This window comes from Staurois parvus, unplaced genomic scaffold (genome assembly GCF_062004578.1).
Source record: "Staurois parvus isolate SC_StPar_1 unplaced genomic scaffold, SC_StPar_1.0 ptg000175l, whole genome shotgun sequence".
Lineage (NCBI taxonomy): Eukaryota > Metazoa > Chordata > Amphibia > Anura > Ranidae > Staurois > Staurois parvus.
In genome coordinates, this window is record NW_028317971.1 from 7,459,539 (window position 1) to 7,747,896 (window position 288,358).

General features: G+C 42.6%; 4 protein-coding genes across 7 annotated transcripts; 1 reads left to right on the plus strand and 3 right to left on the minus strand.

Moving 5' to 3' along the window:
- Window positions 1-2,059: 2,059 nt before the first annotated feature.
- On the minus strand, window positions 2,060-41,687 carry GDI2 (GDP dissociation inhibitor 2). Its single transcript, XM_089676895.1, has 11 exons — window positions 41,518-41,687; window positions 27,845-27,952; window positions 27,125-27,224; window positions 24,971-25,105; window positions 24,286-24,484; window positions 17,725-17,856; window positions 14,411-14,510; window positions 6,000-6,171; window positions 4,234-4,378; window positions 3,594-3,648; window positions 2,060-3,002 (listed from the first exon to the last, which is right to left on the minus strand). Exons 1-11 carry the CDS (start codon window positions 41,560-41,562, stop codon window positions 2,856-2,858), a joined length of 1,338 nt encoding a protein of 445 aa, XP_089533021.1. The 5' UTR covers window positions 41,563-41,687; the 3' UTR covers window positions 2,060-2,855.
- Window positions 41,688-47,265: 5,578 nt separating this feature from the next.
- On the minus strand, window positions 47,266-84,090 carry ANKRD16 (ankyrin repeat domain 16). Of its 3 annotated transcripts, XM_089676898.1 has the most exons (7): window positions 83,460-84,076; window positions 75,803-76,023; window positions 73,067-73,109; window positions 63,498-63,606; window positions 58,732-58,893; window positions 53,970-54,048; window positions 47,266-49,730 (listed from the first exon to the last, which is right to left on the minus strand). In XM_089676898.1, the coding sequence occupies exons 1-7, from the start codon at window positions 83,792-83,794 to the stop codon at window positions 49,555-49,557; spliced, it is 1,125 nt and encodes a 374-aa protein (XP_089533024.1). In that variant the 5' UTR covers window positions 83,795-84,076; the 3' UTR covers window positions 47,266-49,554. The 3 variants fall into 3 exon arrangements, with proteins under 3 accessions (XP_089533024.1, XP_089533025.1, XP_089533026.1); XM_089676899.1 differs by lacking the exon at window positions 58,732-58,893 and having other exon boundaries at window positions 83,460-84,090; XM_089676900.1 differs by lacking the exons at window positions 63,498-63,606; window positions 73,067-73,109 and having other exon boundaries at window positions 58,732-58,880; window positions 83,460-84,085.
- A 55-nt stretch (window positions 84,091-84,145) lies between these two features.
- Window positions 84,146-171,654, plus strand: FBH1 (F-box DNA helicase 1). 2 transcript variants are annotated; one of them, XM_089676896.1, is made up of 21 exons: window positions 84,146-84,275; window positions 89,631-89,789; window positions 93,180-93,676; window positions 96,372-96,502; window positions 98,037-98,172; window positions 101,599-101,789; window positions 107,973-108,056; window positions 110,374-110,468; window positions 116,408-116,576; window positions 124,533-124,755; window positions 126,258-126,345; window positions 133,845-133,931; window positions 136,458-136,594; window positions 140,481-140,580; window positions 141,833-141,954; window positions 149,396-149,471; window positions 152,354-152,551; window positions 162,503-162,625; window positions 166,405-166,511; window positions 167,639-167,770; window positions 170,768-171,654. In XM_089676896.1, coding segments are annotated over exons 1-21 (3,027 nt in total). In that variant the 5' UTR covers window positions 84,146-84,274; the 3' UTR covers window positions 170,939-171,654. The 2 variants fall into 2 exon arrangements, with proteins under 2 accessions (XP_089533022.1, XP_089533023.1); XM_089676897.1 differs by lacking the exon at window positions 84,146-84,275 and adding an exon at window positions 84,551-84,945.
- A 16,066-nt stretch (window positions 171,655-187,720) lies between these two features.
- On the minus strand, window positions 187,721-263,141 carry LOC149462400 (uncharacterized). Its single transcript, XM_089676901.1, has 7 exons — window positions 262,895-263,141; window positions 230,155-230,340; window positions 225,895-225,951; window positions 204,207-204,416; window positions 195,969-196,001; window positions 194,812-194,881; window positions 187,721-191,405 (listed from the first exon to the last, which is right to left on the minus strand). The coding sequence occupies exons 1-7, from the start codon at window positions 262,986-262,988 to the stop codon at window positions 191,309-191,311; spliced, it is 747 nt and encodes a 248-aa protein (XP_089533027.1). The 5' UTR covers window positions 262,989-263,141; the 3' UTR covers window positions 187,721-191,308.
- Between the last annotated feature and the right edge of the window lie 25,217 nt (window positions 263,142-288,358).

The following is a 288,358-nucleotide window of genomic DNA, read 5'->3' on the forward strand; positions in this document are numbered from 1 at the left end:
ATCCTCTGTTCACATTTTTCAATACTTTTTTTCTCAAGCTTCTGCAGGCAACAGTCTCTTCAGGGTCCAGTGCAGCTGTTTTAGCTATTTTGTTGAAAGCGTGCATGAGAACATAAATGTAAATTCCATAACTTGGAATACAACTTCAATTCCGGAAATAAAATAGGCTGTAAAGACTCAAGGGGGAATATGTCAATGTTGTGGTGTAAATATTGGTGCATCTTCTGCTCCCCAAAACTAACATTATATACATTCTATGTGGTGTTGCAACCTGCCACACCAAATCATGTAGAAAGTTTTTTTGCAACAATCGCCAATGTGCAAGAGCATGCATCAAATTAACCACTGCAGAGCCACCTGTATTGTACTGCAGACAAGCAACTCCTACAGGCAGGGCCAGAGCTTCCACTAGGCAAACTAGGCAGCCGCTTAGGGTGCACTGCCACCAAGCGCACAGCACAGACCAGCACTCTGTGTGGGACGTAGCAATGTCATAAATGATTCTCCAGCTGAGGGGAGGAATAAAGGAAGGACAGAGGAAGATCCTGGGTGTCTGGGGCCAATGTAGCACTCCTTCCAGTGTTCCTCTCAGACTCAGTCCCTTACTGCAAGCCAGCTGGTGGCTGCTGATCACTGTGGAGTTCCAGCTCTTCTCTTCCCAGTCATCAGCAGAGGCAAGGAGTAGAGGAATGTAATGTCTGACTGTGATGTCGCATGTCTGTGTGACCCATCAGATGTGCAATGTGTCAGTGAGTGATGACATAATCATGATCCCACAGCCTGCTCTTCTAGTGCCTGTTGATGTGTGTGTGTGTGTTGGTGCCTAGAGTTGAGTCTGGACCGAAGACAGAGTAAGGAGAAAAAAAAATTGCAAGCAAAAAATAGGTTAGTCTTTCAGACTATCAGAACTGAAGGCAAGACATCAATTCTCACTGCTACTAGGCATTCTCAGCTGTTAAGCACTCTCTCCTGTCCTCTGCTGACTGGCGGGGGGGGGGGGGGAGGGGGGAAATCACGTGATCAGATTGTAGCAGTAGCCTAGTCAGGTTTAGTTTGGAATTATACTGTCAGTTCTGTAGCCAATGGGCTTCTTTCAGCATAGGTGAGCGGTACAATACGTCATTGTACTCATATGTTGGTTTCCTTTGAATATTGGTGTCACCCAACAGTAACACATTGATAAGTCAATAAAGCTGCTTTCTCAGCACATATGCATGAAGCACCTAGTGCTGCCTCTCCTAGTCCTGCTGTGCAAGGCATGACAAAGGCAGATACTGAAACTCAGGTATGTAAAACAAATCTTGTACTTGTGTTTCAATCCAGCAACTCAAAAGTACTGAAACCACAGGATAAAAAATGACAGCTTAAGAAAATGGCATTTTCAGAAGGAGAACTCCCCAAAATCAACCTCCATGTTCAATCACTGGTTGGTTTATCAAATAAAGATTAAGTTCAGAAAGATTTTAAATTATTACAAAAGGTATACTGGAAGGATTAGTGCTTTATTGCAGATTTGGAGTTTAAAGGAAAGATGTATGGAACTGGTTATGCGCGAGCGAGCGTGCGTGCGTGTACAGTTTAATAAAATTAGCGTTAAAAATGATTAAAGACCCATGCATTATATATGGCACCTCTGGCTTGTGCTTATGGCACTGAAAAAAGGTAAAGGGCCCAAGTATTACAGAATATAGACAGACCCATATTTAGCATGTTACAAAAATGTTTAGAGCAAAAATGCAATTTTTATGATCTAAAAATGTTAGACAGTTCACTAAAACATCACATTTTTGCTGTGACTTGGATGTAAACAAAGAAAAATGCTAAAACTGCATTCAAGGGGTGCAGAAGGCCTAGGTTACATGCTAGAGATAACAGTTACACCCACTGGCTGACTTTACACCTTACCAACAGTGGATTAATACTGTAGTGTATGCAACTGACAACACTTCAGCTACTTCTTACCATTTTCTCTCTGTAAGAGAGAGTTGTTCACCCTTCTAGAATGGTTCACTATTATGTAAATACAAATACTACAAAACAGAGTCACTAAACACAGTGCTGGTTTCCACAATTTGGCTTTACTTTGCAGTACAGAAATCATCTTAAACCCTATTAAGCAACAAGTCAGGGTAGGACTCTGTCAAATCAATACTGCATCTCTGTTTAATCCTGCCGGAAGCTGTGAGGGAATACAGAAACACAGGCAAGCTTGGCCTGCATAATACTAATGGCTTGGTTTGGTACTTCATTACAATAAAAAGGAAGGAATCTTTCCCAGCTGGTGTCAAGAAATGGGCAGGCCTTGTGATCCATGTCACACAAGCCTGACTATGAACTAATATAGTGAGGGCGAAACAGGGACAGATGACCTGCCCAAATACTCTCAAGTGCTTTGCAGCACAAAAAAATAGAGTGATCTGCCAAGTTTCTTATAATCCTGGTATCTTTATATATGTATATTTAAAAAAAAAAAAAAAAAAGAAAAATAAAGAAAGAAAATCTTCAGTATGTGTGTACCAGTGATGACACTAAATTAAAATACAGAGATAAAAAGTCAATACGGAAGGCAGATAACTTCATTGCAGGATGTACATTTTCTATTAAACTGGGGGAAAAAAAATAAAAATAAATGTGCCTTCTGTAGTATTTATGACTAGGCCAGACAGCGGCAGCAGCTTCATCAGAATATGAAACAGGAATGGGCATAGAGCAATTACCAGTGCAGTATTCTTGGATTTCCAGGACTTTTTACAAAAAGCAGGCCTTACAATATTGAGTTTCATACAGTGTTCCTAATTTCCAGAAATATGTTTGTAGCAGATTTAGAAATTCTCCCAGGCTTGGGCATTGCATGCCTAGTTTTCACCAAAGATGTCCTCTTTCTTGCGTTTCATTTCTTCAAAGTCAAATTCACTGCCCATCATTCTTTTATAGATGTCCTTGATATCATGGCAGGTGGTTTCAAAGTGGGTGGTGGCATCATACGAGCGTGAAATAAAGATCTGTGGAAAGGATCAGGGTTATTGGTTTCTAACATAGTGCAATAAAAAACTAACCCAACAGGGGAAATCTAAAAAAACAGACTTTGTGGTCTTTTTTTGTCAAGTGGACCTTCAGCCAAACTATATTTTTAAGTTGTGAAAAGAAAGCAGATGGACTAGAAATTTCTGCCAGCTTTCTACTTCTCTGTGTTCTTCCGGTTGAGGAGGATCCCTCACTTCCTGTTCCAATAATATAAGTAAGGGGTGTTTCCGTAGCAGAGTTACAGAGAAAGTGGTATCAACTTCCCCCAGAAGTTGTCTTCTGTTTTTTTGCACCTGATGGCACTGCACGTGTGCCAGAGACTGACCAGCAGCCTTCGGGAAGTGCAACATAGGCATCCCAGAAACGGGATGGGGGGGTTATCCATTCTCAGCTAGGCAAGAAAAATCAGAAGAAAGGTCCTGTATAGCGGTTTTTTTTTGGGGGGGGATTGTAGGGCTGGGGGTAAAAAAGCAAAGTCTGAAGATCTGCTTAAAACACTATGGGAGTAGTGTCTAATAAAAGGACGGAGACAGCAAAAACAATGTATTAAAAAAAAAAAAAATTCTTACCTGACTGTCTATTCCCAAATCAGTAGGGGCATACAAGTCGCTAATACTATCAAATCTAGAGGTGAGAGATGAAATAAAGAAAGATTAAAGCACAAGTACTATCTTTTTCAGGACCAAAACACCTAACATTCCCTGACATACAAGAATATCATTTGTGATTAGATAAAAATGATTCCATGTATTTTATAAGATCTGTATGAATGCAATGCTATGAATGATCATCAGCGACTAGGGGAAGGTACTACCTGGTCAGGATGTTAAGCATGACATGAATGAGATCATTACCTTTTTGAACATCTCAGGTGTAGCTAGCGTGCACTATACAAACATATGTAAACAACAGAAAATATATTACAAATTCAAAATTTATGGTAAAGACTAAACTGACTGCAAACAACTTAAGACATGAAAAAGGAAATAAAATGCATTGCTTTGTATGACAAAGTCCAATCTTATCAGTAATCCAACAGTGCAAAACAGTTGCTTAATATAGGCAGCTACAATGCTGCACATTCCTCACTGGATGCAAACATGCTTTAATAGATGTAGATTTTAGTCAGCCACATTGTATGCATATTTTATTGACAGAGTGATCGTACTAAAAAGGTTATATTCATTTCATGCACCAACTGGGCCTTACTTCTGCTCAATGGGCTCCAGGAGTTCAAGTGCAGGCCTGATTTCCTTCTCTGGATCATTGGTTTCTACAGTAGTGCTTATTATAGCAATATATTTTCCCTGTGCAGCCACGTTATGTGCACATGAAATCATACACACATAGATATCTAGAATAAAAAACAAAACAAAACAAATATCATTTGAAGGGATTGCTATATAAATACAAGTGAACTAAACAATGACAAAATACATTTCATCAAACTATTAGCAAACCCCAGGCCTCCACTTTAAAGCCAGTACAGGTCAGTTCACATGCTGTCAAGTAAATGTTAAAATTCTTCTCCCTACTTGTGTACACTTATTCTCACCATCAATAAATATATATATATTTTTTAAATTGCCAACAGCTACTATGAACCTATTTGCAGAAATTATGAGCCAAATAGTAGTCTTGCTGCTCAGTTTTTGAATGATTCGACTCGTGTTCATCTTCAGTATTTGTTTACTCTCATTCTGCCGTCTCTCAAGGATAAAGACTGAAGGCAGCCTGCCAGGTTTAAGTTAATACTTACAGTGATCAGCCCTTCCCTGCAATTATGCAGAAGTATAGAGGGTGACAAGTTAAAGGAGCAGGGTGGATCACTGTAAAGAACATGGGATGCCTAACTAAAAACACCTCAACACACAAAAACATGTGCCTTGTAGTGCACTACTTAATGTGGAAGAGCCCCGAGCCATTTTGTTTCAGCTAGCTACTAGGGCCAGTCTTTCCTGGACTTCATGGCTAAGCCTTGCCAAATCCAATTCTACTACCTATAAAAAGACTGTCTTGGGGCCAAGACACTCCAACTGCACTGGGAGATTTAGGCCCGTGTGTGACAGTAATAAACGACATAAATGAAGCAATAAAAAGTGTATTGATTCAAAACTAAAGTTTTGGAAAGGTTAGGGAGGTATCAAAACCCAATTGTGTTTTGCACAGAAGCCAACAGGAAGGGAGGGGAAATCCCTACAAAGTGAGGGCAATTCCTCAACCTGGATATACACATTTTCCCCCATTCAGCCACACAAATTAGGCGGATAGAGAAAAAAAGCAAAACTGGTTTTGCATTCTAAGTTGCAAAATGGGTGGCAGAAGGCTTTCAGACTGGCTAAACAAAAAAAACTTACCTTAGCATCACTGGAGAGATGCAAGTGTTTTAGCACTTCTATCGGTTTTACTTATCTATCCCTGCAGGACTATTAAACGGGGTTGTAAAGGCTCAAGGTTTTTTTACCTTCATGCATTCTATGCATGAAGGTGACAACTTTCTGTGTGCAGCAGCCCCCTAATACTTCCGTGAGCCCCTTCGCGATCCAACGATGTGCACGAGAGCCTTGGCTCTCCAGGGACTCTCCTTCACTGGCGGAGACTGCTGTCAATCACAGCCAGTAAGCCAATGAGGAAAGAGGGGGTGAGGCCAAGCCGCGGCTGTGTGAATGGACATGCACAGAAGTGGCTTAGGAGCAAGCCTGTATGGGTGGCCCCTTAGCAAGCTGCTTGCTCTGGGGACACTCAGCAGGGGGGAGGGGCCAGGAGCACCAGTGAGGGAACTGAGAAAATGAGAATCGGGGCTACTCTGTGTCAAACCACTTCACAGGGCAGGTAAGTATGACACGTTTGTTGTTTTTTTTTTGTTTTTTTTTTTAAACATTTCCTTTAATATCACTTTAAGTTTTTCCAAAAAAATAACTATATTTTTCTAAATGCACTAGTGAAAAAAGTAACTTCTAGAAAAAAAAACTCACCAGATTTCCTGTTGACCTGGTTTTGAGGAATGATGATCTGGCAGGAGTTGGCATCATTTGTGTTCTTAATTGGGTGGCTTAGAATACAGATAACACGTATAACCTTCCCTACTTTAGTGACACGGTCTGCAACATAACTAGGGTCACAAATCAGCTGTTTGCATCTGGCAACCTGGAAGACAGAATATTAAGTAAAATTCATACCTTAAAATATATTTTTTCTTTTATAGTGTGCAGCACTAAATTATAGTTATGTGTATTAGAAAAGTCTTCCCCCACTGTTACCAAAATGTTTTTCACACACAGAGCACTTTATAGCACACTGTAGTCTCAGAGATGCTTTATCTTTTGACCATTACTTCTATGCCAGCTTCAGAGCAGCAGACAGAGCAAGAAAATGCAAAGTGGGGGAACTTTTACATCACATCTATATTTTATGTAATACAGGTACTTATATAGCGCCATCAATTTATGCAGCACTTTGCATATATATTGTACATTCACATTAGTCCACAACCCTCAAGGAGCGTATAATCTAAGGCCCCAAAATCACATTCATACATACACATACTAGGGCCAATTTAGACAGGATCCAATTAACCTACCAGCATGTCTTTGGCGTGCGGCAGGAAACCGGAGTACCCGGAGGAAACCCACGCAAGCACAGTAATCCTACATCATTACCCTTATCCGTGACAAACTATAGCACATATTTTCTCAATCCTTTTAGCATACAGAAAGCCATGAAAATAGTTTTTAGTAGTGAATCACTAAGACCTGAAAATTTTAAGAAAAAAAAAAAAAAAATCAATAGTTCAGGTTGTAGATAAAATCATAAATAAAAGTGGTGTGCCGTAATGGTCAGAGGAAGCATAGCTCATCACATTAGGGTTCACCACATCAGTGTTCAGCATGACAAATGCTATCCTTCCAGATAGCTAAAAACGAGTCAATGGAGGTCACTTGTTACTTCCCTAAGAAACATTAGGATAACATCTACCAGTCCTATGAAGAGCTCTACCCAATAACATTGGTGCCAGAATTTGCAGACCCCTTCAAGCAATAGATGAATCTGCCACTGCCATTAAAGACCCCCACTGAATGTTCACGCTATCGCCTGATCTCTAATTAATGTGGATTTAAAAACGTATGCTAAATTGCTAGCAGAAAGACTGCAATTAGTTATCCCCTCTATAGTCAACTTAGACCAGGTTGGTTTCATCCCTATGCGTGAAGCACGGGACACTACTATTAAGATACAATCCCTTATTTCTCACTGCCAGGCACAGAAGGTTCATCTGTCTTCTTTTGTTGGATGCTGAAAAAGAAATTCGATTGCCTTGATTGGACATTCCTGAAGGGAACATTGGAGCAAATTGGTCTATCGTTGGATTTCATCCATAAAATAATGGCCCTTTATTCCTGCCCAACAGCTTGGATTCAGGTGAATGGACTACTTTCAGATCCTGTACACATATCCAATGGGACCAGCCAGGTGTGTCCTCTTTCTTCGCTTTTGTATATACTGGCAATGGAGCACTTGGCAACAGCTTTGAGCGCTAATGACTCATTACAAGGAGTAAAGATTGCTGGTAAGCAGTATAAGGCAAGTATATTTGCAGATGATCTTTTGCTCCATATTACTAACCCATTGATAGCTTTCCCTTCATTATTAAAAGGAATTGGAAATTTTTGACTCCCTCATTAATTTTAAAATTAATACATGAGAATCATATTGCCTAGACATTTTTCTTCCTGCAGAAACCCAAGGCATCCTTGCTAATACATTTGCTTTTCAATGGGCACAAGACTCCATTAAATATCTTGGTGTGCAGATAACCTAGCAATTTCACAAACTGTACAAGTTAAATTATCATCCGCTTTTGTCTTCTATGCAGCAACGTATTAGGAGCTGGTCTTCAATGCAACATTCCTGGATGGGACGAACGTCCCTCTTTAAGATGGATGTCCTTCCTAAACTTTGATATTTTTCAATCAACCCCAATCCGGGTCCCTCATTCATTTTTCCGATCGGCGAGCTCTTCACTACTCAAATATATATGGCATAGGTCCTTGGCTAGACTCCGATATGATATCTTGTGAAGAGGCGAGATGATGATGGTGCATGCCTGCACCACCTGGAATTATATTATGTAGCAGCTTTACTTCATAGAATCCTTGAATGGTTTCACAGCAGCCTCTGTAAACAGCGTGTTAACCTTGAATTGGACAAAGATCGTCTGCACATACCACAATTAATGCCTTTGTTCTGTTTTTTGCAAGTTTGAGAGAACTGCATTTTCACAGAACTGCCTTTCTTCGAGGCCAGGGCCCCTAAAACTGATACTGGGTAATCCAGGGTTTCCACCTGGACAGGCAGAAAAGGGCTTTCTATGTTGGCAACCTTCAGACCTATCCATTATTTTATCTATTATTTTATCTATTTTTTTTATCCTCTGCATTTACGAATCAGCCATTCTACATATGAGACCAGGAACGAAAACTAGAAATATCGGACCTGAAGACTTGGACAAAGCCTTTCTTCTTACATTCAAAATGACCCTAGCCTTCCAATTGCAGGAGAGAAATTACAAAATTATAACTAGATGGTATCACTGCCTGGCTTTATTAAACAAGATTATTCTAGTGTTTCTAGATCAATGTTGGAGATGTGGTGAGCTGGGTGACACCTAATTACATATGTGGTGGTCCTGCACAGCAATCAAACCATTTTGGTTAGCCATATTTCAGTTAAGCCATTTGGTTACAGGTAGGATCTGGCTGTAGACTCCAGAGGTAGCTCTTTTCTCAATAATTCCCGGGTCAATCAAAACAATTAAAAAAGCAGTACTTAGATTTCTGCTATTGTCAGGAAGGGCCCAGATTCCCAGGCATTGGAAATCCTCAACAATACTTACAATAAAGGGAATGGGTGGAGGAAGTAAACAACATTATGTGTGTGAAGTTAATAGCTACAACAAAATGACAATTATGCCATGTTTAGGGAAATATGGTCCCCCTGGGTCGAGTTTTCCATTTCTCCAAGACTACTGCCTTTTATGAGATAAGCTCAAGTTTCTTGTTGATTATCTTATTATGGAAAACGATGGCCTTGTTAGCAAACATTTTGCCATTGTACAAATATGTGCTTACTAGGAGCTGCAGGGCAGGTATATATGTACGTGTTATTACTTCTAACGCCTAGTGGATATAATGTAAATTTGGCAATGGACGTCAAGTGATTTTACTGCTGATATAGTGCCATACTCTTTAATCCTTTTATTAAAAAAAAAAAGAAAAAAAGGATTGATCTGCCACTGTTCTAGGAACCCCAAGCAACTTCTGTAGGAACCCAAGGGTTCCACAGAACCCTGGCAGAGAAAGGCTACTACAGCATATTAGTAAGATTTATTTGTTGAAAAGTAATTTCTGCAATAAACCCTATCATGCATAAGAGTTTTTACATTTATTCATGTTGCTGCATACATAAATAGTAGTGCTATGAATATGAGATTTGAGATTCAGAAACATTGTACATCTGATAGGGGGTAATGGCAGCTGACAAAGTCATCACTATAGCCAACAACTGTAATGTGGTTTTTGTTAGAATGCTTTAGAAAATGTTACATTTGCCAATTTTTAACTCAAATATGTTTACTGAATTTCTTGCAAAATGTCATCTCAGTAGGGAGTAGCTACCAGGATTTTCTGTCCAGGAACCTGACTGACTTGTAGATATCTGGAGTGAAACTGGGCAAAACAGAACTGCCTTCAGACTTGAGACTCATGTAAAAGTGGACTGTCAGACAACTCCTGGACTGGAGGGCTTAAATCAGAGACTGAAGGCTCAGTTTATGCCCAAACCACTGTTAGTGTGGCTTTAACTATCCAAACCTATCAGAAAGTCCACGCCCACCATTCCTTCCATAGGAGGTCATCTAAGTATACCAGAATCAGGATGCCATGAGGGTGCAGCAGGGCTAGCAAACCTTGAACACCCAAGCTGCAGATGAAAGGCCAAAAGGGCAGGGCCATGAACTGGTAGTTTAGAGGCCCCACAGAAAAAAAAAACACAACAAAAAAAAACCCTTTAGAAATATTGATGCGCTGAGAAAATTAAGACATAACGGTACGTGACCACGGAAGGCAGAAAATCTTCATGCATTTGAGCGTTCCTTCGAGTTTGGGAATGGTGGAAGGGATGGAGTAAAACCCTTGAGATGAGGACAGACAGCTCCTAGGCTTCTTCCTCTGAGGAAGAAGGATGCTTTTGCCACCAGTAGTACCCTTGATGATCGCATCAAGAGTCAGACCAAAAAAGCGCTGTCCTGCAAAGACTACGTGGATCAACCACTTTTTACAAAAAGGACTCTGCAGCCCAACATTTCACCTAAAATTTTCCTACACATGTGTACGGACCCATGCAAAAAAGGAGATGTGAAGCTTCACAACTGAAATTTTTAAAAAGTTACAGCTGTGCGCACCACACATTCAAAATAATCAAGGGATCATATCGCAGTAGTAGTGAAATTTCTTGAGGAATTTTGACCAGTCACACAATGACAAACTAAAGTCGCAGCTAGGACAGGGTGAAGGGTGGAGCCTGCCAGCAGGAACAGAGCTAAAGAAAGGGCTTTCAACCATTCACTGGTTGGGTCCTTAACTGCCTCCGGTATAGGGAAATGACAGATGGGTGGTGGGTCTCTTGATTTGGGAGGACGTCATATGACGCCCTCCCACTCTAGCTGCGCATGCATGGCCCCGGGGGGCGCTCTGTGTGGTATTCAGTGGTGCGCTGTGTCTGTAGGACACAGCAGATCGCAGTAAAGAGCCGATGACGTAGGCTCTACCAGGTGATCAGCGGTTTCCAATCACAGCTGATCACATGTAAACAAAAAATGCCAGATATCGGCAGTCCTCTCCTCACACTAACAGTGCACGAGGAAAGGCACTGATCAGTGCAGCCCAATCAGTGCCCATCACTGCCACATCAGTGCAGCTCATCAGCATACATCAGTGAAGGCGAAAAATAAACTTCTTTACAAAATCTTAGAACAGAAACTTTGTTTTCAAAATTGTCTTAGTTTGCTTAGCAAAAAATAAAAGAAAAAACAGTGGTGATTGAACAACCCCGAAAGCTCTGTCTCAAAAAAAAAGATAAAAAGTTGGTTTTGGTACAGTGCTGCATGACCGCGCAATTGTCAAAGTACAACAGTGTTGAAAACTGAAAATTGTACTGGGCCAGAAGGGGGTGAAAGTGCCCAGTAGGCAAGTGGTTAACGGATAAATGTACTCTCTCTCTGATCACATCTTTCTGAAAAAGATTTCTTTGGCATGTATGAATGACCATTTTACCTTTGTCAAATGTGCATTGCACCATTTGTAACTTCTCAGGCTATAAAGCTTTGCAAATCTGTCTATAAAAAGGCCCCTCACTGGATTCAGTAATCAGGCATGAACTAAACTAAGATTTGTGGAATCGTATGGAAACTGTAACCATGCTAGATGTGCTAAACATTAAGCTATTAAACTGCATGCAGATATCTCTGCACCAATTTAAGAAGGAATAGAGGCATGGTGGCGTGCAGAGGAAGTAAGCAGTTGCCCTTCGGGAAGTGCATTTTCAAAGCTGAAGGTTCTACTACCCTCTGAATGTCAGATGAGGCTCGACAAGAGGCTGCTGGTAAACTGGGCTACGGTTTGAAAACATTGCTAGTCCCCTGGGGGAGGAATTTGAACAATTGGCTGCAAAACATAAAAACACATGTAATTAGGACGGTTACATAAAAATACCCTACAAGTATATTTAAATCAACTGTGGGTAAAGCACACTAGTTTTTTTTTAAAGATAGACCTGTTTTCAACAGAAATAGTAAACACCCTTTCAGGGCAGGACACTGCCAGATGTATTATTATTAATATACAGGATTTATATAGCGCCAACAGTTTCCTCAGGGCTTTACAATATAACAGGTGACAAAACAGCAACAATACAGTTAAATACAAGAGGGTTAGGAGGGCCCTGCTCCTTGGAGCTTACAATCTAAAGAGGGAGAGGCTAGTGGTACAAAAGTTAGTAACTTTGGGGGATGGACTGGTAGGAGGAAGAGAAGATTCCATTATTAGCTGAAGGCGGGATAGGCTTCCCTGAAGAGAGGTTTTCAGAGATCGCCTAAAAGTGAGCAGAGTAGGCGATGGTCTGATAAATTGGGGTAGAGTTCCAGAGGATGGAGTAAGCTCTGGAGAAGTCCTGGAAAAAAGTATGGGAGGAGGAGACAAGGGAGCTAGAGAGCAGGAGGTCGTGCGAGAAGCGGAGAACATGGTTTGGGTGATATTTGGAGACAAGATTGGTGATGTAATTTGGAGTAGAGTTATAAATGGCTTTATATGTTATTGCTAATGTAGGCCAATGGGGAGGGAGTTACAATAGTCAAGGCGAGAGATAACCAGGGAGTGAATACGTTGCTTAGTAGTTTCCGAGGTTAAAAACAGCCGTATCTTAGAGATGTTGCGGAAGTCTACATGATTTGGACAGTGATTGGATTTGGGGCTGAAAAGACAGATGGGAGTCTAAGATTACACCAAGTACCCTGGCATGAGGGACTGATGGTTGTATTATTGGTCTTGCTGGAGAGGTTATGGGAGGGGGCACAGGCTGGAGGGAATACCAAGAACTCCGTTTTGGAAAGAGTTCTAGGTAACGCTGAAGGAGCGCTGTGATAGGTAGGAGGAAAACCAGGAGAGAGCAGAGTCTCTGAGGCCAAGAGAGTGGAGTTTTTTGAGGAGGAGGGGATGGTCAACAGTATCAAAAGCCGCAGAGAGGTCAAGTAGTAAGAGTATGGAGTAGTGGCCATTGGTTTTAGCTGTTAGTAGATCATTAGTGAGTTTTAGTACAGCAGTTTCAGTGGAGTGGAGTGAGCGAAAGCCAGACTGTAAAGGGTCAAGAAGGTTGTTGTCAGTGAGGTAGGAGCTCAGGCGATTGTAGACTAAGCGTTCTAGGAGTTTAGAGGTAAACGGGAGCAGGGAGATGGGTCTTCAGTTGTTCAGGTTGGAGGCGTCCAGCGAGTGTTTTTTTTTTTTTTAACTATGGGAGTGATGTGTGCATGCTTTAGAATGGTGGGGAAGGAACCATTAGAGAGGGAGAGATTGAAGAGGAGGGTGACCGTAGTAGTTGTGAGGGGACAGGATCCAGGGGGCACGTAGTGAGATGGGCTTCTGAGAAAACCTTTGTGATCTCTTTGGTTGTAGCAAGGTCAAAAGAGCAAAGTGTTGACGGAGGTTTAGTATAAGGTATGCTAAGTGGGATGGATGTCTGAAGATGTAATAATTTGGCGATTTTGGCCATAAAGTTTTGCAAGACTGCAGGTAAAAACACCCAAGCCAACAGTGCAAAGGATCTAGAAACAACAAAAAAAGGAGCAAAAAGGGATTCTGCTGATGTGACAGACACTAGGAGCAAAGGCCAAGATGACTCCAGGCAAACGAACCATTGAAAGTGACAATAAGCCTGGAGATCAGCTTTAAGGTTAATCCACTTACAATTTTGCCTTCTCCTGGTTCCTCCTTCCCCTTCAACATGTTAATGAAATGTTTTGAATAAAAACTTTTTTCATTACATACCTTATTTTAGGCCCAGTGATTTAATCACTGGGTCTTTGTGCTTCTCTATATAATGCAAGCAAAGCAGAACATGGTTAGTAGAAAAGGCTGTACATAGCTTCCTCAAAACTTCATAACACCCTGCATCAATACTCCTCTCAAAAACCCTCAGTTATGATGCAAGCAGTGGGAGGAGTTATGCAGATATGAAAACTGTCTTGATTGGTAGAGGTCTGTGGAGAAGTAGGCATTACTAGAGTTCCCTAAGTAATGCTCATATGTTGCTGAGCCTCCATGATTGAACAAACTCAAATTCAATGAATGAATATGGCAAGCAAGGGACAGTAAGACTTGGGAGGAAAAGTGCTAGATGATGCGGGATGCCCTGCAGCCAAGAGACTGCTCTGACTTGCGGCAGCTTCTAATTGCACACTGTGAAAGGTTTAGGTTATGTGGTGAAATAAGAATCTGCAATCATGCTACAGTAGAGAATCGTGTACAACTGTGCAAGACAAAGTAATGCTGGAGGTGAGCTTCAAGACAGACATCTGAAAAAAAGATGTCCATCCACCTAAGATTCTAGCAACTAAGGCATGCTGGTCGTGGGAGGAGGCACTCTCAGGCAGCCTACAGCTTTGTCTGCCAATGGCCAAGCTTCTAAAAAGGTGCTATACAACCCCAAAGGTTAAGGACTTGCTGTGTCTACTGACAAGTAAAGAAAAGCTGATTGTACAATGCTAACAAACGCCCTTTCAATAAAGTTGGTTAATAAAACGACCTGATGAATGGTATATTAAAAAAGGAAAGCCTACCTCTCCTTCCGATTTTACACCAACAATCCTTCCATTCTCCATAACCAACTCCTCGATTGGCTTGTTTAGCATATAAGTTCCTCCGTAAATGGCACTTAATCTGAAAAACAAGACAACCACAACATTTGTTGGTGGACAGCACTCCTGAATAGTCCTGCAGGTGTTTTCAGCTGGAACTTACCCAAACAATAAGCAATATAAAGAAAAAGCACAAAAACTGAAGCACTTCATCTTTTATTAAGGAATCATTAGTGATATACTTATTCTTTAGGTATTATTCAAAATAATGCTCTCAAAGTCTATTATCCTACATAGGATTTCTATGTAGAAACAATATTTTTGTATTGCCACAGATTAACCACTTGACTTGTGGAAGGTTTAAACCCCTTCATGACCGGAGCATGTTTTGCTATTCAGCACTGTGCTACTTACCTGGCAATTGCTCGGTTATGCAACACTGTACCTAAATTAAATTTATATCATTTTTTCACACAAACAGAGCTTTCATTTGAAGACAAAGGACGGTCACACCTAATATGGATTTGATTTGGATATTTCTTCTGTTCATTTACTTTCCATTTTGTTAATTGATAAAAATAAACTACTGACACTTCTATTTCTGAAAGCATTCCTAATTAACAGCACTTTTTCACAACTGCCTAAAACCTTTGCAGTATGTACACACATCATACAAACACACATAGGAAAACTTGTAATATAAAAAAAATAATAAGGCTCACCACAACCCATTATGGCTTTTCATTTAACCCTTCACTACATTTAAATCATATAAGTGGTGAAGCGCTCAACTTATAATTCCCTAGTGAAATACACAAATCATATCTCTCAATAATACAAATAATAAATATTAAATAAAACTAGTGCAATATCTTCATACACATAACAAATATATATCCCTGGTGATATAGTGAAAACTTATATCTCTTAAACTGTGCAGAAAGTGAAATACAATGATTAAAATAAATGGTGATGCCACACTGTGAAAATTAATGGCAAAGTGTTCAAAATAATGTCACTCCATGCTGCAAATAGTGCTCTTCGTGTAAATCTTGACGTGACTCCCCTCAATAGCAGAAATGCCCCCTCACCTTCCACATTCGACCCTTGCGGGTCACAGAGCTTTTTTATATATCTCTCTCTGTTAGATGTTCTCCACTGCCTCCATCGACCATAATCCACCTCCAGGCAGTAAGTACCTCTCCAATTACTCCACTTTGCCAGGTAAACCTCTCCTCCACTGCCACCTCCGACCAAGATCCTCCTCCAGGCAGTAAATAATATCCAATACCCCTCACACAATGGACTCAGGCTCAGAGCGATTCATATAAAACGATAAAACAGACCTCCATAGTGCAACAACGTTTTATTAAGGTAATCCAATGCAGTGGAACATTAAACTCACATGTCCTCACGATTTGACAAGCAGTTTCCCATATACTATGGGTATATACAGGAGTCCCAAGATGGCGTCCGAACCCGGAACCGGAAGTACGTCACCCCTACGTCGACGCGTTGCGCCACTGTCACGTGGCTTCATCAGGATACCGTATTGGATGGCCGCACTTCCTTTTAACTCCTCTACATGATCTACAAGATCTATGAATCGTTTTATATAAAACGTTGTTGCACTATGGAGGTCTGTTTTATCGTTTTATATGAATCGCTCTGAGCCTGAGTCCATTGTGTGAGGGGTATTGGATATTATTTACTGCCTGGAGGAGGATCTTGGTCGGAGGTGGCAGTGGAGGAGAGGTTTACCTGGCAAAGTGGAGTAATTGGAGAGGTACTTACTGCCTGGAGGTGGATTATGGTCGATGGAGGCAGTGGAGAACATCTAACAGAGAGAGATATATAAAAAAGCTCTGTGACCCGCAAGGGTCGAATGTGGAAGGTGAGGGGGCATTTCTGCTATTGAGGGGAGTCACGTCAAGATTTACACGAAGAGCACTATTTGCAGCATGGAGTGACATTATTTTGAACACTTTGCCATTAATTTTCACAGTGTGGCATCACCATTTATTTTAATCATTGTATTTCACTTTCTGCACAGTTTAAGAGATATAAGTTTTCACTATATCACCAGGGATATATATTTGTTATGTGTATGAAGATATTGCACTAGTTTTATTTAATATTTATTATTTGTATTATTGAGAGATATGATTTGTGTATTTCACTAGGGAATTATAAGTTGAGCGCTTCACCACTTATATGATTTGATTTCACATATCTTGCGGTATAAAGAACAGGTGATAGCAGCTTACTCACTAGGTTCTGTGGAGCGCAGGGGGATTTTTGTATTTTACCTTCACTACATTAACCATTTTTTTTTTTAAATTTGGCACTTGCAATAAAATACACTGTTTGCATATGAAAAACACTCCCAAAGCATTATATGTGTTCTAAAATCAGACACTAAAAATAAATGGTGGTAGTTTCAATATATGGCTTAAGATTGTTGTACCATTAAGCAGATCCATATTTTTAACAAAAAAAGAACACTCAATTTTAATACTCGCAAACAATACAAACCCCACTTTTTAGGAAGAAAAAAAAGAAGACGATTGTGTAGAGTAAATAGATACCAAAATGCATCAATACCCAAAATTGCATGCCCCTGAAAAGCAATGAAAAATGTACTAAAAATTGTCCACAGGTAACCCCTTTACAGATTGCCAATTTAGAGTTAACTGTAAATATTTGGTTCTATAATCATAGCCATCATTCTGGCCTGCATGGTGATACCCATTATACTAGGGACAATCATTGTTTTAGAACATTGGAGCACCAAATGCATGAGTTTGCCTTTTTATGTGGTTGTGAAAAATTTTTAGGTTTCAACTTTATTTGTACAAAAAGGGGTTCACCAGCCCCATGTGTGATAGCATAGTGCAGATGTCAGGTTATTAGGGATAGATCATATCATCTGTGTTAAAAGTCTGGACTGTGCTCGATCAAATTCTTCACTGGCCAAAGCCATAGGGGTCTGAGAGCTCTGAACCACTTCTGTGTTCATAATAACCATAGGAAATCAGAGAAAGAGCACAGAGGTGTGATTACCTGGCAATAAGCTTCTACTACTTAGCCTGCAAAAAAAAGAAAAAAGAACTAAAAACTCACACTCCCAGCTGCTATTTGGTTACATTCTGGCTCTGCCATTGCTGCAATAGTTATGGCCAAGGCAGCAAATGACTGCAATCAGATTTTTTTCCATCCAAAAGAACAGAAGTAGAACCCAATATATAATCTTAGATGTCTGCAATAGTAAACTAGAGAAGTAATCACTTCCTTACCTTGCAAAACCTTGTGGCAGCTCTCCAAGGCCATAGAGTGGATAAAGGTAAGGGCTTTTGCCATATCGTGCAAGGGATTCACTGTAAAGCTTAATCCTGTTTATAGTCTCAAGACAGGGCTGTGTGAGATACCTAGCCAAAAAAAAAAAAAAAGTTAATCAATGTGCATGAACAAATATGTGTTGTAAACATTTTAGTGTTGAAATAAGGCAACAACATATCTAGCCTAAATGTGCGAATATCAGGGACTAGTTTAGGAATCACTCTGTGCACCAAATGTCTGCATACAGTTATGACCTTGTAAAAGTAGCAGTGACATCACTGCTGTATATAGCCTGTACAGAAAGCAGAGCTGTGGGAGGGTCCAGCAGGCACTATCCACTACATGCCGTCTGCAAAAAACTACAGGAGGGGGCAGAGCCCAGACCAGTCACTCTGCACAAGGAGAGAGGGCAGCAGTGACTGGTCTTCACTACAGAAAACTCCTGGACATAAACAAGCTTTCACACTGAATTACTGCACAACTTTTGAAGAAATATGTAAAGCACATCAAGATTCAAGTTTGAATACACTTGCATTCAGCTTTAGTGTTTTGTATAGCCAAAAGGTTTTATTCAGGATTAGAAATCAGGTGTGTGTGTGTGTGTGTGTATAGGTGTGTGTGTGGGTGTGTAGGTGTGCGCGCGCGCGCATCTCCTGCTGTGCAGATTTCCCTCTGCATCCTGTCGTAGAGATGCAACAGAAATTGGAAAATTTTTTCTATAAAATGAGCATTTCTATCAGACAGTTGTCAATGTAACAGATGATACAAAAGAAAAATTTAAGATGGCCATACACTGATGGAAATCCAGCCAGTTCAGGCAAATTTCAATCAGTGTGTGGAAATCTCTGCTTGACAGAAGTCGATTGAAAAAAAAAAAAAAGGAGAAAAGAAAAGAAAAAGTTCTCAGTGTAATCTGACAGGGGGACTCCTCTAGGCACCTTGTTTAAGTGCACAAAGGAAACCATTGGCTAAAAAAACCACACACAGTGTATAGCCAGCTTTACTCTAACCTCTTGTTCTGGCTACAGATGCAGAATTTTTGATTTCTTATCACTTTCAAATTTTAATGACAATGGTCTGCAGGTTAATTAGAGCGGGTACATCTATCTAGCAGTGGTATCAAAAAACTGACAGGATTTCCAAACATCTCCAATCAAAAACAAAAGCTGGCAATAGATTCCTCCATCCACACAAGCAAGGCATCCCACTCAGACAATGCGTTTTGATTGTGTGATTCTCTGTTGTCAGTATGTACCACTCAGTGGCTGTAGCCACAGATTAACAAAAGCTTTCCAACAATCAACTTCTGCCAAACAGGGACATCCATACATGGAAGAAATTCATCCGGTCCCTGCTGAACCAGCCAAATTTCAATCCATCAATGGTCTACGTTAGAAAACTCTCTTGGGTATGCACATATGTTAAACCACTTACCGTCTGCCCAGAGCACTTTTACTGTGGGTAGCCAGCATGTACAGGCAAAGCAACGTAACTATAAGTTATTTTTCCTGTACTGACACTGTCTACAGCAGAATGCATATCCGGGTACTCAGGACCTGGTGGACAGTGTCGGTACAAGCACTCGGTGATTATGTGATCGCTATGCAATCACATGATCACAATGTCAACAAAGCTGTCATAAATTAATTTAATTGATAATAGCTTTGCTTCTGGTATGAGTGAGCTGTGCTTAGCCCACTGCTATCACATGGTACCTGGGCCAATCACAGCACCTTGTGATTAGCTGTAGCTAATCATAGATCACTAGTATTCAGAGCTGTCATGAACTTAACCATTCATGACAGTTCAAAGCCTTGCTGGTACAATGATTTTCATTGTACCAGCAATCAAAGTGAAAATAAATAAATATTCCTGATCACGCCCCCAGAGTAAACATTATGTAACAGTGAATTCCAAAAACAACCTCCTGCGCTTAAATGGAATCCTATCCTTCAAAAGCTACCAACACCAAACTTATACCCAAGTAAGTGAATGATCAATTAAAATAAATAGTGTAGCGCTAATACTACTAACAATTACGTGTTAAAATGCACAAACTCTATATACATCCCCTACATATATATATCCAAGGTGATGAATCAATACATAAATAGTAAAATAACTGTCATACGTGAATTCCCTCACGGGGAATATTTAGTGAAAAAAGTGACAAACAAACACACTCCTATTTGCACATTGTGAAACAATATGTATACTGGTGCACAAAATTAGTGAATAATCAAATCAAAAAAGTCCAAAATGATATAATAATAATAATAATAATAATAAGATAATTTGTGGTAATCCTCACACTTCACTCTTCATGCAAGAATATATAATGTGTCGTATACGTGGTACACACGTGCCAATCCTTTACCAGCCAAAATACCCCCTCACCTCCTTCATTAGCCCCCACAGTACACCCATAGCATGTGGTAAAAAGCTGGAAAACTCGTGGGCAAATGTGAGTGTAATACTTGTCGTTTTAAATTTGATGCAATAAAAACCGGTTGCACTATGGAGGGTCTCTGCTTGTGTCTTATCATGATTCTGTGATGAGCTGGCTGTTAGTCTGTTGGAGGCTGGAGACGTGAGGGGAAAGCCTGAGAGGGACCCATTCTGACAGGATCACTTGATCCTCAAAGCGTGTTGACCCTGTGGGGTCTAATGAAGGAGGTGAGGGGGTATTTTGGCTGGTAAAGGATTAGCACGTGTGTACCATGTATACGGCACATTAAATATTCTTGCATGAAGAGTGAAGTGTGAGGATCACCACAAATTATCGTATTATTATTATTATATCATTTTGGACTTTTTTGAATTGATTATTTGTTCACTAATTTTATGCACCAGTATACATATTGTTTCACAATGTGCAAATAGGAGTGTGTTTGTCACTTTTTTCACTAAATATTCCCCGTGAGGGAATTCACGTATGACACCGTTATTTTACTATTTATGTATGGATTCATCACCTTGGATATATATATGTAGGGGATGTATATAGAGTTTGTGCATTTTAACACGTAATGGTTAGTATTATTAGCACTACACTATTTTAATTTATTATGTAACAGTGAACTACTCTGATGAAAGTATTAAATATACATATAGATTTTTTTTTTTTTTTAATAAAAAAATAAATTCTTCTTTAACATGTCACCAGTTTCCCTGATCACTACCACACCAGTGATATCATGATTCTGTACTGTGCTGGTGACAGTATGCAAAAAAAAAACCAAAAAAAAATAAACTTGCCGTGCCTCTTAAATACCTCAGTCTACTCTCCAAAAAGGGGTAATTTGGGGGGATATTTGTACTATCCTTGCATTTCCAGGGCCTCAAGAAATGATATCTGCCGTCAGTACATCAGGATTGATCAGTTTTCAACAAACACCATATTATGTGGACATGCAGCAGAATACATTTTGGACTAAATTTATGAAATGAATTTTTTTTTTTAATTGGATATGTTTTAAAACACAGAATTTTTTTTTTTCCTTTTCAAAATTCAGTCTTTTTTCATTTATTAGATAAAAAAATAAAAACCCCAGTAGTAATCAAATACCACCTAAAACTGAATATATACATTTAATTTGTATACAGCATTGCATGACCGTGCAATTGCCAGTGGTTGCAAAGGCTTAAGGGTTTTTCCTACATGCATTCTATGCATGAAAGGAAAAAAAAAAAAAAACACCTATGTGCAGCAGTTCCCCCAGCCCCCCAATACTTACCTGAGTCCCATTGCGATCTAGAAATGTGCACGAGAACCTCAGCTGTCCCCAGGTTTCTGCCTCCTCATTGCCTGAGACAGCACCAGAAGCCACTGGCTCCCACTGCTGTCAATTACAGCCAGTGAGCCAATCAGAAGACAGAGGAGCAGGGGCGAGCCATGGCTCCGTGTGTGAATGTACACACGGAACAGAGGTTCAGGAGTGTGCCTGCTCGGGTGCCGCATTACCGAATGGCAAAAAAAATTCCTGGTCATGAAGGAGGTAAATCTTACGGAGCTGAAGAGGTTAAAGGAGAGAATCCAGGAAAAAAAGTAGTAGTCATCACTCAGTCAACACAATTAAAATAATTCAGGACAACTGAGCTCTTTATTGGTTATAGGTCACAACAAACTTATTGGAATTGTAAAGAGAAGAGAGTCTGGCATGTACCGAGACAAATTCTGATGTTACCTCCCGGTTTTGTCTTCTGAACCTGTGTATATGTGCTCTCTCTGGAGAACACGCCCCGTTGAGTCAGAGCCCTATATTAACAAGGAGCATGAGCTCTGCTGATTACAGCGTTATAGGTCTGATTCAGTAGTGGTTTTGGCATGGAGGCCATTTCCACATTGACTGTACTCTGCAGCTGCCTCTGGTAGGGGACAGGCTTTTCTGCTCAAGCTGTGACTTCTTTAGAAATAAAATGAACTGTAAGATATTGAACACCCTTTGTTTTTTGTTAGTTAATCCAAAAGGGAGAATTGGATCGAGCTTTATATTTCTAACATAGGTCTGAATTTGGTTGGTGGCTTCAAAAGAGGAGTTCTGAATGGTGGCGCAGGTTTCAAAAGAAGCAAACCTATATACTTGCCTAGGTGGATGCAGCATTGGTCCAATGCTGCATCCATCTCCCACAGCCTCCAAGACAGAGAAATGAACAATCAAAGACCTCTGATCGCTCAGTACTCTGTCTTCAGTCTGCTCTGCCCCTCCAGTGCTCACTGGAGCACCAGGCTGTTGAGGGGGCAGAAGCGGCTAGGTCAGGCTCTCTTGCGGCTTGCTGAGAGGCTGAGGCAGCTGCCAGTCCAGGTATCTGAGTGGATTCCACACTTTAGCCCGCTATCAGCTGAAAAATGGGTGACAGAAGTGCACTCCTGTGAATCATAGAAGTAGTAGGACCATACTTCTCCCTTTAGAATCTGCATTTTACCCTGGGAAAGTAAAGAAGAATGAGAACCACAGCAAATATGCACAAAGACTGTTAGTGGATATAAAATATGTTTACCACTTAACCGTTTCAATACCGGGCAATTTTACACCTTCCTGCCCAGGCCATATTTCAGGTTTCAGCGCTCTCACACTTTGAATGACAATTGCGCGGTCATACAACACTGTACCCAAACTAAAATTTTATTATTTTCTTCACACAACTAGAGCTTTCTTTTGGTGGTATTTAATCACCACTGGGGTTTTTATTTTTTGCTAAATAAACAAAAAAAAAGACCAAAAAGTTTGAAAAAAACAACCACATTTTTCTTTGTTTCTGTTATAAACGTTTACAAGTAAATAATTGTTCTTCATAAATTTAGGCCGAGATGTATTCTACTACATGTCTTTGGTGAAAATAACCCAAATTAGGATGTATTTTTTAGTTTTTAGGAAAGTTATAGAGTTCACAAACTATGGTATAGATCTGAAAATTGATCAATCCTGAAGTACTGACGGCCAATCTAATTTCTTGAGGTCCAAGAATGTCAGAATAGTACAGATATCCCCAAATGACCCCTTTTTGCAGAGTAGACAGTCCGACGCACTTCATAAGAGGCATGGCGAGTTTTTTGAGGTTGTAATTTTTTGTCATAATTTTTCGGAAAATGAAAAAAATTATTTTCACTATTTTTTTTTTTTTACATACTGTCACCAGTGCAGTACAGCGTCATCATATAACTGGCATGGCGGTGAACAGGGACACTGACTGGTGACAGTATGAAAAAAAAATATATATATATATATTTTTTTTTATTATATTTAATTTTTATTACATTTTTTTATTTTTTTTAAGATTTTTTTTCATATTTAACTATGACCAAAATAGTACAATGTTACCATAGTAACATTGTACTACTTTGGGGAAGTGATCAGTATTTTTTTTTTTTTTTTTTTTTTTTTACACAATTTGCTTATAGCAAAGAATTACTTTGCTATAAGCTAGCATTTACCTGAATGAAATCGATTCATTCAGCTTTTTTTTTTTTTTTGTGCTTAGCTGTGATTTGGTCACAGCTAATCACATGACATGTGCATGTGATTAGCTGTGACCATTCACAGCTAGGCACTAGTATACAATGGATGGCATCATGAATGAAGCCATCCATTGTATACAACTGTCATGTGACCTGCTGTGATTGGTCACAGCAGGTCACATGGTACCAGCAACGGGAGCCGGTACTCGGATCTGTCATCGGCCGTGTCCGAGGTGCGCGGCCGATGACAGATCGCACTGCTGCGCCGCTCTGCACTAGCGCAAACGGCGCATGTGCGGGAGCACGCCAAATGGCGTGCACCCGGAATGCAGATACACATCTGAAGCCGCCAAACTGTCATTGGCCGGGCGGTTAATGGTTAAAGACCTAGCTGGGATAGAACATTGATTAGTTCAAAAGGTGTAAAATAATTTTTTTTTTACGCAACACTCATTCCAGCCTACAAGCTTAAATCTTGGTTAAGCAAGGAAAATATGCCTACAAAATATTTAACTGAAATAAGGCCGTGCCAGAACAAGAAAAAAAAAAAAAACCTCACTCATCAGTCCTGTACAGAGCCAGAGCATGGCCTGTGAAGTCAACGACATCCTGGCCCAAGTCAAACTTCTTGTAAACCTCTTGCATGGTTGTTTTTTTAGGATCGACTCCTTCCATTGTTTTCGGATCATTTTCATCATAATTTGCAACAAAGCCAAGGAACTTCTTAAATCTCCTCTTCTCAAACAAGCCCATCAAACCTTAAATAGCATTATAAAACCGTTAAGACATACAGCAAACAAGTACACTGACATAACTATAACTAGGAACTACCAAAGAATAAAGTTAATCTTGAACACACAATTTAGTGACTGGTAGAATGCCTTAAGGCTGGTATACATAAATATAAATTAAAAAAAAAATAAAAAATCCGCTGGAACCAGCCAGACTTCTCTCTGTCTGTACCACTGTCTAACTGCTGCCATCTGTCAGAACAGTCGTGATGAAAAAACTAACATGCAGCCAATGGCCGCAGAACTGATCAGTGTATTTAGCGGGGGAGTGCACGCTGTCCGGATACAATAGTGCAGCAGGAAAGATCCCTGCATCCACATAGCTTGTGTGGATGAGGGAAATCTGTCAGATTTGTTTTGTTCAACAAGCTCGTTAAATTATATATATATAAAAAAAAAAAAATTCCTGTGTAGATTCCTGCTTTACTCTTAGCTGAAATAAAAGATACTCACTGGATGCCAGAGCCTCTGCTTCTGTTGAAGGAACCTTGTAGATCTTTCCCCCCTTGTAGACAAAACTGCCTTCAATTACTTTGAAATCCAGATAGCGTGTAACTTCCGTAAATAGCAGCATTTTTACCAACTGACCTAAAAAACAAACAAAAAACACTGAAACGCTATTAGGGCATTATTAGTATAAAAAGTTACATATCTAAGGCACAACTCTAGACAACAGGTGGTTCCAAGTTTTGGATAAAAAGTTTTTAAAAAGTTGAGTTGCTGTCAGTGTCCCCATCAGGTACATATCTGTAATAAGCAAGGTGTCAACAGATGAGAAAGTAAGAGAAAGCTCCACAAAAAGGAACTCGGAAAGCATTTAAAAATTAATGGAATAGGTAAGAGTCCAAGCCTTCCAAGGATTGAAGTTGGACTTTAAAACAACTGGAAGCTAAAATGAGCTCTAATAAAGTATCATATGGTATGAAAACTAAACCTAAACTAGTAAAATGGGTCCAAATCAAAATCGAGCCACACACCTTCAAACATCATAGGTTTTTCATATAATCATCTACAAACCTTGGTTTTCTAGTATGAAGACTCAAATATCAGTAAATAGGCATCTTAAAAACTGTGTAATTTGAAGTTAAGAGATCCTGTAACCAGAAAGAAGATGCAGTGTCCATGTCTAACTGCTGAAATAACACATGCAAGGCCAGGGCCAGATTTACCATTAAAACATATTAGGCATGTGCTTATAAGCAACAGAGGCAAAAAGTTTTCTTTCCCTGTATAGCTAGCAATGCATTTCCACCACTCCCCCTTCATTAACTAAATAGGTTATTGCAATCAGATCAGGACCAGTGAGACAAGAAAATGTTCTGTGTAATAGGAGGTGCTTCCAGCAGAGGAATGCTTCTGACTCCATAAGTTGTGTACTTCCAGGCTCTAGTGTCAGAAATCCAGCCTTGTTTTGGGACAGATACTGGACTGTAAGAAAACCCACTTTCACAAGGTTTTAACCGAACTGAGTTCAGCATTTAACAAAAACATCTGTGGGAGCAAAAAAATGTGCTCTGTGTCTCCCATAAGAAGAAATCTGGGTGAAAAACAGCATTATGGCACACTATAGCTGGCCACACACACACTAGCAAAATTTTTGAATGAACATTTGTACAAAAATTTACATCAGTACATTGCATGACTTGACAAGTCATTTTGAAAATACTTCAAAATCAAATGTTAAAAGCGAGCATTTTTTTTTTTTTTTTGGAGTGAAAAAAAAAAAATTTCCCAAACAAAACTTGCTTTCACTTTTCAGAAAAAAAATGTCCATCCTGCTCCTTTGTCGCTGTGATTGAAAACTAAAATCAGTGACACCACTAATGATTACAAAAATTTAAAGTTTGGGTTTCTGAAAAAAAAAGAAAAAAAAAAAAAAAAAAAAACACCCAAATTCACCTAGGTGGGTGCAGCATTAGTTAGATGCTGCATCGTATCCCCTTTTGCTTCTAAGGCTGAAAACGGAGCAAAGATCGCTGATCGCTCGGTTCCCAGTCTTCACCGATCAGAGAGCTGGCTCTGCCCAAGAAAACCCCCTGCCTGTGGAGGGGGTGGAGTGCATGGCTCAGGCTTTCAGCAGCTCACAGAGAGGCTGTTTCATCTGCAGTTGTAGGTATCCGGGTGGATTCGACTGTAAATTCAGGATTGATCCAGAGCCTGGACCAGCTGAACTTCAGCAGGGAGCAGCCCAATGTTTGCTAAAAATGGGTCACAGGAGTGCAGAATAACCCTCACTCCTTTGATTTACATGAGACGTACAGCCAAAAAGCTTTGGCCATACTTCACCTTTAACAATGAAATTTCAGCAGTTGCTCTTAACATCACTGAATAGCAAGAGGCATAAAGCTATCATGGGGATAAATGTTTCCTGTGACTACAGTGAGAGAATTCAGCATGTATAAATTTCAGTTGGCTGTAAATGGACTGCCAAGAGGGTTGGTGAAACAAAAATATGCTTCACAATCCAATTTCTTGGTGTCTGTATAGATATCTACCCAGAACCAATTCATCTGCATATGAACTGCTGCTGAACTAACTGGAGAATTACCACTGTTAAGCTAATCTATCAGTCATAAAAGGTTTCTAAGAAGATAAACTGCTTCTTACCCCCAGCCATAAGAAATTTAGGAACCAGATCCACATTCCAGTCTCGTCCCCGTCCCATTGACTCTGGAGGGCTTCCAGGGATGTTAAACCTTTTGTACAACTAACAGTTAAAATAAAATTAATATTGTGGACATGGGAAAAAAAAGAAAAAAAAAAAAAAAAAAAAGACTATTTTATATAACTTTAGTCATTAAAAGTGTATGTGGAAAAAAACACACACACACACACACACACACACACACACGATAAATGGCCTAAAAATAAAGTGTGCACTTTTTTTTTTATTTTTCCCAGGCGCTTGCAAAGTATTGCACCCTTGATCAGTGTATCATGGGTGCAATGCCATGCTCCTGCAGACTTTCCTCCAGCTCTCTGCCAACATGGGCTGTTACTAAGCTGGAGGAAGTGTCAATGGACTACAAATGCTGTGATTACTGTGCAGGTGTTTGAGAATTACAAATTTGTCCGCCATGGTGTCAGACAGGACATCAATCATTCACAGCGTTCATTTGCACCTCAAAATACAGGTGTAAAATGGTACAAAAAAAGTTGGCCATTAATGATTTTTTTTCAGTGCAATATTAACAAATAAACCAACACTCTACCAAAGTAATGTTAAAGTTGGCAAATATCCTAGGTCACACGAGTCCCTTTGACTATGTGGAGCACTGATAAATTTGCTAAACACATTTTTTGTGTTGAAAAAAAAAGTTGTCTTACATCTTCCAGTGGTGTGATGGAAGCACTCTCTCCCCCGTAATAAGAATTGCGATCCATATGTAACACCTTCTTGCCATTTACAGACATTATTCCTGACAGGATGCATTCCTACAGAGAACAAGACACAGGTAATGATTAAAAACAGAGTAAAGCATTAAAAAAAGGTTCGTAGCATAGCTCAAAATTCTGTACAAACAGTACAAAATAAAGCATGGAAATATTTTACCTCCGACGTTTTAGATGATAAGCGAATCAGTAAACAGCAGATTAGTTGGAGTGTTTATGATTTGTAAGCACCAATAGGTAGGTGTAAAAAGTCAGCAGGAGACACAATATCACCTTCTAATTAAAGGGCCAAACTAATGCCAAAAAGAGATGGCCTAGCAAGGTGGTTTAGGTTCATAGTCTGACCAAGATAGCTTAATTGCCATTTAATAAACATTTCGAAAACTAGTAATTATAAGATCAAAATGCAAAACTAAAGACCTGAATGATTATGAAGGTCAACTGATGTCAAATAAAAAAAAAAAAAAAAAAAAAAAATTACACACACACCTAAAAATAATTAAAAGGAACACTTTTTAATCAGAGTATAGCATCAAGTCGATTAAACTCCTGGGATATTGATCGGGTCAATTAAGTAGCAGAGGGGGTTGTTATTAATTTCATTAACACCAAAGCAGCTGAAACTGATTAACAGGTGCACTACATGGGCAACAATGAGACGACTCCCAAAACAGGAATGGTTTTGCAGGTGGAAGCCACTGACTTTTTTTCCCTACTCATCTTTTCTGTTTGACCCTAGCCAAATGCAAAACTAGTGAAAGTGTCATTCTGGTAGCATGAGGCGATACCTTACCTGGACCCTACAGAGGTTGCACAGGCAGTGCAACTTCTCCAGGATGGCCCATCAAACGTGCCATTGTCAGGTTTGCCATGTCTCAAGAGCATGGAGGAGGTTCCAGGAGACAGGCAGTTACTCTAGGAGAGCTGGACAGGGCCCTAGAAGGTCCTTAACCCATCAGCAGGACCGGTATCTGTTCCTTTATGCAAGGAGGAACAGGCTGAGCACTGCCAGAGCCCTACAAAATGACCTCCAGCAGGCCACTGGTGTGAATGTCTCTGACCAAACAATCAGAAACAGACTTCATGAGGGTGGCCTGAGAGCCTGACGTCCTCTAGTGGGCCCTGTGCTCACTGCCTGGCACCATAGAGCTTGATTGGCATTTACCATTGAACACCAGAATTGGCAGGTCCGCCACCGGCACCCTGTGCTTTTCACAGATGAGAGCAGGTTCACAGTGAGCACATGTGACAGACGTGAAAAGGTCTGGAGAAGCCATGGAGAATGTTATGTTGCCTGTAACATCGTTCAGCATGACCATTTTAGTGGAGGGTCAGAATGGTCTGGGGAGGCATATCCATAGAGGGACACACAGACCTCTACAGGCTAGACCAGTGGTCGGCAAGCCGCGGCTCGCGAGCCACATGCGGCTCTTTACACGCTTTAATGCGGCTCTTGTGTGCCGGGTGCCCGCTCCCCTCCCTCCTCTCGGGCGGCAGGGACTCTGCAGCGTGATCCAAAAAAAAAAAACAGCCAGGGCAGCGCGCTCAAATGCAATGATTGGCCAGTCTCGCTGCCACTCACATCCTGATAGCCAGTGATTGGCTGTCAGGATGTGTGTAGGCGGGGCAGCGTGACGAACGTGAGAGGAGCTAGGCTCCTCTCACAGTCCGCCCTGAAGACCGGAACGGCGCGGGAACACGGCGAGAGGAACGCGCGGAGCAAAGGTAAGTGAACTGACACAGGGGGGACTTGGCTTACTACTTGCTACTTACTTACTACTACTATATGAGGGATGAATTACTATATGGGGGATGAATTACTATATGGGGGATGAATTACTATAAAAACTTATTAAAACTAAAAACAGTGTACCATCCTATGTATTTTCAGTTTTAAAAATGTGGCTCTCAAAATAAATTTCAATCGTGGTTTTGGCGAGATTTGGCTCAGTTGAAAAAAAAAGGTTGCCCACCACTGGGCTAGACAATGGCACCCTAACTGCCATTAGGTATTGGGAGGAAATCCTTGGACCCATTGTCAGACCCTATGCCGGTACAGTGGGTCCAGGGTTCCTCCAGGTGCACAACAATGCCTGGACTCATGTGGCGAGAGTATGCAGGCAGTTCCTGGAGGATGAAGGAATTGATACAATTGAAATGACCCCCTTGCTCGTCTGACCTAAATCCAATAGAACATGTTTCGGTCCATCCATTGCTGCCAGGTTGAACATCAGACTGTCCAGGAGCTCAGTGATGCCCTGGTCCAGATCTGGGAGGAAATACCTCAGGACACCATCCATTGTCTCATTAGGAGCATGCCCCGACATTGTCAGGCATGCAGAGCATACAAGCACGAAGGGGACCATTTTGAGTTGCTGCAATGAAATTTCAGCAAAAAGGGACTAGCCTGCTGCATAATTTTCTTCACTTTGATTTACGGGGTGTCTTTGAATTCAGTCCTCTGTAGGTTGATACATTTTCATCTCCATCAAACGATGGGGCATCCTTACGTTCCTAACACATTACCCAGTCCATATCAGTATACTGTGGATATCCAGCATTATATTTTTTTAATTGGAGATCTGATGTGTTTTCAAAGTGTTCCTTTAATTTTTTCAGACACACACTAAAATTTTCTAACTGCAAAAAACTGTGCATTATTTTTGGTCAAAAGTTGAACTTATTCTTTGAGAATATTAAAATGGGGGGGGGGGGGGCTTGGGGGAAGAATGACCAAGAAAACCTATTTATACTCGCCTAGGTGGATGCAGAATCTGTTCCCTTCCACCACAAAGATGGAAAACTGAGTGATCAAAGATAGCCGATTACTCAGTTCTCAGTCTTCAGTGAGCAGAGTGCTGACTTACCATCACCTGCTCTGCCCCTCTGGTGCTTTAGTGAACAGAATAGAATACCTAACTTATTGGATAAAATTCAAAATGAAGTTCTGTCAAGTAAACAGACACCTACTATGCTAAACTTAACTGTACATGCCCGTGAAACAGCAAAAAACAAATGGTACAATGATATATTGTCCATAGGGGACAATTTAAAAGCCCTTGCAGCTCATCAATTTAGAGTTAGTCATGAATGATGTCCCTTGAATTATTGATCTCTGGTATGTGCTGCAATGCTCAATATATATGGTTCAATTGTCATTTGTCTATGTGTGCACACCCAACGCATGCATTCCTATGTGCATGCTTGTGTAGGTGGTGGGCTGTTATTTTTTGGGGTGTATTTAAAGTTTTTAAATTTAAAATTACTGCTATACCAAAAAGTCTGACAAGCCTCCCGATGTGATAGCTTAGTGCAGGTGACCAGTTCTATTCATTCATTTGAATGGCCTCCCGTGCCCTGGGACACACAGGGTAGAAGTCCCTGCACTTCTTCGGAAATCGCAGCCCGCACGGGAACCGAGGTTCCCAGGGTGGTTGTGATTTCTAGTGTGGGCAGCGTGCCATTAGAATGGCACCTGCTCGCGGGTCCCGCATTCCTCTGTGTGGGTGGTGCGGCTGCAGGTATTTGTGTTGTGGGTCCCGCAGCGACACCACCCACACAAATGTGAATCAAGCTTTAGGGTGACAACTCTAGTGCTGCATGCAAAGTAACGAAAGTCAGTGTTGTCACCCTTAGACAGGAAATGCTGGGAGCAAGTTTTAAACTTTTTGTACCGAGTGAAAAAGAAAAAAAGGTAGGTGTATGACAAAGTAGTGATGATAGCATTTTTTTTCCATTTGAATGAGTGTATGCTAAAGTAAGTAGGTATCTGTGATACATATGTGACATGAGTGTATAGGATGTATGGATGAGGAGTGATTGACACTCACTGTCATAATGCTAACGATTATAACCATTAGATAGGTAACTGGAGTTCAAAACAACAAGTTGGAAGTGTACATTAAACAGGATAAAACCAGAGATATGGCTGATATTCACTAGATGTGCATTCTATCAAAATATGCAACTACACATGACGGCACGAGCCGATCACGCGCTGACTAACTACTACACAGAATCATACATGTTATATAACCAGAAGATACTGCGCATGGCAGTAGATAAGGACATTCCAAATTATGTATATAAAAGAAGGGGGATTCTAGGGGAATTTGGGACTCACTGAAGATGCGGCAGACGTGCCTTGTGGCGATTTCCCGGATTTCCCCTTGCTGATTGCTGGAGTCCCCCAATCGTTGGGCAACGGGTGATGCTACAATATCCGGTGATGTATTGATGCGTTATTCTTGCTATGATTTAAATATGATTTGCAATTCTGACAATTCTTATGTTATTATACTAACAGAACTTATTCAATAAATAATGTTCTGCTTTACTACTTATTAAGCCTAATCCGTGTATTAGTAAGCAATTGTAGTAGTGTTAAAAACACTTTGTTTTGAGGCAAAACAGTATCACATTTTGGGTTTTATTTGCAGAGCAACCTCTAGCTGTATAACCAAAGCACAAGCAGCAAAAAGTGCAACTGAAACAGTGTATATCAACAATTAAGGCTACAATCACATGGCAACACAAGAGCATCTAGTTAGTTGCACTCAGGAGGTGGTTGAACATTGCCTCTGGACGCAGCCACTCTGTGCTATGGCCTCATACAGGCCAATTGGCTGTGGCCAGAACTGCACAGAAATGCTGACCTTTGATGCGCAGTGTTTCCATCCAGGGTTGGTTGGAAGCTTTATTAGCATGTAACCACTCAGATTAGTGGTTACATGCAAGCAATGGTGGCATGCTGGTAGCACAGAGTGTGTAGGCAGTGCTTAGTACTGCCGGCAAGAAATCTACTGCCTTGTAAATGTAGCCCAACACTACAATTAACATGGAAAAAGAGCACCTCATTACACAAGCAGATAATTATGGCAGGCATTAAAATACAAGTACGCCAACAATTTAGAGCAAGTCACAGATTATTTTAGAAAGGAAGATAAACCTGACTGAACATAAGGATTTCCCCTTATACACAAACAGGATGCCTAACAACCTTTGCATTAGCAGGAAGAGACTTTCAACTGTTTAATACACACTAAAATTGGAGATTCCAGGACTACACCAATCACATCGCAGCATAATACTACAAATGCAGCATTTATGTGAAAGGGAATCTAGTAAAAGGCGGTGCGGTCAGAAAAAATAAGGCATTCATAAAGCTGTATTCCTTTACAGAAAGTACAGCACAGCTAGGGATATGTCAACACATTAGCCTGTTTCACAGTTCCCACCCTGAAAGTAACACCTAATCCAAAGAAGTACAACTCTATTTACCAGTATAATGTACCTTTTAACTAAGCAGAGCTTCTATTTACTTAATATGCAGCAAAGGCACACTAACAGAGACAGGTCCTGGGAGAAAGCCTAAAAGCCACAACACAAAAATAATATGCTTAATATGTAAGCATAAAAGGGAAAAAAAAAAAAAAAAAAAAAACACGATTCTTTACAACTCTAAAATACGCAAATATTGATTTAGGATTTGCCTCTTTAAAAATATGTTGCAAGTACTGAAAAATATCTGTATGTCCTGCCAGAAATCCAGTGAGCCAACACTACCTCTGCTGCACTAAAACTCCATGCACCAAGCAGATATTTCTTCGCTGCCACATTAGGGGGAGGTGATCTAGAATACAGTAGGGCTTTCTTATGGTGATATTTCCTAGGGCTTATTAGGTTAAAACTAAGGGTTAATAGTAAATGTGTCAAACAGTCTCTTTTTCTCAAAGCAGTCAACTTCTACAGCCACTATATATACACAGTAAGTCCTTACTGTCATTTTGGGAGCACGTCCACATTTTGAGACAAAACATGGGGAAATGCATGAATTGCAGGGATATACCGAATATGATGGTGGTGGGCTGGGTACAAATCTCAGAAAATGATTACTTAGTAATGTATAAACAAATCACACTGAAGAACATGCTATCCATATCAAGGCTTAATCAACCTGGCTTGTGTTTTCCATGTTGCACCATTGTAGTACAGCAAATTTGTATTGCAAGCATCCTTAAAGGATAAGTTCACCTTTGGGAACATATTATTTTAGGGTGGAACACGTAACATGTTCCCAAAGCTGCAACCGTGCCCGCTATCCTCCCCTTGTTCCATCTGATAGTTTCCCCCGTACTATCTGGCAGATTTGAAAAAGTGTGGCCATGCAGGGTTTCGCCCACACGGCCACGTCATTCATTCACAGAGTTCTACAATCAGAGTTCTGTGAATGAGTGCTTACAAGTCCTGGAAGCCTTAGCGACTGTCTGCTTGTAGTTTTCGATGAACTACCACAGCACTGTGGAGCACCGTGGTAGTTAATTGAAGCTTCCTGTCAGAATATCTGCTTGCTCATACATCCCATACGGCAAGCAGATAGTCTGACAGGTCTGCAGGAGACCTGCACGTCATCAGCGATCTATTGACAATTTCCACTTCCAATCGCCTAGGCAGTTGGAGCAGAAGTGGGAGTGGGTACCTGCTCCCCAAAAAGTGCCAATTCCTCACGGGGAACCCAGGACCAGTCCTTAGAGTGGAACTTCCCCTTTTGGATGGACCTTCGCTTGAAAGACTGCGCATTTTGCCAGAAGACTCATCAATCATTCTAGAATAAAGCTCCACACTAAAACTAAAGTGCAGCTTTATTAGTTTATCTGGTTAACCCTTTGAGGACCAAGGGACGTATTTGTCCCATGTTTGTAATTGCGTGTATCATCTGATTAAGAACTTAAAACTTTTTTTTTTTTTTTTTGGGTTTGAGTCAAAATATTAGTTCTTATCAACAAACAAATGGATCTAGCTTTTTGCCAATTATTTCATGAAATGGCTTAGTTACAGCAACTGAAGTGTACGAACTTTAAAAACAAAAATATTGATTCTTTTGGCGTTCCAAAACCTTACGGTCCTCAAAGGGTTAATAAACTATAAAGACAGAACTCTTGAGATATGGTTATATTTTGATGTTCCAATACAGGATGTTGAAATAGTTTTTTGTGCCTAATACCAAGTTCAACAATAAACCGTGTAGAAGGATCCTATTCTAAACTGCGTACAATATTGCTAAGCAAGCTTCCCAACAGCTAAAGTGGGCACTGGAAATCATTTTTAAGATGACTTTGCCATTCTTTACTATTACATGAGCTCCAAAAGGGACAACATACATATAATGCCTCCTTTGTGCAGGAACACTGTTTCCTTTGTATTGCGCAAGCAGTAGCTTATGTCTTGAGCTCTCTTTAGGCAATCTAATTCATTAAAGGTCTTTCAAATTCCCATATGAAAATAACGGGACAACATTTCTGATAACACAACAAACATTAAAAAAAAAAAAATAAAATAAAAAGGCTGTATATTTAGATTAACTAGTTCAAACCAAAAAAGTGCTTACATAACAATGTAGGGAAAATTAAAAAAAAATTTTAAAAAATGGAAGTATTCCATGCAGAGTGTAAAGACCCTCAGGTATAAAATGCACAACGAACTGAACCATCTGCCCATAGTAAAGACCCTTTCACTTCAGTACTGCTTACAGCTCATCTCCATATTTTATTTAAAGCGGTAATAAACCCCAAACCCAAAATGTATTATATTGCAACTTACCAATCATTTGATTTGCTGGCTGCATCAGTTTTCTTTTCTTTTGCAGGCCAGATCACCAGGTGAAAAAAGCCACACACCTGTATTAAGGCTGGCACACGTGGGCCGAACATCAGCTGGTTCAACAGAAACTGGCCACCATTTGGCCCGAGTGTACAGCAGCCTGTCTGACAGAAGCAGGTCTAATGTCTGGATTCTGTTGAACAGACATGCTGGGGCGGGAAGGCAGTCCCCATGTCAAAGCACAACAGCTCAGCAGGGGAAATCGCTGCACCAACATTGCTTAGGTAGAGGAAGTGTTCCATTTATTAGATTTTATTACATATAACAACTCCAGCTAACACTTTACAATCAGACAGTTAAAATTTTACCTTTTTGGATACAGGTTTTACATAAATAAAAGCTGATCTTTATAATCACCCCTGCCAGTGGTAAATGGATGGTCTCATCCACGTAACCTGGTACATTCTGCTACAGCTTAAACTTCTGAAAATCAGCAGTTTTATTGGCTGAATCACCAGATGAAAATAGAAGAAAGCCTAAAAAGGGAAACTAATGCAGCCAACTCATCAAGAATTGGTAAGCTGCTAATGTTTGCTTTTGGATTTACTATCGCTTTAGGTTTAGTTTGGACCAAGATGGCCCACATCAACTTAACTTTACTAACCATTGCAGTGGCTGGGAATACTATATACACTGTATGTAGCTTCATCTACATACAATACACAGCACTCTGTTCCAGCAGTGGGATGAGAACTTCACATCTTAAACCTGAAACAAAATGAAGTTTGTAGAATGCCTTCTTTGAATGGCTCAGCCGTGCTCAGCTCAATTTTGTTCCAGGAGCAGGACAGAAGCTCTCACATCACTGCTGGAATAGTCACATACTGTATGTACAAATGATACAGTGTACATAGCTGCTGAAACCTAGTGCAGTAAATTATTTGTTTGGACCAGCTTGGCTCAAATGAATCATTTAGTTCAATTAAACCTGGTGATCAGCTTTAACACTACATCAAACGTGCGTCATATAACTAGGACTGTAGGTGAACCAGTGACATGTCTAAATTAGTACATTGCCTCCTTCCTCCCCACGCTCCCATTTCTGCTCTCAGTAAATAGCCTAGTTGCACTGTAGTCAGTTGCTAAATTAGAAGATGCTTAGTGCAAGACAAGCAGACATAATCTCTTTCATACTTTGTCCTGCTGACCACCATCATAGGTAGTGAACATGAGGAAAAAGCTATATTTTGAGTTGAAACCAGGACAAGTATAGAGAGGAAATCTTCCAATAGGGACCCTTGTGCCTGTGACAGATAAAGAGGGCATTTCTCTCACTTTGGTGAGAATTTGGCTAAAGGAAGGGGTTACAGTGCCTGATAATTCTGCCACCCTAAAGGCTGGGAACATGTCTGCATGGAGGAGAGAGGGAGGGGTCACTCAGTACTGTGTACACCCCCACAAATATTACTGCACAGTCATGTGGGCTGCCTAGAAAGGGACAAAAATGAAAAGTGACAGCTTTCTCTTCACTTCCACTGACGCATGCATATTAAAGGTGGCAATGGGCAATCCATAGGATCTAGGGCTGCAGTGGGTACACAGGCAAAGGGGCTGCACAGAAATCACATACCCTCCCTAACATGTTTCGTGCCCTAGCATGTTATATACAAAAGTGCACAAAATGCGTTAGAGAGGAGCCAGGGTGTGACATCACGCCGCTCGGGCCACGTGTTCAGGCCGGCGGCCATCTTTGATGCTCTTTTCTATACTGTGAGTGCTCCATGCTTTTCTGGATCTGCTTATTATGGCAATTTTTGAATACTACAATATCAAGAAAATTTCTGTTTGGGCTCGTTTGATTGCGAGCCCACCCCCCCTTAAGGTGGATTCTGCTGCTGCTTTATACCCACCATTGAGAGAGGTCCCCCTGGGGGCTATTTATGATACCTGGTACATGGAGTGTGATCCCCTTGGTGGATGGCTGAGTGATTCCTGATCCCTGGAGGCTGATGATCCTACAACAACTTGACTTTCTACTGGTTGGCCAGTTGAGCTGTGGATATTCATCCTTCTGTACCCAGAGGTAAATACTCAAATGCGCACGTTTGCGTTATCTGGTTAGTGAAATCTACACCTATTTACACATCACCAGAGTCACGATTTGCACCTATATATGGATTTGGGGACTTACATGCTTATTTGTAACACTCTAATATTGGAGTTCACCACCTGCACTATATAACGTCTGTAGACGGTCATCGCACTTGATTTTACCTCAGCGCTACACAGCGCTATTATATCAATTGTTCTTATTTGTGGTATTTAACATATAGCGCTGCATATTTATGATTGGTTTATATGAAGGTTAAGAGGGTTTTGCCTTTATGTCAGCTGCTTTTTCCCTGCACTACCTAGCGCTCGTACACTTGTTATTATTTTAAGTAATTTTTCTCCTTCACTGATGTGCTCTGATGAGGCTGCACTGATAGGCAGCCCTGATGGGCACTAACAGGCTGACTGATAGTAAGGCACTGATAGCAACTGATTAGTAGGAACTGAAAGGTGGCACTGATGGGGCTGCACTGACAAGCAGGTTGGATCTGTTCTGTTACCCAAATCAAACCTGTGTTTCCCTCTTCGTGGGAGGGGGGTGGATAAAAGGAACTGAAGTCATAGCCAGCAGTCACATACTGCCTGTCAACTCATCAGTGGAATCTGGTGCCCGCAACTGCAATCGTAGCATCCAGCTGTCAAACTGGGAAGGAGATGACAGACGTAGGCGGACAGTGAGAGAAAGCAATGAAATGCGCTCAGTCAAAATAGCAGGCACGCCCATCACAGCCCCACCCACCAGGGAAGGGTGCCGATTTCCACAAATGAGTGCTGTATCCCGCTTCAGCAGACCACAAAGCCATGGCCTCAATTACCAGAGAGACCGACCACTGAACCCACGGTCCACATGAGGGGCCCGATTCCAGAACACTGTTGCAGTGTAGCCCAGGCATCGGGATGCAATTTCCAATCCCCGTAGCACCTGAAATTTGTCAAGCCCTGCGTTTATAGTAAATCACTGAAAGTGAACCCCCCCCCCCCAAATTAAGGGTTCGTTGCCAAACAGAAAGAGGGGAAATTTTCCTAGAGGTATTTTGCTCGTTTTAGTAGGATTTCCTCTCACTTCACTTTTTGTTTTGGCTATATGACAGAAAGTGGGGGGAAATCCCCCTAAATGGGACACTACTGGAGCAAAACACAAAATTATAAATTTTCTTCCTTACTCTAAAAACAACAAAAAGATATTTTCCTTTAACACCTTCCCAGATTGATGGCCGGGCGTGACACTCCCCTACCTGAGAGGAAGTCATAGGAGGATCTGTCAGAAAGCACTGCTCTGTCATCGGCTGTGTCCACAGGACACAGCCGGTGATAGATCTCTACATTGGCCCATTGCCAGTGTTATGTGATCGTTCTGACCAATTACAGCAGGTCACATGACAAATGTATACAATGGATGGCTCTTTCATGCCATCCATTGTATACAATTGTGTTAACGGCGATTGGACACGGCGGTCACATGATACAGACAGGGCCAATCACGGCCCATTTGTACCTATGATGAGCTTTGGCCAAAAACAAATTTAGAAGCATTTGCGTTTAGAAGCGTTTAAAGATAAGAACGGGAGAACCTCCCAAATGCCCCGAATACACTGAAAAGTGGAAAATTATTAACTATTTCAGAGTGTTTCAGAGAAATACAGAGAGTAAAAGCAGAGACAGCAGTATGTGTTGAGATTAGCTTAGGTGTGAGTTGCTCATTAACATTTCTTTTGTTTCCAAGGGTTGGAAAGGTGTCTGCTGGAGTGAGTCATTAAGGCCCCCTGGCAGGGGGCCTGCAGGAGGAATTTGAGGTGTGAATGGTCATTAACATATCTTTTGTTTCCTAGGGTGGGAGAGGTCTGAGGTGTGAATTGGTCATTGCAAGGTGTGACAAGCTTGATGGGAACATCCTGTGTTCAGTGTTTTGTCCATTTGAGTACCTTGAAAATGCTTTGCATGCATTTTTCATGATGAAAAAAAGGCTCTGGGCAGCATCGGGAACTGGAAGAGTTAAAAATAATTTGCAAACGCTTATAAACGTGATTTGCTGTGTTTAGCATTTGAAACGCTGATAAAATCAACTGCTGAACACAAGTTTTCTGCGTTCAAAAAAAACTGTAGACTCAAATGCCTGTAAACGACTGTAAACAAAAATGTGTACATGGACGCATAGGAAAACATTAGGGTGAGTTCAGGGGCTGCTGGAAAAAAAACGCTGAACAGCTCCTAAACGTGAGTTTATCAGCTGCAGCGTTCATGAACCCTAAAATTTTGCAAACAGGTAATTTTTCTTCTTCACTGATGTGCGTCGATGAGGCGGCACTGATGAGGCTGCACAATCAGGGCACTTATAATCAGTACCCTGATTATTAATGTAGAGGTCTCCTTTCACACTTGCCAGTTATCAACAGTACTTTCCTCATGCGGTGTACTGCCGATAACTGGCAAGCGTGTTTACATTGTTATCAGTTGTGATTGGACACAGCTGATCAGGTGGTAAAAAGCCACTGTGATTGGCCCTTTACCGTGACATGTGATCTACTGTGTCCGAAGAACACAGCGATCACAGAGAGCGTCGGGTGTGTGCCACAGTTCTGGGAGGTTGTCGCACGATGCCTTCCCATAACTGGACGACCGCGCTGTAGCCATCGTTCAGGTATAGGGCAGTCAGCAGGTGGTTAACCAAGACAAGTACATACTACAGAGGGATAGGCTTTGTTTATATGTCACATCTGAGGTTTACAACCACTTTATGCTGAGAACATTGATAGTTAAGTACTGTACATCATATTTACATGTTTAAGGATCAGTTCACACTATAGAAACGCAGTCCAAATGCATTTCAGCATGCATGGTTTGATGTGTTTTGGGCACGTTCCGGTGCGTTTTTTATTCCTTCCACCCCCCCCCCCCCTTTTTCTTCAATTTAAATAGGGACATGCATTTTTGGTGCATTCCAGTGCGTTTTAGTGCATTAAAAAAGCAGCCCTTTTTTTTTTTTTATTTCTGGAACTGCAAGCACTGATGTGAACTGACATTGACAGCCATATAACCTACTTTCTGTGAGTTTTGGATGCAGAAAAAAGCAACTGATACATGTAGTGTGAACTTGCCTTTAAACTTTTATTTTTTTTTACATTTCTTCAGTTACTTCCTGGTTTCCAGACCTAGAAAAATGATGTCACACATCCCAGGAGTCTTCAGGATTTTTTTTCCCCAGGTAACCACACCTTCCTACATGCACGCCTGATCTAAGTGCAGATGGATTCCAGGAAGTAACTGCTAGATGGGTCATCTGCCCATCCTCGGAATATGTCCAAAGAGCTGAACGACTTAGAGATCGGTCCAGGAGGTGGCATGCACCTTGTTGGACTTAATGTATGTCATGGAATTCAGCTTTAAAATCACCACAAAGCATTGCAGCTGCACCGATGCATATTGCTCTACACAAAGCCATATCTGCTTGCAGGTAGGAGGTCACAATGACCCACCTGTTATTTTAGCACCCTCTGGCCACCGGTGTGAAAGCATTCTAAAGATTAAAGGTTGTCCCCTCTTGCCCACAGGTATAAAGGTGGGGTGCTATGCAGGTCCCAGGCCTGGCTCCCCTCTGATGAGGGTCTATAATCCCCCCTGCCACTGATAGAAGACGTGTAGCCAGTGCACGCCTGCGGCCTCCTACAGACGAGGACACACCTGGGCCGCCATTGTACGAGGAGCTCTGAGTGGACGGTGTGAGGAGGCCGGCCTCAGTCCAGGATACACGTGTCACCTCATGAAAAGCCAGTGCACCGTCACCGGACAGGCTCCTCCAGCAGGACGGGACCGAGAAGGGAGTGTCCCCCGTCCCTAGGCCCGACTCTGCTGAGAAATGAAGGACTACAAGGCGGACGGGTGTCCGGGCATGTTCTCACCGTCAGGCCGGTACCGAGCACGATGACGTCGTACTCCTCATTCATGTTGTCGGGCTGCGGGGAACTTAGGTGTCAGAAGCAGGAACAGCCGGGGACGCGCTCACTGACTGGACGTATGGCGGCTCCGGAAGCGTTAACAGAAGCAAAACGGCGTCGCGCACGGTTCACCACTCCCAACTTACACCCGCACGTCACTAAGCAGCCAATCAAGAACGTCTTAAGGGGCGTGCCGCTGTCAATCTATTCGCTCTGTGCACGACACCGAGCCACTTCCTTCTACGTCACTCGAGTCAAGTTCATTGGCTGCTGGCGTTGTTACAGGAGGTGGTGTATTGTCACCTGATTACTCAATAAACTTTATCAAAAAGTAGTGTACAGGGGGGGCAGGGGAGTACTAAGCTCCCAGCTCTGGAGTTTGGCTCTAGTTTATTGAAAGCTGCTCATATACAATGCAATCTGTACAATCTGCTTTAGTTTTATGAAAACTATGAGGACAAACCTAAGCAATCCATCCAATTAGCATGTTAACAAGCAGGCCCCTGCGCTATGCACGGGGGTTACCAAAATTATGGAAACACCAGGTGAAAGAACAACTTTTCCAAATATGGGGTCACGTCTGGCCTCCAAGACAGACAGAATTCTCCTGGCAAATATAAGCAAAATCTTGGCAAAAACCTTTCCAGTTCTCGCAGAGATGCCAGAGGTGGAAAACGAGCCGCCTGAACCTTGTTCTCCAAAATTGACCATAATGGTTTTATGAGATTGAGGTCTGGTGTCTGCAGCGCCCAGGAAAGGGGCGACACTACGTCTGCATGCTCGTCATACAACGCTTTGACAACACCAGCTGTGTGAATCAGAGCATTATCAGCTTGGTAAATGGCATTGTCTCGGAAAACATTTTATGCATCGTGAGGTATACATGGTCGGCTAAATTTTGTACTTAGTCGCTGGCAGTAACTTTACCTTTCAATGTGATGATGGAGATACCAAGATAGGGCTGCCCAAACCATAATTGATTGTGCCACCACCATGCTTTACAGTCCTGCTCATAAGTTTGGAACGGTGTTTGCCACGCATAAACATATCCTTTGGTTGGGAGCAGTGTGAAGTTTGATTCATCAGACCATATTACAGTCTTCCATTGATCGACAGTCCACGATTTATGGGTGTTGCACCACTCTCTCCTCTTCTGAGCATTAATATTGGTCACAAGTGGTTTGGCAATTGCAGCTCACCCATGAATATTTTGCTTATGGAGTTCCCTCCACATAGTTTTTGTGGACACAAGCTTTGGAAGACTGAGATTGAGCTCTGCAGTCACTTTTGCAGTTGTTTTTTTATCCCGGATCACAATCCTGCAATGTCTGCACCATGAGGTGTATATGGTCGGCCAAAATTTGTACACAGTCGCTGATAGTGACTCTACCTTTCAAGGTGATGATGGGGCCTGCAGAATACAAAGATATGGCTGCCCAAACCATGATTGTGCCTCCATCATGCTTTACAGTCCTGCTCGTAAGCTTGGAGCATTGCTTGCCATGCATAAAAACATCCGCTGGTTGGGAGTAGTGTGAAGCTTGATTCATTGGACCATATTACAGTCTTCCATTGATCGAAAGTCCACAATTTATGGGTATTGCACCATTCTCTTCTCTTGTGAGCATTAATATTGGTCACCAGTGGTTTGGCAATTGCAGCTCACCCATGAATGTTTTGCTTATGGAGTTCTCTCCACATAGTTTTTGTGGAAACAAGCTTTTGGAAGACTGAGATTGAGCTCTGCAGTCACTTTTGCAGCATGTTTTTTTATTTTGGGTCACAATCCTGCCCTATGTCCTTTTGTCTCTTTTGGGCAGTAGACCATGTCGACCGCATTTATGCCTATCAGACATTTTCCCAGAAACTGTATATGCTGTCATAACCTTTGATACTGTACCTGGAGACACCACAGATAAATTGGCAACTTCAGTCACAGAGGCACCAGCTAAGTGAGCCTCAACAATCTGTCCGCTTTGAAGCTCAGTAAGCTCTAACATGATTCAGTGTTACTAGCAGCGCACGTAGTTAATGACGAAAGTGAGACTTCCAACTTGTTAGCCAGGTGTCTCATCACACAGCAGAAGCAAAAGAATGCTACAGCACTTGCGCATTCGATGAAAAACACGTCTCTTTCATACCTGCACATCGTGTAGTGTTTCCATTTTTTTTGTCTAACCCTTGTAGTTAATGGTCAATCTGATGGTAGCCATACACACTTTAAATTTTCTATCTAATCAATAATCAAACTTGGAAAAAACGGAATAGCCATAATTTCCCCTCTGATCGATTTAGACTTCATAATGATTGGATTTGATCAAATGGAGTCAATCAAAAAGAATGGAAAATTATTGCTCTATTTACATCAATCGGAAGCACTGAGTCACTTTGTTTATGAACACGATCATATTGTGATTGATCAGAATATTAGATTTTGCTGCCTCCTGAATATCTGTTTTGGAATTTGACAGCCAAATGGGGTCACCACACCACAACCATAAGTCTAGCATTAGACACATAGTTGCAATGCAACCCTATTCATTTGAGTAAGTTGCATTTGGTGGATAGTACTGTTGCCAAAGGGGGGGGGGGGGGGGGTTTAGTGTGGCACAAGGCCTTGCCTGTGTACAACCCTGTGCGGCCGCTTTTGCAGCAGCAGCTCAACTGCCTATTTTTACTGCCTTCTGATCGCAACTGTAAAAAGTCCCAACAGCTTAGAAATACCTGTTGGCTAATTACATTAGAAGGCTGGACGGTTGCAAAGATCTGATTTAATAGAAAAAACACAATATCTGAGTTGTGATCATTGAAAATTAGTTTCTTCATAATGCTTATATAAAGAGAGATAAATGAGGGATTGTTTTAGGCTTAAAAAAGAAGTATGGACGAAAATATTTTGAAATCTTCAGTCTATAGCTTTTCAGACACAGTGATACAAGTGTCACTGACAGGCGTTCAGGAGGCGATATTGCTGCCTCCTGGATGCTTTTTTATTTTTTTTGACAGCCAAAGTTTTTCAATGGGAATACCAACTGCAACTGTGAGCTTGTATTTGGCTTGTGGTTTCAGCATGGCCTCATTCACGGGACAGGGGGTATCATTTGTGTGTGTGTACAACTTTCTCCTGCCACCTTTACAGGTTAAGGAACATGGTAAAACTGCTGCTGAACCACCTATTTATACTGTCCACCGACCAACACGGTAAACAAGCCCTTAAGGTGCTTTTACTGCTTACTCAAAATCCATAAATACTTTAGTCGCATGATCTGGACACAAATGTACTGCAAGCCTGGAGTACAGTAAAGATAAAGTGGGAGTAAAATAAGCTCAATAATTTGTGTCATCAATGGTGTCAGTGAAATAAAACAAGTTCCATCATTGGCTTCAATAGGATAAAAGAAGTGCCACTGATGGTGCCAGTGGAAGGGAAAAAAAGCCAAAATGCTTGGTGACCGTTTGACAAAATAAAGCCCAAATCTTTAGGGATCTCTCCTGCTGTTATTGTATTGTGATCGGGGCACCTTCCCCCTGCTAGAATACACAGAGCAGTGCTGCATGTGCTAATAGAATGCTGATTTTCTAGTAGGAACGTTTGACAGAAGACAGTCATTAGACAGGCTTCTGTTGAACAGACAACAGTACACATACACTAAACTTTGGCTGGAATGTGTATACTCAGTTTTTCAGTGTCAGTGCGAGAAACACATATTAACATTTACACACATCCGAAGTGTAGCAAAAGGCCTCTGGGAACTGTGGTGACATGCCAACAACTATAGCGCAAGTATATAAAGCTTTCAGCTATAGTTTTCTTGTGAAATACTGTGGGGGTTATTTAATAAATCACTGTAGGAAGAAACATGCTAAGAGCTGTATTCAGGACAAGCTGCCAGGATCCATCTTATACCTGTCTGATGTAAAGCTGAACTAAACCCATCAATGTAGAGCTGAATTAAACCCACCAATAATGGTTTCCAAGAATGCTACATCCAAGCTGTGGCAATAACTGTCACTGCTGGTGTCTTGGCTGATCACATGTGTAGCACCATGACAACTGCATATCTAACAGAGGCTAAGATGACACCGCCTTTGGCAGCAAAAGGATAGTATAAAGCAGAACTAAACCCATCGATTTAACAGTTTAAATAAAATAGCACTCTTGGCATACTAGGAACTTAACTAACGGTCAAATTTGCTTGTACTCTCAACTAAACTGTCAAACCATCAAATGGCTGGTGTCATAACAGATCATGTGCAGCATCATGGCAGTTGCAGATCAAACAGAGGCTAAATTGGCAGCTTCCTTGGCTGAAAAGGATAGGAGGGTTTAATTCCGCTTCAAAGTGTTACTAAACCCAGGACCCTGCATTCATTCTATCTGGTCTCCCACAGCACACAGAACATGGAAATGCAATTATTTTTAGTGAATATAAATTGCTAAATACCTTTTGTCATCAGCAGTTAGAGCAGGCTTGTGACTTCTATCAGTGTTCAGCAAAGTACTGGTTAAAGCTTGTAGGAGGAGTTTCTCTAGGAAGAGGTAGAACCCCTGACCTGGGCAGTGCTGATTGGCCCTGTGATTATCACATGCACTCTTCCAGGAAAAAAAAAACCTCTCTAGCAATACACATCAAACTGAGTATGTGCAGTGTCTCCACATGATATGTCTTATCAGGAGATAAGAGGGAGACACTGTAAGAAAGTAAGGATCAAAAGTCAGGATCAAACATCCTTTTTACACAATGCAGAGTATTAACCCCTTAGGTTCCAAAGTGAGTATAAGTGAGCATGCTTTACTGCATATACAGACTGATTTTACTGTTGTGGGTTTAGTAGCACTTTACGTTCCACTTTTAGCAAAGTGAATCGCATACGACAGACTATTATTTAGGACTCATTCACACCATAAATGCAGAAAAACCGATGGAAACTGATAAGCAGATTTCACTTGCAGAGACATCTATTTTCATAAGTAAATGCTACATTAATCATGCCCTTACTCAAGATAGTTATAGCCATAAATGCTAGGGGGTGTTTTTCAAAGTGATTTCTCAGCAAAATAAAAAGCTTGGAGACATAGATGGATGAGGGAGTTTGCTTTCAATTAAAGGATAAGTTCACCTTTTAGTAAAAAATAATAAATGCATATTTTTTTGCAGATCTGTCAGAATATCTGCTTGTTCATACGGGATGTACGAGCAAGCAGATATACTGACTGGAAGAATCAATGAACTACCACGGCATGCCACAGCATCATGGTAGTTCATTGAGGACTACAAACTGACAACCGCTAAGGCTGCCGGGACTTGTAGTCTCTCATTCACAGAATGCTGTGAATGAGTGACGTGGCTGGGCAGGTTCATTTAGCAGCTAGCAGGAAGGGGGGGCGGTGTGGAGAACATCCCCGGCTAGCTGTCAAGCGGGGAACAGGGGCCAGTCAGATCGTAATATGTTACACCTTGAATATAGGTCTAACATGTTACGAAAGGTGAACTTATCCTTTAAATATTAAAAATGAATTAAGCATCGTTTTTGGTTTGTGGTGCTCAGATAATTTGTAGTTCCGCTTTAATAAAGAAATGGTCATGAGAGATATAGGAAAGCTGCAATTGCATCCTTCTAAAAAGTCTTGTTCCATGGCTGTCATGCTTACCCCCTGGCTTCAAACTTTCTTTGTTATAGAACTGGAAAAATAATAATGCAGAGCAGGAATTGTGACTTTAATCTAACTTTACTGCATATGTGTTCTGGGTCAATGATTTATAAAGTACTAGAACAAAAAAAAAACTCGGCTTCTATCCGACACATTATGATTTGTTCTGTGAGAGGCACCTGACTTACTTTGCTTCTGTCGTATATCCCCCTACACTGACTAAATAGAACTTTTCCCAGAGGTACACATTTTTTCCCATTAAAGCTGGACTAAATACATCAATTTTATGGTATCCAGATACAGGTATATTCAAACTATGCCATAAATGATAACGGTCACAGTTGCTTGTACTCTTCACATGGGCAGCACCATGGCAGCTACAGATCAAACAGAGGCTAAGGTGGCAGTTTCACTGGCTGTAAAGGATAGGAGAGTTTAGTTCTGCCTTAAAGTGGTTGTAAATTTCAGACATGAAATAAGAATAAATCAAATCCCCGTATAGTGTGTACTTATCTCAATCCAGAGCACTAAGTATAATTTCTGTCTGCTGCCTTGTTCTTCTGCTATCAGCATGAGTCACATCTGTTTGGTTTCCTGACACCAAGAGAAACAAAGTGATGGGAGGGAGCTACAGCACACAGCCTGTAATTGACAGCCTCATCTCTGTTCCTGCGTGCTGTATGAAGGAGTAGTGCCCCTTTCCTCCAATCAGCTCTCAGAGATCTCCTCACGTGCTCTGCAGAGCGTAACTTTCACTTCCCGCCCCCTGCTTTCTGAAAGCTCAGACAAGCTGTATAAAGTCTGTACTTTAAATGGCTGTAGAGCAGACAGGGATGCAGATAAACAGGTACACCTTACGTAGGAAGAGTTGTTTCATCTCTGTGTATCACCTGAGCCTAGACACTTCACTGGGTATATGTAAGGGTTTACAACAGCAATGGGCAAACTACGGCCCGCGGGCCGCATACGGCCCGGCGGACATTTTAATCCGGCCCGCGGAGCTAGGCTCCCGCTAGGCTCCTCTCACAGTCCGCCCTGAAGACCGGTGTAGCATGAAAATCTGTCTCCTATGAGGATCTGTCCCCCTCGACGTATCTGCGCATGTGCTGGAGATCGCCGATCGGCTGCTAATGCCTGAAACTGGCACATGCGCAGATACGTCGAGGGGGACAGATCCTCATAGGAGACAGATTTTCATGCTACACCGGAGAGGCGCGGGAACACGGCGAGAGGAACGCGCGGAGCAAAGGTAAGTGAATTGACACAGGGGGACTTGGGGACTTAATATGGGGAATGAATTACTATGGGGGGGATGAATTACTATATGGGGGATGAATTAATATGGGGAATGAATTACTATGGGGGGGATGAATTACTATAGGGGGGATGAATTACTATAGGGGGGATGAATTACTATACGGGGGATGAATTACTATACGGGGGATGAATTACTATGGGGGGTGAATTACTATGAGGGATGAATTACTATATGGGGGATGAATTACTATATGGGGGATGAATTACTATATGGGGGATCAATTACTATGGGGGATGAATTACTATATGGGGGATTAATTACTATGCTTACTATGGGGGAATATTACTATACTTACTATGGATGACACATACACATCATTCATCTACTCTTGGTCCGGCCCCCGGGTCCAATATATGAACCCATTGCGGCCCTCAAGTCAAAAAGTTTGCCCACCCCTGGTTTACAACCACTTTAAATGATCCTGTCATCACAGGGTCAATCTTAGCCAAGAGGACACCTGCAAAAGAAGTGTTTATACTTACCTTTCTAGTAGCCAGGGGCGGACTGACCATTTAAGCACTCGGGCACTGCCCGAGGGCCTGGGGTCAGTAGGGGGCCCCATGAGATGCCCCTGGCACCTTTCACTGGCTGTTTCATAGGCTTTTTTGGGTGTGGGCCAGGACACAGGGGCCCCACGATCCCCTATTGCCCGGGGCCCCATGAGCTGTCAGTCCACCCCTGCTGGTAGTAGTCTTTGATTTGAAAGGCTACTCTGTTTGCTACTCAAGTAATTTACACAAACATAAAATATTTGCTCCCTCTGTGGCCACCGTGGTTCCTCCTGCCTCCTCATACATCATGTGGGAGGAAGCATGGCCCCCAGCAGGGGAAGCAAGTATACAACTCATCTGATAGTCCAATACTTGCAGCAGCTGGGGAGAGGAGATGTGGCAGCTTTTCGATACACCAGCAAAAAGTACTGTATGTAAAATCTTCTTTTAAGATAACAACTGCATGGTAATGATCCCCCACCTATTGTCAGTAACTAGAAGCACTCTAGCAAAGACAGCCAATCAGTATATCTTTATCGTTAATAAATTCCTTTTTGCAACGTGTCTTTAAAATATGCAAAGATATTCTTGACTGTGGGTTTCTTCGCATGTTGCTCTGCAAACATTCCATGGGAGTCTGCTGTGTCCTTTAGTCCAGATTTCAAAAGAAAGTGAACACATTCTGCATGCTGGCCACAAGCCGCCATGTGAAGAGCTGTGGAAAGAACAACTTGTATGAGAGATAATGTTACCTAGGTAATTAAAGGGAATGTATTGTCTTTTTTTTTTTTTTTTTTTTAAAGCTAAAAAAAACTGAAAACAGCTTGATGTGGATAATTGTATCTGTGTGGTAAGAACCTTATTCTTTGTGGAATTTGCAGGTGTAATATGAATATCGGAAAAGCCCTATTTGCTCTTTACATATGTAGGCTCTGCTATCTGCTTAGCAATGTCCTGGGGTGTTGCCTCCCAGATCTGGACCAGGGCATCACTAAGCATCTGGACAGTCTGAGGTGCAACCTGGCAGCGTCAGATGGACCGAAACATGATATCCCAGGAGGTGTTCTATTGGATTTAGGTCTGGCGAGTGTGTGGGGGCAATTCAATGGTATCAATTCCTCCATCCTCTAGGAACTGCTTGCATACTCTCGCCACATGAGGCCGGCCATTGTCGTGCACCAGGAGGAACCCAGGACCCACTGCACCAGTGTAGGGTCTGACAATGGGTCCCTCCATGGATATGCCTCCCCAGACCATTACTGACCCACCACCAAAATATACACGCACGCACGCACGCACGCACGCACGCAAAAGTATTTAGTCAGCCACCAATTGTACAAGTTCTCCCACTTAAAAAGATGAGAGAGGCCTGTAATTGGCATCATAGGTAGACCTCAACTATGAGAGACAAAATGAGAAAAAAAATCCAGACAATCACATTGGCTGATTTGGAAAGAATTTATTTGCAAATTATGGTGGAAAATAAGAACCGTATTTTTCGCTCCATAAGACGCACTTTTTTCCCCCCAAAAAAGGGAGGAAAATGTCAGTGCGTCTTATGGAGCAGCCGGTCCGGTATTTCCACCGCCGCCGTGTCAAAATAACGGGCCGGCCGCTCAGCTCTGCAGTGGGACATTACCTGTTCCTCTATCCAGCGCCGCGCTGTCTTCCTGGTTTCTGTAGTGTGCGTGACAGCCGGGTGCCAAGTGCGCATGCGCAAGAAGCGGTGCTCTTTGTGAATGGTAAGGCGGTACCTGGGACACATGACAGATCCGAGAAGCCGCCGGACCAATCACAAAGCGCAGCGCTTCTCGCTCATGTGCACTGGGCACCCGGCTGTCCGCCGAACGCCCACACTACAGAAGCCAGGTAGACAGCGCGCGGCTGGATAGAGGAACAGGTAAGATCAAAGAACAACTCCGCGGCAGTGGGAGCGGGTACCTGTCAAATTCAGGTACCCGCTCCCCCTCCCTCCCCAAAGGTCAGCAGTCATCTCCTGTACTCTCCACAGTCTCTGGTCATCTCCTGTACTGTGTCCGCAGTCTCTGGTCATCTCCTGTACTGTGTCCGCAGACTCTGGTCATCTCCTGTACTGTGTCCGCAGTCTCTGGTCAACTCCTGTACTGTCCGCAGTCTCTGGTCATCTCCTGTACTGTTTCCGCAGTCTCTGGTCATCTCCTGTACTGTGTCCGCAGTCTCTGGTCATCTCCTGTACTGTGTCCGCAGTCTCTGGTCATCTCCTGTACTGTGTCCGCAGTCTATGGTCATCTCCTGTACTGTGTCCGCAGTCTCTGGTCATCTCCTGTACTGTGTCCGCAGTCTCTGGTCATCTCCTGTACTGTGTTTGCAGTCTCTGGTCATCTCCTGTACTGTGTCCGCAGACTCTGGTCATCTCCTGTACTATGTCCGCAGTCTCTGGTCAACTCCTGTACTGTCCGCAGTCTCTGGTCATCTCCTGTACTGTTTCCGCAGTCTCTGGTCATCTCCTGTACTGTGTCCGCAGTCTCTGGTCATCTCCTGTACTGTGTCCGCAGTCTCTGGTCATCTCCTGTACTGTGTCCGCAGTCTCTGGTCATCTCCTGTACTGTGTCCGCAGTCTCTGGTCATCTCCTGTACTGTGTCCGCAGTCTCTGGTCATCTCCTGTACTGTGTCCGCAGTCTCTGGTCATCTCCTGTACTGTGTCCGCAGTCTCTGGTCATCTCCTGTACTGTGTTCGCAGTCTCTGGTCATCTCCTGTACTGTGTTCGCAGTCTCTGGTCATCTCCTGTACTGTGTTCGCAGTCTCTGGTCATCTCCTGTACTGTGTTCGCAGTCTCTGGTCATCTCCTGTACTGTGTCCGCAGTCTCTGGTCATCTCTTCTACTATGTCCGCAGTCTCTGGTCATCTCCTGTACTATGTCCGCAGTCTCTGGTCATCTCCTGTACTGTCCGAAGTCTCTGGTCATCTCCTGTACTGTCCGAAGTCTCTGGTCATCTCCTGTACTATGTCTGCAGTCTCTGGTCATCTCCTGTACTATGTCTGCAGTCTCTGGTCATCTCCTGTACTATGTCTGCAGTCTCTGGTCATCTCCTGTACTATGTCTGCAGTCTCTGGTCATCTCCTGTACTATGTCTGCAGTCTCTGGTCATCTCCTGTACTGTCCGCAGTCTCTGGTCATCCCTGTGCTGTCCGCAGTCTCTGGTCATCCCTGTGCTGTCCGCAGTCTCTGGTCATCTCCTGTACTGTGTCCGCAGTCTCTGGTCATGTCCTGTACTGTGTCTGCAGTCCATTAGTTCAGAAATTTTTTTTCCTGTTTTCTGCCTCTAAAACCTAGGTGCGTCTTATGGTCAGGTGCGTCTTATGGAGCGAAAAATACGGTATTTGGTCACCTACAAACAAGCAAGATTTCTGGCTCTCACAGACCTGTACCTTCTTCTTTAAGAGGCTCCTCTGTCCTGCACTCATTACCTGTATCAATGGCACCTGTTTGAACTTGTTATCAGTATAAAAGACACCTGTCCACAACCTCTCATAGTTGAGGTCTACCTATGATGCCAATTACAGGCCTCTCTCATATTTTTAAGTGGGAGAACTTGCACAATTGGTGGCTGACTAAATACTTTTTTGCCCCACTGTACACACACACACACACACACACACAATTTTTTTTTTTTTTTGTATGGAAAGGGTAGAATCTGTACAAATCACTGCCATAGGACAGCATGGTGTCTAAATACAGCCCTGAAGAGATTCAACAGCTTGGCCTAATATTTATTGATGAAGGTTTTTAAATAAATATAATTTCAGACAATTTATAAGTACGTATTGCCAGACTCATCAGAGATGGGCACCACAATCCCTCTAAAAATAAACAAATAAGAAAAAACCCACCATATTTTGGACTTTGAAGATGCCAAAATGTACAGGTGAAACTCAAAAAATTAGAATATCGTGCAAAAGTTCATTTATTCCAGTAATGCAACTGAAAAGGTGAAACTAATATATGAGATAGACTCATTACATGCTGGGACACTTTGAGCCTAGAATATTGCACCTTTTCACAATATTCTAATTTTCTGAGATTGTGGATTTGGGGTTTTCATGAGCTGTAAGCCATAATCATCACAATTGTGACAAATCACAGCTTGAACTATCTTGCTTTGCATGTAATGAGTCTATCTCGTATATTAGTTTCACCTTTTAAGTTGCATTACTGAAATAAATGAACTTTTGCACCACATTCTAATTTTTCGAGTTTCACCTGCATTTATATATACACCACTGTTGCAACCACATATACAGTAAATCAATGATAACAATTCCATAAATGTGTATAAATTCATATAGAACATTAAAAATACCACATGATCTAGCCAAACATGGCTTCCTTTGCGAGTTTAAATATATTCCACAATAAAAGAAATATTTGTTTCACAGTATTTCGTAGACCTTCCCACCCTACCGTCGACTGTTCATATTCTTTAATATATTCAAACCACATAGTTTGCAGGATTCTAGAGTATAATGGCTGGCAGGAGGGATTGTAGCAATTTATATGTGGGGCCTCACACTAATCCTACACCTATCATATCTTTTCACAGTTTTGAGGGGCCTCAGCCTCAGGAAAGTGTTGCGGTTCTAATGGCATCCAGTAAGCTCTTGCTGGCCCTTGAAAATCCGGGGAGGAGGGTGTAAATCTTGAACCAGGCCACACCCATATCCGCAGCAGGTCTCCAAGGTGAACAGCCTCTGGCATGTTAGAACAATGTAGGTAAAGGATGTTAGCAAGTCAGATCTTTAATTTATGGAATTTATGGAATTTTTAACAGTGGTGTATATGAAAATATATGTTCGTTTTTCAAAGTCCCATATATTGTTGTTTTTTTTCATCATTATTTGTTTATCATGTCAGACAATACTAGTACTGTAAGGTGGGGATATATTTAAAGTGGGCAGATTAATACAATTCTTACCTGACCTCCCTTTGGAATCTAGGTAGTTCAGGTCAGCACCAAGGGACAGCAGAGTAGAGAGACAGTTGACATGTCCTTCCTGAAAATACAGATACAAAGTTTGTAAAACTTCCATAACCAACATTTATCTGCTATTTATCTGGTTTGCAGATCAATACATTAGGAGAAATCCAAGATAGCAACATCAGTTATTCATCATTAAATACACTAAACCTTATTACTTTGGTACAGAAGCTTCTACAAATAGGTATGCCTTTTAGAGGCAGAAGAAATGACCATTTCTCAGTTTTAATGTGGCAAAGCTGTTATTCTACTGGACGTTCAAACTAGATGAAAAGAATTACGAAACACATAGACAGTACCTCTGATTCTCTCCCTCCTCCCAGCCGTGAATGGAGTTGCAAGCTTTTTGAGAGGAGCAAATACAATTTTATGTTGTTGCCCGCTCCCACTTCCATAATCCCCGCCTAGGCGAGAATAACGTTGCTCATTCTGCTCCCCTCCCTGCCTGCAGCCTCCTGAGACACATCACACTTCCCAGGAAGCTGCAAGACCAGTTACAATCAACTCCCAAGAATAGCATAAAACAGAACTGAATAGAATAGAAAATAAAGGAATAGAATAAAAAATAGATTAGAACAGAAGATTAAAGAAGAGAATAGAATAAAATAGGAAGAATATAGCGGTTTTCCACATTTTGAATAGAACAGCTGTTCTGTACTATGAATTCAGATCAATTCAATATTTTTTTTATTCAAATTTGATTTGAATACTTCAAATCCACTGGAAATTCTAATTTCAAATAGAATAGAAAATAAATAGCAGTCTTCTGAAATTCAAATTTTGAAAAGAATAGAATAGACTAGATTAGAATAGAACAGCCGTTTTCAACCAGGGTGCCTAGAGGTCTCTTCAGGAGTGCCTTGGCAAAAATGTCCAATAATTGCCAAAAACTTGTATGCAAGCCAGTGGGTGGAACAAGCCTGCCTTTTAGTTACACAAAGCCACAGGTTTTCAATGTGCACCATTACGACTTTCTAGCCGCTGGCGTCTTGACAACCAATGACATCATCAGTTGATAGGGAGGATGCCTGCACATCATCCTTGTGTGAACCTCCCCTGCCCCTCTCCATCAGTGCTGGGGTCACATAAGCTCAGTGATGGAGAAGAGAAACACTGAAATACTAGTCAGTACCAGTGTGCAAAAGTGTATTTCCTTTGGAAGAATAAATTACCTCTAACGTTGGGTGTCCTACATGTGTGGTTGTTGCTGCATTATAAAAAAAACTATTAGAATAGTTTTTTACATTTTAGAATGGGGTGCCTCAAGGCTGTACAAAATTTAAAAGGGTGCCTCGCGACTGTCCATGATTTTAGAGCGTGCATTGACTGAAAAAAGGTTGGGAAACACTGGAATAGAGTAGAAAAGAATAGAAAGAATATAGCCGTCTTCAAACATTTGAATAGAATAGAACCAGCCAAAAAATTTTAATCTAGTTGAAAACGAAACAAAACTAAACAAATTTTGTTATAAATGCAACAAAATGATATTCGTAATTTACGTAATGAATCGATTTGAAAGAAAACATTTTTTCATTCTGCACAACTATTTGTAACTGCTTACAAAAATAGAGTGTGCTGCTTTTTCTGCACCGCAAACGGGCAAAAATGCACATAAACACATGTAAACACACTGCAACACATTGCAGTGCACACAGAAGCCCAAGGAAAGGAAAAAGAAGGAAGTGACTTCACAGGACAAATAAAAGGTGCACAATAGATGTGTAGTTTCTAGTGTGAATGGGCCCTAAGTAAAAACAAAAAAGTTGATGTTTAATGCGTCCTATGTTCAGTGCTTACTTACCTGCCATATCCCATATGAAACATCTACTGGGATACTATATCACTTTCCTCTACATGGTTTGTTTGATATAAAAAAATTTTAAAATCTTTTCTTGTCACCAGAATCATGTATATTTACCGTGTGTGTATATATATATGTATGTATGTATGTATGTATGTATGTATGTATGTATGTATGTATGTATGTATATATATATATATATATATATATATATAATATAAAACTTTTTTTTTTTAATTGCTCAATAAGAGTTAAATAAGCAGGCTGGAGTAAGAGAGGTAATAAAGAAATCTGCTCTGCTGAATAAGTGTGTCACCTGCTAGGCTGTGCAAAGTTCAAAAATATGTACAAATCACATGTGACTATAGAAAATTTACATTTTTTTGGCAGATACATCTGGACATATACATTATGGGAGAGATTTACTAAAACTGGAACATGCAAAATCTGGTGCAGATCTGCACAGAAATCAGCTTTACCCCTGGTCCACACTAGCCTGCATACTGTGGGCCGGTTGCAAATCTCATCGATTCCCGCACCTGTAACCATAGGCAGCTGCATCTCGTTTCTCTTGTGAGAAGCATGGGGGTGCCATTCGTTCTGAATGGCACCCCTGCGCATCTCATCCCGTAGAGCAGTGGTTCTCAACCTTTCTAATGCCGCGACCCCTTAATACAGTTCCTCATGTTGTGGTGACCCCCAACCATAAAATTATTTTCGTTGCTACTTCATAACTGTAATTTTGCTGTGGGAGGACTAGCGCCCCATCACTGATGTCAGTGGGATGAATAGTGTCCCATCGTTGGTATCAGTGGGAGGAATAGTGCCCCATCATTGGTGTCAGTGGGAGGAATAGTGTCCCATCATTGGTGTCAGTGGGAGGAATAGTGTCCCATCATTGGTGTCAGTGGGAGGAATAGTGTCCCATCATTGGTGTCAGTGGGAGGAATAGTGCCCCATCATTGGTGTCAGTGGGAGGAATAGTGTCCCATCATTGGTGTCAGTGGGAGGAATAGTGTCCCATCATTGGTGTCAGTGGGAGGAATAGTGCCCCATCATTGGTGTCAGTGGAAGGAATAGTGCCCCATCGTTGGTATCAGTGGGAGGAATAGTGCCCCATCATTGGTATCAGTGGGAGGAATATTGCCCCATCATTGGCATCAGTGGGAGGAATAGTGTCCCATCATTGGCATCAGTGGGAGGAATAGTGTCCCATCATTGGTATCAGTGGGAGGAATAGTGTCCCATCATTGGTATCAGTGGGAGGAATAGTGCCCCATCATTGGTATCAGTGGGAGGAATAGTGCCCCATCATTGGTATCAGTGGGAGGAATAGTACCACATCATTGGTATCAGTGGGAGGAATAGTGCCCCATCATTGGTATCAGTGGAAGGAATAGTGCCCCATCATTGGTGTCAGTGGGAGGAATAGTGCCCCATCATTGGTATCAGTGGGAGGAATAGTGCTCCATCATTGGTGTCAGTGGGGGGAAGAGTGCTCCATCATTGGTGTCAGTGGGAGGAATAGTGCCCCATCATTGGTGTCAGTGGGAGGAATAGTGCCCCATCATTGGTGTCAGTGGGGGGAATAGTGCCCCATCATTGGCATCAGTGGGAGGAATAGTGTACAATCATTGGCATCAGTGGGAGGAATAGTGCCCAATCATTGGCGTCAGTGGGAGGAATAGTGCCCCATCATTGATGTCAGTGTGGTGGAGGGGGGAATAGTGCCCCATCATTGGGGTCAGGGGGGGAATAGTGACCCATCATTGGTGTCAGTGGGGGGGGGGGGGGGGGAATAGTGTCCCATCGTTGGTGTCGGTGGGGGGAGGAATAGTGCCCCATTCTTGGTGTCAGTGTGGGGAGGAATAGTGCCCCATCGTTGGTGTCAGTGGGGGGAGAAATAGTACCCCATCGTTGGTGTCAGTGGGGGGAGAAATAGTGCCCCATTGTTGGTATTAGTGACACAAATGATGGGGCACTATCCCTCCCACTGACACCAATGATACTTACCTTGCTGACCCCTGCTCCAGCCTGGGCTCGCTCTCTCCCTCTCCCATCTACAGCCTGCATACCTGGCTGCAGCAGCAAAATTTGCACTTACCTGTCAGCTGTCTTCCTTCTCTGGCCTCTCTCTTCACTCGCTCCTGCAGCTCCCTCGATCTTCTTTGATCTACGCGCGCTGCCGCTCGGCTCCTCCTCTCCAAGCTCCACCTCCTCGCCGGTGATTGGCCGCCTGTGTGCCTCTCCTGAGCTACAGTTCCGGTGGCCAATCAGCGGCGAGGAGGCGGAGCTGTTGAGTGATCCCGGAGGTGTGGCCAGGTTACAGGGGCAGCATATCATCCCGCCCACAGATCACCTGAGACAGGAGCGGTGTCTTGGTTCCTAAGACCATCGGAAATATGTGTTTTCCGATGGTCTTAGGCGACCCCTGTGAAATGGTCGTTCGACCCCCAAAGGGGTCGCGACCCCCAGGTTGAGAACCGCTGCCGTAGAGCAATCGTGGATGCAGGTATCGCATGGTCAACAAAAAAAAACCCTACGATTTCCGTGTGGATGCGCTTTGGAAAAAGTGCATTTTCCTGGTATGGAACGCAGGCACAGCAGCCCATTCAAATCAATGGGCACCCGTGTCCGCACTTGGGTGAACCGGGCCTCCAGGTTTTATTGTCAAGGCCTAACTGAACAAGCTGAACTTAGAACCTGATTGGCTACCATGCACAGCTGCACCAGATTGGGAGTGCTCCAGTTTTAGTACCCCCCCCCCATTTATTTTAAATATGTATTTACCCATTTGATGTGTGTTTTATTTTGAAATATAACTGGTAAGTAGACCTTCAATTTTTGTTTCCAAATTTTAGTTATGCCTTATTAAAGATAGAAGACTGTACACCTGACCTTAGCAGCATAGTGTAGTGGGCTCAGCTGGATTGACGTTGCTCTTTCATTTACATTCACACCAAGACTAGACACCAGGTAACGGAGGGATTGGTCTTGTCCCGTAACTGCAGCTAGATGCAAGGCTTGGGCTCCCATCTTATCCATAGCTGTGAAGCAGACCTGGCATTACGATATAAATCACAACACTGCAAATTACCTATATTTGCTCTACACAGCGTTGACATTGTACAATCACCAACATTTAGGAAAATGAAAGAAAGTTTTGGTAATGTCCAAAACTATTCTTGCTTTGATTTTCCCCAAAATTCATGTGAGAAATAAGCAGACTTAAATCCAACCTAGATCTAGTCAGTTTATTCATAGAAGATATATGAATGCAAGGAACCTAACTATAACCTTTTTTAAAATGTAAATTTTTGTATAAAAAGATAAATAATAAAAACAAAAACTATTTATACACCTTTGCATAAAGATAGATGCCTGCTCACCAGCAATATGTAAAAGGCCTTCAAGTGTGAGGTCCCCTTGTTATGTATATGCCCACCAGTGTTGCCAACTATCAATATCTTTACTCTCAGCCATTAAAAAAAAAACGGCACTTTTCTCCTGCCAGTAAATATCAGTGACAGAAGAAGGTTGCCACTTACAAGTATGGCTGTGCCGCATTGCTCGGGACTGCACATGCACAGTTCTGGTCTGTATCTGTCCAAAACCATCCTAATGCCTTCTACAGTGTGTTCCCCCCCTCGCCCTCACCATCTGAGTGCCTGCTGCAGTGCCCCCCACCCCCACCCTGACCATCTGAGTACCTGCTACAGTATGTCCTCCCCAGCAGGAGGCGGGACTGGCATAGGAGGTGCCTGAGTGTCATGTGATATCATGGCGCAAGGGAGTCAAACAGAACAACCGGAGCCTCGTGTGTGGATAAGAGCAAGGCAAGCCAGGAGTGGGACTGTCAGTGCTGTTTGGACTGGAATGGACTGAAGGAACCACCTGGCATGGAGAAAGACGGTCACTGTGACTCAAGAGGGGATGTGTCATGTCGGTGAGGCGTCACCATCATCTGTGCTGATGAGGAGCCTTTGAGAAGGCTGACTGGGGCGTAATGTGTCAGATGGGCAGTGACCTCAACAAGCTTAGACGCCATTTTGGAAAGTCGAGTATGCCAATAGCCTGTTACGTGCCTCTTTACACTATTTAACATGTGAGTAGAATTGTAGCTTTCTTATGGAAATAAACTAGCGGTCTGCACTATTGGATGTCTCTTTGCTTCCTTTTCATATATCTATTCCTGGGAGATCGGTAATGACCAGGTAAATGCTGAAGAGGATCATGGTCTCAAATATAAAAGGTGTATGGGACTCTTACATTGGACTACACGTTTTTTCTTTTTTACACTTTAACACCTTCCCTCCCGGCCTATAGCAGATTGACGGCCGGGCGGGACACTCCTCCTTGTGACTAGGCGTCATATGACGTCCAGTCAAAACGAGCCGCTCACGCAGCCGTGGGGCACGCAGCAGCACAATTGGTCACCGGCTGTGTCCACGGGACACAGCCGATGACATATCATTACACCGGCCCATTGCCAGTGTCATGTGACCGCTGTGACTAATCAAAGCAGATCACATGTCAATTGTATACAATGGATGGCTCCCTGTCATGCCATACATTGTATACAATTATGTTGTTAGATGTGACTGGTCAAAGCAGTCACATTATACAGACAGGGCAATCACAGCCCATCTGTATCATGTGATCAGCTTTTCCCAATCACAGCTAATCGCAACAAAAGACTGAATGGATCAGTTTCATTCAGTAACAATGATTGCAAATATCAATGAAATACATTGGTATTAGCAATCATAATGTGTTAAAAAGAAAAAAAAAATCCTGATCACTTTCCCAGAGTAGTTCAATATTACTATGGTAACATTGTATTTCTTTGGTCACAGTGTGTTGACAAAAAAATAGTAAAGAAAGAAAAAAAAAGTAATAAAAACAAATAGCAAAATGTGAAAAAAATACAAATTAAATTATTTTTTTTTTTTTTTACATACTGTCACCAGTCAGTGTCTTTGATCACCGCCACACCAGTTATATACCGTAATAACACTGTACTGGACTGGTGACGATATGTAAAAAAAAAATGTAAAACAAAATTGTGGATTTTTCTTTTTTAACTTCTACATTTTCCAAGAGGTGATTGTAGCCGTATTAGTGCATTTGCGACAGCAACAATTGAGTACTGTCTGTGATACTTTTTTTATTTGCACTAACATACAATTTTGAGGACAAGCTTTCGGGGAATGTCCCCTTCCTCAGGTCTAAGCAGTACTGAAACAACAGTTTAGCAGAATGTTGGAAGAGATGTAGGGGATGGGAAAAAAAAAAAAAAACAGAGATAAGATACAGCAAAAGCAAAGTCTGGGGGGGGGGGGGATGACAACACTAGCAGAGCAGAGGCAGTCATGCTTGAGCTGACAGTCATAAAACTGTTGGATAATGACTGAGGAACCCCATGTCCAAATTCATCTCCTGTGCGAAATAGAACCATCATTCCCAGTTCAAACGTTTTTCCTTCCTGAATGGACCCGAAACCTCCTTTAAGAACTAAAACATTGAGGTCTTCCATAATGTGGTCTGGTTGTGCGAAATGGTGTCCCACAGGTGTGCAAAGGTCATCTTCCCTATGTTCCCTGATGTATGTCTGTGCAAATTCATCCCTGCCCGCAACCTCTGTCCTGTTTCGCCAACACAAGATCCTCCGCTACATTTTCTGCACTGGACAAGGCACACAACACCACCAGAGGTACAGCCGCATGAGCCGGAGATATTGAAGATCCCTTTTGAGTGTTTGACACTTTTTGATGGATTGATTTGGTTGCACAGTTTGCAGCATTTCTTATTGCAGGGTTTGCTTCCATTATTTGTGACATCATAACCAGAAGGAAGTTTCCTACTGATTAGTTTATTTCTGAGGTTGGGGGGTTGTCTGAAAGCCAGTATTGGTGGTTGATGGAATATTTCTTTCAGAGTTCCATCCTCTGTTATGATGGGTTGTAAATCTTTGATTATTTTTCTTATTCCTTCTAGTGCTGGGTTGCATGCGGTTACCAGAGGCACACGGTTGCCTGTTTTCCTCTCCCCGTACTGAAGTAGATTTTCTCCTCGGGCTCCCAAGGCCGTGTCCATGCTGGTGCCGATAGCCCTGTCCCTGCAACCCTTCCCATGGAAGGCGTCTGCTAGTGTCCCGAGATGTCCATCTCTGCCTCCTGGACCAGAACACATTCGGTGGCATCCAATGGCTCGACATAAACAGTTTTATGACTGTCAGCTCAAGCATGACTGCTTCTGCTAGTGTTGTCTCCCCCCCCCCCCCCCGACTTTGCTTTTGCTGTATCTTATCTCTGTTTTGTTTTTGTTTTTTTCCCATCCCCTACATCTCTTCCAACGTTCTGCTAAATCTTTGTTTCAGTACTGCTTAGACCTGAAGAAGGGGACATTCCCCTAAAGCTTGTCCTCAAAATTGTATGTTAGTGCAAATAAAAACAGTATCACGGACAGTACTCAATTGTTACTACATTTTCCAAAAAATTGTAACAAAAAATTACAACCTCCAAAAAATCACCATGCCTTTTACTAAATACCTTGTCTGTCCATTTAACAAAAATGGGTGATTTGGGGGGGTATCTGTACTATCCTGGCCTTTTCGGACCTCAAGAAATGAGATGGGCAGTCGGTACATCAGGATTGATCGATTGTCAGATATATATACACCTTGGTTTGTAGACTCTATAACTTTCCTACAGACTAAATAATATACACTAATTTGGGGTATTTTCACCAAAGAAATGTAGCAGAATACATTTTGACCTAAATTTATGTAGAAATGTTATTTATTTGCAAAATTTGTTAACAGAAACAAAGAAAAATGCGTTTTTTCCCCAAGTTTCAGGGTTATTTTGTTTTATTTAGCAAAAAATAAAAAAAAAAAATCAGTGGTGATTAAATACCACCAAAAGAAAGCTCTATTTGTGTAAAAAAAATCAAAGTTTCATATGGGTACAGTGTTGCATGACCAAGCAATTATCATTCAGAGTGCCACAGCACTGAAAACTGAAATTGACCTGGGCAGGAAGGGGGTAAAATGGCCCGGTATAGAAGTGGTTAAGCGTTGAAGCATACAGGCTTATAACTACATTGCAAAGGGTACAACATGCTGCTGGCCCTTTCATTATGGAGTTACCACCTGGTATTCCTCTTTTTCTGACAATAAAGAGGATCACTAGATCCCAATAAGATTGCAATAGAAAATGAGAGAGCTGCTAGAAGAATTAGATTAGATTATGAGAGCTCTAATTTTTTGAATAGTCATTCAATTCCTACCCTACAAAATGTTACCAATCAGATAACAAAAAACATTTGGTTCATTCAGCCATTGTAAAAAAAACAAAAAAAACAACAAACATTTGCACCTTTTCCACTGTATTCGCTTTTTATAGGCTACCTCTGTTATACAGTATATATTGTTTAATATGTTTAGTAAGCATCTATTCTAGACAGATTGCTGAAATAACCCCTTTAAAATACAACTCAAACTAAAGAGACCCTGGCACATTGCATGAAAAAAAGAAAATGATGAAAAGGAAAACACTACTAAGTAAGCATTTAATATATGTGATTTTGCTGTGCTTTTACCTGCAATTTTAAATTGTCAACAGTCTATTTAAGGGTAATGTTATTTGCCTAATAAGTGGTACCTTTTTTTTTTCTAAGAGGAGTTGGGCAATATGCAGATGGCCATTCTGGATAGCATCCATGAATGGGGTCACACCACAGCTGTCCTTGCAATCAGGGTTATAACCGCATCTGTAACAGATCAAAAGAAAAGCTCATATAAGTTCAGGTTTAGATATAACATCTCAAGTGCCTGCTACCTACCCCCCTAATGTATTCAATAAACACTACCACCCTTTCCCACACCTATCCACGTGCCTACTTACCTCTCTCTGACAGTGGTTGCTACCTGCAGTGTTTACAACCTCCATTCATAAATCATCTTGGCCACTGCCCACACCTTCATTGCAACTTCTCATAGGCTTGAGGAACTCTTACTGCATTAGTAAGGGTACAGCCTATAACGGTCTATAGAAAGTTTATGCACATACATGGCCAGCACAGAGAAGATCTCTAAATGGAGTATTTAAACACCATGGGAGGTGGTTTGTGTCAGAGAAAGGTAAGTGAACACACGGGTGGGGGTAGGGTTGGTTTATAGTAAATAAGGTAGGTAAGAAGTGGAGGCTGGGGACTTTTTATCTAAACCAGAACTGATCCCTTACATTTAAGCAATAACAGGTTTAAAATAGGTTTACTTTACATTAAACTACACGTGAAAGTCCACTCAAAAACTGCATGTTACTTATAGGTGACTTATGGTATGTAAACCCTTGAATTCTTCTTCCTGATGTCTATGTCTCCTGTAGACCTGACAGGCAGCCCAGTGGGCAACTCAACAAGCCTGCAAGGCAGGTTGATGACACTGCTGTTTAATCCAAGGCAGTGGGTTATAATGGTCAACCTACAAAAAGAAGTGCTGTAATAACAGGATCTGTAGGTAAGAAACATTGCAATAGATCAACCTTTCTCAGCCAGGGTGCCTTGAGGTTTCTTCAGGGGTGCCTTGGCAAAAGGTTTAAAACTACCTAAAACTTGTATGCAAGCCAGCAGGTGATCAAGCCTGCCTTTTTATTACACAAAGCCATAGGTTTTCATTGTGCACCGTTACGACCTTCTAGCTACCGGCGTCCTGACAACAAATGACATCATCAGTTGATAAGGAGGAGGTCAGCTTCCTGCACAGCATCCTAGTTTGACCCTCCCTGCCATTCTACATCAGTGCTGGGGTCACATTAGCTCAGTGATGGAGAAAAACTGCGGGAGAAGAGAAACACTGGAATACTACTTAGTGTGCAAAAGTGCATTTGCTTTGGAAGAATAAATCACCTGTAATTTTGGGTGTCCTACATTTGTGGATGTTGCTCCATTATATAAAACTATTAGAATAGTTTTTCACATTTTAGAATGCGGTGCCCTTTTAAACTTATGGACAGTCTGGAGGCACCCCATTTTAGAATGGGGTGCCTCGGGACTGTCCATAATTTTAAAGGGTGCCTCGGGACTGTCCATAATTTTAAAGGGTGCCTCGGGACTGTCCATAATTTTAAAGGGTGCCTCGGGACTGTCCATAATTTTAAAGGGTACCTTGGCTGAAAAAAAGGTTTGAAAACACTGCAATAGATGAAGAAAACGTATTTGGTAAAAAAAAGCATATACAGTGAAGTATGGTGTCAAACATACTGAAAATTAGATTTTTGGGCTTACATACATTTTAAATGATATATTTATTATTATTATTATTATACAGGATTTATATAGCGCCAACAGTTTGCTCAGCGCTTTACAATATATCGGGAGACAATACAGCAACAATGCAGTTCAATACAAGAGGGTTAGGAGGGCCTGATCCTGGGAGCTTACAATCTAAGAGTATATTTAAATGAATGATTTTAATAATAATTAAGTAGAGAAAATGTAAAGCTAAACTCTGCAATGCTCACCTCTCTGCCAGCGATTTGATGTCTGCAAGCTTCAGCTCCAGTGCTGACATCTTCATTTGGTTTTCTTCCAGGTTTGGCATCATCAGCCATCTTGACTGGCCAGCCCGGAATGACATAACTCCCATGAATGTGCATGGTTGTCAATTTGCCCTGACACTAAGGCATGCCAATATTGTACACATGCGCAGCTCTATGGATAGCCAGGGGAGGCTGCAGTATATCCTCCAATCTGAAGGTGGCACTGTGCCATTTCTTCAGTCTGAAAGGAGCCTACTATAATTGTCTTCTGCTATGAGCTCCAAACAGCCATCTTGGGAAGGATAGCAACTCTATTAGATGACAAAGTCCTGTGATATTTGGGCAGCCATCTTGAAAAAGCATTCTATAACTACTAAGATCCTGCATCATTCCTTGTGCCCGCAGTGTGGGAGAAAGATAGAGAGTGAGAGCACAATTAGGGAGAGGTACCTGTTGAGGAAGGCAAGATTAGGTTTCCCTTTGCAGGGTGTCTCCTCTATCAGCTTCCAGGAGTCTCCCACTTGCAGCCAGATATCCATAGGGACATTGGAGGATCACAGTGTGAACAAGCCATAACCTCCTCCTATGGAAGTGTTTCTCCATCATTCTGTGGTATGTGAATGGCTGCTATTGCTTAATATTACTATTGGAAAGTGCCTTGTGGATAAACAGTGCCCTCTTGTGCCTGGAGAAGTGTATGACCTGCAACATATGTGGTGCCATTATTTCTGTAAACAGTTAATTTCTACAATGTAGACAAAATTTAAGTATTCAGGCCTGGTTAGGCCTACCTACAAGTGCAATAGAAGTAATGATAATCAGCGCAAATACTGAACCAAAGTCCGAAAAGTCTAGTAGTATTTAGAAATAGTCTGGGTGACTTGGATAAGGGGGGGTCCGTGTGGCACTAAGGGCAAGCTCCATGCAGTACTGTAGCAGACTCTGTGTAGTGAGGAGAGAAGGAGAAGCGCATCTAAGTACAGCAGACCACTTTAATATATAATAAAAAGTAGGAACACTCACATGGTAGTAGAGTGATAAAAGCATGTAGGGTATTGTGGTGTAGAAACACCATGTGGAACGGCTGTCACTGGTGCCTATATCATCCGCATCTCAATGGTAGGAAGCGTGGTTCAGGAGGGGAATCCCCTGCTTGAGAAAGAAGCGCGCTTTTGCCACTAGAAGCCAGCTCATGCTCCAAAATGCGTCGCATTGCATCTTGATCACTGACGACATCACGCCTATGCCGACATTGCGGTTCAGCGTGCGTTCCAGCTGCCATCTTTAGGAGTACATGCATACCAGCCGGCTCCACATCGGCCTACCTCCTGAACCACACTCCCTACCATTGAGACGTGGACGATACAGGCACCAGTGACAGCCGTTCCACATGGTGTTTCTACACCACAATACCCTACATGCTTTTATTACTCTACTACCATGTGAGTGTTCCTACTTTTTATTATATATTAAAGTGGTCTGTTGCACTTAGAGGTGCTTCTTCTTCTCTCCTTACTACCTACAAGTGCACATTCAAAGAAGTTTGCGAACAGGAATGTAAGAAACTTATTGTAGAAAAGACAGTATTTCTCTTTTATTTATTACAGGTACTTGTATAGCGCCGTCAATTTATGTAGCTCTTTACATATATACTGACAATCACATCAGTCCCTAACCCTCAAGGGGTGTACAGTCTAAGGACTCTAACTCACATCCATGCATACACAAACCAGGGCAAAATATAGACAGGAGCCAATTAACCTTCTGCAATAAAAAAAAAAAAAAATCATCCTGTTCATAATTTTTTATACTTTAGGGAACAATTTGCTTAAAAGGGTTAGTTCACATTCACATCACCTTTCCAAATTCCTATATATTTCAGCTTCACTACTATATTAAAATAACAGTCATCAGGTTTTAAAAAAGTTGCTCTTTCAAAACCTGCACATGTGCAGCGCTCTCTGTTGCAGCAGTATCTAAGAGAGATAGCGCAATCTGCACATGCACAGGGTTTAGGTGAGCCAGAGCGCTCATTCCTGCGCTGATGCGGCCAGGTGTTCAATGGCCAGCAGGGGTAGGTTGCTCACTCTAGAGGTTTTGTGGACCTGTGTAACTGTAAACTGGTAACCTGTAAACGCTTCTAAAGCGTCACCTATGGATATTTTCAGGTACTGTAGTTTGGCACCATTCCACTGGCATACGCAATTTTAAAGCGCGACAGGTTTTGTCAGGAATGGACTCACCACTGGTGGTGCTGTGGCTCACTTGCTCTGTGGGCTGCAGTACCAGCTCCTACCAGAGGGTGCTTTCAGCAGCCAGGGTCTCACTCCTGCAATCAAGCCATCACCTGAGGCTGACTGCAGGAGGTCTATTTAAGCAGGACCAGACCTGCAATCAGTGCCTTGGTGTTTGTTTCCCATGAGCCCCTGTACCTGGTATCCTGTGTTCCTGCATATCTGCCCATCTGATTTGTTGCTGACCCTGCTTTGATCCGGACCTCTGCTGACTTCTCCTGCCCTGATCCCTGGCCTGTCTGACTTCTCTTTGGATACCCTCATTGGATCTGATCTCCTGTTACTGACCCGGCGAGTGACCCGACTATTCTGTGCCTGCTGCCTTGTACCGCGCTGTCCCCACCGTTACCGACCTGGCCTGTCTGACTACTCTTCTGCTCAGCCATCCATCCGTCCTGCACGGACCCATCCGCCTCTTCACGTCAGGCTCTCCTCCAGAATATACCTCTAGCAGATCCCTCTACCACGGGTGGGTGTACTCAGGGGCCGCGACCTGGTCTCTGTCTGCTCCAAGTCCATCCCCACCATCAGGGGCGCTGGTGAACAAGCAAACTGAGACTTAGACTCCGCACTCTGGGGAATCCTATTCCGTGGGTTGCTAGAGGTACCGCCAGGCGGTGCATTACAGACCCATACGGCCTGCCTGACCATTCCACCTCTCCAGCCCTGACTACGCCTGTGTTCCCACACATTTCTGGTCATACCCGGATCCCTGACAGATTTGGTATCTATTTATTTAGCACAACATCATCTTTTGCACTAAAATTCATTAAAGTGTATTTTTTCCAAAAAAATCTGCATTTGAAAAAGCACTGCACAAATATCACATGAAATAAAATATGCAACACCCACTGTAAACTATTGTGACACTTCTAATATTTTAGTATCCTTTTTAGGCGGTTATGTAAATTGTTCAAGTGCCAGGCTGATTTAAAACAAAGTGTGACTTTTATTTAGACCACACTTGGCAACAACCTAAAATGGATACAAAAGATAAGATCGCAGTTTAGTGTCGTAAAAACAAAAATATAAGAAATAAAAGCAGTACCTATAGAAATGTAGTAAGCTTTAGAAAAATATTGAACTTCTTGCCTGCTGTATTGCAAAGTAGTAAAATTAGATATCTTTCTAGGCTAAGACAGAAAAGGTAACAGCTGTTGTCAGTTTTATGAATGTCTGTGTCAGACTGTCACGTGAATCTGTTCTTATATACTTTTCAAAGAATCAATGCAGACATCCCACTATATAGTTATTTCCTAATTCAGTCTGAGCCAAAAGCATAATAGCCACATTAGTAAGTGTTCTAAACATATGTATGGTTCTTAGCGGACGTTATCCAAAAAATACTTTGATTGACAGAAACATATATTACTGCTATATTAGACTGCTATATGATCTTTCCATACTAAAGGATCACATAACTACATTCTTCTTAAAACTGGTTCAACCTTCAGTTAAGGACAGAAAACACATAAATGTACAGAAATAATCAACTAGAAGAATCCTTTCACACGGGTGTTCTGTTTTCCAAGAAAAAAACGGATCAGTTCACATCAGTTTTTCATCAGTTCACATCCGGTTTTTTACATTCTTTATCAATGCAAAAATGGATTGTATGTCTGTTTACATCCGTTTAGGGTTTTTTTTACGGGTTTTCTTCCGTGCAAAAAAATTGATGTTAACAGATGCGGACATTAAAACGGATGTAAACAGTAGTGGTGCACGGAATGGAAAATTCTGGTGCCGAAACCGAAACCTCAGGATACACTTGGCAGGAAACCGAAACCGTCATGGGACGGTTTTTAAAAATTAACATATATTTAAAAAAAAAAAAAAATACTTTAATGATTTTTTAAAAAAAACAGTTTACATATGTGGGCGTGGCCTACATATGCGTTCACCACTATGTGCGACCACGGGTGGGAGGGGGGCACTTTAAACTTTTTTTTTTAATTTTTTTCTTTACACGGTCCCTTTAAAAAGAATTTTTAATCACTTTTTTTGCTATCACAAGGAATGCATGCATCCCCTGTGATAAAAATAATTAATCAATAAGACCCCATATTTCTCTTCTACAATGTAAAGCATTAGATCAAAAAAAGCATTGATCTAGTGCTTTAAAGAAAAACATTAAAATGGCCTTGTTTACAGGGCACCGGAACCGAAAGTGACATCGCTCCGGCTCTCAAAAGGGCATAGAGATGAGTGGAGGCCATCTTTCCTTCACTTATCTCTATGCCCAATGCCGGGATCGTTCGGTGGTCTCTCAGGTAAGGTTGAGAACTACTGAGCATAGGCGGGAGGCGGCGGCGGCAGCAGCAGCGTTATTTTCGGCATCTATAGCGGTGCTTATATGGGTGTTTTCGGCCACCGAAATTTCAGTGCACCACTAATAAATAGATGATCCGTTTACATCAGCTAGTCCAGCGGACAGATGAAAAAATGGACATACGGAACGCCTATGTGAAAGAGGCCTAATTGAAAATATACTATCACACTATTCCTAACAAATTAATTAACTAACTATATTAAATAACAGACTAACGGCATTTAGATTACAAATGATTCTCATGATAAAAGATATTTTCTTATCGCTTGTTTAACTCTTTACTGCATTCCAGTGTATATTTTAGTCTGGGAAGCAACTGACCTACTGACCTCTCTACAGAAGTTTCTGGCACACTTGAACCCCTGCTTACAGAGCCCATTTACACGGTTCATTTTAAACTGACTTACACGGAGTTTCAAAATACAGACTTTGGAGAATCAGAATTATTATAGAACACAGACGTCTGTTATAAGCTAAATTAATTAATAATTCTTCAACCACAATTTTATTCTCTAGGGCCTATGCTTAAAAAAATATATATAATATTTGGGAATTTTAATTAGTTTTCTATGAAAAAAAATGTTTTTTTACATGTAGGAGAGGAATGTTAGAATTGGCCCGGACTGAAAGTAATTAACCACCTCCCGTCCGGCCGTTGTATATAAACGGCTGGACGGTGGCAGTGCAGGGTCGGGTGGCCGTTTATAAACGGCCTCCCCGCACTCTGCTTGTGCGCACTCCCTGGGAGTGTGCAGCACCGCGATCCGTTGCCCACTGTGTCCTCCGGACACAGTGAAACACTGATCGTCGGAGGTCCCGATCATGTGATCACTGATTGGCCAATCAGTGATCACATGCAAAGTAGTAAGCAAGATGTCACTTGTGACATCATTGCTTACTACGTGTGAAATCTGTGAATGATCACAGAGGTCACATGGTACAAGGCTATTCACAACAGCCTTGTACCATGTGACAAGCTGTTACCAATCACAGCTCACTCAGTACTTGTCAATAGCTGCAAGAATGCAGACAGAGAGAAAGAGAAATTATTGCTTTTACATCCTATATGGGTGTAAAAGCAATCAGTGTAAAAAAAAAAAATCTTCATCACCCCCCACAAGTAGTACTAGTACTGCTAGGGTGACAGTATGTAAAAAAAATAAATAAATCAATAATAATATAAAAAAAAAAATAAAATAAAAATGTTAAATTTTTTTTAAAAAATTATAATAATTTTTGGTTATAAACTAATTTGGCTTATTTTGTTTTTTACCGAAAAGATAACGGAATAGATTTTGGCCAAGATTATGAAATATTATTTATTTGCAAAATTTTATAAGAAAAACACTTTTTTTCAAAATGTTTGGACTTTTTCATTTACATAGCAAAAAAAAAATAAAAAAAAAAAAAATCGCAGCAGTGAATAAATACCACCAAAATAAAGTTTTATCTGTCTCAAAAAAATGGTAAAAAATTCATATGGGTACAGTGTTGCATGACCGCGCAATTGTCATTCAAAGTGTGATAGCGCTGAAAATTGCCCTGGACAGGAAGGGGGTAAAAGTGTCTGGACAGGAAGTGATTAACTCTTTTTATGTTTTGAAGTCATTCACCAACTTTTTTAGCATAACCGTAGACTCTGACACCGTTTTTCGGTTTGCAGTCTCTGACAACTTGTTGTCACATTACATTCACTGAACATTATGTACAGCGTTTGGGTGATGTCAGGAGCCGCACTGCACCACCATTACTCTAGGCCTTGGGAGCTAGAAATAAAAAGTCCCCTGAAGTCCAATACAACTGAACATTTGGAATACAATATGTGTTAATACTTGGCTCTCTGCTTTGTGCTTAAAGAAGAACTCCTTTTTAGAAAGTGCTCACTCCTCATCCTCCTCCTCATACCCGTTTTTTTTCCTCTGTGCCTTGAATACATGGACACATTTTTTCCTAATGTCTTCTGGTATTCTCCCTTTCTCCCTACAGCAGTAGTGGGCAGTTTCCAAAACTGCAGAAAACAGCGTTGACCTTAGAGAATTGGTGCAGCTCTCTGCAGTATTGTATTGAGAGCCTGTCAGGAATGGACTCGCCAATGGTAATGGGACTCACCTGCCTTGTGGGCTGTAGTACCAAGGCTGGCCAGCGGGTGCTCTCAGCAGCCAGAATCTCACTCCTGCAATCAGGCCATCACCTGAGGCTGATTGCAGGAGGTGTATTTAAGCAGGACCAGGCCTGTGATCAGTGCCTTGGTGTATGTTTCCCATAAGCCCCTGTACCTGCATCCTGTCTGCTTCCTTCCTGATCCTGCCTCTGAACAAACTCTGTCTGTCCTGACCTCGGCTATTCCTGACCACTCTTCCGCTCGCTCCTGGTACCCTGTTTGCCCGTTAGTTACCAACCCAGCCCGCCTGACTACGTTGTGCTCCATATACATATATATATATATATATATATATATATATATATATATATATATCAGTTTAGGTTTGGGTTTGTTTCACCTTGTTGTATGTATTTGTGTTAGTTTTGGGTTTGGTTTGTTGCACTGCGTTTATGTTTGTGTTGTCCTTAATAAATTATCTTGTTTACAAGCTATACCTGAAGTCTGTGTTTCCCTGTGTCGGTCCACGCACCTCTGGTCATTCCCGGAGCCCTGACAGAGCCCAGGCTGATATAACCAATGACCTAGGCTCACAGAAAGTGGATGAAATGGTGATAGCCACCATTCAAACCCCAAAGAGGACCTGACATGGGTCAGCATTTCTGAGGAGGACTACTTTAATTTGCTACTTGGCCTTGGAAGAAAGAATGCAGTATCAGTTTCAGCTCAGGCAGTTGACAGAACAGGGAGTGTCAAACCTCAAAATACACTCTTACATCTGACTCTAAGCTCTAAGTCATCCTCATAAAAAGTAAAGCTCAATAAGGGGCAAAAATAAATCCTTCCTAATTTGAGGGTATTTATTCAGATTTGTACACAAGCCAACACAGCCATTGTTTAAATTGAAACATATTCTAAAACAATTTAAATTGATTTAATATTGTGTGATATTAATGTACAAAATTACCTCTCTAGAAGGATCTTCACCACATCAAAGCAGCCATGCATTGCTAAATTAAAAAAAAAAAAAGAGAACAGTATTCACATACAAAAGTATTATGTGTGTCTAAGTGCCTGTGTGTATGTATGGATGTATATTGCTTGAGAAAGGTGGGCTGTTGTACAATAAAAACTTTTTTCAGCTTTCCTTTTGTTAACCACTTGCCCTCCAGATGATTTACCCCACATCCTAACCAGGCCATTTTTTACGATGCGGTGCTTTATTTTAACTGACAATTGCGCAGTCATGCAACGCTGCACCCAAATTAAATTTACATCCTTCTTTTCTGCATAAAGAGCTTTCTTTTAGTGGTATTTGATCACCTCTGCATGTTTTATTTTTGTGCTATAAACAAAAAAAGACCGACAATTTTGAAAAATTAAAAAAAAAACCAACTATATTTTTGACTTTTTGCTATTAAACATGTACAGTAAAAAATTTAAATAATCAAATTTCGTCATAAAATTTAGGCCAAAATGTATTCTGCTACATGACTTTGCTAAAAAAAAAATCCCAATATGTGTAAATGAATTGGTTTACGTGAAAAAGTTGTAGCGTCTACAAATGGCAGTATATATACTGGAATTTATTTTTTTTACTAGTAATGGCGGCAATCAGCGACTTATAGTGGGACTACAGAGGGCATTCTGACACTGGGGGGGACTGACTTTGTGTCACTGACATCCCCAGTGACACCAATACAGTGATCAGTGCTAATAAAAAGCACTGACACTGTACTGGGCAGGAAGGGGTTTTGTAGGGCAATCAAAGGGTTAACTGTGTGCTGTTTCAGTATGTGTGCTGTGTGTGTGTTTCACTGTAAGCACACTGCTTTGTATGGCTCTTCTATGCAGAGCCATACAAAGCAGTGTGCAAGAGCTGACAGGGGAGAGATCTGTTTTGTTTACATACAGGTTTCTCCCGTCGGAAATCCTTGGAGATCGCCGGGTACTGGGACCCAGTGATTGACAGCTGAGGCCACAAATGGCGGCGCGGGTAGGGCGCACGCGCCCCCTACCTAGAGCTGCAAAATCACGTATATATACACATGATTTTGTGCACCCGTGCAGCCGTATTTCTGCTATAGGGCAGCGCGGAAGCAGTTAATTAATATTTCTAGGCATGGGTATTTTATACATAGTTATATTGATCTAGTTTGGACCAATGTACCTTTGTATACACCATATCTGGCCAATGCCCCCGGAGGCTGGAAATCCCTGAAGTAAACACCACAACTCCAGTGATCTCCACTTGTTTCCTAGTCTTGTGCAGGGCGGCTGCCCTGCTGCATTGTGAACACAGAAAGTCAGGCACTTAGTATGTGTGCATGCAGAGAATGCTTTGCCTTTTTGTTAATGAATGCAGAGCGTTCTCTGATTGGACGAGGTGGAAAGGCAGGGCAGTGACAACTTGAAGGACGATAAAAGGAAAGGTGAACAAAACAAAAGTAATTTGAGTACATGTTTAGCTCCCTGGGTCATGTAGTTCTCAAACCAAAACCATAAAACAAAACAGCGCACTGGCCTAGTGCTTTATCCTCAAGATATATTTTTATTGATGAAACGGTGGTAAGTATTATACTCACAAACCGGCAGATGTCACAATAAAACAGCAACTTCCAGTCCACCGTTGATCACATCACTTAATGTAGAACTATAGGCAAAACCTTTTTTTATTTTGGATAGAACAAGGGAGGGTTATAACCCCTGTCAGATTTTTTTCACCATCTGTGTCCCATTGCGGATATTTTCCCTTCATTTCCTGTCTGTCCCTTACAGAAAGTGAGAGAAAACCTCTGCAAATTAAGGGAATTCCCTGGGGACCCCCAGGTCACCAGAACCAGTATCCCCATTAGATAGAGTTCCCCTGTATTACTTTTCTGGGGACAACTCAAAATTTGGGATTTTCTTTTTACCTTTATCATTGAAAGTAACAGGACAAATAGAGGGTGAATCTCCTTAATGGGAACAGAGACAGCAATAAACACTGACAAGTGTTCTAATCCCTCTCCAATCTATCCATTAACAAAAAAAACAAAAAAAACGTTTTGCCTTTAGTTGCATTTTAATGCGTTTCAGGACTTGCATCTTTTTCAGGTTGGCTCTGAAGAAGAGACATGTCTTCGAAACGCGTTAGTCTGCTGGATTTCCATATGTCCCATTAAGTGATGTGACTCTTAGATTGTAAGCTCCTAGGAGCAGGGCCCTCCTATCCCTCTTGTATTGAACTGTATTGTTACTGTATTGTCTCCCTTTATATTGTAAAGCACTGAGCAAACTGTTGGCGCTATATAAATCCTGTATAATAATAATAATAATAATAATAATAATATACTGTGGACTAGAAGTTACTGTTTTATTGTGACAAGCTTTTATGCATCTGCCGGAATGTGAATACTTACCACCATTCTATCAATAAAAATATATCTGGAGGATAATGCACTAGGCCAGTGCGCCCTGTTTTATTTTATGGGTTTAGTGTATCCAGACTTCGCCAGTCTTGAGATGCCAGCAAGGCGAAGCATACCCATTCAAGTCAAGATGAGAAGATAGACTCGTGAGATCACCAGGGCCCACTTCTAAAGCACATTTTGCTATTCGGTTGGAGTTCTCGAACGAACATGGCTGGAAATAGAGCTACTGGCTTGTTTTGAAATATTCGAGTACTAGGAAAAGGCTGCAAGACATAAAGTGAGTTCAGTACCTGCTGTGTGTAATGGCGTTCTCTTTATCTTACTCTCAGTGTTCCAGATATCAGTAAAGACATCAAGAAGATATTCAATAATTGCTGGGTCTCCTTCCCTTGCTGCAATATGGAAACAGTTCCAGCCATCCTTATTTTTCAGCATGGGGTTGGCTTTGTGCTCAATCAGATCCTTGATGATATCTAGGTCTTTCCTGGTACAAGCCATCATCAGAGGTGTCCTAAATTGAAATGATATTGCACAGTCAAGATGCAGTTAATCAAATGAACATCAGAGCAGCCATGATTATATTTATCAGAATGATTTCAAGGATAAGGCCCTAGGGCAGCAGATAACTAAAAGACAGGAATCACCAAAATAAGTGAAAATTGTTTTCATATACATAGGCTATGGTCATACTTTGTGTGTCGGGAACGCATATATAATTGTGTGCATTCCCGACACGCACAGAAACACGCTGCCTTGTAGCAGACATTAATTCTTAACAACAGCTTGATGCCTGTGCCAACGCATGTATTCTCATGTGCTCCACAACGCATGGTTCCGAAACCACCATGCACTTCGGTGTGGTGTGATTTTGTAAAAGGGTCAGAGATTTCTTTTGTGCATTGCATGTAAGGCAGCCCATTGAAATGAATAGGCTGCCCTACATGTGATGCACAGGGAAACTGCAGAAAATGTGCGTGCCCCATCACACCGGCATCAAGGGAGCCTTACTATAATTTTCCTCTCCTGGTTCCTTCAGCACACCATGGGTCATCTCCGTCCCTCAATCTTTAGAGGACAACCCCTGTTTAGACCAATAAATTGATGAAGCCGCCACTAGCAAGTGTTTCACAACTAAACCATGCAATAGAAAGGTTTTATTGCAGATATGAGGCAGAACTAGAAATGGAAAATTACAGGAAGTATAGGAAAACAATGTTCCATTTTCCTGGCTCTGCGTCATGTCAACACACTACAGGACTTAAAGAGGAATTCTGGCCCCCCCTTCCAAAACTTAAAAGTCAGCAGCTACAAATACTGTAGCTGCACAAGAAAGAAAAAGATTGTCTAGTTCAGACAATCCCTGATACCCAGAGGAAGATTGTAAAGCTGTATATCAAAACGCGTTGGGGAGTTTTCATAGAGGCGAAAATATTATATATTAAATTCTTTTGTAAAACTGTTATATGTTTTTTGCCGAACAGGGTGTCTCTGCAATAATGGGATCTTTTATGTACCGGAGCTCATATTTTAAGTATTTTCTATGATTGGTGTACAAATAAAGATGTCATTTCTTTTAATACTATTTTGTGATTTTTTTTTCTTAAATACTTATGCTGCAGTAGAAAGTCCAAGGGGGATTTTTTCATGTGAAACATATTAGGACGTGCAGCGCTTTAGTTGTTATGCGATTCCTTTTTCTAAATACTGTAGCTGCTGACTTTTAATATTAGGACACTTACCTGTCCAGAGATCCAGCCTTGTCCTCACCCCATCTTGACTAAGGGAAACCAGCAGTGAAGCCTTGCGGCTTCACAGCCGGGTTCCTATTGCGCATGCGGGAATCGCGCTGCCCTTTGTGAATGGGCCGCAGTCCTCTGGGACCTGTGAAATGTCCCAGAGAGCTGTGGGGGAAAGTAGGGGGGCACCTTTTTTTTTGGGGGGGGGGGGGTAATCTCCGTCTCAGTTCGCCGTGGCAAGCTAAGCCGGACGTGAAAGCGGATATTTGTCAAATGCAGGTACCCACCCCCCCAAAAGGTGCCAAATGTGGCAGCAGAGTGGGGGAGGAGGCAGATAAGCTTTAATTTGTGGGTGGAACCCTGCTTTAAAGCAGAACTAAAACCACAAATACTCACCTAAATAATGATCTGAAGCCTGTGAGGTTTCTCACCGACATCCTCCCCCTGGCTTCTTCTGGTTGTCAGATCATCAGCATTTTTGATTGGCCAGCGCAGGATTGCCCAGCACACTGACCCAAGTGGGGGGGGGGGTGTTCTCTGAATGGCAGTGGTGCCAGGTGAGCCCCCTATGGTCAGCGTGCTGTGGGGCAGCTGCTCAGCAAATGACCTGGAATATTATGGCGATTACTGTAGTGGCACTAACTACTACACTGATTGCCAGCTTGCCCACTGATCCCACAGGTATGGAATATTGTGCCAAGCTGGACCAATGTAATAAAGACAGGGCTGACTCAATAGCATCATGGGCCCCTGGACAAAGTAATGCACTGGGGCCCCTACTTACCTGCCCCAATATACGCACCTACGCTCAAGAATTAAAAGTATAAATAGTTGATAGAATCAAACATATTTTTTAGTACTTTCAATCAAATTGATTTTAAACAATAAAAAAAGCATACAGTAAAACAAAGACTAAACAACACAAAGGGCACATCACTGGAGGAGGCAGAAGAAGTCAAAGACACAGTACAGGTTCTGGGATGCTGCCAGGGCCATCCCAGGGCAGTTTAGTAAAATGCATGACTGTCCCAGCAAATCCGGGACAGCAGGCAAGTATGATGTACGGTAAGATGCATGCCCATGCATTAAGACAGCCCTGAATAAAGATCATACCCAGAGCACAGCTTTATTATAGTGTCACTAAACCCGCATCATAAAACAACTATCAATAAATACTTTATTACCTGCTGTTCATACTCAATCACTATGAGATTCATTTTCTGTATTCTGCAAAAAAACCTGGTTGATCCTGAGTTCACAAACTATGGGATACATCTGAAAATTGATCAATCCTGAAGTACTGACAACCAATCTAATTTCTTGAGGCCCAAAAAAGTCAGAACAGTACAGATATCCCCCAAATGACCCCTTTTTGCAAAGTAGACAGTCCAACGTATTTCATAAGAGGCATGGTGAGTTTTTTGAAGTTGTAATTTTTTGTCATAATTTTTTGGAAAATGAAGATATTAAAAAAATTATTTTCACAATTTTTTTTATATACTGTCACCAGTACAGTACAGCGTCATCATATAACTGGTGTTGCGGTGATTAGGGAAACTGACAGTACGAAAGAAAAAAATTGATAATTTTTTTTATATTTTTATTACATTTTTCAAGATTTTTACACTATGACCAAAGTAGTATAATGTTACCATTGTAACATTGTACTACTTTGGGGAAGTGATCAGTATTTTTTTTTTATTACACAATTTGATTGCTTATAGCGAAGAATTTCTTTGCTATAAGCAAGCATTTAACTGAATGAAATTGATTCATTCAGGTTTTTTTGTTGTGATTAGCTGTGATTGGCCACGGCTAATCACTTGACACAGATGGGTTGTGATTGACCCAGCCTGTGCAAGTGATCACTGGGACCATTCACAGCTAAACACACTTGTATACAATGGATGGCATGAAAGGAAGCCATCCATTGTATACAACTGTCATGTGACCTGCTGTGATTGGTCAGTTTATGAGGATAAGAAGGAATTGTAGCCAAAGAGAAGATTAAAACGAACAATCACCAAAATTGATAAACAGGTTTCTAGAGAAGGGGTACAAGAAAGTTGAATTAGTCAAAATTAAAAACCAGGTTGGTAATATGGGAAGAACTATTATGTTCCAGATCCAAAAAGGACTAAGCAATGGACTTGGCATTTATTACAGGTTACAATTTGGAGTACAGAGAATTAGAAAAGATTAAGAAAAATTGGCCTATCTTATTAAGAGATCAATCACTCAAACAAATTCTACCACATAAACCAAGGTCCATCTATAAAAAGGCACTGGGTCTTAGACATATAAATTTTCAAGAATTTGGTGGAACCTCCTACTAGGCCCCCCCACCTTCTTGGATGCCACAGGTTCCTTCAAGTGTGGAAGATGTATGGCTTGTAGAACAGTAAAGGATAAGACCAAAAGGTATGTTAGGTTTACATCTCAGGTTGCAGGAATAACTCATCCTATCAAGAAGTTTATTACATGTGATTCTAGATATGTGACATATCTGTTAACCTGTCCATGTAAACTGCAATACTTAGGCAGAACAACTAGAAAATTATCCACACGCATATGGGAACACATTAAAAACATTAAGAATGGGTACAAACAACATAGTGTCTCCAATCATTTCCGACTTAAAACACAATAAAGACCCCAGCCCACTTCAGTTCTGGGGAATCGATAGAGTCTCTAGACACTGGAGGGGCACAAATATGGGGTTACAAGTATCACAGATGGAAACCCAATGGACCCATAGGCTGCAAACTCTGGATTCAAAGGGATTAAACCGGGATATTGATTTAAACTGTTTTCTCACAAATTATTGAGCATCAATCTTCCCACATTTGAGAAACAGGTTGGTCACCTACCCCAACCTACATGGTATAGTTGATAAAACCATAGGAGCTTTGGAGTTTGGAGGATCCCACATTTCAGGTGTAGTGCGGAATGAAGGCGATTCCCACAGCTTTTTTGAGGGATGCCGTCGTCCCTAGTGACTACTTGGGATTTTGGGCATAGTTAAATTTCCGCGTGGACAAAGGATACAGACATTACTTAATTTAAATCAGGTACCTTTAATTGAACCCCCTACCGGGGGATGGTAGGTATATTTAAATTAAGTTTTGAAAAAAGGGTATACACATTTTAATTCCTGTGATGCGTTTTATCTAGAGATGGATTATATTATGTTTTAGCGAATGGACCATTAGGGACTGTATGTTCTCTTCACTAACATAGTTCTTCCCCCTAAATAATAATTAATAAAAATTACTTAATATAAGATTTTCATTAATAGTTCAACTAGGAGATTTATGTAGCCTCTGGTGGGATAATTAGTCCTTGGAAGAGTGTTTATTGGTTTTGATGGCTTTTGTAAAGGTAGTGGGAATATACAGTAATACCTTTGTTTACGAATTTAAATTGTTCTGCAGGACTTTTCGTATAGCGAAAAATCTGTATACTGAAACGCCGTTTCCCATAGGAATACATTGAAAACCAATTAATCCATTCCTGAGATCAGAAAAAAGTAAACACTGCTAAAATACCACATGAGTTATTTTATCAAGTCTTGCAGTAATTTAGTAGTGACAACCATGTGGGTTCTTCACTGACAACTGAATGTAAACGAATTGCCGGCGAATAAAAAAATAATTTTAAAAAATGGCGTGGGGTCCCCCCTCCCATCCATACCAAGCACTTCGGGTCTGGTATGGATTTTGAGGGGAACTCCCACGCCAAAATAAAAAAAAAAAAAAAGATGGCGTGGGGGTACCCCCCAAAATCCCTACCAGACCCTTATCCAAGCATGCAGCCTGGCGGGTCAAGAAAGGGGGGGGCGAGCGAGCGCCCCCTTCCTGAACCCTTGAACCATACCAGGCCACATGCCCTCAACATGGGGGGGTGCTTTGGGGCAGGGGGGGGCTCCCCCCCAAAGCACCTTGTCCCCATGTTGATGGGGACAAGGGCCTCTTCCCCACAACCCTGACTGGTGGTTGTGGGGGTCTGTGGGCAGGGGGCTTATTGGAATCTGGAAGCTCCCTTTAACAAATCAATGATGTCACATGGGGTGGGGTCACTCGGGTGATGTCCCCGGGTGGCCGCACCCCTTACATATTTAAGAACTGTCAAATTACTGGAGCAGGCAGAAGGCTGGCAGCCATCATTGGAAGTGGAGCCTTTTTTTAAATTCTTTTTGCGGGTTGGCGGCGGCAGCGGTGGAGACGGCAGGCATCGTGATTGACATTGAATCTACTGCGGGGGACATTCTTTTAGTTTTTTCTTTTAATAAAGGACTTCTCAAAGACGGTGTCCTGTTTTTTTTTTTTACACTACACTTTTTGTAGTTTTGTGAATGAGTAGGGGTACCATGTACCCCATACTCATTCAAACATACTCATTCACATGGGCAGGGGCCGGGATCTGGGGGACCCCTTGTTAAAAGGGGCTTCCAGATTCCGATAAGCCCCCTGCCCACAGACCCCCACAACCACCGGCCAGGATTGTGGGGAAGAGGCCCTTATCCCCATCAACATGGTGACAAGGTGCTTTGGGGGGGGAGCACCCCTGCCCCAATGCACCCCATGTTGAGGGCATGTGGCCTGGTATGGTTCAGCCTGCTGGGCTGCATGCTCAGATAAGGGTCTAGTATGGGACCCCCATGCCATTTGTTTTTACATTTTGGCGTGGGAGTTCCCCTCAAAATCCATACCATACCCAAAGGGCTTGGTATGGATGGGAGGGGGGACCCCACACTGTTTTCTTATTTATTGTGGTATCGTTTTTTAAATGTAATTACCGCTTTTTTTTTTCTTCACTATAGCTCAGAAATTCAGCTGTCACTTTCCCCCCAGCTAAAAGAGAGAAAGTTTAATTTTAGTGCATTTCCCTGAGTTAAGACAAAAACTGTTTCCTTTTAATTTCCTAAAAGAAACAAAGTTTCTGTTAACTCCGGGGGGGGGGGGGGGAAGTGACAGTTAATTTTGTGAGCTATAGGGAAGAAAAAAAAAAAAAAGCTGGCAATTGCATTTAAAAATCAACACTGACATACACTTTGTATTGTGAAAAAAAAATGTGTAAAAAATTTCTAAACCGAGGCATTATTTTCAATGGATTTTTATTCGTAAACCGAAATTACGTTAACCGAGGCGTTTGTAAATCGAGGTATTACTGTAGTACCCACTTTTAGGTGTATTATAATTTTACGGTCTGATATAGAGGCATGTGGTGATACTAGCCTCGTAAGTATATGCACATTTCATTGTTTATATGTAGCGCCTGTCTATTTATATTACACATTTTATATAGGGGTGGTTATCCACTTTATTAGGGGACGCTTCATACTACACATTTATTATTTTTCCACTTGGCGCCTTAAATAATAATTTTTAATTCATTCACGTCATTTTACTATAGGCTGGGTGGGAAGTGGTTAACATGCTGCACTTAGAAGGTGCTGCTTCTGTTCCTTTAATCTTCCCACAGAGTTTCTTCTAGCTCTTCCTCAGCTGGCAGCCTCAAGTAAAGCAGTGTCTATGGACTTATACTCAATTTTCCTACATGAGCGTTCATACAAGGACACTTCTTACAATAATTAAGGACTCATTTATATTCCTTAGCCTTGTCAATTACCCATTACCAGGTCAATTCCATCCTTTCCCCAAAATGCGCCAAATATTTGGTATTACCACTGTCATTATAAACTGCTAAATACCTTTTCTCATCAGCAGTATATGATAGACTTGTGACTTCTATCAGTATCCAGCAGAGCACTTGTTAAAGCATGTAGGAGGAGTTTTCATCCCCCCCTATTGTCCTATGAGGCTGCATAACCCCTGACCTTCGTCTGGACGATGCTGATTGGCCCTGTGCTGATCACATGCACTCTCCCAAGAAAAAAAGCCTCTCTAGCAATACACACCAAACTGAGCTTGTGCAGTTTGCCCCCAAGACTCTGTTCTGTCAGAAGATGGACTGGGGACAGTAGAAGGGGGGGGGGTCAGAGAAGACAGGATCAAACATAACTTTGCACAATGCGGAGGATTAGCCCCTTAGGTTCCACAGTGAGTATAACAAGCATGCTTTACTGCATATACAGACTGATTTTACTGTTGTGGGTTTAGTAACACTTTTATACTCTATTCAATCCAAAATGAGACAACTTTGTGTTGGTTTTAGTGGCACTTTGTATGTTTCTTTCCTGATCCCTTACCAGTCCGCCTTCTTCAGACAGTCCACCTGGGCCCCCTTCTCCAGAAGGTATAGGAGGCAGTCTCTGTGGCCCATAGATGCAGCCTCATGGACAGCTCTCTTGTAGTCTCCATTCACTAGCTCTACATCCATACCCACAGCCTCCAGCAGGTAAGTCACTATAGGAAGGTGTCCATGCCTGGCAGCATAATGTAACAACGTATCCCCGGATCTCCCGAAGTGTTTCCGGGGAATCTCACTGAGTAGGGTCGCATCTGTCCACAGATCCTGGAGCTGACAAAGCCGGCCATCCTGGACGAGTCTGACGATGTGTCTGTAGCGATCCTCCTGGGACATGGCCGATCAGGACCAGACTCATTCAGCCCATGTCACGGGAACTGCATAGACATGTCATCGGATGGGTGCCACTCCCCGCACACCTGTCCTCTGCAGATCACTACAGATTTGCTCCCACATAGACACCACAACACATACAGCGACTTTCCACTAGATGACAACGCCACGTGACTCTCAGAGCTGTCACACTGCGGACTGCAGGCTTCCCTGTCCGAGCCAACCAGAGAAACGCAACTTCCCCATCCGATCCAATCATAAACTCAGCCACACAAACCACGCCCATTCACGGGCGGAGCCGAATTCCTTGGAACGCAATCTTTGCCGTATGAGCACGTACAGGATGGGCGTCCGTGTAAATGTGGGAGGGTTTGATTGGGCGGAGTCAGTGCTCGCTGATGGTGATTGGACGATGGCGTGCCGGATCTGCGAGGCATATGGCAGGACTGTAGTGAGCGGAACTGCGAATGGATCGCTGAACAAAGTAGGAGCGATCGGAGGGGCGGCAAATACTGTGCACCCCTCTGTATAGATGTACCCTATAAGACACGTGACTGGGGGGGTCGGCTTCTTTCACTGTCACTTTCGGGGTTTAAAGTGACGACTTCCTGTTCGAGCAGTGAGGGGCGGGGGGCACAGCATTGTTTATCATGGCATTTATAGTCTATATGCCTTGAAGGTGACCATACACTATGCAATTTGATTGGACAATCTGCCATCAACTATGATTGGATGCAAAGTGAAAGTAATGTTTAGGTTTGTCCTCCATGATTTTGGTAAATCTAAAGGGGATTGTATAGTCAGATTGTATAGTGTATAGGCAGCTTTCGATGGGCATGCTAGGAGCAATAAGGGGTGAGATATCTGTACCGTGCACCTCCTGAGGCCCGGACTCCGCTAATCCATGGATGATGTGTTGCCAGCTTGCCAATGCAAAGCTCCGACTGGTCACAGGCACTTCCATCTTCGCTTGGTCTTCTTTCCTTTCTGTTTTTGGTCTTCTTCCCAGGTTCGCTCTGTGTAGGCACTTGAAGGGTCAGGACGCGATGACGTCACTCCCGCACATGCGAGTCACTTTGTAACGGCACAGAGTGGTACCATAAATGTACTTTGAGCTGCACATGCATGGCTCTGTGTGCATCTACTGCTGGCAGGTAGGAAGAAGCATTAATGACAGAAAAGACTAGGATCTCTTCTGTTATCAAAACTTTACCTGTCAGCCTTTCAAAGTTCGAGTTTAATTCTGCTTTAACCACTTGCCCTCCAGAGGATTTAACCCCCTTCCTAATCAGACCATTTTTTGCGCTGTGTTATTTTAACTGACAATTGTGCGGTCCTGCAACACTGCACCCAAATGAAATTGATGTCCTCCCCCCAATAGAGCTTTCTTTCGGTGGTATTTGATCGCCTGTGCGGTTTTTATTTTGTGCGCTATAAAAAAAGACTGACCATTTTGAGAAAAAAAACTTTCATTTTTTTGCTATTAAACATGTCGAGTAAAAATATTAAAAAAATCTAATTTCGTCATAGATCAGGGATATTGAATTTATATCACCCGACATTCGAGACATGTAGTTCTGGGCGCCTCCTTTTTTTTTTTTTTTTTTTATCCTTCAGCCCTGTTGCAGGCAAGCAGCAGGGCTCACCTGTCAGGTGGAAGCATTCGCTGCCGCCGATTGCTTTCACACAGTGCCAGCCGCTCCCCCCCTGCTTGCACCGCCCACTGTCTCCCAGGCTCCACTTGCCCATCTGCGGGCCCGGGACCTGCTCACTGCCGTCGGTTAGAGGCAGTGGTGTATTTAGGTTTTGTGCTGCCCTAGGCAACACAAAAATTGGTGCCCCTCCCGCAGAAAGAGCCTGACATTGACCAACAACACCCTTGACTCCCACCAGAGAGAGTCTTCCACTACCACTGCCCCCATACACCAGCCACCATCCCCCATGGTGAGAGAGAGAGAGACACTCACCTTCACAGCTCTTGACATCCACGGGAACGAGAGTCAGGCTGTGCATACACCATCATGAAACCCACAACCTCTCTCGGAACCCACCAGGTTCCCATGCATGTGTCCCTTCCAAGGGGCAGTGCTGCCCCCCTTGAAAAAATGCCGCCCTAGGCAGATGCCTTGTTTGCCTTGTGGTAAATACACCCCTGGTTAGAGGGGAGGGAGGAGACGGACTCCTCTGCTCCCCTCCCCTTCGTGTCCTGACCCGAAAGTGACGTTCTGATGTTCCCAGTCAAAGATTTTTGGCCATCGAGGCTGGGAAAGAATGTAATGCAGTGCGATGTGCACTGCATTACATTCAAGGGAGGCATCCAGGGTGTTTTAGACCCTGCATGTCTCAATAAAGAGAACCTGTCATCAAAAATCATCACCTAGGGGACTTTGTCCCTTATGTGATAAAAACATTTTTTTTATTGTAAAACATCAAAGTTACACCCAAGCACATAACATCCTGCCCCCCCCCCCCCCCCCCCCCATATATACACACGTACAAACTTAACAGCACATACCGGGCCGCCTACAAATGAAAACATCAATTGCAATACACATGTTGCATATTGCCTCGCACGCCAGAATTAGAGCAATAATTCTAGCACCAGACCTCCTCCATAACATGACCTATAAGGGACTTTAAAAGTGTTGCATAGAAAATACGGAGTACTGAAGTTCATCACCATTTCACAAGCGCACACAAATTTATGGTTTGATGTGTTGGGTATCTATCTACTCGGTGCAACCTCGTCTTTTATATTTTACAAAAAATAGGGTAATTTATGGCTTTTTTTGTGCCCTAAAATAACTTGTATTTTGTGGTAATATAATTCGACATAAAAAATTGGAGCTACCACTATTTTATTCTCTAGGGTGTCTGCATTCAGAAAATATATAATGTTTGGGGGGTTTGTGTGATCTTCAGGCCTAAAATGATTTTTTAAATGTGTGCAAAAAGGGCTCTGGCAGCGAAAAGGGATAAAGGATAAGCCGGACACTCCCCTTTCTTGACAAGTTCCCAATCGGTGCTCATTACACTGAAAGGTCTCTCCCCTCCCTGCTAGTCCCCGAGTGCTGTGCTAGAGACAGGCAGGGAGGGGAGGAGATAAACAGCGCAATGTTAAAATTACACGTTTAACTCAACATAAAGCCCCTTTTGATTTTAAAAGCCCCAGATATTCCTAAAATCACCTCTGATTTAAATACGGTTTGTTTTGAAATTTATTTCTTTTGATCTGGACAAGTATATTGTCATGAGGGACAAGTAGATTGGAGCACCGATTTAGTCCCTGGACAAGTAGTTTTTTCAAAAATTTCCACACTCCTGTAAATTTAGGCCAAAATGTATTCTGCGACATGTCTTTGCTAAAAAAAATCACAATACGTGTAAATTAATTGGTTTACGTGAGAGTTAGAGTGTTTACAAATGCCAGTATATATATTAGAATTTTGTTTTCTTTTTTTACTAGTAATGGCGGCGATCAGCGACTTATAGCTGGACTGCAGCGGGTATTCTGACACTGGGGGGAACTGACTTGGTGTCACTGACATCCTCAGTGACACCAATACAGTGATCAGTTCTAATAAAAAGCACTGACACTGTACTAATGGCACTGGGCAGGAAGGGATTAACGTGGGGTGATCAAAGGGTTAACTGTGTGCTGTTTTATTGTGTGCTGTGTTAGTGCTTTCAACTGTAAGCACACTGCTTTGTATGGCTCTCCTATGCACAGCCATACAAAGTAGTGTGCAGGAGCTGACAGGGGAGAGAACTGTATTGTTTACATAAAGTTCTCTCCCTCTGTCGGTAATGCTTGGTGATTACCGGGTGCCAGCGAATAATCACCAGCCGGGACCTGGTGATTAACAGCTGAGGCCACGAATAGCGACACGGGTAGGGCGCACGCGCGCCCTTTACCCGGAAATGTGAAATCACGTATATATACGTGATTTTGCACACCCCTGCTGCCCTGTAGCAGTATATCTGCTATAGGTTGGCAGGAAAGCGGTTAAAGGAAAAAAGTTGCAAGAAAAAAATGTATGTTTAATATTTTATTTTACACAAGTGGTTGTAAATGCTCAAGGTTTTTTTTTTTTTTTAACCTTTATGTATTCCATGCATGACGGTAAAAAATCTTCTGTGTGCAGCTCCCCCCAGCCCCCCTAATACTTACCTGAGCCCCATCATGATCCAACAATGTACACGAGAGCTTCAGCTCTCTGGGGACCCTCCCTCTTCATTGGCTGAGACAGCAGTGGGAACCATTGGCTCCCACTGCTGTTAATCACAACCAGTGAGCCAATGAGGAGAGAGAAGGGGTGGGGCCAACCTGCTGCTCTGTGTGTGAATGGACATGCAGCAGTGGTTCAGGAGTGAACCTGCTTGGGTGCCCCCATAGCAAGCTGCTTGCTCTGGGGGCATTTGGCAAGAGGGAGAGGCCAGAAGCACCAGCGGGGACCTGAAAAGTGGAGGATCGGGCTATTCTGTGCAAAAACATTGCACAGAGCAGGTAAGTATAACATGTTTGTTATTTTTAAAAAAATTGCCTTTTAATATCAGTTTATTTTTGCAAGCAGTGGATCGTAGGTGCAGACTTTTCATCCACTTCCCTGTCCATACCGAAGGACAGACTTTAAAGTGTAACTAGAGGCAAAACCTTTTTTTTTTTCCAGTTTGGATAGAGTAAGGGAGGGTTATAACCCCCAAAAGTGTTTTGTTTTTTTGCCATCTGTGTCCCATTGGGGAGATTTCCCTTCACTTCCTGTCTCATAGCCAAAACAGAAAGTGAAGGGAAATCTCTGCAAATTAAGGCAGGCCATAGGCAGACCATTTATCGGCCAAATTTTCAGCCAATAAACGAAAAATCGGTCGGCGCTGTTGCCGATGCTGCCACCAATGTCCACGAAAAACAGCCGTTTTTCATGGATTTTCCAGCATGACCAATAAAAATAAATAAGGAGATCCGCGAAAAACGGCTGATGGGCTGGCCCCACTAACGATGTGAATATTGGCCGATTTTTCGTGTGGACGAAAATTTGGCTGATACACGACCGGTCTATGGCATGCCTTAGGCTACTTTTACACAGATCTGCAGCTAAAAAGCACATGCACTTTTGCCGTGTTCTTACCGCGTTTGCAGTACTTTTTTTTACAGGACAAGGGACTCAAAAACTTACCGTGGGTGCGTTTTCCATTGATTTCAATGGGAAGGTGTGTTTTTGGTGCTTTTTTTTTTTTTTTTTTACCGCACCAAACATGCACCAGACTCACAATGGATCAATGTGAAGAGTTCCATTGGAATACATGGTCACACATCTTTCTTCTGCTTTTTTTTTTAATGCAAAATTGGAAGAAAACCTGAATCCCTCAGATCACCAGAACTAAAGTCCCTTTTGGAAGATTTGCTCTATTACTTTTCTGGGGCAACCCAAATTTTGGGATTTTTTTCTTTTACTTTCAGTTTCAGTGATAGTGGTAAACAGGATAAATAGAGAGGGTGAACCTTCCTAACAGGGGCACAGGCTACAATAAAAACTGACAGGGGTTCTAATCCCTCTCCCATCTATCCAAAACTAAAAAAAAAGTTTTGACTTTAGTTATTCTTTCAGCTACAGAGCTGGAGGGAGTGTCAATGGACTATGACCGTGGTGGGCAGATCTGTGAATGAATGACACAGCTGTGTGGGTGGAGCCACTTGGTACCATGTGATATGTTAAACCCTAAATATGGGTGTAACCTGGTCTAGAAGGTGAACTTGGCCTTTAAAGTGAAATTGAAAGTATCAAGAATACATACATACAGTTTGACATGCAGTCTAAAATGTTTTTTTTTAATCATACAGTGAAAAGGCGTAAGCATCTGACAGAGTGGGATTGTCAGGAACTGGCCCAGAGCAGAGAGGGATCATGCTCTCTCACCCAACCATTTCTTCAATGGAGTATCAGCAAGGATGTAAACAAAGGCCTATATCCTCGTAGCAGGAGCAAGACATGGCCCAGAGGTAGGACTTTCTACCTATTAATGCGATTGTAAAGGCAAATTTTTAAATCGAAATAATAAATATGTTATACTTACCTGCTCTGTGCAATGGTATTGCACAGAGCAGCCCTGAACCTCTTCTTCTGGGGTCCCTCACCAGCGCTATCTATGCCTCCTCTTCTCTGAGTGCCCCTATAGCAAGCTGTGTGCTTTGGGGGCACTTATGCGGGCACGCTCCTGAGCTGGGCTGTGTGCAGCCGTAGACGCACACAGCGCAGTTTGGATCTCTCCCTGCTCCCTCCACACTGGATTTGACTGACAGAAGTGGCAGACGGAACTTAGTATAATCATTCACAATTTTCTGTGAATAAATGTTGTGGCTGCAATGGCGGAGCCTGCAGGGGAGAGGAGCCCCTGCCTGCTGTTACAGAGAATGGGGAATGAAGCCAGGAAATATGGGGGGGTCAACTTTGTTATTCATTATCTTGATAAAATGATTCAGTATTTTGGGTACATTGTGCACTTTCGCACATGTTCAAATCTTTAAGCGCTTGCTGACCACATCACTTACAGTGAATGAAATAAGTATTTGGTCCCCTGCTGATTTTGAATGTTTGCCCACTCACAAAAAAATGATCAGTCTAAAAATTGAATGGTAAGAAGAGAAGAAGAAGCGCCTCTAAGTGCAGAAGACCACTTTAATATATAATAAAAAGTAGGAACACTCACATGGTAGTAGAGTAATAAAAGCATGTAGGGTATTGTGGTGTAGAAACACCATGTAGAATGGCTGTCAGTGGTGCCTGTATCGTCTGCGTCTCAGTGGTAGGGAGCGTGGTTCAGGAGGGAGACCGATGTGGAGCCGGCCGGCATGCACATACTCCTAAAAGATGGCGGCTGGAATGCACGCTGAACCGCAGCGTAGGCGTGATGTCGTCAGTGACCAAGATGCAATTCGACGCCTTTCGAAGCATGCGCTGGCTTCTAATGGCGGATGCGCGCTTCTTTCTCAAGCAGGGGCCCACTCACAAAGAAATGATCAGTCTAAAAATCAAATAGTAGGTGTATTGAAACACTAAGAGACAGAATAGCAGCAAAAAAATTGAACAGAAATGCATGTCTAACAAATTATGCACTGATTTTCATGTTCATGAGGGAAATAAGTATCTGATCCCCTATCATTCAGCAGAATTTCTGGCTACCAGGTGTCTTTCATACAGGTAACAAGCTGAGATTAGAAGCAGTCTCTTAAAGGGAGTGTTGCTAATCTCATTTTGCTACCTGTATAAAAGACACCTGTTTACAATCAAACAATCAGATTCCAAACACTCCACTATGGCAAAGACCAAAGAGCTGTCCAAGGATGTCAGGGACAAGATTGTAGACCTACACAAGGCTGGATTTGGCTACCAAACTATCGCCAAGCAGCTTGGTGAGAAGGTGACAACAGTTGGTGCAATCATTTGCAAATGGAAAAAACACAAAACAACTGTCAGCCTCCCTAGGTCTGGTGCAAAATGCTAAATCTCACCTCGTGGAGTGTCAATGATCGTGAGAACAGTGAGGAATCATCCCAGAACTACATGCGAGGATCTTGTCAATGATCTCCAGGCAGCTGGGACCACAGTCGCCAAGAAAACAATTGGTAACACACTACGCCGACAAGGATTGAGATCCTGCAGTGCCCGCAAGGTCCCTCTGCTCAAGAAAACACATGTCTAGGCCCGTCTGAAGTTTGCCACTGAACATATGAATGATACAGAGGAGGACTGGTTGAAAGTGTTGTGGTCAGATGAGACCAAAATCGAGCTCTTTGGCATCAACTCAACTCGCTGTGTTTGAAGGAGGAGGAATGCTGCCTATGACCCCAAGAACACCATCCCAACTGTCAAACATGGTGGTGGAAACATTCTGCTTTAGGGGTGTTTTTCTGCTAAGGGGACAGGACAACTGCACCGCATCAAAGGGATGATGGGGCAATGTACCGTCAAATCGTGGCTGAGAACCTTCTTCCCTCAGCCAGGGCATTGAAAATGGGTCGTGGATGGGTGTTCCAGCATGACAACGACCCAAAACACACGGCCAAGGCAACAAAGGAGTGGCTCAAGAAGAAGCACATTAAGGTCCTGGAGTGGCCTAGCCAGTCTCCAGATCTTAATCCGATTGTGAGTCTATGGAGGGAGCTGAAAGTTCGAGTTGCCAAACGTCAGCCACCAAACCTTAATGACTGCCAAGAGGAGTGGGCCAAAATCCCACCTGAGATGTGTGCAAACCTGGTGGCCAACTACAGGAAACGTCTGACCTCTGTGATTGCCAACAAGGGATTTGCCACCAAGTACTAAGTCATGTTTTGTGAAGGGAATCAAATACTTATTTCCCTCATGAAAATGCAAATCAGTGCATCATTTGTTAGACATGCATTTCTTTTTAATTTTTTGTTGCTACTCTGTCTCTCAGTGTTACAATACACCTACCATTCGATTTTTAGACTGATCATTTCTTTGTGAGTGGGCAAACATTCAAAATCAGCAGAGGATCAAATACTTATTTCCTTCACTGTAGATGTACGTCGGCAAAGCGGGCTCTCTGCGCTGAGTCACATATCTAGTTCGTGATTCGGCTCATCTCTGTAAGGGGCGCACACACATGCGCCCGCTGCTCCGGCTGTGCTGTGATTAGACACAGCACAAGCCAATCAGCGGGTTCCAGCCAATGATTGACGGCTGGGACCAGGTGATCTGTGATGAGGCTGATAGGACAGGGTTCTGTGTATGTAAACAACACAGAGCTCTGTCCTGACAGCGGGGATGTGCCAATTTCTGTTTCCCTGCAAAGCAGGGAATAAAAAACGGCTCATTCCCCATAGTAAAAGCACCACACTGTACACACAAAAATCACTGTTTGGCATACACTTAACCCATTGATTGCCACCTAGATGTTAACCCCTTCCTAACCAGTGTCTTTTGTTCAGTGTATATTATTAGCTCTGATCACTGTATAAGTGTCACTGGTTCCCACAAAGTATCAGTGTCAGACTGACTGCCGTACTGTCACAGTTCCATTGCTGCCATTACTAGTATAAAAAAATAAATAAAAGTTCCAAAATTTATCCCATAGTTTGTAGATGCTATAACTTTTGCACAAACCAATCAATATACACTTATTGTGAATTATTTTCACCAAGTATGTAGCAAAATACATTTTGGCTTATATTTTATGAAGACGTTTGATTTTATAATTTTTTTTATTGGATAGGTTTTATTCCAGAAAGCAAAAATATTGTTTGTTTGTTTTTTTTTAAATTTCAGTCCTTTTTTTTTTGCAAGTGGTTAAAGTGAACAATCTCCATGTGAAATTGGACATTTAAATAATTTTTTTGAATATGTATTTGTGAAATCTTCTCTTGATACAGGCACTTCAAGAACTGCTTGCGTGAATAGTTCAGTGGCTTTTACAGGTCTTGCATATCCCAAATTGAATAGCAGCCACACAGCTGACATGGAAGGAGAAGATGATGCAATATTCTCTGGTCATATAGATGAGGATGTGGCAATGTTTGATGTGACCGATTCTCCTAAACCCACTTCAAATCGAAAACGGCCTTTTTCTTCTTTGGAATGTTGGAGTCAGGACTCCAATATAGATCCATCAGGAGAAGATGCTATGTCTTCCAGCGATTTCTTCGAAGAAGAGGATGATGATGAAATGGGTCACCTGTTGGATTCACTTTCTGATCCACATTATGGACTCCTCGGAGTAACTGGAGATAACAGTCAGTCATATGACCTAATAAGTCAGTTTCCTACTGAACTCTTGCAGCATATTTTTGGTTTCCTTCCTATTGAGGACCTTTACCAGAATGTGAGCTTCGTCTGTAAGGAATGGAAGGCAATAGTTGATGATGTATTGGTTTGTATCATTTTTTTACCTATGTTATGTGGTCTGTTTGTACCAAAAGGAAAATGTCAGATAACCTCATTTGGGCAGAGAAAGCATTAACATGGTACTTAAGGTAAAATAAAAAATGACATACACCCACTGGCCACTTTATTAGTTATACCTTGCTAGTGCCAAGAAAATATCCCCCACACCATTACACCACCACCAGCCTGAACTGTTGATACAAGGCAGGATGGATCCATGCTTTCATGTTGTGGTTTTTTTTTTTTTAAATTCTATTTATTAGAAATTTTTTAGAAAACATACAAATTAACAACAAAAAACAAGCTATGGCTACGGCCAACAAGCCAGGTAGTCCTCCAATAATACAATATACAAAAGAGAGGAGAAACATGCCCGTGTTGTACAGGGAACGTCAGTATACATATACATTTTGGAAAGATAAGACACCCCACCCCTCCTTCCCTACCCAAAAACACATACATCCTACATGTTACAAAGAAACTCTCTCCGCTAAGCAATGTACATGAACAATCCAATATAATTATGTGAACCAAAGTGCAGCACTCCTCAATCTGCCACTGAAAGTGGGGAAGCAACCAGGCTGCCCCCGACTTTATCAAATTTACAATGTACCCCTTTATTAGCATAAGTGGCCTTATATAATGGAAGGGTCTCATTTATAAGAGCTTTCCTAACTGCAACAGTTGGAGCCTCGGGTTTCTTTCAGAATAGTACAATGAGTTTACGCGCATAATTGAAAAGGCGAGATAAATACAAATGGCCTTAGTGGGGGCCAAGTCATCCACCAAACTCAGTAGACCATGTGGCACAGAGAGATTAAGGGGTATACTAGTGACCAACTGGACACACTGAATTACTCCAGATCAGTATCGTTGTATGGCAGGGCAGTCCCAGAAAACATACATAAAATCAGCCCCAGAGACTGAGCAACGCCAGCAGGAGGATGAGTTGTTACCAAATATTTTAGCTAGCCTAGCAGGAGCCAGATAAATACGGTGAACAAATTTATAATGGATAAGCTGATACCGAGGAGAAATGAGCCTGAAAATGGGAGCATCCCAAATATCCTCCCAATCTTCTGTATCAAGATCGGGAACCACCGCCTCCCAGCTGGTCATACATTGGGAGGAAACAGGGATTTATATATAGAAGACAAGGATTTGAGTAGATCTTCATCTCGCAGCATAGTGTCTATGTCTGAGGGGGCAAAGGCGACTGGGGCCCTCCCAAAATGTGATTGATATGCATGTCGGAGTTGTAGGAACCTAAAGAAATGCGTACTTGGCAGAGAGTGTATAGCTTTCAACTCATCAAAGGATCGCAGGACCTCATTGTGTACTATATCCCCAATGATCTTGATCCCATAGTGTGTCCACACTATCGGATCCTCATAAGTAAGAAAATGGGCTAAATGGGGATTTTTCCAGAGAGGAGAGTGAGGGAGCGATCCCCCAGGTTCCCTCCATGTGCTGTCATCCAGGCCCGCAACACAGATCTCATAGACATAACCAAGTGTGTTAAGGCTTCATAGGAACCCACTATGGCTGCCTCCAAGGCGACCGCTGCATCTTTAGTAGGTTTTGTGAGCCATCCATGTGCAAACACCATGGCTGCTTCAACACTGCAAGGATTAAGTCCAGGTTGGGTCCTCAGCACAGGGGGTGGCACACAGCAGGCAAAGCAGAGAGGGTTAAGTCCTTGGCACAGGATAGCAATTCAGGGACTCACCAGCCAGCAGTGGCCCCAGCAGAGGAAGTCTAGGCAGATAGGCACCAACTCCTCACGGGTCTTCAGAGGGCTGTGTGTCTTGGCCACAGCTTCAAGACCACATAAGCAATGTAGAACCACAAGTCCCAGCAGTGTACAAAGTAAAGCACAGTTCAATGCATCTCCTAGCGAGGCCTGCAGCCATGAGCTGCTTTGTCCATCCTGACTCAAACTCTGTCCATTCTCCCCCATAGGGACATTATAAGGTCCTTTCAATTTGACCAAGCCCTCAGTGCCAACATGTCTGGCGTTTCACAGCCACAGAACACTATGCTGTCTGCGCTCCCTGCTGGGATCAATCTCATCTCCCACCCCCTGTGGGGCACAGGAACTACAAATTTTAACTAAGCAGACAAGCTGACTGCTGGGGACACTTGTGGATTTCAACAAATACCACCAAAATAAAATATTTCTGATCTCCGTCACACCTATCATAGTACGGGGCCATTAGGAAGCTATTGGCCCATTACTATGGTGAGCATTCTTACTGGCTAGTAAGGATGTGTGGGAGAAGGCAGACACAAGAAAAGCTTTGGGAAAATGCTCCTTGAAAAGTACAAATTTATATTATAAGTTAATTGATTGTCAATAGTCAAATTAGCAGCACTCATCTTTAAAAGTACTTGCCTCCGTTTATATTACGATTTGTGTCAGAATTTTGCATTACACCATTTTATGGCTGCAAAGTGCAGTGCTTGCACCTTACCCCTTTCTATAACAACTTGTATATTTTCCAGTAGAACTTTGTCCTCATTCTTCTACAGTAGTTAGAGTGCAAATTCTGTAGAATTTGCAAAAATGAATAGTTTTCAGTCCTGAGTTTAATTTTAAGGCACACTGTTAACTGTTTTATCTAGTACAATGTGAAAATTGTCGTTCAGCTTTTTTTTTTTTTTCTTTTGCTGTTTTTTAGTTTATCCCATGGAAAAAGCTGTATTACCGATACGTTTCTAAAGACCTAAAAGCAATAACAGAAGTTAATGATATTCTTAAGAAGAATGGCATAGTTGCGAATAACCCAAATTACATCCTGAATCTAGTAAAGTAAGAAGTGCATACTTGTATTCTTATACAAAATAAATGGACTATGTTACAATCATTAGTTTTTTTCCTTAAAATGTATGTAATAATGAACTGCTCCTATTTGCTCCCTCTGGGTAAGTTAAATATCCAATTAAAGTGTTTTTTATCATACCTGTGCAAAAAATATTTGTTGATTTGACCTGAATATTTGTGAGCTAGTAACTTTCCTGTGCTCTGCCTGTGCCCAAGGATGGGTTATGGAGGTTAGGAGGGGGGCAAGGAGAGGTCTATGATTGTTGTAACCCATCAGAAATGAAGTAGGCAGGGCTGACACCATGTGCTTAGGAATTGAGAGCTATGTTGTGTCAAAGAAGGGGGGGGGTAGGAGCAAACTTTATTTCTTGCACATCAATAGTTTTTCAAAGTGATAAATACAGGAAAATGGGCATGTATTCCAGAGATGTACTAAATATGTTTTCCTTATTTTGCCTTGACTTATGCTTTAAGCTCTAAAAATTGTTGGGTTTTTAAGCCCAGTTCAAGCCAAATTTTAAAGCTGGATAGATGGATCAAAATTTGGCCAGTTCCTTCTGAACTGACAGAGATAAATCTAACTATCAACTTCTGTCGAACAGAAGTGTTGGTAAATGCAATATCATGTAATCTATTAGCTCAGCGGGGGTTGGATTTTCCTCTGTCCACCTCATTTGTGTGGATAGGGCAATCGATTCAATTTTTTATTTTTTTTTCTTCAATCGGCACTGATTGAACAAAAATGACCCAGTGTGGATGGGTTTGTCACTTTTTTTGTATCTACTGTTTAGTAGATTTGTTTACTGTTCTAACACCCCACACATAGAAAGGAAGTGAGGGCAAATCTCCCTAACGGAGACTCTGACAGCAACAAAAACCTGTTACAAATAGCTAAAAAGATCATTTGTGTTAGTGGGAACTTATGTGAGAAGCAGAAATTGCTCATTGCTCAAGGAACCGCTAGCAACCTTTGGAGGTACCCTAGGGAGAAAGGCTGCTGTAGCAGGCATTAGCACCTCCTTGTTTAGTGATTGTGCCGTGTTGCACCTGTGACATCATTTCTCCCCGGAGAGGATCACAGTTTATTCTATCACCCCAAAAAAATCTTTAGATTGCCTCTACAAACAAGGCAATCTTAGATAAACCTAGATAAACAACTATTTGTTCTTAGTTTATTTTAACATTAGCAATAAAGCTGTAGCATAAAGCGCTGAGCAAATTGTTGGCACTATATAAATCCGGTATAATAATAATAATTATGGTTAAGGTATTAGAATGCCAATTGAAATCAAGTGACTAGACTAGGCACAGAAAGATCCTCAAGCATCTATTGAAATTCACCTTGTTTCTGAAGCGTATAATGATGTTTTTCATTTTTTTAGCCTTTAAAATCTGTCAGTTTCCGAAATAATAAATCAAAGCTTTTGATGGAGAGCTTCACGTGTCCTCCTACTTTTAAAAATAACCTTCTGTAGCAGTGTTCAGTCCTCATTGATATTTCCTTATCTTGTCTAATCTTTAGGTGTTTTACGTCTGTGGTCCATTTCCGTCCGATTGACTTTGAGAAAATTTTAGACAGTTTAAAGTGTCATCATTTGTATCAAATGGCTGAAAGGTCTGCTGCTGATAGATTCCCAGATCTGAGGGATGACACTGGGGTATGTGAACGTCACACTTTTTTTTTACAGAACCAGATATCCTCATAAAAACTGTATGGTTAATTCCCATATCAGCAGCCTTGTTGAACCAACAGGAAAGACAATGTTCCTGATTCTTTATGTGTATTGAACAGACAACTAAGTTTATAGCAGGCTTTGGTAGGCTTTCAGCCAACTTCCACTATGCTACAAGAGTACTGAGAACATCCTGACATCAGCTAAAGGCTAGTTTGAAGACACTCCTATTAAATCATAACTAAACCCAAGAAAAAATATGTAACACATTGTGTTTTACAAGTCACAAGCCAAAAATGCAATGTCCTTGTCACTTCAGTGCTTTTTGTAAACTACAAATCCTATCACCCCACATGTAACATAGACGAGCAAAGACAGACATTCCAGCATGGGTAGCTACCATGGCTCCTTCCATAGACATTGGAGGAGTGTAACCATCCAGGGACAAGAAATGTGTCATGCACAAGATTACCAGAAGAATGTAAGGGGAAAAATGAAAACTAATGCAGGCACCTCATTTTGGGTTTAGATACTTTAACCCCTTCACACCTAAGGGTAAAACAAATGTAAATTCCTAAGCACAATTTTGCAACGTTGACAAAATCGTTAGTAAAACGTTAGTAAAATCGTCTATATCATCACAACTACTTTGTACATCCAGGTGGATTATACCGCGTTTTTTTCAGGACAAATTGGGCTTTCATTTGGTGGTAAATGGTAATGGATATCTCATGATTTTTTTTTTTTTATTATCAAAGGGAAATTGGCCCAAAATAGTAAAAAAAAAATATATTTTTTTATTTAGCTGTTTGTTTCTTGTTACTACCATAACCTACCACCAAAGAACAACCCAAAATAAATTCTCCAGCTCTTGACGATCGCAGCGATACCATATATGTGTATGTTATTTGTACCCGTAGTACAGCCTAGAAACAATAGTGCGCATTTTGTTTTTGTCTTTTTTTTTTTTTTTTTTTTTTTTTTTTTTTACTTACCTAAAACACACTAACACCAATTTTTTTTAATCCTGACCTTTGACCTTGACCCAAACACTAACCCTGGCACTGAACTAGATCAAACCTTGATCTAGGTATTTTTTCTTGTATTTTTTAATATTTATCTTTTTTCTTCTTTTTTTTTTTTTTTACAAACTTTTTTTCTCTCTATGCCAGGAGTTAGAGAGATACAATGTATCTCTCTTCTCCATTCATAGAGAGAGAAAAAAAACAAGGTGGCTGGGCTGTACAGTGACTGATCATTGTGACAGCCAATCAGAGGCTATCACAGCGATCATGTGACCTGGAATCTGGAGTCCCAGGTCCCGATCGTTGGAATCTGGAGTCCCAGGTCCCGATCGTTGGAATCTGGAGTCCCAGGTCCCGATCGTTGGAATCTGGAGTCCCAGGTCCCGATCGTTGGAATCTGGAGTCCCAGGTCCCGATCGTTGGAATCTGGAGTCCCAGGTCCCGATCGTTGGAATCTGGAGTCCCAGGTCCCGATCGTTGGAATCTGGAGTCCCAGGTCCCGATCGTTGGAATCTGGAGTCCCAGGTCCCGATCGTTGGAATCTGGAGTCCCAGGTCCCGATCGTTGGAATCTGGAGTCCCAGGTCCCGATCGTTGGAATCTGGAGTCCCAGGTCCCGATCGTTGGAATCTGGAGTCCCAGGTCCCGATCGTTGGAATCTGGAGTCCCAGGTCCCGATCGTTGGAATCTGGAGTCCCAGGTCCCGATCGTTGGAATCTGGAGTCCCAGGTCCCGATCGTTGGAATCTGGAGTCCCAGGTCCCGATCGTTGGAATCTGGAGTCCCAGGTCCCGATCGTTGGAATCTGGAGTCCCAGGTCCCGATCGTTGGAATCTGGAGTCCCAGGTCCCGATCGTTGGAATCTGGAGTCCCAGGTCCCGATCATTAGAACGGGACCTTGGGCTCTCAGTGACACCACGGTCTTTGTACTGGGAGCGCACTGTGCGGCACTCTCCCTGCACAAAGACAAGTACGCAAATATGCAGCCCCATAGGAAAAAAAGCCCAGTGTCTAGGGGTTGAGATTGGTGTCCTGAACTGGAGCTGAAAATGTTTGGGAAGTACAGAAAACCCTCCTTGAAGTTTGCTGAAAGCTTTAATTATTGCTCTTCAGACTAGCATTTAAAAGCAAGGCTAGGCTTTAAAGTAAAACTTTTTTTTGAGGGAAAAAAATAAACTCTCTATTAAAATTATATATACTCCACAACTTTATTGCAGAGCTATCAGCTTTACTATTTAAAAACTTTACCATGCCCTTTCTCCTTCCAGCTGCTGAGTGAAATGGTCTGCTTTCATTTGCCTATATGTGCACTCACTATGTTGTGGTTGGAAAAGAAGCAATCCTCAGGCCAACAGTGGGGTTGATTTACTAAAACTGGTGAGTGGAAAATCTGGTGCACTTCTACATAGAAACCAATCAGCTTCCTTCCAGGTGTTTTTTTTTTTTGTCAAATCTTAATTGAACAAGCTGAGGTTCAAAGCTGATTGGCTACCATGCACCAGATTTTGCACTCTTCAATTTTAGTAAAGAGGGTTCAGAGTCTGTAAGTGTTTTTGTAAAAAGCTAACAAACTCACACAATACTGTATTTCAGACTTCTACAGACCCCAGCATTAAAGCGATTCTAAAGGTTATTTCTTTCTTTTTTTTTTCTTTTGGAAAATAATAAACATGCTATACTTACTTACTGTGTGCAGTGGTTTTGCACAGAGCAGCCTGAATCGTCCTCTTCTCAGGTCCCCTGCTGGCTCTCCTGGCCCCTCCCTCTTGTCGGGTGCCGTCCAGCAAGCAGCTGGCTATGCGGGCACCCGCTGATCCGTGTGTCCATTCACTCGTGGAGCCGTGGCTTGACCCCTCCTCTCTTTCCTCATTGGCTGACTGGTTGTGATTGACAGCACCAGGAGCCAATAACTTCCGCTTGCTGTCTCAGCCAATGAGGAGGCAGAGACCCGGGACAGCCAAGGCTGTCTTGCACATCGCTGAATCGTGATGGGGCTCAGGGTAAATATTGAGGGGGCTGGGGGCACTGCTGCACACAGAAGGTTTTTTTTACCTGCATGAAGTTATAAAACCTTGCGCCTTTACAACCACTTTAAAATTGATGCTGAGATCCATAGCAGTTTGAGGTACATTATTATGTAAGTTATTTTTTTCTTTTTTAAATCCCTTTTTAGCCCTAATATCTTCCCATACATTTTTTGTGCAGAGGGTGCTTAAAATTACTTGTGGTTTTGAAAATATACATTAATTACAAAAAGGCTTGTGTAGGAAGTGTTGATGTATTATTTATAATTTCTTGTAGTGTAAAGTAATATCTACACTGGATTATTCATGTCTGACATTGTCATTCTCATCAAAACCTGATTACTAAGAGCCTTTTTTACTGCAGACAGTGAATGCGTGGGCAGTGGTGGCAGTGCTCGTACTTCTTTCCAGAGATGTTCCTGACATCCAAAAGCTCATAACATGTTTACAGCGGCCTAGCTCTCCACTTAAACTGACGGAAGTCATGGAGGCCCTGTACTGCTTGGCACTTCTTGTGTATGCAATGAGAGAGGAGAAGATTCTCATTACTAACAGGTATGAATGGAGATAGTAAAGCAGCTTTTTGTGTTAAAAGAAATGAATGTCAATAATGTGTACACAGCTTATGCCTCTTTCACACGGGTGTTCCGTATGTCAGTTTTTTTCAACTGTCTGTTTAAGGAAGAAAAATGAACACCCATGTATTAATATGAACTAGCGGATGTAAACAGATTATCATCCGTTTACATCCCTTAATGTCCGTATTTGTTAACATCTGTTTTTTTGAACGGAAGAAAATCCCTATTTTTCTTCCATAAAAAGAAAAAAAAAGGATGTAAACTTACGAAAAAAACGGATATAAACTGATGAAAAAACATGTAAATTGATGAAAAACGGATGTAAACTGATCCGTTTTTCTTGGAAAAAAACGTGACTAAACTGATGAAAAAAATGAAATGCCCATGTGAAAGGGGCCTTAGAGTATCTTTTATAAAATATTTGGTAAAAACACTGAGGAAAGATTAGTTTTCATTTTTAACACTTTTAACAATCCACAAAACAATCTGTATTGCATGGAGAATGAGAACATGTAACAGGTATAACTTAGGTGTTACCCTAATTTGTCTGTAAATGTGGAAATACACTTTAAAGTCCGTATTTTGTTAGCTAAATCCATGATCACCTGACGTAACGGATGCCAAGTCTTCTATGTTTTTCATTGCAGAGTGGGCATGTCCTCTTGTTCCCACATTGGTGCTGGAAATTTAGCTGGCCACAGATGGATCAAATTTCAGGCTGGGTTCAGCAGGGACTGGGTAAATTTCTATCTTCTATCCATGTGTGGACATCCCTGTTCCACAAGAATCAATTGGTAGATCGACTTCTATTGAACAGGAATGCTGGAAAGCTTTTTTCGATCAGCGCATTCTGATAGTGAAGAGTCCCACTGTTAGAATACAATGTTCTCAGCATCTGCCCAGAAATGGGCTTTTTTTTTCCTCCCTGTTAAAAATAGGCCACACTCTCTCTTCTATTTAGTGCATGGCTACATTCACACCAGTGATTAGGGCCAGTGTGAATTATAGCGGCAGTTCTCCCTGTGGCTCTCAGTGGGTAGATACGCTGCTCTCTGCACAGCTAACAATTTACCTGCGATGATGGCTGCTGGACGCAGACAAAGTGTGTCCACCAGCAGACACCCGCAGGTAATCACTCTCTGTGTAGAGAGCAGCAAATAGGTGCAGCCAATGGCGACCTGTCATTATAGTGAATGTGCCACCAGCTGCACCTACCTGCTGAGAGCCGCAGGGAGAAATGCTGCTACAATTCGCATTTGGCTTTAATTGCCGGTGTGAATGTAGCCTATGGGAGGCACAGTGACTATAGATATATCAATGCCTTATAGCAAATAATGAAAGTGACTGCAGTGTAAAAAAGCATAAAAGGTCTTAGAGATTCATGTGACTGAGATGAACTTTGTAACTGAGATCGGAACTTTATTTAATCCTTTAAAAGGATTAGACTATGAACATTTTGGGTTTTTTTTATGTCTGATTAAAAGTCTATTCATATGAGATTTTCTAAGATAATCGGATTAATCCAATCTCTGCTAATTTTTAATACTGAAAAATAAAAAATTAACTATGGGAAGTTACAGCAATGTCCTTTATTGAGATGGTAGAAACAGCAGGGGAGGGTGGAGTGAAAAAACACTAATGAAAATGAAATTTGCCAGGATTCCCTTGAGCTTACAGTGCCAATAGAAAGATCACCACTGCCAAATGTTCACTAGGGATAAACTTAAGTAGCTCTGTATTCTAGTCGAAACCCATGTGAAAGCCTTTAAGGTTGTTGTCACTGTACTGAGCCAATCGTAGGTAGCCAAGGCATACCTCGCCACACAGTTGCACATATACAAGGGGTGTGTATACACATGGCTGTGGGGCAGAAAATGCTGCAGTCACCTATGGTTGGTCCAGTACAGTGAAATTTCCGGAGGGCTCTCTCATGTGTGTTCAGTTGAGTTCAAACATTTTTGAGCATATCCCTGTTATTTGTCTATGCTATACAGAGTAGTAACAGTCTTAGGTGTACGTTTAATAAACTGTGTTAAGCGGATTATAAATTGTGTTAAGCCTTATCACAGCGAAGCCGGGTGGTAATTCCCTAGAGATGTCTTTAATAAACCGTGGAACTAAGGTAGGAACCAAATATCTCTCCTCTCCTACTCCTCTTACTGTCAGGGTCCCCCAAGGTTCTGTCCTTGGACCTCTCCTATTCTGGGGGTCCCCCAAGGTTCTGTCCTTGGACCTCTCCTATTCTGGGGGTCCCCCAAGGTTCTGTCCTTGGACCTCTCCTATTCTGGGGGTCCCCCAAGGTTCTGTCTTTGGACCTCCCCTATTCTGGGGGTCCCCCAAGGTTCTGTCCTTGGACCTCTCCTATTCTCGGTCTACACTTTTTCCTTGGGTCAACTGATAGCTTCCCATGGTTTTCAATACCATTTCAATGCTGATGACACACAAATCTATCTCTCTACTCCTCAGCTCACCCCATCAGTTTTCTCACTTATCTCCGATTTACTAACAGACATCAGACTGGATGTCACACTACTTCCTAAAACTCAATCTATCCAAAACTGAGCTCATAATATTTCCTCCCCCACTCGCCTCTTCCCCTGATTTCTAGGTCAGGATCAATATCACCACTATCAACCCATCCCTGCATGCCAGAGTGCTAGGGGTAACCCTGGATTCTGAACTATCCTTTCAGGCCCACATCCAATCCCTGTCCAAATCATGCCGCCTCAACTTCCGCAACATCTCCAGAACACGCCCCTTTTTAACTAATGATACCACAAAGCTCCTAATGCACTCCCTGATTATCTCTCGCCTCAACTACTGCAACTCATTCGTCATTGGCTTACCTTTACATAGGCTATCTCCCCTCCAGTCCAACAAATAAAATTCAAAATACTAACAACAACAATTTACAAAGCCATCTACAACTCTGCCTCCAGCTACATCAGCAAACTGGTCTCAAAATATCAACCAAACCTCTCTCTTCGATCCTCCCAAGACCTTCTGTTTTCTAGTTCCCATGTCACATCCTCCCATGCTCGCCTCCAGGACTTCTCCCAAGCTTCTTCCACTCTATGGAACTCCCTACCCCAATCTGTCCAGCTGTCTCCTAATCTATCCACCTTTATACGATCCCTGAAAACCTTTTTCTTTAAAGAAGCCTATCCTGCTTCTACCTAGTAAACCGCCATTTATTTCCTCCATAAGCTCACCCCCCCACAGCTATTACCTTTTGTATCACTCAACCCTTCCTCCTAGATTGTAAGCTATAACGAGCAGGGCCCTCTGTTTCCTCTTGTACCAAATTGTATTGTAACTGTAATGTCTACCTTCCTTCATTTTGTAAACCGCTGCGCAAACTGTTGGCACTATACAAATCTTGTATTATTATTATAATAATAAAAAATATCTCATCTCTTCACTTTACTATGTTGTGTCTGTGATCACTACAGTGATAGTATAGCAATGTACTTGTTTAATAGACCGTTAGGCTCACTTAGAGTGTTAACACCGGTGTAAAACCAGGTGTTAAAGCCTTTTTTCAGTGTAGAAGAGAAACTTTCACTGTAGCACCTAGTGACAAAGCTAACATAACTCATTGTGGTCAATACGTGCTTCAGGACAGCACTATCAGAGGATACATCTATTCTGAGAAAAAGGAGAGCAGTAGACCTCAATGACAGAGAGGTGCATATTTGCTACTGCATGAGACCTCTTTCTTAAGCCAGCCATAGATGGATCAGATTTGGCTGGTTCAGCAAGGACTAGCTGAATTGCGATGGATGTATGGGCAGGCTAGTTGTACAGAAGTCCAGTGGTAGATCGAGTTCTGTACAACCATCCTGCTGGGTTTCTCCTGATCGATTAGGCTCCATTCACACATCGTTTTTAAATCTCTGCTGTCAGAACACAATAGCTCAGTGGGAAGGATTCCCCCATCCACACACTCGATCTGTGAGGATGAGGGAATCAAGTCTTTTTTTTTTGTTCAACTCGCTGGTTGAACCAAAAAAAAAAATTAAGGTATGGGCAGCCTTAGCATGTCTGACGCTTGTCAGCTGATAGGTAGGTCAGATAGGTACTCTTTCTAAGCCTCGGTTCACACTATGAACTGCATGTGAATCGCACAGGAACCGCACCACATTCCTGTGCAATTCACATGCAATTCAGTGTGGTGCGATTTCAGCCCATTCATTTTGAATGGGCTGAAATCGCATCACATCACATCACACCAAAGTTATACATGCACAAATTTTGGAACCACACTGCAACCGGATAGCATGGTCGTTTTGTACCAAGCAATCCAGTGTGTTGCAGACAAATGCACTGCAGTTGTGATCTGTGATTGGGGTGTCATTAAGGTTGCATTGTCAGCTGCTGCAGATTGCAAGGGCAGTGTGCTTGGAATGTGGTGTGGGAAACATGCATGGTTTGTGGCGTTTCCCTCACCGCATTAGTGTGGACCTAGACTAACTATACTCATTCACTCACTTTCACTCACTTTCATTTGCTCCTGATTGAGAACAGTCATCTTCCTGTTGCTCTGTTCTTTGTAACACAGGATGGGCTGTAGGGCTTCATTCACACCTTTTGTGTGGGCACGGCAGCTGATAAATTTGAATGGGCTGCTGTGTCTGCATTTGATGCAGGAAAAAAGTTCCTGCAACTTTTTTAAAATGCAGTGGCAGGAAAGTTACTGCACATTCCCGCACCTTCAAATGCCCTGCGTTTGTAGATGCATGGGGGTGCCATTAAGAATGAATGGCAGTCCCGTGTCTGTTAAGAGCTGCACATTTCACATTTTGGCTGTGGGTGGTTGCAGGTGCAAGAACAGGTGCCATGTGTGTGTGCTTTAAATGTTTTTTTTTTTGGGGGGGGGGGGGGGTTAAGTTTTACATTAACCCCATAACTCAGTTCTGAGGATTCACTTATGATCCTTTAGGATGGAGGAAGTTAGGAAGAATAGTAGATTATGGCAAACTGGTCTCAGTGTTTTTACCAACCAATGACTCATCAGCTGTCAGTGGGTTTCCCCTCTGACAGCTGAATGTAAACAGAAGAATTGCTGGCAATTTAAAATTCAGGAAAAAAAGTGTGGGGGTTCCTCCCTCTTTCCATACCAGGCCCTTTGGGTCTGTTATGGATATCAAGGGGAACCCCAAGCCAATTTTTTTTTTTTCTTTTAGATTGTGTGGAGTCCCCTCCAAAATCTATACCACATCCTTACCCAAGCATGCAGCCCAGCAGATCTGGAAGGGGGGGGAGAACAAGCGCCTCATCCCTCTTGAACTATACCAGGCCACATGCCTGCAACATGGGGGGGGGTGCTGTGGTGCAGAGGGGGCTCCCCTCCCAAAAGCACCTTGTCCCCATGTTGATGGTGCAGAGCTTGTTGGATTCTGGAAGTTCCCTTTAACAAGGGAGCCCCCAGATCCTGGCCCCCTTCCCCATGTGAATGAGTATGAGGTATGTATATGAGTTTTTGTTTACATTCAGCTGTCAGCACCCACCCACTGACAGCTGATGAGTCATCATCTGTTAAGGACGTATTGGCTGGCTTACCGGGTCACTCCTTCACAACCAGCTATTCTTCACATAGAATTCCAATCGATCAATCAACTTTCAATCGATTCAGATTCTAATCATTCCAAAATTGTAGTATTAGTAGGAAAATTATTAATCGAAACTAATCAAATTCCGAAATGAATCAATGAAATGAAATTAGTAACATAACGAATCTATCTGAAACTAAACACATTTTTACCCTCTGCACATGTCTAACAAGACAGAAGGGGCACCAATTCCCTCAGACACATCCTCTGAATTTTTTGGAAAGCCTTCCCAGAAGAGTGAAAACTGTTACAGCCACAAAGAGAGGGGGGTGGGGGAATTCAATAATTCTTATGGTTTTTGTAATGGAATGTCTAACAAGCTAGAAATTAGAGCTGGGTGACAAGCACTAATGACCAGAAGCCACTGGTTGGAGACCAGTACTATACACAGAAAAAGGGTAACTTTGCCTTAACTGAACAATCAAGTGAAATGTAACTTTTATTAAAACAGAAATTTGGATTTCTGATATTTTCAGGAACAGCATTCTCAAAGATAACCATAAATTTTATTTGCTTTTATGCTTGTTTCTATCTGTCTTTTTTTCTAGGATTCACTACAAAATCTTCTACTGCTTATATCTCTTAGAGAATGAAAGTTCAGAATTTAAAAAATGTTCCCATGTAACATCCAAGTGAGTACCTGTCTTATTTTTCTTCTCTGCATTCTAAATGTATATGCAGTGAGCGCTGCACAGGGTAAAATTGTGGATCTGCATTCTGCTCCCCAACGTATCTAGCTGAGATTAAACAATTCATCTTAGAACTGCATAAAGCTAAAGGCCAAGCTACAGCTAAATGCACATGAAATCCATATAAAGGAGCTATTTTACCTGCCAAATGATTTCAATTTCAGTCTATTGAGTAATGTGATTTGCACAGTCTTGCTTGGCAGTGCAGGAAACCTGATGGTTCTCTGCTGTGGTTAATTATCCAGCCTGTGACTGAACATTGAAAGGAGAAGCAGCAGACTAATGAACTCATCTCTCTGTTACTCAGCTCTCTCCTCCTATCAGCAAGTACCTTGTTAGTAGCACTGCAGTACTGGTGTACCTCGGTTTATGAACACCTTGGTTAACGTAATTTTCGGTTTACAAATGAAAATCCATTGAAAATAATGCCTCAGTTTATACATTTTTTACAAATTTTTTTTGCAATACGAAGTGTATGTCGGTTCTGATTTTTAAATGCAATTTCTGGCTTTTTTTTTCTTCACTATAGCTCACAGAATTAGCTGTCACTTTCCCAAGAGCTAAAGGATACTTTGTTTCTTTTATCTGGGGAGACAAACTGAAAGGAAACATTGTTTCTTTTAACTCTGGGAAATAAACTAAAAATAAACTTTCTTTCAGTTGGGGGGAAAGTGACAGCTGATTCTCTGAGCTATAGTGAAGAAAAAAAAAGCCGGTAATTACATTTAAAAACCGTCACTGACAGCAACTTTTTTTTTAAAACTTTTTTCTGACCTCCGGAACGGATTCATTGGTTTTCAATGCATTCCTATGGGAAACCACATTTCGGTTTACAAATTTTTCGCTATATGAAACGTCCTGGAGAACGCATTAAATTCGTAAATCGAGGTACACCTGTACAACTGATGGGAAACCACATTTCGGTTTACGAATTTTTCGCTATATGAAACGTCCCGGAGAACGCATTAAATTCGTAAACCGAGGTACACCTGCACAACTGATTTGACTCCTTGTGTTGCTTCTTCCTCCCCCAGTCCAAGTACTGCTGTACAGGGGACTGAAAGAAAGAAGCCAATGCGAAATCAAATTTGGGAATTTGCAGTGCGTGCATTAAAAAAAAAAAAATAAATAAAACGTAATGTTAATTAATACAAAGATGAATTCCTTTGTGTCTACTATTTTGTCTTGAGTTCAACTTGATCAATTTTGACATCACACACTCCTCCCTGTGAGCCTTAATAGCCAATATAGTAAGGAACATGTGGATAGTTTTATTGTGATCCTGTCACCTGGAATAAAGACTGAAAAAGGTGTACATAATGCTGCTTTAAGGCATTTAAACATTGCATGCTTTTTTATTCCATCTTCAATCCATTTTCACTCTTTCGTTGATCATTGGAGGAAGCTTAAGAAAAAGGATTGAAAATGTTTTAAATATGGAATAAAATAAAATGTTGCCTTTTTAAATTGTTTCAGTAACTGTGCAATACTTTTGTTTATATGGAAAATTGGGGAGAAACTGAGATGCATGAAGTTTTTCAGATTCCTCCTTGTTACACTGATGATAACAGACTGGGACTTTTATCACTTTTTATTTTTCATATTTGTAGGTATAAGTCTGTGTGCCCAGAAACATATTTTTATTTATTTTCAAAATTTTATTTATTTTCTATAATTTTATTTCAGTTGGGTATTTTTATTTTATGGCGTGTGTTAAACTGAAATAAAATTATAGAAAATATAGAAAATTTTGAAAATAAATAAAAATATGTTGTTGAGTTTATATCATTAGACAACAAGATCTTGTTGTTTTAGTTCCTATTTTCCACTTTAGGGTCCTACTGTTTCTTTTGTTGCTTTATCTATAATATAAAACAAATCAACAGTATAACAAAAAGACTTGGGCCCTTTGTATGTTCCCATAAACGTCTGGAAACAGTTGTGCACAGATCTCTCCATAGGATCAAGTTGAAATTTAAAAGAAATAAATCATTTTTGGGTGAACCAACTTTTTAACAGTCGAAGATGTTTTCCATATTTTTTTTTGTTACACTGCCCTTTTAAATTTTTCTGTTTGCTGTTTGCATGTGTAGTTAATTTAAGAATTAAGAGGGTGCCAGGGACGTATGTTTCTATCTAGATGTCGTTGCTATGTTAACCTGCTTATTTTTAGTGTTTCACAAATGTACAATTATTTAAAAAATAAAGCATTGCATGATTTTTTTTTTTCATACCCATGACTTTTTATTGCATATTTTAGAAACAAGCCCTCCTTTAAAATAACAAATGAGCAGCAGCAAATTATTAACCACGATATCCATCCTGGACAAGTTGTAAAAATCATGGCCTTTGCAGGTAAGAATTTCATAAAATTATCAGATACAATGTAGTCTAGCAAAGGCTAAGGTGTTAGTGTTATGTTTAGAAAGTCCTTATTGTTTTTATCAACATCAGCCCTTGCTTAAGGAAGAAGTATGGAAATTACAGAAATAAACCCCTACATAATCACCTCTATTTTGCATCATCAGTGTGATGCTACAGCTGTCTCGTGTCAGCTGTAAGACCAAAAAGTGAGCAGACAGTCTTCTGGGAGTGGAGTGCAGTGACTGTCAGTCAACTATCTGTGCTTTGCCCCCGCAGCACTCAATGAATAGCCTAACAGGAGAGGGGGCGATCACAGCTGGCCTCAGCTCTCAGCTGCATTCTGAGAGCTGGAGCCAGTTGTCAGTCAGCTGGGTGGATCCGGACAATGTGATTGGAATACTTCCAGAGCCTGGAGCAGCAGATTCCAGGATTCATGGACACAGGGAAGCAAAAGTAAGTGCGCTCCTGTGACCCAGATGAGAAGCATTGGCAAAAAAACTTTGACCAGACTTCTTTTAAGAAGTGCTAGCATAGTTCACTTTACTAGGATCGTGTAACAACCTACGTTTATAAATTTACCTTAAAGTGTAACTCCACTTTTGAGGGGAAAAAAAAATAATATAACATATACAATTGCTACACAAGTCTTATTGTAATTGAATGGTATTAAAAATTACCTTTCCTTTTCAATCTGCAGTGCTGTAATTTTCTGTAAAATGCAAAGCAATATGGCTACCTGGAGGCACTCTCCTCACAGATGGCGTACAGAACTCCACCAGAAATGTAATTTCCTGTTTGTGTGATTTGCTCACTGAAGTCAGATTTTGGGCATTCCCTGCAACAAAAACTTCATTTTTTGGTGAGGTACTCTCAAAGGGAGATCACATCTAAAGGGAAGCAGACCTTGCCACTTTCCTTATTGGAGCCCTGCAAGTGCAGTAGCTGATCATTTAAAATCCTTCACATTAGATTCACAGCAAATGGCAACCATCTCAACCTATAACTAGCCTTAGGAGTCAGATGCACATGGAACAGCAATGCACATCGCAAACAAACAAAGGATTTCCCAACAACACTTACCAGCCAGCCTGCAAAACAACCAATTTGGCCCTGTCTGTTTGCGTTAAAAACAGAGGGTTTTGTTTGCACACATTTGCAAATGCCTGCGTAAGCCACAGTCCTGCATCAAGGGTCCTCTGTATACTGTGGACCTAACTCTAAAATTTCCAAAGCCTCCATAGTGAGAGCACATGTATAAATGGATAGGTTAAGGGCAGAAGTGCCTGGAGGAGCCCATCCCTCCTTAACCTCCCTGGCAGTTTTCCCGAGTGTAGCTCGGGGTAAAATTTCTATACCACAAGCGGTAACCCCGAGCTACACTCGGGCTTAACATGCGGCGCTGCTCTGGGGGTCCCTGCAGCACTTACCTTGTCCTTCGTTCCCACGATGTGCCCCCTACAGCGTCCCCGGCCATCTCCTCCGGCCGATGCCGGCATCCGGCTTCTGTGTTCCGGTCCCCGTGACGTCGGGACGTGCCGGCGGGAAATTTAAAAAATGTCATTTTTTTTTTTTTCAATTTTAAATAGTAAAACATTGCTGTTTCATCCCATTTCACATACATATTGTCCCTAGTGCTTTGTCCTGTGCCCTGCCTGCATTTTGTTTGTTCTTTCTGCCTGGAAACTTAGAAAAGTCCATGGCGTCCAAAAAGCGCCCCTTTACGTCAAAAGCGGTTTTAGACCGGCTAGAGAACAGCGATAGTAAATCAGAACCACTTACAGAATTGAGTGATAATGATTTGTGGGGAAATGTTCCTAAAAATTACAGCCTACAATAAAAAACTATTTCCATGTGAAAAAATGCTACCGCTTTCAGCACAAAAAATCAGAAGGAATCATACCGCCAAGGAGGTTAAAGATACAGGGACCCACATGACGCCCAGCTATACCAAAATGACAGCAAAGGCATCCAGTGTGTCCCTGCATCCAAAATAGCCAACTACACAAAAAATGGGAACCATCCCAACCTATAACCAGCCTTAGCAGTAAGGTGCACATGGAACGGCAATGCACATCGCAAACAAAGGATTTCCCAGCAACACTTATCAGCCAGCCTGAAAAACAACCAATTTGGCCCAGTCTAACAGTTTGCGTTAAGTACACAGGGTTTTGTTTGCACACATTTGCAAATACATGCCTAAGCCACAGTCCCGTGTCAAGGATCCTCTGTATACTGTGCACCTCCCACTAGATTCACTTTGCACATGGACACACACAAACAAAAGCTATTTCTTTAGAATAACAAAAGGTAGGAATCTGCAACAAAGTTTCTTAAAGTCCTTGCAATGTACATTGATCACCCAGAGAAGGATGTTTTTTTGGGGGTTTTTTTTTTTAACAAAAGTGGAGTTACTCTTTACCTCATGGTGGGAGGAGAAGACCATGACTACTAAGAATTGTGAGGAACACAGATTGCTTTAGGGAAAATCATAGTGACTGGAAGTAACAGGAGCTGGTCACACTGTGACTGTTCACTTTGAATACCAAATCATGAGCAAATTAAATGAACAGTTATTTGCTTTTCATGTGTTTGGTTAGTTAACGTGAATCATCACTCCATTTTATTGAGGGTAGATTCTCAACTACTTTAGTAGATCGGTCTGATTGTGATTAAAGAGGTAAGAAATCCAAAAGCAAACATTTTATGATATCGCAGCTTATCAATTCTGAGATGGGATGGCTGCATTAGTTTGTTTTGTTTTTGTTTTAGGCTTCCTTTCCTTTTTTATTTACACCTGCTGATCTAGTCAATAATTGTGTTGATTTTCAACAGAACAAGCTCTCTTCCAGATGTATCAGTTTACAGGGATGAGAGAAACAATTTACCACTGACAGGGGTGCTTACAATTATCCGCACTTATTTATGTAACACCTTTTTCCCAAAAGGAACAAAACTGTTTACTGTAACAGCTTAAAGCGGAACTACACTCCATCTGAGCACCACAAAGCAAAAATACTATTTCATTCATTTTTAATATTCAAAGCAAGCGCCCCCATCCATCCATGTTTCCATGCTTTATTTTGCTGGGAAATCACTTTGAGAAACACCTCCCTAGCATTTCTGGCCGAGGCCATCTTGAGTAAGGGCAGATGATTCAAGTAGCATTTACTTTCTGGAATCCATCTGCCCTTCGTTCACGCATGCAAGCAGGAGGGCGTGCCTAGCTGAGAAAACTCCTCCTTCTCTCCAGAAGACTACTGGGATGTATGATATCATTTGCCCAGGCAAGAAACAAGGAAGTATTGAAGACATGTAAAAAAATTGTTTAAACAAATAAATATGATATACATTCCTATCTATTTACTAATGCTAGCAGCATAAGAATTAAAAATAGTCAATGATGTTTGAGAGAGTGAAGTTCAGCTTTAATAAGTGTTAGCTGGAGTTGGGCTTCATTTTGTTAGGTATTTGTAGGCACTCTAATACTGGAAGGGTGTTGCTGGCCAGATCACCAGGTGAAAACAAAGGGGAAAAAAAACTAAAAAAAGTAAAACTAATGCAGCAACTACATCTAATGATTGGCAAGCTGCAATATATTACATTTCTGCTTTTTAGTTTAATACCACTTTAAATTGGAACTGAAGACAAACCGCTGAATACTGAGTTGAGCACATCATTACTGGCCCTTATACCCATATATGACACTTTGTAGTCAGCTGGTGACTAACATATTTCCTGGATCAGCAAACTATAGGATTCATGTGATTGGTGAGCGGTCCAGTTGCTTGGCAATGACAACGCTGAGCCCTGCTGATCACGTCTCTCTGAGAGATGTGTCTGATCTGAGAATAAGCTGTTCATTGATTTTCAGGTGCAGGGCTGGGATCCACACAGACAAAGGAAGTCCATTCTCTATGTTCATTAACCTTTCCTAACTATTTTTTGAAATGCAGTATTTACCATTATGGGTTACTATGTTCCTTTTTGTTGACCAAATCATGGTTTTGTCAGGATTTGACTTTAGATGACGTCAGAGGGTGGAGGGGGGTTGGGAGGATGGCCTCTTCTTGTGTCTCATTGATGGATGTTACTTTAAATGTTTTTGCACCATTGTGAGCATGCATCACATGCCTGACGAAGGGGTCCTGTGTGGCCCCAAAACATTGCACTTTTTCAATGAGGTGTATTCTCTTTGAATAAAAGTGTTTGGACATTACTGAAGGATTCATGGATTACCAGTTTCCAGCTAGTTGTTGCTGCTGCACCAGTTTAGTCTCTCGGTCCACTGAAGGAATGTGTGTGATGGGAATATTGTTTGTCGTTTGTTACTCAGCAAAAAGGTTCAAGCTGAAGTCCAGAAATGAGACAAACTGTACCCTTGCAATGGCTCTCCCTTCACACTAAAAGGGTTAAATGCTTGTTTATTCTAGGGGTACCTTTTTCCTGATACTGGGGGGGTCCCTCCATCCATGCTTCCAGTTTCTCCACAGCATTCTCTCTAGAGCACTTTGGGCTATGTACAATGTAATTTTAATAGCCTTGCACTGTGTGTGATGATACTGGTAGACAACCCACAGCCTGTAGCAAGGGGACAACACTGGAGCCAGAAATGAGGGCATGCAACATATCCCTGCACCCCTAGACTAAAAGTGTATTTAACACTTGCAGTGTGGGGGCCCCCACTGCAAGAGTACATTTTGTCGTATTCCCAAAGTTCAGCTTTAACATGTATTGGATGAGTACAGCGTGTTTAATATAAAGTGGTTGGCGGGTGGATAGCAAAGGGTTAATTCACTGGAGTGGTTTTGTAGCCCTGGCTATGGTTGTGTGCTGCTAAGTGATGTGTACCTCCTCCTCTGGCCTGACCACTTCAATGAGTGCAGTTCATTCACAGTTATTGGCCTCCAATGGAGTTTAAAAGCAGCTGCACTACAAGGGTTTTTTCACACGGTTTGTGTCCGCCTTCCCGTTTTTTAGGTGAACCCGATCAGAACCTCCATTCTTCTCTATGGAGTGGTGGGTATAAATGGACATGTGCCCATTTACACCCGCCAACATCTGATCTGATCCGCCAAAAAGGGACAGATGGGGATCCAATTCCCCTTCCGTCCATCTGATCGGGTCGGATGAAAACGGATAGGCAATCCTTTTTCACCCATTGAGGAGAGCGAGCTGTATATGCGGAGTGGACACTGTCATAGGCTTGCTCAGCGAGGATCAGTGGAGAGATCCCCCCCCCCCTTCCGCTGAGCAAGCAAATCCGCTAAACCGGTCCGCTCCATGTGAAAGGACCCTAATAAGTATTAAAGTGATTCTAAACATAAAGTTTTTTTAATTTATTTAAAATAACAAGCTTGTTATAATTACCTGCTCTGTGCAATGGCTTTGCACAGAGGAGCACGAGTCCTTTTCTCAGGTTCCCCACAGGTCCTCCTGGCTCCTTCCACCCCTTACCCAAGTACCCCCATAGTGGCTTGCTGTAGGGGCACTCCAGCAAGGGGTTGCTCCCGAGCCTTGCTGTCTGCGTCTATTAACACATACAGTGGGACTTTGCCCTGCCCCCCCCACTCCCTCCTCACTGGCTGTGATTGACAGCAGCAGGTGCCAATGGCTCTTGCTACTATCTCGGGGCCAGTGAGGGGGCTGGGTGCAGAGAGAGCTTCTCATCTCAAGCATGTTGCTAGATTGAGAGTAGGCTCAGGTAAGTATTAGGAGAGAGCTGGAGGAGAACTACATGCAGAAGGTTTTTTTTTTTTAACCTCCTTGCATAGAATGCATTAAAGGTAAAAAAAAAAAAAAAAAAAAAGACCTTCTGCCTTTAGAACCACTGTAAGAAATGGTTTTCTTCAGTACAGAATAACTCTTCCCCTATTTTACATTATCTCTGTTATATATTATATTTCTGTTCATCTGATTGTATTTTACTGTAGGTACTGGAAAGACCTCGACTCTCATTAAGTATGCAGAGAAGAGACCAGGTCTACGTTTTCTATATGCGACTTTCAACAAATCGATTGCAAATCATGCTTCCAGCATGTTTCCTAAAAATGTCACCTGTAAAACTTTCCATTCACTGGCTTTCCAGGAGACAGGAGTATTGTAAGTTCAATTATACAAATATTACCTACTGCTGTATATAGTTTAGAGTAATCTGCTCACATACAGTATATCTTCATAGGTAGTCCATTATTTTCAAGTCTGCTTATTACTTTATCAACTAGGTAAAGATCAATTCTACCAAAAATGTATCTTCTTTCAAGTCAAATCTATGGAAATTGACAAAAGGCAACTTTTTTGTGGTTTGGCAGATGCAACAGCTGAACTCCAGGGAAAATAAAAACCCATCCTTGCAGTGGGGCTGCCCCTTAACCGCTTCCATACCGGGCACTTTTACCCCCTTCCTGCCCAGGCCAATTTTCAGGTTTCAGCGTTCTCACACTTTGAATGACAATTGCGCGGTCATGCAACACTGTACCCAAATTAAAATTTTATCATTTTCTTCACACAACTAGAGCTTTCTTTTGGTGGTATTTAATTTTGGGGTTTTTATTTTTCCTAAATTAATGAAAAAAGACTGAAAAATTTTGAAAAAAAACCCCACATTTCTTTGTTTCTGTTATAAATCTTTGCACTTAAAAAATTGTTCTTCATAAATTTAGGCCAATATGTATTCTGCTACATTTCTTTGGTGAAAATAACCCAAATTAGTATTTATTATTTAGTCTGTAGGAAAGTTATAGAGTTCACAAACTATGGGATATATCTGAAAATTGATCAATCCTGAAGTACTGACAGCCAATTTGCCCTCTAATTTCTTGACGGCCAAGAATGTCAGAACAGTACAGATATCCCCCAAATGACCTCTTTTTGCAAAGTAGACAGTCCGACGTATTTCATAACAGGCATGGCGAGTTTTTTGAAGTTGTTAATTTTTTGTACTTTTTTGGAAAATAAAGAAATAAAAAAATGATTTTCACAATTTTTTTTTTTTTACAGTGTCACCAGTGCAGTACAGCGTCATCATATAACTGGCATGGCGGTGATCAGGGACACTGACTGGTGACAGTACGAAAAAAAAAAAATTAGATTTTTTTTATTATTATTTTTCATTTTTTATTACATTTCTTTTTTTTTTTTCTAGATTTTTTTTTCATATTTCACTATGACCAAAGTAGTATAATGTTACCATAGTAACATTGTACTATTTTGGGGAAGTGATAAGTATTTTTTTTTTTTTTTTACACAATTTGCTTATAGCAAAGAAATACTTTGCTATAAGCAAGCATTTACCTGAATGAAATCAATTCATTCAGGGTTTTTTTTTTTTTTTTTGTGATTAGTTGTGATTTGGCCATGGCTAATAACATGACACAGCTGGGCTGTGATTGGCCCAGCTTGTGCATGTGATTGCTGTGACCATTCACAGCTAGACACACTTATATACAATGGATGGCATGAATGAAGCCATCCATTGTATACAACCGTCATGTGACCTGCTGTGATTGGTCACAGCAGGTCATATGGTACTGGCAAGGGGGCCGGTACTCAGATCTGTCATCGGCCGTGTCCAAGGTACACAACCGGTGATGGATTGCACCGCAGCGCGGGCTTGCGCAGTGCGTGTTCCAGAAAGGACGCTATATGGCATCCACCCGGAGGGACGAACTGTTCACCCGGCTGCCTTCTGGCTATAGGACGGGCGGCAACTGGTTAACTGCAAGGGTTAAATGATCATTTAGGTCTAGGGGACGAGAAAAGACATTTTACTTACCAAAACTTCTATTCCAGTGGTGGACTGTTCCTTGGAGTCCTCTTATCCCGTATAGGGCTATAGGATCTGCATTGGTCTTGATGATATCAGAGGACCTGCGACCACCAGGCCATAGAGGTTGCAGGGAGCAGTCTTTCAGCATGGAGGAACGGGTAAATTGTACTGGTTTTCTTATTCTCCTAAACCTTAACAGACATTTATCCTTTGCAGTGTGGGGCCATCCCCACTTCAAGGGATCATTTTTAGTTTCTCTGGAGTGCAGCTTTAAAATGGCTGTGATGCCTCGCCACCTCTATCTACTAAAAATCCCGCCTATTGCAGTACCCTCATTATCTCCTTAAAATAATAGAACAGGGTTCACTACATTTTTGTGTTCACATGCTCAACTTGCCTTTACTGGTCTATACTTACCCTACCAAGGGCCTGGGCATTCTATACCTCACTTGGATAAATGATTGATGTGGGCATACCTACCACAAACTGGACAGGACTTTTCCTACCCTGGAGACCCCCAGAATACTATACATCCTGACTTAAACATCCCACCATTGGACCCACCCTGTATATTGTGTCCTAATATTTTTCACAATCCCTTATTTCCCCCACCCCCTGTTCCATTACACTTATAGGACACCCTGCATTTTAACCAGGCCTAAAAGACAACATATTATTTTAGTGGAGAACAGCACACAAATTCAACACGCAAGAAAAGGATTTCTTCTGACCTGTTAACATCATGCAACATTCCAGTGCCCTTAGATTTTGTAGGATTCTTTAAAAATCACACTTAATCACTGCTCTCTCACCATCTATCTCCTTCAGTTATCACAATATCTATGTAAAAGAAAAGGCTCAATAAGAGGTCACCTATCAGAATCAAGGATCAAGGGATCCTCCTCCCAGGAACAAGCCGACCACACTATGTACTTTCCCACAGAGCTTTTGTAGCAAACACCTGGAAACTGACTACAAATTCCTCACCTGTCACATTAATGGAGAGGCAATGTTGTACATCTTCTGAACATGCTTAAATAAAAGTGGTATTAAATTAAAAAATGTAATACGTTGCAACTTGCCAATCAATAGATGTGGTGGCTGCTTTCATTTTAATTTTTTAGGCTTTTTTTTTCCGTTTGTTTTCACCTGGTTATCTGGGCAATAACACCCCTGCCTGCTGTCCAATATAGACACCTTTGGACAGCAGCATCATTAGTGTGGGTGGAGGGGAGTATTACATGCATTAGCAGATTTAAACACCCCAACAAAGTGAAGCCAACCTCGAGCTTATGTTTTATAAGCAGTTATAGCAAACCGTTTTTTTTTCTTTCCTGATTGGGATAAAGGGTTTACATAAATTAAAGCTTTTCGTTGTAAGCACCCCTGTCAGTGGTAAATGGGTTGTCTCAGCCTTCTAACTGCTACATCTGCAGTGCAGCGTGTTCTGTTTAGAAACAAAAGACTTGCTGGCTGGATCACCAGTTTGAAAAAAAAAAAATCAAACTAATGCAACCATCACATCTAAGAATTGATAAGTTGCAATATAATAAATATTCGGTTTTGGGTTTAATACTGATTTTATTACCCTAGGTCTGAGGTGTGCTGGATCATCTGCATGCATTTGGCATGTAATTTTGAGAGGAAAAAACCCTAGTCCTCCTACCAGGGGCGGACTGTCAACTCATGGGGCCCCGGGCAATAGGGGATCATGGGGCCCCTGTGTCCTTGCCCAAACTCAAAAAAGCCTATGAAAAAGGTACCAGGGGCATCTCATGGTGCCCCCTACTGACCCCGGGTCCTCGAGCAGTGCCCTAGTTTCCAAATGGTCAGTCCACCCCTGCTTCAACCCCCCTGTTCAAAAAAAACCTAGAAATAATCCCTTATATGTTTAGAAAATGCAGTAGGCCTACATTTCAGCCCTCTGAAAAACTTTCCAAATATTCTGCAATGGTTAATGAAAATCGATGAGTTTATGATAATGGAAGACCTAACATCCTCTCAGGCACAAATTTAAAAATATTTGTTTCTACTGGATCAATTTACCAAACTTCACCTTGATATGGTCTTCACCTCAGCTATAGAACCCACCAGGATGAATTCTCCTCTTTGGACCTACCCTAAAAGTGGCATTAATCATTTTTCTTGTTTGACCAGTGGGTTGAATAAAAACAAAAAAAAAATAATCGGACACTCGATGTGGATGGGGAAATCACCCTGAGCTATTGTATTCTGCCAGGGCAGAATACAATGATTAGTGTTGCCGGTTATAGTTGGCGGCATTCATCGTTTGCGAAAAACCCCACAGGCTGGTTGTACACAAGTAGATCACTTGTGTGCAACCATCTAGCCCATACCTGGATCAAAATTTGGTAGGTCTCTGCTGAACCAGCTGAATTGTGAGCCATGTATGGCCAGCTTAAGGCTGATCCAGGACAGAGCACCATTCTTCTAATTTCCAACCTATCTCTCCCCATCCTCACCATTTCTCACATCTTATACTTCTCTTGCAAACAAAATTAAGTAAAATGGACCACAAACAATGGGACACAAATTTAATTTTTCTCAGCTGATTGCTGAACAAGTTGAACATAGAATCTTTGCACATATTGCTTATGCTCTATTTTCTATCTTGTCATCTAGGGACATTCTCCAATGTGCTGTTTGGTATTGTCATTGACTGTGTATTATAAACAATGGGTGGTACAAGCGCCTTAGTAGTAGGATAATAAGCTGCTATGCACAAACAAGGTACCAATAAACCTAAAGAAATAGCAATGTATACAAAAAGTGCAGTGCCTATTAGTAGCAAAGTAGAAATAAAATGAAATAACCACTAAGTTCAAGGTACAAGAAAAAAAGTCCTGCAATTCATTATCGGGATAAATGCTCAGATGACTTTAAAAATCCTGGTTTCCGTGTGATAATGATAAAGCAATGCGCACTCACCGGACGCGCATAATAAATGCGCTTTTGTGTAAATATAATCCAGATGTCATCTGATGGTGGGTGGTCCTCCTTCAGTTGGGTATGAGGCTGATGGTCCTCTTGCACTAGGGGTCCCCCTATTAGCTCCTGGTGGGTGCTATGCCTCTGATTCGGCTGGGTAACTCAGGTCCGTCCTGGGAGTGTGTCTGTGGACTAGCGTGCTCCCCCAGGGGGTAACAAAGATACTCCCATAGTGTAGTAATTTAAAAGATATTTATTGTGATGCATCAGGTTAAAAGTACAAATCAAATGTTGCAGGCAGTTATCAGTTAAAGAACTAACCGTCTGGTATGTTAAGATGGCCGCCAGAGCTCCACGTTGCTCTGGTGGCGTGACGTCACGGCGTGGTGTGGCTCCTCCTTACGCGTATCGTGCTCCGGCACGTCTTCAGAGGGTGGTCGCCAAGACTGTCTGCAACATACTTAGGGTAAAAGCTAGACGCCAGACCAAAAGATTCTTAAAACCGAACTTTACCCATAACAACTTGATGATAAAAAATAATGTTCTTTAGCAAGGAACATATATTCCACATTAATAATTATGCTACTAAAATTAGTGTATTCTTGCTGGAGGCTTCCATTTTGCTGAAGCCTAATACCCCTGAGCAGCAGTAAATTTGTAGGCTGTCAGCAGATCGACCTCTACATTTTAGTCAGAGTGCTAAAAAAATAAAGAGCAGCTGAAAATGTGCAGAGCAGGTTGAGGCAGTGTATTACTATACAATATAGGCACTTATTTTTAATGCTTACATAACTAGACCTGCAAAAGGGGCCAGCATGAAGTGATCTAGCAGGACTTAATTTTCTGACTAAAGTTCCACTTTAATATTGGCACTTGGGTTTTAGACATGTTTGGAATGCCATAAAATTACCATCCTAGATTTGGTTGCATTTTGTTTAAGGCTATGAAGGGTCATAGTATGTGTCTGTTTTATTTACATATACTATATTGCCAAAGGTATTGGGACGCCTGCCTTTACACGCACAGTCTTAGTCTGCAGGGTTCAATATTGAGTTGGCCCACCCTTTGCAGCTATAACAGCTTCAACTCTTCTGAGACTCTTTGCATTGCAGTTGGTGATGTTAGGCTTGGATGCAGCTGCTTGGCCATGGAGACCCATTCCATGAAGCTTTCTACGCAGTGTTGTACTAATCTGAAGGCCACACGAAATTTGGAGGTCTTTAGCTATTGACTCAGCTATTGACTTTAGCTATTGAAGACAGTTGGCGACTTCTGCGCACATGCTCTGACCCCGCTCTGCCATTTTACGTGGCCTACCACTTCATGGCTGAGTTGCTTTTGTTCCCAGTTGCTTCTACTTTGTTATTATACCACTAACTGTTGACCATGAAATACACTGAAAAAAAATATTAAAGGAACACTTTTTAATCAGACTATAGCATCAAGTCCAGTTAAACTCCTGGGGTATTGATCTTGTCAGTTAAGTAGCAGAGGGGGTTGTTAATCAGTTTCAGCTGCTTTGATGTTAATGAAATTAACAACAGGTGCACTAGATGGGCAACAATAAAATGACCCCCAAACCCGGAATAGTTTTACAGGTGGAGGCCACTGACATTTTTTTCCCTTCTCATCTCTTCTGACTGTTTTTCACTAGTTTTGCATTTGGCTAGTGTCACTACTGGTAGCATGAGGCGATACCTGGACCATACAGAGCTTGCACAGGAAGTCCAACTCCGCCAGGATGGCCCATCAATACGTGCCATTGCCAGAAAGTTTTCTGTGTCTCCCGGAACAGTCTCAAGAGCATGGAGGAGATTCCAGGAGACAGGCAATTACTCTAGGAGAGCTGAACAGGGCCATAGAAGGTCCTTAACCCATCAGCAGGACCGGTATCTGCTCCTTTGTGCAAGGAGGAACAGGATGAGTACTGCCAGAGCCCTACAAAATTACCTCCAGCATGCCACTGGTGTGAATGTCTCTGACCAAACAATCAGAAACAAACTTCAAGAGGGTGACTTGAGGGTCCGACATCCTCTAGTGGGCCCTGTGCTCACTGCCCAACACCATAGAGCTCAATTGGCATTTGCCATTGAACACCAGAATTGGCAGGTCTGCCACTGGTGCCCTGTGCTTTTCACAAATGAGAGCAGGTTCACCCTGAGTACATGTGACAGATGTAAAAAGGTCTGGAGAAGCCGTGCAGAACGGTATGCTGCCTGTAACATCATTCAGCATGACCGTTTCGGTGGTGGGTCGATGATGGTCTGGGGAGGCATATCCATAGAGGGACACACAGACCTTTACAGGCAAACAATGGCACCCTGACTGCCATTAGGTATCGGGATGAAATCCTTGGACCCATTGTCAGATTCTACGCTGGTGCAGTGGGTCCTGGATTCCTTCTTGTGCATGACCTTGCTCGGCCTCATTTGGCAAGAGTATGCAGGCAGTTCCTGGAGGATGAAAGAATTGAATGGCCCCCATGCTCGCGTGACCTAAATCCAATAGAACACCTCTGGGATATCATGGTTCGGTCCATCCAGGGTTGCACCTCAGACTGTCCAGGAGCTCAGTGATGCCCTGGTCCAGATCTGGGAGGAAATACACCAAGACACCATCCGTCGTCTCATTAGAAGCATGCCCCGACGTTGTCAGGCATGCACACAAGCATGTGGGAGGCCATACAAGTAACATTTTGAGTTGCTACAATGAAATTTCAGCAAAATGGAATAGCCTGATGCATAATTTTTTCACTTATTTTCGAGGTGTCTTTGAATTCAGTCCTCTGTAGATTGATAATTTTCATTTCCATCAAACGATGGGGCATCCTTATTTTCCTAACACATTACTCTGTCCATATCAGTATACTGTAGATATCCAGCATGATATTTTTCCCCATTAAGATCTGATGTGTTTTCAAAGTTTTCCTTTACTTTTTTTGAGCAGTGTATTTAGTAGCAAGGAAATTTCACGGATGGACTTACTGCAGTGGTGGCAACCTATCACGGTACCACACTTGAATTCACTGAGCTCCTGAGAGCGGTCCATTCTTTCACAAATGTTTGTAGAAGCAGTCTGCATGCCTAGGTGCTTGATTTTATACACCTGTGGCCATGGAGGTGATGAACACCTGAATCCAATGATTTGGAGGGGTGTCCCAATACTTTTGGCAGTTTTAGTGTAGTGCTCAGTGGAGCTCATATTACTGCCATGTGAAATACAATGAATAAATAGAATATGAGCCTTAAATTGTGGAAGTCCCGACATCCACAGAGTGTAACAATTTACTAAAACTAAATGGGTGATTTCATTGTGCTTTAGCCTCTGTTTTTGTCTCACAGATACTCTGAAAGGAAAAAGATAAACCATTCCGGACTTACAGCATACACTGTCAATTTTGTTCTTCCTGATGGCCAGGCAGGCTTTGTCAGAGCAAAACTAGTTGTTAAGACTTTAGAGCATTTTTTCGCATCTGCAGATCCTGAAATTGAGGTTGACCACGTTCCTATATGGTGCAAAAATAATCGTGGAGAACGAGAGCTGGTGTCTGCAGACCTACAACAGGTGACTATTTTACCCTTCAAAGAACTGACTTAAAAGTTGATTTTCTAAGCTCTCCTTGTATTGTTGGTACAGTAAGAATATAACAAAAGTGATAGTTGCACATGAAATGGGGAAAAAAACAATTGAAACATATAAAAAATGATATATAAAGAAAACTCTTTGTAACTGAACTCCAGAAAAAAAGACCCTTTGGTGCAATTGTATATTGCTTTAAAAATAATATAATATGTTTTTACATTCAGCTGTCATAGCTATTTGAAACTCAGATTGGAGACCCTCTCCAATCTGCATTTCAAGTAGCTATGACAGTTGAATGTAAAATTATATTATGTTTTTACACCCTGGCAGGAGATTCTGCTTCTTGCACGTGTGCTGACAGAAGGAGAGAGCAGAGTGAGTAGAACTCATGACTGCCCAGTATGTTGCTGCCTCTCTAATGTTCAGTCAGCAAGCAGGAAAGTGATATCCTAGAACTCTAAAGGCTTGTTCAGATGTGCAGCAGTCATTGCCGCCCCTCTTAAAAAAGATACTCTGGTGGATTAATCTTTGCAGGACAGTTGAAAGGCAGCTGGTAGGTGATATGTCACCTCCTCACAACTCTTTTAGCCTTCAAAGGGCCAAATCACTGTGTCACATGTGTATTACAGGCAGTTACTGGGCGATGCAATGCAGCTCTTTGTAACTTCAATAGGTCGCTTTTGGCAATTGCACTTCCCACTGCAGCAAGAGGTTTAATTTTTGCCATGGCGTGTGTACAGCCCCGAGCAGCTGCATGTTCTGGTGTAGGTGGCCAGTTGGGGGGTAAAACCACCCCTCAACCGTATGCTTTTACTGTCCCCTGTCTGCTTGTGTCAGTGATCCATAACAAAGAAAGTGGTGTCACCTTCCTAGCAGTGCTGTCTAGCAGAGGAGTATTTAAGTGTATGTATAGTCAACACTTTGTTTTGGTAGAGTGGACAAGGGTTCAAATCCTTGTCACGTTTTTATTTCTGTGTCCCTTTAGGGAGATTCAAAATATCACCAAACAAAGAATGTTAGAAAATCCCAAATTTTACAGTTGTCCCCAACACCGGATATACAGTAAATCTTCCAATACATACACCTGTTCTGAGAATAATTCCCTCATTTTGTAGAGATTTTCTCTAAATTCCTGTTCTGTCTTCACGTCAGGAAATTAGGAGAAATCTGAACAGGCAGCAAACTGATAAACTGACTTGTTTTAACTTCTCTCTACTCTTACCCAAAACTGCAAAAAAATAAATTGGATATACATACACTTTATTCACAAAGGTACATTCTTATAAATCTATAGCAGGCTTCTGTATATTTTAACTATGTATTTGATGGTTTGCCTGAAGTTCAGCATTAATACATTAGAAAGGTGTTCACTGAACCTTTGTAGATGTTCATTTATTTTTTCCATCAGATTTGTATAATTCCCTGTTTGAATGTAAATGAATACATGCATGAATGTGCATAAATAGCTACTGTGTTTCCTATAGTTCACAGTGGGAGAAGCTAATAAAATTTGGAAAAGAATGAAAAGTCTTGAAGAATCCAGAGAGCTTGCTTACAAAATGACACATGATGGTGAGATCGCTATATCATCTAACATGAGACAATTTGAGAAAATAGAGACCATGAAATCCTTATTCTGACAAATGTATCTCCTTTGTGTGTAGAATATGTATCCAAGGTACAGCCTGTAGATCTTGTCCACAAAATATGTGTCTAGTTCTCCAAAATATATACCTGCTAGATATGTGTTAAGCCAAGTGCATTTTGCGTTTTGAATAGAGTGAGGAAGAATTAGAATTCCTGTTTAGTTTTTACCACTGTTATGGACACTATTGGAGAGACCTATCCTCACTTCCTCTCTTACTGACGTAAAATAACGAAAAATGTGCAACCAAGATACAGATAGAAAAGATATCTGACAGAGCTACTAAAGAAAAGCAAAAAACATTTTTCTTTTCTTGTCTATTGAGGAACACAGGAAGTCCTAAACCTTTGGTTTGTACTGATACCTACAGGAAGATTGAACCCTGGCCACAATAGCAGTATGCCTCAGGTTTTGCTAGTGTCCTAGGAAGATGGCCACCTTTTCTTCAGCACTGCTTTTCTTTAAAGACTAACCTTTTAATTTCCCTAGCATTTTTTTTTCTGCACTTTTTCTTCCATCAAGACTCTTCTCTATACCTCTGCTGGATGTTTTCCCTCTGATTTGTGCCTATACCACATGGTTATCTTTAGCTTGGATTTTGGACCAGATCACATCCAGACTATGCTGGACTGGATATTGCTGGGATAACCTGGAAGTAATCTTAGGATACTGGGCTCCATGTGGGGCACTTTGCCGACTCTTTTTCAGCTAATATACACTCACTGGCCACTATTAGGTACATCTTGCTAGTGCCAATAAAAATATCCCCCACACCAATAAACCACCACCAGCTTGAACCATTGAGACAAGGCAGGATGGATCAATGCTTTCATGTTGTTTATGCCAAATTCTGACCCCCACCATCTGAATGTCCCAGCAACCAGTCTGCCCATTCTCCTCTGACATCAACAAGGCATTTTTGTCCACACAACTGCCGCTCACTGACTATTTTCTCTTTTTCGGTTGTGTATGAAAATCCTAGTAGATCAGCAGTTTTTGAAATACTTTGACCAGCCTGTCTGGCACAGACAACCCTGCCACGTTCAAAGTAACTTAAATCCCCTTTCTGATGCTCGGTTTGAACTTCACAAGTTGTCTTCACCAGGTCTACGTACCTAAATGCACTGAGTTGCTGCCATGTGATTGGCTGATTAGCAATTTGTGTTACCAAGCAATTGAACAGATGTACCTAATAAAGTGGCTGGTGAATGTAGATGTGGAGTGCTTTCCAGGTCCAGAGTCCCTGGCATTGTCTCTGCGCTTTCCCCTGTTTACCCTGTCTCTGACGACTCAGAAGCTTCCGTCATTTTTATCAATCTTTGGGTGGCATTGTTACCTCTTTCCTGCTGGCTTTGCCACGGAAGGGGTTTTAATGCTGTGGGACTGAGCACTGATGACATCCGGTGAGTAGAGTGTCATATGCATTCTGTTTTTTTCTTTCCCAGCATACATTGTCAAGGAAGCATCTCACCCTGGGTCCACATAGAACTTTGATTTTTTTCCTTATCCCTGCCTAAAGTGATTTTGGCCACCTCCGGCCATCTGACCCTCTGGTCATTGCCCTACATCAGGTACCTGCTGTCTGGGTTTCTTTAGTACTTAAGGCCTTGCCTGTTACCAAGAGCTTGAGCTTTGACTAACCACACTGCAGCCAGAATATGTCTGATTCTAGATACAGGAGAAGAGGGGTGGACAATCCCACTGTACCAGGTACCCCAGCTGGCTTTCTACTGACAGGTTAGGGACTGCTTGCAATGCGCCCACTAATGGTGCTGACATCTGCAGCCTGGAGTCATGCTGTTTTCTGCTGTTAGAGGATATTCTGACCTCTGAAGCTTTCCTCGGGTGTAGCTGGTTCCTCTGCCCTTTCATACAAGATTGTATGACTCTCATCTCAGAGACCACAAGTGCTTTCCTGTGCCCTCTCCAGACGATTTTGTATGGACTGTAGGATGTTTAGTGTGCACAGAGCAGTTAACATGACCACAACTAACCTGCATTGCCCATTCCAAACTAATGGAAGTGAGGGGGGAAAAGAAAAGGTTCAGGATGTTATGAGGGCATGGATGTGTCCAGTCATGGCGTCCTCAGCATAGACTCTGTCTGACGGTGGGCTTTACAGAGGCATTATAAGAGGCCGTTGAAAGGCACGCATACGCTGTATATTCATCTGTGAAATGTGACTGCATTGGATGAAGGCTTTTAATTGTTGCTCTAATAAACTGTATCACACTAGGATGGTTGAGCACGCTCTCTTTCTTGTGTTGTTTCAGGCACCTTTCCACCCCCCCCACCCCCATGGAGTCTATAGAGAGCTGCAGCGCCCAACATTTTGGACATTGATTTAGAACAACCCTTTAACCACAGTGGGGATTTAGACCAACGCAGCAGCTAGTTTTGTTTGTATATACTTCTGCTTTATCAGGACCTGTGAAAAAGGCGAAAAAAACAATTAGTTGAATGCTCAAGAATTTCCATTACTCTGAATTACCCAGGAGAATGTACAATAGAGGATAAAAAGCAGGGAAGTATTAGTGTCAGTGACCAACTGGCGGTAGCCTCTAGCAGCCCACTGGCCGGAATCCCTCAGGGCGCGGAGTCTAAGCCTCAGTCTGCTGGTTCACCAGAGCCCCTGATGGTGGGGATGGACTTGAAACAGCCTGAGACCAGGTCACGACCCCCGAGGAACACCAGCTGTGGTAGAGGCGGAAGCCAATGGCGTAGAGCAGGTGAGAGCCAAACGTGAAGAGGTATGCGTGGTCAGACGGGCCGGGTCAGTAACAGCGGAGCAGACAGTGCAGAGCGGCAGGCAGAAGAATAACAGGTCACAAGCCGGGTTCAGTAACAGGAGGTCAGGCAATCAGGAAGAGGTAGAGAATAGTCAGGACTTAGCCAGGGGTCAGAGCAGGAGAAAGCAGCAGTATCAGGAACAGGCTTGGGTCGGCAGCAAGGTATCAACACAGGAGTAATCAGGAACACAGGAACGGGACAAGACCAGAAGGCGATTTGGAGATGCACAGGGCAGGTTTAAATAAGCCGCCCTCTGCTCTGATTGGTGCGGCCGCGATCGCTAGTGCGCATGCGCGGCCGCCGCCGCGATCGCCTAGGATTCAGTGCTCGTTGGATCGGACAAATCGGCGCTCTGCGCATGTGCGCATCGCCGAGGCGCCGGGATCCCTGACACTTAGGCAGGTCATAGATTATACAAGTTCTTTCCTTCCACCACAGGTGAAAGGCAAGAAAATTAATTCCCGCACCAACACAGTCAGTGTTGATGGAAGAGTCCCTCCCGCAGCACTAGTGTGTTCTTCTGGCTGGGAACCTTCTTTGCTGGCAGAACAATTATTAGTGTTGCCGGCAACAATAATTGTTCAGCAAAAAAAACAATAGGCTGGTTGTACATAGGTCAATCGAGCAACTTGTGTACAACCAGGGTGCTCACACATGTCCGGTCCTTGCTAAACTGGCCGAATTTCAATCCTCGTATAGCTGGCTTTAACCACCACCTAGACATATTGCAAAATAACAGATTTTATTTCTGTTCAGGAAGTAAATCTTGCAGTATGGCCTTTAAAGTCTTATTTGTGAATATTGAGAGAGTGAAGTACTTCCAAGAATCATGCCATGTTTTACTCCTAGTATGTAATCCTGTATTTACTGACATTAAAATGTTCAAACTGCACTGCTTGGCTACACCTGTAGAGATGCAAAGAGTACTGCAGATAACTAATGGTGACTCTCCATTTGCTTATCTCCTTTTCTCCTCGGGCTACGGAATCCTCCTGCATCAAAGAGGAGAACTACACCCCTGTACTATACCCCAGAGAAGGCGAGGGTGTAGGGAGATTTGTACTCCCCCCACTGCATCTCTAGGTGACTCAGACATAGCATTGTTCAAGCTTATGGTATCAAGGATCGGGTTTATCCCCTTTCCTGTTAAGACTCACTCCACTATGACTGTGTGTGCCTTTTGAGGTTTTTGGCACAGGCCGTTTTTTCCAGATTTGCAAGGCCTCTATTTGGTCTTCTGTTCTTAAAGTGTTACTAAACCCACAACAGTAGAATCAGTCTGTATATGCTGTAAAGCATGCTTGTTATACTCACTGTGGAACCTAAGGGGTTAATCCTCTGTATTGTGTAAAAAAAAAAAAAAAAAGATGTTTGAGCCTGTCTTTTCTGATCCTCCCCCTCTTATCTCCTGATAAGACATATCATGTGGAGTCACTCTGCACATGCTCAGTTTTGGTGTGTATTGCTAGAGAGATTTTTTCCATGTAATCAGCACAGGGCCAATCGGCACTGTCCAGACATAGGTCAGAGGTTCTGCATCCTATTAGGACCAAAAGAATACTCCTCCTACAAGCTTTAACCAGTACTCTGCTGAACACTGATAGAAGTCACAAGACTGCTCTTAGTCTAGTTCACACCCATGCAGGCTGCATTTGAGGCGCCTCTGCATTGCGTTTTGGAACTTTTTTGCTGCTTTTTTTTATGCGTTTTGGGTTGTTTTTCTTTTCTTTTTTCTTTTTTTTTACTTGTTGCTAGGCAGATTTAACAGTCCCCAGTCCATCTGCTGATAGAACACAGCCTTGGAGGCAAGGTGCACATGCTCAGTTTGGTGGGGGGTTTTTTCTTTTTTTATTGGGAGAGTGCATGTGATAAGCACAGGGCCAATCAGCATTGTCCAGACAGAGGGTCAGGGATTCTGCAGCCTCATAGGACAATTGGGGGAGAATGAAAACTCCTCCTACAAGATTTAACCAGTGCTCTGCTGGACACTGATAGAAGTCACAAGACTGCTCTAACTGCTTATGAGAAAAGGTATTTAGCTGTTTATATTTACTAAAATAATTGCATTTCGTGTTCTGTATACTGTGGGAGATCAGATATAGTGAATGCAGGGTCCTGGGTTTAGAAACGCTTTAAGTTTTCAAGGTTCTACCAAGTGGACTTTCAAGCTCATCTCATCTCAGCGTTTGGTGAAAGATCTTTCAGGGAGCTCCTTGATCTGCAGACAGTGCCTATTGTTGTTATATTGGACCTGTTGCCCACCCCTCAGCTGGATTGCCTTTGGATGTTCCAACCGTCTAAGACTTCCTGTGTCTCTCAGTTAGAACTAGAACTACACTGCTTCAAAGCACCACAAACCAAAAACGCTAATTAATGTTTAATATTCAAAGCAAACTCACCTATATCTTCATGCTTTATTTTGCTGAGAAATCGCTTTGAAAAACACCCCTGGCATTTCTGTTTTGACCAACTTGCATAAGGGCAGATAATTCATGTAGCACTTCCTGGAATCCACCTGCCCTTAGCTCAGGCATGCAGGTAGAAGGGTGTGCTTAGCTGAGAAAACCCCTCCTCCCCTCCTGAAGACACCTGGGATGTGTGACATAATTTGCCTAGGCCTGTAAATCGGGAAGTAACTGAAGAAATGTAAAAACAAAGTGTAAAACAAATTAATATACTATACTTTTCCTGTCTATTTACTAATGCTAGCAGTATTAGGATTAGAAATGGTCAACGCTGATTGAGAGTGTGAAGCTCCTCTTTAATGAGAGAGAAATGTTCACCATAATCCTTTTCTTGGAGTCCATTGAGGAACTCCAGTCCCACCTGTCTGTGTTTATGGTCATGCTTTGGTACCACTTTGCTACAAAATGGAGGCATACTAGTAGTTGGGGTTATACCCTGGGCTGGCCTAAGGTAAATTTATTTGGCAGTGTATAGTACTCCAGTAGGCAGCAGAATAAGCAATTTAAGACTTCCTGTGTCCCTCAGTGGGCCCCAACAAAAGGATATTATGGTGGGTATCAGTCCCATTGCTAATGCTTTTGTTGCTGTTAGACTTGTTCTTACTTGCTGTCTAGTAAAATCCTGTCATTAGGCAGGAAGTGAGGGTAAATATCTGCCATGGAAAACACCTGGAGGGGTATGGGGGCCAGACTCCTTCCCACCGACTATGGACCCAGGACTAATGAGACCCCCCTCCTATTGGGGTTACAAGAAACCTTTTCCCCAAGAGGGTTATAGCACTACCTTGGGTACCTGGCTGGCTGTGAATTATACCAGCTACCATTTCCATGCAATTAGGGCATGGAGGGACTTTTTCTGGGACCCCTTGGCATACTGTGCATAGTGGAAATATGTGCAGGGGGTGAATTCCAGCATATGTGGGGTTAAGAAACTTTACTTTCTGTTACAGATTTCCTGGCATCAACTATTATTTTGCTGTAATTAGGTTTAGGTGATAAGCTTTCACTGTGTTTACTCACCTCCAGAGTCCAGATTACTAGGTGCTGGGAAGGAATCCATTGTTTTCTTGTGTTTGATGGTTTATGTAAGGTTTTTGTGTATAAATGCTGTGCTGTTTGTTAGTAAAGTCAGTCCTTGTTTTACTCCAACATTGTTCTATCTGATGTTTTGGGGTATGTTTTGCTATATTCTGGTTCCAGTGTGGAGGAAGCTGTAGTTTGGCGGAGATACCCAGTCGGGGCATCAGGCAGTCCGTCACAATACCGATTCGTGGATAACAGTAAAAACTTTGCAGGATTTCTAATCCTTTACTGTTCTATTCAAAACATTTTGGCTGGATATACGCTTTAGTGTAAATGGCCAACGGGTAAAAATAGAGGCTGAGCTGTTTCTTTTTTTTTCCCATAGCTCCTGGATCTCTGGAATTTGTAAATACATATTTTAACAATGCCAGAGTAATTTGGTGCACATAATGATGAGCAATATGGGAAAATGTACACTAAGGAGCATAGCAAAAATCAAAGGGCGAGATTTACTAAAACTGGAGAATGGCTACCATGCACAGCTGCACCAGATTTTGCAATCAGCTTCTAAGGCCCCTTCACACGGGCATTCCGTATGTTCGTTTTTCATCTGTTGTTTACAGATGACAGACTGACACCCATGTATTTCTGTGGACTAGCAGATGTAAACGGATGATCATCTGTTTACATCCGTTAATGTTCACATCCGTTTTTTTTTTTAACTGAAAAACACCCTATTTTCGTTAAAAAAAACGGAAGAAAAACGAGTAAAAAAATAGATGTAAATGGATGAAAACTGATGTAAATGGAGGAAAACTGATGTAAACGGACAAAAAACATTTAAATGGATGTAAACAAACAAAAAAAAATGATGAAAAACGGATGTAAACTGATGAAAAATGGATGTGAACTGATCCGTATTTTCTTGGAAAAAATGTGACTTAACTGATAAAAAAGACGGAACGCCCGTGTGAAAGGGGCCTAACTTCATCTTGTTCAATTAAGCATTGACAAAAATCCTGGAAGCTGATTGGTTTCTATGCAGAGCTGCACCAGATTTTGCATTCTCTGGTTTTAGTAAATCAACGCCAATGTGTATAATTCAATGTGATCTAGTTATAATCTGACTTTTTTTTATTCACACGCAGGTTATCTGAAGCTGTGGCAGCTCCGTAGGCCCAATCTCTCTTCTTATGATGCTATATTTGTTGATGAAGCACAGGACTGCACACCATGTAAGTTAAGTTCCATGTTCCGAATGTTTTTCATCTGCCAAAGTACCACAAGCCTAAACTCCTCTACAAGATGAAGACCAATAAGTATCTCTCCTAATGTATATTTAAACCCAAACAAAAATGTAATCTATTGTATTTTAGCATATCTTAGTTGTTATGGCTGCATGGTTTTACTTTTTCAGGGTTTTTCCTTTATTTCCATCTGGTGATCTTGTGACTAACACTCTTCTGATCTAGGGTGACCATGCCCATTCACTAGGCTGCTCTCCTGATTTTTTCTACAAACATATCTTCCTCTCCATCTCCATTACATTGGAGTTGGGGGAATTAGTAGATTTCAGAATATACAATGTAGCCTGAAAGGAAGATGAAATTGTTTGTACTTTTAATGCACAGAAAGTGACAAGAACAATACATTTCTGGCAAGATCAACAGGTATTTTCTGTACTTACTGGAAATGTTTTTAACATGAAAATGAAAATTAATGCAGCCAACAGATCAAAGTACTGGTAAGTTGCAAATGATTAGTTTTTGAGTTCTTGAGTTTTGATATCCTATAATCGCTATGACATGTAGGGGATAGTAAATGCGCAAGCAATGCACACCTCAAAAACCTAAGGGGAATTCCAGGCAAAGCAGGTTTATAAAAATTCATGCTCAGGTTTTCAAAAGAGCGATAGTCCTATTTAGGAAGTTTATTGCTAATAATAATTCTTCACATGTAAACATTTTGGCTGTTTTCACTCACTGGTTTCCTGCGGCGTGCCTCCCCTCTGTAGAAATCTTGCGCCTGTGCAGCAATCACACTAGGCATTGCACTTTGTTACAAGCTGATAATGCTCAAAGACTCCTGGGATTTATGATGTAAGTATTCCAGGAGTCAACGAGAATACACAGATAATGTAAATCGCCTAGGTGGCCAAATGTGGAAGCCATGGGATTTTTCAAAAACAAAAGGTATTTATGCAAAAAAATAACACATGGCACTATCCAAACATAACACACAACTGCATGATAATTAAGCCATACTTTATTTAAAGCAAATATTCACCCTCTTTCTAAAGTGTAAGGTAATGTTTATTTTGTGAAGACATTCGTATTCCCTTTTAACAGAATAAGAGGTATATTAGCAAATTTAACAGAAAAAGAATGTTTTATAAATTTGTTTACCCAGTGATTTAGGGGTCAATTCACTAAGCGTTAAATAACAACTGAAAAAATGCGGTAAAATAACACTTGCAGTACGTTTTTTGCAAATGTGCGATTAACTAAGAATTGTGCGGAAATAACTCGTGCAGTAAAATATCGTTATTGGGGTAATTACCGCATATTTTCATACAGTAATTTATCACACGGTAGCTGGTTGTTTAAGGAAGCCAACCGCAGTGTCCTTAACAACAGATGACTCATCAGCTTTCAGCGAGTGTCCCACTGACAGCTGAGTGTAAACTAAACATGCCAGCAATTACAAATGATGAAAAAAAACAACGTGGGGTCCCCCCCATCCATACCAGGCACTTTGGGTCTGGAATGGATTTTAAGGAAAAACCCACACCAAAATTAAAAGAAAAAAAAATGGCCCTTAGGTCTGGTAGGGATTTTGTGGGAACCCCACACCAAAATGAAGAATGAATGGCATGAGGGGGGAACCCACGCCAATTTTCTTTATATTTTGGTGTGGGGTTCTCCTTAATATCCATACCAGACCCCTAGTGGTTGGGGGGGACCCCCTCGCTGCATCTGAAAACATACCACCAGCAACACCCTGGGTAATAAACATCACATCTTTTTTTACTTTCAGTTCTGTTTGTGAATTGGACTTAACAGCTTACCGCATGTTTTTTTTGCAGTATTTACGAACACATTTTTAATTTTGCATTAAATCCAGCAGAATTGTTTTTTGGGGTTTTTTTGTGAATTGGACATTTTGTTACTGCATGCTATAATTTATGCACGAGTCACATGACCATGTTATCGCATGTGGTAACCTTTAGTGAATTGACCCCTTAGTTTTTTAATGTTTTTATGAGCTGTAAGTTTTATAGATATTTGTATAGGGAATTTCAATATAGTGAGTTCATATTGAGAGAGTAGAAAATAATGAGAGTGAATCTCCCTAAAAGGGACACAGACTGTAATAAAACCTAACAGGGGTTTTAAACCCTTACCACTTTATACAATCAAGAAAATGTGTTCGCTTTAGCTATACTTTAACACAATATTGTTTATCAATATGATATTTACATTTTGTTTTTTCTTTTCTTTTACAGCTGTTTACATTATAAATCTTCATATGTGTTTTAGACACATATGTTTGAACCCCATCTATGTGCTAAATGCAAGACCTATCACTTTGTGCCTCTTTTTACCTGATGTGTGCATTATATTTTCTTTAATAGTAATAGAACAAAGCTTATACTAATTTAGATGGAACAAAATGGTATAAGGTCTAAAAATAATTGGAAGCTACTTAACATGTCTATAAAAATGAAGATTATTTCACTTTCACTATTCATTTACTTGCAGCTATTATAAAGGTTGTCCTTTCTCAAACATGTGGCAAAATATTTGTTGGGGATCCACACCAGCAAATCTACACCTTCCGTGGAGCAGTGAATGCACTTTGTAAAGTGCCACACACTCATATCTTCTATCTTACCCAGGTTAGTTTCTACCAATCATGATATTCCTTATCTGCTAATAAATGACTACATTAGTCACTGCTTGTAAAGCTTTAGAATCATCTTTACACGCTTGGTAACTGTAAAATGCCTGTATTTTATTGATCTCTATGGAAGTTGAACAACTTGAAAAGTTAAACAGGGTAACCAGTGTAAGGGTACATGTGCATGGACGTTTTCAGCCACATATGTCCTCTAGCATAAAATTACTTTTTGTTTTCTTAATCTTGGGAAAGTGGCAGGTGGCACATACAGCTAGCCATAGAATAAATAAAGAGAAAGTGCTCCTGCGCTTATGGATATTTTTCACTCAACAGCACAAACTAGACCTAATTGCAGCAGTCTTCTAATTGTGTAAAATTGTCACTAAAAAAGAAAAATTAAAAAACAGATGAGCTGCGCATGGTCATAAACATGTGCATATTTTAGACATATCATAAACCAGTCCCAATAAAAAGTTCTGATGCTTGTGTTCGGCTTGTATTCAAGATCCTGATTAGTGCTCCATTGTGCTTAACAAAAATGCCCCACATGGGCTGACACTCACCCTCATTCCATGACCATCTATCTCTAGAGTGGTCAGTAACGCTTTGCAGGACAATCCCTGTAAACAAATGGTCCCTGGATCCTTTAGCTTGTGATCTATCCTTAAGGCGGTCCTTGACATATAAGGAACAATTTCCAAAAACGCGTGCTGTCTCCACAGCTCCACAAGCAGCAAAGAAATGTTTCACCGTATATGAAGAAAAAGAAGGGGACATCCCCTAGTGTAAAATTGCTTGGTACCAGGGGCGGACTGACCATTTGGAAACTCGGGCACTGCCCGAGGGCCCAGGGTCAGTAGGGGGCCCCATGAGATGCCCCTGGTACCTTTTTCATAGGCTTTTTTGAGTTTGGGCAAGGACACAGGGGCCCCATGATCCCCTATTGCCCAGGGGCCCCATGAGTTGTCAGTCCGCCCCTGCTATGTACCTTGGGGATAATTATATGAATATACACTCACAAAGTACCTATAGCCCGGCACCTGGTGTACTCAGCCTTGTAAATCAAAGATGGAAGCCACTGGCCTGATTGCTCCTCGGAGCAGCGTGCGTTCCACAGGGCAGATGTGATGTCGGCGGAAGTTGCGTCATCAAACCTCGACGCGCTTCGATCAAAGATCGTCTTCAGGAAGTGCAAAATCCACCATTTTGGTAATGGTATTTATATCCTTGAGCCAGATAGTTAATTGGTGAAAATCAACCACAGCATTGCTGAGTACATTCAGTGTTACAACAAATTGGGCTGCAAACTTCCTTACTAATATACATTTGATCTTGCACATAAATAATAAACAAAACGAAGTGAATCTTCCCTGGTATGTTCTAGGTGACGACCCCTTCAAGGGGAAGCACCTCAAATAAGGAAGGTGTCCACATACAATATTAAAATGTACTAGGTAGCATATTTACTACTAACATTCGTTTTCCTAACTCATTGTAAACAATAAAAATACACTAAATGGACCTTTACTAGTGCCCTCCTAGGGGGCATCTACAAGGGAGGCACCTCCAATAATAAAAACAATTTCTAAAACTCACACTTTGTTTATACCTTTTATAAAAATCAATTTCTCATGAATCAAAAAGAAGATAAGGGGGAAATAAAAAATAAACAAAATAGTAAGAAAATTAGGAAAAGAAAAAAGGGGGGGGGAAACATTTTTTAGAATAACCTCAGTGATGACTGATAGTCATCACCTTTTTTACTCTCTCTAAAAATCTGTCAGGAAGCAGCTTAAATCTATCTCAATATTTAACCCTTCTGGCGTTAGTTTGAAGCTCATATATCCACTTTGATTCATTTTTTGAGATCTCTCTAACCATGTGAGATTCCTTCCAGTGTCTATCTATCTATGGCAAAAAAAGAGAGATGGGATGGGTCTTTATTATGCACCAATCTAAATGATTCGAGACACTATGTTTCTGATCTCCTTTTCTGATGTTAGTAATATGTTCACTTATTCTTTTAGTAAGTCTCTGAGTGGTTCTCCCTATATATTGGTACCCACAAGTACAAAGTAACATGTAGGTAACAAATTTTGTTTGGCAAGTAATGAATGGTTTAATGGTATATTGTTTAAGGGTCTGATGGGACATAAACGTAGTTATTTTCTTGGGCAGTTTTTTAGTATATCTAAGCGGGCCCCATTTCCCACATCTGATAAAACAACCCTCCTGAAAGGAGAGTTTTTTGTTTTTTTTTTCTTCGGGGGATCTGGAATATTATGGACCAATTTTCTTCTTAAGCCTTGAGCCTGTCTATAAATAAAATACTTTTTTTTTGGGAGTATGGTTTTTAATGTGGGGTCCCTAGACAAGATAGGCCAGTGCCTTTTTAAAGCACCTTTCTAACTCCTAATATTGTTGATTAAACCCTGTAATAAAGGCAGTGTCTGTCATTTTGATTTTATCTCTCTTATTCCCTTCCAGTAGATCTTTCCTATTTAAGTGGCCTATTTCTTCCCTCACTTTGCTTAATTCCTTATGTTTATAGCCCTTATACTTGAGCCTATCTATGAGGATATCTGTTTGGTTATCATAATCCTCTTTTAACAGAGTTCCTCCTAATCCTCATAAACTGCTCCTTGGGTATGGCTTTCTTCCATCTTGGGTGGTAGCAACTTTTTACTGGTATATAACTATTCCTGTCAGTATTTTTAAAGAATATTTTTGTTCCCAGTGTATCATGATGTTTGAATATAGAAAGATCCAAAAAGTCTAAGCTATCTTTTTGGATATTTGCAGTAAACCTAATCTCATATTTGTTCCGATTAATGAGTGACATGAATATTGCTAGTGCCTCTCTAGTTCCTTGCCATACCACCAGAATATCATCAATGTATCTCTGGTAACCATATAGCCCAGACCATGTCTTTCCATATATTTCTTCCTCTTCCCATTTATTAGGAAAATATTGGCCATACTTAGCCACCATATATACTCCTTTAATCTGATTGTAATAGTGGCCACCATACCAAAAAAAATTATTAGTCATTGTCAAATCAATTCCTTCCCGAATAAATGTCCTTTGTGCTTTCTCTAAGCTTGTGTACTTCTCAAGAGCCCATTTGACTGCATTACTTGCATGATGTTGCAAGGAGTTAGAAAGGTGTAGCGAGTTAGAAAGGCCGTGGCGAACTGAGCCAGAAGTGGGAGCGGGTACCTATCAAAAACAGGTATCCGCTCCCCCCCCCAAAAGGTGCCAAATATGGCAGTGAGGGGGGGAGGAGGCAAATAAATGGAGTTTCCGCTTTAAGGTTCATTTGTATACATTAATAGTGTGTCCTTGCTTACCTCTGTATGTTTTTACTGCTATCCTGAATTCTGTTACAAAGATTTTCCCTCACTTCAAGTCCTGCTGATTAATGTTTTACCAGATGGGATGTGAAGGTTAATTTCCAGCAGAAACAAAGCCAAAAAGAAAAATCTTAAATTTCTTTTTTTTTGGTACTTGAGTAGGGGAACTAAATGCTTTTCTTTATCTGATTAGGAGAACTAGAGATTTTGCCAGATTTTTTTCCCCCGTATATTATCTGGACAATTAACTGGATAACGTTTTTACAGAGCCCTGAATTACAGTAAACGCATGAATGGTGTTCTAGTCCTTTCCCACTCTCTGCAAAAGTAAAAAAAAACAAAACATACAGTACACTTTTTAAGTTTTTGATTTGCTAAAAGAAATATTGATGTTTAGAAGTCTTTTATATAAAAGCTCTTGTGTTTGGGGGCAATGAAACTAAACCTATTTAGCTTTCTGGCAAATTAAATCCCTTTGTTGGACAATATTTGGAGAATTACAGTAAAATATGTTTGTTCTTATATTCTAGAGTTTTCGATTTGGTGCTGAAATAGCTTATATTGGGGCTACCATACTTGATGTGTGTAAGAACATAAGGAATAAAACCTTAGTTGGTGGTAACCAGAAAGGTAAGACAAATGGTGACCATACACAGAGCAAGTTTAGATATGCTTCTAATGATGGTTGATTTACTGTCCAGGAGAAAAATACTATTGGAGGATCAGTCAGGCACCAATACATTAAGATTGTTCAACCATATACTTGAAATCAATCGAAAACGAGTTTGGAATAGCATATCAAAAAATGATTGACCCTATTCTGATCCTATGTGACGTACTGCTATGTGATGTACTGTATTCTGTAAAAAAAATATTCATAAAGTATTCATATAATGATGTACATGTACATTAGAACTTTATTTTTGGTACAAAATAAGCAGTACACATTTTCAACTGCCATTCTTAAATTCTTAAAATTATATGTCTATGCACAAATACATTTTCATTGTATTCAGATCATTATTATGTTGCATACAAGTAGAATAGAATATAAATATTGCTAAAATGTATTAAATGCTGTTGGGGTTTTCTAAGGCCTTTTTCACACCTCTGCGTTTTTGGTGCTTTTTGCTGAAACGCACTATAGTCCATTTAACATGGTTTCCTATGGGACACATTCACATCTATGCTTTTTTCAGCTGCTGTGTTTTTGGAAACGGTCAGGGACTTTTTTAAACGCCAAAGAGTGTGTTTGTTTTTGGTTCATTAGACTTCAATGGAGATGCTGTAGAAAAGCATCTAGTGCGTTTTTGACACATTTTGCATTATTTAATCTGCCCAACAACAAATTATCCAAAAAAACATAAACACATCAAAAATGCATGTGCAGAAATGTTCCACAAAAAGCACTGCAGAAACAGAGCAAAAGCAAACTGCATAGGTGTGAAGCAAGCCTAAATACTGATTTCAAATTTATCTTGATTAACAAAAAAATCATATATCACTCCCCCATTGCCCCCCCCCCATTAATAAAATGAACACTTGTTTAAATAACCTGAATTGCATGAAAATATTGATCCGATGCCTCATATACTTAACAATCATATTGATCAATCTACTTTATTCACTACTTTACTACTAATTTTCTGTTCATGCCAAACTTAATATTTTGATTAAATCCATTGGTTTTGCTCTAAATCGGTTGGTGACACAGTATATCTTTCCGAATAATTCATAGCATGTGCTTGTACACAAAAGCTGATCATAAGGGAGAAGGGTTTTTTGACAGAATCCAAGCTGCCAGCATTTTTATAAAATTCCAGTTTAACAAATAAGCTGCCTTGTGTTATATGTCTACTAGTCATAATGTTATGTTTAACAGGTACTGTCCGTGAGCCCTCCCAATCAAAAGTTGCCATTTTATCCAGAAGTAACACCTGTGTGTTTGATCAAGCTGTCCATGTTACTGATGGAGAATCCCCTTCAATGATCCATATCATTGGGGTATGTTTTTGTGTGTGTGTTGCTTTCAATTAAATTTACATTGTCTATAATTATGTATTCTCCTTGTATTATGATATCCGGGGTATGCCTTATTGTATTTGTATTACAATAAAAAAGGAAGATGCAGTTTTTGTTTCTGCAGTAGGCTTTTAATTATTTTTTTTATGTGATTTTGATATAACATTTATTTTCAAGTGGAACTTTAGTCAGAAAATTAAGTCCTGCTAAATCACTTCATGCTGGCCCCTTTTGCAGGTATAGCTATGTAAAACATTAAAAATAAGTGTCTATACTGTTTAAAATCCTGTAATACACTGTTTCCCACTGCTCTGCACATGCTCAGTAGCTCTCTATTTCTCGGCACTGTGCCAAAAATGTAGAGGCCAATATGCTGACAGCCTAAATATTTACTGCTGCTCAGGGGCTGTAGGCTTCAGCAAAATGGCAGCCTTCATTAGGCAGAAATGGGAGCAATTTTGGAGGCAATTTACATCACACACTCATTTTGGTAGCATAATTTTTAATGTGGTAAAGAACATTTTTTTTTTTTTTTTAATCAAATTGTTAAGTGAGTAAAGTTGCACTTTAAAATATAGAATGGACTGTTGTGCTGGTCTGTATAGCCACTAGAGGGCACATTTTATATTCATGTGCAAGCACTGCCCTTGCTAAACATCAAAGTGATAATAAACCAAAAATGTAATATATTGCAGCTTTCCAGTCATTAGATGTGGTGGCTGCATCATATTACTTTTCTTTGGCTTTTTTTCCCCTCTGTTTTCACCTGGTGATCTGGCCAGTAACACATCCCCAATATTAATGAACCACCACTCTGGCGGAATGAGCACAGGAGGCACAGCAGACAGCAGCAATGTCAGTCTGGGAGGAGTGTTAAAAGGAGTAGCACATTTAAATACAATAACATATTGAAGCTGAACTCCAGCACACACTTTATAAGCAGTTAAAGCAAATCGTTTTTGGGAAATATCTTGCGAAAAACTGTGCCTGGGAGCTCAGGTGTGTGCAGATTGTTGGTGGCACAGGCTACATAGAGCATATATTTCTGCATCCCTAGCAGCCCTCCAGACATGTGATAGAAAACAATTAGAAGCAACCAACCTAGACCAATGTACATTTAAAAAAAAACTCCTGGAGATAAGGTTTAAGATCATTAATTTGGCTGACAAGGTTGACTTTGTACATATTTGTCTTACTGATTTACTCTGAAGCATTATTAAACCCCTAAACAAAAATTTAATTCAACCACTTGAGCTCCAGGCCATTTTATTTTTTTTTTACATTTTTTTAATTTTTATTTCGCTCTTCAGCAAAGTACATAGTACAGACCACTGTGAAACAGTCTGCCTGTCATGGTGGAAGAAAGACCATCATAATGTACACAACAATGAGAGCAATGAACCCAGAACCATGTCATCTTGTACAACTCTCAGCTCATTGGGAACTGATTACAAGGAAAACATTAGTGCAAAACAAGGCCCCTAGAACATATAATTTGTGATTATTCAATACAGGTGCATATGTAGGGGTCCGACCCATGCAGCTTAAGCCAAAAGAACATTTTTAAAAAACTGAATTTATAGCAGATATGGAGATCAGGAAGAAATAAGTGAGAAAGGAAGGGGGGGAACAAAACAAAAAAAACAAAACAAGGGAAGGGTGGGAATAAGAGGGTACAGGGACTGGTGCCCACCAAAAAAAATGAAAGGCACAGAGTATCTAGTCCTTACTGGGCTAGAGCCTGTATGACCTGAGAGGACAAGTACAAGGCATAGTCTTGTGAACATTCAAAGTCATGCCAATAATATCTTGTGTTATGGAATTGTTCTTCTTTACCATTCAAAGCCGCTGTTAGACGTTCCATATCATTAAATTGTTACTAAACCCAGGACCCTGCATTCACTATATTTGGTCTCCCACAGTACACGGAACATGGAAGTGAAATTATTTTAGTAAATATAAGCTGCTAAATACCTTTTCTCATCAGCAATTAGAGCAGTCTTGTGACTTCAGCAGAGCGCTGGTTACAGCTTGTAGGAGTTTTCTTTCTGCTCTAGGAGGATGCAAAACCCCTAAACTTTGTCTGGACAGTGCTGATTGGCCCTGTGCTGATCACATGCACTTTCCCAAGAAAAAAAAAAAAAAAACCTCTCTAGAAATACACACTAAACTGAGTGCATGCAGAATGGCTACGGTTCAGTCTGTCTTATCAGGAGATAAGACAAGGATTTTGAACAAGAGGAGGAGCAGAGAAGTCAGGATAAAACGGCCTTTTAACACAATGCAGAGGATTAACCCCTTAGGTTCCACAGTGAATATGACAAGCATTATTTACTGCATATACAGACTGATTTTACTGTTGTGGGTTTAGTAACACTTTAATCTCGTTTGCCACAGCTGTCCATTGACCGATCAACAGAGGGCCAGTATGTTTCCATTTTTGTGGAATGCAAACTTTGGCCACATTAAGCAAGTGGATCTGGGGGGATTTCTTCTACCTACATTTTGAGAGTGGGGTGATGTTTAGAAGGAATAACTCAGCTTATAAATCAACCATTTAATATCTTCCCAAAAGGGCTGTATGCAAAGGCATGTAACAATGTACCAGGTTCTTGTTGGCAACGCCAACATAACGGAGAAAGAGCAGGAAAGATCCTATGAAGAAGAGCAGGGGTCCTATACCAGCGAATCAGCAGTTTATATTCTTCCTCCTGGTATCAGCTAGATAGAGAGGACCGATACACAGAATAAAGGACCCAGTCTGTCTGTGCGTAAGTCAAGGTTTCATCTTAATCTCGTTCCCAAAGGGGAAGTCTGTGTACAAAGCTGCTTGAACGGAGAAAGCCTACTGTGGTTCACTCTACTCAGTCTGATAGTAGATAATAAATTAGGTATTTGCATGGGCCTCCAAGAGTCCAAAGGGGAGGGGAGAGATCATGGCCTGGATTTCCGAGATGGACCGCGAACTCCCACTCGTCAGAAAATGTTGAACTCAGAATTGATTGTTTAAAAGAGTCTTTAAATCTTGTATCCTCCAAGCCTGGGATAAATTCCTGAGCACCTATTATCGGGCACATTAAAGTAAATATCCACAGGGTGGACCTCAGGCAGCTCACTTTGACCAGTACTGCCACTGTGGTCCCTATCGTAGGGTGCAGTTTCACCTCTAATGGAAGAGGCATGGTCTGCCACAGAAGTGTCTGCAAGGGGAGCAGTGACATATTATGCTCCAGGCCTACCCAGCCTTTTCCGGCCTATGTTTGATCCAGTGTAAAACACGGGACATAAGAACTGCAGAATAATATTTAAAAGGATTTGGTAAACCCTTTCTCCTCCTGGCTTTTTCTGACATTTTTGTTTACGTGTAAAAATCCAATATTTTTTGCTACAAAGCTAGTTAGAACTCCCAAACATACACTGCTCAAAAAATTTAAAGGAACACTTTTTAATCAGAGTATAGCATCGGGTCAATTAAACTCCTGGGATATTGATCTGGTCAGTTAAGTAGCAGAGGGGGTTGTTAATCAGTTTAGCTGCTTTTGTGTTCATGAAATTAACAACCGGTACACTAGATGAGCAACAATGAGATGACCCCCAAAACAGGAATGGTTTTACACAAGGAGGCCACTGACATTTTTTTCCCTACTCATCTTTTATGACTGTTTTTCACTAGTTTTACATTTGGCTAGGGTCAGTGTCACTGCCGATAGCATGAGGCAATACCTGGACCCTATTGAGCTTGCACAGGCAGTCCAACTCCTCCAGGATGGCACATCAATACGTGCCATTGCCAGAAGGTTTGCTGTGTCTCCCAGAACAGTCTCAAGAGCATGGAAAAGATTCCATGAGACAGGCAGTTACTCTAGGAGAGCTGGACAGGGCCGTAGAAGGTCCTTAATTCATCAGCAGGACTGGTATTTGCTTCTTTGTCCAAGGATGAACAGGATGAGCACTGCCAGAGCCCTACAAAATTATCTCCAGCAGGCCACTGGTGTGAATGTCTCTGACCAAGCAATCAGAAACAGGCTTCATGAGGGTGGCCTGCGTGCCTGATATCCTCTAGTGTCTGGAGAAGCTGTGGAGAATATTATACTGCCTGTAACATCATTCAGCATGACCGTTTTTTGGTGGAGGATCAGTGATGGTCTGGGGAGGCATATCCATGGAGAGACGCACAGACCTCTACAGGCAGACAATGGCACCCTGACTGCCGTTAGGTATCGGGATGAAATCCTTGGACCCATTGTCAGACCCTACGCTGGTGCAGTGTGTCCTGGATTCCTTCTTGTGCATGATCATGCTCGGCCTCATGTGGCAAGAGTATGCAGGCAGTTCCTGGAGGATGAAAGAATTGAATGGCCCCCACACTCGCCTAACCTAAATCCAATAGAACGCCTCTGGGATATCATATTTTGGTCCATCCGATTCCACCAGGTTTCACTTCAGACTGTCCAGGAGCTCAGTGATGCCTTGGTCCAGATCTGGGAGGAAATACCCCAGGACACCATCCGTTGTCTCATTAGGAGCATGCCCCGACGCAGGGGCGGACTGACAACTCATTGGACCCCCGGGCAATAGGGGATCATGGGGCCCCTGTGTCCCTGCCCAAACTCAAAAAAGCCTATGAAAAAGGTACCAGGGGCATCTCATGGGGCCTCCTACTGACCCCGGGCCCTCGGGCAGTGCCCGAGTTTCCAAATGGTCAGTCCGCCCCTGCCCTGACGTTGTCAGGCATGCATACAAGCAGGACAGGGCCATACAAACTACCGAGTACCATTTTGAGTTGCTGCGATGAAATTGCAGCAAAATGGACTAGCCTGCTGCATAATTTTTTCACTTTGATTTTCAGGGTGTCTTTGAATTCAGTCTTCTGGGGCATTCTTACGTTCCTAACACATTACCCAGTCCATATCAGTATAGATATTCAGCATGATATTTTTCCCCATTGAGATCTGATGTGTTTTCAAAGTGTTCCTTTAATTTTTTTGAGCAGTGTATATTTTTTTTTAAGCAGGGGCCCTAGAGAATAAAATGGTGGGTTTTGCAATTTTTTATGTCATACGGAATTTGCACAACTGTTTTTGGAATTGTTTGGGGGGAAAAATTTTATTTTAATTTTAAATTTTTTGGGAATTTTAATGCAACAAAAACCAATACATAACCCAATTTTTTGTAAAATATAAAAGATGATGTTACACTGAGTAAATAGATACCAAACATGTCACGCTTTAAAATTGAGCGCACCTGTGTAATGGCGACAAATAACATAAATTTTACTCTCCGTAGACAAAGATTTAAAAGCCTTTACAGCTTACCACTTTAGCGTTACAGAGGAGGTCTAGTGCTAGAACCCTGCCTATGATCTGACGTTTGCAGTGATACCTCACATATGTGGGACAATCGCTGTATGTGGGACCGATGTGTGCATTTGCCTTTGCGTGGGGGCACAGGGGCACTTTAAATGTTTTGTTTTTTAAAAAAATTATGAGTTAATTTATTTTTTTATCCATAGACTTCTATTATATCCTGTGGGTTTGGTGCACTTTCTGAAAGCGCACAAAAACTCCTGAATGCAAGAGGTTTTGAGCGCTTTCAGAAAGTGCACCACACCTGCAGGATATAATAGAAGTCTACGGACAAAAAAATTTAATTAACTTTTAAAAAAACAAACATTTAAAGTGCCCCTGTCGCCCTGTGCTCACACGCAAAGACAAATGAACACATCGGTCCCACATACAGCGAATTGCAGCTAACCCAGGAAAATCGCGGATGCACTGCGTTGCACCTGCGGTGCAGGTAACCCGCAGCACATCAGTGTGAAAGCAGCCTTATTAGGGGCTCAGAACAGTAAGGGTTCATGTACATTTGCAGGTTTCGGGGTGGTAAAACTCCATAGTTTATTACCTCAGCCGCACCCCCTTTAGCTGCAGTGGCCAGGGGTGTACACATGTCGCAGCCCCAGCAGGAGTTATATGCCTTGTCATGATTAGTGGGTATAGCACCTGCCAAGCATGACCCATTCAAGTGAATGAGGTCACTCTGCAAGTGCCTTGCAACCTTGTGCAATACAGCAAATAAGGGGTTAAAGCAGGCCGCACTGTGTTGCTTTCTCACCACTTGCTTTAACCACTTGCACCCCGCAGAAGAATGCAGTTGCACGGCACTTTGCAGAGTGGCCTTATTTATTTGAATGGGTTGCGATTGGCAAAAGGGGGTTTCATTCCTGCTACTGCTCCTCTGGAAAGATATCAAAGTGTGTTTGACAGGTGGTGAGGATGTAATATGCTGCCTCCTCACCACTTGATTTAAAACCATGATTGCTGTGAAATGCACATGACTGCGACGTGGTAGTATGGCAATTACAGGTTTAAATCAGGTAAGAGGAGGCGATAATGTGCCCGGTGATCTTTTTCTTCTCTCATGTTGTTCAGGTATATCTCCAATTCCTTACGGTTGCCTACCCCTGATCTACCGTAACTGATACTTTTATTGGGCAGCTTGGTCTGTTAAAGGAAATTTAAAAAAGAAATCATTGGCTGAATCAACTCGTGAAAATAAAGGCTAAAAAAAAAAAGAAAATAAATGCAGCCACTGCATCTATGAATTCGTAAGCTGGAATAGAATGCATTTTAATTTTTGGGTTTAATACTGCTTTAACAATTAACCAATAACCTAATGTAGAAAGGTTGTATTTGTTACATCTGTATTTCAAAGTGTAGCAAGAAAAATGCATTAAAACTGTGTTTGTGCACACAGCAATTTTTAAAGGCATTGTACACTCCAAATATTTTGTTATTTTAACTAGTTATTTGTGTAGTTACATTCCCTGTGCCGTGTTTGCCTTACCTTGTACAGGTGGACTCACCTGTTGTGGCTGCAGTGTCATGGCTGGTCAATTCCCTTATGTCCATGTATTAATTCGCCAAGCTTGTCCCTATTCACTACAGTCCATGCCTTACCATTTTCATCTGTGTTGTATCACAAATGTGGGAGTGCTAATATGATGAAAGACTTCATGGCAATCTCTCTGTTAATTGCTCTGCCTACTTGTAGGCAGGTTGTGGAATATATTGTTTATTCGCAGGAAGTTTTAGTTCTTAGACTACAGACAGAGGTCATGTATTAACCTGTGCAGTGCCATACCTCATGTTTGAACACAAAGAAAACTTTCTGACACTGGGATGTGAAGATTTGGTCTACTAAAGGCTGCACGTACAGGCCAACAAATGACACCATTACACTACATGATCAATGCACATGTTATGCAGGTGAACACAAGGTGCAGGTAGGAAGGTTTATAATAATAGTTGGTTTTAATGAAATATAGTAAGTCGGTCACATTCATGCATGTACCTAAAATAAAGTAAAATTACACTGCCACGGGAGAAAATACATTTTAAATTTTGCTTTTTTTTTATTTCAGGGGCCAGGAAACTTTGGACTGAGCAAACTCTATGACATTTGGATACTGCTTCAGCCAGAGTTGGAAAGAATCAGACGTAGGTTTTTTTTTTCTGTAGTACTTTGAATACATTTTTGTTATTAAAGTGGAACTTCGCTCTCTCAATCAACATTGAGTATTTTTAATCCTTATTCTGCTAGCATTAGTAAATGGATAGGAAAGTATATTATATTTGTTTTAAAACTTTTTTTTTTTTTTTTTAACATTTCTTCAGTTTCTTCCTGACTTTTAATGCCTAGGCAAATTATGTCATTTATCCCAGGAGTCTTCAGGAGGGAGGGCGGGTTCACAGCTCAGCCAATGCCTGAGTTAAGGGCAGATTGATTCCAAGAAGTAAATACTACATGAATCATCTGCCCTTACTCAAGTTGGCCACTGCCAGAAATGCCAGGGGTGTCTTTCAAAATGATTTCTCCGAAAAATAAAGCATGGAGACATGGATGTATAGGGGAGTTTGCTTTAAGTATTAACAATGACATAAATAGCATTTTTGGTTTGTAGTGCTTGGATGCAGTGCAGTTCCACTTTTAAAATAATAGTGTGCAAGGGTTAGAACCTCTATAAAGATATTATTACTGTCTATGTCCTTTTCAGTAAGGAGTTTTTCCCTAACCTCTGTCCAGGAATTTTTTAGTGTCAGAACTGGATGCAAAGGAAAATTGCCCATCACACTTTGCACTGCCTTTTAAAACCTCCTGGGACACATCATCACGCCATGCACAGTACTCCTACATCACCACATGAGTGTGCACTGTCCAGGAGAAACGACTGTCCCCCCTACCCTGCAACAGGTGGAAATAGGGAACTTTTTTTTTTTTTTCTTGAAGACTGAGTAAGGCCTCGTTTACATTTGTGTTGCTCTCTGCAGAGCAATCTGTGTTCAGATTGCTCTTCAGAAAGCATATGACAGGAAATGAGGAGGCATTGCAGTGTGGCCCCATTCACTTGAATGATTTGCATTCAGGTTGTGGCAGTGCCTGCAAAGTATGACAGAGAGTATAATTCATGCCCTGGCTGAGGCATGTGTACACTCCCGGCTGCTGCCTCTGCAGCTAAAAGGGGAGTGGTCGAAGGTACGGTAAAAATGTGACTGAGCCCCCTGCTGTTACTGCCCTTCAACTTTTTCAGGATTTTATTGATGTATGAATTGAATGTGGGGCTTTAAATACCAGTAATATGTTTTATACAGGTGAAACTCGAAAAATTAGAATATCGTGCAAAAGTTCATTTATTTCAGTAATGCAACTTAAAAGGTGAAACTAATATATGGTATAGACTCATTACATGCAAAGCAAGATAGTTCAAGCCGTGATTTGTCATAATTGTGATGATTATGGCTTACAGCTTATGAAAACCCTAAATCCACAATCTCAGAAAATTAGAATATTACATGCAATCAATAAACAAGGATTGTACATAGAACAATATCGGACCTCTGAAAAGTATAAGCATGCATATGTACTCAGTACTTGGTTTGGGCCCCTTTTGCAGCAATTACTGCCTCAATGCGGCGTGGCATGGAAGCTATCAGCCTGTGGCACTGCTGAGGTGTTATGGATGACCAGGATGCTTTAATAGCGGCCTTCAGCTCTTCTGCATTGTTCGGTCTCATGTCTCTCATCTTTCTCTTGGCAATGCCCCATAGATTCTCTATGAGGTTCAGGTCAGGCGAGTTTGCTGGCCAATCAAGCACAGTAATCCCACAGTCATTGAACCAGTTTTTGATGCTTTTGGCAGTGTGGGAAGGTGCTGAGTCCTGCTGGAAAATGAAGTCAGCATCCCCATAAAGCTCATCTGCGGAAGGAAGCATGAAGTGCTCCAAAATCTGCTGGTAGATGGCTGCGTTGACCCTGGACTGAATGAAGCACAGTGGACCAACACCAGCAGATGACATGGCTCCCCAAATCAGCACAGACTGTGGAAACTTCACACTGAACTTCAAGCATCTTGCAGTGTGTGCCTCTCCATTCTTCCTCCATACTCTGGGTCCTTGGTTTCCAAATGAGATGCAAAAGTTGCTCTCATCAGAAAAGAGGACTTTGGACCACTGAGCAACAGACCAGGTCTGTTTTTCTTTAGCCCAGGTAAGACGCTTCTGACGTTGTTTGTTGTTCAGGAGCAGCTTGACAAGAGGAATACGACATTTGAAGCCCATGTCCAGGATCCGTCTGTGTGTGGTGGCTCTTGATGCACTGACTCCAGCCTCAGTCCACTCCTTGTGAAAGTCCCCAACACTTTTGAATGGCCTTTTCCTGACAATCCTCTCCAGGCTGCGGTCATTCCTGCTGCTTGTGCACCTTTTTCTTCCACACTTCCCTTCCACATAACTTTCTATTAATGTGATTTGATACAGCACTTTGGGAACATCCAACTTCTTTTGCAATTACCTTTTGAGGCTTTCTCTCCTTATGGAGGGTGTCAATGATGGTTTTCTGCACAACTGTCAGGTCAGAAGTCTTTCCCATGATTGTGATTCCTACTGAACCAGACTGAGAGACCATTTAAAGGCTCAGGAACCCTTTGCAGGTGTTATGGCTTAATTAGCTGATTAGAGTGGGACACTTTGAGCCGAGAATATTGCCCCTTTTCACAATATTCTAATTTTCTGAGATTGTGGATTTGGGGTTTTCATGAGCTGTAAGCCATAATCATCACAATTATGACAAATCACGGCTTGAACTATCTTACTTTGCATGTAATGAGTCTATCTCATATATTTCACCTTTTAAGTTGCATTGCTGAAATAAATGAACTTTTGCACGATATTCTAATTTTTCGAGTTTCACCTGTATAGTGGTATGCAGTGTAAATGTAGTAGTAAATGCAGTTAATAGAGCTTTGATATCTACTTGCTATATCTCTAATCTAAGTAGAGACTTTTTATATATCACTATTTGCAGTTATGTTCTTTTTTTGCAGAGGGACTCTGCATTAAGGACAGGTTTATAGACACGTGGCTAAAGAAAGGAGGATTTGCAGCTTTAAAGGAGTATGCAGTGAGCTCTGAAGACAGAGAGTTGGAAGGCAAAATTGCTACTGTTGAGAAATACAACCGACGAATACCTGAGTTGGTGAAGAGAATAGAATCATGTAATACTCTTCATGTGGAATCTGCAGGTATGGGCAGACAACAGGTTACACTTGTGTGATTGTACTGTTACGTGTGCAATATCCACGCTCATTTGAAATGTAATCCATTTTTGAAACATAAAAATTAAAGGCCATGTGTGTTTGGTAGGAGAGTTGCAATTGCTTGATAATGTGGATATTCTGATTGAAAAATAAAGGGCCTCATAACAAGGCACTGCTGGGAGGCCATCACTGTGTCCTGCAGTTGTATAGTTAGGCTAACATTTAGCATGATCTATACCTCAAGAAGGATTTCCCTGCTAGACAGACAGTAGCCCAAGACTGCCCCCTCACTTTTTTAAATATTTATGTTTATAGTCATTGTTTTACAAACTAACATTTCATACATGTCAAGTAGATTCCCAGAGCATTGTGGATTAGCACAGCAGTAGCAGCTCACCTGATGGCTCATTTTGTTTGAAACATTGGAATAAGCAATATTATAACAGATGAACACTTGTGCTTGAGGTTATGCAGCTCTGTATGTAATGAGGAAAAAATAAATAAATATATAGTTATTCAGTGCCTTGAAAAAGTATTCATACCCCTTGAAATTTCACACATTTTGTCATGTTACAACTAAAAACGTAAATGTATTTTATTGGGACTTTATGTGATAGACCAACACAAAGTGGCACATAATTGTGAAGTGGAAGGAAAATGATAAATGGTTTTTGAAATGTTTGCAAATAGTCACCTAATTAGTAAACAGAGTCCACCTGTGTGTAATTTAATCTCAGTATAAATACAGCTGTCCTATGAAGCCATCAGAGGTTTGTTAGACAACATTGGTGAACAAACAGCATCAAGAAGGCCAAGGAACACACCAGACAGGTCAGGGATAAAGTTGTAGAGTAGTTTAAAGCAGGGTTGGGCTATAAAAAAAAATATACCATGCTTTGAACATCTCATGGAGCACTGTTCAATCCATCATCCAAAAATGGAAAGAGTATGGCACAACTGTAAACCTACCAAGACATGGCCGTCCACCTAAACTGACAGGCCGGGCAAGGAGAGCATTAATCTGAGAAGCAGCCAAGAGGCCCATGGTATCTCTGGAGGAGCTGCAGATATCCACAGCTCAGGTGGGAGAATCTGTCCACAGGACAACTATTAGTCATGCACTCCACAAATCTGGCCTTTATAGAAGAGTGGCAAGAAGAAAGCCATTCTTGAAGGAAAGCCATAAGAAGTCCCATTTGCAAGAAGCCATGTAAGGGACACAGAAAACATGTGGAAGTAGGTGCTCTGGTCAGATGAGATCAAAGTTGAACCTTTTGACCTGAAAGCAAAATGCAATGTGTGGCAGAAAACTAACACTGCACATCATCCTGAACACACCATCTGTGAAACGTGGTGGCAGCATCATGTTGTGGGGATGCTTTTTTTCATCAGGAACAGGGAATCTGGTCAGAGTTGATGGGAAGATGGATGGAGCCAAATACAGGGCATTCTTAAAAGAAAACCTGTTAGTCTACAAAAGACTTTAGACTGGGGCAGAGGTTCACTTCCAGCAGGACTACGACCCTAAACATGCAGCCAGAGCTACAATGGAATGGTTTAGATCAGGGGTCTCCAAACTTTCTAAACAAAGGGCCAGTTTACTGTCCTTCAGACTTTAGGGGGGCCGAACTGTAGCCATTGGGAGTAGAATAGGTCCCACAGTCCGTTGGAAAAAACAATGCCCATGTGTCATTTGGAGGAATTGTACCTCATCGTTCGTGTAATTGGGCCCCATTGTTGGTGTTATTGGTAGAAATTGTGCCTCATCGTTGGTGTCATTGGTCCCCATTGTTGTGAGCAATTGTGCCCCTTTATTAGTATCAGTGGGGGAGTGATGCCCCATTGTTGCTATCAGTGGATGAAATAGTGCCCCAAGGGCCGGATATAAGCAAGCAAAGGGCCGGATAAAAGCAAGCAAAGGGCCGTATCTGGCCATAGTTTGGAGACCACTGGTTTAGATCAAAGCATCTTCATGTGTTAGAATGGCCCGGTCAAAGTCCAGACCTAATTCCAATTGAGAATCTGTGGCAAGACTTGAAAATTGCTGTTCACAGATGCTCTCCATCCCATCTGACAGAGCTTGAGCTATTTTGCAAAGAAGAATGGGGAGAAATGTCCCTCTCTAGATGTGCAAAGCTGGTAGAGACATCCCCAAAAAGACTTGCAGCTGTAATTGCAGTGAAAGGTGGCTCTACAAAATATTGACTCCGGGGGGCTGAATACAAATGCACACCAAACTTTTCACGTATTTATTTGTAAACAATGTTGAAAAATATTTATCATTTTCCTTCCACTTCACAATGATGTGCCACTTTGTGTTGGTCTATCACATAAAATCCCAATAAAATACATTTACTTTTTGGTTGTAACATGACAAAATGTGGAACATTTCAAGGGGTATGAATACTCTTTCAAGGTGTGTCGGGATCAGTAAACAGGCTCTTGGCAGGCAATTCAGTAAGCTTAAAATTCACTTTCTTTATTAGCAAACAGAATAGTGATTGGTTTTTTCTTCAGATTCAGCAAAGCAAGACAGGTTAATCTTCTCATTAGTACAACACAGTCTTGCATGAAAACTTTCAGTGTTCCAGCCACAAAATACACATTATTTCAAAGTCTCCGTTTAAAGGCAAGCTCACCCAGCAGGTCAAAGTCAGATTATGGAAACTTCCAGGCAGCATCCAGGTCTCCGCACTACAGATAGCAAAACTGCCATCAACCGCCCTGTCTGCCCAGCTGCTTAATAAATGGGCCTGAAGAGGAAGTACTTGCCCCCTTCAGTTACCCTCTCCTATCCCTGCCCCAGGCTGACTCTCCACAATATGTATACTGTGTGTGTATATACAGTGAGGAACAGAAGTATTTGAACACCCTGCGATTTTGCAAGTTCTCCCACTTAGAAATCGTGGAGGGGTCTGAAATTCACATTGTAGGTGCATTCCCACTCTGAGAGACAGAATTAAAAAAAAAATTCAGTAAATCACATTGTATAATTTTTAAAGAATTTATTTGTCTTGCACTGCTGAACATAAGTATTTGAACACCTGAGAAAATCAGTGTTAATATTTGATACAGAAGCATTTGTTTGCAATTACAGAGGTCAAACGTTTCCTGTAGTTCTTGACCAGGTTTTCACACACTGCAACAGGGATTTTGGCTCACTCCTCCACACAGATCTCTTCTAGATCTGTCAGGTTTCGGGGCTGTCGCTGAGCAACACAGAGTTTCAGCTCCCTCCAAAGATGTTCTATTGGAGTTAGGTCTGGAGACTGGCTGGGCCACTCCAGAACCTTGATATGCTTCTTACAGAGCCACTCCTTGGTTCAGACCCCTCCATGATTTCTAAGTGGGAGAACTTGCAAAATCGCAGGGCGTTGAAATACTTCTGTTCCTCACTGTATATATATATCATACCTTGATCTACAATTTTAATTTGTGCTGTGGGACTTTTCGTATAGCGAAAAATTTGTAAACCGAAACGCCGTTTCACATAGGAATGCATTGAAAAAAAATTAATCCATTCCTGAGGTCAGAAAAAAGTAAACGCTACTAAAATACTGCATGAGTTATTTTATCAAGTCATGCGGTATTTTATTAGCGACAACCATGTGTTAATGTTTCAGCTGTCAGCGGGGTTCCCCACTGACAGCTGAATGTAAAAGAATTGCTGGCAATTAAAAAATAAACGGTGTGGTGTCCCCCCTCCAATCCATACCAAGCCCTTTGGGTCTGGTATGGATTTTGAAGGGCACTCCCACGCCAAAATTTAACAAAAAATGGCGTGGGGGGTCCCCCCCCAAAATCCATACCAGACCCTTATTCGAGCATGCAGCCCAGCAGGTCAGGAAATGTGGGGGGAACGAGCGAGCCCCCCTTTCCTGAATCATACCAGGCCATATGTCCTCAACATGGGGGGTGCATTGGGGCAGGGGGGGCTCACCCCCATCCCAAATCACCCCCCATGTTGATGGGGACAAGGGCCTCTTCTCCACAACCCTGGCCGGTGGCTGTGGGAGTCTGTGGGCAGGGGGCTTATCGGAATCTGGAAGTCCCCTGTAAAAAGGGAGCCCCCAGATCCTGCCCCCCATGTGAATGTGGATGGGGTACATGGTCAGGTGGTTTGACAGTTCTTAAATAGGTAAGGTGCGTGGCCACCCGGGGACATCACCCAAGTGACCCGCCCCATGTGACATCATTGATGTCACATGGGGTGGGGTCACATACGTGATGTCCTCGGATGGCCCCACCCCTTTACATATTTTAAGAACTGTCAAACCACTGGAGCAGGCAGAGAGCTGGAAGCCATCGTCTCAAGCGGAGCTTTTTTTTTTTTTTTCTTTTCTTTTTTTTTTTTTGGGTCGGCTGCAGGGGACATTTTTTTACTTTTTTCTTTTAATAAAGGACTTGTCAAAGACCATGTCCTGTCTTTTTTTCACACGACACTTTTTGTTTTTTTGAGAATAAGTATCGGGACCATGTACCCCATACTCATTCACTTGGGGGGGGCCAGGATCTGGGGGCCCCCTTGTTAAAGGGGGCTTCCAGATTCCGATAAGCCCCCTGCCCACAGACCCCCACAACCACCGGCCAGGGTTGTGGGGAAAAGGGAGCCCCCCCTGCCCCAAAGCACCCCCATGTTGAGGGCATGTGGCCTGCTATGGTTCAGGGGGGAGGGCGCTCGCTCCTTCTCCCCCCCCCCCCTTTCCTGACCTGCTGGGCTGCATGCTGAGATAAGGGTCTGGTATGGATTTTGCGGGGGACCCCCACGCCATTTTTTTTTTTTTACATTTTGGCGTGGGAGTTGCCCTCAAAATCCATACCAGACCTGAAGGGTTTGGTATGGAGGGAGGGGGGGCCCCACGCTGTTTTTTTAAATTTATTTATTATGGTGCCCGTTTTTAAATGTAATTAGCACTTTTTTTTTCTTCATTATAGCTCAGAGATTCAGCTGTCACTTTCCCCCCAGCTAAAAGAGAAATAGTTTCTTTTTAGTTTATTTCCCCAAGTTAAAAGAAACAATGTTTCCTTTTAGTTTCTCAAAAGAAACAAAGCTTCCTTTAACTCCGGGGAAAGTGACAGCTCTGTGAGCTATAGTGAAGAAAAAAAAAAGGCGGCAATTGTATTTAAAAATCGGTACCGACATATACTTTGTATTGCGAAAAAAATCGTAAAAAATGCGTAAAGCAAGGCATTATTTTCAATAGATTTTCATTCGGGAACTGAAAATTACGTTAACCGAGGCGTTTGTAAACCGAGGTGTGTATATATATGTGTGTGTATATATATATATATATATATATATATATATATATATATATATATATATGTATGTGTGTGTGTGTATATACAGGTGAAACTCAAAAAATTAGAATATCGTGCAAAAGTTCATTTATTTCAGTAATTAAAAGGTGAAACTAATATATGAGATAGACTCATAACATGCAAAGCAAGATAGTTCAAGCCGTGATTTGTCATAATTGTGATGATTATGGCTTACAGCTCATAAGAACCCCAAATCCACAATCTCAGAAAATTAGAATATTGTGAAAAGGTGCAATATTCTAGGCTCAAAGTGTCCCACTCTAATCAGCTAATTAAGCCATAACACCTGCAAAGGGTTCCTGAAGCCTTTAAATGGTCTCTCAGTCTGGTTCAGTAGGAATCACAATCGTAGGAAAGACTGCTGACCTGACACTATATACAAAATTATATATATCTATAAATATATATATGTGCCGCGCTCCATAAATCTATGAAAACTCATATGCAGGTGATCATAAAATATAATTGTGTGAACAAAATTAATGTGCTTAAGAACAGTGCAACATATAGTGCAATTTGAAATAATATTAATCCATCATTTAAAACATTTCCTCAATAGTCCTCTTTGTGCTTGTATAATTATTCCAGTGACAAATAAGGTGTATAGTGCCACACTCCCCGTGCTCTATATATAGGTGTGCGCTCACCTCCTTAATTAGCCAAACAAAGTGGCTAAAAACACTTTTTGTCCTATAAGGACAGAGTAGAAATCTTCATATTGTGTGCATGTTTCCATCCATATTCTGCCACCAGAGGTCTCCCTCCTTCCTCACTTTAGCCTCAATGGGTGGTTTAGAGATGGTATTTCCTCCTCCCAGTACACCATGTAAGAAAGAGCCAAGAATAGTGCCTTATCCTTTGTGAGGCTTAGCCTTTTATTCAGGTAAAAAATCGCCACTCACATTTGATGTAGCAGAGCTGTATGCAGCGGGTATGTGCTCAGATCCTATGCTCCCCTAGGGGAGGGGCTCTGACGTCACTACGCCGTGGTGGACGAGCGGCACTTACGAGCACATTAATTTTGTTCACACAATTATATTTTATGATCACCTGCATATGAGTTTTCATAGATTTATGGAGCGCGGCACATATATATATTTATAGATATATATAATTTTGTATATAGCGTATGTTTTGCACAGATAATGAGCATTGTGTAAAGTGTTGATGCACCATAAGATTGATATTTAGTTCATTTAATATATTACACTAGGGGAGTATCACATTTTGGCTCACGAGTATTATTAATTGTTTTTGCTGACCTGACAGTTGTGCAGAAAACCATCATTGACACCCTCCATAAGGAGGGAAAGCCTCAAAAGGTAATTGCAAAAGAAGTTGGATGTTCCCAAAGTGCTGTATCAAAGCACATTAATAGAAAGTTATGGGGAAGGGAAAAGTGTGGAAGAAAAAGGTGCACAAGCAGCAGGGATGACCGCAGCCTGGAGAGGATTGTCAGGAAAAGGCCACAATTTTGCCCACACTGCCAAAAGCACCAAAACCTGGTTCAATGTCCGTGGGATTACTGTGCTTGATTGGCCAGCAAACTCGCCTGACCTGAGCCCCATAGAGAATCTATGGGGCATTGGCAAGAGAAAGATGAGAGACATGAGACCGAACAATGCAGAAGAGCTGAAGGCCGCTATTGAAGCATCCTGGTCTTCCATAACACCTCAGCAGTACCACAGGCTGATAGCTTTCATGCCACGCCGCATTGAGGCAGTAATTGCTGCAAAAGGGGCCCAAACCAAGTACTGAGTACATATGAATGCTTATACTTTTCAGAGGTCCGATATTGTTCTAGGTACAATCCTTGTTTTATTGATTGCATGTAATAATCTAATTTTCTGAGATTGTGGATTTGGGGTTTTCATGAGCTGTAAGCCATAATCATCACAATTATGACAAATCACGGCTTGAACTATCTTGCTTTGCATGTAATGAGTCTATATCATATATTAGTTTCACCTTTTAAGTTGCATTACTGAAATAAATGAACTTTTGCACGATATTCTAATTTTTTCGAGGTGTGTGTGTGTGTTTAAGAATTGAATTCGTTCTGCAGGACTTTTCTTATAGCGAAAAATTCTTAAACCGAAACACCATTTCCCATAGGAATGTATTGAAAACCAATTAATCTGTACCGGAGATCAGAAAAAAGTAAACACTAATAAATACCGCATGAGCTATTTTATCAAGTCATGCGGCATTTTAGTAGTGACAACCATGTGTTAATATTTCAGCTGTCAGCGGGGTTCCCCACTGACAGCTGACTGTAAAAGAATTGCCAGCAATTAAAAAAAATTATTTAAAAAACTGCGTGGGGTCCCCCTTTCCATCCATACCAAGCCCTTCGTGTCTGGTAAGGATTTTGAGGGGAACTCCCACGCCAAATTTTAAAACAAAATGGCGTGGGGGTCCTCCCCAAAATCATTATTTTCAGTGGATTTTCATTTGTAAACCGAAAATTACTTTAACCGAGGCGTTCTTAAACCGAGGTATTACTGTGTATATATACAGTGGGGATCGAAAGTTTGGGCATCCCAGCTAAAAATTTGTATTAATGTGCATAAGGAAGCCAAGGAAAGATGGAAAAATCTCCAAAAGGCATCAAATTACAGATTAGACATTCTTATAGTATGTCAACAAAAGTTAGATTTTATTTCCATCATTTACACTTTCAAAATAACAGAAAACAAAAAAATGGCATCTGCAAAAGTCTGGGCACCCTGCAGAGTTAATATCTTGTACTGCCCCCTTTGGCAAGTATCACAGCTTGTAAACGCTTTTTGTAGCCAGCCAAGAGTCTTTCAGTTCTTGTTTGAGGTATCTTTGCCCATTCTTCCTTACAAAAGTCTTCCAGTTCTTTGAGATTTCTGGGCTGTCTGTCACGCACTGCTCTTTTAAGGTCTATCCATAGATTTTCAATTATGTTGAGGTCAGAAGATTGTGAAGGCCATGGCAAAACCTTCAGTTTACGCCTCTTGATGTAACCCCCTGTGGATTTCGAGGTGTGTTTAGGATCATTATCCATTTGTAGAAGCCATCCTCTCTTTAACTTCAGCTTTTTCACAGATGGCATCAAGTTACTATCCAAAATTTATGAAATTTTATTGAATCCATTTTTCCTTCTACTCGTGAGATGTTCCCTGTGCCACTGGCTGCAATACAACCCCAAAGCATGATTGATCCAACCCCATGCTTAACAGTTGGACAGAGGTTCTGTTCATTAAATTCTGTGCCCCTTCTTCTCCAAACGTACCTTTGCTCATTCCGGCCAAAAAGTTCAATTTTAACCTCATCGGTCCACAGAACTTGTTTCCAAAATGCATCAGGCTTGTCTATATGTTCATTTGCAAAGTTCAAACGATGATTTTTGTGGTGAGGACATAGAAGAGGTTTTCTTCTGATGACTCTTCCATGAAGACCATATTTGTACAAGTATCTCTTTATAGTGGAATAGTGTACCACAACTCCAGTGTCTGCCAGATCTTTCTGGAGGGATCGTGCAGTCAAACGTGGGTTTTGAATTGTTTTTCTCACAATCCTGCGAGCTGTTCTGTCTGATATTTTTCTTGGTCTTCCAGATCTTGCTTTAACTTCCACTGTTCCTGATGACTGCCATTTCTTAATTACATTCCGAACAGAGGATATTGACATCTGAAAACGCTTTGCTATCTTCCTATAGCCTTCTCCAGCTTTGTGAGCGTCAACTATTTTCAGTTTCAGTTTTCTAGACAACTGCTTAGAAGAACCCATAGTGCTGATTGTTGGGGCAAGGTCAGATGAGTCTGGGCATTTAAAACCTTTGAGATTGACATCACCTGGTCTTCCCAGACGATGATTGAGAACAATACATGACACTGGCAGGTCTCAGCTTTGCAAAGGGGGCAGTGCATGCTATAAATTCTGCAGGGTGCCCAAACTTTTGCAGACGCCATTTTTTTGTTTTCTGTTATTTTGAAAGTGTAAATGATGGAAATAAAATCTAACTTTTGTTGACATATTATAAGAATGTCTAATCTGTAATTTGATGCCTTTTGGAGATTTTTCCATCTTTCCTTGGCTTCTTTATGCACATTAATACAAATTTTTAGCTGGGGTGCCCAAACTTTCGATCCCCACTGTATACACAACAAGCAGGGCCCTCTGATTCCTCCTGTATTAAATGGTATTGTAACTGTACGGTTTGCCCTCACATTGTAAAGCGCTATGTAAACTGTTGGCTCTATGTAAATCCTGTATAATAATAACATTTAACGCCAGAAAAGTGGCACAGCAGCTTTATTGAATCCCCCCTAATGTGTTCTGTGTTTTAAAACTTATGGCTCAGTCCTTCCTGAGCCCTGGCCTCTGGTAGGAGATGTGCTTGAGCCGTGTTTGCTAAGAGCTGACCATCCAATACTCTTAACTGTGATGCTTGTTCACACAGGAAACTCCTATTGTAGCAGGCACATGTGGGAGGGAGATCCTGGGTGGTCCAGTTTACTGACATTTCTCAGTGTTAGCAGTTTATATGGACCACTTTAATATGGTTGATCATTTATTGGATTTCTTGGTATAGGTCTGTTTTACATCTGCATTATAATATAACTTTTTTTTTTTTTTTTCCAGACTTTATTTTAGGAACAGTTCATAAAGCTAAAGGCATGGAATTTGACACGGTTGAAATTACTGATGACTTTGTGAAAGTGCCTCTACCTAGACATAATATCAGGAGACTAAACCTTCCCATAGGTGAGTAGAGAGGAGAGGAGTTTATGCTGAAACATTGAGGCTGCTTTAGTAAAGGATTTGAGATTGTTTAAACTGAATATTCACACAATTTATTATGTAAAGTGGTTGTAAAGCTAAAAGGTTTTTTTCACCTTAATGCATTCTATACACTAAGGTAAAAAACCTTGTGTGTTCTGCTCGCCTCAGCCCCCCTTTATATATACCTGAGCCCAATCTTGATCCAGCGTTCTGCCTGAGAGAAGCAGCTCTCTCCACTCTCTCTCCTCGTAGGCTCTGAAACAGCAGCAGGAGCCATTGGCTCCTGCTACTGTCAATCACAACCAGTGAGGAGAGAACAGTGGTTGGAGCCGAACCATGCCCTCTGTGTCAATGGACACACAGAAAGGGGGTCGGGAGCGAGCAAGCTCGAGTGCCCCCATAGCAAGCGGCTCAATATGGGGGCACTCAGTGGGGGGGACCAGAGAAGAGGAGGATCAGGACTGCTCTGTGCAAAACCATTGTGTGAACTTTCTTAAATCCCTTAGTAGATCAGCCTTATTGTGTCCTTGTATTGTATTGTGTCCATATAAGTGATTTCTTGAGCAAAAGTATTGCTCTCTGAAGTTGATTGAAAATATTGTTTGCATAATGCAGAGAAGGGGTTTTGAATAACTAGTCAAGTAAGATTAGGGAAGAGTTTCCTGGTTTTATATAGTGGAGCTAAATTAGACAGAATATATTTAACTTTGGTCATAGGTTTATCATTTCCTTTGCTCCACCATACTACCTTTTACTTATGCCATTCCTGCCATGAGAGGACGCTATTACCTCCTGAAAATGCAGCTGCTTTGCTGTGTCTAGTTTTAGCTCTTTAGATTCACTGACTGAGAACAAGCAAAAGTTGGGGAAAATCACTGTTTCCATTTACATGAAACTTGGGAGCCAATTTCTTGTGCTGATTTAAATGAAACGTCAAGACGTATTTGGTAGAAGACATTTAAGAGAGAATATTCAAGTTGTACCCAACTCCGTGTCTCCAGTGATCCAACCCATTAAAGCTTCTTAAATATTAATGCAATTTTCTCATTCTGTACGGAAAAAAGTATCTGAAGAGTTCCCTGTTCTAGTAATGGGGAGATGTTCCTAAAACTTCTATTCAAAGGATGGAATGGCAGCACATCCCACCTAAGGGTAGACTCTTCTACCTGCAAAGTGGCAGGAACTGGAAGATTGTAAATTGTCCACCCCATGCTTATACAGTCTCAACAGAGAGCCCAGCACATGTGCCCGGTAGAGACAAAACCTGCGTAGAGTATAATAGCAATCTTCTAGTGCATGTATTGTCGAGGAATTTTTATCCAATCGGACAGACCCTTACATACACAGTTGTTGGTGGATCTAAAGGAGACTGTACAGTCATATAGTATAGTATATGTTCAGCTTTATACTCTATGGCAAGTCTCATCTTTAAACTGTGCATGCATTGAACACATTTCTTCAAGTCCTTAAACAAACCTTTACCTACATTTTGTGGATGTTATGCACTGATCATAATGGGAATGCTGACTGACACTTTTGGCACACTGTCCTTTCAAAGATTGTGCCCCCATTCCTGACCTAAAGTAACCCCCCAGTATAGTTACCTGAATTGGGTGACCAAAAATTTATAGCACCTCTTGAAATCTTCATTCCTCTGGCTTCCCCTGAGCAGTAGAAACCCATAGGCTTCTTAATACAGGAGATGTATCCATGGAAGTCTTTTGAGTCCTTCTATGCAGGCGTGGCTAGAGAAAAGTGGGCTGTGGCAAGTGGAGATGAAGATCCTTGCAGATCGTGGTTATCTGAAAAGGGGATTAGTTTAGGTCAGCGGTGGGGCAAAACAATAACTGTACTTTATATGAAAGACATCTTTTAAGCTGGCAGTGATTTTCAGGTGCTTCAGGGGTTAATGTGAGCAGCTGTGACTTGCACTTGCTAAGTGCTGACTATACCTGGCCTTTACATTCCTGTGCTTCAGTCATAGAAGCTGCGCTATCACTTCCACAATGAAAAGCACTGAAAACTAAATTACTTGGCTGTTGCCATTCATGGTCTTCCCCGTGGTCTCCACAACAGCCCCAACAGGTGGGCAATTTTCACTTTTTTCCTTTTTAGGCCCCTTGTACACAGGACACTTCTGAATGATGGAAACTGCTGTAAAACATAGGTTAAAACACATCTGTTTAGTAGCGTTTGCATACCGCGTTTATGTGCGTTTATGAGCATTTGCATTTAGAAGCGTTTTTTAAAGATAACCTCAGGAGACCTTCCAAAACGCTCAGAATGCACTGAAAAACAGTAAAAAATTAACTATTTCAGAAAATATGAGATAAATAGAGAGAGCAGAAGCAGAGAGAGCAGTATTTGTTGAGATTAGCTGTCTTTTTTTTTTTGTGGTGTTTGGATGTGTTCCAGCTCATTTCTGTGCAGAAATTATCGCAGCAGTGTCTAACGTATTTTCTTTCATGAAAAACATCAAAGTATGGTGTGCTACGTCCATCTGAGTACTGGGAAAACGCTTTGCATGCATTTTTCATGATGAAAAAAGGCTCTGGACAGCATCTGGAAATGGAAGCGTTAAAAAACATTTTCAAATGCTGATAAAAGCAGTTAGCCGCGTTACAAGTGTTTACAAGTGTTTGGCATTTGAAACGCTGATAAAATCTACTGCTGAGCACAAGTTTTCTGCGTTCAAAAAAACGACTGTAAACTCAACTGCCTATAAATGACATAGTGTACATGGACACAGGAAAATGTGAGTTTATCAGCTGCAGTGTACATGAGCCCTTAGTCTCTTCCCACCTAGTTGGGTCTAATTTAATCGAGCGCTGTCAGATTACATGGAAAATCAAAGTCTAGTAGTGGTAGTTTTAGTTTTGGAGCAAGGGGTAACAACAGAAATATAGGAATAAGTTATGTTTCCAAACATTATCCATCCGAGATCTCATCCAAAATATAAAAGCACTACAAGTAATGTCATCATTGCCTACCAAATACAACACATTTATGTGACCTACACAAGACACTCTGGCCCCGTTCACATCTGCTGCTTTGGGATCCCAGGAAGAATCGCTGCGATCCTGCCTGCAATTTCAAAATACACTGCAATAGTGGCAAAACACACCACACGTGTTTAGGTGTCATTCATTTTCAATAGTACGTAAACGCAATCTGCTTTTGTCATGGAGTAAATCGTGTTGTAATCTCGGCAAACCACATAGGGCGAAGCTTGACCTTCAAAAGAAGCTCCTTCTCCTGTTTGGGTGACAGGCTTCACGTAATGTGGTTTGCCTTAGGCCCTGTTATCTTGTGTTTTGGTCAGAATTGCTGCGATCTCAGATCGCTCTGCAATAGTGACAAAACACACCACGCATGTTCAGTGCCATTCATTTTCAATTGCACCTAAATGCGTTGCTGCAGTCAAGACAAATTGCATTGTGTAAACCTTATTGCCCAAAAAGGAGTAGGAGCTTCTTTCAGGTGACAAGCTTTGCATGGTGCGGTTTGCTGCAATTGCAGCGAGATTTATTGCACGCCAAACGCGCCCGAACCGCACCGTATTTATATGTCATTAAAAATGAATGGAGCCTGAACATGTGCGTTTTCCCACTATTGTAGTGCCATTTGAGATCACAGGCAGAATCGCAGTGATTCTGCCTGAGATCCCAAAATGCCAGATGTGAACAGAGCCCAAGTGACACAGAGATTATTCAGAAATCCTGTATCTTCTACAGCATCAAAGTTTGCTTTTTTTGTTCTAGATTTGTCCATAGAAGATGAATGGAATTTGCTGTATGTGGCTGCAACTCGGGCAAAGAAACGTCTCATCATAACTAAATCAATAGAAAATATTTTAACTTTGGCTGGGGTAAGTTTTAGTATTTCTCTTTTAGTATAGTAAGCAGCAGTGTGTGCTTATACATTCCTCTTCTTTTGGTCATGTTATAATGTAGCTTGTGGCTACTTTGTGAGCACACTTCTTTTTTTATTCAATCTATTTGTATTGAAATTTCAATAAAGAGTAGAATACAGAAAGGAAAAAGGGGATAAGAGGGTAGGACAGCTACACAAATCTGTTTGCACACTGCAAATCAAATGTTGATTGCTCTATATAACTCAAGAAGAATACATTGACATCAAATGTGCAAAAACCACCTGAATCCTAATTTATCACCAGTAGGTATAGATTTTAACAAAATTCAGGTGTCTCATCCAGTTTTGTGAAAAAAGTGGAGGCTGCCTTATGTAATGCTTACAGTAGAGATCCAAGATCTCAGTTCAGAATATTAAGAGCCCCAAGTACTCCAGAGTGACAAATGTATCCATGTCAGCATGGGTTAGCAGTGTAACAACTCAGATAGAAGACACCAAGCACAGTTAGATAGGGATCTTAATATGTTTGGGTTTCTTTTTTTTTTACATCAAGTCGTGATTTTAGGTAGGAATGATGAAGGGAATCTGCCTGGAGAGGTGTCATAATCCTAAGCTTTAACTGAGTGGATTTTTGGCAGTTCCCAATGAACCAAGTGAAATTCACTTCATGGGCGGCTCTGTCAGCATACTGCCACCTGGCATCCTTCAATTGAAAACTCAAGGGAGTTGGGTAGAAAATTGTTGGTTGAAGAATTAATGCATCCAAGCAGGTGCAGCTGCTGTTTGGGTATTCTGATAGCCGCACTGGCTGTCAGAATACAATAGCTGCAGTGGGAGGCTCGTCTGTTGGTGCTGCGCAGACTGAAGCAGAAAAAATCTTTGTACTGTATGGCAAGTCTTGGTGCTATACTTTGTTGCGTCTATTCATACTACACACTACATTACATTTTAGATTCCTTGTATCATCCACAACCTTGGCCATTCTAGAACAGACAAATTTTTCTAGTATAAAGAATATTGGGGGCGGGGGGGGGGGGGCATGATCTATATAGTTTTACTAGCATCTACATGTGTATATGTTTAGCTGTCCGACTGACCTGGTAATTTACTGTCCATTTCCAGGAGTACTCACTAAAAGCAGAGCTGACCAGTGAGGTGCTGAAGGAGGGCCCTGTACTGTGTGCTCTAGGGCACTGCAGAAATCCCATCTCTGAAAACTCAGTGCTGACCATGAGAAGACTGCCAATCACCTATGTAAGAACACTTTACACCACTTCAGTCATTATTAAGTAATTCCTTTATACTGGAAAGATAAAATCAGTGATTCTAAAGGCATAATTTTTTCCTTTTTTTTTTTAAACAAACATGCCTATACTTACCTGCTGTGTGCAGTGGTTTTGCACAGAGCAGCCTGGATCATCCTCTTTTCAGGTCCCCCACAGGCTCTCTTGGCTCATCCCTCCTGTCGGGTGCCCCACAGAAAGCAGCTTGCTATGGCTATGGGGCACCCGCTGCTCCGTCTGTCCATTCACACACGGAGCTGTAGCTTGGCCCCGCCCTCTCTCTCTCTTCTCATTGGCTCAATTGCGGTGATTGACAGCAGCAGGAGCCACTGGCTGCACCTGCTGTCTTAGCCAATGAGAAGAGGGAGTCCCCGGATAGCTTGGACTCCAGTGCACATCGCAGGATCAAGAAGGGGCTTAGGTGAGTATTAGGGGGGGCTGTGGGGGATGCTGCACAGAAAAGGTTTTTCGAATAAAATGCATGAAGGAAAAAACCTTTAGCCTTTACAACCACTTTAATTTGCACTTAACACACAAATTCCTGCTGGCATGGCAGTCTGCTTCCTTTCCTTTCCTTGATCACAGTGCAATGTGTGGTGCTGGCTACCATCAACAGAAGTTCGGAGTAAAAACTGTCTTTTAGGTTACCCCGTTCCGGTCATGAGTGAGTGATGATGCAGCTATACTCCACACTGGATTCCACATAAATGCCTTTTGTGATTGAGAAACTGTATGCTGCAAGGAAATGTAATCCCATTAGTGACTTAGACCTCAAAGCAGAATTAAACAAAAAAAAACCAAAATGTAATATATTATAGTTTACAATTTCTTAGATGTGGTGACTGCATTAGTTTTTGTTTTTTATTTTTTTTTGTTTTTTCACCTCCAGCCAATAAGTCTGTTAATTTTAGTTTCCATTAAGAGAACAGGCTGTCCAGCAAAATAGCAGAGTGTTAAGGCAAGCCATTTATTGCTATCAGGGGTACTTACAATAGTCCGCTGTTGTTAACCACTTAAGCTCCGGAAGATTTTACCTCCTTCATGACCAGGCTATTTTTTTGCTGTTCGGCACTGCGCCACTCTAACTGGTAATAGCATGGTCATGCAATGCTGTACACAAACAAAATTTATATGCTTTTTTTTTTTACACAAATAGAGCTATCTTTTGGTTGTATTTGATCACCACTGGGTTTTTTAATTTTTTCATTATAAACAAAATAAGACCCAAAATTTTGAGTATTTTTTGCTATAAAACATATCCAATAAAAAAATTTTAAAAATCTAATTTCTTCATAAATTTTGGCCAAAATGTATTCTGCTACATCTTTGGTAAAAACAAAAGTGTATATTGATTGGTTTGTGTGAAAGTTATAGCATCTACAAACTATGGTATAGATACTGGAATTTGAATTATTTAATGTTTAAAAAAGGGGTTAGCTAGAGTATGGCCTTAATTTGTTGGTCAAGTCAATCTAAATTATGTTTTGCTTTGTGTCCATTGATGCTAGGTAAAGCTGCTTGAATTAAATGTATACTTACTGGTCATTTTTAAAGGGGAACAGAATTTAATAAATAAAAAACTGCGATTATGCCAATATTTATTGTAAAAGGGGCATGCATGTCTCTTCTGCAATAAAAAGACTTACCTGCCTGCTTACAATCTACTGTTGGATGTACACTGCGTTGCGCATGCATAGCTCAGCATGCATTCTTGGCACACTCCATGCATATGCACAGGATGACCTCATTTTGCCACCAGTCAATCAGGCCAAAAACTCGGCACCTGGAAGTGCAAATTGGCAAGGGATTTAGCAACAGCATTGCAGGAATGAGGAGGTGAGTATGGCCCCTTTCACACAAGCAGACCGATCGGGTCTACCTGTCCTTTTTTCAGTCGGACCCGATCGGACACTCTTTTGCTCTGTTTGGAGCCACAGACATGTCTGTGTTTAGTGGACATGATCGGATCAGATGGTGTAAACAGACGGATGGGAATCTGTTCCTCATCCATCTGGCAGATCAGATGACAGTCAAATTGAAACTGACAGGTAGTCGGTTTCCAACTGACAGCCCATACAGGACAGCGGGCTGTGTCCATGCCTGCTCTGCATAACCGGAGCAGGCACAGATCTGTCATCCACTTGCTCAGTGGGGATCGTTGGGCAGATCCTTCGCTGTGCAAGCAGATCCACTGACAGATCTGCCCCGCTTAAAAGGGGCCTATTTGTTTCCGTTTTGTTCTGCTTTAACCCCTTGGCGCCAGCGCCTCCCAGCCCTTTAAGGGTTTCAGGAGGCGGGGTTTAGGGTCACATGATCAGGAAAGATCCTGATCAAAAGAGGAGATCGGGACCTTTCCGTGAGTACCGGACATGTGTGCTGGGAGTGCACAGGTCACTTGCTCTCTCAGCACATATGTTTTTTTTTAATAGAACACAAATGTGCGGCCGCTCGGCGTCTAGACCCAGACTCCGGGAGGCCGCACATTTGCGTTCGGCCAGACCCAAGAGGTTAAAGCAGTAGTAAACTCTTCCTAGAAAATAAATACCAGGCCCCTCTACAAGTTAATACCATAATGTGCTAGTATGCACCTCACACTATGGCAATCGTACCTTTTTAAATGAAACCCTCCAGTGCCACGTGGTCACTGCTGCCAGAGCTTCTATCTTCACCTGGTCTTCCTTCCAGGTACGCACATTTCGGCTGCTTGCATGGCTGGGCTGCAATGACGTCACTCCTGCATATGTGCTCGGGAATCACAAACGTGGCACATCGCTCTGAATTGACAGCACACGCGGTGTGCCCTCAGCTCAGAGTACAATGCACATGCGCCAGTGATGTCATCGGCTGCTGAGATAGGAAATATCTCCTAAACAGCAACATTTTTTTAATTACATGCCCATTTATTTCATGTTTAGTTGAAATAATATAATTGTATTTACACTTTGATCTTTTTTTTTTTTCTTCACAGAGTGACAAAAGTGAAGATAAAGGGGGCTTTTTCTGCCATGCATGTGTGCAGCAGCGAGTTGGAAATATGACACAACTAATGCTATCGCCAGATATTTTGGAAACCATAGAGAGTAAACTTGAAAACATAGTTATGAACAGACATCTTGAATTTCTCTTGCAAGTTATTTAGGAATAAATGTTTTAGTTATCTCCTGTTGGGTGCCCCCAAAGTGTGAGGTTTTGGATGTCACAGAATGTCATGTGCAGTTTTTTGCACAAGTATTCTCATGTGTTTTTATTTTTAATAAAACCTGTCAAACATCTGGTGTACCCAAACCGATCTTATGATGAAATATTGGGCTTACTCTTAAATGAAAAATGCATATCAAAGCAGTCGGCAGTTTCAGATGTATAGGTGGTAGAATTTTTTTCAAATCTTTTTTTCTTTCTGTAAGATGTGAGCTTGGCAGCACCCACATCTGCCTCCTGCTTCTCTGTTAATGTGATACTTGGCCTCGCTAACCAGTAGGAAAATACAGGATGTATGGGGGACAGGGTTTTGTTCGACAGAAAATTTGAATACTTGCATATAACTTCATACTCCACTTAGATCTGATCATTTTGACGTGATTTTAGTGTGGGCTTCGTGTGCGTATTTTTTTTATGGTAATATTCATGATCCATTTCATCATTTGCGTGCCATTATTTGTGCAAGGAATATGTTTTATTCCTTGTTGGATAGTACTGTCTGAATATATCATGTACCATCTAAATCATAATCTATCAAGTTTGCAGTCAGATGAAAATGTTTATTTAAGTATATATATTTTTATATCATGAGAAATGTACAAAGAAAGAAACATTAAATACAGTTGTAGAAAGTGTTTAAATTGTAAAATCACATAATTGGTCTAAGCGTATTTTTTGTTTGCTTTTTATTATTATTTTTGCTTGATGATTGTACATTATTTTGATTTCAATATTGTATACAATTTTGGAGAAAACAAATATTCATATTCCGTACTTATTTTTTTTTTTTCCTGACTGAGGTTTACAAAAACTTTAATACTTATGTTTTTCTTTTTTTTTTTTCATACATGAAATATGAACAAAGCATGTCCCTCTATAGTGTGTACTTGTCTCAATCCAGAGCTAAGTGTCATTTCGGTCTGCTGCCTCATTCCTCTGCTATCAGCATTCGTTACTTCTGGCAAGTTTTCCTGACACCAATAGAAAAATGGTGACAGGGAGGGAGCTCTGGCTGATTGACAGCCACGTATGTGTGTCCCTTCCCTCCAATCAGCTCTCAGAGCTCTCCTCACTGATGAAACTTAAACTCTCGGTCCCCTGCTTTTTAGAGCTGAGAGATCCTGTGTAAATTATGCACTTTAAATGGATGTAAGGGAAACATGGCTGTAGAAAGAGGAGGTACAACTTATATAGGATGATTTGCTTCATCTCTGGGTAGCACCTGAAGCCAGTTACTTCAATGGCTATATATATTTAAATCTTGACCAAATAAATTAATACATGTTCATAATCACTATATATACAGTATTACTTTTAAAAAAGCCATGAAACCTGGCAAGAATTATCTGGTGTATTTCTAAAAAAAGCTACTTATCTTGATGTGTCTGGTACCTGTTTTTTTATATTTATATAATATAATATTATATTTATATAGAAATATTTATTGGATTTTGACAAAATTGTACAGAGATCACTTGCACGGTAAAATGATCAGCTATGCAGAGAATAGTATTACAGCTAACAGAAACCAAATGAGAAAAGAAAAGAAAATTAGCATGATGATGACACTGAACAAGTGATACCAGTTGGTTGTACTTTGACTATGGATAAGTTGTCTAATTTAGACATAGAATGAGGTAAGGTAGCCGTATCATGGAGTGCTGTAAGGTCTCTATAGGAGGTGCCTGGTATGCAAAAAGATTGTGAATGCTATTTATGCATATCCAAATATTGTAACGTACAAAATGTAGAGTAACAAGAATATAAGGGTCAATCGGAAAAAAAAAAATAAGAAAAAAAAAGATGAGAGAAAAGGATTGAGAAAGGGTTGGTGGGGAGGAAAGGAGGTCAAGAGGAAGAAATAGAAAGGAAGGTAGGGGGATGGTGAGTAACCCTCAGTGTAGCCCATATTCCCCTCACTGGCGCAAGGCTGTGTAGGAAGGTGGGCTGATATGCTCAAGCCCACTTATGTATGTTATATGGGGGAGAGGGAAGGGAAAAATAAGAAAAGAAATCTGAGTTCTGCATTCTGAATTCCTAGGCCTCTAAAAGTACCGGTAAAGGACATACTATTTCCGGAGTTTCATGCACAAACGTTGGACAATCAGGTAGTTAAGCATGCAATTGAATAACAACCAAATAAAAACATACCAACTGAGCAGAGGGAGACAATAAGCAAGATAAATACAGACACAAAAATATAAAGTATAAATATACCTGTTAAGAGATCACTTTGTTCTGACAAAGAGAATGATCTGGAAATATATAGTTGCCATTTGCGAGCAAAGGGCTCAGATCTATAAGGACAGGATGTGAGTAAGTCAAGCTTATCCTTGTGAAAAAAACGAATAATATCTTGTTTAATATCTGATATAGTTGGAGGTGCGGCCTCTACCCATTTTTTAAGAATAGCTCTTCTTGCCAGGCAGGTTGTCAGCCAAGGTTTATTCCTTCAGAGAGTTTGAAGAGAGTATAAAAGTTTAGGGAAGCTAGCCACTTTAAAAAGGTGCGACCTCCCAAGGAGCGAGGGCGGCAGACTTGCCCACATCTCCAATTCTACCAAAAGTTTGTCTATTGGTGAAAAATTTAGCAAATATAAGGAAGAAGGGGTTTTTCCTATCCTGATACCCAAATAGGTAATATGGTGTGCGGCTAAGGTGAGTACAGTGGATAGCGACTGGGGGGGGGGGGGGAATCTAGTGTGGTAGAGTGGAAGTACTTTGCTTTTGGAAAAATGTATATGAAGGCCAGAGCATTGTCTGAAGTCAGAGAAAACATCACAGGTGTGATGCATGTCTAAGCTCTGGTTAGAGGTGAATATCAAGATATCGTCTGCGAACAGGGCGCTGCGGAGATCTTGGTGTCCTAATTGAATGCCATGGAGCTGAGAATTGAAGAGTAGATAACGGGCCAATGGTTCCAGGGCTAGGTTAAAGAGGAGGGGAGAGAGCGGGCATCCCTGTCTGGTACCCTTGTGTAAGAGAATAGAATTGGACATAAGTCCTGCAGCTATGACTTGTGGGCTAGAGTACATGGAACGGATCAGGTGTACGAAGGGACCTGAAAAGCTGAACTTCTGAATAACCATTTGCAGCCAGGTACAATTTACGTTGTCGATTGTCTTTTCGGCATCAAGTGATATTATTGCTAAGTCTTGAAGTGGATTACGTTGGGTGTGGTTTAGGACTGCAAGCACTTGACGAATATTGGATGCCGCTTATCTACCCTGTATAAAACCAGCCTGGGATGGATGAATAAGTGAAGGTAGTATAGAAGCTAACCTGTTGGCAACTATTGTGGATAAGATTTTTGCGTCTAGATTTAGTAATGAAATCAGGCGATAAGAACCTGGTTCTGTGGGATCTTTACCTTTTTTTGCTATTAATTTGATGTGTGCTTGATCGCCCGAAGGGATATAGCTACCTCCTTTCTGAATGGTTTGGAATACTGACAGTAAGGTTGGGGTGAGAGTTTATAGAATTCGGCGGTGCAGCCATCAGAACCTGGGGCTTTGCCATTGGCTAACGACTGTATCGCCGAGGTGATGTCTGACATGGAGATTGGAGCGTTGAGATTCGTTAGCGAGGCGGGGTCAACTTGTGGAAGAATAATTTGTTCTAAGAATGCGTTAGCACGTGTGATGTCTGTTGGATCTGAGCCATATAGATGTGCATAATATCGTTCTAAAATTGATATAATTTCGGTTGGCGTGGACTTCAAGGGTCCCTGGGAGTCTTTCAAGGCTGCGAAGTGGGTTGGAACAAAAGGTTTTCTACATAATCGGGCTAGAAGTTTTCCGGGTTTATTGCCAAATTTGTGATATTGCAGGTCGAGATATGATTGGTCTATATTAGGTGAGCACAGAACAACACACATGTGAAGGAATCAAGGGCAGCATGGAGATCGCCAATCGCGTCAGGGCGTCACTGGTTCCATACCTCTGATGATGTGCGTGGGCACGTAACGCGTAAGGAGGAGCCTGGACGTCGAGATGCTACGCCGCCGGAGCCACGTTGAGGCTCGGCGGCTTCATTTTATCTTCTAGGGTTAGTTTAACCTTTACACCTGGATGATACATGTCTTTCAAAGTTGATATTATTGTCCTTAATAAAGCAATTGATTCTATGAATACTACACTATGGGCATCCTTCCCTGACTCCCTGAGAGGAGTACCTTTTTGCAGAGTCCTTTACTAAGAATTCAGGCATTTACCAAGAGGAGGAAGACCCCCCTGTAAGCAGGTGACCCCTTCCGTCCATCCAGCTGTAGGAGACCTCTGGCTACCTGGATCTGTTTTGGATAAGCTCTGCATCCTTGAGGGAAGATCAACCCATTTTGACCAGACCAGTTTTCTCCTTGATTGAGGATCCATGGGCTTTGATGAATATTGTTTACTTATATCTATCTTCTGGTGAGTGCGCATTTCTGCTTTTCTTCACGGATCACCACCATTGATTTCTACTTGTCATCTGGCACGTTTTTATGAATTAGACTTATAGTGGACATTTTTCAAACTTTTTTTTTTTTTGCGCTGCATTTTTGTTGATATATTTTCCTGTGCTTTAGCCCACATATCAAATTTGTTTTTGGCCTCAATCAAAGTTTTTTCTATTGTCAAAAGAATTTGAATCTGATAGCATTTTATTTGGCGTGTCTTAAGCGGTCACTGGGGGCTGAGAATTTTAAGCAAGAGTTTTTTTATATGCCGATGCGAAAGCTATTATTTTACCCCTTAACACAGCCTTGCCCGTCTCCTAGAACAGGTTTGGTGTGTTGAGATGAGCCTCATTGGTTGCCATGAATTCTGCCCAAGTTGTAGAAATTACACGGAGGAGATCCTTATTATTAGCCAGATATGAGGGGATGCGCCAGATTCAGGGGGAGGTGCCTGTGTCCAGGTATTCTATGGTCACCGAAATTGGTGCGTGATCGGAGATAGCTATATCATGAATAGTGGAGCTAGTAATATTTTGTAACAAGAGGGGGTTACAGAAAAGGTAATCGATTCTAGAAAGAGTGAGGTGAGCATGTGAATAGAATGTATAGTCCTTACCGTCTGAGTGGGATAGACGCCAAGGGGTTTATTTACTAAAGCTGGAGAGTGCAAAATCAGACTCACTTCTGCATAGAAACCAATCAGCTTCCAGGTTTCATTGCCAAAGCTTCATTGAACAAGCTGAGGTTAGAAGCTGATTGGTTTCTATGGAGAAGGGAGTCTGATTTTGGACTCTCCAGCTTTAGTAAATAAACCCCCAAATGTCCATTAGTTGTAGCGCTTCAGTAAAATCAACCAATACCGAGCAAGCAGGGGGTCAGCATGATAGGCCACTTGTTGGGTGGTCAGTGCTTTTTGATCTGTCCTCCCTCCAGTCCATACAGGTGTTGAAGTCACCCCCCATCAAGAGAGGCAGGTGAGCAAACTTCATCATCTGTGAGGAGATTGAAAACATTTCCTAGTTGGCGAGTTGGGAGCTTATATATTAGTGAGGATTAGATCCCTAGAGCCTAGTTTAACGCGGATGGTGACGAGGTGACCCTCGTCATCGGTTTCAGTGGATATGATTGTAGCAGATAGCTGCTTGTGAATTAGTATGACTACACCTGCTTTGCCTTTTAAAGGAGTGGGAGCCTGAAATTTGTCCTACCCATAGTTTTTTCATGCGTGGAAAATCTGCTCAAGTTATGTGGGTTTCCTGAAGTAGTGCAATATCTGTTTTTAGTCGCCTTAAGTGACGTAATACCGCCATGCGCTTGTGTGGGGATCGTAAGCCTTTGACATTCCATAATATAATGGAGATCATTTTAGGAGTGTAGGAATGGTGTTCCGAGGAGTGCAACTAGTGTGATCTAGAGATAGTTTCTCAACTGTCCAGTGCCAATATGACAATATTACTCGGATCTGCTGCTGGTGGAGTGAGGACCTAGGTACTTCAGAGAAGAGAGGGAAAAGCAGAGTAAAAGGAGGAAGTGGGGGGGTATGAGTGTAGCCCAACAGGGGCTCAGTAACCAACAAATGTGTATACAAAACCACCAAGGTAGCCTGGACTTTACCTTATTCTGCATAGTTCTCCTTACTACGATCCCTGTAACCGGAAAATTACATGGTATAGAACCCGCTCTGGGTATAACTGATTTCTGATTTCAAAAATTGCTGGTAAGATGTGTTGAGGGAATGGAGGACCATATGGAATGCGACAAGGCAAGTAACAGTAACAGAATAAAACAAAATTTGTTAATGAAAAGAGTATCACATAAGAATACATTGTTTATGTACTGTATATGCATAATAAGGATACGATATCTGAGATTCACGGAGTTGAATGATTGAGCAGGCAAAGGCAGAGGGAAGTCTTGAGTGTGGAGACTTGGAGTGTCCCGATTATTGATAGGCAGAAGTAAGGTCATGGAGGTCGAAGTTTGCCAGCAAGGTGATTCACTCTGTCTTTTCAGAGGATCTTTACGAGGGCTGCGTTGGTCTCTGGGACCTTTGTCGTGGATAGGATGTTGAGGGTTTGGTATATCGGTTATGTCATCCAGATAGGTGTGTATAAAATGAAGTGCTTCCTCCGGTTGGGTGAAGGTCTTGGCCTCTCCTTTAGATGTGGTGAGCCATAAAGTGGCTGGATAGGTGAGGGTGAATTTAATACCTCTTTGATGCAAGGAAGCGCAGATGGGTTGAAAGGCTTTTCTTTTGCATGATACTTCTTGTGAATAGTCCGCAAAAATCAATTATTTATGGCCTTCAATTTGTAGTGAATGAGAATTGCGGAAGGAATTTAATATAGCTACTCTGTCAGCGTAGTTGAAGTACTTAGCTATTATTGGCCGAGGTGTGCGCATGTCGTTTGAGAGTGAGCCTAGGCCAGGGGCGGACTGACCATTTGGAAACTCGGTCACTGCCCGAGGGCCTGGGATCAGTAGGGGGCCCAATGAGATGCCCCTGGTACCTTTTTCATAGGCTTTTTTGAGTTTGGGCAAGAACACAGGGGCTCCATAATCCCCTATTGCCGGGGGCCCCATGAGTTGTCAGTCCGCCCCTGGCCTAGGCGGTTCGCTCTTTCCACTATGCAAGGCAAGGCTAGGTCCAGGGCCGCTGGAATGCGTGTGGAGCAAAGATCCAGGCGGCTGCCTGCATTGAATGACTCAGGGAGGCCAATAATACGTAGGTTACTCCTGCGTGAGCGATTTTCCAAGTCATCCAATTTATCCAAGATAGATTGCTGTGTACATGTGTACATGGTGTGCTGTAATAGAATGAACATCATCCTCTAAGTCAGATAGCCGTTGTTCTGTTTCAGAAAAGCGGTTTGCCTGGTCATTCAATTCTTTTTTGATTTGATCTATGCCTAGCTAAACTGCGTGGTCCACTGCTAGTGTTATAGTAGATGAAAGAAGTGCAGCTACAGCCTGAGCTATTTTATCATATTGATCTGCTGGAACTTGTAGTTCCTGAGGAGCTGTGGCTGTGTGGTGCTGTGCTCCTGCTATGCCTGTCTCCATTCCGTCGGTCATCTTGGCTGCAGAGGAGGGAGAGCTGCACATGTCGGGCTGTGGAGCGGATACAGAGCCGGGAGGAGCTGACAGAAGGTACCGCTCCATGCAGGGGGGCTCCGAGGTGCAGGGGCTATGTGTGGGGGGGGGGGCTCGTGATGCGAGTTCCAGGAGCGGGGAGCCGGTGTTGTATGCCGGAGGGCCCGGAGCTGCAAGGCCCGTGTCCCTCACATGCGGCGCCGGAACCAGAAGTGGTACCTGGTTTTGACAGCTACCCACTCCCATCTCCAGTCGGATTACTGCGGTGAAGGTTTCCCTCCAACAGGTTTGGACTTGTCACAGGTCCCAGAAGACTGAGGGACCATTCACAAGGCTCAGCATGGTTCGGGCACTTGTAGTGGGCGGCCAGCTGTGAAGCTGCAAGGAATCACAAATGGCTTCCCACACTAAACATGCCAGCACAGGGGGACCAAAGACTGGCGAAGAAGCAGTTTGGGTGAGCACGGCACTGGACCCCTGGACAGGTTTTTTTGGGCAAAAAAAAGGGGTGAAGAAGCTCTTAAGTTAGTTATACGTAGCTCAATTTGAACAAGAGAAAAACAATGGATTCCCCCTTTCGATGCTAAGCAATGTAGAAGGAGGAATCTCCACTGCCAGCTACAATATTCAATACCCATGACACCTATTGCTGCCTGAATACAGGGAAGCTGCTGAACTGTGACTGCATCTGATAGGATCAACTATACTCTTCTAACTTCCTCTGGATCAACTGTGGGTATAGGATTATAACTTTTGTTTTTTTTATGATTGAACAAGATGGTCTTTTGTCTTTTTTTTTCAGCCAGACTAACTACAGTCATGCCCATAAATATTGGGACATCAACACAATTCTAACATTTTTCTATACATCACCACAATAGATTTGAAATGAAACGAACAAGATGTGCTTTAACTGCAGACTGTCAGCTTTAATTTGAGGGTATTTACAGCCAAATCAGGTGAACGGTGTAGGACTTGCAACACTTTCCATATGTGCCTCCCACTTGTTAAGGGACCAAAAGTAATGGGACAGAATAATAATCATAAATCAAACTTTCACTTTTTAATACTTGGTTGCAAATCCTTTGCAGTCAATTACAGCCTGAAGTCTGGAACGCATAGACATCACCAGACGCTGGGTTTCATCCCTGGTGATGCTCTGCCAGGCCTCTACTGCAACTGTCTTCAGTTCCTGCTTGTTCTTGTGGCATTTTCCCTTCAGTTTTGTCTTTACAAAGTGAAATGCATGCTCAATTGGATTCAGGTCAGGTGATTGACTTGGCCATTGCATAACATTCCACTTCTTTCCCTTAAAAAACTCTTTGGTTGCTTTTGCAGTATGCTTTGGGGCATTGTCCATCTGCACTGTGAAGCGGCTTCCAATGAGTTTTGAAGCATTTGGCTGAATATGAGCAGATAATATTGCCTGAAACACTTCAGAATTCATCCTGCTGCTTTTGTCAGCAGTCACATCGTCAATAAATACAAGAGAACCAGTTCCATTGGCAGCCATACATGCACACGCCATGACACTACCACCACCATGCTTCACTGATGAGGTGGTATGCTTAGGATCATGAGCAGTTCCTTTCCTTCTCCATACTCTTCTCTTCCCATCACTCTCGTACAAGTTGATCTTGGTCTCATCTGTCCATAGGATATTGTTCCAGAACTGTGAAGGCTTTTTTAGATGTCGTTTGGCAAACTCTAATCTGGCCTTCCTGTTTTTGAGGCTCACCAATGGTTTACATCTTGTGGTGAACCCTCTGTATTCACTCTGGTGAAGTCTTCTCTTGATTGTTGACTTTGACACACATACACCTACCTCCTGGAGAGTGTTCTTGATCTGGCCAACTGTTGTGTAGGGTGTTTTCTTCACCAGGGAAAGAATTCTTTGGTCATCCACCACAATTGTTTTCCGTGCTCTTCCGGGTCTTTTGGTGTTGCTGAGCTCACCGGTGCGTTCCTTCTTTTTAAGAATGTTCCAAACAGTTGTTTTGGCCACGCCTAATGTTTTTGCTATCTCTCTGATGGGTTTGTTTTGTTTTTTCAGTCTAATGATGGCTTGCTTCACTGATAGTGACAGCTCTTTGGATCTCGTCTTGAGAGTTGACAGCAACAGATTCCAAATGCAAATAGCACACTTGAAATGAACTCTGGACCTTTTATCTGCTCATTGTAATTGGGATAATGAGGGAATAACACACACCTGGCCATGGAACAGCTGAGAAGCCAATTGTCCCATTACTTTTGGTCCCTTAACAAGCGGGAGGCACATATGCAAACTGTTGTAATTCCTACACCGTTCACCTGATTTGGATGTAAATACCCTCAAATTAAAGCTGACAGTCTGCAGTTAAAGCACATCTTGTTCGTTTCATTTCAAATCCATTGTGGTGGTGTATAGAGCCAAAAATGTTAGAATTGTGTCGATGTCCCAATATATATGGACCTGACTGTATTTTACTGCTTTTCTTGTTATCAGTAATACATTCCAAACAAATAACTTGGTATCACAAAAAAGGGTGAGGGAAGTACCTGCACCTGTCATGTACTTGATAGAAGTCTGAATTCCAGTCACAAACAGAGGAGATGGTGGAGCGGCCAGCTGTGGTTAATGAGGCACTCAACTGGAACTGCATTATCTGGGTGCGTGACTTGCCAGAACTTCTGATAAGCGTGAGGCCGGAACACAACCTAACAACCGAAGCTGATATAACGGATAGCCAGGACAAGCACTCGGTAGGACTGTAGAGCCAAAAACTTGAGCCAGAAGAGTAGTCAGAGTAATAGCCAGGGTCAGAAACGAGCAGACGATGAGGTACCAGAACATCAGACAGGGACAAGGTCAAGAGGAAGCTCAGAAACCGATGAGCCGAAGCATAAACGGAATCCAAGAGCAGGTCAATGGCAAGCTGGGTCAGTAACAGCTAACACATAGGCTAAAGCAGGACACAAGGAATTAGTTGAAGACTAGACAGCACTGACAGAGAGTAAGAGCCTCCTTTAAATAGTCCGTCTGGCGTCAGAAACTGTGGGCGTGTTCCCGTGTGCTTGGATTCTTGCGTGTATGCGCAAGCCTATGCTCTTTTCTGTTAGCATTGCACCCGTGCTCATTTCTATGCACGATATTGCGAGCATGCGCATCTCTATGTGCCATTCGCCGTATAGGAATTCCCTTACAGCACCTATTCAATTAATTGGATAATTAACTACTGGCCAACCGCAGATAGCCAAACGACGGCTACACTGCGGCCGGCCAGTTCTGGGAGGGCGTCATATGACCGGAACGCGCTCTCCCCGGCGATCTCAGTGATCGTTGTGTCCTACGGACACAGTTGATCACGTGATGTGGTAAAAGGCCAATCACAGCGGCCTTTTACCACGTGATCAGCGGTGTCCAATGACACGCTGATCAACGGTAAATGCAATTGCCGGTTCTCGGCTGCACTTTTCTCACGCTGTCAGAGCGCGATGAAAGTACGGCCGAGAACTGGCAGCTGTCAGAGCAGGGATCGGCACCGATCATCAGGGCACTGATGATCAGTGCCCTGATCATCGGTGCCCAGCAGTGCCACCCACCAGTTCCACCCACCTGTGCCCAGCAGTTCCCACCAGTGCCACCCACTAGTGCCACCCTCCAGTGCCCATCAGTGCTGCCAGTCAGTGCCCAGCAGTTGCGCCAGTCAATGCCTAGCAGTGCCGCCAGTCAGTGCCACCTATCAGTGTTGTCTATCAGTACCCATCATCAGTGCCACCTATCAGTGCCACCTATCCATGACACCTCATTACTGCTGCCTATCAGTGCTGCCTGTCAGTGCCACGCCACCTATCAGTGCCCATCTGTGCTGCTTCATCAACGCACATCAGTGAAGGAGTAAAATTACCTGTTTGAAAAATTTTATAATAGAAACAAAGAAACTTTTTTTGTTTTCAAATTTTTTGCACTTTTTTTGTTTATAGCACAAAAAGTAAAGCACCCAGCAGTGATTAAATACCACCAAAAGAAATCTCTATTTGTATGAAAAAAATTGATAAAAATGTCATATGGGTACAATCTTGCATGACCGCGCAATTGTCATATGCGTACAATCTTGCATGACCGCGCAATTGTCAAAGTGCGACAGTGCTGAAAGCTGAAAATTGGCCTGGTAAAGAAGGGGGTATAAGTGCCTGGTAGGCAAGTGGTTAATATATATTAAGTTGTAAATCTAATCAGGGAGACCCTTTCATTACATAGTTGTTGACTGATCTGAAGGAGATACTACAAAACAATTGTAACATGTGGTGAGCTTTACAGAGGCTCTAAACCTTCTCTAAAATGGATTTCCAGCCCAAAAAAATGTTTCTATAGCATTAAAGTAGAAATCCAGACAAAAGTACGTTCTAGTTTTGGATGGAGTAAGGAAGGAGTAGAAATTCAGGATTTTATTGCTGTCTATGATTACATGGGGGTGACTTCCCCTCACTATTTGTACCGATGATCTTATGGGGCTGTGTGATCCGTGTTTTGTGTGGGCACGGCATACCATTCAGTTGAATGGGCGGCTGTGCTTCCAGAAAACACAGAGAAAAAGGACCCTGCGCCATTTTTTAAAATGCTTCCCACATGGAAACTGCAAGTGTAGTGTGGTTTTCAGTGCAGGGTTTCCAGTGCATTGAGATGCCATTAGGATTAAAGACACCCCACACATCTCCTGAGCGTTAGTGCGTTTTTCTGTGTCTGCGGTTGCATATGCGGGAACAGGTGCTTCTCCCACAACACCAATCACGGCACAGGTGTGAACCTAGCCTGAAATTATACACCAGTCACCAGTACAGGAATGGAAGGTATAATGAGATTTCCCCTGTTTTTAAAAGGGAAGATATAAGCTTATCCAGGCCATAGATGGGTCAAAAATCGGCCGATTTTTGGATCGTTAGCAGGCTAATTGTTCGGCCGTTTTTCGGTATTTTGGCAGATTTTTTTTTTATCGGTAAAGTTGGAAAAAGATTGGCCGATTTTGCCGATTGGCCGATGTTCGCGGCAATTATGGGCAAATCGGCCGATCTTTTTACCGATAAAAACTGCGCATGAGCAGTGACCTGCAAGAGGAAGACAAAAAGAAGAAGAGGATGAAGAAGAAGAGGAGGAAGAAGAAGAGGAGGAAGAAGAAGAGGAGGAAGAAGAAGAGGAGGAAGATGAAGAGGATGAAGAAGAAGAGGATGAAGAAGAAGAATTCCAGTCCGGCAAAAAGTGTCCCTGCCGAGAGCTCCGCTATTTCTTTGACAGTTCCTTGACATTTATAGCGGTTGCAACAATGTATCTATTTGTTTCCAAATAAAAACATCTGTATCCTAAATGGATACAAATAGATACATTGTTGCAACCGCTATAAATGTCAAAGAAATAGCGGAGATCTCTGCAGGGACACTTTTTGCTGGCTGTAGACGGGTTGAATATCGGCCGATTTTTTTTTACTGTTCCTGGTAACGTCAGCCGCTTGAACGACCGATTTGTCATTTTTTTTAAAGAAAATCGTCCGGTTTTCTCCCCATCTATGGCCTGCATAACTTCCTGTTGAATCTGTCATGACAGGACATATTGAGGATTCTTACTGATGGGGTCAGCAATAAAACCATGATGGAAATTTTAACCCTTCTAATATTATAAAAAATATTTTGGCTGGACGCACAGCTTTATGAGAAAAATTAACCAATCTATGAAAACAGGCTGAAAGAAAACGTCTAAAGTGCATACTTAGGAATATAACAACTGTCTAGCTCTATTACTTCATCGTTTTTATTTTTAATAAATAATACAAAAATATAAAAACAATATGCTTGGCAGTCATAAAAACAATGGATCGGATTGACACATTTTGAAATGTGCTGGATGATTCAAATATTTCGGACAGATTTAAGTCAACTGGTAATTATCAAAAGAACCTCCATCTTTAGCCTCCTGGCTGCATTCTATTCAATGAGGGTTTCCTCCCACAGATAAACCTTTCTGATAAAGATGAGAGTTTTGGGGTGAAAAGCAGATGTCATCAGAACAGTGGTCCAGAGTTCTCTGAAGGATTCAGAATCGCCAGCCATTTAGGTACAAATGGGTGGAGATCTTAAACCACTGCAGACTTCAGTTTTTTTACCCTGTACGAAATCATTTAAGACAACTGTACTTTTAGTCCTCATGCACACTGGATGTTTTTACAGCTTCTGTTTTTTGGCTTTTGGCATTTTTTTCTACAGCCAGTAAACTCCCCAGCATGTTATCCTATGTGTCCATGCACACATAGGCTGTAATCAGCATTTTTTGGCTGGAAAAAAACCCCCAGAACTAGTGGGTTTCTAGAGGAGTTTTTTTAGCTGCAAACCAGCATTTTTTGGACTTTTTTAGCACAAAAAAACACACAAACACGGCAAAATGCCGCTAATGCACAAACATAAGAAAACACTTAAAAATTTGCGTTTTTAACGTGATTTTACACAGCTAACGCTACCAGCGTTATTAAAATGCCCAGTGTGCATGGAGCCTTTTAATGAATAGCTGCAGTGTCTATATTTTATTCCCCCTATTGCACATTATACTGTATATATTATTTATGGAGGAAGATGCTCAAGTGTCCCTGAGAATTAGAGACAGATTTCATTTTCCAACACTATATAAAATAGCCAACTTGGCCACACTGCATATCACACTTCGGCAGGCACCTATTTAAAGTGACTCTGTCATGAAGGGAGTATGGAGGCTGTCATTGCAGACCCCTTTTTGAAAAATGCTTGCCGCTTTTCTGGCATCAAAACGTATACAGACCTGGAACAAGCATTATATGAATGAATGTCACAATTTATTATCCCTATACATCACATGTGTCAAACACAAGAACAGAGGGCCAAATCTAGCCCACCAGGCCATTTCATGTGGCCCTCACACCTCTCCTGCAGCACCCCCCTCATCTCCACCCGCACCTCATCTCAGCAGTCAGCAGCAGAGGAGGCCAGAACTCCTCCTACAGATCCTGCACCTCTCTGTGCAGCCTCAGCACCCTCTCATCTCCACCTTCCTTGGTCTTAACATTCAGCAGACCCCAGCCCTTCGCTGGTCCTCCTGCAGACCCTGCACTTTCTGCTTCCCATCTCCGATCCCAGCTTCTTCCCGGCAGCAGTACAAGGTAAGGTGGGTGCATTTTGGTGTAAGGGAGGGTAGGGGGCTCTTAACTTCTGATAGTGGAGGGCCTCTTGACATCTGGTGTAAAGGGGGTGCTCTGTACATCTAGTATTTCAAATACAACTGGCCCTTTGAGGCCAACCATAATGCTGATGTGGCTCACAAAGACAGAGTTTGACACCCCTGCTGTACATTTTCCAGGTTAGTGGCTCAGGAAACCCTGAAATCAATGCATCAGCTTGACAGCCATGGAACCAGCCTTTTTGGGAAGCCAAGTCATCAACAGGAGCCTCCATGATTCTCTCATAGTTTTTCTTTAGGTATAACTACTGTAGTTTTGAAGCAGTGCAGCACTCATACATTACATGTTTGCCATCCATTAGACAAAGCATGTTGTGGTAGCCATGCAGATATCGAACATTTAAAGTGTCCTAAGTAAGCTTTCATACATTTGCCCTGCAGAACTGCTGTATTCTGTTCCTAAGAGAACCATCCATCTCAGCATCAATTCACAAAGCCTATAAAGGCATTTCACATTATTTTATCTAACACTCAGTTTTATATAAGAATGGTTAGTTCACAAAAATAAATATATTGGTACAGGATCATGGTTCTGCATGAAAGGAACATTTAATTATTCAAAGCCCCCAGTTTTCATAAATTGGAGCTGTTCTTTTATCATGACTATAGACAACTCCTTTACCTGCTCTCCTCAGTAGACACCTCATAGAGACTCACTGTTCTACTTTAATGTGGAATTAACATCATTTTTTCATTTTTTACCTACAGGTAAGCTTTTAATAAGGCTTACCTGTAAGTATTGTAAATATCTCCTAAATGTGCACCGTTTAGGAGATATTTACTTCAGCAGCGCCAGTAATGGCACTGTCACGCAATGCATGGCGTGCCAGTCAAACGGCTGCAGCCCAGGAAATCAGAAGGAAGACTGGCTGAAGATGGAAGCGTCGAGGAGCTGTGACAGCACTCCACTGGAGGGCTTTGTTTTCAGGTAAGTCTTTCATAATGTGCTAGTATGCGATGCATACTATACACTGTGCTCTTAACTTGCAGGGAGATTTTTTCTTTTTTGCAGTTTACTACCGCTTTAAGAGCCCATTCAGGCTTGTGTGATGGCACATTACTGCAACACCCATTAGCACCTCTGACCAACTGTGGTGTGTTCAGTAGCATTCAATATGAACACAATTATGAATGGCACTCTGACGCACTATACAGTAGAAGCCAACACACACTTCAACGCACCACAATGCACATAAGATGTGTTGTGGTACATTGGAAAAAAGGATACTGCGCGTGTTTTGTCTTTTTTGTCCATTGAAGTGCATTGTCAGCCTATTCTTAAAGCGGTATTAAACCCAAAAGCAAACATTATATTGCAGCTTGCCAAAACTTTGTTGTAGTGGCTGCATTAGTTTTCTTTTTAGGCTTTCTTGCATTTATTTTCACCTGGTGATCCTACCAGTAAGTCTGAGTTTTTCTACAGAACAAGCTGTCCTGCAAAAGCGAGAGTTATGGGTTGAGACAAACCATTTACCACTGACTGGGGTGCTTACAATAAGCAGCTTTTACTTAAGTAAAACCTTTATCCCAAAAGGAAAAAAAAAATGCTGCTGTAACTGCTTGAAGATTGATAGCTGGAGTTTGTCTTTAATTTGTTGGTGTATCTATAACTGCTAGTGCATCTAACAGTTCCCTCCCCCAGACTGACAATACTGTTGTCCAAAGATGTCTTTGTTGCTCCTTCATCCAGAGTGTAGGCACTCTAATACAGAAAATCAAATCATGTAGGATCGGCAACAAGGTGAAGATGAAATAATGGAAGGTTTACTCGATTGCAAAGTAAAACATAGTTCCTGAATACAAGCAAAACTAATGAGTTTCAGTCAACCAAGACCTTATTCATACTATGAATAAGGTCTTGTTTGACTGAAACGTGTTGGTGTTGCTTGTATTCTGAAACTATTTTATACTCTGCATTCGAATAAATCTTCCATTGTTTCATCTTCACCTTGTTGCCGATCCTACATGATTTGATTTACTGGTTGAGCGGATGGAAACCGCAGGAGTCACATGGTGAGTTTCATTCTCCCCTTGGAATATGCGATGAGGGTTGTAGAAACCTGTCTTCTGTGTGCGTGACTAATACAGGAGGTGTGTAACTGGCCAGATCACAAGGTGAAAACTGAGGGGGAAAAGCCTAAAAAAGAAAACCAATGCAGTCAAAGGATTTAAGGATTGGTAAGCTGCAAAATATTACATTTTTGGTATTGGATTTAGTATCACTTTAACACACTGGGGAAGATTTACTAAAACTGCATGGTGCAAAATCGAGTGCAACTCTGCATAGAAACCAACAAGCTTCCAGGATTTATTGTAAAAGCTTAATTGAACATGTTGAAATTAGAATCTGCTGTGCATGGTAGCCAATCAGCTTCTGAGCGCACCAATTTTAGTAAATCTCCTCCACTACATTAACAGTCCTTTGACATGGACCTTCCATTTTTTTCCATCAGTTCAGTCACGTTTTTTCAAAGAAACAACGGATCAGTTTACATCCGTTTTTCAACAGTTTACATCTTTTTTCTTCAGTTTACATCAGTTATTTCATCCGTTTACATCCTTTTAAATCCGTTTTTTCGTCCGTTCCAGTATTTTGTTTTTTTTTTAAATGGAAGAAAAAACTGAAAATTGTATCATACCGTAATTTTCCTTTCCTGGCGTCAATTCATGGCAGCATACATGTGATATATTTCCGCCCCTATATCCACCCACAGGACCTGTGTATATCTATAACAGTCTGACTGAAAGCAACTGCCCCCATTCTCCGTACAATCAAGGTCAAACAAAGGGAGGGTTTGTATGCTGCTAAGCTCTGCTATGCTAAACTAACCATGGACAGCTCTTGAAATAGTGCTTAGCACAGGGATGCTGATTGGTATACAGAGCTGCCTGTCAAACATGAGCAGGGCTTGTTTGCATGTGCAGATAACATAGCTGCTCCTCTGAAAAGCGATCCCACGTAGCCTCTTTTCTTAGGGCATTTAACAGTTAGTTTAGTATTGTCCAAATCTTTGCAGTGGAGTGCAGTGCTGTGCTGTAATGTGTGTTACTGCAATGCATGTTAAGTGTGTTAGTATGTGGCCGTGCCATTATCTCCAACTAAGAAATGCGTTTTCCTCCTGGATAAGGTATAATTTTGCAGCTGTTTACTAATGAAAAACTTCATACCACTATTGCCACTCCTCTTGAAACAACCTCTTCATCCATCCATTCACTGGGGAGAGTGGAAGGCAGTGCCTTGAAAATGTGAAGTATGTTCTGAGTTAGAAAGGCAGTCATCTGGGTCATCCCGCTCTGGGCCTGCTACCCTAATGAAAGACTGGACCCAAGAGACACTTGAACCTGGCTTAGCCTTTTCAAGGACGATGATTGACCTTCTACCTCTGGTGAAGCCAGGTGCAAGGCAAAAGTGAATGGCTTGGATAAAGGTGCCTCCAGAGGCAGGAATAAATATGGCTATGGTGGACTTGGGGCCTCCTTGGTAAGGATGGCTGTGGTATCCTGTACTGCTGTGCAGGGCTGCATCCTTGACGTTGTGCCCGGAGTCTGCTGGCATAAGTGGTTGGAGAACTCAGAAGATCATTAACTATTTGCCCATGAAGGACCATGACTTGATGGCTCCCAGCCTCCTTTGTCCTTAGAATGGTTTCAGTGGCAATATCATCAGACGTGTTAGTCTGGTATTAGGTCCATGTCGCAGGCTCAGCACTCTGTCCTTTGTCACTCTTAGAGCTCAGAGAAGCAGAGATGTCAACACTCATTGGGAACTTTGTGTACATCCTGGGTGAGACCTGTGGGGCTGGAAGAGACACTGGAATAGTCATGCCATGGCAACGCTATTTTCAACGCTTGATCTTAGGGCCGATTCACACTATAAAAACGTAGTCCAGATGTGTTCCGGATGAGTTTTTGCATAGTCATTTTTGATGCGTTCCGGTGTGTTTAACGAATCCCAGGGCGTTTTTTATGCATTCCAAGGCATTTTTTCCCCTCTCTATTGCTTTAATTGAAATAGGGACATGTGCATTCCAGTGCGCCTTACCGCGTTCTAGTACAGTTCTGTGCAGAAAAGATGCAGCATGTTCTACTTCTTTTTCTGCAACTGGAACACACAGGAATTGCAAGCACTGATGTGAACTATGATATTGACAATCATGTAACCTACTTTCTGTACATTTTGGATGCAGAAAAAAAGCAACTGAACCACATGTAGTGTGAACTGGCCCCTAAGCAAGCGCGAGAGTGGGTTGGGTTGTACCAGAATATGAAGGCCACACTCATAGAAAGACACTCTTTTTTCTCCTCTTACTTACCACACTGATGGTCCCTACCTGAGTACATGGAGGTATTGATTATGTGGCAGAAGGCTCATGTTGGAGCAAGGATATCAGCTTTGCGCAGAAAATAAAATGAAAACTTCAGAGAAAGCTCCCCACGTTATTGGTGCATTTAGCAACCTAAGATGCAGGACTGTGCCTGGGAGAGGCTAAGCCCAGACGGACTCCAGCTCAGTCGGCAGGTAGGGACTTATCGCAACATCACGGTCTTGCAGGTGTAGATCTTGAGGACAAAAAAGAGAATGGGGGAGGCTGCACTCAGTCAGACTTTTATAGATATACACAGGTCCTGCGAGTGGATATAGGAGCGGAGATATATCACATGTATGCTGCCATGTTGGCGCCAGGTAATAGGGTTTTCTTCTGCTCAAAAAAAGAATGTAATGCAGTTTGATTATACAGTTTAGCCCTCCCTGTTTAGCTAGTTATTTATCACATGTATACTGCCATGTTGGCGTCAGGAAAATGGAAAATTGTATCACACTTACTGTAATTTTCCTTTCCTGACACCAATCCATGGCAGCATACAAACCCTCCCTTTGTTTGACCTTGATTATACGGAGAATGGGGGCAGTTGCTCTCAGTCAGACTGTTATAGATATACACAGGTCCTGCGAGTGGATATAGGAGCGGAGATATATCACATGTATGCTGCCATGTTGGCGCCAGGAAATAGGGTTTTCTTCTGCTCAAAAAAAAATGTTAACAGATACAGACATTAACGGATGTGAACGGATGATCATCCGCTAGTTCATAAAAATACATGGGTGTCCGTTTTTCATCCATAAAAGGACAGATGAAAAACGGACATACGGAACGCCTGTGTGAAATAGGCATAACGCATAGAAAAGGGCTGCACAAGTGTGAATCCACCTTTAGGAGCAAACACCAGTGAAATAGTCTTCCAGTAATCACAAAGTAAATACTGGAAGAAAAAAAAAACATAAAAAAACCCAGTAATGTAATGTGATAAACTCAGCAAAACTCTGTAGTAATATCTTTGGTGAACTGAAAAAAGTAGAGGTTGTTAAAATACGCAGATACCACATGATGATAAAAATGCTATATGTGTTAGGCTCTTGTAAATTGGTGATTTTGGAGAATTTAGAAAGCAATACTCAGTGTGCAGTATTGCTGTCCCTTAGTCTTAAGGACTAATTAGGAAACATAAGGAAGATACACTCTGTGCTACATTGGGTGGATTTGTGCATTACAGATTTCTACATTCTTCCTCCTGTTCTTCCTGGGCGGTAGGATAATTGTGTTCTGGATTGGGCTCTTCCGGAGGTACTGGAGAATGTTGGTTTCTGTAGATGGAAGGGAAAATAGCACAGAAGGGAATATTATTAACATTTTACCATATGCTCTAATAATAACAGATATGTATAGAAAATAACGCATCAAGACTACAAAGTGGTATATTAGCTTTCTAGGATGGAAGAGTATCTTTGGTACAGCTCCTACAATCGAACACGTAGGCTGTAAACAGGCAGATATTCTTTTTTTGTTAAAAGTGAATATCAGAGCAAAATACTTTTTTTTTCTTTTTTTCTTCATTGACCAAGCAGATATAACAAACCACTTCCAATAGTACATTTAACAGACCAAAAAGTGGCAAATAGGAGAGGTTTATTGTTCACATTTACATACACTTTAACCACTTCCAGTCCAGGCCAATTCAAACCCCCATACATTATTTATATTTTGTTTTCAAAGAAGAGGCGCTAGGGAATAAAACAGTGGGTGATGCATATTTTTATATCACATTATATTTGTGCAGCAGTTTATTAAATGCAGTTTTTTTTTAGAAAATACACTTTAATTTTATTGCACAAAAACACCATATAATGCCCAATTGTTTGGTAAAATATAACAGATGTTACACCAAGTAAATAGATATCACACATGTCACACTTTAAAATTGCATCCACCTGTCGAATGGCACCAAACTGTGCTACCTAAAAATCCATGTAGGCAATGCTTTAAAAACCTTTGAGTTACCAGTTTAGAGTTACAGAGGAGGTCTGGTGCTAAAATTTTTATTTATAGCATGGGCCATGACAGGTCCTCTTTATGGAGTGGTTTGGGGTCTATTAGACCCCCTCCAATCTGATTGCTGTGGCAACCTGAGCATAAGTTCCCCCCTCAGCCTCTTGGGACACGGCACATGTCGGAGTAGACTGCTGGACCATTCACGAGACACAGCATGGCTTGCACATGCACAGTGGACAGCTGGCTGTGAAGTCGCAAGGAGTCACAGTCTGCTGTCCACAGTAAAGATGCCAGCCCCTGGACCTGAAGAATGACAGAGTCGGGTTGGGTCAGGACATTGTTGGATCTTGGGACAGGGACAGGTAAGTGTGCTTTTTTTTTTTAAAGTCAGTAGCTACAGTATTTGTAGATGATGACTTTTTTTACATTTTTGTATACAGGGTGAAGATCCTCTTTAACCACTTCAAGTACGGACACTTTCACCCTCTTCCTGTCCAGGCCAATTTTCAGCTTTTAGTGCTATCACACTTTGAATGACAATTGCGCGGTCATGCAACACTGTACCCATATGAATTTTTTAGCATTTTTTCGAGACAGATAAAACTTTATTTTGGTGGTATTTATTCACCACTGAGATTTTTATTTTTTGCTATATAAATGAAAAAGTCCAAACATTTTTAAAAAAAGTGTTTTTCTTATAACATTTTGCAAAAAAATAACCATTCTTCATAAATCTTGCCCAAAATGTATTCAGCTATCTTTTTAGTAAAAAAAAAAAAAAAACCCAAATTAGTTTATAAACAAAAATTATATTTTTTTCAAAATTTATAACATTTTTATTTTATTTTTTTATATTATTATTTATATTTTTTGAACATACTGTCACCCTAGCAGTACAGTGTCACCATAGTGACACTGTACTACTTGTGGGGGATGAAGATTTTTTTTTTTTTTTTTTAAGACTGATTGCATTTACACACATAAAGGCTGTAAAAGCAATAATTTCTCCTTCTCTCTGGCTGCATTCTTGCAGCCATTGAGAAATACTGTGTGAGCTGTGATTGGTCACAACTTGTCACATGGTACAAGGCTGTTGTGACTAGCCTTGTACCATGTGACCTCTGTGATCATTCACATATTTCACTAGTAGTAAGCAATGATGTCAGATGTGACATCTTGCTTACAAGGAGCAGGGCCCTCCTATCCCTCTTGTATTGAACTGTATTATTGCTGTATTCTCTCCCTTTATATTGTAAAGCACTGAGCAAACTGTTGGTGCTATATAAGTCCTGTATAATAATAATAATAATAATAATACTATTTATGTGATCCCTGATTGGCCAATCAGTGATCACATGATCGGGACCTCACACGTGTTCGCGGTGCCGTGCGCGTTTATAAATGGCTACCTGCTCGTGCACTGCTCCCGTCCGGCCGTTTATGTACATGGGCCGGATGGGAAGTGGTTAAAGTGTTACTAAACCCAGGACCCCGCATTCACTGTATCTGGTCTCCCACAGTACACAGAACATGGAAATGCTATTTTAGTAATTATAAACTGCTAAATACCTTGTCTCATCAGAAGTATATAGCAGTCTTGTGACTCTCAATGTCCAGCAGAGCACTGGTTAAAGCTTATAGAAGGAGTTTTCATTTTCCCCTGATTGTCCTATGAGGCTGCAGGACACCTGACCCTCTGTCTGGACAGTGCTGATTGGCCCTGTGCTGATCACATGTACCCTCCCAAGAAAAAAAAAAAACTCACTAGCAATACACACCAAACTGAGCATGCTCCAAAGCTCTGTTCTATCAGCAGATGGATTGGCTACTGTGGAAGAAGGGGAGGATCAGAGAAGACAGGCTCAAACAGCGTTTTTACACAGAGGATTAACCTCTTAGGTTCCACAGTGAGTATAACAAGCATGCTTTACTGCATATACGGGCTGGTTTTACTGTTGTGGGTTTAGTAACACTCTAAGGCCTGCTTTATAATTAATATAAGTCATACCGTGTGCATTAGTTTCATATTTTTAATATGTTGCTATTAGAAAAGGAATGATTACTGGGGAGTTTCCTGTAGTCCTTAGAAATTGAAAGTGCGGAGAAGCTGCAAAGCATGCAGGGAATCCAGGAAGTTGTGGAAAGAGATGTCCTGCAGACATGCAGCATTCACAGCATAAGGTCTAGTTCACACTAAATGCAATTCAGTGCGCTTTTTTTTTGCTTTAAAAATACATGCACAGTGTTTTCCATGTATTCCAATGGCCCTGGTTCACACTAGTGCAGTCAGTTCCAGTCAGTTTCTGATGCAGAAAAAAAAGTAGAGCATGCTGCATTTTTTCTGCACATAACCATACTGGAACATTGCAAACTGCATCAAAACTGCACCAGAACTGCGTGTGGTGTGAACTGTAAACAAAAACATATCCGGAATTCATCCAGAGTGCATTTTTGTAGTGTAAACTGGCCCCGAAAGGAGATTTTTCAAGTACCTAAGATTATACTGGATTGCCAAAATAACTATAAATAACTGTTTGTGTTGTCATAAAATGAAAATGTATAATGCAAAGTCTTTAGTAGTATCAATTTATTCCAGAGAAATTGAAAAAATGGTTTTTATTGAGTTTCCACATAGAATTTGTCTTTGCCTGAACCGTGAAAGAATACATATTATAGGAGAATGTAGCATTAGCAAGATTATCAATACAAGGAAGATCATACCTGCGCTTCATCCAATTCATGATGCAGATAACTAGCAGAGTGAGGAATAATAATACTCCAGCAATGCTACCTGTTAAAAGAGAAAATACATTACACACATAATCCAACATATCGGACTGGATGTCACTCCACTTCCTCAAACTAAATCTTTCCAAAACTGAGCTCTTAGTCTTCCCCCCAGCCCGCGCCCCCCCTCCCCCCCCCCCGACTTCTCCATCAAGACCAACAACACCACCATCAGTCCCTCCCCTCAAGCCAGAATACTAGGTGTCATCTTAGACTCCAATCTATCCTTCCAGTCCCAGGTCCAATCACTGACAAACTCATGTAGACTTCACCTCCGCAACATCTCCAAAATACATCCGTTCCTAACCCCAAAAACCACTAAGCAACTCATTCACTCCCTCATATCACGCCTTGACTACTGTAACTCCCTCCTCATTGGCTTACCCCACCGCAGGCTATCCCCACTTCAGTCTATCTTGAATGCTGCGGCCAGAGTCATCCACCTTACTAACCACTCTGTATCCGCCACCCCTCTCTGCCAATCCCTCCACTGGCTTCCCATTGCCCAACGGATAAAATTCAAAATGCTAACATTGACTTATAAAACTGTTCATAATACTGCCCCAAACTACATCACCGATCTGGTATCCAAATACCACCCAAAACGTACTTTCTGCTCCTCACAAGACCTCCTACTCTCTAGTTCCCTGGTCTCCTCCTCCCATGCCTGTCTCCAGGACTTCTCCAGGGCTTCCCCCATCCTCTGGAACTCCCTACCCCAATCCATCAGACTATCACCTACTCTCCTCACCTTTAGGCGCACTCTGAAAATCTATCTCTTCAGGGAAGCCTACCCCGCCCTCACCTAATTACTGAACTCCTCCACTCTTCCAACCACTCCATCCCCCACAGCTATTTCCTCCTGTACCACTATCCCCTCCCTCCTAGATTGCAAGCTCCAAGGAGCAGGGCCCTCGAACCCCTCATGTTTTGAATCGTATTGTTACTGTACTGTCGCATGTTCTGTCTCCCATTATAATGTACAGCACTGAGCAAACTGTTTGCGCTATATAAATCCTGTATAATAATAATAATAATGATGGAACATCTACTGATAAAATCATTTCAAAGGTTGGATATCTTATTCTTACCAATTGTTTTCTCTTGCTGCCACAAACCTGGATCTGTTCATATAAAACAAGACAGCACATGAATATATGGAAAGTATTACACATAATAATAACAACATGCACAATATTATGCAATCCTTCCTGGAATACAATCATTTCCTACTCCCAGCCGCAGCTACGTTGCTTTTTTTTTTTTTTTTTGCATGTGTAAGAGGATTAAGGACTCCAACGCCTGTCACGTAGACTAAAAGCAAGGGTAGATCTCCAAAGCAGGGACACAAACAGCAATGAAAAGTTGGCAAACGGGAACAGGAAGTGAGGGGACATCCCCCCCAACAAGGACATAGCCACAACAAGGACAAATACAATATATTGTTTTAATAGTGAAAAAGCATAAGGACCTCAGCAAAGTAGACTATGTTCCCTTGAGGGAGCTTGCCCTCATTCCTGTTCGGATGGCAAGTGTCAGGAGAGATTTCTTTTCTCTTCTTGTTCTGCGTATGTGGACAAAGTCTGCCAGGGCCTATTTTAGTGAGAATGAAAGTAAAGGGGAGCCGGTTTTAAGGCCCCCAAACTCATGGGATTGTGGCAGCAGGGAGAGCAGGTTCAAGGCCCCCCCCCCCCCCTTTTTCCTCTCAGCTGGCCAGGTGTGCACCTGGACCAGCTGTTGGCAAAAAGAAGCCTGATTGGGTAAGCTAGCATAGATACAAGGGTCAGTGACCTATTAGAATCAAATTGGTCACATGATCTTCTTTGGAGTTTTCTGGAAGCAGGGTCAGCTGACCCTTTGGAAGCTTCTGGAAAGGGTCGTAACCCTATATACAGTGAAGGAAATACGTATTTGATCCCCTGCTGATTTTGAATGTTTGCCCACTCACAAAGAAATGATCAGTCTAAAAATCGAATGGTAGGTGTATTGTAACACAGAGACAGAATAGCAACAAAAAATTCAAAAGAAATGCATGTCTAACAAATTTTGCACTGATTTGCATGTTCATGAGGGAAATAAGTACTTGATTCCCTATCATTCAGCAGGATTTCTGGCTACTATGTGTCTTTCATACAGGTAACAAGCTGAGATTAGAAGCAGTCTCTTAAAGGGAGTGCTGCTAATCTCATTTTGTTATCTGTATAAAAGACACCTGTCCACAAGAGCAATCAAACAATCAGATTCCAAACTCTCCACAATGGCAAAGACCAAAGAGCTGTCCAAGGATAAGATTGTAGACCTACACAAGGCTGGACTGGGCTACCAAACTATCGCCAAGCAGCTTGGTGAGAAGGTGGCAATAGCTGGTGCAATCATTCACAAATGGAAGAAACACAAAACAACTGTCAGTCTCTCTAGGTCTGGTGCACCATGCAAGATCTCACCTTGTGGAGTGTCAATGATCATGAGAACAGTGAGGAATCATCCCAGACCTACACATGAGGATCTTGTCAATGATCTCCAGGCAGCTGGGACCACAGTCACCAAGAAAACAATTGGTAACACACTACCCCAACAAGGATTGAAATCCTGCAGTGTCCGCAAGGTCCCTCTGCTCAAGAAAGCACATGTCTAGGCCCATCTGAAGTTTGCCACTGAACATATGAATGATACAGAGGACTGGTTGAAAGTGTTGTGGTCAGATCAGACCAAAATCGAGCTCTTTGGCATCAACTCAACTCGCCATGTTTGGAGGAGGAGGAATGCTACCTCCTCCAAGAACACCATCCCAACTATCAAACATGGTGGTGGAAACATTCTGCTTTGGGGGTGTTTTTCTGCTAAGTGGACAGGACAACTGCACCGCATCAAAGGGATGATAGACGGGGCAATGTACCATCAAATCTTGGGTGAGAACCTTTTTCCCTCAGCCAGGGCATTGAAAATGGGTCGTGGATGGGTGTTCCAGCATGACAATGACCCAAAGCACACGGCCAAGGCAACAAAGGAGTGGCTCAAGAAGAAGCACATTAAGGTCCTGGAGTGGCCTAGCCAGTCTCCAGACCTTAATCCGATTGTGAGTCTATGGAGGGAGCTGAAAGTTCGAGTTGCCAAATTTCAGCCACCAAACCTTAATGACTTGGAGAGGATCTGCCAAGAGGAGTGGGCCAAAATCCCTCCTGAGATGTGTGCAAACCTGGTGGCCAACTACAGGAAACGTCTGACCTCTGTGATTGCCATCAAGGGATTTGCCACCAAGTACTAAGTCATGTTTTGTGAAGGGGATCAAATACTTATTTCCCTCATGAACATGCAAATCAGTGCATAATTTGTTAGACATGCATTTCTTTTGAATTTTTTGTTGCTATTCTGTCTCTCAGAGTTACAATACACCTACCATTCGATTTTTAGACTGATCATTTCTTTGTGAGTGGGCAAACATTCAAAATCAGCAGGGGATCAAATACTTATTTTCTTCACTATAAACGCACTCTTCCCTAGTCAACAGGACCATCTAGCTGCCAACTCCCCTCCCTCCCTCCCTCCCCTGTCACGGCCTAGCATTATGTGGTCTTGGTCACCTTTTCATTGAAAAGGGGGACTTTTTTGTTTTTGGTAATAATTGCAACCTGCATTGTAGTGGCTGGGTTGTTGTTATTGATTTTGTGGATATTAACCACTTGCCCTCCTGAGGATTTACCCCCCCCCCCCCTTCCTGACCAGGCCTTTTTTTTTGCTATTCGGCACTGCACTATTTAAACTGGTAATTATGCAATCATGCAAACAGAGCTTTTTTTCAGTGGTATTTGATCACCTGTGCGCTTTTTATTTTTTGCGTTATAAACAAAAAAGGACCGAAAATTTTGAAAAAAAAAAAGATTTTTTTTTACTTTTGTCTATAAAAAATATATAGTAAACTCAAAGTTAGTTATAAATTTAGGCCAAAATGTATTATGCTACACGTCTTTGGTAAAAAAAAATCCCAATAAGTGTATATTGATTGCTTTGTGTAAAAGATATAGAGTCTACAAACTATGGTATAAATACTGCAATTTACGCCATTTTTTTGCTATAAATCGCCGCACTAGTTTAACTGACAATTGCGCGGTCATGCAATACTGTACATAAATTAAATTTATGTCCTTTGTTTTCACACAAATAGAGATTTCTTTTGGTGGTATTTAATCACCTGTGCGCTTTGTATTTTTCACGCTATAAACAAAAAAATTCAAAACATTTTGAAAAAAAAAACAATATTTTCTCATTTCTGTCATAAAAATATCCAAAAAACTAAAATTTCATCATAAATTTAGGCCAAAATGTATTCTGCTACATGTTTTTGGTAAATAAAATCCCAATAAGTGTATATTGATTGCTTTGTGTGAAAGTTATAGAATCTACAAACTATGGTATAGATAATGGAATTTACACAGCTTTTACTTTCTGACTGCTCATCACATTTCTAGAGGTGCTAAAATACCTGGATAGTACAAATACCCCAAAATGACCCCTTTTTGGAAAGCAGACCCTAAGCTATCGGCTGAGAGGCATATTGAGTCCATGAAAGATTTTTTTTTTTCCACAAGTCTTTGTGTAAAAAAAAAATGTTTTAATTTCCAAAGTTGTCATTTTAAATTATATATTTCTCACACAAACCATGGGTATATGTGGAATTACACCCCAAAATACATTCTGCTACTTCTACCGAGTATGGGGATACCACATGTGTGAGACTTTTTGGGAGCCTCCTAGTCACATACAGGAGCCTGAAATCCACTGACCACTTTGAAAGCTTGAAGGTGTGTAACTTCCTCATTTCACTTCCTCACTACCTATCACAGTTTTGGAGGCCCTGAAATGCCAGGATAGCACCAACCCCCCCCCCCCCAAATGACCCCTTTTTGGAAAGTAGATACCCCAAGGAATTTAAAAAAAAGCATGGTGAGTATTTTGCAGATCTCATTTTTTCTCATAAGGTTTTGAAATATAAAAATGAGAAAAAAAACAAAAACATATTTTTTCTTTTCTTTTTCCAAAAACTTGTGGCAACAAACGAGATCTGCAAAATACTCACCATGCTTCTTATCAAATTCCTTGGGGTGTCTACTTTCCAAAAGGGGTCATTTGGGGGGGTTTGGTGCTATCCTCACATTTCAGGAAATAAAGCCCTTTAAAAGCTTGAAGGTGCTTATTGGATTTTGGGGTCCTGTACCTAGCTAGACTGCCAAAATGTCTCTCACATGTGGTACCCCCATACTCAGGAGAAGTAGCAGAATGTATTTTGGGGAGTAATTCCACATATACTCATGGCATGTGTGAGCAGTAAATCATTTAAGTGACCATTTTTTGTGTAAAAAAAAAAAATTGGCATTTTCCAAAAACTTGTGATAAAAAATACATTCTTCTATTAATTCAACATGCCTCTCAGCAAATAGTTTGGGGTGTCTACTTTCCAAAAAGGGGTCATTTTGGGGGGGTGGGGGCATTTTATGCTCAGCATTAGACGTTTATGCCACACATCGCTCACTCTTCTAATCACATGAAGATCAAACCTTTTCTGACACTTTTTGTTCATATGAAAAAAATTTGTATTTTTTACTAGAAAATTAATTTAAACCACCAAACATTATATATTTTTAAAGCAAACACCCTAGTGAATATAATGGTGGGTGCTGCAATTTTTTATGTTACATAGTACTCATGCAGTGATTTTTCAAACACAATTGTTTTTTACAAATACACTTCTTTTACTTTTAATGCACAAAAACACAATATATTGGGCAATTATTTGGTAAAGTATAAAAGATGATGGTATGCTGAGTAAATAGATGCCAAACATGACATGCTTTAAAACTGTGCATGCCCCATGCAATGGTGACAAACTGCATACGTTTTTAATATCCATAGGCAATGTTCTAAAAAGCCGTTACAAGCTACCATTTTAGATTTATAGAGGTGGTCTAGTGTTAGAATTACTGCCCTTGATCTGATGTTCATGGCGATACCTCACATGCATGGTGCAACCGCTGTTTACATACCGGCACAGGGTCAACGCTCACGCACACAGGTGTGTGCGTGTGGGGGGGCAAGGGTACTTTTTTTTTTTGTTATTTTGATTTTTTAAATTATTTTTACACTGTCACTTTAATTTATTTTTTTTTATCACTTTTAATGCTATAACAGGGAATGCAAATATCCCCTATAACTTCAATGGGCATTGTCATATATTCTTTTTCGAGAAATCTGGGGTCTATCAGGCTCTAGATATCTCCTCTTCCCTTCCATTATCTAAGATCGGTGTGATCAGATGCTTTCCAAATTTACAAATGGCGCTGTTTATATCCTGCGAAACTGAAGTGATGAAATGCTCGTAGCTTCCAATTTCTTAGACTATAGAGATGATTGACACCATTCTGGTCTCCAATCAGCTCTATGGTCAGCTGGCAGAAACACCGGCTGCATTCTCAGGTTCCCCCGATGGCACTGGACTGCCTGAGAAGGATGTGGAAGGCAGCGGGGGAGGGGGGCATTATCTCCCAAAAAAGCAATCCTGCAGCTAATTAGCCGCTAGGATTACTTTTACATGAAAGCCGATCGCTGGCTGAAAAAAATGATACCAGGAAGATGCCTACATGTCCAGTAAAAAAAACTAATTTTGTCATAAATTTAGGTCAAAATGTATTCTGCTAGATGTCTTCGCTAAAAAAAATCCTAATATGTGTAAATTAATTTATTCAAGTACATTTTTTGTAATACTAATAATGGCGGCAATCAGCGACTTATGGTGGGACTGCGGCGGACATTCTGACACTGGGGGGGCACTCACTTGGGGTCACTGACATCCCCAGTGACACCAATACAGTGATCAGTGAAAAAAAAAAAAACTGACACTGTATTAATTGCATTGGGGAGGAAGGGGTTAACTTTTGGAGACAATGAAAGGGTTAACTGTGTGAGGGGAGTGTTCCATTGGGGGGCGGGGTGTGTGTGCTTCACTGTAACACACTGATCCGGAAGGCTGTGCTCAGCAATCTGGACCAGTTTGCTCAAACTGACAGGGAGGAGAGCTGCAGTGTAAACGATTTAGCCTTCCTCAGTGTTTGCCGGTAATTGCCGGCCTCAGGCCGGGACCCGGTGATTGACACCTGCGGCTGCGATTGGCGGCGCGGGTAGAGTGGTCGCGTGCCTCCTACCGGAAATGCAGAATCACATATATATCAGCTAATTAAGCCATAACACCTGCAAAGGGTTCCTGAGCCTTTAAATGGTCTCTCAGTCTGGTTCAGTAGGAATTACAATCATGGGAAAGACTGCTGACCTGACAGTTGTGCAGAAAACCATCATTGACACCCTTGTGTCAATGATGCAGGTGTTATGGCTTAATTAGCTGATTAGAGTGGGACACTTTGAGCCTAGAATATTGCACCTTTTCACAAAATTCTAATTTTCTGAGATTGTGGATTTGGGGTTTTCCTGAGCTGTAAGCCATAATCATCACAATTATGACAAATCCCGGCTTGAACTATCTTGCTTTGCATGTAATGAGTCTATCTCATATATTAGTTTCACCTATTAAGTTGCATTACTGAAATAAATGAACTTTTGCACAATATTCTAATTTTTCGAGTTTCACCTGTATAAGCTGCAGGAAATGAAAAATGGGTTGCCTTTGGCAATCACAAAGGTTGCGACTCCTATTATATCAGGGCAGGTTACAAATCAAAGAACAAGAGACAGTGAGGAGTGAGCAGTGTATGTGTTTGGGAATAAATATTCTGCATCAAAAGCAAGTGTTCACAAATCACCAGACTGACAACAAAGGATTAGATGTGAAGTAAAGAGAATTCTCAGTTAAAGTTGAGCAATGTCCCTTTACAAGCACTATAGTGTCTTCTGCACGCTTGTTGGGGTCCAGTTGGTATGAAGTTGAGTTGAGGTGTGGAATATAGTTCCTCAGGATGGCAACACAAGGATAATGAAGGAAAAGAGAGAGAGATTTAACACTTTTCCTCTTGGTGGTAGCAAACTAGTGCAGGTCAGGCTTGAAGTAATGAGTAGCAACAATTGACATAAATGTCTATGTATAAAGACAACTCCCTTTGAAAATCAAAGGCAAAATGAACAGTATTAGGAATCCTGCTTTGTTGAAAAAAGTAACTTGTTATCGCAGTTGGCACTGCTCTTTCCTGGTCTGCAACTGTATGTCCTGTGGTCAGCTTGTATGATAAACTGTAATGCAGATGTAGCCCAATGATGGCGGCTGGGAGAACTAGGCCTGTGTAACTATATGTAGTGTTCACAACTATGAGCAGGTAGATAGCTGAGGTGGCAAACTGCCAGTATTCACTTGGTTAGTGGGTTCATGGGTCTTTTTCCACCAATTGAATAGTCTGGCAGATCGTAGCAGTCTGTCTTTCCCTGCAGATGGGGTCAGTCCACGGACTATCCGGTTCAGATTCGGCGTTCGTCTGATCTCTTGCTATCAGATTGGCCTGCTAGCAGTGTGGCAGACCAGGTGGTCAATAAGCTCTTTTTGCTCTTCCTCTCTCTCCAACCCTGGCTCCGTGACCTAATTCAGCACTACAGTCGCCAGCACATCTCCTCCTTCAGTCTCTCCCCACACTCTCTTCGCCAATATCCCGGGCTTTGATATTTATATGACCCTGCCCACACGCTACCCTTCTTGGGAAATGTAGTCCTTGACCGCCCTGCTCCCCAGCTGAGTCCTGCTGTACAGCATACAAGTTCCAGAGGGCTATTCTGTCAGTGAGATACACCCTGAATGGCAGGCCACTGCTATCTAAAGCCTATTTCAATGCATTGCAAGTACTGCAACATTTCAATGGGGCACATAATCAAATTATTTGGATCTGGCATTATATGATATATAAAAATATGTCTGACAGTTCTGTCTGGGAGAGGGAGCAGCAGAAGTGGTGTGAGCCAATAAGGATGTATTGTAAAGTGTTGTCAGTCTAACACTGGCAGGTAGCTAATTTTCTGGAGATCCAGATTGAAAGGAGGCCTCTGACTGGCTGCTATTGACTACACATAGAATTTCATTTCATTATGAGTAATTGTATGATGCCTATTGTTGCAATTTGTAGATCTCGTTTTGATCAGACAGGCAGAGACTGTTACCCAATGTTTTGGAAACACTGCACAGAATCACTATGTATTAGATGAGTTTCTCAATGCACATTGGAGTTGCTCTAAAATTACAGATCAGCAGTGACATCTCCTAGTATCACATATGATACAATATGACACAATATGACGTATTCTGTACAATCAAAAACTGTAGCAAAGTGTAACTAGTGTTAACTGACCTGGAATGCTTGAATCATGTCCAGTGGTTGGATAATAACTGATAGTAGATAATTTAATTGTTTCATCAGTGGGAGTGTATGTGGATTCCGGCACTGTTTGTGTTGTTTTCCTTGAAGTAGCTGCATGTTCAGAAGATCTGGGTTGTTTTGTTGTTGTCTTTACTGTTGATTTTCTTACAGTAGTTGATAAAATTATTGTAGATTGTGACCCTGGTAAAAATGAACACAAATTTGTTTTTTGCTACTGTGTCAGACTATGGAAATCCAGAACAGTAAACACAAAGTAATTCTTTCCTACCATAAATATAAAATTTGGCATTGCTGACCTCCTTCTGAAAATGCTATTGTCTTGGCTTTTATGCTTACCACTTGGCTTAAGTACTTTGTAACTCATGGTTTGGGAACAAGAAGGCACATGAGTAAATAGTGAGCATTTCATCCTCCGAGTTCATCTCAGCAGCTCAGCTCTCCCTGCTTCCCACAGCAGCTGCTATATGTTTATAATAGAACAGTTTTTTCCAACCTTTTTACCCTAGAGAAAAATAATTTTCAGGTCTTGGTGTTCACTTATTAACCATTTTCTGACCACCCCATAGTAGATATACTGCTACAGGGCAGCCGCGCTGTGCAGAATAAGGTATATAAATGTAATCCTGCATTTCCTGGTCACAGGCGCACACATAAGTTGTCACAGCAGAAACCGATCAATGGATGAGAGCTGGCACCCGATGATCGTCTAGCACAGTGGTCTCCAAACTGCGGCCCGGGGGCCGGATGTGGCCCTTTGCTTGCTGTTATCCAGCCCTTGGGGCACTATTTCATCCACTGATACCAACAATGGGGCATAATACCACCACTGACACCAATGGAGGGGCACAATTCCTTCCTAGACACCAGCATTGGGCCATAATTTCTCTCACTGATATCATAAATGGGGCGCTATTCCTCCTACTAACACGAACAATGGAGTATTGTCTATTCCCACTGATGTCGGGACCTTTTCTACTTCCAATAGCCACAGTCTGGCCCCCCTAAAGTCAGAAGGACAGTAAATTGGCCCATTGTTTAGAAAGTTTGGAGACCCCTGGTCTAGGAGACTGACCAAACACAGCTCTGTAAACAAGGCAGAGCTGTGTCCTGTCAGCAGCAACATACTGGATTCTCTTTCCCTGCAGAGCAGGGAATAGAATCCAGCTGTCAGGAATGGACTGGCCAGCAATAGTGGGACTCACCTGCCTTGTGAGCTGCAGTACCAGGGCTGGCCAGCGGGTGCTCCCAGCAATCAGAGACTCAACCTTGCAGCCAGTCAAACACCTGGAACTAATTATACTGGTGTATTTAAGGGACATTCAGACCTGCAGACTCTGCCTTGGTGTTGTGTTTTTCCTGGGCCCTGTATCTTGTTCCTGCATCCTGCTCCTGTTCCTGTTCCTGTCTTGTTGCTGACCCGGCTTGATTCTGACCTCTGCTGACTTCTCCTGTTCTGATCCCTGGCTTGTGACCCCGACCATTCTCTGCCTGACCCCCTGTACCTACCTGCCTGTTAGTTGCTGTACCCTGCTCGTGACCTGACTATTCTCCGCTTGCTCCCCCTGTACCTACCTGCCCGATTGATATTGACCCGGCCTGCCTGGCGACGCTTGCACTGTATGTACTGTTATCTGTGAATGGTTTGGTTCGTTTGAACTGTGTTATGTTTTTGTGTTGCACTGCGTTTATGTTTGTATTGTTAGTGTTAATAAATTGTTTATAACTTATCTGAAGTCTGCGTTTCCCTGCGTCAGTCACACACCTCTGGTCACACCCGGGAGCCCTGACATTACACCAAGGCCAATCCTGACCAGAAGTGGCTGCACAGGGAAGCCATCTTGGTTTGTTGATGGGAAGGATGGATCTGGATGAGGTTGAGTATTTATCTCTGCTAGTGCTTGATGACAGAAAATATGCTTATCAAACTCTGAAGGAGTATACCCGGGATGAACTGCTAGAATGTATACGGCTCGCTCATGTTCTAGTAGATCAGGGCACAGAGTTCTCTGAGGTGCAGCCATTAATTGAGGTTTGTGTTGAGTTGGTTTCATCTGGTACCCCCGAATGCAGGGATGAATTTTTGCCACCATTTAGTGCAGACCAGGTAGAGTCCCTGGTATGGTTATTAGAGGATGATGTGGGTTACTTTCTGGAGCGTTATTCCACATGTTCACCACAGACACTAAGAGATTGTATAAACGCAGTGCAGTCTTTGGTCAGACAGGCTTTGTGTAAGCTCAGCTTTGTTCAACCCATACTGCAGACATGGACAGATTTGTTACACCCAGCCTCAGTCAGCTTACAAAGACCCAGTCCTGCTTCTAATCTATCTCCTCAAAGCTCTACTCCTGTATTCCCAACAGCTCCTCCAGTTACAGCCCAGTATACTTGGCTATCTACCGCATGTCAGTACCCTGTTCCCACTCGCTGCACCTATCCTGCCTTTAACCCTGTAAAGAAGCCCTCTGTAGCGACTGTTCCTTCCCCTGTTCCATCCTCCAGCTCTTCTCTGTCTCCAGCTGCTCCATTCATTTGCAGACCTGCGTTTACTTGCAGTGCCCCAGTAGTTAAAACCAGAAAAAAGCGAAAATTCTTTCCAACCAGTACCATCCTGCCAGTATCCAAACCGGTGAGCCTACCGTCTGAGAACCTGCCTTCCGTGGTTCAGCCTGATGCCTCTACTCAGCCTGAAGCCTCTACTCAGCCTGAAGCCTCTACTCAGCCGGAAGCCTCTACTCAGCCGGATGCCTCCTCTCGGCCGGATGCCTCCTCTCGGCCTGATGCCTCCACTCGGCCTGATGCCTCCACTCGGCCTGAAGCCTCCACTCGGCCTGAAGCCTCTACTCGGCCTGAAGCCTCTACTCGGCCTGAAGCCTCTACTCAGCCTGAAGCCTCTACTCAGCCGGATGCCTCTACTCAGCCGGATGCTTCTACCCAGCATAATGAACTGATCCAGCCTGATGATCCTATTAGGCCAGTTGACTCGATGCCCGCTGTTGATCCAGATAATCCGGTACCTGATCCGGTGCCCGCTGTCGTGCCAATTGACTCAGAGCCCGCTGTCGTACCTGGTGACTCAGTGCCCACTGCCTTGCCAGATGACGCGGTGCCCGCTGGCGAGCCAAATGACCTGATGCCTGGTGACCCAGTGCCCGCTGTCATACCTGGTGACCCGATGCCCGCTGTCGAGCCAGACGATCCAATGCCAGACGACTCGGTGCCCGCAGTCTTGCCAGACGACTCGGTGCCCGCAGTCTTGCCAGACGACTCGGTGCCCGCAGTCTTGCCAGACGACTCGGTGCCCGCAGTCTTGCCAGACGACTCGGTGCCCGCTGTTCCGCCAGTTGACTCGGTGCCCGCAGTCTTGCCAGACGACTCGGTGCCCGCAGTTCCGCCAGTTGACTCGATGCCCGCTGTTCCGCCAGACGACTCGGTGCCCGCAGTCTTGCCAGACGACTCGGTGCCCGCAGTCTTGCCAGACGACTCGGTGCCCGCAGTTCCGCCAGTTGATTCGATGCCCGCAGTCTTGCCAGACGACTCGGTGCCCGCAGTCTTGCCAGACGACTCGGTGCCCACTGTCGTGCCTGGTGACTCGGTGCCCACCGCTCCGCCTGGGGGCCCGAGACCCGTCGCTCCGCCTGGGGGTCCGGCGCCCGCCGCTCCGCCTGGGGGTCCGGCGCCCGCCGCTCCGCCTGGGGGCCTGAGACCTGTCGCTCCGCCTGGGGGCCTGAGACCTGTCGCTCCGCCAGGGGGCCTGAGACCTGTCGCTCCGCCTGGGGGCCTGAGACCTGTCGCTCCGCCTGGGGGCCTGAGACCTGTCGCTCCGCCTGGGGGCCTGAGACCTGTCGCTCCGCCTGGGGGTCCGGCGCCCGCCGCTCCGCCTGGGGGCCTGAGACCTGTCGCTCCGCCTGGGGGTCCGGCGCCCGCCGCTCCGCCTGGGGGCCCGAGACCTGTCGCCCCGCCTGGGGGTCTGATGCCTGTCGCCCCGCCTGGGAGTCCGATGCCTGTCGCCCCGCCTGGGGGCCCGATGCCTGTCGCCCCTCCTGGGGGGCTGATGCCTGTCGCCCCTCCTGGGGGCCCGATGCCTGTCTCCCCGCCTGGGGGCCCGATGCCTGTCTCCCCGCCTGGGGGCCCGATGCCTGTCTCCCCTCCTGGGGGCCCGTTGCCTGTCGCCCCTCCTGGGGGTCCGATGCCTGTCGCCCCTCCTGGGGGCCCGGCGCCCGCCGCTCCGCTTGGGGGCCCGATGCCTGTCGCCCCGCCGGGGGGCCCGGTGCCTGTCGCCCCACCTGGGGGCCCGATGCCTGTCTCCCCGCCTGGGGGCCCGATGCCTGTCTCCCCTCCTGGGGGCCTGTTGCCTGTCTCCCCGCCTGGGGCCCGATGCCAGTCGCCCCTCCTGGGGGCCTGGCGCCCGCCGCGCCGCTTGGGGGCCCGATGCCTGTCGCCCCGCCGGGGGGCCCGGTGCCTGTCGCCCCGCCTGGGGGCCCGATGCCTGTCGCCCCACCTGGGGGCCCGATGCCTGTCGCCCCTCCTGGGGGCCCGATGCCTGTCGCCCCTCCTGGGGGCCCGATGCCTGTCTCCCCGCCTGGGGGCCCGATGCCTGTCTCCCCGCCTGGGGGCCCGATGCCTGTCTCCCCTCCTGGGGGCCCGTTGCCTGTCGCCCCTCCTGGGGGTCCGATGCCTGTCGCCCCTCCTGGGGGCCCGGCGCCCGCCGCTCCGCTTGGGGGCCCGATGCCTGTCGCCCCGCCGGGGGGCCCGGTGCCTGTCGCCTCACTTGGGGGCCCGATGCCTGTCTCCCCGCCTGGGGGCCCGATGCCTGTCTCCCCTCCTGGGGGCCCGTTGCCTGTCTCCCCTCCTGGGGGCCCGATGCCTGTCTCCCCGCCTGGGGGCCCGATGCCAGTCGCCCCTCCTCGGGGCCCGGCGCCCGCCGCTCCGCTTGGGGGCCCGATGCCTGTCGCCCCGCCGGGGGGCCCGGTGCCTGTCGCCCCGCCTGGGGGCCCGATGCCTGTCGCCGCTCCTGGGGGCCCGGCACTCGCCGCTCCGCTTGGGGGCCGATGCCTGTCGCCCCGCCGGGGGGCCCGGTGCCTGTCGCCCCGCCTGGGGGCCCGATGCCTGTCGCCCCGCCTGGGGGCCCGGTGCCTGCTGCTTCACCTGGTAATCCGATGTGCCTCTGCCCGAAGTCCAGCCCGATGTGCCTCTGCCCGGTGTCCAGCCCGGTGTGCCTCTGCCCGGAGTCCAGCCCAATGTGCCTCTGCCCGGAGTCCAGCCTGGTGTGCCTCTGCCCGAAGTCCAGCCCGGTGTGCCTCTGCCCGGAGTCCAGCCCGGTGTGCCTCTGCCCGGAGTCCAGCCCGGTGTGCCTCTGCCCGGAGTCCAGCCCGGTGTGCCTCTGCCCGGAGTCCAGCCCGGTGTGCCTCTGCCCGGAGTCCAGCCCGGTGTGCCTCAGCCCGGAGTCCAGCCCGGTGTGCCTCTGCCCGGTGTGCCGCTGCCCGGAGTCCTGCCCGGTGTGCCGCTGCCCGGAGTCCTGCCCGGTGTGCCAGTCTTTGATATCCCGCCAGTTACCAGGCCCGGGCGGTGGAACATTTTGCCCAGCTAGGACTGTTTGGAGCGTCCTGAGGCCGCTCCTTGAGGGGGGGGTACTGTCAGGAATGGACTGGCCAGCAATAGTGGGACTCACCTGCCTTGTGAGCTGCAGTACCAGGGCTGGCCAGCGGGTGCTCCCAGCAATCAGAGACTCAACCTTGCAGCCAGTCAAACACCTGGAACTAATTATACTGGTGTATTTAAGGGACATTCAGACCTGCAGACTCTGCCTTGGTGTTGTGTTTTTCCTGGGCCCTGTATCTTGTTCCTGCATCCTGCTCCTGTTCCTGTTCCTGTCTTGTTGCTGACCCGGCTTGATTCTGACCTCTGCTGACTTCTCCTGTTCTGATCCCTGGCTTGTGACCCCGACCATTCTCTGCCTGACCCCCTGTACCTACCTGCCTGTTAGTTGCTGTACCCTGCTCGTGACCTGACTATTCTCCGCTTGCTCCCCCTGTACCTACCTACCCGACTGATATTGACCCGGCCTGCCTGGCGACGCTTGCACTGTATGTACTGTTATCTGTGGGTGGTTTGGTTTGGTTCGTTTGCACTGTGTTATGTTTTGGTGTTGCACTGCGTTTATGTTTGTATTGTTAGTGTTAATAAATTGTTTATAACTTATCTGAAGTCTGCGTTTCCCTGCGTCAGTCACACACCTCTGGTCACACCCGGGAGCCCTGACACCAGCACATTTACCTAGTAAATCCAGCACACACAGTACTAATTACACTTAGCTAGGCACACAGTTAACCCCTTGATCACCCCTTCCCAGCCAGTGTCATTAGTACTGTGTCGGTGCATATTGTTAGCACTGATCACTGTATTAGTGTCACTGGTTCCCACAAAATGTCAGTGTTCGATTGTCCACCGCAATATTACAGTCCCACTGCAAGTCGCTGATCGCCGCCATTACTAGTATAAAAAATAAAATAAAAATTCCAGTTTGTAGACGCTGTAACTTTTGTGCAAACCAATCAATATATGGTTACTGGGATAGATTTTGTTACCAAAAATATGCAGCGGAATACATATTGGCCTAAATCTATGAAGTAATTTGAATTTTTTTATTTTTTTTATTGGAAATGTTTTAGAGCAGAAAGTAGAAAATATTAAGGGTTTTTTTTTTCAAAATTATTGGTCTTTTTTTGCTTATAGCACAAAAAATAAAAAACTCAGAGGTGATCAAACACCACCAAAATAAATCTCTATTTGTGGGGAAAAAAAAGACAGAAATTTAATTTATGTACAGCATTGCATGACCATGCAATTGTCAGTTAAAATAATGTAGTGCCTTATCACAAAAAAATTGCCTGGTCAGGAAGGGGGGTAAATTTTCCGGAGGTCAAGTGGTTGAAAACAGTTAAGACACAGTAGAAGGATAATTGGTGTCATGTTGCTAGAATTACCAAGTGAAGTTGAATTGTGTAGGTACCATTAAATGGGAGGTTAGTCTGCCAAAGCTCAGGGAACCACTAGCAATCTCATGAGGAACTTTTGGGTTTCATAGAACCCTGATTAAGAATGGCTTGCTTAGATATTGGAAGGCTGCTATGTCACTGCTAGCAGAGGGGAGAGCGGGCAAGGTAAGCTGCTGAGAGAACGATTAAAACAGCTGTGTTTCTGCTATGAAATTTAAGGATTAATTGTTCCACAGTGCCTGCAGCTATAAAGATCAGTGATGCTTTGTTTTAAAGCTCATTTACTATATGTAAAATATTGTATATACTTGTAATGTAAAATACTTGAAAGTCCATAGCATGTCCATCCCTCACAGTTGGGAGAAACATATTTCCTTATATTCAAATAAATAATCATTATCTTTCGGACCCAATACCATGGGTTGACGTGGACTCTAAAATGTGGCATGCGGTGTCAAACTTCCTCGGGCTGAAATGGGGGATAGCGTGGGTCTACAAGTACTTGCAGTACGAGAACGACTTCTCTAAATTATCCTGTGTGAAGGGCTGGGAGAGGGATCTCCAGAGCACTTTTACACAAGAGTAAAGGCAAGCTGATATGACCAACATTATAGTCCTCACAAAATGTACTAACCACTGGGAAAACTCTCTTAAAATATTGCATCATAGTTACATCACTCCATATAAATTGTCAAAAATGTACCCTGATGCATCACCCCTATGGTGGTGACAATGTGATAGTGTGGGTAACCTATTACATGTTCTGTGGGCATGTAGTTCTATATAAAGTTTTTGGCAGGCTGTTTTCGTCCTAATCTCCCAGGTGACTGGGGTACTGACGAGACCATCTCCTCACCTGGCATTACTAAATCTTTATTTAAATGTATTTCCAGTTCAACGTAGAACAATAGTAGCCCATATTCTAATTGCAGCTAGGTTGATCATTACTAATGCTTGGAAATCCACAAAAACATTCCACATATCTGAAGTTATCAATAGAGTACACCTCCACTATATCTATGAAGGATATCATGCTGTCTCGTCCCACAGTGTGAAGGCGTTTGAGGTTAGATGGTACTGCTGGAATAGCATATTCAAATTTTCAGACTTATAAGATCTGATTCATTTAAGAATGTGCAAACTGGTTATGATACTCCGTATCTTAGTCCTGTTAATATTCTTCCTTTCTTCTTCTTTTGTTCCTAAAGTATATTGTACCTTTGCTTATATTTTATCATTGCCTATAACTAAGCAAGTAGAGTTCTTGTGATTGCTACGTTTGTCTTTTTCCTGCTCCAACTTTTATGCAGGTATGCTTCAATGTATACGCTTTTAAGTTAGTCCTACTTGCTAAGAAGGACATTTAATTTCAAAGGATTTGAATGCCATGCAATGCACTACAGAATTTGTAAATGTTTTTATCATTTGAACCTGTTTTTCTCTTTTCAAAATGTAATAAAAATAATTGAAAGAAGAAATTCCATTGCATGGCCACAAGTTCACTAAAAAATTGTTTCCAAAGAAAAATGAGCAAGACTTAAATCAAATTGATGACAGTGTAAACTTAAAAACTATTCTTTATTGACTAACCAGCAGATTGTGTTGTCGGTTCCTCTGTTATATGATGATAACTTGTAGTGGTTATTTTTGTTGTGGAAACATATCCATGAACTTGCGTTGATTGAGTAAATGTTGTCTTTGATGTTTGAAGTATCTGATGAAACTTCACAGTAGCTGTTGATAATGATGTTGTTGTAAACCTTTCCAGTTCTGTAAATGCTGACGTGATATCATGGCTTGAACTTGATCCTAGAGACAGTATTTAATTGTTTAGGTACATGTATTCATGTACAAGCAAAGAAGGTTGATAGGTGCCCTGTTCAAAAGGAAGGATTTATCAAGAAAGGCACAGACACACTCGGACAGCCATCCAATGTTAATATGTCTACTTCAATCAAGAATTATTAATGTGTGTATCTGCAATTCCTCCACTTACAACCCCAGATATGGTGTACTCAATCACTTAGCACAGTGTTGATGGAGAAATCTCCACTCGTGGCAATTGTATTGAGTAACCAAAGCACACACAGCTGCCTGAATGCAGAGTTACTACTGAACAGTGACTGCAAACCACCAACACTCTCTCAGAGTCTTGTACTGTACTGTACTGTATGATGGCAAGTAGAAAAGCCCCTTTAACTTGACAGTTGGTATTCCCTTACATTGGAAGCCAGTGGAAAATTGGTGGTCATTGTAGATAGGAAATCATTCTGCCACTGCTCTAGGACCCCCTTGCAACGTCTGGAAGAACTCTAAGATTTAATGAAACCAAGGTTGAGAAAGCCTAGTATAGAAGAATCCTTGTATGTATCTGCTTACTGTAAATAATTTTATCAGTGGGATAAAGAGCACCGGGTCCTGTTCTAACGATTGGGACTCGGGACTCCCAGTTCCGGGTCACATGATAGCTGTGATAGCCTATGATTGGCTATCACAGTGCTCAGTCACTGTACAGCCTGGCACCCTTGTTTTTTTTTCTCTCTCTATGAATGGAGGAGAGAGATACATAGTATATCTCTAACTCCTGGCATAGAGGGGAAAAAAAATGTTAGTTAAAAAAAAAAAAAAAGATAAATAAATATTAATTAATAAAGAAAAAATACCTAGATCAAGGTTTGATCTAGTTAGTGTTTGGTTCAAGGTCAAAAAAGTAGGGTCAAAGGTCAGCATTTAAAAAAAAAAATTTGTTCGTGTCCGTGTCAGTGTGTTTTAGGTAGAAAAAAAAAAAAAAGACAAAAACAAAATGTGCACTATTGTTTCTGGGCTGTACTACGGGTACAAACAACAAATAACATACACATATATGGTATCGCTGCGATCGTCAAGAGCTGGAGAATTTATTTTGGTAGGTTATGGTAGTAACAAGAAACACACAGCTAAATAAAAAAAATGATTTTTTTTTTTTTACTATTTTGGGCCAGTTTTCCTTTGATCATAAAAAAAATCAAGAGATATCCACTACCATGTACCACAAAATGAAAGCCCAAATTGTCCTGAAAAAAGCAAGGTATAATTCACCTGGATGTACAAAGTAGTTGTGATCATATGTACTGTTTTACTAACACATGTCAACGTTGCAAAATTGTGCTTAGACATTTAGATTTGTTTTACCCTTAGGTGTGAAGGGGTTAAAATACCAACTTCTGTGTGATTTATATTTGTGAAGTTCTATGGGGTTGACTATTGTGAAAAGTAGGAAAGACAAACACCATTTGAGGTGGAAAAAACACCTATTTGTGAAAAATTAGCAAGCCTTAAATTAAATTGATGACAGTGTAAACTTAAAAACTATTTTTTATTGACTAACCAGCAGAGTGTGTTATTAAATGGGTTGATTAAATGGGTTATTTTATCTTCGATGAACCCTTGAAATAATTTTCAGATTGCAGGGAACCCCTGCAAAACATTTGTATTTGCAGCTCATGACACATTAGCATGATCAGTAAGTAGTGTAAAGTTTTAAGTAAAAGATTAAGGAAAGTGGCATAATTAGAGTATTTGACACCCAGAGCAGAGCACTTTGCACAATGCCCCTTGATTTGTACTGAAATATAAATCTTGTAATTAAACAAATGATAACAATGGCCAATAATAAGGCATATACCTTCAAAAGTGTAGTGTCCTCTTACAGTAATGATCAGTGGATAAGTGCTTCTTACATTGGTGACAAGCAGGGCTTTTTTCTCAGAGAATAGGTGCAGGAACCCAGCAATGTCCACTCCAAAAGAACCTCCTTTCCTCGCACACCCGCCAAGCGGCATCAAATAGTAGGTGTTGCCAGATTTCACTAACAGAGGGAGGGTCTTCAAGGGGCATTAAAAACCAGGAGTGCATTACTTCCAGAGTGCAGAATTCAGGGGTGCGCTACATAGAGAGGTCAGCCCTCTTCTACAGCTGTTTAACTCTGCATCCCCTATCAACATCTCATTTTCACCCCTTTTCAGCTCTGACCTCTGCACAGAACCCCTTCACTGCTGTTATGCTCTCTTCCACTCCTTAAAAACTCCACCACTTTGAGATATCTTAATTTTGTTGCCGTATTAAGCTGAAGCACCCAGTCTAGCACCTCCCCACACACTGTAGGCAGCTCCTCCTCTCTCACTTGCAGGAAGATCATCAATTGGGGGCATCGGCATCCGGGCACCAGGAAAAAAAGGAGATTACAAAGGGTGCAGCCTACCACGTGACTCCTCCCACCCATGACTGTAATGCACCAGGGCACCTGTATCTGCCTTGTCCCTGTCCTGCACTCAGTGGGATCTGCTCAGGTGATATGGTCTGTGGGAGTCAGTGGGAGACAAACTATCACTGGTAAACACAGAAGCTGTGTTTTACTATTGATAGTGGTGAGCAGGGAGCAGAGGGCCTGAGCCAGAGGTGGTGGAACTTAGTTCCACCAAGTTCCAGCTGAAAAAAAAACAAACTATGATATAAATCCTTGTATGTATCTTTTAAAGAAATATAAGCGAGTGCATACACGTAGGATATTTAGATAATAATTATATCAGATAGTCACTAGCACTGAAGGGTATGAGCAACAATCCCTGTTAACGTATTCACAAATCTGAAAAGTGCAGTGCTTTCACAAATATGTAATTGCCTATATATATATATATATATAGGCAATTACATATTTGTGAAAGCACTGCATTTATATATATATATATATATATATATATATATATATATATATATATATATAAATATAAAGTGGTATTCGTGCAAACCATGCAATGTGCAATCAATAAAGGTCCACAATCTCCATATGATATTAATCAGTAAATAAATATATGCTAGTTCAAGTAAAATTGTTAATATTGCGTACACAATCTGATATTAAAGTCCTATTCTGCAATCTGTGCAACAAGTGGAGATAATAAGTCCATAATAATCATATGTTTTCAAAGGGTATAAATAAACGGGAAATACAACAGGAATCTTTCTTCAAACGATAAAATCCTGTGCCAAAGGTGCAATGGTGCATGTGTCTTTAAAAATCATCCACCACTTATTGGTGCGCACTCACCAGAACTTTGATGTATACAGGCATTGGTTACAATCTGTCACATCTGGGTGCAGGGGTAGTAGGACAGCTTAAGAGTTAATACAGCATCCTCGCAATACCGGTGGTGAGTGCCTTCTTAAATCTGGAGAAGATTGTTCAACCACAGGAGCCAAAGGATTCTCATATAGTGTAGTATTTATTATTTCAAAGATAAGTATACATATAAAAGAGTGTTCCACGTGGAAAAGTAAATTGGTACCGAAATGGCTGCCGCTCCTTGCCCAGGAGATGACGACATGACGTCAGCAATGTGGCTCCACCCAATGCGTTTCGTGCGACAGCACGTCCTCAGGGGTCCGCCAATCTTCACAGAACACCCTGTAAAAGAACAGGCTCTGTACTTTCTGACGGCCCATGTGTTAAGGTGCCACTGCTTTACTTTTTCCCCCAGACACAGCATTACACTTCAGGTGACTCATATACCCATTTGCCACATGCTGGAGTTTCTTCCATCACCTTGTACATAGTGCCCAGTGAGGGACCAGGTATTCTACACACTTGAAAGTGTGGAATATACACTGGGGGGGGGGGGGGGTCTAAGCAGCAACATTTCAACATGGGCCGTCAGAAAGTTAATTATAGAGCCTGTTCTTTTATAGGGCATTTTTGAAGCAAAAGTGACCCTGTAGAGACAGGGTCAATTTACAGAAAAATTATTTTTACAGAAAAATAGAGGCTTCCTTTGTTTACCTCCTCTTTTTAAAATGCTAGTTACCTGGATGTCATGCTGGACCTCAGCCTTCAATACTTAGATTTGCATTCCTTAAAGAAATATGCAGATAAGACTGTGACTTTTTTCTGACTTTCCTTAACTACATTCTTGTTATGGGTCAGTAACTTAAAGTACTGAAACCAGAGACAACTAAGCAAAGGAAAGTGTTCAGCATCAATGTTTTACTGAACTGCATGACAGAGGTTTATTTATTAAACAACTGCCATTGGCACAACACAGGATCAACTCTTGGACTCATTAAAATGGTTGTAAAGGCTCAAAAGTCTTAACCTTCATGCATTATATGCTTGAAGGTAAAAAAAGAAACCTTTCTGTGTGCAGCCCCCCAGTACCTACCTGAGCTCCATCTCGGTCCAGCGATGTGCAGAGCCTTGGCTGTCCCTGGTCTCTCTTCATTGGCTGAAACAGCAGTGGGAGCTATTGGCTGTCAACTACTGTCAATCACAGCCAGTGAGCCAATGAGGAGAGAGTGAGGGTGGGGCCGAGCTGTGACTGTGTGTGAATAGATACACAGAGCATCTGCTAAGGTTGTGGAGGCACTTGGCAGGAGGGAGGGGCCAGGAGCATCATTGGGGGACCCAAGAACAGCAGGATCGGGGCTGCTCTGTGCAAAACCATTGCACAGAGAAGGTAAGTATAACATGCTTGTTATAAAAAAAAACCTAAACATTTTACAATCACTTTAAGTCTTCCAAGTACAGTTATTTCTTCATCCAATGAAGCACCATTTTCCTATTGTTAGGGGATAGGACTGGATCCCAACTGTAGTCTGTTGTCATGAAGGCGTGATGCGCTGTGCATTCAGAGATGCCATCCTGCATGCCACTGTTGAAGAGAGGGCATTTGAGCAGATATGGACTTAGTCTCAGCTTAACCAAGCGTGGTCATTGTCTTTGTCTTCTACAGTTAACATCAATGGAATACCTCTCATTGGGTGTTGTGTTTTTTTTTTGTTTTTTTTCACAATGTTCTCTGTAAACTCTAGATACTGAAATGCTTGAAAATCTGAAGAAGTCAGCAGTTTCTTAGATACTGCAACAATCAAATTTGGAACCAACAGTCATTCCACAGCCAAAGTCATTCGGTTCAAATACATTTCCTAACACCTAAATCTCTTGTCCAAGTCTCCATGCTGTATGTATTCAGTTGCAGCAGCATAAGGCTCTGCTTAGCTATTTAAGTAAATATGTATATAATAAATGCCCATTTTTTTTGCAGGTAAAAAAATGTGCATTTATTATTTTTGTCTACAGGAGCCTGGAAAGCATTGCACCAGTGATCAGTAGATCGCTGATGCCATGCAGGTCTCCTGCAGACTTGTCAGAATATCTGCTTGCCATACGGGACGTACAGTCAAGCAGGTATACTGACAGGAAGCTTCATTGAACTACCACGGCACTCCACAGTCCATTGAAAACTAAAAGCCCACAGCTGCTAAGGCTGTTGGGACTTGCAGTTCATTCATTAACGGAAGTTCGTGAATGAATGATGCGGTCGTGTGGGTGGAGCTCCACATGGCTGCACTGTTTTCAAATTTGACAGACAGTACAGGGAGACTTTTTCTCGTACTATCTGTCAGAGGGAGGGGGGGCAGAAGCTGCGGCTATGGGAACATGTTACATGTTCCCCCCTAAAAACAGGTGGAACATGTAACATGTTCCCAAAGGTGAACTTATCCTTTAAGTAATATATGTCATGGACACGGTCTACATAATATGGAAATCTGGACTGTTACCACTATAATAATTTTTATCCAATCTATAATTTTCTACTCTAAGGTTTTTAATATGGCATCAGTTGCTTACCAGAAGTTGTTGATCTGGTGGTATCCATAATATATGCTCCAGTAGTTGGAAAAGCTGTATAATGCAGTTTATCTGCATTGAATCAAGAATCACAACCAGGTCATTGCTTATTTACTATTGCTTAAATATTTTTTTGCACTCAATTGCTTTTTTTGTGAACAAACAGGTATTAAACTGGACATTTACAGTATGTTCCCAAAACAGATTGCATGAATTTCCCATATATCACCAGAAACCGCTAAACAGATGGATTGTACATGGGACAATAACAGAAATCCAACTGCATCATATAAGCACATTTTCTACCACTCTATGAGGAGCTGTATCATCCACAATTGGTCAAAACTGTGCACTTACCTGTAACGTCACAAGGGATAATTTACTTGTAAGTAGTCATGGTCTGATGGAGTGATGCAGGCCAAAGCTGCTGCCTTGCCTAGAGCCCTATCCTGCTTTACTCTCTCTATGGCGTATGTGGACATTCGCAGAAAATGAAATCTAATATTTCTCAATGATAGATTTATGCTTGTGAATTGTGAAATGAAATTCAGCAAGCAAAGGGGTTGATTTACTAGAACTGGAAAGGGCAAAATCTGGTGCAGCTCTGCATAGAAACCAATCAGCTTCAAGTTTTTTTTTTTATCAAAGCTTAATTGAATAAGCTGAAGTTAGAAGCTGATTGGCTACCATGCACAGCTGAACCAGATTTTCCACTATACAGTTTTTAGTAAATCAACCCCATCAACCCCAGAGTTAAAATGTATTAAAGTGGTTGTAAAGCTTCTTTTTTAATTAAAATAACAAACATGTCATACTTCCTTGCACAAAGCACCCCTGATCCTCCTCTTCTTGTGTCCCCTGCCAGCGCTTTTAGCCCCTCCCCCCTGCCAAGTTCCCCCAGAGCAAGCTTCTTGCTGTGGGGGCACTCATGCTTGCTGCGTCCCGAGGTGGCTGTGTGTGTCCATAAGACACGCAAAGCATGGCTCAGCTCACGCTCTCTCCTTACTGGCTCTGATTGACAGCAGTGGGTTAGTACAGCGATCTGTCAGTTTTTTTTCTTTCAACCCACTGGCTAGAACCTAAAAAACTTATAGTGTGTAAGGGGCATTAGGATGTAAGCTTTAGGGATAACTTAAATCCTTTCTTAAACCCTGAACAGGAGATCCTTGTTATCCCAATAAGGGGTTAAACTTTTGTTCCACTTGTCCCTCCCTACTAGATTGTAAGCTCCTAGGAGCAGGGCCCTCCTAACCATCTTGTATTGAATTGTATTGTTGCTGTATTGTCTCCCTTCATATTGTATAGTGCTGAGCAAACTGTTGGCGCTATATAAATCCTGTATAATAATAACTCCAAACTGTCTGCATTAACTAATGGCTAACAATACAATAGGCTGCTAATGCTTGAATCTCTGTAGAAAGCCAACAGCTGTGAAAGGCTGTCAGAGTGGATTGTTTACGAGGGAGACAGGACAGGTCAAAAGTTGCAAAGAAACTATTTTACACCCCGGTCGAACTAGGTGCATCTTGGCATGCGATTTGCATGCCATGCGCCCTTTTAAATACACTGTGTTTAAACCTGTTCAGCCGGAATTGGGCTACTGTGGCAACTGATTTACACCACGCAGAATTTGCCCACACCATGTATCCTGGGCTCTGCTGTTCCACATGCACGCCCATTACCAGTATGGCGTCTATCAGCAGATGGAACAGAGGGACATCAGCAAACAAGACTGACAGCACTCACAACTATAGGTCATCAATAGAAAAATAGAGACAGATAGATGTATAGGCAGGTGCCTACTGACTGGTATGTGTTCTCCTGTGTATGCTTATTACATACAGTATTTTATATTTGTATTATGTTAATATTGGGCTGTATGGAATGTTTCCTGCCATCATTGGTAATGAGGGAGTTAATGTGTTAGTCATTCTAATCCCTTGCAATTCATGGCACTGGCCCCTTGTGGAGGACATAAATACCAAGAGAAGTGTGCCAGGTGGTCATTGCAGGGACAAGAAACCAGCAAGTTGGACCTGTCAGGATGTAGTGATTATTCTTTATGCGCAGCACCCCTTCAGTGAGAAACCAATGTAGGGTTGCAGGATGTGGACTTATTCTGTAAAGGTTTTTGTTTTTTAAATGTCTTGGACCGCATCACAGGACAGGGCACCAGGTGAAACACAACCAGAAGGTACACTGTTATACTGAACAACCAGAAGATGTTATTTGAATGTGAATGAAGAACTTATGTTACTTGATGGTTGATTTAACATATGAAAAATTTTTCAAGTCAAGTTCTTACTTTGAACAAGAGACATTTGCCTTGTCTGAATTACTAGAGGACAAAGTGTAATGCTGAAGTGCTGTATCCATGGTCTATTAATAAGAGCTGGGAGTGAAGCCATATTTAACCCTCTGGGTTGAGAAGAGAGAAAGAGCTCATACTGGGGCATGGTAACGAAGTTAACCGTTGAGGTTATGTGGGTACAGAGAACATTTTAGTCAACCATTATGGTTGAGAACAACAGCATGTAACAAGTATACAGAGAAATAGCAGCCAGTCAGCAGTGAGAGCGAGTGACCATGGCAGGTGACAGGGACCTTGGTAGTGAGAGAACAGGTAGCACTTCATATTCTCCACTTAGTAACTGAATCTCTATTTTGGAGCATGTCATGATACTGGGTCTGCCTATGGACCTGGCCTGGGATCACGTGATGCAAGGCTTACTGTGAGTGAAGTGTGATGGCCTCCCTGTGAAAAGGGTGGAATGTGCAAGATACAGTGACAAGTGAAGATGTAACAGACTGGAGGAGTAAACTACATATACTATATGGCTTTCTCAAAATGCTTTGGAGTCCACATGTCAAGGCAAGTAGGAGCAAACCAGACCAGCAGCTGCAGGAAAGAGGGGATGAGGTCCCTCTGGCAGTGTGTGATCATGGCTGCAGTGTCAACTGGCTTCTGGCCTGAAAGAGTTAAATGCCCGAAATTTTGAAATGAATAAAAGGACTACTTTAAAGGCTTGTGGTGTTGTCAGGTGCCCCTAGGGGGCGATGTGTGAGGTGTAGCTCCCCACCTCTTAACAGACAGACGAAGAGAGAGAGATAATACATTGTAATGCCACTTTTCAGATAGACCAGGATAATTATATTTGCACTTCGATATAAAAACTATTAGGCTGCTTTCACACTGAGGAGTTTTTGAAGCGTTTTTGTGTTAAATAAAGCACTTGAAAAGCTCAAGAAAAATGCTTCCCTATGTATATGAATGTATATCTATGTATGTTTTCGCACTGAGGCGTTGCGCTTGCAGCACAGTGTAAAAACTCCTAATTGCAGTATCTTTAGGGCATGTTTGATGAGATAAAAAAAACACCCCCAAAACGCCTCTTCCCATTAAAATAAATGAAAAACACCTAAAAAATGCCTCTGGCAAGCGTTTTTGGTGCAGTTTTTAAGTCACGTGTCCTTTAAAAATGCTCAGAAAGAACAGCAAAAGCGCAGTAAAAACGCCTATGCGTTTTTGCTGTGTTTTTGCGATGGATCAGTGTGAAAGTAGCCTTAATCTACAATTTAACTACTCACTGAGCGGCCCATGTAGATATACTATGGGTCGGTGGCTTTTCAGTGTGTACAGGATTGCATGACTGCGCAATTTCCAGTTAAAGTAGCGCAGTGCCGAATAGCAAAAAATGGCCTGGTCATGAAGGGGGTAAAATTTTCCGGAGCTGAAGTGGTTAAAGAAGTGCTCCATAGTTACTAATATCCACCTTAATTCACCAGTAAGCAAACATAGTACATGATTATTATTACAATAGTATCTAAGAAATCTGTTCACCAAGATCATTTTACATAAAGCTGTTATGAGTTACATGACTTTTCAGCATTAAAAACTTCCATTTGCTATACAGACTGCATAAAATCTTGGTGCTGTGCTATGCTGTATGCCCACCGTGTGGCTAGACAGATATGTGATTAATGACCCCACTCCATGACCGATTTGCTTTTACAGTTGCAAGAAAAAGTATGTGAACCCCTTGGGATTACGTGGAGTTTTGCATGAATTGGGCATAAAATGTGCTCTGAATGTCATCTAAGTTACAACAATAGAAGAACACAGTCTGCTGAACATAATACTACACAAACATTAGATGTTGCCATGGTTTAATTGCACATAACATATAAACATTCACAGTGCAGGGAGGAAAAAGTATGTGAACCTTTGGACTTAATAACTGGTTGACTCTCCTTTGGCAGCAATAACCTCAACCAAACGTTTCCTGTAGTTGCAGATCAGACCTGCACAACGATCTGGAGTCATTTTGGACCACTCCTCTTCACAAAACTGTTTCAGTGTAGCAATATTCTTGGGATGTCTGGTGTGAATCGCTCTCTTAAGGTCATGCCACAGCATTTCAATCGGGTTGAGGTCAGGACTCTGACTGGGCCACTCCAGAAGGCGTATTCTGTGCTGTTGCAGCCATTGTTTTGTTGAATGACTTGTATGCTTTGGGTCATTGTCCTGTTGCATCACCCATCCTCTGCGGAGCTTCAGTTGGCGGACAGATGGTCGTACGTTTTCCTGCAAAATGTCTTGATAAACTCTGGAATTCATTTTCCCATCAATGACAACAATCCGTCCAGGCCCTGAGGCAGCAAAGCAGCCCCAAACCATGATGCTCCCTCCGCCATGTTTCACAGTGGGGATGAGGTTTTGATGTTGGTGTGCTGTGCCTTTTTTTCTCCACACATAGTGTTGTGTGTTCTTCCCAAACAACTCAATCTTGGTTTCATCTGTCCACAGTATATTCTGCCAGTAGTGCTGTGGAACATCCAGGTGCTCTTTTGCAAACTTCAAACGTGCTGCAATATTCTTTTTGGCCAGCAATGGCTTCCTCCGTGGTGTCCTCCCATGTACTCCATTCTTGTTTAATGTTTTCCTTATTGTAGATGTGTCAACAAAAATGTTAGCATGTGCCAGAGATTTCTGTAGGTCTTTAGCTGACACTCTGGGATTCTTCTTTACCTCATGCAGCATTCTGCGCTGTGCTCTTGCAGTCATTTTTACAGGACGACCACGCCTAGGGAGAGTAGCAACAGTGCTAAACTTTCTCCATTTGTAGACAGTCTGTCTTACCGTGGACACAGGAACATCAAGGCTTTTGGAGATACTTTTGTAACCCTTTCCAGCTTCATGCAAGTCAACTATTCTTGATCGTAGGTCTTCTGAGAGCTCTTTTCTGCGAGGCATGGTTCACATCAGACAGTGCTTCTTGAAACCAGTAAACCCAAAACAAGTGTGTGTTTTTTAAGGGCAGGACAGCTGTCAGCAACACATCCAATATCATCCCACTGATTGGAGTCAAGGTTGGCTCACTCCTGGCTCCAATTAGCTCTGGGAGAAGTCATTAAGCTAGGGCCTCACATACTTTTTCCTCCCTGCACTGTGAATGTTTACATGTTATGTGCAATTAAACCATGGCAACATCTAATGTTTGTGTAGTATAATGTTCAGCAGACTGTGTTCTTCTATTGTTGTGACTTAGATGACGTTCAGAGCACATTTTATGCCCAATTCATGCAAAACTCCACGTAATCCCAAGGGGTTCACATACTTTTTCTTGCAACTGTATATGTAAATAATGGTTTGGAGAAGTGGTTGAAAAATCATCCTTATTGGCAATCTGCCACCAAACAACTAGAGTTTGGACATGCAGCTACTTGCATATAAATGCAAACCTATGGTGAAAAAGGGATTAGAACAAAACAGGCAGCAGGGGACACATTGGCTGACAGCATGAGCTGATATCACCTACTTGCATGTTTACTCTAGCAAACCTTTCTGAGAGTAGAGAACATGAATGGCTACTGGCATGCTCCATAAGGCAATGCTTGGGGTCTGAGTTGCATGTCAGTAGGCCTAGGCATTGTAATGTGGGCACTGACACGCAAGGAAATGTACTTATTCAAATTGCAAACTTGCAATTTGCCCTTCCATGAGCACTAACATTGCCCTTACATGTGCACCTTACTGCTAAGGCTGGTTATAGGCTGGGATGGTTGCCATTTTTTGTGCAGTTGACTTAATTAAAATTGCAACCATAGAAAAACCTGTTTGTGGAGGCTGTAAGCAGTCATGAAGAGGAATAATTTCTTTAATGCTCTTTCTATTCAGTTGGGAAGCTCCCAAATGCAGGCTGTACACTTCTTGGAAGACATAGGCAGATACATTGATTTATTGAAGGGATGGGAAATCTCCAAGTCAAAGTAATGTGTTTCCATAGTATATAGCAGGGGACCCCAAATTTTTAAACAAAGGGCCAATACACTGTCCGCCAGACTGCTTTCGGGCCAGATTGTGGCCAGTAGGAGTAAAAAAATGCCCCTGCGTCAGTACTGGGAGTAATGAATGCCTCAGTGCCAGTGGTCAGTAGGGACAAAATGGTACTGCATCCAACCCCAGCATTGGGGATAGTGGGATCAAAAAAAGTAGTAAAATTCCCTCTAGCATTAGTATCAGTGGGAGTAATAAAACCCCCTGGGACTGGTGGATTCTTAGGGAAACACCACCACATACACACACACTCCTCTATACATCAAAATTATTTTCAGTAGTAATCATAAAATTTAATGATTACTAATAACATGCATAGAATTGTATGTATTTAATCCTGTAGGATCATATGATGAGCGAGAGAGAGAGAGAGATATCATTGCAAGCTGCAACATCTAAATCTGCTTAAGTAGAAAATGAAGATGGATAACATTACGAGTTTCAACTGTGGGATACTTAGTTGTATGTGTATGAGGAAATTGATACGATGATAGAAGGGTTACAATGGACATTCACATTCGTTAACTGCAATTTCAATTCCCAAATCACACCGGTGTGACTGGGCACTTATTGTATATATAAAGAAAACACACACTCCACTAAATAATATATCTAAATACATAAAACGGAGGAGAGCTACTGTATACATGATAAACTTACCAGATGTGGTAGGTGATGTCAATGTGCTGTGCGTGGTCATAGGTAATGATGGGTCAGCTAATTCAAAGAAAATTAAATAGTAAATTGCTTGCATTGAATTAAAAGTTTAATAAAATGTTAACACAGAGTACAAAAACATACTTCAAAACCACAACACCGCATTCCATGAACCTCCTCCCATCCCTATGTCCCCAGTCTTCCTAAATTATTCAAAATATACACTTTAAGTCTGTGTTTGCAAGAAACTGGCTAGCTTCAGCACAGGAAAAACATGAATAGAAAGCAAATTCTTCCAGTTCCAGGATGCATAGATGCTGATAGAAATTGCAAAATTGTTTAGGAATCTGGGGCATGTGCAAGGTTGTCTGCCCAGAAATATGGGAAATTTTATGGACATGACTGACCTGCCTTCATTTTCTCAGATACTTGGCTACATTATTTCAGATTTGTTACAAACCCTGGTCATAGAATCTGTGTGCTACAGTTTTGTTTGAATTTGTTGATCTAGAAGTTGCAACAGACAGAGTCTCCAAATAGTTCCATTTTCTGGCTGCATTTGTGCCTATTCTCGGTTTGCTGTATTTCAAGAATGAGCTGATGTGTCTTTAGGAGAAAGCCATGGAAGAGAAGAATTCCTTCTATGACTGCCTGTGTCCTCTGACACTTTTTTACTGTATTTTGTTCAAAAAAAGATTCAGTGGAATAACCATACAGAGAAACTAAGTAGAGTTGGTCCATATACAAGAGATCAATCTAAGAATATATGTTATGAACCTCTGAAGGGTGACTAGTCACGTTGGGAGGCATGAGTGTTTTTCCAACATTCAGTAAGGTGCATTGATTGAACGGAATTCATGAAGTGTTTTAGAGCAGCAAAGGATTGGGCAGATTTTCCTGAAGATGTGTTAAGCTTCAGGTCTGGGCTGACATTAAAATCCACATTAACCACTTGCCCTCCAGAGGATTTACCCCCCTTCCTGACCAGGCCATTTCTTGTGATACAGCACTATGTTACTTTAACTGACAATTGCACGGACATGCAACGTTGCACCCAAATGAAATTTATGTGACTTTTTTCCCACAAATAGAGCTTTATTTTGGTGGTATTTGATCGCCAATATTGAGAAAAAAAACAATATTTTTTACTTTTTGCTCTTAAACATATCCAGTAAAAAGTTAAAAAATCACATTTCATCATAAATTTAGGCCAAAATGTATTTTGCTATATGTCTTTGCTAAAAAAAATCCTAAGACAAGTCAATTCATTGGTTTATGTGAAAGTTTTATAGCGGCTACAAATGGCAGTATAGATACTGGAATTTTTTTTTTATACTAGTAATGGTGGCAATCAGTGCTAATAGAGGGACTGTGGGAATGCTGCGGGCATTTTGACAGTAGGGGTAACTGACTAACTGTCACTGACATCCCCAGTGACACCAATATAGTGATCAGTGCTAATAAAAAGCACTGACACTGTACTAATGACACTGGGTAGGAAGGGGTTAACATCTGGGGCGATCAAAGGGTTAACTGTGTGCTGTGTGTGTGTGTGCTTTACACTGTAAGCATACTACTTTGTATGGCTCTGCTATGCACAGCCATACAAAGTACTGTGCACAAGCTGACAGGGGGAGGGATCTGTATTGTTTACATACAGTGTATATATGTGATTTTGCGCACCTCTGCTGCCCTGTAGCAGAATTTCTGCTATAGGGCAGCAGGAAAGTGGTTAAACATGAAAATATTTTTCATACAATCATTAATCATTTCCATGGTGTTATCAACAATTTTTGGAGGGTATATGGTGCATACACAATAGCATGGATATAGCCATGGATGTATCTCTTAAGACAGATATATCTGTCCTGTGGATCAGAGTCTCCAACAATGAGAAAGGATATTTCTCATTGCAATGGCCACCGCTCTAGCTTTGAGTATGGGGATGTACTCAAGAACCGTTGACTATAGATATGTAGGGAAAAGTTAGGGGTTGAGAAAAGTGTGATGATTTTCCTTGGGCATCACAACCTGCTGGTTTGAACATATTATTTCCAGTCAAATATTTTTTTCAAGTGAGCCATGTTATACAATCAAGGTAACAAATATTAACCTTTATACCATTATACCCCACAAACATGAAAAAGGATGAGCGACCAAACATTATCAAAAAACAGAACAGAAAACATCTATAGTCCAGTGATAACACCATCCCTCAGAATCAGTAATGACTAATGCTCCAGTAGGAAGAGTGAGTCCTACATGAGGTAACGCATACAGAAATGGGAAGAAGTCAACTACTCCCATCAAATAGCATTAAATTACTGTTTTGTAGGGGTCCATATCAGCATTATAGTATACTTCTCTGAAAAAAGCCCCCAAAATATTGTATGTGCATAGATTTTAAATTTGACTAGGCCACAAACCATTTAGATTTTAATAAAAAAAATCAACATGGCAGTGCATTTATTTCACTGTAAAAAAAAAATAGCGAGTAAGTGCAAAGTCATCAAACACTTTCAGTTGGTTGTTTTTTTTTTCAAAAAGACCAACTGACAGATTTTATTTAACAAAAAGCAGTATTATAGTGTTTGTATTTCACTGGTACTAGCTTGTAGTGCTTGCATGTATGGCCTTTTACTAGCCTGCTTTGTCAACAGGACACAAACCACATAGCTTTTAATATAAAAAAAAAAAAAATCAGCATTATAGTGTTTTAATTTATTTGAAAAAAAAAACACTCCAAATATTGTAGTGAGTACATATACAGTTTTTAAATTGGTGTAAAGCCTTACATACACCCAATGAAGTGACTGGCCTCAGGTGATAAATAAAACAAATCTTCCTATGTAATTTGTACCTGTTTATCTGCAGTCTTCTTTTAAAAACATTCAAAGTGCTGAATTTATATAGTTTGAGAGTTCAGAAAAAAGGGGACGGAGTGCAGAAATTACACTCTGCAAAGCTCAGTGAGGAGAGTTCTGAGAGCTGATTGGAGGCAAGAGACATTCCCCCCCTCCACACAATTCACAGGAACAGTGCTGAGGCTGTCAACCTGCTGGAGCTTCCACCCCTGTCACCTTTTTTCCCTTGATGTCAGGGAAATTTGTCACAATTGATTCATGCTGATAGCAGAGAAATGAAGTGGCAGACAGAAATGACACTTAGGGATCTGGATTGAGACAAGTACACACTATAAAGGGATATGCTTTGTTCATATTTCATGTCTGAGGTTTACAACCACTTAGACTTTGACTAGGCCAATTTTTCAAAAGGTTTCACACCAGCCAACTTTTAATTAAAAAAAAAAATCAACATAGTAGTGTGCTTATTTCACAGAAAAATAACCCTTAATATTGTAGTGAGCAAATACAATTTTTAACCCTTTCACAAGGTTGCTTTGGTAATAGGACTCAAACCAACCAACATTTAATAAAATAACAATATAGTGTATTTATATTACTGGAAACACCCCTAATATACTGATGCATAGTGTTTACGGATTTTTACTAGGCCACTTTTCAACATGTCAATCAGGATCGTAAACTAAAAAAAAAAAGTATCATTACAGTGTATTTCACTGTAAAAAGCCCCAACATATTATAGTTAGTGCACAGTCTGTAAACACTTTAACTAGGCATGGTTTTGAAGTGGATAAACGGGATCAAAACCAGCCATTTCTTACTTAAAAAAAAAATACAGATATAAGTAAGCTTTTCAATGGTATTTAAAGCAGAATTTAACTCCTCTGTTCCTCTTCCCTGCCCCCCAAATTGTTTTCCTCTTTAGCTCTATTGCTTGGTTCTCTTAAAAAACATACTCACCAGCCTAATGGATCCAGCGTTGTTTGTATCGATCCAATGTTTGGGTGTTAGAGCCTCCATACCATGCCACCATCTCAGTCCTCTTCAGCCAGTTGCCTCTTCCAGGTTCAGGCAGCCCAGCCCCCAATGACAAGCCAGCTCCAGCACCTCAACCCTCCCCCCCCCCTTTCCCCGAACTCCTGGCCTGACCTGGTCTGTCAATGGGTTGCTGCAGCCTCCTTGATTATGTGGCAAGGTTAATTCCATGGTGCTGTTTGAGCACTACACATCATTCTGGCCTAAGCCAAATTACAGCTATTATTACTGTGTAGGTGAGGGCAGTGCTAGAAAAAAGTCATTTTGCAGAGTAAAGTTCTAAACAGGCCAAAAGGGATTGAATACGATAAGATCATAGTTAGGGTTTACATACACTTTAACAGTAAAATTTGGTGTTACTTACGGATGCAGGAGATGTTTCCATACTTCCAGTAGGCCCTTTTAGTCATACTATTAAACACACAAATGGCAAGATTTGATGTACCCACTTGCCTTTTGTAGCCATCCCGGCATTTATACCGTATATACTGCAGGTTTTTTTCTGTAAAATTCACTTCTGCGTTTACCACTGTCTTCGGGACACCGCAGCCTGAACAAAAAGAAACGGTGAAAAATGTGATGTTTGCAGGAACATTTCATGGCTCAAAAACCACACTAAAACGTGCATAATATAATAATGTTTTTCAGAATGCTCTTCATTTTGCAGCAATTCCATGAATAGACTCCCTATAGCTAAAATTACCTAGAACTTTATGAAATGTACATTCCAAACAGCAAATGAGGACTCGCTAATGTCTCTGGTTACGCTAATCCAAACTGTAGAACTGAGCTAAAACAGTGGGAGTTGTAATGCAGCAATAGCAAAGCAGCAAAGTTCCAAAAACAAAGATACAAAGAGACAGCACCTGGCAGTATTGCACAGCACCTGGCTGCTCTAGGCCCAAAGTAGAGATATAGTGGGGTGCTCCTGGATGACTTGCTCTGCGCGTAAGCTGACCCCTAGGCTCCAGGCATGTGAGGTATTGCACTTCACTGTCCTCCCTTATCTTTGGGTGCAAGGCTGGATTGTACTCAGTCAACCTTGAAGGCTTCCAAAGAATCAGAATAGCTGCTGTCCTGGCCCCTTTGCCAAACAGGCTGTGCTGGCTTTACTTGGAGTCCACAGCTAAGTCTAGCTGTGGCTAAGACTGGGTGATGTCCTGAGGCTTCTTCTCCTTCTCTCTCTCCCCTGTTCTTCTTTCTTCTGCTCCAGAGGCAGAATCCGCAACACAGTGGTCTCCTCCAGATGACTGGACCTTGGGTTCTGCTTCCAGACTGCCAGGCTTCTGAGTATTTATGGGTTGTTTCTCCACCTTCTGGGTCCTGCCTCCCCAGGGATTGGTGGAAACTACATAAATATTCAGACTGCAGGCTCCACCCACTAGATTCTGGAACAGAGTGTTCCAGAAGACTGGAGGCTATTCCCTGTGTCTCTGTTACCTCCCCCTAACAAAAACACAATACTGCATAGCCTTCTAAATGAAATTAACCCATGAGCCTCTGCCTACAGAGGAGCCAAACTAAATTTACATACACTAGCAACAGTGAGGATGCTACAACTTTATCAAAAGTATGGTGGATATAATATTCTAAAAGTTTGGTGCTTTTCAGTGGTTAGAATTTTATGTATCTCTAAAAAAGAACATCTCTAAAATATTGAAAAAAAATTTAGAAACCAAATAAGGGCTTAACGTATTAGAGTACTCCTGACTTTGTCCATTTCTGTGTCAGTAAGTGGTTAAAATGTTAGGGATTAAAAAATATTTAAATGTCTGAAAATTGCAAATGTATTTACAGGCAATGAACTGTTGAAATTTCATGGCATCTTTCCATTAGATCTACAGCATACAATTTCAGGATTCATATGAGAGATGGTCCAAAGTTTTCATAATACCAAATTCATTGTTAGGTGCTTTTTAATATACTCTTTCTTTTAAAATTTTGGATGAAGTAAGATTTACAAATATGCCATTATAAAAAAATAGGTTTGAAAATCCTCATAAATTAAAGTGGTTCTAAAGGCAGAAGATTTTCTTTTACCTTTTAATGCATTTAAGTAAAAAACCTTCTGGGTGCAGCTTCCCCCCAGCCCCCCCCCCCTTTATACTTACCTGAGCCCCATCTCAATCCAGCAATGTACATCAGAGCAGCATTTCTCCCGGTCTATGCCTCCTCATTGGCTCATACAGCAGTGGGTGTCATTGGCTCCTGCTGCTGTCAACCACTGTCAGTGAGCCAATAATGAAAGAGCGGGGAGGGGAGGTAGGGCAAAGCCATGCTCTGTGTGTGAATGGACAATGTCCATTCATAAGAGTGCGGCTCTGGAGCAAACCTGCTTGAGTTTCCCCCATTGCTATTTGTGGCACTCAGCAGGGGGGAGGAGTCATGACTGCCGGCGGGGGACCCGTAGAGAAATGGATCAGGGCTGCTCTGTGCAAAACCATTGCACAGAACTGGTACGTATAACATGTTTGTTATTAAAAAAAAAATCAGGCTATAAAATGACTTTAAGGAATATAAAAAATGTAGGTAATATACACTCACTGGCAACTTTATTAGGTACACGTGAAAATCCCAGATCAGCAGTTTTTGAAATACCCAGACCAACCCGTTTGGCACCAACAACCATGCCACGTTCAAAGTCACCTAAATCCCTTTTCTTCCCCATTCTGATGCTCGGTTTGAACTTCAGCAGGTCATCTTCACCACGTCTAGATGCCTAAATGCACTGAGTTGCTGCCATGTCATTGGCTGATTAGCAATCAGCCAATTGTGTTACCAAGCATTGTGATTGTGCTACCGAGCAAATGATCAGGTGTAACTAATAAAGTGGCTGGTGAGTGTAACATTACGCCTGAACATGGTATTTGGTCATGTAAAGAAACTATTTTTTTTCATTATAAACTTATACAATGCATAGGCTCATATTACAAAGATACCCAAATAATCAAATTTATTTTGGCATCTCTCTGGGAGTTGTCAATGTAATGTAGTTTCCTACTTAGGTTACATTTATTTGAAGTGAATTAAGTCAATTTAATATTAATTGTATATTCTTGCCTTTATGGATGGCTGCAAACCAGTTTTAAATATTAGAAAATTTAGGACCAAATTGTCTTTTAGTCCCCGGTCACATCAAAGCCGATTTTGAAATTGTGCGACTTACAGTGAAGGCGCACAATTTCAAAATTGGGGGACATGCCGATTTCAGTTGCAATTTGCAAGACATCTGACACAGATGTCTATGCAAATAGCAACAAAAGTAGTACATGCACTACTTTAGAAATTGGTAAGGCTCTATTAGCGGACAATAGGGTGCGACTTGGCGTACGATTTGCAAGTCGCATGGCATGCAAATCACATGGCAAGTCGCACCCGATATAACCGGGGGCTTAAGGAAAAACATTAACTGAGTTTTTTAGGTTGATTTACTAAAGGCAAATAGACTGTTCGCTTTGCAAGGGAATATGCACTTTGAAAGGAAATTTGCCCCAGAGTGTGAATGAGGTGAAGCTGTTCTGACTTCATCCAATCATGTGTAAGCAAAAACACCATTTTATTTTTTTAATTGAATGTGATTCTTTGTAAAGTGAAGATTCACTGCATTTACTAAGCTCTGGGGAAAATTCCCTTGCAAAGAGAACAACCTATTTGCCTTTAGTAAATCAACCGCAAGGTATTTTGTATCCTCCTTAATTTTAATATAGACATAGGTTGTACTCTTTTACAACCATATAAATTGGCACAAGATTAGTGTAAGAACAAAATGTGGTAATTTTTAATACTTGCTCCAGGTACTTTTGTTATAATTTTTACTTTTGTTTTGGATTACAAACAGCTTCTACTGACTTTCCTAAATCTGAAGGTTTTTTTTTTTGCAACAGCTTCAGTCAAATAACTTACCCGTAATGAAGTGTACCCCATGTTCTGCTGATTGCTGTTTATTGTAAAAATCTTCTCTCCAGCGAAGCCAGGTCCTCTTCACAGTGCAGAACGTTCCTCTTTACATGGGTTAATTGTCTCAGGTCTATCACTGAAGTACATTAAAGAAGGTTCTGACAGGCACCCGCCCATTCCTCCCCCCTCCTCCATTTATGAAAATCCTTGCTTTATAACACACTCTGTAAATGGGGGTGGAGTGAATGAATAATAGAATCCTCTCCTCCTTTTTTGCTATGAAGACAGAGGAAAAAAAGCAGAAATCCCTGGGGTTACAACATAAGTGGGAATATAAGGCAAAAGGAAAGGAAAAGGTGAAAAATAACTAATTTAAATAAAATAAATGAATGCATAGAAAAACATTCTAAAGTCTTTTTTTTTTTTAACCACTTACCTACCGGGCCCTTTTACCCCCTTCCTGCCCAGGCCAATTTTCAGCTTTCAGTGCTGTTGTACTTTGAATGACAATTACTTGGTCATGCAACATTGCAAACATGACATTTTTAGTATTGTTTTCACACAAATAGAGCTTTCTTTTGGTGGTATTTAATCACCACTGGGGTTTATAGTTTTTGCACTGTTTCTATTATAACGATTTGTAAACAGGTAATTTTTCTTCTTCACTGATGTGCATTGATGAGGTTGCACTGATAGGCAACACTGATGGGCACTTATAGGCAGCACTGATGGGTACTGATGAGGTGCCACTGATAGGTAGCACTGATGAGGCGGCATTGATGAGTCGGCACTGATGATGCACTGATATACAGCAATGATGGGCGGCACTGACTGATAGCACCGACTTGAGGCACTGATGGGCGGCACCGCTAGGCACTGATGGGCAACAATGCTAGGCAGCACTGATAGGCGACACTGCTGGGCACCGATGGGCTGCATTGCTGGGCACTGATAATCAGTGCCCTGATCATTAATGCAGATCTCCCCTGTCACATTTTCCGGTTATCAGCAGTACGTTCCTCATGCTGTGACAGTGTGAGGAAAGTGCAATCAATAACCGGTAACTGTATTAACATTGTGATCTGCTGTGTCATTGGACACAGCTGGTCATGTGGTAAAAGGCTGCTCTGATTGGCCTTTTATCTCATCAAGTGATCAGCTGCGTCCGTAGGACACAGTGATCACCGACAGCGCCGGGTTGTGTGCCACTGGGGTGATCTCCCAGAACTGGACAACTGCGCTGTAGCCATCTTTCAGCTATAGCGCAGTTGGGAAGCGGTTAAACTCGTGTTTATTAAGAATATACCAGTACGTAAAGATCAATGTACAGTTGCAAAATGGGAAGGTAAGTGAACAAAGGCTGGAGACATTAAGCCAGTTTAGCTGGATAAATTACAAGTACATTGTTATGGTATATCTGTCCAAATCAACAAAGACAGAGCCATAAGACGTACATAACCCTGAACAATGCAGGAGTAGTCCTGCCAATTGGAACTACAAATACAGTAGGTATAACTCTACAGAAGTAGTAACGTTTGTACATAATCTGTAACCCAACAAAGTATATGGATCTGAGAGTGAGGTGGTTGCCATAAGGTACACTATATGTAGAATGTCATGGTCCTATGACCGTTCTAAAGTCTTATATAAAAATTAAATGGACAAGAATTTTAATTGACTGAAAAATTATAAACAAAAAAACTTTTATTTTCAAAATAAAAGTGTTACAAGGAAAAGAGATATAAAACTTCTCATATTTAGGTACTTTTATTTTTTATGTTTTGGTTTATTTTTTGCTCAGATGAGAGCAGCCCTGAAGCTATGGGAATGTTAATTGACCACATGTTTATGGGTGTAGCTTTTCTGGAAATGCTTCAACAGCAGCTGCATTAGCAATATACCAAAAGCACAACAACACTACAACACTGGTTTATTTGAATGTGTTCAAGGATTTATCACTACTGAATGATAAATCAGTTAGCCCAAGTCTATGGTTAAAGTCCATGCATGAATGGGAATAAAGTCTTAAAAATGGTTAATATACAGTTTATCTTGACTGCATAAATTATGAAAACCACATGTTGTACTGAACTGTATGAAGAAGGTAATTTTCTCCTGTGTCGAAAAATGGTCCACACAATGCACACTTGCTGTAAAAACTCCTAAAGCAGTATTCAACCCAAAAGCAAACACTTATTATATTGCAGTTTACTCATTCTTAGATGTGATGGCTGTATTAGTATTCTTTTTTAAGCTTTCTCTCTTATATTGTCATCTGGTAATCCAAAGCTCATCTGCAGATATATCAGTTACAGGGATGAGACAAACCATTTACCACTGGCAGGGGTGTTCATAATGATCAACTTTTATTTATTTTATGTAAAACCTTTATCCCAAAAGGAAAAAAATCTTTGATGTAACTGCTTATATTAGCTGGAGTTTATATTCAATTTGTTAGTGCTTCTAAATCTGCAAGTCCATCTAACACTCCCCTCCCCACCAGACTGCCAATGTGCTGTTCACAGGTGCCCCCTGTGCTCCTTCATCCAGAGTGTAGGCACTCTAATACAGGAGGTGTGTCACTGGCTAGATCACCAGGTGAAAAGAGGGGGGGAGCCTAAAAAAAGAAAACTAAGGAAGCCACCAAATCTAAGGATTGGTAAGCTGCAATATAGTACATTTTTGGTTTGGGGTTTAATACTGCTTTAAATCTGAGAGGCATTCAAGACACCTATTTATCCTATTAAGCTGAACTCCAAATACATATAAATACCCAAATAATACAGCTATGTTATCTATAGTTAGAGTAAAAAATTACCAAGGTTGAATAAAAAAAATATTTTCTAGCACGTACATTCTTTAGTAACTCCTGCATTTTTAGTCTAGAGCAGGGGTCTCCAAACTTTCTAAACAAAGAGACAATTTACTTTCCTTCAGACTTTGGGGGGGCAATTTACGCAGCGCTTTACATATATATATGTATATATATATATATATATATTGTACATTCACATCAGTCCCTAACCCTCAAGGGGTGTACAATCTAAGGTCCCTAACTCACATTCATACATACACATACTATGGACAATTTATACAGGATCCAATTAACCTACCTCCATGTCTTTGGAGTGTAGGAGGAAACCGGAGTACCCGGAGGAAACCCATGCAGGCACAGGGAGAACATGCAAACTCCAGGCAGGTGGTGCCGTGGTTGGGATTCAAACCAATGACCTAGTACTGCCAGGTAGAAGTACAATACAGTTCAATACAAGAGGGATTTGAGGGCCCTGCTCCTTGGAGCTTACAATCTAGGTGGGAGGGGTTAATGGTACAATAGGTAATAACTGTGGGGGATGGAGTGGTTGGAAGAGTAGAGGATTCCAGTATTAGCAGAGGGCAGGATAGGCTTCCCTGAAGAGATAGGTTTTCAGTGATCGCCTAAAAGTAAGTAGAGTAGGCGATAGTCTGATAGATTGGGGTAGGGAGTTCCAGAGGATGGGGGAAGCCCTTGAGAAGTCCTGGAGATGAGCATGGGAGGAGGAGATAAGGGAGCTAGAGAGTAGGAGGTCTTGCAAGGAGCGGAGAGTACGGTTTGGGTGATATTTAGAGACAAGATCGGTTATGTAATTTGTAACAGTGGACGGCTTTATACGTCAGTGTTAGTGTTTTGAATTTTATCCGTTGGGCAACTGGGAGCCAGTGGAGGGATTGGCAGAGAGGGGTGGCAGAAACAGAACGGTTAGTAAGGTGGATGAGTCTGGCAGCAGCATTCAAGATAGACTGAAGAGAGGATAGCCTGCGATTCGGTAGGCCAATGAGGAGGGAGTTACAATAGTCGAGGCGTGATATGACAAGGGAGTGAATAAGTTGCTTAGTGGTTTCTGGGGTTAGGAACGGTCGTATCTTAGAGATGTTGCGGAGGTGAAGTCTACATGATTTTGTCAGTGATTGGATCTGGGGCTGGAAGGACCCCAATTGGAAGGACCAAAATTAAATGTGATTTTTTAAATGTAACTAATGTACTGTAAGCATACTTGAACCAGCAATGAGGGCGCGTATATCCATGCGCCAAAATCCACCAGGAAGATCAATGACCTAACGTTTTTTAGGCTTTTATGTGAGGATTGTTGTGTGTGTTATTTTTGAGTACTGTTAGAATGGGAACTAACACTTATAGTCCTCCAAAAATGGACTAGGAGATTTGAAAATACTCCATATTGCCAAAAGTATTGGGACGCCTGCCTTTACACGCACATAATCTCAGTCTAAGGGCTCGTTCACACTAGGCTGTTTTGCCAACGCTTGCCAAACGCCCCTATAGCGTTTGGCAAGCGTTGGTCCGGTGTTTGCGGAGCGTTTTTAACGCTCGGCAAACGCTCCACAAGCGCCGCATGCGCGGTTTAGCGGAGGTTGCTAGGTGTTTGCCGAGCGTTAATAACGCCCCACAAACGCCTATAATGCATTTGAGTGGTGTTACCGCTCCGCAAACGCCCCGCAACCGCACCGCAATCGCCGGCCGGGCATTTGCGGAGCGGCACCATAGACGAGAATAGGAGGCTTCAAAGCCTCCTGACTCGACCAGAGGCGTCCGTTTTGCCGCGACGCAACGCGACGCGACGCAAACGCTCCTGTTAGAACAGCACCATGTGCTGTAATGTGCAGAGTTGGCAGAGGCGTTTGGGAAGCGGTAAAAACGCTTCCCAAACGCCTCTCTGCCGCCTGCACACAAGGCTAGTGTGAACGTAGCCTTAGTGTGTAGGGTTCAATATTGAGTTAGCCCACCCTATGCAGCTATAACAGCTTCAACTCTTCTGGGAAGGCTGTCCACAAGGTTTAGGAGTGTGTCTATGGGAATGTCTGACCATTCTTCCAGAAGCGCATTTGTGAGGTCAGGCACTGATGACACACAAGAAGGCCTGGCTCGCAGTCTCTGCTCTAATTCATCCCAAAGGTGTTCTATTGGGTTGGGTCAGGACTTGTGCAGGCCAGTCAAGCTCCTCCACCCCAAACTCACTCATCCATGTCTTTATGGACCTTGCTTTGTGCACTGATTGGAACAGGAAGGGGTCATCCCCAAACTGTTCCCACAAAGTTGGGAGCATGAAATTGCCAAAATGTCTTGGTATGCTGACTCCTTAAGAGTTCCCTTCACTGGAACTAAGGGGCCAGGTCCAACCCCTAAAAAATGACCCCACATCATAATCCTCCCCTCCACCAAACTTTACACTTGGCACAATGCAGTCAGGCAAATACCTTTCTTCTGGCAACTGCCAAATCCAGACACATCCATCGGATTGCCAGACAGAGAAGCATGATTTGTAACTCCAGAGAACATTTCTCCACTGCTCTAGAGTCCAGTGGCGATGTGCTTTACACTACTGCATCCAATGCTTTGCATTTCACTTGGTGATGTAATACTTGGATGCAGCCACTCGGCTATGGAAACCCATTCCATGAAGCTCTCTGCGCACTGGTGTTGTGCTATTCTGAAGGCCACTTGAAGTTTGGAGGTCTTTAGCTATTGACTTCTTAGTTAGTGACTTCTGTGCACTTCAGCATGCGCTGACCCTGCTCTGTGAATTTACATGGCCTACCACTTTGTAGCCGAGTTGTTGTTTCCAGTTGCCTCCACTTTGACTGAGATCCTGAGAGCGACCCATTCTTTCACAAATGTTTTGTAGAAGCAGTCTGCATGTCTAGGTGCTTGATTTTATACACCTGTGGCCATGGAGGTGGTTAGAACACCTGAATCCAATGATTTGGAAGGGTGTCCCAATACTTTTGACAATATAGTGTATATGTCACAATTTCTTCTGTCCAAAATTATCGTAGTATGGAGAGGTTCAGCCAAAACCACATCAAGGGATCCTCAGAATGGCTTTTGGTGCGTGGGTATATGTACCCTCATTTTGTGTTCAAGTACATGCCATATTAAAGGAGTTTTAGAATCTGTTAAACACATTAGGCATTAGTTCCAGTAATTCTAATGTAAGCATCTAAAACCATGCTGATACCAGCCTTCAGCAATACCCTGAACATAAATTGCCAGACTAGAAGAAGGACTTCTTTTTTCGTTTTAGACTCCAATCCAGTTCTGCAGCCGTGCACGTGTGGCAGTTATGCCGACAGGAGAAGAGAGCAGAGGGAGAACTAACTTAATATGCTGCTTCACCTTCAATGTCCAATCAGCATGCTGGGGGTGTGTGCAGTCTCTTCTTTTGTGCTGTAGGTGCAGTGGAGGTCCCAGACCTGACTGTATTGTCTGGCAGGTGTGCCTAGATAAAAAGGTGACTGCACAGAATCACAAAATGCAGTTATTTTTAAGTTTATTCATCTATTGGCCTGGAGTTTAGCTTTAACTTTATTCTTGAACATGGTGTGTATGGTATGTGTATGGAAAGCCTTTTTTCAGTAAAACTTAAAGTATTCAGATTTAGTTCTCAACTGTTAAAAACTATTGTTTTATCTATCTATCTATCCAGCTATGTACAGTATATTCCTGATATGCAGGAATGTGTGACAAAGGTGTTACGTTTGATATAAAAGGCTTGATAATTTTACTTACCACTATTTTCTTAAAGTTCTATCATTGCAGTGCGTGACATTTTGGAAATACTGTAGCTTGTCCTCTTGACTGTACAGCAGTATCACCTGGCAAAGTATAAAGACAACTCTCAGCAAGCTGCTCAGAGTAACGTTTCCAAGCCTGAAACACAAATATCTTTAATAACCCAAATAAATGAGAAAAAGGTGAAGCACTTCCATGCACTGCTCAGATAGGACTGGAAGAAAAAGTAGTTCAGTTACTCTCCAGCAGTATTGATTATCAATTCAGTTTTTTAATTAATCACACAATTTGTTCACCCAAAAATATTTTTAAAGTAAACGGAATGACTAATTTGCTTAAGCACTGTGTAAATTGTTTGTTGGAAAATAATGCTAACACGTGTTAAGTGACTGATTGTCATTGTCATTACTGATCCTTTTGTGACTATATAGTCATCTGGATATAGATTATAAAATCCACCCTGTAAATATGCTTTACTGTTCTTTAACTGCTCTAGCTCTCACCTTTTCACATTAACTTTGGTCCTGCTATAGGGTGATGAATTTGTCATTACATACGTAACTTCATATAAATTTAAAATACACAAAATAATGCAAGTAATGTGGGAGGTAAGATTTTTTTGCCTTACACTAAATGTAACTCTATCGTTAGATCATGCATAGCTGCTAACCATCTCTATGTTAGCGAAACAGTACCGCTTGCATGCTGCTTGACCCTGGATGTTTTAACTGGCAATCGTGTGGTCATACAGGTAGAGCTTTCTTTTGGTGGTATTTGATCACCCCTGGGTTTTTTATTATATATATTAACCACTTGCCCTCTTGAGGATTTAGCCCCTTTCCCGACCAGGCCATTTCTTGCATTACAGAGCTGCGTTACTTTAACTGACAATTGCGCGGTCATACAACGCTGCACCTAAATTAAATTTACGTCCTTATTTTCCTATGAATTGAGCTTTCTTTCGGTGGTATTTTATCACCCGTGCGTTTATTTTTTGCACTATAAAAAAAAAGACCGACAATTTTGAGAAAAAAAAACAATATTTTTGACTTTTTTCTATTAACTTCCCTAGTGGTAATCCCGAGTGTGGCTCGGGGTTAATTTTCAGTACCAAAAGCTGTAACCCCGAGCCACACTCAGGATTACACTGCAGTGCTTTTCCTGCGATCCCCCGATCCTTTCCTTGTCCTGCAATCCCCCAGATGTCATCCCGCTATGTCCTCCGGCCATGTCCTCCGGCCGATGCCAGCATCAGTCTTCCAGGTTCCCTTCCCTGCGAGCATCGGTACACAGGGGGGCGGAACCAGCGGGAGATTCAAAAAAGTAAAAATATGGCATACACACAATACATTGTAATCTGTTAGGATTGCATTACTGTATCAAAGGGAAATTTTGTCCCTAGTGCTTTGTCCTGTACTTTTACTGTTCTTTCTGTCTGGAAACGTGAGAACATCCATGGCATCCAAAAAGCCTCCCTTTAGGTCAAAAGCTGTTTTAGACCAGCTAGAAAACAGCGATAGTGAATTAGAATCACTTGAAGAATTGAGCAACAGCGATTCGTGAGGAAATTTGTTATCAGACACTGAAAACAATTCTGCGACTGAGCTCATTGATGTGAGAACTTGGTGCTCTCTTTGAAATTTCAGTGTTTTTAGTTTGAATTAAATTTAATATTATTATTTTTTATAATTATTTATTATATTATAATTTATGAGTTTGTGTTTCAAACTGTATCATACCCGGAATGTTTACTAAACTCTTGTTTGTACAGATTTAAGTGAGTTATTCCTAAGAAATACAGGCCTACAATATAAAAAAAATTTACATGCAAAACAATGAACCGTTTTGACATTCAAAAATATTGATTAGTTAGACCGCCAGGGAGGTTAAACATGTTCAGCAAAAAAAATTTCAAAAATCAAATTTCGTCATAAATTTAGGCCAAAATGTATTCTGCTACATATCTTTGCTAAAAAAATCCCAATAAGTGTAAATTAATTGTTTTACATGAAAGGTCTAGCATTTACAAATGGTGGTATATATACTGGGATTTTATTTTACATTTTTAATAGTAATCTCTGCGATCAGCAACTTATAGCAGGACTGTGGCATTCTGACACTGGGGGAACTGACTTGGTGTCACTCACATCCCTAGTGACACCAATACAGTCATCAGTGCTAAAAAAAAAGCACTGCCACTGTACTAATGGCACTGAGCAGGAAGGGGTTAACATGAGAGGGTGAGCAAAGGGTTAACTTTGTGCTGCAGTGTGCATGAGCTCTTCCCCATCGGAGATGCTTGGCAATCAACGGGCGCCGATGAGTAATCACCGGCAGGCACCCGGTGACTGACAGCCATGGCCGCATATGGCAGCGCAGGTAGGGTGTGCACGTGCCCTCTACCCGGAAATGCAAAATCATGTATATATACGTGATTTTGCACACCCGTGCCGCCCTGTAGCAGTATATCTTCTATAGGGCAGTTGGGAAGCAGTTAAAAAAAAAGATAAAAAATTTTGAAAGAAATAACAATATTTTCTACTTTCAGTTATAAAGCATATCCAATAAGAAAAAAAAATCAAAAAAATCTAATTTCTTCATACATTTAGGCCAAAATGTATTCTGCTACATGGCTTTGGTAAAACAAAAATCCCAATAAGTGTATATTTGGTTTGTGTGAAAGTTATAGCATCTACAAACTATGGTATATACAGTTGCAAGAAAAAGTATGTGAACCCCATGGGATTACGTGGAGTTGTGCATGAATTGGGCATAAAATGTGCTCTGAACGTCATCTAAGTCACAACAATAGAAGAACACAGTCTGCTGAACATAATACTACACAAACATAAGATGTTGCCATGGTTTAATTGCACATAACATGTAAACATTCACAGTGCAGGGAGGAAAAAGTATGTGAAGCCCTAGCTTAATGACTTCTCCCAGAGCTAATTGGAGCCAGGAGTGAGCCAACCTTGACTCCAATCAGTGTGATAATATTGGATGTGTTGCTGACAGCTGTCCTGCCCTTAAAAAACACACACCTGTTTTGGGTTTATTGGTTTCAAGAAGCACTGTCTGATGTGAACCATGCCTCGCAGAAAAGAGCTCTCAGAAGACCTACGATCAAGAATAGTTGACTTGCATGAAGCTGGAAAGGGTTACAAAAGTATCTCCAAAAGCCTTGATGTTCATGTGTCCACGGTAAGACAGACTGTCTACAAATGGAGAAAGTTTAGCACTGTTGCTACTCTCCCTAGGCGCGGTCGTCCTGTACAAATGACTGCAAGAGCACAGCGCAGAATGCTGCATGAGGTAAAGAAGAATCCCAGAGTGTCAGCTAAAGACCTACAGAAATCTCTGGCACATGCTAACATTTTTGTTGACACATCTACAATAAGGAAAACATTAAACAAGAATGGAGTACATGAGAGGACACCACGGAGGAAGCCATTGCTGTCCAAAAAGAATATTGCAGCATGTTTGAAGTTTGCAAAAGAGCACCTGGATGTTCCACAGCACTACTGGCAAAATATACTGTGGACAGATGAAACGAAGATTGAGTTGTTTGAGAAGAACACACAACACTATGTGTGGAGAAAAAAAGGCACAGCACACCAACATCAAAACCTCATCCCCACTGTAAAACATGGCGGAGGGAGCATCATGGTTTGGGGCTGCTTTGCTGCCTCAGGGCCTGGACGGATTGTTGTCATTGAGGGAAAATGAATTCCAGAGTTTATCAAGACATTCTGCAGGAAAACGTACGACCATCTGTCCGCCAACTGAAGCTCCGCAGAGGATGGGTGATGCAACAGGACAATGACCCAAAGCATACAAGTAATTCAAAAAAACAATGGCTGCAACAGCACAGAATACGCCTTCTGGAGTGGCCCAGTCAGAGTCCTGACCTCAACCCGATTGAAATGCTGTGGCATGACCTTAAGAGAGCAATTCACACCAGACATCCCAAGAATATTGCTACACTGAAACAGTTTTGTGAAAAAGAGTGGTCCAAAATTACTCCAGATCGTTGTGCAGGTCTGATCTGCAACTACAGGAAACGTTTGGTTGAGGTTATTGCTGCCAAAGGAGGGTCAACCAGTTATTAAGTCCAAAGGTTCATATACTTTTTCCTCCCTGCACTGTGAATGTTTACATGTTATGTGCAGTTAAACCATGGCAAAATCTAATGTTTGTGTAGTATTATGTTCAGCAGACTGTGTTCTTCTATTGTTGTGACTTAGATGACGTTCAGAGCACATTTTATGCCCAATTCATGCAAAACTCCACGTAATCCCAAGGGGTTCACATACTTTTTCTTGCAACTGTATATATATATTTGAAAATTGGTCAATACTGATATATGGACGGCCTCATTTCTTGAGGCCCTAAAATGACATACTGTACACAGTCTGAGGTATTTAGTAAGAGGCATGGCAAGTTTTTTGAAGTTATAATTTTTTGTCATAATGTTTTGGAAAATGATGAAATTAAATAAAATTTGTGTTTTTTTCACAATGGTTTTTTTCATTTCCAATAATTTTTATTATTAGAGATTAACAGAAAGGTACAACATCCATCTCTTAATAAATCGTGACATATAGGGCTGGTATCAGGCAAGTTACGGAAATCACAGTTGCAAGAAAAAGTATGTGAACCCCTTGGGATTACGTGGAGTTTTGCATGAATTGGGCATAAAATGTGCTCTGAACGTCATCTAAGTCACAACAATAGAAGAACACAGTCTGCTGAACATAATACTACACAAACATTAGATGTTGCCATGGTTTAATTGCACATAACATGTAAACATTCACAGTGCAGGGAGGAAAAAGTATGTGAACCTTTGGACTTAATAACTGGTTGACCCTCCTTTGGCAGCAATAACCTCAACCAAATGTTTCCTGTAGTTGCAGATCAGACCTGCACAACGATCTGGAGTCATTTTGGACCGCTCCTCTTCACAAAACTGTTTCAGTGTAGCAATATTCTTGGGATGTCTGGTGTGAATCGCTCTCTTAAGGTCATGCCACAGCATTTCAATCGGGTTGAGGTCAGGACTCTGACTGGGCCACTCCAGAAGGCGTATTCTGTGCTGCTGAAGCCATTGTTTTTGTTTAATTACTTGTATGCTTTGGGTCATTGTCCTGTTGCATCACCCATCCTCTGCGGAGCTTCAGTTGGCGGACAGATGGTCGTACGTTTTCCTGCAAAATGTCTTGATAAACTCTGGAATTCATTTTCCCATCAATGACAACAATCCATCCAGGCCCTGAGGCAGCAAAGCAGCCCCAAACCATGATGCTCCCTCCGCCATGTTTCACAGTGGGGATGAGGTTTTGATGTTGGTGTGCTGTGCCTTTTTTTCTCCACACATAGTGTTGTGTGTTCTTCCCAAACAACTCAATCTTGGTTTCATCTGTCCACAGTATATTTTGCCAGTAGTGCTGTGGAACATCCAGGTGCTCTTTTGCAAACTTCAAACGTGCTGCAATATTCTTTTTGGACAGCAATGGCTTCCTCCGTGGTGTCCTCCCATGTACTCCATTCTTGTTTAATGTTTTCCTTATTGTAGATGTGTCAACAAAAATGTTAGCATGTGCCAGAGATTTCTGTAGGTCTTTAGCTGACACTCTGGGATTCTTCTTTACCTCATGCAGCATTCTGCGCTGTGCTCTTGCAGTCATTTTTACAGGACGACCACGCCTAGGGAGAGTAGCAACAGTGCTAAACTTTCTCCATTTGTAGACAGTCTGTCTTACCGTGGACACATGAACATCAAGGCTTTTGGAGATACTTTTGTAACCCTTTCCAGCTTCATGCAAGTCAACAATTCTTGATCGTAGGTCTTCTGAGAGCTCTTTTCTGCAAGGCATGGTTCACATCAGACAGTGCTTCTTGAAACCAGTAAACCCAAAACAGGTGTGTGTTTTTTAAGGGCAGGACAGCTGTCAGCAACACATCCAATATCATCACACTGATTGGAGTCAAGGTTTGCTCACTCCTGGCTCCAATTAGCTCTGGGAGAAGTCATTAAGCTAGGGTCTCACATACTTTTTCCTCCCTGCACTGTGAATGTTTACATGTTATGTGCAATTAAACCATGGCAACATCTAATGTTTGTGTAGTATTATGTTCAGCAGAATGTGTTCTTCTATTGTTGTGACTTAGATGACAATCAGAGCACATTTTATGCCCAATTCATGCAAAACTCCACGTAATCCCAAGGGGTTCACATACTTTTTCTTGCAACTGTATTGCAATCCATATAGGCATTAAGGATTACAGATGTAGGAAGTAGTGTATACCTAAACTATTCCATTAACAAAACCTTTGGGTAAAATGCATTTGATTTTCTGGGAGATCATATGCTCTCTATGCTGTGACTCATATGCTGACAACTAATTTTGGTTGTCAGGTTTGCCTAGCAACTTGGGCGCATGCCAAGAACATAAACAGATCTTACCAAGTACAAAACATTTTCCCTATACGTACACTTGTGCATATTTACAGCAATGGTCATGCACCCTGCTGTAACTGATGATTTATTATACATGGGTTCTGCTAAACATTCATAAGTTTAAATGTTCCCTAAAGGAAATTTTAACAAACTTGTGGAACTTGTAATATCTGATAGGTCATATGCAAATAAGTGCCATGGTTCTGCATACAGCTTTAGGCCTCTTGCACATAGGTGAAAAAATGCCACATTTGAAGCCACACAATTTTTTTTATGTATCTAAACACAGATGCATTGTTTATGGGACAATGCCGTCAACTAAACATTGATAGTCTCTGCAGATCGCAACTTCAGTGCATTTTGAATGTGGTGAAGGAAACTTGCGTGGATCATGTGTTGTTCTAGCATGAACCTAGGCTAAAGGATTTCCTTGCTCTCTACTCCTCCAGTCCTCACTTACTCAGACACAGAAAAAAAATTGGGTAAGAAATGTATCTGATGGGGAACTGGCACACAGACAAGCAGATAGAAGCTTGTGGTGTGATGTAAAACAGCAGCTGTAATTTACTGTAGTCATAGCAGAGGTGCAGGAGTCGCAATTGTGACCCAGCCCCATGCTCCAGGGGGCCCGTGCGGCCCCCCTGTACACTTGGATATGAGGGTCGGCAAGGGGCAACAGCGAGTAGAGGAACCGTTCTGTTCATGCAGTCATTGAATGCCCACTTCTCCTCCTCTCCCTCCTACAGACATTCAGCGGCTGCAGGAATGGAGGGCATTGGTGCCCCCACTGCTTCCCTAATCCTGCCCTGCTGCCCATCCCATGCAAGCAGAGGAAGGATATGCAATTAGTGTCATGGCTGGGATTCAAACCAATGTAGGGCAAAAGTACTAATCACTAAGCCACTCTGCTGTCCATGTACATCAGAATGAGGTAATGGAAAGTAATTACAAAGCACCTTAAAAATGGCCTACTTCTACCTCTGCTAATCTAGCTGACATTGGGCTGCTTGACCCCATCCAGACCTCTATCAGTACAAGACCCAGACTAGATCTGCCAGCTCACCGACTGCCGCTGACATTTTTAAACACAGGAGATAGCAGAGGAGCTCTTTCACAACTCGCTTCATCTGCCACAGATGTCATCCGTCAGAGCTGTGAAAGAAGTGAGTAGTAGAAGACTTTGGTGGTTGGCTGAGCAGTAAGATCCTGTATGGGTGCTCTGGTTGGATCGGTGTCCCCCCTTTCCAACAAGACCTGCTTGGGATAGCTGCTCCCCCTGCTCTCCCCCTCCTCCCTCGTCTTAGCCCTGGTTTTGAATAATACAGGGAATGGTTAAATCCCATCCATTGGTGAGAGTTCTCTTCATTTCCTGTTCGAGAGAACAACAGGTGTCCTCTTAGATTGTTGTCATTGGAACAAATGTGCCCGCTTAAATATTTTCCCAAATACAAGATCAGCACAGACTTCATCCACTCATACTGTGCAGTACTTTTTCCTACAGTATCTTCACTTGCCTCTGATTAGCTTTGTAATGAACTGCTATAATCAGCACCTTGAGAAATTCATGTGCTTTTATATAATATACCAAGCTAAATGCAAATAATCAGTCCTATCTAGTCCTTCAAGCTTGAAGCACTAGATAGGATTGATTTATTTGCATTTAGCATGGCATATTTTATAAATATACATTTTATTGGGTGATTATTTTTTCACTTTAAATGCCAGCTGCTTGGGCTGCTTTCACACTGAGGAGTTTCTGAAGCGCTTTTGCATTAATAAAAGTGCCTAAAAAGCTCAAGAAAAAGGCATCCCTTTAAATTCTATGTATGTTTTCACACTGGAGTGTTGCGCTTCCATCGTGGTGTAAAAAATATTGCTTGCAGCATTTTTGGAACATGTTTGTTCAGTTAAAAAATGCATTAAAACACAGCAAAAACGCCTCAAAATGCGTTTTTGGTGCAGTTTTTGAGTCACATGTAAAAAATGTGGTCGGCAACAGTGTGGTAAACACGTGGCAAAAAAGCAGTGGGAATGTGCCCTTAGGGTTAGGTGGAGGTCATAGTACAAAATAGCTTATAAGAAACCTTGAGAATTTCAACTTATAACTCCTTAGATGTAGTGACTGCGACAGGCTCTTCTTCACGCCGGCCGAACGCAAATGTGTGGCCTCCCGGCGTCTGGGTCTAGACGCCGAGCGGCCGCACATTTGCTATCTAAAAAAGAACATATGTGCTGAGAGCGCGCGCCCTGTGCGCTCCCAGCACACATGTCTGGTACCTACGGAAAGGTCCCGATCTCCTCTTTCAATCGGGACCTTTCCCAATCATGTGACAGTGTGTCATGGCGATCACATGATCCTAAACCCTGCCCCGCCTCCCGGCTTCTGAAACTCTTAAAGGGCAGGGAGGCGCCGGCGCCAAGGGGTTAATTATTTTCACACACTGCACCTTTTTGTTTCGCTGACAGCACTCACTCTCTGTATTGGATCCACAGAAGAGCGCCATTGCCACTCTAGGATGGTTGCCTAGAATATAAAGAGATAGGGTGTTCTGCAGTTTACAGAAGATAGCTGTGAACACTGATCACGTTTCAAAGATCAGTTCAGTGCACAGGAGCTTACAAGAACTTTGGCATTCTGGCAAGGTATTTTTCTGTACCTGTAGAAAATCTATTTAACAGCCTGAAAAAGGTAAACTCCTACAGCCGCTATATCTAAGGACAGGTAAGCAGCAAAATATAACCAATTTGTTCTGGGGTTTAGATAAATGTCTTGATGGTCAGAGAACATCATATTGAAAAAGACAGAAACTGAATACTGAGTGGATTTAGAGAGGTGGATAAAAGAGAAGCAAGGAAAAGTATGCCTGTTTAGGGTAGGGGTTGCAGCAAGTTGCATGATGTTTTTCTATGATAAGATCAGATCCCTGTTATAGGGAATTTATAATGGTTACATTTTTTAAATTTGTATTGCCAGAACTAAAAATACAATTAAAAATTGTGTTAAATTAGGTGAAAATATTTTGTATATCTCAGGCCACCAGGTCATTCTCATATGTTTAGCTGTGTATCCTTATCAGCTTTACTGGAAAAAAAAGGCAGTTATATATGAAGCTCAGTAGCTCAAGCAAAAATGTACACACAAGTAAATGAATAGGAACAACGATTCCTTCCCCTTTCTCCATTAATATTGGGTGTTAGAAATGGTATTTAAACAAAAAAAAATAGATTTTTAGGAACTTGGTGGTGTGGTGGGTGAGGCATTCATGATTTTATTTTTATACCTGGCTATAATTTTTACTAATTCAGCTTCTATACCTGAATATCCCTTATGAACCAGAGCAATTTTTGCATTTCAGCTATGAACCTATTTGTTCAGCAATACGTTTTCATTGCATATGATACTGAAGTAATAAATGTATTTTTTTTTTTTTTAGGAAAACAAAACTAACAAAAAGCAACTAAATTTATAAAAATCCAATTTGACCAGTGTTATTTTTTTCTGTGGATACAAAGTGTAAATTTTATTTTCTGACTTTTTTCCATTGTAATGACACTAAAATCATCCTTCTACTACAAAGCATGGTGAGGTTATGTACACATTTTTTTTTAATTTTGTGTATTTTTTACTGAACTTCAGTCAGAAAATAGCACATGGACAGCACAGTGGCTAAATGGTTAGCACTTTTGCCTGGTCATTGGTTCAAATCCCAACCACTGCACCACCTGCCTGGAGTTTGCTTGTTCTCCCTGTGCCTGCGTGGATTTCCTCGCACACTCCAAAAACATGCTGGTAGGTAAATTGGCCCTAGTATGTGTATGTATGAATGTGAATTAGTGACTTTAGATTGTACGCTTCTTGATGATTAGGGACTGATGTGAATTTACAATAATATATATGTAAAGCGCTTCATAAATTGACGGTGCTATCTAAGTACCTGTATTAAATAAAATAAAAGACAGATTACAAAAAGCAGCTTTTGCTGCAATATTCACCTTTTAATTCACAGCTGTTCATACAAAATTGTTTGATGCCACATGATGTCCTCAATCTTCTGCGCTGAATAATTGCTGGCATCATTCAACCCACTTCCTCTAAGCCTAGTCTGCCATAGACCAGACCCTGTCTGAGAATGGACAGCGAAGGAGAAGCAGCACAGTGATGGCTCATCATCCGACATTCTAAGCAGACCATAGGACAACCTTTGATCTGTACTTAAATGAACTAGTCAGATTTCCAACAATGATAAGATTGTCAGCAAAGCAATGTCTTCACTCTTGTAGAGTATGGGACCTTGTATGCCCAAGATTCACAACTGGTTAACTTTGTACTCTACTGAATTTCACAAAGATTACAGAATTGTGTGAGGATTGAATCAACACTACCCATCTGCCAAGTACAAAGGGCACCTAGTTCAGTCTTGAGCCCAGAGACATGTTGCTGGCATAATAAAAAATATTTTCACAAAAGGTTTATAGGCAGCATGCAACTGTGTTGATAGTATTCAATCACTACCCACTCTTCCTTGATCTCATACCTTTTCTGTGGCTGCTTCATCCTAAGTGACCATCCTAAATGCCCTACCTGCAGGACTGGGTGGGGGCTGGGGGCACTTGCAGTTGGAACACTGTATCACGTAAACACATAGTAAAAGATTAGCCTGTTCCCATGACAGCCTCAGTATGCCAAGGAGATCACTAGAAGATATCAGAAGACTGAAATAAAAAGGCTGTAGTATCACAGATGGGGGGAGGGGGGAGTAAGTAGATTTAGCAGATAGGTAGAGACTGACTTGCATTGTATGTTATCATATGCAATGCAAAAATTAGCGGCCACCACTGATCCTGACTTGTATGTGGTGACATCAGAGTGCCCACCCACATTGGGGCACAGGATCGAAGTGGACCAGAGTACCAACAGTCATGGGACCCTGGAGAAAGTTCAAGTGGTTTTAATGCCTAAACATGTTTTACCTCAATGCATCCCCTGCATTAAGGTAAAAAGTGTTTAGGTACCAGTATCACCCACTCAGCCCCCCTTATACTTACGCTTAGTCCTCACTCTATCCAGCGCTGTGCCCAGCTACAGTCATCTCTACTCTCTCCCTCTTCACTTAGGGACTGACATGCAGCAGCAGCAGTCATTGGCTCTCGCTGCTGTCAATCAAATTTAGAGAGGAGGGAGAGGGAAGAGGCGAGCCATGCTGTGTGTGTCTATGGATAAAGGGAGTACAGCTCTGGACTGAGCCTTCACGTTTGCTCCCACAGGAAGCTGCTTTCTATGGGGGCATGCGGAAAAGAGGAGAAGCCAGGAGCATCAGTAGGGGAACTCGAGAAGAGGAGGCTCGGGGTGCTCTGTGCAATTCCATTGCACAGAACCGGTAAGTATACCATATATATAATAAAAAAAATTAGGCTTTACAATCACTTTACGTAACCTTCTTTTCAACCATCTTCTGGACCAGTCTTCTCAACTAGGGTTACTTCCAAAGGTTTCTAGCAATGGACAGTTTCTGTCTCATCTTTCAGGGACCGTTGATATCAATGACCTTTTTAGCTCTCTGTAACAGGAACTTTCCTCTGATTGAAGTAAGAGTGTCTTTCCTCCACTGACCTTTATTTTAAGGGAGTTCTTCTCCCATTGGAAACCAATGTATGGCACCACTACACCAACTACCAGTGTAACAAGGCACTTTTCCACTGACCATCAATGTAAAAGGCACTACAAGTTTTACTGTCTGTGTTTCTTTTCTCCCCATTATGATTTTTCCATATCATGATTATTACTGAAATTTCCTATGGTGCACAGAGAGGTGTTAAAAATTATCTGCTCTACCATTGTCTTTTGATATTTGCAGCTTTGCTTCTTTGAAAAAACACTTTGTAACAGAACAAAAGTGTCACCTAAAAATGATCTGCTCTGGTAGTCATATATGATAGGTACACCACATTCTTCATTCTTTTATTTATTATTATATTTACAACTTATAGACCAATGTACAATTACCTAGAAATGTAATAATTTAGCAGTTCACCCAGACCATTTTTACATAGTTAGTCTGGTTGAAAAAAAGACACAAGTCCATCTAGTTCAATCCCCAGACATAAAAATTATTTCAAGGGTTCCTCTGCATAAGCAGTGGAATTCAGTTTTAAATAAAATACATTCTGTATTTAAAGTGGTTCTAAAGACCCAAGGTTCTAAAGACCCCCAGTCCTTACCTGAGCCCCTTCGGATCCAGCGACATTCATGACAGCCTCTACTGTCTGGGGACCCTTCCTCCTCATTGGCTAAGCCAGCAGCAGGAGCCCATTGGCTGTCAATCACAGCCAGTGAGCCAATGAGGAGAGAGTGGGGGCAGGACCGAGCTGCGGCTGTATGTGTCTTATGGATACATAGAGCAGTGACTCAGGGATGAGCACGCAGCAGTGCCCCCAGGGAAAGCCCTGGGGGCACTGCTTGGGGGGGAGGAGCAACGCTGGGGACCCAAAAAGAATCAGGGCTGCTCTGTGCAAAAACACTGCACAGAGCAGGTAAATATAGACATGTTTATTATTTTAAGAAACAAAAACAAAGCTTTAGTTTTACTTTTAACTTTTTTATCCACAATCTCAGTCCTGTTCATTTAGTGCAATGTCTCTGCAGGAACTTTATGTCTACATACGATACAGTACATGCACTCCATCAATGGCTGCATGGCCTTTTCATGGGCTGGTTATCTGATGGTGACAACAGTGAAAGGTAAAGGCGAAGATTTAAAATACTAACAATAATTTTTGAAAGAACATTAAGATGTTAAATCCTGTATAAATCCTGTATAATAAAAATGTTAAAGCTTATACTGGATGTGATTTGGTTGACACTAGGTTTAAAGCAAACCTGCGCTTTGTCCATGCATGGTAAGGCAACAGGTCTTCTTTATTACCCCCTGGCCAGCAGCACATAGATTTTCTTGGCTCCCTGTAGCTTTATTTAACAACTGGGAGTAAGAAAGAGAAGACGTGTAAGTCTGGCCATACATGGATCAGTTTTTTTCCATTCAATCAACAGGTTGATGGTAAGAACTGTCTTGATTTCCCTATCCACACATTTGATGTGGATGAGAGAATCCTCCCCTCTGTGTCATTGTATTCTAACAGTGGAGGAGATAGCTGTCGCTGTCAAAATACACTGATCTGCGCTAAAGCCTATGCCAGCGGTGCTGATCCAACAAAAATAATCCAACAGGGTAGTGGAAAAGAAGCTGATCGGTGATCGACTTCTTCTGTTCAACCACTGTGGCCAGACATGGATTGAAATTCAGCCAGTTCTTGCTGAACAAGCCAAATTTCAATCCATGAATGGACAGCTTGAGTTCTGAGCGGCTTATACTATAGGGAACTGTACTCACCTCACCTAAAAGTCTAATATTGCAGAAAAGACATGGGGCGGGGGGCGTTATTTACTAAAGACAAATAGGCTGTACACTTTTCAAGGAAACTAGCATTGTACAAGTGAATTTTCCCCAAAGCTTAGTGAATGCTGTGAAATTTAACTTTGCAAAGAATGTCCAACCATGTGCTGGATAAAAATAATTCTTTTACATGATTGGATGATGGAAGCCAGCAAAGTTTCACCTCATTCACTAAGATTTGGGGAAAATTTGAAAAGTGAATAATCTATTTGCCTTTACTAAATCAACTCCAATGTGTGTTTTTCTGCAATAAAAAGCCTGCCTGGTCACTCTTTAAATTTTCATTTCAAGTTGGAGCCAAATACTCTTTCCCCAGCCTTACATGACAGATCTGGGCCAATTAGCAGCACTGCCACATGAGAATAGGGAAACTGAATCAGTCACAGGATTTTTGGCAGGATCAATATATTATTGCTTGCACTTATCAAACAAATATGAAAAACTCTTTCAGTAGTATATTTAACAAACCAAAAGGGAGCAAATAAGATGTTTTTGTTATGCTTTATGCACACTTTAAAAAGAGCTTCTTGCTTTGACATTTTTCTCTGAAAATACAAAGTCTCTTTGGCGCCCATGCCCAAACCCTTGAACATACCTACTATTAAATCACATCCCTGTGATCACTCCTTCTTTGGTTGCAGACAGTACAAAATACCCTGTGCTTCTGTGTATTTGGTTTTCAGAAGGATGAATTACAGCAGTGGTCTCCAAACTGCTATCCAGGGGCCGGGTGTGGCCATTTGCTTGCCTTTATTTGGCCCTTGGGGCACTATTTCACCAATTGACACCTATGACGAAGCACCATTATCCCTACTGACACCATCAATGAGGTATTTTTCTTCTCATTGATATCAACAATGTGGCACTGTTCCTTCCATTAATACCAATGATGGGGCACTAATGCTGGGGCTTTTTCTACTCCCACTGGCCACAGTCTAGCTCCCCTAAAACCTGAGCGACAGGCCTTTTGCTTAGAAAGTTTGGAGACCCCTGGATTGCAGCTTTGACACATGTTTTCCAGGGAAATCTATTGCCTCTGTAAAACATGTAATGGCTCTATATCCGATAGTTCTAATACATGGTTTTTATAGGTACATGGGTAGAAGTTTGGGATGTAAAGTAGTTAGGCTCCTATCACATGGGCAGGACCACCAAGTCCACCTGTCAGTTTTTCAGATGGACCTGTTTAAAAGCTCCATGTTAGTCTATGAGCAACCAGATATAAATAGACTTGGGTCTGTTTACATCTGATTATCTCTAAGTCTGTCCAGAACCAAAAAAGATTAAAAAGGTCTGCATCCATTTCCACATTTTCTGACCTAAACGTGATGGATCTGAAATAGTCTAATGTAAATGGACGCAAGTCGAGGGCATGGCCTGAGCGGCATGGTGTGAGGACATCTGGGCTCTGAGGTCCGGTGACCCTGGGCAGATTCCTCTATACAGCAGCAGTCTCCAGTCTCTCTACTCCCCCCACATTATGCCTTCCAAACGCCGCACTTTCTCCCATCCTCCCATAGATGTATTTAACACTTTATTAGACCATTTGGACGACAATGAGAATAGGGATCAGAGGCAGAATATCTGTATTCCTGGTCTACCCGAGGCAACTCGCATGCCTGACCTGTTGCCTACTGTGCAAGGCCTGTTTCGCCAAGTCTTGGGAGACTCTGCGCCTTAAACAACATAGAGCCCTCTTGCCTGTTCCTCAAGCTGCGGATAAATCACGGGACATCATTTGCAAACTACATAGATATTCTGTGAAAGAAGTGATCGTGAAAGCTGCTCGCAACATGCCACATATCGATTTTGATGGAGCCAGCGTAGCTGTTTTTCCAGATTTATCCAGGAGGACTCTCATGCAAAGGCATACTGCTCACCCCCTGCTAGACCCCCTGTGTGCAGTCAATGTGCCTGACTGGTGGGGTTTCCCTTTTTGCCTGACGGCTTCCCGTAATGGCAATCCATTCTGCGATTTTGCAGAGGGGTGACACCCTCAGCAAGAAGTTTCTTTCCTCTCTTTGGTGGATTCATCCCTTTAGGTGGTGCGCTTTTTCCCCTGTGGACCTTATTGTTTTTTTTTTTCCTTTTTGTTTTTTTATTGGTTTTGTATCCGGGTGATTGAAGGGGTCAAAACTCAACTGTTTGATACTGCTTACTCAATGTGTTTTATTCTGTTAATCTGATACTGCTTACTCAATGTGTTTTGTTCTGTTAATCTGGAGAAATAGTTGCACATAGTTGTGCATCCCTTTTTATGCTGTTACCATGGCTAGAAAATTAACCATATTGTCCTATAACGTTAGAGGGCTTTGTTCCCCATAGAAAAGGGGTTGCCTTTGGCAGGAACTGCGTAACCTATCCCCAGATATTCTATTTTTGCAGGAGACGCCCTTCACCGCCACCTCTACTTCCCGCATGCCTCTTGCGACTTTTGACCAATGGTATCATAGTACATCCCCTATTGCAAAGGCCAGGGAGGTCTTGATAGCTATATGGATGTCCTGTCCCTTTTCTCTTCTGTCTCAGCAAATTGACTCAGAGGGCCGTTTCCTATTTCTTAAAAGTTTAATACGTGGTCATAAATATACCTTTGCAGCAATTTATGCCCTGAATTCCCACACTGTCAATTTAATTTCTACTACCCTTAAAAAATTGATGGACTTTAGTGAGGGAGTGCTGCTTCTGGGGGGGATTTTAATATTGCCCTGGACCCTTGTCTGGACACGTCCTCTGGTAAAACATCTCCATCCTACCGTGTGCTGAGGCATGTTAAATGGCTTTTGCATACTCTTCACTTGGTGGACAGATGGCGGTGACGCATACCACGGATAAAGACTTCATCTATTACTCGAAGACGCATGATTCTTATTCGCGTCTAGATCTCCTTTTTATTGATCAGTTTTATCTGCGTAATGTGGTATCTTCTTAGATCAGTTCCCTAATAATTTCCGACCATTCTCCTGTGATGTTGTCCATTCGCCCCCCCCCAGCTGCTTACCAGACTGAATGGGTGTGGAGAATTAATAAGAACCTGCTGGATGACCGAGCTGCTTTCTCTCACTCCTTACAATTTTATTTTGAAACTAATTCCTCTGGAGACGTGTCCACACAGGCGGTTTGGGAAGGCCACAATGCAGTGATCAGGGGTGAACTGATAGCCCATGGCTCTCGGATTAAAAAAGAAAAAGAGAGAGATTGTGGAATTGTTGGATAAAATTCATGCCCTAGAAATTAAACATAAAACATGTTTTGATCCTTCGGATGCTCAGGCACTGGAAACTTTACGCACCACATTCTCTCAGTGCTTGGGCCGTAAAGCCAGGGACAAACTTAGATTCTATGCCCAACGTTTCAATGAACATGGAAACAAATAAGGTTGCCTCCTGGCTAGACAACTGAAACAACAGCAGGCCTTATGTCATGCACACGACTTGACAACACAGTCTGGATGGGCGAAAGACACTAATGCTATCGCTGGACTATTTCAACAGTTTTATGCCTCTCTTTACAACTTCCCTACCAACTCCCCTGCTGTGGATGAGGTGTCCCAGACTATGACTGTGCAGGCTTACATACAGGACCCCCTACTTTCTCCCCTCATATTCTTGAGGAACTAGAACGCCCGATAACCACTGAGGAATTGGGCAAGGCTGTTGCTGCCTTTCCCTTGGGCAAAAGCCCGGGAACCGATGGTTTTACTAATCAATATTATAAGAAGGTCTTCTCTATCCTTGCTGGCCCACGTTGTAGTTATCTTAACTCCATCACCACTACTAACCCTCTACCTTCAGAGGCTCTTCTGGCCCATATCACCATATTGCAAAAACCAGGCAAGGACCCTCAATATTGTGCAAACTATATGCTCATTTCTTTATTGAATTTCCACACTAAACTGTTGGGCAAGATTTTGGTGGTTCGCCTACAGGACCCTTCATTCGGATCAGACTGGTTTTATGGTGGGCCATGAGGCTAGAGACCATACAATTCGGGCCTTACATATTTTACACTGGGCCCAGCATGGTCCTGCCCGCGCATGATGCTTTCAATGGATGCAGAGAAGGCTTTTGATCGAGTGGACTGGGCCTATATGACAGAGGTGCTGCGAGACCTAGGCCTTGGTGATCGGATGATGGGCTGGATTTTAGCTTTATATCGGGAACCTAAAGCCCATGTGAAGGTGAATGGTACACTCTCTACCCGCTTTGATATTCATAATGGGACCAGGCAAGGCTGTCCATTGTCCCCTCTGTTATTTGCCCTGGTCCTAGAGCCCTTTTTACGGAGGGTTCAAAATAATCCAGACATTGCCGGGATTAGTAATGGGTCCACAGAACACAAGCTGTCGACCCGATGACCTTCTTTTTTATTTGTCAAAACCCCATATCTCTGTCCTGGTACTTATTATTATTATTATTACATTGAGTTTATATAGCGCCAAAGGGTTTGCTCAGCGCTGTACAATAGGGGGGACAATACATGGCACAGTACAACAAAAACAGACAGCGTACGAGGGGTAAGAGGGCCCTAGGAGGAGGGGATGGTCGACTGTGTCGAAGGCCGCAGAGAGGTCCAGGAGAAGGAGGACAGAGTAGTCGCCCTTGGCTTTGGTGTTTAGTAGGTCGTTAGTGATTTTGAGGAGGGCAGTTTCAGTGGAGTGTAGGGGACGGAAGCCAGATTGTAATGGGTCAAGGAGGTTATTGTCAATAAGGTGGGCGCTTAGGCAATCGTAGACTATGCGCTCAAGGAGCTTGGAGGTGAGTGGCAGCAGGGAGATGGGTCTGAGGTTGTTGGGGATCCAGGGAGGGCTTTTTGAGGATGGGGGTGATATGTGCGTGCTTTAGGGGGGAGATGAATGCGCCAGTAGAGAGGGAGAGATTGAAGATGTGGGTGAGGGAGTGGATGAGGGAAGAGGGGGGTGACCGGAGGAGTTGAGAGGGGATAGGGTCCAGGGGGCAGGTAGTGAGGCGGGCTTCTGAGAGGACCTTGACGATTTCCTCAGTAGTGACAGGGCTGAGGGAGTGCTGTGCAGGGGGGGTTACGGTGGGCGGGGCCTTGGGAGAGGTGGAGGGCAGTGCGGTTGTGAGGGCAGAGGAGGGAAGAGAAGAAGGGGTGATGGGGGTGGGGAGGCTAGGTGGGGAGGTAGATTGCGAGTTGACAATGTCCTTACGGATAGTGTCAATCTTGTTACGGAAATGGGTGGCAATCTTGTGGGCGGTGAGTGAGGTACTGAGTGGAGGAGGGGGGGGAGAGAGCAGGGAGTTGAAGGTGGAGAAGAGTCGGCGAGGGCAGGAGGAGAGAGTGTTGATTAGGTTAACAAAGTAGGCCTGCTTGGCGGCGTGGAGGGAGGAGGTGTAAGTGAGGAAGGCAGATTTGTAGAGGGAGAATGCGTGAGGGGACCTGGTTTTGCGCCACAGTCTCTCCAGTGCGCGACTGCGACGTTTGAGGCGTTTAGTGGTGTCATTCTGCCATGGTTGAAGCGGCCTGGGTTTGATGATGCGTGTGGTTAGGGGTGCCAGAGAGTCTAGGGCAGCTGACAGTGAGTCGTTGTACAAGGTGGTGGCTATGTCAGGACATGACAGTGGGAGGATGCTGTCGTGTAGGCGGTCAGCGGCTGAGTGGAGGGGGGCCGGGTTCAGGTTGCGGAGATTGCGGCTGGTGATGGTTTGGCGTTTTTTGGGGGGGGGGGGTTGGGGGAAGGGGAGATGGAGAACGTGATGAGGTGGTGGTCAGAGAGAGGGAAGGGGGTGTTAGAGAACTGGTTGAGGGTACAGAGGTGGGAGAAGATGAGGTCCAGGGTGTTCCCTCCGATGTGGGTGGAGGATTGCGTATGCTGTGTGAGCGCGAAGGAGGAGGTTAGGTGGAGGAATTGGGAAGTGGCCGGGTTGTTGTCATTGATGGGGATGTTGAAGTCCCCGAGGATGATGGTCGGTAGCTCAGAGGAGAGGAAGAAGGGGAGCCAGGCGGCGAAGTTGTCCAGGAAGTGGGGTATGGACCCAGGAGGTCTGTAGATCACTGCGATCCTTAGGGGGGTGGGTGAGAAGAGTCGGATGCAGTGCGCCTCAAAGGAGGGGAAAAATAGAGAGGGTGGGTTAGGGAGGACCTGGAAGGTGCTCAGCGGTGAAAGGAGCAGGCCGACACCACCACCTCTGCGATCGCTCAGTCTTGGCGAATGGGTCCAGATGAGACCTCCATGGGTGAGTGCCGCAGGGGAAGTGGAGTCGGTGGCCTGTACCCAGGTTTCGGTGACTGCTAGGAGGTTTAGGGAGCGGGAGATGAAGAGGTCGTGGATGGCGGTAAGTTTGTTGCAAACCGAACGGGCATTCAGGAGTGCAACCGAGAGAGGGGGGATAGGTATGGGGAGGAGGGGTACATGTATGAGGTTGAGGGGGTTGCGTCGGCTGGCGTGAGCAGGGGGGGCTCTAGGGGGGGGGGGTGAGGTGGTGAGGGGCCAGGGTTCGGGGAGATGTCCCCAGCTGATATGAGAAGGAGGAGGGTGAGGAAGGTGGCATGGGAACGGGAGGTGTTGGAGCGTGTGGGTCTGGAAGTGGTGGCAAGTGGGTCAGCGGGGAAGTGGAGTAGCAGGAGGAGGTGGTGGGTGCCGTAATGGGGAGAGGGGAGAAGCGAGGGGGCGATATGATAAGCACCCCAGATTGGCATACGGCATATTATGTAGACATAAGATGACCGGTGGGGTAGGGCTTCCAGATGTGACCTTATATTATAGAGCTATGGCTCTGGTACACATTTTAAACTGGCAGCATGATGGTACTTATGACGGAACTTCAACAATTTGGTGTTTTATCCAACTTTAAAATAATTATAATAAGTCAGTTCTGCTCCCCATCCATGTCCTACCCCCGCTGGCTGAGTCGTTGCAACAGTCTTTCCCCTTCGTTTGGAGGAGAGACTCTTTATCATACTTGGGGACTCATATTTTTCCCGACCTTAAGCTTTTATATGACCTTAACTACATCAAATTGCTGACTGGCATATTAAGGGACTTACAGCAATGGCAGATCCACCTTTTGACCTGGTTTGGTAGGATGAATGTCTTAAAAATGACGATCCTACCAAGGATTCTATATTTTTTATATACTATACCTATTATCTTGCACCAGACCTTCTTTAAGCGACTTCGTAGAGTATTTCTGACTTTTATCTGGCATGATAAGCACCCCAGATTGGCATACGGCATATTATGTAGACATAAGATGACTGGTGGGGTAGGGCTTCCAGATGTGACCTTATATTATAGAGCTATGGCTCTGGTACACATTTTAAACTGGCAGCATGATATCTCAAAAAAACTGTGGGTCTCATTAGAGAAATCGATGGTGGGGAGGAATCTTGCAGGGACCCCTTGAATCCCGACAGCTGTCAGAGGACTTTCTGACTGGATGTCACCCCGACTCGAACCACATTGGCAGTTTGGGATTGAATGAATGGATCCGGACTATATGTTTCTCGGACTTCCCCGTTAGCCCCACTGGGGGGCTACCGTTGGTTTCCTCCGAGAGAGAACCTTGGGTTCTTTCACACTTGGGAGAAGGATGGGGATTTTTCCTGTGCCAAATTTGCCCCTCAGGGTACCCCCCTACCTATCCATGTCTTACAATATATGTATAGGACTTTCCCACGGGCGGACTGGAGGCACCATCAACTGACTAGTTTCTTAACTGGGTTGAACCCTAAGCCATGACCTAGAAATGCCCTTACGGCATACGAATCTACGTGCACTAGACTCCCAAACTCTAGACATTTATTATCCCAAATGTATAAACTAGTGTTGAGTATGCATTCCACGTCGGTTCTGTATTACATAAGGAAATGGGAGAACGAACTGGGCTTTGAACTTACCCCCCCCCCCCCTCCGTCAGGTTCATAAGATTTTTAAAATGATGCATAGCTGCTCCCTCAGTTCCTGTATCCAGGAGTCTTCTTATGAATTTCTCACTCAGTAGTATAAAACCCCATCCCGTTTGGCTCAGATATTTCCCACTGCTGATGCTCGTTGTTGGAGAGGCTGCGACCAACGTGGTATTGTTCATTGTTTCTTGGGCAGGGTTTTACTCTTCCTTATTTCCCCTACCCCCCCCCCCTTATTTCTTTCCCTTTTTTTTCTGTTTCCCTCTTTTTCTTGAGTAATGGCATTCCTGGGTAACATTGGCACCCAGCCTATGTGTGGCCTGCAGTCAACTCTTCTGATTTAGATCTGATGCCTTATTGTTTGTTTATTTGTCTGGCCAATGTGAATGCATTTAGTGATACTTTTGTATAATCTGACAATGTCAATAAAGTTTGATTACAAAAAAAAATGGACGCAAGTCCAGTTATAATTGACCACCCATAGATCTAAAATGGATCCAGAAAGCTCTGTTTATTAAATGCTGCAGAGCACTGAACAGATGTGTTCCATTCTGTTCAGATTCGACAGGGGAACAATTCACGGATCCCCTGTTGATTAGAACAGATGGTGCTGTGTGAATGAGGCCTGATTCAAACACAATGCAGTAAATCTTTACATGTCACAATGCTTACAATGTTTTTCAGCTGCTTGAAACAAATCAAAAAGTGTTCTTGAAAGAAAAACATGGGAACAATTTGTTAAGCCGGCAATCAACAATTTTCTTGCCTTTGAAGAGGAAAATATTAAGCACTGATAATACATTGAACAAAATAAAATAAGTTAATGCAGGAAAATGAATAGAGGGTCCATTCTTACCTGAAACAGCAGTTCTTGTTGTGGACAGCTGGAGTGTCAGCAGCACACAAAGTAGCAAAACATGTCTGTATGTAGTGAGCAGGGCCACGGCCATCAGACACAGCTGTGTGTCTTGTCTTCAGCCTGTGGAATTCCACAGTGGGGTAGCCAGAAGGGCTAAACTTCTACATACGTGTGCTGCGCATTTAGATCTCCTATTAGGCCACATGGGGAGGCTGCAAGCTTTACCATTTTGTAAGCCATGGAGTCTAGCTTTTTCATAGCTTGAAGTCTTAGACACAGGGTGGATTCACACTTTCACTTTCATTTTTTGAAAACTACGAAATTTAAAGGGACAGTAGCCTTATTTCCCATGTATGTTTGTTTTTCTTTTTCTGCAAAGTAAACTTGGAAATTCATGTTTTCAGAAACATTTTTCACACTAAATGCCAACAGTCCAGTGAATAGAACAACCATTCTCCACTGAGTATGAACCATCCTCCAACTGTGAGGTGTATCACTGCTTTTGGTAAGGTTGGATCACCTTGTTGTACAATCTAAGGTCCCTAACTCACATTCATACATACACATACTAGGGCCAATTTAGACATGAGCCAATTAAAATTACTAGCATGTCTTTGGAGTGTGGGAGGAACCGGAGTACCCGGAGGAAACCTATGCAGGCACAGGGAGAACATGCAAACTCCAGGCAGGTGGCGTCGTGGTTGGGATTCAAACTGGCGACCCTAGTACTTCCAGGGGGAAGAGCTACCCACTTTAGCCACTGTGCTACTGTACCACTGTGTCTAATAGCCAATAGAAAAAATATAATCTGTTTCATCTTTTGTTGCTATATTTTTTTCAGCTTTCCTTTATTATTATTAATTTATTATGAATTTCTGTTGTTATTTTTTTGTTATGGTTAGAGGCTAATTTATTTATTATTATTATTTATTAAAAATAAATAATAATACATGTATTATTTATTTATGTATTTACTTATTAACGTTTGTTTTTATTTTTTTATAGGGTTAAAGGTTAGGTTTGGGGATTGGGGTGAGAGGTTAGGGGTTTATTTTATTTATTTATTTATTGGTTACAGATTAGGTTTAGGGGTTAACCTATTTATTATTTATATTATTTTGGTTAGGGTTAATTAATTTATACATTATTTATTATCATATATTATTTCTGTATTTTATTTATGATTATTATTAGTTATTTATGTTATTTAATATTTATTCATGCAATATTATTTTTTAATTATTGCATTTGAGCAGAAAAACATGCAATAAAATGAGCGAAAATGCTCAAAAACGTGTAAATTGCGTGTTTTGATGCATTTCTATATAGAAAGAAACGCTTCAAATATGCACCAATCTGCCCGAATGGAGCTACGAAAGGAGCTCCAAAACTTTTTTGAACTTCAGGCATTTGGCTATAGGCAACTTGGAGTGAATATGTGAACTATCTCCATAGAGAATAATTGATTTTTTTTCTCTGAGCAATAAAACGCTCAGGTTTGAACAGGTGAACTGCAGACTGCATCTACAGTTGCAAGAAAAAGTATGTGAACCCCTTGGGATTACGTGGAGTTTTGCATGAATTGGGCATAAAATGTGCTCTGAACGTCATCTAAGTCACAACAATAGAAGAACACAGTCTGCTGAACATAATACTACACAAACATTAGATGTTGCCATGGTTTAATTGCACATAACATGTAAACATTCACAGTGCAGGGAGGAAAAAGTATGTGAACCTTTGGGACTTAATAACTGGTTGACCCTCCTTTGGCAGCAATAACCTCAACCAAACGTTTCCTGTAGTTGCAGATCAGACCTGCACAACGATCTGGAGTAATTTTGGACCACTCCTCTTCACAAAACTGTTTCAGTGTAGCAATATTCTTGGGATGTCTGGTGTGCATCCTTCTCTTAAGGTCATGCCACAGCATTTCAATCGGGTTGAGGTCAGGACTCTGACTGGGCCACTCCAGAAGGCGTATTCTGTGCTGTTGCAGCCATTGTTTTGTTGAATTACTTGTATGCTTTGAGTCATTGTCCTGTTGCATCACCCATCCTCCGCAGAGCTTCAGCTGGCGGACAGATGGTCGTATGTTTTCCTGCAAAATGTCTTGATAAACTCTGTAATTCATTTTCCCATCAATGACAACAATCCGTCCAGGCCCTGAGGCAGCAAAGCAGCCCCAAACCATGATGCTCCCTCCGCCATGTTTTACAGTGGGGATGAGGTTTTGATGTTGGTGTGCTGTGCCTTTTTTTCTCCACACATAGTGTTGTGTGTTCTTCCCAAACAACTCAATCTTGGTTTCATCTGTCCACAGTATATTTTGCCAGTAGTGCTGTGGAACATCCAGGTGCTCTTTTGCAAACTTCAAACGTGCTGCAATATTCTTTATGGACAGCAATGGCTTCCTCCGTGGTGTCCTCCCATGTACTCCATTCTTGTTTAATGTTTTCCTTATTGTAGATGTGTCAACAAAAATGTTAGCATGTGCCAGAGATTTCTGTAGGTCTTTAGCTGACACTCTGGGATTCTTCTTTACCTCATGCAGCATTCTGCGCTGTGCTCTTGCAGTCATTTTTACAGGACGACCACGCCTAGGGAGAGTAGCAACAGTGCTAAACTTTCTCCATTTGTAGACAGTCTGTCTTACCGTGGACACATGAACATCAAGGCTTTTGGAGATACTTTTGTAACCCTTTCCAGCTTCATGCAAGTCAACAATTCTTGATCGTAGGTCTTCTGAGAGCTCTTTTATGCGAGGCATGGTTCACATCAGACAGTGCTTCTTGAAACCAGTAAACCCAAAACAGGTGTGTGTTTTTTAAGGGCAGGACAGCTGTCAGCAACACATCCAATATCATCACACTGATTGGAGTCAAGGTTGGCTCACTCCTGGCTCCAATTAGCTCTGGGAGAAGTCATTAAGCTAGGGCCTCACATACTTTTTCCTCCCTGCACTGTGAATGTTTACATGTTATGTGCAATTAAACCATGGCAACATCTAATGTTTGTGTAGTATTATGTTCAGCAGACTGTGTTCTTCTATTGTTGTGACTTAGATGACGTTCAGTGCACATTTTATGCCCAATTCATGCAAAACTCCACGTAATCCCAAGGGGTTCACATACTTTTTCTTGCAACTGTAAGGCCTGGGGGGAGAAAAGCTGTGATCCACTAGTCAATAAATACATTGTATTTTTTAGTGATTGTAGTTTTAACCCTTCTATCCTCTTAAACTGAAGGAGGCAATAAGTCAGATTTGTAATATATTTAAGACGCACATTATGAAATTTACTTGGCCTTAGCATCTATTTACAGAATGCAGACTAGGAAAATACATGGAGATATTTAGAATAGATCTCTTCCCCCCCCCCCCCCCATTCTTTAGACCCCTGCTTACTTGGTTGTGGGTCCTGAATAGTTAAGATATCTGTGCAGCGGTGTGTAGGTAAATGGTGATTTAACACATAATAGCCATCTGTATGGCTAGTTATTACACTTGTAGGCAGTTTGATTATTTTGGCCTAGTTAGTTGCTGCCCCAGTCACGAGACATATTTATGTTTTTATGCTTCTTTTCTTGGTGGACGTTTCGATCCAATCCACTGGTCCTGTGGATATAAAAGGGGACAGGGGTCCAGATCGAGAGTCTTTGCTGCCCTACTTATGTTATCATTCTCACTGCTGATGCCATTGCCGGAGTACGCCCTGCCAGTCTGCTGAGCCATGCCAAGTCCGGAGTTCCTGAGGAAGATTGCCTGGAGTTGGAAGCCTGCCACCATGTAAGGGGATTGCTGGGACCTGCAGTCCACCCTGAAGAACACCAGCTACTCAATATTCACAAAATTGGCTATTATCCTGTGCAGGTATGCTGGGACAGCCTAGAGGAGGGGGTAGATATCAACCAAGTTACTGGTAGATTGCTGTCTGGGCTTTCTGATCCACCATCCCAGAACATTAAACAGAGTGCAATGCAGAAGGACTACTAGTAAAGCTGGAGCTGTAGTAGGGAGCAAGCACCTCATAAGCCATTGTCTCATCTGTAGCGCTGGCTCATGTCCTTTCATGGTTGGTGGGTGTAGCACCTGCCAAGAATGACAAATTCAAGTGAATAAGGCTGCTCTACAAGTTCCACAAAAAAGAAGAAAGAAAACAGCAGCGCTTTCTGAGTGTAGTATGTAGGTTAAATGCAATTTATTAATTGTAGTAGTACGGCAATTAGAGGTTTAAATCAGATGTGAGGAGGTGACACTGGGCCACACTGTGCCCAATGATCTTTGACTTTTACCAGGTTGCTCAGGTAGATCTCAACCTCTTTAAGGTTGCCTACCCCTGGCCTAGAGCCTAAGTTAGGTATCCAGGAAAGACTCAAGACCCAAAGAGATTACCCAAAAATAAAAAATATCAAATATATATAAAAGAACAAAAATAAAATAAAGTCACAATATGCAAAGTGTCCAAATAATGTGTCCAAACAAAGATCAATTTCTTGATAGGAAGACGCTTCCTACTCCACTGAAGAAGATGCAAATCAATCACAGGTGCTCTTCAAATACCTCAAAAAACAAAATCTCAACATAGTATATTACCTTTTAAATCCCAGAACTAAAGTGCCACATGTGTATCATGCAAAAAAAACACTCCAGTGTCACAGCACTCATGTGGAAAAAAAAAAAAATATTTTTTTTTTAAATATCACTGTAAACTATATATAAAGTGCATAATTACCCTAAAACAAACAAATTCCAGCTTGTAATCAACCACATATGTACAGAGTGTCCTTAGATTGGTATCCTCTTGTTCCTCAGGACCTCACAAACAGACCAGGAATCAGTATGTGAATTATAATCATATATAAAATTTATTGTAGTCACTTACATATAAAAACGATAAGATCAGCAAGACAGCATCAAACTCCTCATGCCCAATATACGATCCCCTTTCCGTGTGTAGAGGGTCTCCCGATCACCAGGTAATTCCCCCTTGCTACTCCTATCCAGCACTATCACTTTGTAGCTCTGGGGGACACCTGAAGTGCACCGTTACTCTCCAGACCTCCAACACACAGGGATTCCAGTTTTAGGGTAATTATGCACTTTATATATAGTTTGCAGTGATATTTAAAAAAAATATATATTTTTTTTTTTTCACATGAGTGCTGTGACTAGAGATGAGCGAAGTATTCAAAAATTCTATTCGACTGATTCGGCGAATTCGTGGAAAAATTTTGATTCGAGTCGAATATATTCGCTGTGAATTTAACTTAAAAAAGGGTGTTTCTAGGCTTCAGAGAGACTTAATATTAGTGCTGAACACTGTACCTTTAATTTAAATGCCCTTGGAGTCTGCTGGGGAAGAGAAATAATACTGTCAGGCAGTATGACATGCAGATGAGTGCCGTCGATCTTAGAATCACCGCACACTTCACTCATTTGGGCAGTCACGGGGCCAAAACCAGAGTGTGGAGCCACAGTGTGGCGGTGGAGGCAGCAGCAATGGGAGGCCATACAGCACCCTATGACAAAAATGGAAACCACCAGCAGTGTGAGGAGACCTGAAAGTGGCACATGGCAGAGTGTGGCGATAGAGACAGCAGCAATGGGAGGCCGTACAGGGACCCATGACACACTCTGGACCTGGCAGCAGCATGAGGAGGCGGTACAGGGGCCCATGGCAGATTACGGGCCTGGCAGCAGCATGAGGAGTCGGTACGGGGGCCCATGGCAGATTACGGGCCTGGCAGCAGCAATGGGAGGCCGTACAGGGACCCATGACACACTCTGGACCTGGCAGCAGCATGGGGAGGCGGTACAGGGGCCCATGACAGATTACGGGCCTGGCAGCAGCATGAGGAGTCGGTACGGGGGCCCATGACACACTCTGGACCTGGCAGCAGCATGAGGAGTCGGTACGGGGGCCCATGACACACTCTGGACCTGGCAGCAGCATGAGGAGGCGGTACAGGGGCGCATGACAGATTACGAGCCTGGCAGCAGCAACTTGGACAGGAGGACGTTCAGCTTCTGCACCGTCTGGTGCGTGCTCGCAAACTGTTGTCTCTTGGAAACGGATTCCAAGAAAGACTGCTGACGGAATCCGTGAAGAGGAGTAGCAGGAGAAGGAGCATCTGAACGAGCGGAATATGCCAACAAGCGACAACAGGGGCCCATGACAGATTACGGGCCTGGCAGCAGCATGAGGAGTCGGTACGGGGGCCCATGGCAGATTAGGGGCCTGGCAGCAGCTATGGGAGGCCCGTAATCTGCCAGCACCCTATGACAAAAAATGGAACCCACCAGCAGTGTGAGGAGACCTGAAAGTGGCACATGGCAGAGTGTGGCGATGGAGACAGCAGCAATGGGAGGCCGTACAGGGACCCATGAGAGACTCTGGACCTGGCAGCAGCATGAGGAGGCGGTATAGGGGCCCATGGCAGATTAGGGGCCTGGCAGCAGCTATGGGAGGCCCGTAATCTGCCAGCACCCTATGACAAAAAATGGAATACACCAGCAGTGTGAGGAGACCTGAAAGTGGCACATGGCAGAGTGTGGCGATGGAGACAGCAGCAATGGGAGGCCGTACAGGGACCCATGAGAGACTCTGGACTTGGCAGCAGCATGAGGAGGCGGTATAGGGGCCCATGGCAGATTAGGGGCCTGGCAGCAGCTATGGGAGGCCCATAATCTGCCAGCACCCTATGACAAAAAATGTAACACACCAGCAGTGTGAGGAGACCTGAAAGTGGCACATGTTTGGGGCATGATTCATGGCGGATTTAGTCAGTTGTGTCAGGAACTGGTGGTTTGAAATCCAGACTAATCCACGCCTGATTCATTTTCACAAACGTCAGTCTCTCCACACTTTGGGTGGACAGTCGTGTCCTCCGCGGAGTTACAATACCTCCTGCCGCACTAAACACGCGCTCCGATGCCACGCTACTGGCCGGGCATGACAGCCTTTCAAGGGCAAATTCAGCTAGTTGGGGCCAAAGGTCAAGTTTCGTTGCCCAGTAGTCAAGGGGATTGTCTACCTCGGTTGGCAGGGTGCTGTCCAAGTAGGCCTAAGCCTGTTGTTTGAGGTCCTGCTCCAGGTCCACCTGATGCTGCTGCTGCTGCTGCTGCTGCGGCTGGTTAGTAGTTTCCTCACTGCGCTGGTGAAGAAAGCTACTCATCATCGACTGCAGACTGAGGCAGCCGCTGCTGGTGGAGCTGCCACTGCTCCTACCACCCCACCCCTCCCCTGCTGCCATGGCAGCGGAACGCGAGCGCACAGGGCCCACAGTGTCTGAGGATGGATGTTGGCGCAGACAGGCAGAGACCAGCTGACTACATAGGTGGTTTTTATAGTACGTTATTTTGGCCTCCCTCTCAGCAGGTGTGAAAAAGGCCACCATTTTTGAACGGTAGCGAGGGTCCAACAAGGTGGACAGCCAAAAGTCATCCCTCTGTCTGATGGTTATTATTCGGCTGTCGCTACGCAAGCAACCGAGCATGCTATGGGCCATTTGTGCCAAGGAATGCGAGGGACTCCCTGCCTCAATCTCCACAGCATACTGCCACGGTGCGTCTGGGTCCTCTGTCTCCTCCTCCTCCTCCTCTACCAGATGCTCCTGCTCCTCCACTCCTGTCCGCTGAGTGGAAAAACCACCCATTTCACTCAATAATTCCTGAGCACCAATGTCCTCCTCTACCTCCTCCTCTTCTTCCTGTCCTGCCCCCACAGGGGTCATGTGGCGTTGAGATCTGTGCGCCACGTCTACCGCACCCTGACCAGCCATTGTTAACAGCATTTGTTCCAGGACGTGCAACAGAGGAATGACGTCGTTCATCCCATAGTCCTGCCGACTCACGAATAGCGTGGCCTCCTCAAAGGGCCTGAGCAAGCGCAGGTGTCACGCATGAGCTGCCAATGGCTGACATCTAAGTTACACAGGGAGTACCTTTATCCGCTTTTAACATCAGGAAATCTGTGATGGCCTTTCGCTGTTCGTAAAGGCGGTCTAACATATGTAGGGTTGAATTCCACCTTGTTGCAACGTCACAGCATGAGGAGTCGGTACGGGGGCCCATGGCAGATTACGTGCCTGGCAGCAGCAATGGGAGGCCCGTAATCTGCCAGCACCCTATGTCAAAAAATTCAACACACCAGCAGTGTGAGGAGACCTGAAAGTGGCACATGGCAGAGTGTGGCTATGGAGACAGCAGCAATGGGAGGCCGTACAGGGACCCATGACACACTCTGGACTTGGCAGCAGCATGAGGAGGCGGTATAGGGGCCCATGGCAGATTAGGGGCCTGGCAGCAGCTATGGGAGGCCCGTAATCTGCCAGCACCCTATGTCAAAAAATTCAACACACCAGCAGTGTGAGGAGACCTGAAAGTGGCACATGGCATGAGAGACTGTGGACCTGGCAGCAGCATAAGGAGGCGGTATAGGGGCCCATGGCAGATTAGGGGCCTGGCAGCAGCTATGGGAGGCCCGTAATCTGCCAGCACCCTATGTCAAAAAATTGAACACACCAGCAGTGTGAGGAGACCTGAAAGTGGCACATGGCAGAGTGTGGCGATGGAGACAGCAGCAATGGGAGGCCGTACAGGGACCCATGAGAGACTCTGGACCTGGCAGCAGCATGAGGAGGTGGTATATAGGGGCCTATGGCAGATTAGGGGCCTGGCAGCAGCTATGGGAGGCCCGTAATCTGCCAGCACCCTATGTCAAAAAATTCTACACACCAGCAGTGTGTGAGGAGACCTGAAAGTGGCACATGGCAGAGTGTGGCGATGGAGACAGCAGCAATGGGAGGCCGTACAGGGACCCATGAGAGACTCTGGACTTGGCAGCAGCATGAGGAGGCGGTATATAGGGGCCCATGGCAGATTAGGGGCCTGGCAGCAGCTTTGGGAGGCCCGTAATCTGCCAGCACCCTATGTCAAAAAATTCTACACACCAGCAGTGTGTGAGGAGACCTGAAAGTGGCACATGGCAGAGTGTGGCGATGGAGACAGCAGCAATGGGAGGCCGTACAGGGACCCATGAGAGACTCTGGACCTGGCAGCAGCATGAGGAGGCGGTATATAGGGGCCTATGGCAGATTAGGGGCCTGGCAGCAGCTATAGGAGGCCCGTAATCTGCCAGCACCCTATGTCAAAAAATTCTACACACCAGCAGTGTGTGAGGAGACCTGAAAGTGGCACATGACAGAGTGTGGCGATGGAGACAGCAGCAATGGGAGGCCGTACAGGGACCCATGAGAGACTCTGGACTTGGCAGCAGCATGAGGAGGCGGTATAGGGGCCCATGGCAGATTAGGGGCCTGGCAGCAGCAATGGGAGGCCCGTAATCTGCCAGCACCCTATGTCAAAAAATTCTACACACCAGCAGTGTGTGAGGAGACCTGAAAGTGGCACATGGCAGAGTGTGGCGATGGAGACAGCAGGAATGGGAGGCCGTACAGGGACCCATGAGAGACTCTGGACCTGGCAGCAGCATGAGGAGGCGGTATATAGGGGCCTATGGCAGATTAGGGGCCTGGCAGCAGCAATGGGAGGCCCGTAATCTGCCAGCACCCTATGTCAAAAAATTCTACACACCAGCAGTGTGTGAGGAGACCTGAAAGTGGCACATGGCAGAGTGTGGCGATGGAGACAGCAGCAATGGGAGGCCGTACAGGGACCCATGAGAGACTCTGGACCTGGCAGCAGCATGAGGAGGCGGTATATAGGGGCCTATGGCAGATTAGGGGCCTGGCAGCAGCTATGGGAGGCCCGTAATCTGCCAGCACCCTATGTCAAAAAATTCTACACACCAGCAGTGTGTGAGGAGACCTGAAAGTGGCACATGGCAGAGTGTGGCGATGGAGACAGCAGCAATGGGAGGCCGTACAGGGACCCATGAGAGACTCTGGACTTGGCAGCAGCATGAGGAGGCGGTATAGGGGCCCATGGCAGATTAGGGGCCTGGCAGCAGCAATGGGAGGCCCGTAATCTGCCAGCACCCTATGTCAAAAAATTCTACACACCAGCAGTGTGTGAGGAGACCTGAAAGTGGCACATGGCAGAGTGTGGCGATGGAGACAGCAGCAATGGGAGGCCGTACAGGGACCCATGAGAGACTCTGGACTTGGCAGCAGCATGAGGAGGCGGTATATAGGGGCCCATGGCAGATTAGGGGCCTGGCAGCAGCTATGGGAGGCCCGTAATCTGCCAGCACCCTATGTCAAAAAATTCTACACACCAGCAGTGTGTGAGGAGACCTGAAAGTGGCACATGGCAGAGTGTGGCGATGGAGACAGCAGCAATGGGAGGCCGTACAGGGACCCATGAGAGACTCTGGACCTGGCAGCAGCATGAGGAGGCGGTATATAGGGGCCTATGGCAGATTAGGGGCCTGGCAGCAGCAATGGGAGGCCCGTAATCTGCCAGCACCCTATGTCAAAAAATTCTACACACCAGCAGTGTGTGAGGAGACCTGAAAGTGGCACATGGCAGAGTGTGGCGATGGAGACAGCAGCAATGGGAGGCCGTACAGGGACCCATGAGAGACTCTGGACCTGGCAGCAGCATGAGGAGGCGGTATATAGGGGCCTATGGCAGATTAGGGGCCTGGCAGCAGCTATGGGAGACCCGTAATCTGCCAGCACCCTATGTCAAAAAATTCTACACACCAGCAGTGTGTGAGGAGACCTGAAAGTGGCACATGGCAGAGTGTGGCGATGGAGACAGCAGCAATGGGAGGCCGTACAGGGACCCATGAGAGACTCTGGACTTGGCAGCAGCATGAGGAGGCGGTATAGGGGCCCATGGCAGATTAGGGGCCTGGCAGCAGCAATGGGAGGCCCGTAATCTGCCAGCACCCTATGTCAAAAAATTCTACACACCAGCAGTGTGTGAGGAGACCTGAAAGTGGCACATGGCAGAGTGTGGCGATGGAGACAGCAGCAATGGGAGGCCGTACAGGGACCCATGAGAGACTCTGGACTTGGCAGCAGCATGAGGAGGCGGTATATAGGGGCCCATGGCAGATTAGGGGCCTGGCAGCAGCTATGGGAGGCCCGTAATCTGCCAGCACCCTATGTCAAAAAATTCTACACACCAGCAGTGTGTGAGGAGACCTGAAAGTGGCACATGGCAGAGTGTGGCGATGGAGACAGCAGCAATGGGAGGCCGTACAGGGACCCATGAGAGACTCTGGACCTGGCAGCAGCATGAGGAGGCGGTATATAGGGGCCTATGGCAGATTAGGGGCCTGGCAGCAGCTATGGGAGGCCCGTAATCTGCCAGCACCCTATGTCAAAAAATTCTACACACCAGCAGTGTGTGAGGAGACCTGAAAGTGGCACATGGCAGAGTTTGGCGATGGAGACAGCAGCAATGGGAGGCCGTACAGGGACCCATGAGAGACTCTGGACTTGGCAGCAGCATGAGGAGGCGGTATAGGGGCCCATGGCAGATTAGGGGCCTGGCAGCAGCAATGGGAGGCCCGTAATCTGCCAGCACCCTATGTCAAAAAATTCTACACACCAGCAGTGTGTGAGGAGACCTGAAAGTGGCACATGGCAGAGTGTGGCGATGGAGACAGCAGCAATGGGAGGCCGTACAGGGACCCATGAGAGACTCTGGACTTGGCAGCAGCATGAGGAGGCGGTATATAGGGGCCCATGGCAGATTAGGGGCCTGGCAGCAGCTATGGGAGGCCCGTAATCTGCCAGCACCCTATGTCAAAAAGTTCTACACACCAGCAGTGTGTGAGGAGACCTGAAAGTGGCACATGGCAGAGTGTGGCGATGGAGACAGCAGCAATGGGAGGCCGTACAGGGACCCATGAGAGACTCTGGACTTGGCAGCAGCATGAGGAGGCGGTATATAGGGGCCCATGGCAGATTAGGGGCCTGGCAGCAGCTATGGGAGGCCCGTAATCTGCCAGCACCCTATGTCAAAAAATTCTACACACCAGCAGTGTGTGAGGAGACCTGAAAGTGGCACATGGCAGAGTGTGGCGATGGAGACAGCAGCAATGGGAGGCCGTACAGGGACCCATGAGAGACTCTGGACCTGGCAGCAGCATGAGGAGGCGGTATATAGGGGCCTATGGCAGATTAGGGGCCTGGCAGCAGCTATAGGAGGCCCGTAATCTGCCAGCACCCTATGTCAAAAAATTCAACACACCAGCAGTGTGAGGAGACCTGAAAGTGGCACATGGCATGAGACACTGTGGACCTGGCAGCAGCATGAGGAGGCGGTATAGGGGCCCATGGCAGATTAGGGGCCTGGCAGCAGCAATGGGAGGCCCGTAATCTGCCAGCACCCTATGTCAAAAAAGTCTACACACCAGCAGTGTGTGAGGAGACCTGAAAGTGGCACATGGCAGAGTGTGGCGATGGAGACAGCAGCAATGGGAGGCCGTACAGGGACCCATGAGAGACTCTGGACCTGGCAGCAGCATGAGGAGGCGGTATATAGGGGCCTATGGCAGATTAGGGGCCTGGCAGCAGCTATGGGAGGCCCGTAATCTGCCAGCACCCTATGTCAAAAAATTCTACACACCAGCAGTGTGTGAGGAGACCTGAAAGTGGCACATGGCAGAGTGTGGCGATGGAGACAGCAGCAATGGGAGGCCGTACAGGGACCCATGAGAGACTCTGGACTTGGCAGCAGCATGAGGAGGCGGTATATAGGGGCCCATGGCAGATTAGGGGCCTGGCAGCAGCTATGGGAGGCCCGTAATCTGCCAGCACCCTATGTCAAAAAATTCTACACACCAGCAGTGTGTGAGGAGACCTGAAAGTGGCACATGGCAGAGTGTGGCGATGGAGACAGCAGCAATGGGAGGCCGTACAGGGACCCATGAGAGACTCTGGACCTGGCAGCAGCATGAGGAGGCGGTATATAGGGGCCTATGGCAGATTAGGGGCCTGGCAGCAGCTATGGGAGGCCCGTAATCTGCCAGCACCCTATGTCAAAAAATTCTACACACCAGCAGTGTGTGAGGAGACCTGAAAGTGGCACATGGCAGAGTGTGGCGATGGAGACAGCAGCAATGGGAGGCCGTACAGGGACCCATGAGAGACTCTGGACTTGGCAGCAGCATGAGGAGGCGGTATATAGGGGCCCATGGCAGATTAGGGGCCTGGCAGCAGCTATGGGAGGCCCGTAATCTGCCAGCACCCTATGTCAAAAAATTCTACACACCAGCAGTGTGTGAGGAGACCTGAAAGTGGCACATGGCAGAGTGTGGCGATGGAGACAGCAGCAATGGGAGGCCGTACAGGGACCCATGAGAGACTCTGGACCTGGCAGCAGCATGAGGAGGCGGTATATAGGGGCCTATGGCAGATTAGGGGCCTGGCAGCAGCTATAGGAGGCCCATAATCTGCCAGCACCCTATGTCAAAAAATTCAACACACCAGCAGTGTGTGAGGAGACCTCAAAGTGGCACATGTTTGAGGCATGATTCATGGCGGATTTAGTCAGTTGTGTCAGGAACTGGTGGTTTGAAATCCAGACTAATCCACGCCTGATTCATTTTCACAAACGTGAGTCTCTCCACACTTTGGGTGGACAGTCGTGTCCTCCGCGGAGTTACAATACCTCCTGCCGCACTAAACACGCGCTCCGATGCCACGCTACTGGCCGGGCATGACAGCCTTTCAAGGGCAAATTCAGCTAGTTGGGGCCAAAGGTCAAGTTTCGTTGACCAGTAGTCAAGGGGATTGTCTACCTCGGTTGGCAGGGTGCTGTCCAAGTAGGCCCAAGCCTGTTGTTTGAGGTCCTGCTCCAGGTCCACCTGATGCTGCTGCTGCTGCTGCTGCGGCTGGTTAGTAGTTTCCTCACTGCGCTGGTGAAGAAAGCTACTCATCATCGACTGCAGACTGAGGCAGCCGCTGCTGGTGGAGCTGCCACTGCTCCTACCACCCCACCCCTCCCCTGCTGCCATGGCAGCGGAACGCGAGCGCACAGGGCCCACAGTGTCTGAGGATGGACGTTGGCGCACAAAGGCAGAGACCAACTGACTACATAGGTGGTTTTTATAGTACGTTATTTTGGCCTCCCTCTCAGCAGGTGTGAAAAAGGCCACCATTTTGGAACGGTAGCGAGGGTCCAACAAGGTGGACAGCCAAAAGTCATCCCTCTGTCTGATGGTTATTATTCGGCTGTCGCTACGCAAGCAACCGAGCATGCTATGGGCCATTTGTGCCAAGGAATGCGAGGGACTCCCTGCCTCCATCTCCACAGCATACTGCCACGGTGCGTCTGGGTCCTCTGTCTCCTCCTCCTCCTCCTCTACCAGATGCTCCTGCTCCTCCACTCCTGTCCGCTGAGTGGAAAAACCACCCATTTCACTCAATAATTCCTGAGCACAAATGTCCTCCTCTACCTCCTCCTCTTCTTCCTGTCCTGCCCCCACAGGGGTCATGTGGCGTTGAGATCTGTGCGCCACGTCTACCGCACCCTGACCAGCCATTGTTAACAGCATTTGTTCAAGGACGTGCAACAGAGGAATGACGTCGTTCATCCCATAGTCCTGCCGACTCACGAATAGCGTGGCCTCCTCAAAGGGCCTGAGCAAGCGGCAGGTGTCACGCATGAGCTGCCAATGGCTGACATCGAAGTTACACAGGGGAGTACCTTTATCCGCTTGTAACATCAGGAAATCGGTGATGGCCTTTCGCTGCTCGTAAAGGCGGTCTAACATGTGTAGGGTTGAATTCCACCTTGTTGCAACGTCGCAGATCAGGCGATGATGTGGAATTCCGTTCTGCCGCTGCAGCTCAAGGAGGGTGTGCTTTGCGGTGTAGGAATGGCTGAAATGCATGCAAAGTTTACGTGACATTTTAAGGATGTCTTGCAGTGGGATGGTGGATTTTAGGAACCGCTTGACAACCAGATTGAACACGTGAGCCATGCATGGCGCATGGCACAACCTTCCTTGACGCAGAGCAGACACCATGTTCTTTCCGTTGTCGGTCAACATGGTTCCGATTTTCAGTTTGCGCGGAGACAGCCATCTGTCGATTTCTCTGTTCATTACACTCAGAAGTTCCTCCCCTGTGTGACTACGTTCGCCAAGGCATACCAGGTGCAGAACAGCGTGACACCGTTGCGCCCTGCACATGTGATATGCCGGTCGGGTAATGGGACTTGGCACGGGGGTGGCGGCTGAGGACACGGCGGAAGAAGAGGTGGTAGAGGCGGACATCTTTGCCGGACCAAGGACGTGCAAACGTGGAGGCAAAAGCGGCGTGACCTGTCCAAGTTGCTGGTGCGGCTGTGACGGCACCACGTTCACCCAGTGGGCCGTAAATGACATGTACTGTCCCTGACCGTAGTTACAGCTCCACACGTCGGCGCTGCCGTGCACTTTGGCAGAGACCGACATGCTCAAAGACTGGCCCACCATGTCTTCTACATGTGAATGCAGGGCTGGCACTGCCTTTTTGGCGAAGAAATGACGGCTTGGCACTCTCCACCGCGGCGCGGCACAAGCCATCATTTCTCTGAAAGGTGCTGAGTCCACCACTTGGAAAGGGAGGGACTGCAGCACCAGCAACTTGGACAGGAGGACGTTCAGCTTTTGCACCGTCGGGTGCGTGCTCGCAAACTGTTGTCTCTTGGAAACGGATTCCAAGAAAGACTGCTGACGGAATCCGTGAAGAGGAGTAGCAGGAGAAGGAGCATCTGAACGAGCGGAAGATGCCAACGAGCGACAACTCCCCTCAGCAGAGGTGTTGGAGCCTTGACTGGCTGATGGAGGGCGATTGACGTCGGGTGACGGAGCAAGTAACGGAGCGGGTGATGGAGCGGGGGCTGGGGCGGGCAGAACCGCCGTATCTTTATCACGGTTTTCCCAGGCCACCAAATGGCGACGCTGCATATGCTGCCGCAACGCTGTAGTCCCAACATGGGCCCCCTGGCCACGCTTGACTTTCTGGCCACATAGTCGACATACGGCTACGTTTACTTCCTCGGGCGGCTTGACGAAAAATTGCCACACCGCCGAGTAGGAAACTTTGCCCCCGATACTCCTCACTGGCTGACTGCTGCTTCCTCCGTGCACACCGGCACCACTACTGGCCGTGGTGGTAGGCTGCAGTGGAGCTGGTGCTCTACTCCGTGGCCGTTTGGCTCCACTGACACTGCTTCCACTGACACTGCTGCGACCCTGCTGCTGTCTCCTGGGCAACCCACCGACTGTTTCGCTCACTGCCAAGCTGCCACCCTCTTCTCCTGATGATGCGGAAGAAATTGCCTGATGACGACGAGGCTGCCAAGTGCGATCAACCTCCTCATCATCAAGTAGGGTCTCCGCCTCACTACTAGCCCCCTCGGCTGCGTCTGGGTCAGGAGACAGACCTGTCTCTAGACCGGCTACCGGGCCACTCTCCTCGCCACTACTTCTTCGCCTGGCTGCTGAAAAGGCGGATGTCTCCCCCCGTTCCTGACCGCCCTCTGTTAGCTCTTCCTCACTGTACAGTGGGGCTGAGCCCACAGCATGCGATACTTCGCTTGGTGAGGGAACACCAAAGGACAGGGGCAGGTAGAGGACACGTGATTTCAGTGGGCTTGGTCCCGGGCCATGCCAACTAACGGTTGTGTCTGACGTACCCACCGACCGTTGGCTGTAGGTGTCAGAGGTGACCTGGGAAGAGGAAGACGACCGAGCCAACCAATCGATGACGGCAGGGTTGTCGGTGGAGACACGACCGCTGGATGACACCGGGAGCACTGGCCTCTGGCTGCGAATAGTGCTGCCTCGACCCCTTCTTCTGCTGCCACGTCTGCTCGCTCCTAAAACATTGCCTCCTCTGTCACTCCTCTGCATGTTGTCTGACATACTCTTTAATTAAACGATTCTGTGTCCCTCAGTAACAATTCTGTGTCTGTGCGAGTAACAATTCTGTGTCTGTGCGAGTAACAATTCTGTGGCCCTAAGTAACAGTTCTGTGGCCCTCAGTAACAATTCTGTGTCCCTGATTAACGTTTCTGTGGCCCCAAGTAACAGTTCTGTGGCCCTCAGTAACAATTCTGTGTCTGTGCGAGTAACAATTCTGTGTCTGTGCGAGTAACAATTCTGTGGCCCTAAGTAACAGTTCTGTGGCCCTCAGTAACAATTCTGTGTCCCTGATTAACGTTTCTGTGGCCCCAAGTAACAGTTCTGTGGCCCTCAGTAACAATTCTGTGTCTGTGCGAGTAACAATTCTGTGTCTGTGCGAGTAACAATTCTGTGGCCCTAAGTAACAGTTCTGTGGCCCTCAGTAACAATTCTGTGTCCCTGATTAACGTTTCTGTGGCCCCAAGTAACAGTTCTGTGGCCCTCAGTAACAATTCTGTGTCTGTGCGAGTAACAATTCTGTGTCTGTGCGAGTAACAATTCTGTGGCCCTAAGTAACAGTTCTGTGGCCCTCAGTAACAGTTCTGTGTCCCTGAGTAACAATTCTGTGTCTGTGCGAGTAAGAATTCTGTGTCTGTGCGAGTAACAATTCTGTGGCCCTAAGTAACAGTTCTGTGGCCCTCAGTAACAGTTCTGTGTCCCTGAGTAACAATTCTGTGTCTGTGCGAGTAACAATTCTGTGTCTGTGCGAGTAACAATTCTGTGGCCCTAAGTAACGGTTCTGTGGCCCTCAGTAACAGTTCTGTGTCCCTGTGTAACAATTCTGTGTCTGTGCGAGTAACAATTCTGTGGCCCTAAGTAACAGTTCTGTGGCCCTCAGTAACAATTCTGTGTCCCTGATTAACGTTTCTGTGGCCCCAAGTAACAGTTCTGTGGCCCTCGGTAACAATTCTGTGTCTGTGCGAGTAACAATTCTGTGTCTGTGCGAGTAACAATTCTGTGGCCCTAAGTAACGGTTTTGTGGCCCTCAGTAACAGTTCTGTGTCCCTGTGTAACAATTCTGTGTCTGTGCGAGTAACAATTCTGTTGCCCTAAGTAACAGTTCTGTGGCCCTCAGTAACAATTCTGTGTCTGTGCGAGTAACAATTCTGTGTCTGTGCGAGTAACAATTCTGTGGCCCTAAGTAACAGTTCTGTGGCCCTCAGTAACAATTCTGTGTCTGTCCCTGAGTAACAATTCTGTGGCCCTAACTAAAGTTTCTGTGGCCCTAAGTAACAATTCTCTGGCACTCAGTAACAATTCTGTCTGTCCCTGAGTAACAATTCTGTGGCCCTAATAACGTTTCTGTGGCCCTAAGTAACAATTATCTGGCACTCAGTAACAATTCTGTCTGTCCCTGAGTAACAATTCTGTGGCCCTAATAACGTTTCTGTGGCCCTAAGTAACAATTCTCTGGCACTCAGTAACAATTCTGTCTGTCCCTGAGTAACAATTCTGTGGCCCTAATAACGTTTCTGTGGCCCTAAGTAACAATTCTCTGGCACTCAGTAACAATTCTGTCTGTCCCTGAGTATGAATTCTGTGGCCCTAACTAGCGTTTCTTTGTCCCTAAGTAACGATTCTGTGGCCCTAATTAACAATTCTGTGTCCCTGAGTAATAGTTCTCTGTCCCTAAGTATCGTTTCTCTGTCCCCAAGTATCGTTTCTGTGGCCCTAACTCTGTCCCTGTCCCTAATACAGAGCGGTCTGCCTCTGTTCAATGACTGCAGGCAAATGAAGAATTCCAAAATGGCCGCTATTTATAGCTCGACCATTACACAGTGCTAGCTGGCTGGCTGGTGATTGGCTGATGCGATCACATGTCGTTGAGGAATGCATTATGGGTCAGCGCGCCTTGTCTGCGCGCCTTCCCAGACATCCCCGCTCCGTCGCCGCACATGTCAGCCGCCATTTTCGGAAAAATTTCGATTCGCGCGTCCGAATTAGGCTATTTTTCGGATTCGGCGCGAATCGAAATTTTTCCGATATTCGACTCGAATTCCACTTCGGCTACTTCGATTCGCTCATCTCTAGCTGTGACACTAGTGTGTTTTTTTTGCATGATACACATGTGGCACTTTAGTTCTGGGATTTAAAAGGTAATATACTATGTTGGGATTTTGTTTTTTGAGGTATTTGAAGAGCACCTGTGATTGATTTGCATCTTCTTCAATGGAGTAGGAAGCGTCTTCCTATCAAGAAATTGATCTTTATTTGGACACATTATTTGGACACTTTGCATATTGGGACTTTATTTTATTTTTGTTCTTTTATATATATTTAATATTTTTTATTTTTGGGTAATCTCTTTGGGTCTTGATTTTTTCACTATAATTGTGGGTTTTTGGGTTTAAGTCAATGAATATATGTTTTATTAGTACTTCAGGGGAAGGATATTGATATGACTTTAAGGGATTTCTGAGGATTTTATATATATATGTGTTCTGATTTATACTTATCCAGGAAAGACTGTTGCCTTTGTTTGACTGTCACGCCAAATGAATTAAGTAAAGCTTTTGAAACTTTATCCTTGCATGGCTGCAGTTACATACTACACTCAGAAAGCAGCGTTTTCTGAGTGTAGTATGTAGGTTAAAGGCAATTTATTAACAATGAGGCAACTCACAATAGAAGCTGTAAAAAAAAAAGCATATCACATAAAGCCAGCTTTCCAGAGGAATCTTATCCAGGCAGCTAAAAGTAGTGTCTCCCCAGACCTAGGACAGTCACGTTGGTCATCACCAAGGTTTCAGGCAGGCTAGGGGATCCCGACACTGACAGCAGTGATATCAGCGGAACTGTAAATCCAGAAGGGGCTAGTGGGCAGGTGCGCATTTCGGATCATGCGTACTCTTTCCTCAGGCTGTGAACACATGCTGGATGCAACTAAGGGCTCATGTACAAGTGCAGCAGACACTGCTGCTCCTCTGCAAAGTGATCCGAGTGTGTTTGGCAGGTGATGAGGAGGCAATATGTTGCCTCCTCAGCACGTTATTTTAAATCCATTTTTGCCATGCAATGCATACGATTGTGACACAGTCAGGGGAGGACTGACCATTTGAGCACTAGGGCACTGCCCGAGGGCCCGGGGTCAGTAGGGGGCCCAATGAAATGCGACTGGTACCTTTTTATAGGCTTTTTTGGGTGTGCTTTGAATGTGGGCAAGGACACAGGGGCCCCATGATCCCCTATTGCCCGGGGGCCCCATGAGTTGTCAATCCGCCCCTGGATACAGTAGTACGGCAATTAGAGGTTTAGATCAGATGTGAGGTGATGACACTGGGCAACACTGTGCCCAATGATCTTTGACTTTTTCCAGGTTGTTCAGGTAGATCTCCACCTCTTTAAGGTTGCCTACCCCTGGCCTGAAGCCTAAGTTAGGGATTAGAGACGTTAGGGAAAGACTGTTGCCTTTGTTTGACTGTCATGCCAAATTAATTCAGTAAAGCTTTTGAAACTTTGTCCGTTCCTGGGTGAAGTTGCTAAAGGGGTATAATGCAAGTAACCGGTGTCACGGTTCACCCACACGCACACACCCACGTGCGACCGTGACTTGAGGTAAAGAGGGAATAAGGGGGACTTAATCTGAATATATATAAGTGTATAAGATCGGCCGTGATACACTTTCACAGCACGCACTACCTCTGGCCACCACCGGAGGGAGACTCCACTCCATTCCAGCTGGCTGACCACACACACAGGCAGACAGGATCTTATATTCAATCTGGTGCACTAATTAGGGTTGAGGAGCAGCCTAGCAATCACACACCCTTCGAGGATTCCTCCAGCTGTCCTACAAGCTAGAACCCCGGTGTTAATCACTCTTCCACTGTCCACACCCCCCCACACCAGACACACCACAAACGGTAGCTTGCCACCACCCAACAGTTTATCCGCAGAACGGTCTGCTGGGACACCACACACACACACAGATCTCTGTCTGGCAGACCTGTCACCCTTACAATCTGCACACAATCTGCCAACACGCAGTGCAATTGCATACAGATTGGCAATGAACTTGACCGAGCATATAAAGACACTAAAATACAATACAATCTAATCTCTCCGGAGATATGAGCCCGAGCTTAAGTACCCCAGAAATCACGTATTCATTTTATGATTTAATGTCCCGAAAGTGGGCAGTGCATAAAATATGTACAAAGTATAAAAAGTTACAGAAAATACAAGAAATACAAGAAGACACACAATTGGCTATTGGCTATAAAATAAAAGGGAATAAAAAACAGAAATAAAACTTTTACCAAGATTTATCCTGTAACTGGAGCAAGTCAGAGAAAGTCCACGATCCGTCAGTCAAATAGAACCGGCTCCGTACGAATCACCACATCCATACCTCAAGTCCTCAATTTATGGGAATATGGCTGTGGGCTGGACATTAGTCCTTGGCCAATTAACCCTGGGTGGTGTTCCTGTACCCACCCACAGAACGTTCTGGGTGCTGAAATGCCCAAAGTCGATTGGACCAGGAACGCTTTGAATCACCAAGTCAGGGATTGAATTTCCGACACCAGTGCATCAGTCCGATCGTGACCGTTACAATCACTGTTCAGCTGTCGCAATCCGGCACCACATAACCATTTTCTGCATTTTTCTGGCATTCTACATAGGCCACAAATAGCTTTTACATGCAGATGTAGCCCACAGAGTGCCCAATCAGAAGGAAGTATTTTCATCTCTCTGCAACTAATATTTTAGCTTTTATGAGAGATTAAATCTATTCCTTTGATCTGCTGATATAATTTGTAGCTCCCAGACACATCGGAGCCCCCTTGGTGTCATGAAGCCGAAACGTCTGCGTTCCTCTTTAAAACTTCAGGAAGGTGGCAAAGTCTGATATATATATATATATATATATATATATATATATATATATATACACAAATCTTATTGGCACTTAGCTGTCACTTCCAGCCTGGAAGCTTCTCTGTCTTTTCAGATGCTAATGGGTGGGCACATGTCTCTGAATACCTATGACTGAATATTTCTTTAATAACAAGGGATGAAACTAAATTTACAATTACATATTGCTACTGATCACATCTCAGCTACTCAAATCTTTATATTTATGTCACCTCTCAGCCATTCAAATCTTACATGTACATTACAACCGGCACATTCCACACATACAGTAGTCTACAGCATGGGTCAGTAAAGCACATTGGGGTATGAAGAAAGTACTGCAGGAGTAATGTGGTGCGGAAGTAAAGTAAGATTTCACCTGCAGTCTGTTGTGTGTGCCTTCGATAGGTGGGATAGCCTCTTGCAGGAGGAAGTTGATTTTGGCACACTCTCCACGACGGCCCCTCTCCCATGGCACATGTACAGAAGAGGTAGGCATAGGCTCAGCTTATCCCTCCTAAATGCAACAGTTACAGTGAAGGTGTACATTGACACAGAGACAAGAGAGTTAACTGGAGTACAGTTCATTGTTCAAGGGTATACGTTTTACAGCTATCTCTAAATTCAGAGGTCGAAACCCCCCTGCCTTGTTCCGGGGCATTGATGGAATACGTCCATAAGATGAAATGTCATGTTGGGGCAGGCCAGGAAGTGTTGCCATCCTATACGCTACACCCGGAAGTGACGCTATACATCCAGAACTGGTAGGTACCCGCTCCCACTTCCGCTGCGATTGCCTGCCTCGGTATAGTCTTCTGGGACACGTGACAGGTCCCAGAAGACTACGGGACCATTCACAAAGCACAACGCTACTTGTGCAGTGCATGTGCAGTGGGCACCTGGCTGGACCTTTTTTTTTTTAGTAAGCCCATAAAGCATTGCACCCTCGATCAGCAGTGGCTGAAGAAGAGGCAGATGTTCAACACACTAAATATGGATGTAACATGTTGACAAAGGGGAAATTATCAAATTAACTAATTTTCTAAGTCACACCGCAAACAAGTATTGGGTATAATGTCTGCCTCTAGTTTTAATGTACCTAACGCGCATGTTTTATGTGACTCTCACACCTCTTCTGTAGCTGCAGCACCCAGGTATACAGATAAAATCGGCCCTTTGAGGGCATCTATAGTGTTGAAACTGAGTTTGACACCCCTGCCATAAGAAATTGGAGGGGGAGAGATCACTGTTTATCCCCTTATAAAGTAATTGCTGGGAGGCCAACACAGCTGTCAACAGTAAAAGGGTTAATGGGAATGAAACGATAGATTAGTTTACATAAATATACTGTCAACTCTTCTTTTAGAGTTATGAAGTTTTGCTTCTAACAGGTTACAATTACAGATGTGGAAAGAGTTAGAGATTCACCTACTGAACAGAAAATATATTTTCTGATGTACCTGAAGATCATACCAAAATATACATCTTTTTATGTTAGAAATAGGAATAATGGTCTTTATGGGAATATTATTGTGGAATAATGTCAATCTATACCAATTCATTACCTAAACAAATAAATAAATAAATAAATAAATAAATAACAACTGTACTAACCAAAAACATAAAAGAAGTTTAAATAATTCACTAACAACCTGACAAGAAACAAGTATACATCATCCTTTTACTGATATGTGGTATTGACATACAGTATATTGCCAAAATTATTGGGACACCCCCTCCAAATCATTGGATTCAGGTGTTCCAATAGCCTCCATGGCCACAGGTGTAAAACATCAGACACCTAGGCATGCAGACTGCTTCTACAAACATTTGTGAAAGAATGGGTCGCTCTCAGGAGCTCAGTGAATTCAGTCGTGGTAATGTGATAGGTTTCCACCTGTGCAATAAGTCCATCCTTTGTGTGAAATTTCCTTGCTACTAAATATTCCACGGTCAAATGTTAGTGGTATTATAACAAAGTGGAAGCAACTGGGAATAACAGCAACTCAGCCATGAAGTGGTAGGCCACGTAAAATGACAGAGCGGGGTCAGCGCATGCTGAAGCACACAGTGTGCAGAAGTCGCCAACTGTCTGCAGAGCCAATAGCTAAAGACCTCCAAACTTTGTGTGGCCTTCAGATTAGCACAACAGTGTGTAGAGAACTTCATGGAATGGGTTTGCATGTTAATGCAATGCAAAGCGTCGGATACAGTGGTGTAAAGCACACCGCCACTGGACTTTAGAGCAGCGTAGACATGTTCTCTGGAGCAATGAATCACGCTTCTCTGTCTGTGTTTGGTGTTTGCCAGGAGAACGATACTTGCCTGACTACATTGTGCCAAGTGTAAAGTTTGGTGGAAGGGAAATTATGGTGTGGGGTTGTTTTTCAGGGGTTGGGATTGGCGCCTTAGTTCCAGTGAAGGGAACTCTTAAGGAGTCAGCATACCAAGACTTTTTGGACAATTTAATGCTCCCAACTTTGTGGGAACAGTTTGGGGATGGCCCCTTCCTGTTCCAACTTGACTGCACACCAGTGCACAAAGGTCCATAAAGACATGGATGAGTTTGGGGTGGAGGAACTTGACTAGCCTGCACAGAGTCCTGACCTGAACCCAATAGAACACTTTTGGGATGAATTAGCGTAGAGACTGCAAGCCAGGCCTTCTTGTCCGACATCAGTGCCTGACAAATGTGCTTCTGGAAGAATGGTCAAACATTCCCATAGACACACTCCTAAACCTTGTAGACAGCCTTCTCAGAAGAGGTGAAGCTGTTATAGCTGCAAAGGGTGGGTCAACTCAATATTGAACCCTACGGACTAAGACTGGGATGCCATTAAAGTTCACATGCGTGTAAAGACAGGTGTGTACAGTGCATTGCGATGTCCAGTGCATCACAGAGTACAGTGCATTGTGGTGTCCAGTGCGTTAGTGTACAGCGCATTGCGGTGTCCAGTGTGTTACAGTGCATTGTGGTGTCCAGTGCGTTAGTGTACAGCGCATTGTGGTGTCCAGTGTGTTACAGAGTACAGTGCATTGTGGCGTCCAGTGCGTTACAGAGTACAATGCATTGCGGCATCCAGTACATTACAGTGCACAGTGCATTGTGGCGTCCAGTGCGTTACAGAGTACAGTGCATTGCGGCATCCAGTACATTACAGTGTACAGTGCATTGTGGCGTCCAGTGCGTTACAGTGTACAGTGCATTGCGGCGTCCAGTACGTTACAGTGTACAGTGCATTGCGGTGTCCAGTGCATTACAGAGTACAGTGCATTGCGGCGTCCAGTACCTTACAGTGTACAGTGCATTGCGGAGTCCAGTGCGTTACAGAGTACAGTGCATTGCGGTGTTCAGTGCGTTACATTATAAAATGCATTTTATATATTGTTTTTTCCTGATTTTTTTGCACTATAAATAAGATCTGTGCGGTGTGCACAGGAATTTGTTCATATTTTTTTTAAACTATAGTCCGGCCCCCCAACAGTGTGAAGGTCCATGAACTGGCCCCCTGTTTTAAAAAGTTTGAGGACCCCTAGTGTAAACAAAGAAATGATCCATTGGGGCTGATTTACTAAGAATAAGGTGAAGCAATAGAAGCTAGACACCAAACTTCACCTAACTAAAACCATTAAGACCTTGATGTGGTGAACAGAAAAACGTCTTCACAAAGGAAAATGTCTATTAGTAAATGTCGAATTGGAATAGTCGTGTTTACAAAATAGGCAATTC

What these genes read in the sequence shown, in the direction of transcription:
- GDI2 (XM_089676895.1), bottom strand. Translation starts at nt 41,562, where the DNA reads ATGAATGAGGAGTACGACGTCATCGTGCTCGGTACCGGCCTGACG. An exon ending in AGCAGAGGCTCTGGCATCCA is followed by an intron (nt 24,485 to 24,970) that starts GTGAGTATCTTT and finishes ATGCTATTTAAG; the next exon opens with GTTTGATGGGCTTGTTTGAG. An exon ending in GTGTAAAATCGGAAGGAGAG is followed by an intron (nt 6,172 to 14,410) that starts GTAGGCTTTCCT and finishes TCTGTCTTCCAG; the next exon opens with GTTGCCAGATGCAAACAGCT.
- ANKRD16 (XM_089676898.1), bottom strand. Translation starts at nt 83,794, where the DNA reads ATGTCCCAGGAGGATCGCTACAGACACATCGTCAGACTCGTCCAGGAT. An exon ending in TGTCTGAAGAAGGCGGACTG is followed by an intron (nt 76,024 to 83,459) that starts GTAAGGGATCAG and finishes ATTTCAATTTAG; the next exon opens with GACACCTCTGATGATGGCTT. An exon ending in TCCTCTTAGAAAAAAAAAAG is followed by an intron (nt 58,894 to 63,497) that starts GTACCACTTATT and finishes TCGTAATGCCAG; the next exon opens with GTCTGCTTCACAGCTATGGA.
- FBH1 (XM_089676896.1), top strand. An exon ending in TGTTCCCATGTAACATCCAA is followed by an intron (nt 108,057 to 110,373) that starts GTGAGTACCTGT and finishes TGCATATTTTAG; the next exon opens with AAACAAGCCCTCCTTTAAAA. An exon ending in AGTTGGTGGTAACCAGAAAG is followed by an intron (nt 140,581 to 141,832) that starts GTAAGACAAATG and finishes TATGTTTAACAG; the next exon opens with GTACTGTCCGTGAGCCCTCC.
- LOC149462400 (XM_089676901.1), bottom strand. Translation starts at nt 262,988, where the DNA reads ATGGCCGTGGCCCTGCTCACTACATACAGACATGTTTTGCTACTTTGT. An exon ending in AACAAGAACTGCTGTTTCAG is followed by an intron (nt 230,341 to 262,894) that starts GTAAGAATGGAC and finishes CTTTTTGTTCAG; the next exon opens with GCTGCGGTGTCCCGAAGACA. An exon ending in TGGAAACATCTCCTGCATCC is followed by an intron (nt 225,952 to 230,154) that starts GTAAGTAACACC and finishes TCTTTGAATTAG; the next exon opens with CTGACCCATCATTACCTATG.